Genomic DNA, 288,358 nt, shown 5'->3' with positions numbered 1-288,358 from the left:
ATAGAGACAAAGCTGCTTTCAGACCAGAGGATGACCTTGTTAGCATCAGATCAGGACGTAGCCGGTCACTGATGCCCATAAGCCCCTCTGTCAGTAGCTCGTCTTAGATGTGAAATTCTCCTCTTTCCCTGACTCCTGACATTAATATAACCCTCTGCGGAGCGTGTAAACGCCTCATCACAGACTCTGCTGTTATCACTGTGGTCGGCCAGTATTGATGATGGGCTTGTACATTTGCTGATGCAGGAGTAGGAGGAAGAAGAAGAAGAATAAGAGGGGGGGGGGGGGCTGACCTTCCCTTGTTCGCCGTCTCTAATACCCTTCGCTCTGTACCGTCTTGGTGCCAGGTTTCTCTCCCTCCCTCTCTCCCTCCCTCATTCTCACTTTTCTCTTTGGTTGCAAGACTTTTTAACCCCCCCCCCCCCCTGCAGCCCTGTCTAAGGAGACGTCCGCCCCAGTGAACTCATTGACCAGGGAGAGGCTTGTTTTCACTCCCTTTTGGTAGAAAGAAAGAGGAAGATGTTCACTGCAAAAAAATGTGAAATGTGCATCTTTGCGATAAAAGCTGTGAGAAATGTGGCAGCAAGCAGAGTTATCTCACCCCCTTTGGAAGGCTGTTTAATGCGTTAACAAAAAGGCAATAATTGCAAAGAAGCAGACACTTTTTGCAGTTTTAACAGCATCTTGTCTGGTGTCTCCTGCCAAACAAAATGTCCGAGTCAGAGAGAAACAGATACGGACAGCGGTGCAGAATGCAAATGAATGTAAGTGGATCAAAGGGAGAGGACGGGGGGGGAGAATTAGAGAGTTTGAAAAGAAGATAAACCCATGTTAACAGCATGGCGTGGAGGGATGATAGAGGGCTGGTACCCAAGATGGGAGGGAATGTGTGAGGCCGGGCACACACACAGGTTCACATGAGGACACACATGCAAAACACACTCTTGATTAGTATAATCCTTCTCTATTCTCATGATTAGTCCGAGGGGTTTCCAGCTCAGTGGGTATGCGTTACCTTCTTTATCATCGACTAAAACTAAAGCTTGAAGGGAGGGTATATATTGCAAGTACTTTTTCTATGCGTGTGTATTACTTTTCAAAGCATGAGGGTAACACAGGTTGTGGTAGTTTGTGTGTGGCTCTGCTGTCCATGCAGTAAAGGCAGATATTGTTATCAAAGCCCTGTTCTGTGCCATACACTGTTCATATGGAAGAAATAAAGGTGCGTCATGGAGCAAAAGCAAGAAATGGGTCGCTTGTTTTGATACGCTATGTTTCCGTAGTAACTCGCAGGGGTCAAAGTATTTTGGCAAAAAGGCCCGGAAATTCTGTGGTGCCTGTTGATGATCAAAACCTACTTTGAAAAAAAATATCTCTGGGACAGTTTAACTGTTTGTGATCGCTGAACATGCTGGAAGAGACTGGGTTTTCATCAAATCAGGAAACTAAAGTTGGAGGCTGCACCCCCTGATTTACTGCTGATGAAAACAAAGGAGCCACATGCTCAATGTGGACTCCCAACTGCAAACAAGCTGGTAGTTATTTAACTGGTAACAACAACTAAAGCTAATGTGATTGGGCCTGCGTAGCTAAACAAACAAGGAGTAGCTTTACCATTGAAGTCTAAATAAAGCTTATCAGTTAAAGCTGCACAAATCAATATCCTTATACAAAAAATGTACGAAATGGCTTGGTGTTATATAAAAGGTGTTGCTCATAACGACAACTGACGAATAATCTGCTTGAAAACTGGTGAAAACAAACATGACTTAAAATAAAGATTACTTCAAGTATGCTAGGTGTAAAATAAAATAAAAACCTGTATGCAAACAAGCTCATATCAATTAACAAGGTGATATATCAGAGTTGTGTCTTCAGCTTGAAACAGTGCCTCCATGTGGCCAAGCACTGTTATTGCAACACTTTGCACTGAATTAAATAACTTACAAAAATTGTTAGTGCTAATGCAACAGCAATACATGCCCATGTACTCTCATGCAAATGACTTACTTTAGAGTTGCCTACTGGAATACAACTCTAAAATGCACTCGTCTTTCATTTGTCACAACAAACTCCTTAAAACAATAATTTTACTCTTCAACTGTAAATGCCCCGTTATGTTCTGTAGTGCTGTGCTGGTTTACACTAAGTTTATCCAAGCTTTTTTGCTGAAATAATGCTCTCTATTTTAGCTGGAAAGAAAGTGAAAATATCTATTATTTTCAAAAGGAAAGCAAAAATAAAAGAAAACTGATTTAAGTCCAACAGAAATATCGTATATTTTCTATAATACTTGTTCATCTTCTGTCCACATGAAATGCAGGTGCAACGTATGGCACACACTGCAAACACAATGGGGGACTTATTCGTGGGGTGTTTACATTATTTTGTGCACAGTAACCTGGAGACCTGTCAGAGCGTGCAGGCTTGTCTATTAGAAAGTCCGGGAATGTTCCACTGAGTCACGAACAAAAAAAATACTAAAACAAAAGCATGTTCGGTAATTACAGACTTAATATGTGGTTCCAGTAAACACAACTAGTCCTGGAGACAAACCAAATGCTCACATTCAGGACTTTTGATAATGTGCTGCCTCATTCTGAACGAGGGCATGAGAGATGCCCCAACGCATGCAGGTAAGTGTACCGTTTGTGCCGTTTTTTTTTTTTGGGGGGGGGGGCTATCTCCGGGGTCTCTCCGGCTGGCGGGGTCGTGGTGCTCCTCCTCTGCCCCCCCCCCCCCCCCCCCCCCCCCCCCCCCCCCCACTTGGAAGGACGAGGCTATGTCTAGGGAACAGACCTCTGCCAGGCCTCAATTACAGGGGGAATAATCCAGGACACACTGAAGCAATTACAGCCCCATATAAATTAATATGCTTCGGGTTAAAGAGTGATATGCTCCCAACACTCTGCAGAAGCTCTGACTCAGTCAGCCTTTGATTTTTTTGGAGAGATGGGAGCAGTTTCTCTGGGATTGGGCAGGGATGCTGCTGCTGTTGGATCCGTCACTCAGGCTGAGCAAACATTCAGGTGACACACACTGTGAGGAAGAGCAGAATATAACTATTGATTTGCAGACTTTGAGCCTCTGTAAACAATCTTGGGGAAATGTATGTTGCACAAAGTAACACGCTGACTAAATAAAACAAGCTTCCCCCGGCAAATGACTGTGTAAACAGACGTCTTTATGCATGCTGTACTGGCGATATGGATGCTAATGAAGGATAAACACTGTGTGATGGATGTGAAAGGAAGAAAGGGCCTCTAAGCTGTGGCAGGGGGAGGAGTGTGGGGGGGGGACATTCTGACAGCTGCTGTGCTGGCTGCTCATTATCACTGCTGTGCTGCCATCTTCTGGTTCAACAACAGCACTGCCAAAATGTCCTGTGGTAAAAACAGCTTCAAACTTCTAAAAGGTCACAATCAAATCTCGAGATCTGAAATAAAAACACTTTGAAGTCTATCACTCAAAAATATGTTTCCCTATTTTAACTTTGCTAACACTTTACTATAAGGTGAACAGCATTTTGACGAGTTACCAGAGAAAAAAAACGAGGAACTAACTGCTAATAAACCCTGTATTTGTTATTCCTTAAATGCCGCATTTCTTTCATTGAACTGATTTATTGACAGCAATACTTTTACATTAAAGTGAAGGAAGCAAGAATACATTTAAGATAAACTTTATTTCAAAACGCCATTTAAGCAGAAAATATGAATTGGCTTTGAATATATACATTCCTCATAGATCTTCAATGTGGTTCACAGAGCATGTGACTGTGTAGTTAACAAGGAAAAGAGAACCAACTCACAAATTGGTCAAAATCAAATAACGGAGAGCAAATTAAGAATGAAGTGATTTGGTGATGATGATGATTCCAGCTCCAATTTATCCTCATATAATATATAGAACTAAAACACAGGGATGTCTATTGAAATTCTATTCTCACTTCCTCAGTGAATGACGGTTCGACTTTCACCTCGTGGCTGAGCGAGTGTTCCCAGAGGGCCTTCTTATGGAGGAAGGCTAACCCACACTCCTCACACACGTAGCTCTTTAGCTTGCCGGCGTGCGTCCGCCTGTGTTTCTTCATGTGATAGGACAACCGGAAACCTTTATCACACACGTCACATTTAAATGGCTTCTCTCCTGTGTGGATGCGCATGTGCGACTTGAGATACCCCGACTGGATGAAGGCTTTCCCGCACACCTCGCACTTGTAGGGCCGCTCCCCGGTGTGGTAGCGGTTGTGGAGGCGGAGCTCGTTGGCGGTGAGGAAGGTCTTCCCGCACACGGTGCACTGGTGCGGCCTCTCCCCTGTGTGGATGAGCTCGTGCCTCTTCAGGGACGTCTCCTTCATGAACTGCTTCCCGCAGCTGTTGCAGGGGTACCGGACCCCGATGTGCACCTGCTCCACGTGGTTGGTCAGCTGCAGCTTGGTGCGGTACGCCAAATCGCACTGTGTGCAGCTCCAGGGCCTCTCCTCGGAGTGAGTGCCCATGTGCACCGTGAGCTCCGAGGCCGAGCGGTAACACTTCCCACACTGCCAGCACAGGAAGGGCTTCTCCCCGGTGTGTTTCCTCAGGTGCACCGTCAGGCAGTTGGAGGACCTGAACTTCTCGGGGCACATGCTGCAGATGTACGGGAACTCCCCCTTGTGGATCCTCTGGTGGATGGCGAGGTACGAGAGCTGGATGAAGGTTTTGTCGCACTGAGGGCACGGGAACGGGCCGGTGAACTCGTGCTGCTTCTCGTAGTGTTCCCTCAGGCGCCGGAGCAGGGTGAAGCTCTTCTCGCACATGGTGCACTGCATGGGCCGGTGCATGAGCTTGTGCCTCTCGAAGGCCGGCTCGTTGGCGAGGATCTTCCCGCACTCCTTGCAGTAGAGCGCGTCGTGGATCCTCTGGTGCACTTTGAGCATAGTCATGCTCTTGAACTCTTTCCCGCAGTCGTCACATCTCATGATATCGCTCATTTCTACTTTGCAAACGTTCTCTTGGTGCTCCTTCAAAGCGGATGGGTATTCGAAGTGTTTGCCGCAGTTTGAGCACCACACGGGTATTTTCAGAGGAGTGCCCTGTTGTTGCTCAGCGCCGGCTACTTCGCTCTGGCTGGGCCCTGCTCTCAGCTCTTTCTTCCACGAGAATCGGGTGATTTTCTTGTGACAAATGGCGTAAATCTGGTGTCTCTTTAGCCCGTGCATGTGTTTGAAGCGCTTCTTGCAGTGGATGCAATGATATGGACGGTCCTCTGTGTGACACTGTATGTGCCTGTTCAGAGTCTTAACACTGTCAAAGCCCCGAGAGCAGACGGGGCACACTTTAGGGCCTTTTTTCTTCACTTGTGGCACAGATGCAGAAGCCGAGTCCTCAGAACCTTCTGCAGGTACGTCCAGATTTTTCTTATCAAGGTTACATAAATCAGCCTCAGCTAAAATCTGTTCCACCGTCTTGCACTGTTCCTCCCTGATCCCCTCGTGACCGTGGATGATCTGATGCTTCTTCAACGTGTCCTTGTACTTGAAGCCCTTTTCGCAAGTAATGCAGATAAAAGGACGCTCTTCCGTGTGAGACCGTAAATGCTTTGCGATGTCTGCAGTGCACGGTAATATCCTGTTGCAGATAGGACACACTTTGCCCTCCGTCGAGCCCTCGGTCGGTGGCTGTGGAGTCGGGCGCTGGATCTCTTTCTTCTTTGGCCTTTTCACCTCTCGGCTCTTACAGATCTCCTGCTTGTGTCTCTTTAAAACGTAAGGATTCTTGAATTTCTTCTCGCAGAAACAGCAGTTGAACGGCCGGTCCTCTGAGTGGGACCTCATGTGCCGCTCCATGTCTACTTGGCGGCCAAAATACTTCCCGCACAGAGAGCAGTTTTTGTTTTCTGACAGCTCAGAAGTGCTGGGATCTGCTTCCTCTTCCTCTTTAGTGCTGGTACCGTTCTCGTCCTTCTCGTGAACCCGCATGTTGTGCCGGTTCATGTCGTAATGGTCCCTGAAGCGTTTGTCACAGTTGGAGCACTTGTACTTAAACTCCCGGTTAGCAGAGTGAGTTTCCTGGTGTCGTCTCATGGCTGCCGCCCGCAGGAAGATCTTATTGCACACAGGACACGTTTTATTGTTAGGGAACTTTTTCCTTTGCCTCTTAGCCGCCTCAGAGTCGCTTTCTTTTTTAGCTTTCCTCTTAACCTGGAGCCTTTTGCTTTGTTTCAGCGGTCGAAAAGCTGCTGGCTTTAGAGCGTCACTCACATCCTCATCCGTTTCCTCTTCGTTTATTTCACGTTCTTCTTCCTCGTCAGGCTCAACCAGAGGCTGAGCCTGCTCCATCTGTATGTAGTCCAACAAAGTCACAGTTTCCCCTTCCACCTGCACCGTCACGCAGCCCTGCATCTGCTCTGACTGAGGCTGTAGGTGGATTTGGTCTGCGTCAATCACAACCTTCTCCAGCTGAGGGAGGGACAGCGAGGACAGGATGCAGTTCCCAAAAGAAGAGGGAATGCTCTGACTTTCATCTGTGGGGGGAATAAGAATCCCATCAGTTTTATGGTAAGCAGGTATAAACAAAAGAAAATTAGACGAGAACAAATATGGTAATTCATTACACTTAGTGGTACGGAAATTAAATGTTTCAATCTTCTAAATATCTGAGAATTGTGCAAGCTAGCATGCTCCCTTTTAATGAGAAATAACCTGTACAGAAACTGAAGATAAAATGGCTTTCTTATATTCAAATAAGCATGTTTTCTGAAAATACAGGAGATACCTGATTCAATAAAGATATATAATAACTTATTATATCGGAGAAAGGATGTGCTATGGTCAGAGGTGACTCACCACATAAATCGTAATGTCCCAGCGTGGTGTGGTACTGGAGGACGGTCCTCAGGTGCTGAGGGTCGGGAACAGAGTGCACACACTCCTCCAGAGCAGAGGGGACCGCACTGAGCATGGAGGCAGTCTGGAGAGGATGTACGAGATTACAGTAAGAAAGAGTACACATTTCATTTATGTATAACTTGTGTGTTTTTAAGTGTGGCTACTCAGAAGTTGATTCATTTGCATGCCAGTTGTACTGAACATGTTAAGAACAAACAACTGCATATGTGAGTATAAGGGTTACAGGAATAGAAGGACCAGGTTGATGGGTTATGCTGAGGTTTAGTAATGTCAAGAAATACTGATAGTGAAAAAGTTAATAGATAAATGTAAAGAGGAAGAAAACAAGTCAGTGAGATTCAATGCACCTTAAAAGGTCCCATGTCATGGCCATTTCTACTGATCATAATTGCATTGTTGAGGTCTACTAGAATAGATTTACATTGTTCAATGTCCCAAACTCACATTGGTTTCTCATACAGCATCTCTGTATAGTATGTGTATTCACTCTCTGTCCTAAACGACTTGTTGGAGCTCCTGCCCCCCCCCCCCCTCCCTGTGAGCCCACTGTGCTCTGATGAGTCCACCACCATTACAGTGGAACATCAGTGTTTATGTGTTACAATGGCGTTTGTTAGCAACCAGGAAATGACACCAGTAATGACAAACAGATGAGAATGCTGCGTGGGGTCTGGGTGCCTTGTTGGCGGGACGTTGCGGGGCTCGCTGCTCCGCCCTTTGAGGCTCGAGGAGTGGACAGTGTGAGCTGGATTACTGGTGTCATTTCCTGGTTGCTGCGTGGGGTCGAGACAGTGAGACACCGCGGAAGTCAGCCTGAGTACACACATACACTCACAGCCAGGCTGTTCGCCACACACTCACAGCCTGAGAAAAGATAAGGTTGAGTGAGTGTTTCTCCGCGATCCCAACTCGTCTATTACCAACGTTCAGGGAGCTCTATGCAAGTCAATGGGACTCCCTGATAGTTGAAAATCAACGCTAAAGGTACCCCCACTGCGTTTGATAGTGACGCCAAGGGATCCTGGTGTGTGAGGAGCTCCACGGATGGGTCCATTTGGTCATCGTTAAGTCACTTAGACCAGGAAGAAAATAATGGAAAAAGAAAAATGTCCAACGAGGCGTTCTGGGGCAGCACAGACAGGTCTTTTCTGTGTTAGAGTTTTACTCGCTACAGGGTGTACTTTGAGGGTTTGTGACTCTGCAGACCGTTTACATGCAGAAAAAGCTACATAACACACAAGGGGACGGGTAATAACCAGAAAAGCATGACATGGGACCTTTAACTTAAGCCCTATATATTAAGTTAGCGTTCCCTATTTGCAATTTGCTCACGATGTAAAGAACATTTATGCTGGTTAATTTGAAACAAAATAAAAAAACCTATTGTCTTGGGTCTGTAAAGAGCATCTCTTTTTTATTCTATGTATCCTAAGCTGATTTATGTTTCGTTACCTGTTGAATGTCAGGTACAGGTAGAAGCTTCTCCAGCCTGGAGAGGAAGTCCAGCATTAGCACCTGAAGAGCACTGTCATAGTCAGGCCCAAAGTCCGTAGGAAAAACCTCCTGGAAGAAATAATCACAGTTTAGTGAACCTTCAACCTCTATTATATATTCTGTAGAATTTCAGATTGCTTCAGTAAATACAGGAATCCATCCAATTAGTAAAAAGTTGAATACAACATAAATTCAAACCTGGAAAAACTTCTCCTTCTCTTCGGGGTCTTTCAACAGCAACTCAATTTGATCCGCAAAGTTGGATTCTGGAAACTCGACCTCTGCAAAACATGGCTGGAGCAAAACAACGCAAACATGTAAATTAAGAAGAAGAAACATGATCATTTGATGAAAAATGTGACAACACTATGACCTACAGATCACATTTAAAGAAGCTAACCTGCGCGGCCCAGGTGGAAACGAGGGTCTTGATCCGCTCTAAGTGCATCTCGATGGTTTCTGTGTCTTGTATCTGCTCCGCACGACACAACTCCAGAACCACCTGCAACACAAGGTCCACCCCAGGATAAACACATCTGACAACACCGCACCTGGAAATATCATTCACTCAAAGGACTCTGCACTGGAACATTTAAATCTTTAATAACTCTAACCGATGAGACCTACATTGCTTTGCAGGTGATATTTTCCATCAGAAGAGATATTAAAACCCTTCATCAGCTGCACCTTGACACTCTGCGAGGCAATCATTTAGCTTTTTATTGTTTATATGCAGTGAATTATGAGGTCATAACCAACTGAGCTTAGGGAGACTGCTAGAATAGGTTTTTACACCTTGTTTTGACACATAAACATCTGCAAAGAAGGAGCAAACTTGATTTTTCTTTAAAGAGTTCAATACATGAGTGAAAATATTCTTCAGTCTTACCCGGGCACGGAGTCCGAGGAGGAGTTGAGCTTTCTGATCAGCGTTCAAAAGATCAGGAACAATTTCTGAGACTGTGCTGATGAACTCCTCCACCATCCCATAGTCGTGCACGCTGCCCCTCTGCACCACCTGCCACATGGCCGCAGACACCAGGCGCAGCGGGGGGATGAAGAGGCGGAGCGACGGCAGCAGGAGAGGGGAATCTGGAAAATATTTTACAATGTCAGGATCTGAATTTAAATAATACATATTTGAAGTTAAGCTTTTTCTTCAAATCAAATAAAACTTCAAAACAATTACTATTTGTACAGAGAGGCTTTTACATGAATTATATTTGTAATGTAAATGAATGGATTACACACCAATAGGAATACAGTATAAATACATGACTGTTATAAATAACACACTTAGGAAACACTGAATACCTCCAGTTTTCATAATACAATTATATGAAGATCATTAAAAATGTAAATCATCAAATGGTAAAACAAATAACTATTATTTATGTCAGAATAAGTTCAAATTAAAACACAAAACGTGTATTAAAGCTGTTTTTATTAATTGTTTATGATAATACAATTGTTATATTTTCAATTTAAACCATCAACTTCGGAAATGTATGTATTTTTCGCAATTGGTTGACATTGTCTTGTTATTCATTAAACATACCATGGTTCAGTGACTGATAGCTTCAGCCAAACTTCTAGTAAAGGACAGAAGCTCAAATAAACATTGCCAGCTGAACCCAAATGACCCAAGGGTAACATATATTAATTATAGTGTAGTAAATAAAACACATGTACCATTTCTGTCTAAACAGCAACAAAAAGAATGTCTTAAAACTGACATATTCCTGACAAATGTTTATCCTGGCCATGGTTGCCTTCATGGACTGGCAACTGTGTCGTAATTAACAATCACCACACATGATCACCATATCAAGTGATGAATATGGCTTCGAAAGTCGTGACTTTGCTACACAAGTTGCTGGAACAGTAAGGAAGTTGTCCTCGTTTGGTAATGTATCACGACTTTCCTTTAGCTGGAATGACAAACGTTAGCTATCTGTCTTGTATTTTTGTTTTTAGCCACTAGCTAGTTTTAGCTATGGAGTTTGAGTTGTAGCCTCAAAGGCAGCATCTGTCAGCCAGTTACACTGCTAGCTTTTAGCTAACTAATGTCAGAAAGATGTTCAACTCGTTTCGTTAAAGCATAACTCTCATGATAAAATGCCAGTGTGTATTAACTAAGTAGCTAGCTAAAACTCGCTTAGCTAACGGGAAGTTCCTTATAGTATCTACCAAACACATCGCTAGTAACTTAGCACAAAGCCACCGCCATCTCACAGCGGCGTACGCCATGTTTAGAATCGGACGCACACAATCCTAAAGAAAACCCCATAACTCTAGATGAGTAATACATGTTGAAACTATTCTTGGCTTACCGTTATCACAGCGATACAGGCTCTCCATTTTATATCGGAAAATGTTCAACTAGAGGAAGAAATGAACCCGGGGTTGTTGTGAGTTAACGTCCGCCCGACCCTACGGCGCGAGCTGGTGGGGAAGAAGGGCGGCTCGATAATCGGTATGGTGCAGAGTGCGCATGCGTAGTAAACGAAAACAAACCCTGGTTTTATTCAGTAACGGTGGTTAACTAGAGCAGGGGTTCCCAAACTTTGCCATGCCAAGGACCCCCATATAGCATTATCCTCTGGCAGGGACCCCCCTGTTGCAATTTTTTTTTAATGATGTGTACATTATGATGGCAAAGGTAAAAAATGAAACATACAGCTTCTTAATAAATATTCTTAATATATTTTTTTATTAATGATCAGATATTCTTCTATTAACAGTAAACATTTTTAGTTTTTAGTTTTTTATCTTTTGTTTTTTATTCATTACATTCATTGTGTCGTCTGTTACAAATATTCTTAACAAAATATTAAACAGTAATATCAACAGTACATATTTTTTAAGTGATTTCTGTCTTAATAATATAATATTCAACAGTAATATGAACAATAAACATATATTTTGAGCATTTTTGAAAGTTATTTCTGTCTTAATAATATATATATATATAACATTATACATACTATTCAACAGTAATATTAATAGTTAACATGTACAGTATTTTTTGTTTGTTTTGCCATTTATTCATTACATTCAGTGTGTCTTCAGTTATAAAAAGTCCTTGTCATTTCACTATGTGTGTCTCTTTGTGTATACCTGTTCCCTCACTAGTGGGAGGGGTGGGCTTGGTGGCTCCTACACAGTTTATCAATCCTAGGTTTTAGGTTTGTCAGTGCCAGACGAATGTCATCGTCCACTTGCAAACGTGCTCTGTGCTTTGTTTTCAATACCTTCAATGTAGAAAAGCCATACTCGCAGAGGTATGTGGTGGCAAATGGAAGCAGGGATTTAAGAGCTCTTTCAGCCAGTGCAGGATAGTCTTTTTTGACATAAAGCCAGTACTGTGGGAGTGAAACAGCTTGAAATTTCACCTTCAACTCCCATTCATTCGCCATGTCTATGAGTCTCTCTTGGGACATAAGATCCAGACTCTCACCTACTCCTGGGGCAAATGGGTTTCTTATCCAGTTTTGATTTGAGTTGTCTTCCAGGTCAGGGAAATATTCTTTGAAATATCCCTGCAGGTGTGCTAGGTGCGACTGGATCAGTGGTAACATGGTGCCTGGATCAGCACCGGATGACAGAAGCGCTTGGTGAAGCTGTGGGAACATCTCTGTCACTCCCTCCTCCTTGAGTTTGGTCGACCACAGGGCGATTTTCTTTGTAAAAGCCTGTACTGTGTCCTGCACATGTACGTCTCGCGCCCCTGCATGCTCTTATTCAGGACATTTAGATGTTGGAATATGTCCGACATGTATGCAAGTTTCCGGAGCCATGAGGCATCTGAAAAACGGCCAGCCAGTTGATGATTTTCAGAAGAGAGGAATTCACCGATCTCCCTTCGCAGTTCAAAAACACGATTCAGCACCGCCCCACGGGAAAGCCAGCGCACGTTGGAATGGAGCAGTAACCCCTCAAACTTTGCGCCCATCTCGTTACACAAAATAGCGAACAGTCGGTGTTTTAAGGGCCGAGCTTTTATGAAATTCACTACTTGTATAACTTCCTGTAGTATCTGATGTAGTTCATCATCCATTCGTTTAGCAACAAGTGCCTCCCGATGGAGCATGCAGTGCGTTGCCACTACATTTGGGGCCTTCTGCTTTATCAAAGCTGTCACACTTTTTTTGCCTGTCATAGCCCCATCTGAGCGCACACTCACACAACGAGACCAGTCAAGTCCATTTGAAATGATGTACTCATCTAAAACTTGGAAAATGTCTCTTCCTGTGGTCCTACCTTCCAGTGCTTTGCAAAATAATATTTCCTCAACAAAGTTGTCTTCTGATATAAATCTGATGTATGCAAGCAATTCTGCGACATTTGTTACATCCGGGTATGGAAGCAAACAAGAGACAGAAGTATTTGAATTGTATTAGACACCGAATTTATAACATTGAAAATAATTACTTTGAAAATCATGTATCTAAATGTTTTTGCTCCGAATTTACCTATGTGAAATAAAAATGTAAAAATTCAAGTGAAAAAAATTCGAATGTTCAAATTCAGATTCCAAAAATTCGACGTCAAAAAATTCGATGTATAAAATTCGATGTCCAAAATTGCGATGCAGCATCATCCGGGCTACGCAGACAGGATAAGCAATCGAGCCCTAATGCAACTCCGACTTCTGGCCTATCAGAGCACGGCTTTGTCAGTCATGTGATCACAACAACCCGGGAGAAAAATGACGGAGAACAGCGGGGCTCGCCGCTCGGGTAAGTAGTCAGTTTGTGCTTTTTATTTTACAAGCAGTGAGGGCTCGACAGCATTTGTATCTTACATTAGCTAGCTAAATGAGTGAAGTAGCCTTGTGCCTTGCTGTTAGCAAGCTCCGTTACCATTAATTGAAGTGAATCACAACGTGTGTGTGTGTGTGTGTGTGTGGGTTGGTTGGTTGGGGGTGACGGTTTGCAAAGTAACGTAACGATCACTTCGGTTAGATAAGTCAAGTAGACCATGATACACTATACGAAATACTCTCTTACAAAAGCCCTGCATTTAAACATGTTAATGTTACTTTAGTAAAAGTATGCTAGTATAATTAGGAAAGTGTTGTTAAAGTAGACACAAGTTATACTATTATATTATATCATTTGATTTATTGTTATTACCGATGCACGAGTTGACTTAACTGTTGTAGTTGGAGCTCATTTGAACAATGAGCTAACTAATTATTACTTTCATAATGGTGTAATGTGCCGACTATTTTCAACATTAACAGATGAAGGTCTGGTTTGTTCAAACTCTCAAAATAGTAGGACCAGAGCCCTAGAGACTCTAGGGCTCTGAGTAGGACATGCTGTCATAATTAGTCCGAAGTGACACCTTTACAATGTTAAAGCTGTTAAATAAATGTAGTGACGTAAAAACGAAAGTATTCAAGATAGTGTAGTGAAAAAGAGATGTTTTTTTTTTTTTTAAACGTTACCAAAACAAAATCTCTTGTTTTGGACTGACAGTAATAATTCAAGAAATAGTAGATACATAAATACACACACATCAATCTGTTGTGGATGGAACACAACAAATGGTGCTCTTACCTGTGATGCCTCCTCCAAACATTAGAACCAGACAGTATCATTCAAACTATAAGTAACAGTTCTAGCTACTTGACTTCAGACAAACAATTCAAAAGACAAAATCAACACAATTTATTGAAAGACCAATCTTTATTTCTCTCCTTTTGTTTGTGTTATTAAACCCTGTCAATCTAAAAAAACTGAGCAACTCAACAGTTAACTTTATATTTCTTATTGTCCAAAGCATCTATTACACTATTTGTTCCCCTCTCATATTCACAGGATGGATGATTAGAGACTTTGGGGGAAACCTCAGCTTTATGAACGTCCTGTCTGTTGCTTTGGCCAGAGAGGGCTGAGGGTCTTTCCCTCCTCGCAGGGAAAGACCCTGCAGGCCTGAGGGAGGAGGACCTGCACCAGCTGCACCTACAGAACTTAGCCCATGCTGGGCATAACTGTTACCATCTGCACAGGCCTGTCAATTAACAGATTAACATTGAGTGTAACTTATGTATATTATTTCGTTTTTATTTAAAAAAAAATGGTGATGGTTCATGCTTGATAACTTTTAGTTCACATTTCAATAAATTGTATTTGCACTCCTTTTGTCCATTATTCTTGCTGAAAATGTTAGATTACACATTCACATCTGACTGAAGATTGGCACCATTTATTTATGACGTTGCAAACTCTGCGGTACAAGGCACAAGTGATGTGAAGCTCAAAGTGAGTCAAATGCATTTGATCAGCTGACTTTTTTTTTTTGCCAAACTTTATAGGCCTGACAATAATCACACTGTCTCTGAGGTGCAACGTAAAACACAAAACAACACACAAATGAAGTTCCTGTTGGACTACAAAACTAGTCAGTGTGCAGGTCTTTGTGTTACAATACAAGTGTCTCTTAGTGAATGTCCTGTACTGCTCTTAAATCTCATAACATCAGCTTCTCCTTTCCCTCTTGGATGTTCTTCTGGACCCTTAGAGAAAGAGAACATGGTGAAGCAGTCCTGTCTCTCAGGCATGTCCTTTCCTAACAGAAATATCAAAAAACATATTATTGCAGAGCAAGTGTGTTATTTAAGAAAGAGGTGTGTTTGTTTGTTCATAAATATAATGATTTTTTTATTTGAATGTGTTTTTTATATCCAACAGTGTACTACAAAGATAATCAGATTATGAATAAACCGTTCTAAATTCATCAACATTGAAATAAATGTATTATTAAAATAATATTTAACTGTTATCAAAACTTAGTGCAACTGTAGAAGCTTGCTCTGTCCGGTTGTCTCACTGAAAGACAAAGGGTCGCAGCTCTCACTATGTTCAATAATATTTGCCTTAAATACATTGAAATGTGAAAGTTGAACAAAAAAGTGATGTTGCTTGGTAAAATGGAAATGTAACCTTTTGCTAAGAAAGTCCACTCAACATCACTGATGTGTAGGTGATCTAGTATTCACTCAGTCATGTTTAATGGCATGTATATCAGTGTATTAGAGTCATTACTTTATGCATTATTTGTAAAGCATGAAAAAGGTATACCTTGGAATCCGTGCTGAAGTTCTCTGCTGCTAGGACTCCAGATCTGTCTCTCCTCCTCTGGTCCAGCCTGTCTGGATCACCTTAAGGACACTTTGAACAAACAGATGTAAAGTTACATGCGTGGCTTACAGACTTCTTTACATGCAAACTACTTTTTATCTTCTTTTAAAAACAGGTCATAATCTTATTGTTATACTTAAGAAATGGCTGGATATCACAGTCCTTATACTGTATCAGTTTGATTGAGCATTATTGTGTAGGTCCTTTTTATTTTACTGTTACTTTGGATGAGGTTTTCATGAGTCAGTCAAATTAATTTGTTTTCAAATGCCATATTCATATGCATCACACACGTAAGGGTAAGACACAAACCTATTGAACAAATGCAATGCAATGGATAAGCTTAATTTCCACTGAAGTCACAGATAACGTCATATATAATATTCAAACAAATAATTTCCTTGTCACTAAAGCATTGACTACGCTATTCATCGTCCTTAAATGCAGGAATTAAGTTACATGTTCCGTTGTACAGCCACGATAAGGCTGTTTCTCAAGTGTGATGATAATACAATTAAAAGAGGCATTGGTAATAATATTAAAAACAACAATGTTTGGGTCGTTCGTCGGATAGGCGGTTAGCTGCAATACATAACTCCAGTTCAACAAACCATATTACAATATCTAAGGGAGCGTTATTTCTGGACCATCTTGAAATGTGACGTTCATATTTTAAAGATACACACATTTCATTGTGAGGTTGATTTAATATACACTAAGCCTCTCTTCAACAATACGTTGAAGTTAGCTAGTCTATTTTATGCTATAGTAGAGCATAGCGAATTTAAATGAACCTTAACAATGCATACATTAACCTAAATAGCAAACTAACTATCTAACGTACAAGGATGACCTTATTTTAGCAACCTCGCACAGAAGCCTTTTGGTATACAGTAGCATCCCACTTAATGTTATACACTCTTGGATGCTACGCATAGCACCGTTAGCACAGATGGAGCTACGATTGCTCAAATGCTAACCCAACTCTAAACATTCATTAACGTTAGCTTAATAAAAACACCAGTAACATAACATAAAGTACGCAGGGTTGACTGACCGAAGAAACTGCATTCATGGACGGTCTGTTTCAACCGCAGATAAATCCTATATTTGCAGGACGAATAGTCCACCAGGAGCCAACACAACAAACACGGCCGAGTTCAAGTAGTGTTCTCCTCATGCGCTGAGCCGCTGTTGCATCACGGAGCTAACCGTGAGACAGAGGAGCTAGGAGCAGCAGTCCCGTTGTCATGAAGGGGGAATCTAACTATATACTAGGGGTGTAACGGTTCACAAACATTTCGGTTCGGTACGTACCTCGGTTTTTTGGTCACGGTTCGGTTCGGTACGTTTTCGGTACAGCAGCATTTTTTTTCACAAAACAAAACATATATATATATATTTGTATTATTATTATTAAACTGTGAATAATGTATTCACTCAAATAAATACAAAATATAATAAAATAAACATTAAGGTGCAGCATTTCGATGAACTGAAATAATCTGTATTTGAACTTTACTGTACTAGTACTCACAAAATATAAACTATTAGTTTTGGGTTTTTAATTATTATTAAACTGTGAATATTCACTCAAATAAATACAAAATATAATAAAATGAACATTAAGGTGCAGCATTTCGATGAACTGAAATAATCTGTATTTGAACTGTACTGTACTAGCACCTAAGCAGCCAGTTTGACATTAGGACTTGCTTGTCATTGTATTTTCATGTTTTTTTAAATAAAAATTAACTTGTCCACATTGCTTGCCGAAAGGGCAGATCTGCTGGCACTAACAATGTCTCCTGATGTGGAGAAAACCCTCTCGCTAGGGACAGAGGTAGCCGATACAGCCAGGCATAGGCGGCACGTGAGACTCAGGTTTGGGAAGGCTAAATCACTTTTTTTTTACCTGACGCTGCCCGGCTCCGGCGTCTATAGAAAAGAGATCAACTCAGTGAAAGCACCATCTGCTGACCGATCAGAGCTCAGTGTGCGCAGTTTAAATCTATCAAGTCATATTACAGGATAAAGGAAATACAGTTTAAACTGCCGTATGCAGAGAAGACGCCGACGTGTCGCACTTTATCATTCATATCACACTGATATCACATCATCAATCAGATCATCTATCTCACATCGATATCACAATATCTCCTTATCTGAGTCAGCTGAGCCGTATCTGGCCGTGCAACACTTAGTTACAGTGTCACAGACTGTATGCAGATGTATTATTTTAAGCAACACATTAAGTTGACGAAACACTCAACTCAAATGTAATTAAAGTCAGATCCCCTCGTGTTTTAGATGGGGCAGTATCATAAAACTGTTGTACGCTTTCAAACACTCTGTAGTTTATTTATTTTTTAACGAGTTGTTCTGTATTCACCTTGCAGCAACTCTGTGGCTTGTATCCTGGATTATATGTTTAAGTCATGGATGTCTAAAGTTCATATTTGTCTAATATTAGTTTACTTTTCATTAATGAAGTATGACGCTGCGCTGTCAGTACACTTGTCCCTGTTTGTGATTGGTCAAATGTTGCTAACCCCGCCCCTTTAACGTGAACGCGCTCTCAGCTGGAGAGAGAATCCCTGGCTTGATTTACCGAGTTGATAACCAGCGTTGTAGGACCGCTTAGCGAGATCTCGTTTGTTAGGGTTAGTTAAGATTACTCAAACATATCCAGGGTCTGTTGAACTGGCTTCGTAGCACAGGGCACAGGTGGCTAGCAGCGCTAATGTCAAAGACACAAACATTATACATTATATTTTTATTTTACCAGGATGCAGTGACACAAATATTTGGGAAAGCTTAGCCTTCCCAAGCCTACAGCACCCGCCGCCCCTGCAGCCAGGTAGCGCTTTGCTAACATGGCAACATAAGGATATTTGGTGTTTGTAATAGCTTTGGCTCGGTCTGATCTTTCTGCGAGTGGTGGAGGCTTAAATGCTAGTGGGAGTTGGGTTTGAACTTCAGTCTTTTTTCTTTTGCTACCGGTGATATTCACGTTCGGGTGATGCCTTTTCAAGAGTGTGCAAGTTTGATGTATTGCCAGCCGCGTAACCAATTTTAGTTGAACAATGCCGACAAACAGCTTTGGTTCGGTCAACCTGTCTTTGTCCTTCATCCTTGTACGTAACTGCGAAACCAAAATGTTCCCAAACCGGAGACTTCAATGATGCTGGAGGATTTTCGAGCTCAACTTTATCTGCGTTCGCCATTAATTTTTGACAGTTCCTCAAATTACTGACTACATTTGAACGCATCCCTCTGACCAGCTCTCATAGTATGCCTCTCATCCAATGAAATGACTTGCTCGCTCTATGACGCGTTGAACCCAATGTGAGCAAATTACTCTGAATGCTGCGACGCAGCACCTGAGATTACTTCCAAAAAGTTGTTCACGTTCTCAATTTTTTTACGTTTAACGTTATATTCGTTCGGTACACTTCGGTACACACCTGTACCGAACCGAAGGGCCCGTACCGAATAATTTCGGTACGGGTACGTGTACCGTTACACCCCTACTATATACAGAATATGTTTTTGTAGATCCAGGCTAGAAACATGTTCATTTTCTTATGTTAAGTTGGACATTTTAACATAGGGTCTACGGGAATTGCTCCCATCTGCATCCATCGCATATAGTTTGCAGCATTGGGCTTCACCGCACTGTCCCGGGGTTTGCCGCTTGGCTCTGATAGGCCAGAAGTCGGTTTGATTGGATTAGGGCTCGATTGCTTATCCTGTCTGAGTAGCCCGGATGATGCTGCATCGCAATTTTTGACGTCGAATTTTACACACCGAATTTTTTGACATCGAATTTTAAACACCAAAATATTTGACGTCGAATTTTTTTCACTTGAATTTTTGGGATCTGAATTTGAACATTCGAATTTTTTTAACATGAATTTTTACATTTTTATTTCACATAGATAAATTCGGAGCAAAACAAATTCAGATTCATGATTTTAGAGTAATTATTTTCAATGCTATAAATTCGGTGTCTAATACAATTCGAATACTTCTGTCTCTTGTTTGCTTCCATATGCGTGCTCTCATCCAGCTGCAGAGCGAAATATTCGCTAGCTCTCACTTGCTCCAAAAGCTGAGCAGATACGTCTTGAGCCATGTCACCAATCCGTCGGCTCACAGAATTATCTGAGAGTGGTACTGCGTTGATTTTGCTAGCAGCATCCTCACCTAGCATTTCCCGAACAATATCGATGGTAGCTGGTATAATTAAATCCTCTCCTATTGTGTGCGGTTTCTTTGCACGGGCGATGTGGTATGATGCTAAAAATGATGCCTTCATGGCCCGCTCAGGGACGCCGGCTTGCTGCTTAAAAGTAGCCGATTGCATCACTAGGTGCTTTTCTTTTCTTTTAAAAAAGTCTATTGATTTATTAGCTTCAGCTGGGTGCTTTTGTTTGAGATGTCGATCAAGTTTAGATGGCTTTAGACACTCGTTGGCGAGGATCTCGAGGCAGAGAACACATTTAGGTACATCACGGCCGTTCTTACTTGCCGTGGTAAAACCAAACTTTATGTATGATGGCTCATACCTCCGAGTTTTAGACGGCCAGGTATTCCGTGGCTGTGAATCTTTTGCAGCGGGGACATCTTCATTCTGATCGTCAGATGGTGTTTTTCTTTTAAGATATTTGTCCATTTGATCCTTTAGCAGGAGGTAGCTGTCACATATGCATACAATGCATACAGAGTTAAGGCTGTTATGACAGTGTTGCGACATGCTTTACGGCATGCGAGGGATTGCTTTACTTCAGAGTAAGCCCGCGAGTTGTGTTGTTGCTGCCTACTGTAATGTCTTGATTTACTGTACAATAAACCTGAGTCGTGAAAGATACTCGACCCTCGATCATTCTACATGGTGTCAGAAGTGGCCGGTGAGTCACAGGAATTAAACAAGACAAAGTAGAGGAATATAGACGGCGGAATGGCCAAGTTTAATCCCCCAGCGAACTTTTCGTTTGATAAGCCGACTGAATGGCCAGAATGGAGGCAACGCTTTGAGCGGTACAGACTCGCTACTAAACTCGACAAAGATGACGGAATAGTGCAGGTGAGCTGCTTGATTTATGCCATGGGCAACGAGGCAGAAAACATTTTCAAGTCTTTCACTTTTGCCGAAGAAGCAGACGGCGATGACTTTGCCGTTGTGGTGGGAAAGTTCAACGAGTACTTTTTCCCGAGGAGGAACGTTATCCACGAGAGGGCATGTTTCCACCAGCGGGTCCAGCGGCCAGGGGAGAAGGCAGAGGGTTTCATCCGAGCCCTGTATGATCTATCTGAACACTGTGAGTTTGGCGTAAGCCGAGATGAGAATATCCGCGACCGAATCGTTGTCGGGATACGAGACAGAGAGCTCTCGCGCAGACTGCAGCTGACGGCGGACCTAACACTAGCTAGCACTGACGATACGGACCGTCACGGAGCGTCCACACAGCAGCGTGCGTTCAGAGCCGTATAATAGAAGAGTTATGACATCTCCGTTCACTCCAATGGACCACTTTTTTACAGCAATGGCGGATCGTGGAGCCTCTCATTCGTTCCCCGGAAGTTAGCGCCAAGGCTAGCAGAGCGGTAGAGTTGCAGCATAATAACCGTTCGTGACGGACTTTTAAAGGTAAGAAGAAGTTTAAAGATTTATATTGCGGATATTATCAGTACATCTGATTCAAATTAACATGTGTATTAAAGGATGTCAGTGGATTATCCCTAAATCAGTAGATTTAGGGAACGTTTACAGATAACAGATCAAGCTAGGATACCGAAGCAAGTTAGCAACAGACGTTGAACAACCTTTTAATTGTAAATTCCGTTCTCTTAATATAATTTGGTCCAACGTTGTTGAATTAGAGAAGAGGGGCTTCTAAACGGGATTGTATGCGGGGGTGGAGGGAGTTACATATTAGATAAATATAACTTTGGTGCGTGTAAGAGTGAGTGTTTTTAGCAGAGCCATATTGTGTCCTTGTGATTATGTTGATTATTACCTGCCTGTATAATGTTGCAGCTCAGCTGATTTTGGATTGATGGCAAAGGGAGAGGGACTTAAGTGAGTGTGAAAACACAAGGTAAGTTTAATACTACTGTTTTATATAAGTAAGCATACTAAACATGTATTCTATCACTGTATTATATAAGTAATCTTGTTAGTAACCTACTGTATGGCAGGTGGAGGGGCAGTGATGTTACAGGTGGAGGAGCAAAACTGCAAGACTGCAAACTCACAAGACAGAGAAATCAAAGTTTGTTCTCCAGAGAAGAGGTTGATTTCACTTCAATTTTTTATTTCATATTTTCTAAAGATGTGGAAATGGCAACAAAAAAAACACGTGAGAGCTGTAACCAAGACAACTGTAACAACAGGAGTAGAGAGCCACCAAGGTTTTTCAAGTCCCTCTCTTACTCCATTTTGCCAACCCAAACTTCCAGGTACATGACGGGACACCTTGCTTGTTTTTGTTGTTTGCGCTCCTCTGGCAGGTGGAGGGCAGTGATCCCTTCCCTTCTTCCCTCAATCTTTGAGACTAATGTAAGTAGAAGACATGGCACTGTAAATGTTCGAACATTTAAAATATTATACCACTTAAAAATAAGCAATATTACTTTTGTTACTAAGAGTTCATACTTAATATACCTGTGTCACCTTTCACACTATCGCTGTGATCATGAGCTATGGGCTTTGTAGATACAGGTCCCGGGGTGAATCGTGGTGCAGGGGCCCTTCTCTTTTTGACCACAGGGCGATGCACGAAGATGGTGGGTATAGCCTCTGCTCTCAGCCTAGTCTTGCCCTTTTTTGTCTTGACAAACTGGTCTGCATCAAAATGTGCCTGCGGAGTGACTTGAGGTTACTTCACACACAGAACAACTCAGTTTTGTCTGCCCACATACATATTCCATAGTGGTTGAATACACAGTATTAGGAAACACTTTATACTTACTGGACATGTTATACTCATTACATACTGTATATACAATATGACCAAGAATGTGAGACAACTTTATAGAAATTCATATCACATATGTTACTGATGCCATTTGTCATACTTTGTTAAACTCACAAATAATAAAGTTCCATAACTTCAGTTGGGAACAAAGACCACACCTTATCTCCCCAAGGCAATTTCCCATCCAATAGGTGTGCTGTGTGTGTATAACCCTTTCTCCTGTCTGTTTATCCCTCTTTCAGCACAAGAACCAGAGGGGGATTCAATGGAGCCTGAATACCTGCACTGAGACCCTCACCCTGCACCCTGAGTCTCAACTCTGTGTTTTTCAAGCCTTTCCCTGTTTTTTGTATTAAACAAAACATTAAGCTTTCCCAATGGTGGGGTTTTAGTTTTGTGAAAAAGTGCAAATGCAGTGTTTGTATATAAATCACATATTTTTTTGCTGTTGGTCGTGAAATTGCTCCTGCTTCCTCCGCTCTGTGTCAGTGGGGAAGCTGTACATTCGTACTCCTTTCTCTGAGCGATTGGAGCATCCCCAGGCAGCACAGCAAACCATGGTGGCGACTAGGAGGCAGCACAGCAAACCAGGACAACAAGGAGGAAAAGGCACAGACAAACTGCATGATATGCTATTCAATGTTTATTGAATTCCATGTATTTGCAATGGATGTTCCTAAAACAACACATTTAACATCATCATCATCATCATGCTGCTGCTGCTAGTCCTTTGACCTGTCGGTCTCCTGTCCTTTCTGAAAGCCATAAAGATGACATTAGTCATTTAGATAACTTGTGTCCTCAATTACCATGGGATTACTGAAACTACCATGAATTTAAGAAAATGGTAGACATTAATCTAATCTGAATTTTAAAGCATTACTTTAGATCCCCTCCCTCTAAATATATCAATAAACATTAGAAAGTGATGCTCCTGACTACCATACAAGTTTAAGAAGATAATATTGGTTTTAAAGAATTCAAAGCTATAAATAAACAGCAACAGGCTCTTTAACCAAGGCACTGTTAGCCTAACATGTAAACTAGTTGTTCACACTAATCCTAATATTATCACTTAATATTAGCAAATTCTATTTTATTTTTTAAAACATATTGATGTAAATACATACACATATCGATTTGTTGTATAAATATTGCAAATCAAAACCTTTATTCACTAATAATTACCAAAAATCGTAGTTCTATCTCCTGTTATCAATGCATTCACATTGCCCGCCATGAACTTCCGGGGAACGATCCTCTTCTACATGAACCACGTGACGATAACCGTTTTTGGACTTCCGTTTTCGTAACTCTTCTATTATACGGCTCTGCGTGCGTTGACGCTTGGAGGTGGGCGTATCTGAAGCTTGGGGATTTTTTGCGACCAACAACCAATCACATGAATCTCCTGCCCCCGACATACAAAGCAATAGCAATGTTAAAACGAAGTAAACTGGATATAAAATCCCCAAACAGGCGAAAACCTACCAGAATCACCCACTGTCTCTGCCACCTCCCTCCATGCCTCGCTCCTCCGGTTTGTATCCCGGTAGATCAACAGAGACTGATCATACAGCACCGGGTGATTCACTACCGCTATAATGAATTTTCCCTCCATGTTTTTGAATATGAGGAAATGACCTGCGTAGTCTCTCCCAGCATACACGCGGTTTGATTGGCTAGTGCTTGTACTGGCAGATTTGCATAAACGGGATTTCATTGGCTGACGCCTCCGTCGAGGCGTCAAAAGTTGAACATTGCTCAACTTTTGACGCCAGCAACGCTCCACGTCGCTTCCCAAAATGCAGTTCGGCTAAAAGTGACGTCACCCCATTCAAAGTGAATGGGCAGAAGCGTTGGAAGCTTCAACGCACGCCGCTGTGTGGACGGGCCGTCAGGCAGTCAGAGGAGGTCGCAGCACAAGTGAGTCTGCAGGAAGACACAGTAGGATCAGTACAGGAGGTGAGATTCAAAGAAAGAAATAACAAATGGAAACCTCAACAACATCAAGGCAAGTCAAAAGACAGAAAATGGGGGGGAAGTGAAAGGAAATGTGGTAAATGTGGGAAATCACAGCATAGCAAGGAAGAAGGGTGTCCTGCAGCTAAAGCTACATGCCACAAGTGCAACAAAATAGGACATTGGGCCAGAGTGTGCCGAAACAGCAATAGATCAGTGAATGAGGTCACAGGGACTGTACAGGCTGAGCAGACCCATTATTTCTTAGGCTCAGTGTGCAGTGCAGATGAGAAAGAGCAGTGGACAGTACAGCTCCAGGTGGATTCTACTCCAATGGAATTTAAAATTGACACAGGAGCTGATGTCAGCGTCTTATGTGAGGATGCATTTCACACACTCACTCCACCAAAAACACTGAAACCAGCTGACATCCCATTAGACAGCCCAGGAGGTGAACTGTTGTGTCTGGGACGCTTTAATGCTACAGTTAGTTACAAGGGAAATAACTACCTATTTGAAGCATATGTAGTCCGTGGCTAGAGTGTCAAAAACCTACTCAGCCGGGATTTGTCAGTGGAGATGAACCTGGTGAGGCGTGTTGATGAAGTGAAATTCACTACCAGTGAACACCTTCAAGCCTATGGTGAGCACGGCACACTAAAAACTGAACCTGTTAAAATCCAATTAAAGGATGGGGCTCAACCATATGCAGTACATACAGCACGTCGTGTGCCCTTCCCAATGTTACAGATGGTAAAAGAGGAACTGCAGAGGATGGAGAAGAACGGTGTCATCGAGAAGGTAACACAGCCAACTGAATGGTGTGCTCCTATGGTGCCCGTTCTAAAGAAAACCACAGGCAAAGCCAGGATCTGTGTGGACCTGAAAAGACTAAATGAGTCAGTAAAAAGAGAGCGCTACATCTTACCTACCTCTGATGAAATAACTGCAAAGCTAAGTGGTGCAACTGTGTTTTCCTCTCTCGATGCTGCAAGTGGGTTCTGGCAAATCCCACTGCACCCAGTCAGCTGTAAATTAACAACCTTTATAACACCATTTGGCAGGTACTGTTTCAAAAGGTTACCTTTCGGGATTTCCAGTGCGCCTGAGATCTTCCAGCGGAAAATGCTAGAGACTCTGCAGGGGCTGGAAGGCGTTGAAGTCTTCATGGACGATATCCTGGTCTATGGGACATCGACAGAACAGCACGACGCCAGACTCGAGAAGGTACTACAGCGTGTTGAGTCAGCAGGCTTAAAACTCAATAAAGATAAATGCTCCCTCAGACAAAGCCAGCTACGCTTTCTGGGACATCTCATCGACCAGTCAGGACTCAGGCCCGACCCTGATAAAGTTGAAGCCATACATCAGCTGGCTCCACCAGGAAACGTCCATGAGCTGAAAAGAGTCCTGGGCATGGTGAACTACCTGGGTAGGTACGTTCCAAACCTTTCCACAATAGTAGGGATGCACCGAATATTCGGCCACCGAAAATTATCGGCCGAAAATGGTTAAAAAGGCGCTTTCGGCCGAAAGGGTTTTAGCACCGAAAAAATATCACCGAATGTCAGAACAGGCTTACGTTGGTAACCTAACGTGTTGTTGTGATGACGTAATAAAGACGCGGCGACCATGCTCGCGGCTGGCTCACAGCCAACATGTCTGCCGCTTGGAGATACTTCACAATATCAGAGAAAGAGGCGCGGATTGCGAATTGCAAAACGTGTTCAGCTGACATTTCTCGAGGGGGTGTAACTGCAAAGACTTTCAGCACTTCGGGATTACTCCACCACTTGAAATCTAAACACCCGGACAAATATGCGGAGTATGATGAAATCACCAGCGCACAGAAAAAAAAAGTCCTTCCCAGCACCCCGACTCCTTCTGTGGCGGACCTTTTTGAAAAGGTTAAAAAGTTTCCCAGTGATGGTCCTAAGGCAAAGGGCATTACTCGGAAGTTAATGGAATGCATCGCCATGGATGATCAACCGTTTTCTGTCGTACAGGACGTTGGATTTCGTAGGCTTATTGAGCACATTGAGCCACGTTATTCCTTGCCTAGCAGACGACACTTAGCAGACGTGTGCTTACCTGAACTGTACAATGTCGTTGCTAATCACATCCATGAGCTCTTGGCTACAGATATTACAGCCATCAGCTTCACGACAGACATATGGAGCTCAGACGTAAGCATCACCAGTATGCTCAGTCTAACTGCACAATGGATCGACAAGGATTTTAAACTGCAAAAGATTCTGCTGCATTCGCAAGAGTTTAGGGGGTCTCATACAGCACAATCCATCTCCTTGGCATTCGCCAATATGTTCGACACATGGCATATCGACCGACCTAAAGTGCACGCAATAGTCAGTGATAACGCAAGAAATATGACTAAAGCTATAGAAGAATGCAATCTGAGTGGAATACGCTGCATGGCCCACACTCTGCAATTAGCTGTGAACGAGGGAGTGTTGGCTCAACGCAGCGTAAAAGATCTGTTGGCCATAAGCAGAAAGATTGTTGGTCACTTCAAACATTCTCAACTGGCCTATTCTCGCATTGAGCCAATATAGGATGAGCTTGGAGTAACAACGAAAAGGTTCCAACAAGATGTGAGTACATGGTGGAACAGTACTTATTATATGCTGGAAAGCCTCTTTGCTCAAAAGCGAACCTTGGCTACATACAGCGCAGATCATGATCTCCCCGCATCATTCACTCCAAACCAGTGGATCTTAATGGAGAACATTCTCTCCATTCTTGCCCCATTCGAACAGCTAACTAGAGAGATTAGCTCATCTGACGCATCGGTGGCAGACGTCATCCCTTTACATGCGGCTCTAAAGCGTCTTCTAAGGAAAGAGGTTGAAACGGACCGTGGAGTAAAAACTATGAAAAGTACACTCTTGGAGTCTGTCAACACACGTTTTGCTGATATCTACTCTGATCCCCTGTACTGTATCGCGACTGTACTTGACCCGCGATATAAAGACAATTATTTTGATGCGGGGAAAAAGCAAAGCGCACAAGACATGATCCAGGCTGTGTTGGATAAGGAGAACCCACGAGAGGAGGCTGCTGCGCACAGCACAGGAGACGTGACGCAGACCACAGAAAAAAGGGCTCGTCTGTCTACAGCAGAGGAGGAGAGGGGGCAACCACCCTCGTTGTCTGATATGTTCAACGAGATCATGGAAGAGAATACTACCCCAAATAGGTAGGCTACTCTGTTCTGACTTGGTTACTTACTGTACTATGTGCTACTGAATGTAATATTTATTAGTACTGTATGTGCTGCTATGTAATATGCTCTTAATGTTGTAATTTCTTTTGACATGTCAGATGATTTTATTTGTCTGCCAAGTGATCTGGCATGCGTAAATATACATTTGACTAAATATTCATTATGCACTGTCCCTATTTTAAATACAATCGTATTCTCTCAAACCTCTCAAATGCCAGGCTGGTGACAAGCTCAACCGCTCAACAGTTAGATGATTATCTCTCAGAAGTACCCATCCCCAGAAGCGAGAACCCTCTTGGATACTGGAGAAACAAACAAGACCGCTTTCCTGACCTGGCCAAGGTGGCACGCAAGTATTTGAGTGCTCCATGCACAAGCACTGATAGCGAGAGACTGTTCAGCGCTGCCTCTCATGTGCTTGATGAGAAGAGGAACAGACTTATGGCTGATAAAGCAGAGAAGCTACTGTTCATTAAAAATAACCTCCCACTTTTCCTTAATAAGTAGACAAGGCTGGCTTATCATAGGCTTATCATAAGCTTATCTAGTTCTACATGTCTACTCTATACCCACTTTCCTGAACAATTTTCATTGTGAGTTATAATTCACCATCTCAGGTTATCATTAGGGGGAAATGACAGCAGCACAATGTTCAATATATTGTACTTTCGGTATCTAAATGATACAATGTTGTTTACATTGCTCATGAGGACAGACCACCTTATTTGCAGATTCTTGAAATTGTAATTTAATTTGTAATTGATTGTGGATTTTGTATCCAATTCTCCAGTGCAGAATTCCGGGAGCTAGCACAGCGGTTGGACTTCAGACACATCACGTCTAGTCCTCACCATCCTCAAGGAAACGGTCATGCAGAAAGAGCAGTACAGACCGCTAAGAGAATCCTTCGTCAGGAAGATCCACTGATAGCCCTTATGTGCTATAGATCCACTCCCTGTACTACCACAGGAGTCAGTCCAGCAGAACTGCTAATGGGGAGAAAGATCAGAACGACGCTCCCGACACTCGAGATCTACGGCCTAAATGGCCTAACAGACAGATTGTCAAACTAAAAGACACGAGTGAGAAAGCAAAACAAGCTTTTTATTACAACCGACGACACGGTGCCAGGCATCTACCAGCTCTACAGCCAGGAGACACAGTCTACACCAAGCTCGACAACGAGAAGTCCTGGAAGACACCTGCGATCGTCTCAAAAGAGTGTGTTACTCCGAGGTCTTACCTCATTAACACACAAGGAGGTGCAGTGCTGCGGCGGAACCGACTTCATCTCCGGGCAGAACCAACTTCCCGACCTGCACAGCACATCCCACTAACACCAGCAGAGAGTGCTGTGGCGATTTCCCAGCCTGTAAGCGCCAACACACCAGAGACTGTTACCCTGAAACCAAGTGAGGTGACAACCCATACACCAACACCAGGACGTGTTCAGACCAGGTCTGGCCGTGTCAGTAAGCCGGCCACTAGGTTGGACTTGTAGACAGGAGTGTTTTGGGTGTTTCACAATGACCTCTGGGGGTGAATGAAAAAAAACACCTATGGCCTTTGGGGGGGAGAAAATGAATAGGGAAACACAGGTGGACTCTGAGTCTGCTGAATTTTGGGTTCTGTTTATTGTGAATGTTATGCACACATGTGATATTACTGCTGCAATGTTTAGAAAAGAAAACTTGCATCTTGAATTTTATTTTATAACAGCACTACTGAAGGTATTGCGGATGATGCTGTGACTAATCTGTCAAAACTCTTTACAGTTATTTAAAATTAAATAACAAAAAAAAAGGGGAGATGTCACATATGCATACAATGCATACAGAGTTAAGGCTGTTATGACAGTGTTGCGACATGCTTTACGGCATGCGAGGGATTGCTTTACTTCAGAGTAAGCCCGCGAGTTGTGTTGTTGCTGCCTACTGTAATGTCTTGACTTACTGTACAATAAACCTGAGTCGTGAAAGATACTCGACCCTCGATCATTCTACAGTAGCTAGCTAGTGTTCACACAGCAACTCAGTTACACTCTCAGTAGCGACAGCTCGATTCTGATTGGCTTGAAGGGCGGTCGTGTTGTTTAATTTTATTTGTTTTAATATATTAAACAATTGGGCATCAAAGGATACATAGATTGATAGATATGCAATTATTAATAACATCTAAAAAAACATATATTACATTTTTTTTTTTACATTTTACCCTCTTTTTTCCCTTTCCCTCAAAATTTTCACGACCCCCCTGGCGCCCCGTGGCGGCCCCCCGAGATTGGGGGACGATTGGACCGTGTCCATTGGACTTATAGTGACATCATGTTTTATGGCGAGGGATGCGTTTCCATGGAAACGGCATATGGTGAGATCTCAGATTTGGCGTAGAGCTGTTGAGGCATGGACCGGTGATATACAAGTGAAGATTAGGGGACGATTGGACACTGTCGATTGGACTTACAGCCTCATCGTGTTTCATGGCGAGTGGTCTGTCGCCATGACAACGACATTTGATGACACCCCATACTACGCTTAGATGCATTGATGGCTGCATCGTTACCAAACCTGTGAAGTTCTGGGCTGTTTGTAGTATTTTCACTGAAGCTATGAGAAAACCGTGTTTCAAGGCGAGTATTGTGTTGCCATGGCAACGGCATTTGAAGAAATCTCAAAACTGTCCCGAAGATGTCTTCACAGCTGGACTGTTGAAGTCTGCTGCATGTCAGTTGGAGTGATGACATCATCGTGTTCCATTACACAGGTGTTTATATTTGAGCTAACGAGCTCTGTAGAGATCACAGGTTTCCATTGTTCTGAATGAGCAACCCAGTCTCATAAAAAAACGTGTAATAACTACGTTGGTCCACAACGTAGGACGTAGTATTTCTACAAAAACGCCTTTTGTAAGATCCCTACGTTTTTTTTCACCATTCATTCCAATGGCTGGCGTCTATGTCACGTGATCTTCACATTTCTCCCTGCAGAAAAAAAAACCATTTTATTCTCGGTGTAAAATGCCTATTTTAAAGTTAGTTTGGCCATTAAAATGCGTTTTGATGCGAGAAATACGAGTTGTTATTTCAGATTATGTGTGCAGTGGATGTACATGATCTTTAGTTTGCTAGTTATTACGAAGATTACTTCAGGAAATTGTGTCGATACAACATTTTCATTGTTACCAAGGTGGTTGCTAGGGACGCTGCTATCGATATTATTTCTGTTATGTTGTGTAACAGTTTAATGGTGTAATCTTTATTGCTACCCCCTTCTCCGTCAATGTATAGTGTTGGTCCACAGCGCAAACGTATTAGTTTAACAAAATCCGCATCTAAAATTGTGGCATAGATACGTTATTTTCCCCTGTGCAATTCCAGTCTCACATCTCACATCACATCGTCATAAACAAATACCAGAAACAGACCGAAAACACTTTATTCCGAGTGTGCTTGCTTTTCTCTTTGGAGGTCATCATCACATAACGGCATTGTAATACACGGTTCGGCTGCATTACATATTACATATCTGCCGTAGTTCTCTATTTATAGAGCCCTGATAAGAAGACTTCTAGACAAACATGAGGAACTGCCGCCAACACTGAAAACGTGACATGGATCATAAATATATCAGCCATTAAACAACATCTTACATTTCTTTTCACACAATACGTCTCCTTGCAGTATCAACACTAATTCGGCTGACTTTTATATTTGATCCAATTGGTAGCTGTATTTACACCATAAAGGTGCACAGCTGATATAAAGGGACACCTAGTGGTTAAAGCATGTTATTGAATTTCATTATTTTTATTATAGATATTAATAGGATGCCCATAAAGTATTATTCATTACTCGTTATTCTCTACTAATAGTTAATTAAAGACTGTATATAATCACTATTTTGCACATCCCTTTCAAGATTTTCTAAGGTTTATTGATCTATCATCAACACAAACGGTGTAGTTATGCAATGAATGAAAAACTTTGTGTATACCTCCAGCAATGTTAACTATGTTGAAGCACTTATTTTAACTGATATTATACATATGTATTATACTCTTATATAAGATGTATGTAGATAGTATAAGAAATGTGCAGAATACGACAGTTTAATGGTGGAGGTACACACATATTGATAGATGTCTTGTAATACACTGTTGAGGAACCTGCGACCAAAGTTTTTCATCTCCGGCCTTGTCAGGTATTGAACAATCAATAAATAAAGAACACAGAATTATTAAATATAAAACACAGAATTTGTGTGATTATACTAAATGATTTACAAATAAACACCACTGCATATTTACAACTGTTACACATGCTGATGTAACGCAAATGTTTCCAACTTGGGATCAATAAAGTATATCTTATCAGCATTGGGATCACTGGTGTTGCACTCTCCTGGTTCTCATCATACCTCACTGACAGACAACAGTTTGTACAACTCGGTAATCACATGTCACAAGAAAGTGCTATTTCACTGGGTATCCCCTAGGGGTCAGTACTGGGTCTACTCCTATTCATCATATATCTCCTCCCCCTGGGCAAAATCCTCCGTCACCATGAGGTTGATTTTCACTGCTACGCCGATGACACACAGGTCTACATTTCCTCTAAACCAGGGGTTCTCAAAGTGCGGCCCGCGGGCCAATGGCGGCCCTCGGAAATGTTTCTGGCGGCCCGCGATAGTTAATGTGACACGCTGAAATGCATGCGTTATATTTTAATCCTCCATGGTTGTATCTAGTAAGAATTAGAATCAGTAGCTTTCCAGCGGTATCTCCTGTGAGACTGTAACCAGGGCACAGCAGCCAATATGGCCGCTCAAAGCAGCTTGACTTTACACTGTGTGGGATTGGTGGATTTGTGTGTCCGTCAAGGAAATCTCGGCCGGCAGCCATCATGGTCTGAAATGACCAATGGACATCGAGAAATCACTAAGGGCCTACCCACCAAGTAAAAAAAAACATAAACCACGTGTCTCCCATCAGTTTACGTCTGTGAGGGGAGAGAGAGAGACAGAGAAAATGGCTAAAAAAAAACTTTACAGTTGCTGACTTCACTAGAGATTTTTTTCGCTAGCAGCAGTGAAGATAGAGCCTCAGAACCTGAAGTCTTCGACTCTTCTGAAGAAGAAGAATACAAAGACAACAACAAGGATCCATTTGGACATGGGTAAGTGTAAATATTACAGTAATAGTGTACTGGCAATGTGTGGGGAATACCGCGAAAATGAACAATAGGTCTATTGATATATATTTTGTATCGATAGTCATGAACTTTTTATTGGGACAAAATAGACTCTCCATTAGCAAACGTTTACTCTGTGTTAACGTTATTTTGGTGTGTAAAAGTGAGATTACATGTGTAGATGATTAAATTAATCATTTATTCGTCCCACAACGGAGACATTTACAGTGACATGTTTTTGCCATCGATTATTTTATCATACTGTTCTGTACAGATGAGACTTTGTCATAGATTTATTTATATGTGTGCCTGTTATTATTTTACCGTCCTGTACAGATGAGACTTTGTAATCAGATGTAGCCTATGTATATGTGTGTCTGTGATTTTATACTGAATGTAAAGTAACTGGAAATACCTGTGTGTGTGTGTGTGTGTGTGTGTGTGTGTGTGTGTGTGTGTGTGTGTGTGTTCGAGAGAGACTCCTTCTGCAACCTCCCAAACTTTCTTTTTATGTGTGCATTGTTATTTGTGCTTGAGCAACATTTTACTGGAACTTTATTTCAATGAAATTAGTTGTAATTATTGTCCTACAGCCACAACATCCATCTGTGCCGGCCCCCAGGTCAAGATCTACTGTGGCTCAAGGGCCTTCACCAGAGCCATCACCACCAAGGACCAGCAGACCATCATCACTACAGCTGCCTCCACCTCCATCTGCGGCTGCCACCAGGTCAAGATACACCTCAGCACAAAGGCTCCACCACAGCCATCACCTTCAACCCAGCCAGCAAGGAGGTCTCGTGGAGGTCTCGTATAGCACTTGTACACCCCACCTACACAGCAGCCCATGCACCATCACCCTCACCTACACAGCAGCCACACCCACTGTCTTGGAAGACCGACAAAGACCTTGACACTGTCTGGACATTTATAATGAATAGTTGGTTGAAAGTTCTGATGTTCAATATTGTAAATAGTGAGATTTTCCAGTTTCTTATATTTATATAAATAGTTGGTTGAAAAAAACATATTTATAATAAATTGTTGGTTGAAAAAAAAAGGTTGAATGCTCAATTTGTATTTGTACACATCACATGAACCTTGGTATGTAATATGAAGTCATTATTCAGTCCTGATGTATCTCAGTCCCTGCTGTGGTGAAAGTAGAGTGATAAACACCTATTTTACTCAAAATTTGAATTTAATATTTTTCATTTTAGACATGAATAACACATTTATATACAGTGTAATTCAAATATTTCACTGCTTTTGTGATCCTAAGACTTTGGTAACCAAATCTAAAACACCAAAACAATTCGATCACATGAGTAAATTTGTGTTTTCACAAGAGTTTTGAAGATTTTCCAAAAATCGAATTTCACATTTTAAGCTTTTGAGCTACTTATCTCATCAAATAGTGCTCGAAGGTGAGCAATATGCATATATAGCAAGACCAGAGATTGTCCTGAACATTTTGATATTTAACACATGGGGTGCCATGTTAGAAGAAATACATTTAAAAGGTGATTTAAGAAAACATCTAAAAATCGAGAAAATACCCTTAGACTCCAGAGGGTTAAGACTGGTAAAACTGCGCCCCCTGGGTTGTCATTCCTAAATTATGAATGACAGCTTGTGGAAAGTTTGCTAGACTACTGGTTGCATGGCAACTAGGCATCTCGCGAGTTGCGGTAATTGGTTAGTACAATAAAGAAAGGATTCGTTTTGGAATTATTTTGTGTTCCGTTTTTTCTTGTGCGGCCCTCAATCCAATATTGGGTACCTAAATTGGCCCTCACTCATCAAAACTTTGAGAACCCCTGCTCTAAACCCACCACTGCCCTCCCCCCAACCTCCCTCACCACCTGCCTTGAGGACATCAGGAGCTGGATGAGCAGGAACCTCCTGAAGCTTAACGGTAGCAAAACTGAGGCCCTGCTCATCGGCTCTAAATCCACCCTCACCAATTCACATATCACCCCAGCATCAAACATCATCATCGACGGCTTCCCCATACCCTTCGCTGCCCAAGTGAAAAGCCTCGGTGTCACTCTGGACGGCTCCCTCTCATTCGCACCACACATAAAAAACATCACCCGCACCGCCTTCTTTCATCTTCGGAACATCTCCAGACTCCGCTCATCTCTGTCTCAACCCAGTACTGAAATCCTGGTCCACTCATTCGTCACATCCCGGATTGATTACTGCAATGCACTTCTGATTGGCCTTCCCATCAAGCTCCTCAATAGACTGCAAATAATCCAGAACTCTGCTGCCCGGATCATCACCCGCACACCATCTCATCCGACCACATCACCCCCATTCTCACTCAGCTACACTGGCTTCCTGTACGCTACCATATTGACTACAAAAACATTCTACTCATATACAAAGCTGTCCATAACCTTGCCCCCATCTACATCACTGACCTCCTTCAGGAGTACACCCCCTCCCGCACCCTCCGCTCTTCGTCCGTAGGACTTCTCACCGTCCCAAGCTATCGCCTCAAAACCATGGGTGCTCGAGCTTTCAGCTGCTCGGCTCCCAGACTCTCGAACTCCCTGCCACTACACATCCGACAATCTGATTCCATAACAACATTCAAAACCCAACTCAAAACCCACCTTTTCAAACTGGCATTTTCTTTATAATCTGTACCCTGTGTCCTTTTGTGTCCTTTTGTAGTCAATTTCCTGTTGTTTGTCTTGTCTTACCCCGGCTGATACTTCACTAAATCCACTGTTTTAATTTGTAAGGTAAAATTGTAAATGTAAATTGTAAATCTGTAACCCTGTAAGGTGTCCTTGGGTGTTATGAAAGGCGCCCCCCAAAATAAATGTATTATTATTATTATTATCTTAAGATGATCGATGGCTACTGCCATATTTGCAAAATGTGCCTCTGAACTTGACAAGTGCATGTTTCAGGCTCATAAATTAACAACAGGAGGGGTCACAGACATAAGACCAGCTGTTAAATAAAGCTCTTCTGACCTTAGCTGGCATGTGGGTAATGCTGCCCATTATGGGCACAAGCAATTTTCACACATTTATTAATTATATGTTTTACATTTGAGTGTTTCCTATCCCCTAAACCTCCAGGGATGTACACAGTTTAATACTGGCCACTTCTTATTATGGGAAATACGAAAACGTCTTTTAAAACTACAACTCCCAGTAGAGACGTGCCATAGAACATGTTGCGACAGCATGTGTAGTTCTGGGGACGGGAGGGGGGACGGGGTGGACCCGTTCAAATCCAGTTTTGGACAGTCTGCCGTGGTTCCAAACCATTTCAAGTGCTGTTCGACGCTCGGCACACTCTCCAATCACAGAGCTTGAGGACTATCACGGGGTTTGTCAAGCGAAGCGGAGAGAATACTTACTTCCGGGTGTAATATTCTGTAAAGCAAATGAGCTGCTCCGACCCTTGGTCCTGACTGACGGACTCCAACGTGTGTTTATTAATCAAACAAATAAATAAACACAAGGATAATTATGTGTTATTGTTGAGTAAATGGAGAATTGCACAGGGGCAAATAACGTATGCCACAATTTTAGATGCGGATTTTGTTAAATAATACGTTTGCGCTGTGGACCAACACTATACATTGACGGGGAAGGGGGTAGCAATAAAGATAACACCATTAAACAGTTACACAACATAACAGAAATAATATCGATAGCAGCATCCCTAGCAACCACCTTGGTGACAATGAAAACGTTGTATAGACACGATTTCCTGAAGTAATCTTCGTAATAACTAGCAAACTAAAGATCATGTGCATCCACTGCACACATAATCTGAAATAACAACTCATATTTCTCGCATCAAATGACATCAAAAGGCATTTTAATGGCCAAACTAACTTTAAAATAGGCATTTTACACCGAGAATAAAACGAAGTTCGGCCATGTTTTTTTTTCTGCAGGGAGAAATTTGAAGATCACGTGACATAGACACCAGCCATTGGAATGAATGGTGAAAAAAAACGTAGGGATCTTACAATTTCAGAGGCGTTTTTGTAGAAATACTACGTCCTACGTTGTGGACCAACGTAGTTATTACACTTTTTTTGTGAGACTGGGTTGGAATGAGAGATAAACCTCTTACATATGAACGTTTTGTGGAAGAACCGTAACAGATATCTGTGAAATTTCAAAACGTGAAGCATGTCAAGGAAGTTGAGTATCTGAAGTGTAATTGTTGTGTACTTTCGGGTTAATAATATGGCCTTTTTGGCAGTTTAACTAAAGGTGTGCGGCTGCTGCTGTGAGGAAATATCAGCCTGAAATTACAATGGGCTTCAATGGAGGAATTTTGAACGTTTTTGTCACTTCATGCCCTCAAGAGGCATTTTGTTGAATTATTTTTGCTTAATTATTTGTCATTTTTCAAGCTACGAGATGTTTTTCTACGTTTATCATGAAAAATTATGTCCCAGGAATGTAGGGTTTGGGAATTATGGCAGTTTAAAAAAAATATATGAAGGCACATTTCAAGTTCTCATTCATAACACTCCGTTCGATGTCTCACTATGGGATGCGCCTCAACGCGTATGCAAACAGAAGCATCAATCTCATTACGCCAATCCTGATTGGCTGGTGATCTTGACGTCAACGTCAGGGAATCCACCCACCCTTTAAGTAGCTTGCGCTACGACGCAGCGTCATTCAAACACCTCTTCTCGCTTCAGAGCACATCTCGATGTATCAGTAACCGGGCTAGCTTAACGGTCCACAGACTGAACCCAAAGCTAACATTCGGTCGACGGGCGCTTGCCGGTTACTTTTTTGCTTTGCAAGAAGACTGAGCAATATTAACACACCAGTTAATATTGTAATCTGCCTCGCCGTTCTTTCTGTCGAAATAACGGTAAGGTTTGATTTTTTCTTCAAGCTAGTAACATACCTGTTGCTAGTTTGTTCTGCCCTCCACAACGACACCACGGTAAAGAGGACGTTCTCTTTTCTCTCTCACACCAGAGGAGACAGAGATAAAAAAAAAGAAGGTATTAACACACCAGTTAATATTCTTTAAAGAATAAAATCTACACCGTCGCCTTTTTTCCTTTCGGACTAACGGCAAGGTTGGATTTTTTTCTCTCCCTCACACCAGAGGAGTCAAGGACTCGGAGGCTCGGCTATGCTGCTGCGGGTTTAAGATTTCAGGCACAGACTCACACCAGGTCTGCTCGTCCTGCCTCGGGCTGGAACACGCCCGGGAGGCTATCGATAACCCCGGCTCGTGCTGGCATTGTACCCGCTTCACCATGAAGAGCCTCCGCCGACGGTTAGCACGCCAAGCTAGCTTGTCGGGACAGGACCCCCTCATGTCCGCTGATTCGCCGTCCGACAATCAAGACATGGTGGTGTCTGCCGCAGAGTTTGAGCCCCGCGCTGTGTCAGACTGGGGCTCAACAACAGCGACAGCCGCTGAACCGGAGCCCCACGCCGTTTCAGGCTGGGACCCGGTGGCGGCAAGAGCCGCGAGAGCGGAGCCCCGCGCTGTGTCAAGCTGGGGCTCCCAATTGGACCTCACCATGGTTCCACCCGCGGAGGATGTCCTGGAGTTGGACTACATGGAGGACGAAGAGGATACCTCTGAGTTCCTCCTGTCTGACTCGGATGGGGATGACATCTTCGTTTCATCGGCTCAGGCTGCAAAGCCGGGAGCGATGTCCGCTCCCCCGGGTGAGAGCACACCAGCTTCGCCCGTCCTAAGCATGGACTTGCAGGCCGTGTGTCAACGCGCTGCGTCCAGGCTGGACATCCCATGGCCTGAAGTGGCCAAGGAGACCTCCAGATCTCGCTACGAGGGGAAGAACTTGCCCCAAGCAGCGAGGACGAAGAGGCAGCTCCTTCCAGTCTTTCCGGAGATGCTGGACGAGGTGTCGGTCTCGTGGAGAGACCGTCCCTTCAGCAACAAGGCCCCAATCCAGGGTGCCTCCTCCCTTGACTGTGACGGTATGGAGAGGCTCGGCCTGCTCTGCATGCCGCCCATGGACCTGCTGGTGGCAGCCCACCTCCAACCGAGGCGGGCTTCGACACCAAGCAGGAACCCCATGTCGAAAAGTAAGGGAGACGAGGCTCTCCAGCTCTGTCTCCCCCGAAGGGTCCAGCCGCCACCTCCAATGGTCCCGCGGCAGGCCTTCACCCAAGCTGTCTCACGTCCTGCCCGGTTCAAAATACCGCAGTAGCAGAGACCGCAGCCCGTCCCGGGTCCCCAGCCCAGGCACGAGGCAAGAGGGAGCTGGCCAAGAAAATCTCCGGTCCCGGCAGCTGCCGCTCAAGCGCAGCCGACCCAGGTTTTCAGCCACCAGGCGAGGAAGAAGAAGAAGCGGGCGGCCTGACAGCCTCCTCTCCTCTCCTCTCCTCGATGAAGGAGCTGGAAGTTCCCTGTTCCCCAGCTCCAGAGCACGTTCCAGTGTTGGATGCTCATGTGTTTTCGGGGTGCCACCATGCCCCTATCTTCCCGCCGCCTCGAGTGATGCCAGAACGTCATCCTCAAGTTCTCGCCATCAGGGAAATTGACTTAACATCAAAGACAGCAAGTTCCGCTGCCTGTTTAAGTCACACAAACACATGTCATCATTGTTGTTTCAAAATAAATCATTTTCCACTGTCGTTTCCAGGCTTGAAGCCAAGGGCGCAGTCAATACAAATGAAAATAAAAACAATAAACAGTCTGTCGTCTGCCCCTCTTTTGAGAGCGGCTACGGCCACGGGACTGAGCTGACTGCCTAGGGGCACAGCGGAGGACCCGGAAGGGATCTCGGGCGGACGGCCCGGGGGCAAGGCAGAAGCCGATAAGGGGGACTCAGGCGGACGACCCGGGGGCAAGGCAGAGTGCAAAAAGGGGTTCTCGGGCGGACGGCCCGGGGGCAAGGCAGAGTTCAAAAAGGGGTTCTCGGGCGGACGGCCCGGGGGCAAGGCAGAGTTCGAGGAGGGGCGAAGACCACAGCTCTCAGGGGACCGGGCAGGAGCCGGTGTTGACCGGACAGTAACCAGAGCTGGTGGAACAGGTGTCGGCAAGATTCCCCACGGAAGAGGACAAGGAGTTGAAAGGACCCCCGGCGAGACATGTGATGTCGAGGCCTCCAACGAAACAGGACATGGGGTTGGCAGGACCCCCGGTAGAAGAGTAGTCGGCGGGGCCTCCAACGGCACAGGACATAGGATTGGCAGGACCCCCGGCAGGAGAGTAGACGGCGGGACCTCCAACGAGACAGGACAAAGGGTTGGCAGGACCCCCGGCAGGAGAGTAGTCAGCGGGGCCTCCAACGGGACAGGACACAGGGTTAGCAGGACCCCAGGCAGGAGAGTAGTCGGTGGGGCCTCCAACGGCACAGGACACAGGGTTGGCAGGACCCCCGGCAGGAGAGTAGTCGGCGGGGCCTCCAACGGGACAGGACACAGGGTTGGCAGGACCCCCGGCAGGCGAGTAGTCGGCAGGGCCTCCAACGGGACAGGACATAGGGTTGGCAGGACCCCCGGCAGGAGAGTAGTCGGCGGGACCCCCAACGGGACAGGACAAGGTGCTGGCAGGATCCCCAGCGGAACCTCCAACGGGACAGGACACGGGGTTGGCAGGACCCCCGGCAGAAGAGTAGTCTGCGGGACCTCCAACGGCACATGAGTAGGGACTTGAGTGGGAACTCGAGAGAGGGCTTGAGAGGGAACTCGAGAGGAAACTTGAGAGTTGACTTGAGAGGTGACTTGAAAGGAATCTCGAGAGGGAACTTGAACGGAGACTCGAGAGGTGACTTGAGAGGGGACCCGAAAGGAAACTCGAGAGGGGACTCGAGAGAGGGCTTGAGAGGGAACTCGAGAGGAGACTCGAGAGGGGACTAGAGAGGGAACTCAAGAGGTGACTTGAGAGGGGACCTGAGAGGGAACTCGAGAGGAGACTCGAGAAGGAACTTGAGAGGAGACTAGAGAGGAAACTCGAGAGGGGACTCGGGTAGAGACTTGAGAGGGGACTTGAGAGGGAACTTGAGAGAGGACTCGAGAGGGAACTGGAGAAGGGACTGGAGAGGGGACTGGAGAGGGAACTGGAGAGGGAACTGGAGAGGGGACTAGAGAAGGGACTAGAGAAGGGACTTGGGAAGGGACTACAGGAGGGACTCGGGAAGGGACCAGAGGAGGGACTAGAGAGGTGACTTGAGAAGTGTCTGGAAAGGGGACTCGAGAGGGGACTTGAGAGGTAGGTCGAGAGGAGACTTGAGAGGGAACTGGAGAGGAGCCTTGAGAGGGAACTTGAGAGGGGTCTTGAGAGGTGACTTGAAAGGGGACTCGAGAGGGGACTAGAGAGGGAACTTGAGAGAGGACTCGAGAGGAGACTAGAGGGGAAACTTGAGAGGGGACTTGAGAGGTGACTTGTGTCGGTCGGTACGCCGACAGGACACGGGGAGCTGGCGTAGTCTGGGGAGCCAGCAGGAGACGAGGTGCTGGAGTCGGCCGGTACGCCGATAAGACTCGGGGAGCTGGCGTCGGCTGGGGAGCCAGCAGGAGACGAGGTGCTGGAGTCGGCCGGTACGCCGACAAGACTCGGAGAGCTGGCGTCGGCTGGGGAGCCAGCAGAAGACGAGGTGCTGGAGTCGGCCGGTACGCCGACAAGACTCGGGGAGCTGGCGTCGGCTGGGGAGCCAGCAGGAGACGAGGTGCTGGAGTCGGCCGGTACGCCGACAGGACTCGGGGAACTGGCGTCGGCTGGAGAGCCAGCAGGAGACGAGGTGCTGGAGTCGGCCGGTACGCCGACAAGACTCGGGGAGCTGGCGTCGTTTGGGGAGCCAGCCCTGTAGCTGAAACTGGAGTCGAGCCCATGGCTTCTGGGGCCGGTACTGAAGCCAGAACCATGGCTGCTGGGGCCGGAACCATGGCTGTGTGGGCCGGTTCTGTAGCCGGAACCATGGCTGCTGGGGCTCGGGCTGCTAGCCTGGCCTTGCGACGACTCCTCTTAGCAGCCGCCTGAATACTCCGTGGACCTCCATAAGCCAGACGAGTTCCGGAATACAACTCCTGGACAGGAGCAGGAACTGAGGCAGAAGCACGGGTTGACTTCAGGCGGAACCCACCAAGGCGTATGGTGCCAGGTTGGGAATTGGGAGACATGGAGTTAGCATGCCTGGGGCTAGCAGGCCGGGAATCACATGTTTCAAGGAAGTCCAAAATCCAGTCAGGTAAGAACTCCACAAAACATAGTTTCTCTGCTGCCAACCGGTGCGCCTCTACCAGAGCAGCCCTCTTCTGCCGAACACTGGACGCTCCCTTCCACCAATCGAAGCAGCAAGCCAGATATAAGGTAAAATGCTGTAATTCTACCTCCCATGGATCATCTGCTGGGTCCATTTGTGGGTCGGTTCGTAATGTTACGGTGTGTGAAGCAGGTAGGACCCAAATGCAGATTAACGTGAAAATTCCTTTATTTCAAGGCTATACTAACAAAGACAGAACAGAACACTCACCGACAAACTAGTCATGACACAAGACGAACCGACAAAGACAGACAGAAAAACCAGAACTTAAATACACACAAGACTAAACACACAAACAAGACACAGGTGAGGAGGGAGGAGAAAACACAGGGGCCACAGGTGAACACAATCGGGTAATCAGACACACCAGGAAAACTAACGACAGGGAACCACAGACAGATCTAAACAAGACAAAACACAACGCAGACAGAAAACCAAAGACAGATCTAAACAAGACACAACGCAGACAGAAAACCAAAAACAGATCTAGACAAGACACAACACCATAAAGACAGATCGTGACACATACTGTCTCAGGCGGGGGGGCGATCTTTCACCCACACCCAGAGCGCTTGGCACTATGGGCCTGGCTCGTGAGTGGTACAATCTGAATACAGTGGGGCTCCCTCAGAAGGTGATAAATACTATTCAGAGTGCGAGAGCTTCCTCCACCAGGTCTCTCTATGACTGTAAGTGGAGGGTGTTTGAGGAGTGGTGCCTTCAAAAAGGACACATCTCTTTTCAATGTCCTGTCGGGGTGATTTTATAATTTCTACAGGACTTAATTGATAAACACAGAGTTTTCTCTACGATCAAAGTGTACCTGGCTGCTATTGCTGCATGCCATGTGGGCTTTGAGGGAAAGACGGCTAGCCAACATCCTTTGGTGTGCGGTTTTATGAAAGGGGCTCGCAGGCTCCTCCCTGTTTCCAGGTCACTGGTGCCCTTATGGGACTTGGCAGTGGTTTTAGATGGGCTCACTCGACCTCCATTTGAACCCCTGAAAGAAGCTGACATGAAACACCTGTCACTGAAGACAGTGCTGTTACTGGCTCTGGCATCTGCCAAGCGAGTCAGTGACATTCATGCGCTCTCTGTACATCCTTCATGCACTCAGTTTGCCCCGGGGCAAACGAGAGTGTTGCTGAAGCCCAACCCTGCATTTATACCTAAGGTGGTTGGCTCATGTACCCCCATTGACATTGTGGCATTTCCTCCGCCGCTGTGTTCCTCTGAGGAACAGCGGCCGAATTTGCTGTGTCCAGTTCGTGCTTTACGCATCTATATGGATGAGAGGCCAGACAGGGTCCCGGAGCGCGCCACCCATGGGCCGATGGCACATGGGCGACGTCCGGAACTGTCGAGGCGAGACGGGGTCCAGGAGTGCGCCACCCAGGCCACACGAGGTCAACCGGCTGGTCGAACCTCCTCTCCGGCACCAGAAACAAATGTTAACAGTCAGATGTTAACAGAAATACGTCGACAGCCGTTAGCTGGCAGACATGGGTAGCTGCTAGCCGTCGTTAGCCCCTTGTGGTTAGCCGCTAGTCGTCGTCAGCTACCGCAGCCGGGACGTGCAGCCGCACGCTCTGAAGAAACAAGCCCACAAGGTAGCAATCGGTTTGCTGGTCGACCCAGCAGGTCGTGTATCGTCCCCCTGTTGGATGGAAGGCTGATGCGGGAATGGCGAGCAACGTCCCCAGCTCTTCTGCGGGGCGTGCACCGAGCCTCAGTCCGCGTGCCGGTGGCAGCCACGGACGATTCCAAAAAATCCACTGCCGTGTTCGGGTCCGTCCCGGAAACTTCTCGAGACGTGTCGAGGTCACCAGTGTAGTGCCGAGAAATAGGGAGTCTGAGGTGGTGCAAAAGGGTACTTTATTGGAGAGCAACTACTAAGGTCATGTTGTCCGGTTGCAGTCCGGGAAGAAGAGAGTGAAGAGAGGAGGGCACACAATATATATAGTAAAACACATAACATGTCCGTGTGGGAACAATACCCCCAACTGTAGTTCCATGTATGAATTATGAACCCAGTGTATAAATAGGTGGTCACCACAGTATCCACTTATTTTCATGTGAAGTTATGACACTGAGGAGGATATAATTGCCTTTTTAGTCCTCTCATAGATTTGGGAACTGTTTGTTTCAGCTCTAATATTATATCTGTCAAATTCTGCACAAGTAAATCTACCATGTAGCACCATTGTATTAGCTATTCAGGTTTTCTTTATGCAATAAGTGCCTTCACATCCGCAATGGTGTTACAACCCATATTCACATTCACCTTACCGACTACTACCAGAAAAAACATTGCCCAAAATACTTATTCTACTAATAGGTATAAATGAACTATTATTATTAAAATTGCTAAGGTGGTATAATACTTTCATGGATGAATGGCCAGTTCCTTTTTGTTGCAGTGTATTCCTGTGGAGACAGAACAAAACAGGAATCCCCTGTAAAAGGGGATCACAGCCAAATTCTCCTCAAGACTTTTTATGACCTTGTTTTTCCTTCATCAGTCTCACTGTGACAGTCTGCTGGCTCTGTGAGGGCGCTGTCACGACTTTAAGTACTTTGAGTCATTTGCCCGCTGGAAGTAAAAGGATCGATAAAACACCCTGCTGCTGGGCTGAAGCCAGATATGTCACATTTTCATTCAGGGGATGCTGCAGTGTCCTTGGAAAATAATACAATTATTCCAAGGAAATGTTGCTTTACTTGCTTTCGTCTGTTATATCTGTGTTGCTGTAAATTGTCCCTAGATTGTGTCCACATTCTAAGTAATCTTTATAATAAATAAAGCCAAAAAACAGACTTTGATACAGTTTAAACTCTGGTCATTTATTAGCTGTCCACAAAAGCATGTCATGGAACAACAGAAACTGCAGCATGAGTGTAACATTCCTCTGTGTTGTTAAACTCTACCACATCCCTGCTTCTCACACCATGTATACTTTATATATATATTTTGTACAATATACATGTTCTCATCAAAGGAAAAAAGAATAGCAAAAAAGTTCAACCCCCGTCCCCATCGTTGATGCATGTTTCCACTGCGTCTAGGTGTCACCGTGTTGTTTATTACCAGGAACAAATACGCAGGCACATAAATGCTCAGACAAACTAAGAGGAGAGTGTTGTTTGACAAAGCTGGTGTACAAAGCACATTCTCAACAACATTAAACAAGAACAGCCATGCAAACCCACATTTAACGGCTTTGACCCAGTTTCTAATCAAATCGCAGCACAGGGGCAAGCTAACGTTAGCCTTTTTAATAGCATCACATTAAGACTAAATAAAAAAAGATTCCGACGTATTCTCTTATTCTAAAGCCATATTCAGCTGCTGTTTATCACAATAAGACTAGCTCACTGTTATAATGCTTCTGAACGTGTGAGAGTAACACTTGCACAAGAAGTGCTTGACATCATTATGAACCTTTTTATCTCAGTGGAGACAAAATGGTTTGCATCTTTAAGTTACATTTACCCTTTAAATAACATGTTTCACTTAAAATGTGGGAATGTTTTATGATTCGGTATAAAGCTTAATGTTATTTATTTCAGTGTTAAATCAACAAACTGGCACCCTATAAGTTATACAATTTCTTTTAAAATGAGGGAAATACATAACAAAATGTAATAAATGGGATGTCACAGAAATATAAAGACAGCTATTATATTCAGGGTTTTTCAGTCACTCATTTGTTTTTGCTATGTGTCGTTCAATTCACATTTATACAGTAGCTCAATATCCTGTGGCATATTATTCACCATACTACTCAGAGTAGTACAGTTTCACATAAATATTGCTTGATTTCAAAGCATCTTTTTATATAATCTTTTATAACTTTTGTAAAACAAAATAGCTGTGGAATGTAAAATAAAATATAGAGTGCTATGTAAAGGTAAGAAAATAAAGCCGTAGGTTAATATCTATATTTCCCTTTCTGTAACTATTTACAGAACTTTAAACCAACTCTTATATGCTTATGTTTCTGTTAAAATGTGGTTGGGCCTAACACATATAATTTATCCATTTTGAGTGTGCTACAATGATTTAAGATCTGTCCAAAGGTAGAGTCGGATTCCTGTAGGAACAACATCACAAACTATGAGGGCACAGGAGACACCGGAAACAAAAGGATGTTTCATTTTTTTGGTATGCTGCTGGACTAAAGATATTGCCCATTTTTGTAAATATTAAACTTCTGTTGCATTGTTACATTCAATCAAATACTGTAGGTTCAAGGATTGCTCCTAAATACAGATGGATGGTATCTTAGTGACGGGGCTCAATTTAGAATAAAAACAACAAAGGCTGCTGCTATAAAGAAATGTGGCCAGTTTAACATTTTGGTCCTTTCAGATTTGATTAGTATTATATAATCCACATGTGGTTGATAGGTGTGTAGAAAGAATTATGTGGACAAAAATGTTGAATTTCTGCACTGAGTTTATCAAAGACACAATATTTTGGTAGCCGATGTTTCCCAGGATTCACATTATTAAACAACACATCTTTATACTAAAGCTGCTGGCTCTGACTTCACACGGTCACACCTGAGACAGATAACAAAACGCCTCGAACCGTCACATTAATAATTTATATAGACATCTGAATGTGACGATCATTATTTGTTAAAACAGGTAGAATACAAATGAAACTTGAACTGGTACATTTCAGATCTATATTTGGACATTTATAGATTGTCTCATTTTAAGTATTTTTCTTTAATTAATTATTGCTGTGTTAATAGTCTCAGGTGTTTGACATTTTGCCCTTTATTTTTTGTTTGAATATAAAGATGTGTTGTCTTAAATTGTGAATTTGATGACAAATGAAGGTCAATGGTTTAAGAAATATAGTGTTCCCAGAACATTTTAGGTACAATTTGAAAGGGTGCGTTAAAGCAAATGGAAGGGATGCACTACATGTATGAGTCACATAACTGTGTCTCTAATACATTCACTGCCTACAGTGTGATGGAATTCAACCTATCCTTGATGTTATTGAGGTAAAGCCGTGACTTTAAAATTCATCTGAGTGACCTACCCTGATCTTATGGAATTCATCAGAAAAAACAAAGTCATTGATGGTCTTTTTGACTGGTCTTTTTCCGGAACAATCCACACGCTGCTCAGCCTACCCATCTACACGGAAAGCACACCTAAAGCGAAACGGAGGATTCAAACAAACAAGATTAAACATGCAACGTTTGCATAAACAGACACATACAAACTGTTCAGGAGAACATTCAGTGAGACTGGTGTCATCAGGGTGTGGGAGTATACTGTACATCAGTTTACAAAAAAGAACGACCAGCACGATGACTTAAAGGACGTATTTACACTTTGCTTTGAATAAAGTCCCTGCCAATCCAAATCCATCTCAGCTCAGTCAGTTTTGCAGTGGGTAGAAAGTTAATAAGCAGCGTTTCCCCTTCTCCCCTCTGCGAAAGTAGTCCATGAAGAATGCTCTGCATAAAAAGCAATATCAGGGCAGCTCAGTTGAGGAGGTGTCATGCAAAGAACAGTGTTCGTGGAGTTATCACAAGTTAATTTCCCAGTTGGACATCCGTGTTTCAAGCATACGTCAGCATAGATTCCACTGAGCGGTGAAACTTCAGGTGTGGAAGTTCCTGTGATCAGTTTGGCCTCTGCACACAGTAGATATAACAGTGAAACTTATCCAACATAGAAGTGACAGAAATGTAAATAAGTCCACCTAAAGTCCGTCTGCTGGCATTGCTACGAGTCACTTTTATTGGTTGTATAGTAGGAATATATTTTGGCATGTGTCAAACTATACTGCGATGGCATCCACTTCCATAAGATGATGTTTGTAAACCTAAAGTCTCATATTAGAGATGATGAGAAAGCTGCTTTTATTGAGTGAAAATCCTACTTCTAGAACCTTTTTAAGCAAAAAAAGGTGTACAGAATTAATTCATGCATGTATCCTATATGAATTTCATAATCATGATTAGGTCTAAGTGATACTGCTGAGTGGAGTCAGTATTTGACAGTTCTCGTACTGTGAGGTGATCAGTGCCATTTTGACGAGGAAGAGAAAGTTCTCCATTTGATTTTGTCATCTTTATCCCTTAAGGGGGGTGGGGGGCTGCAACAGGCAGAATTAAAGGGAATCCCTGACATAAAAACCTCCGACAGCCCCCCCCCCCCCCTGAGCAGTGGGGGCGGGACAGCTGTGGCTGGATGTTGGAGGCGGTGTTACATGGACGCTGTGCCTGGTTGGAGGGCTTCACACCACGGAGCCCTTGGAGGTGGAGAGGTGGATGGAGTGGATGCGGGCGGCCAGGGTCTTCTCCAGGTCCAGCAGGATGTCGGAGCAGATGCCGGGGCTGGAGGCGGGGCTCTCGGGGGCGGGGGGCTCGTACAGCAGCTGCTTGAAGCCGTCCAGTTCAACGAGCAGCACCATGTTCTTCAGGAAGTAGCCCTCGATGAAAGCCGTCAGCTCCGTGGCACCGAGGAACTGTGGTGTAAGAGATGAGGGGTTTTTACTATTCTGAAGGGTGATAAGAACATCAATATGAGACTTTTTATATGATGGAAGTATCTTTCAAATGATCAAACATTGTGTTTGTATTCCTGGTTAAAATCAATGCAGTGTTGAGTGTTGTGCTCTGTAATTTTGGCAAAGCTCCCTGGGAAACAAGACTTTTAAGAACATGCTACAATGGCTATGATCAGCAGGAGAGCCACTCTATTGTTTGTTGTTTTTGACAGGCTAAATGCCAACTAAAATGGGTCAAAACAGTATATTATGAATTTTGGAAATAGGAAGGCCTACACCTGTCGTTTAAAAAAAATCAATTTAGCTTTTTGGACTTAATGCACTGGAGTCATTGGACATGTTGTTTGGATTGCTAGCCATGACTAGAATATAATTCTACTGAACAAACAAATACAAATGGTCGTCTTTAAAATCCAAATAATGAGTGAAAAGATGCTAAATGCTGTGAAAATGGGTGATAATTATCTAAAGATTCACACGTACAAATAAATTGCTCCCTTGATAATATAAAAATGAGCAATAGAGAATCTTTAAGAGACGGTTTGATTTGTGTGAAAGGTTATTATTATTAATTTAAACTGCTTATTAACAATCTGTCTCACCTTGGCGTGCTTGTAGAGGTCCACACAGGTTTCCGTGGTGATGTTCTTGGAGCAGATGATCTCACAGTGTCTCTGAAGGGCCTCGAGTTGGAAGAATTTGGCTGCAGAGAGGAGCTGCAGGGAACAGTAGAGCCACACAGAATGAGGCACAGGACTCGGGATTAGAAATGCTAATACTGTCTCTCTGCAGGCTGCGAGCGAGTCCCTCTTACCTCCATCACTTCAGTGTTGCGTATGTGCAAAGACTCAGTGCCCCCACAGTACAGATACTGCATGACCAGCTGAAATACAGAGGACAGGGCTCAGTCACGCATTAGACATTAAATCCATTCATCAATCCACAAACAAATAATCACTAGGCAACACTTTTAACAAGTGAGTATCTTTAAAACAAATGTTCAAGCTAAAATGTTAGAAAATGCAGTTTCTAACCCCTCAAATATGGAGATTTCCTGCTTTTATCTATTTCATATAATAATAAACGGAACATCTTTGTCTTTTTGACTGACAAAAAGTGCATTTTAAGACATTACCTTTGATATAAGGAACTGGGATGGACTTTTCTTATATTTTCTGACATTTTATGGACCAAATAATTAACATATTAATCACTAACACGATTTGCATCCCTAACCTATGGCAGGATTTTGATTGTTACAGTTTTCATTGGGTCTTTCTATCCTGGAAGACTTTATTTGCAGCCCTTACTTACTGCATTTTATAACGAAACCACAACGTACCTACATTGTTTTTAGATGACAACACATTTCTTACATGGAAAATATTGTACTTGACGTGGCTGATCTCGATGCAGGTGTTCTCTGCTGCTGGTCGGTTCTGGAGCAGCGACTTGAACCTGGATGAAACAGAAGAAATAAGTAGTACAGCTGTGTAAGGAAAGAAATACAAATAATAACATAGAAATAAACAGTTATATCGCCCTTACCTGGCTGAAGCTGTAAACAGCAACACTTTATGTGCATAAAATGGTTTCCCCTCCACCAGGAAAGTCACATCAGACATGTCCTTGTTGTTGAGGAAGTGGGGGTCTGAGGGAGACGACAAAAAGATCCAATAAAAACACCAAAGATGTCTCATTACTCAAGCCTGCTAAACTACAGAGGCAGAACTGCAAACAACAGAAGATTAAGCTAATGTGGTCATTAATTCTTTCAAGGGTGATTTATCACTCAGCTATCAGGGCAGCTTTATCAAATACAACAATTTCCATACCATTAGCATTCTAAAAGGCCGGCGGATTAATTTAAATCCGCTCCTCTGAGCCACTTCTTTAATTGTAACCTTGAACATCTTGATCAATTAATTAGTTGTCAAAGGCATGATTCTCTGAGTAACAAACGTTATTGTAAATGATCTTAATACTGATAATTCAAACACTAGGTGGTGGTGCTGCTACATGTCACTTCTCATGCTCTAATTATGTGAAATTAAAAACAAAATAAAATGTGGAAATGTCTATGACCTTCCTTACTTTAAAAGGAGCTTTCAACACCTGATCAGACTGATAAATCAAGTCATTACGAACATGCAAATACCTGCTGAAACATGATTTTCATTAACGTTAAATAGGATTTTATGTGTGAGGTTTCCAGACAGCCTGCAATCCCATACAAAAATGCTAACATTACTGACTCCAGCAGGCACAAGAAAGAGTGAGATTTTGTAATACCTTGCAGAGGTTTTTATTATGCAACCAAAGGGAATGGGTTTTAAAACTTGGTACAAGGAGACTGTGAAAAAAATCTTATTTTAAAGCGATTTATCAAATGCCAAGAAGAAATTGATGCATTTGTTAAACAGAGGTAAAAATGATCTGTGTTACATAATGCGTTTGAATCATTAGTTTGTGACATTTTGATCAGTATATATTTGACATTTTGAAGAGATGCATTACAAAAGCAATTCAAATAAAAATCAGCTCCAAAAGCTGGAAAACAAAGTCACAGAAGAAAATTGGAACCCATCTCCTAGCAAGTGATTAACAAGTGATCTCTGACCTTTTCAAAAGTTGGAGACATTTTCTTCCCGGAATAACAAGAATCTCTCAGGTTGCCACTTTACCTCTAACCCTGCTGTCAGGCCGTCAGCTTCATCAACACAGGAGAAGCCGTCGAGGAACAGAAACTATTTTTAACTCGCTCTCTTACCCAAGCGCGAGGTTTGCTTCCTCTTGAGCTCTGTCAGCTTTGGGATGGGGAAGGGTCCGTAGCACTGGGTGAAGATGACTGACAGATGCTGGCTTATCACCTCGTTCTGCAAACACGAGTGAGGACAGAAACTATACTGGTTACAGTTTTCCATGAGCATATGTAAAAATATGTTAATGTGTTTGGAGTGCAACTAAATATATGCTAATATGAGAGTTAAAGGTCTCCTATCATGCAAAATGCACTTTTCGATGTCTTTTATACATAAATATGTGTCCCCGGTGTGTCAGGGAACTCACAAAGTGTGAGAGAACAAAACCCTCTCTCTTATACCTTATACCCAAATCTCTAAAAACGGGGGTTCAACGGAGCTGATCCAGATTTGACATAATATCGGAAATGTGGACTGGCTTTACGCCCGCGGCCCTATCAGAAACGTTGCTATCAGAAACAATGCCCGACGTGTTTTGGAAGTAATATGGTCTTTGTTTAAATAATCCTTAATGTGGTTTTGAACATGATGTGGCGTTTAATCATGGCAGCATTTAGCTGCATCCGTTTTGTTTTTTAAAGCTTTAGACCCAGAATCAGCACTTCTCTAACAGGGCTGAAATAGAGGGGTATGAGGGATGTCTAAAATGCACAATCTGTTTGGTATTTTGAGCAAAACACAACATTGACATGTTTTCTATATATATTTTTATATACCTGAGACCCATAATATATGCCTAAAAATAGCATGATAGGAAACCTTTAATGTCACTGTAGCACATGAACGCAGGACAGTTTGTATTCCCAGTCTTATGAGTCTGATGTTTTCTGTAACAATTTGTTGACATGCACATGAAAGAAAGCCACGGTCACCTTGCTGGTCCGGAGGATCTGGAACATGAGGGGCAGGCCGAGTGTGATCAGCTCCTCGGTGTACTCGTCCTCCTGGATGCAGCTGAAGTCTTTGAGCAGGCCCTGGATCAGCGGCCGGCGGTGCTGCATGAAGCAGGTACGCAGGGACTCCAGCCAGGTGTGCAGCGTCCAGGGAACACCTGGGAACACCAACGCAGCGACAGTGAACACACAGCAGAGCAGAGCGGAGCGTTTCAGGGGAGGCACCGACCATGTTTCCATCAGTGAACTGAGGGGCGATCGCATGGTAATTAGTGGAAAATCAGAGGCTCCAGCGGGAATGCTAAACACCACTTGTGTAATTTAGGAGTGTAAAAAGAATGGCTACAGTATGATGAGTAAATGTGTATGTGAGATTAACATAACTAATGGCATGACAGAAGAGGCTTTGTGTTTCATATCTGCTGAAATGAGCAGATTAATGCAGTAGAAAGCACATTTTGTTAGCGAGTTATCATTTATCGAGCTGAGTCCAGCTTCGTTTTATATATCAATAGTTTTGTTATCTCTGGATGATAGGATTTTGGTCCGAGAAAACAAGCAATTTCAATTAAAGTTCATTCTTGAGCTTGGAAACAATAGTTGACAAAACAATCCCACCACAAGGCCCATTTAGAAGCTACAGCCAGAAGATGGTTAGCTTAGCTTCGCACAAAGACAGGAAACAGTTAAGACTTGAAAACACTTCAATACATAAAGCGGCAGACTTGCACACAGAAGGCGGACACACACGTACACTTATACAAAAAACTGTTTGCATACAAAGACATGTGCTACACACTAGAAATTATGATGGGGAGCTCCTGACAGCAAGAACAGGAGTTCCTTTGTCGGTTGTTTTTGGCTGCACAACATGAACATGTCAACACGGAAAACAGTGTGGGACTGCTTTAGGAAAATAGGAGAATATAGTACAAGAGCTCAGTTTACTTTTCTGCTCAAGGACCTGCACAGGGGTCTATAAAGACAGTCTTGGGTATGTCATAAACTTTTATGAATTCACCTGCGCCTGTTTCTATACAAATGCAACAAATTCAGCTTACCAGGATCTCCAAGAAACTATTTGTATCTCCATTCTTATCGAGTATTTCTTAAAGGTCCCATGTCATGCTTTTCTGGTTATTACCCGTCCCCTTGTGTGTTATGTAGCTTTTTCTGCATGTAAACGGTCTGCAGAGTCACAAACCCTCAAAGTACACCCTGTAGCGAGTACAACTCTAACACAAAATACCTGTCCATACTGCCCCAGAACGCCTCGTTGGAGATTTATCTTTTTCTTCCTGGGTACAGTGACGTATTTACTGTAGGTATAGTGACGTAATCAGTGGCGACTGGTCATTAGGGGCAGGTGGGGCACAGCCCCACCTAGTGTCAGCAGAAAGTATTACAAATAATGATTACAACAAAATGCAAAAAAGAAATTAAAATATATATAAAATATATTTTAAGATCATGTTTAATCATCTGATTCGTCTGTACATTGCTGTTTTAGTCTGTGTTCTTCTAATTAGTGTCTACAGTGTGTGCCTATTGAGCTGTTTAGAGCCATGTGGGACAAAACCCGATCCTGCCCCTCCCTCTCTCTGTCTAAGTGAACGGTGACTGTAAAAACTACACTGCGCATGCTCAGAATATTTTCCTATTTAATGTGTGTGGCAAAAAAATAATGACCATAGGGGCACTGAGCTGCCATCTCCGCCATACGTCATCTCACATCATTCAGAGCTGATTGGCTGTAAGTACGTGTGCCGCGAAAAGTGTGGTGTGTGAAGAGGAGACGAGAGAGCTGCAGTGAGGAGTCCTAAAACCCGGAAGTAAGCTGCGCATGGCTTCCCTCTACAAAAAAGCAATGAGATTTCTCCATAGGATTTTAGAAAATAGCTCCAAATAAGATCTGTGGGAAACGTAGCTGTTAGATAAATGCACGTTTTGTTCAGCCGGATAATATCCACATGTCTACCCTACTTTTATAATTTTCGAATCATAAATCTATTGATTAGATTAGATTTATGATAGACTTTTGAAACTACAAGAACATAAGGAGGACTTTTACAAAAAAGTAATAGAGATTTTTGTCCAGAAGGATAGGCAAATGGACTTCATCTTCAAGTCAAGGTAAGACTGCAATTTTATTGAAAATGGGATCTTACTAAGAGAGAACAATTCAATATTTAAATGATAAAATTACATTTTTTGCGTATCCTTTTGTTGAACTGTCTGTTTAAAATTAATTGAAGCATCAGACAAAAAAAGCTTTTGAAAATAATATTATATTTTGATTTAGGTCAAAATATAATATTTGTAAACCTGAAGAGTCAGTGCCAGTGCCTCACCAGCCATGAACCTCACTGCAGAAGCTATAGACATCTACGTTTTTTGTGCCCCACCACTTTTGCACATATAAAAACTCCACTGGAAGTAATGTAATGTAACGGCTCCAAATGGACCAATCCGCGGACTTCCTCACACACAATCTTTTTTCTCAGCTGCAGCTCCGCGGATTTCTCAGCCTGAGACGTCGGGACGCGGCGAGGCTGTGAGTCTGTGTGCTCGGGCTGGTTTCGGGCTGGGTTTCGCTGTGTCTCGCAGACGGCCACTGGGCTCACAGGGAGGCGGGGGGGGCAGGAGCTCCAACAAGCCGTTTAGGACAGAGAGTGAATACACATACTATACAGAGATGCTGTATGAGAAACCAATGTGAGTTTGGAAAATTGCACAGTAGAAATCTATTTTAGTAGACCTCAACAATGGAATTATGATCAGTAGAAATGGCCATGACATGGGACCTTTAACTAAATCTTTACATTTATAGCTGGCAAGTCATTTGTCTTTCAAAGCGTCATGCACAAGATTCCACCTGGGTGAACTAGATACTACAAACATAACAAACAGTAGTGTAACAATAAACAAATTGATACACCTACATGAAGTCAAACAAAGTCCAACACGATCCAACTTCTTTAGAAACAACAGAGCTCTGAGGCAATGCGCACATCAAACAATAAGCGACCTGCTACGCTGATAGTAGGCATTTTTAACACTTTCTGTAAAAAGGCGGCACTGAAGTCTACCTTCAATACAAACAACTAATGGAGACATTCTGAAGACAACTCAAGATAAAGCCTGACTCTAAGATTGTGCTATAATGGACAATAGAACAACAAGTGCACATGAATTTAAAAACCTCTCCCAGATCTCACAAATGTAACATTTCTATAATTTCAGGAAAATTGTTGAAACTCTATCTGCTGAAAAATTATCCAACCAATAAGCAACTAAAAGGTTCTTATGAAGAGACTGTTTTGTCAACTCAGATAAACTAGTCATTAATCCTACTCAGCCTCATCAGTGAAAATGAAGTGGAAAATGTTGGGGTGAAATCTGACGATTGCCACATGTATAAAATGAGCTTGAGGACACTTGGGTAAATAATCCTTTTTACACCTTTAATCCAAGCTATAGAGTGGTGCAGGAATGAGTCCTAAAACTCAGGAATGAGTCAGCATTTTGCCACTTCTGGTTCACAAATGTAATGCTTTTGGTTAGATGCCTGAAATACGGTCTGAGGTAAACACACGCTTAAAACATGTTCAGCCCACTATGTGTCTGAAGCTATTATGTGACATAAAAACAGTGGTTGCTAACAAGTAGCTTAAGGAAACTACTTAACGTCATCATGCATCACGATCATTAGCCGCCTTTAGCTGAGCGGTGGTGACGTGAAGTCATTTGTCCATGATGTTGTTAGTTTATAGCCTACCGTAGCTTCTTCTACTTGTAAGACTACACTTAAAAAAATCAAAAAGGTGTTGTTAAAATGCGGAGGTTCTTTTGCTGAACAAATTGTCTAAGTTTAATAAAGATGTGTTTGCCACAGATCTTATTTACTGCTATATTCTGAAACCAAATGGAAAAATCCCAACGCTTTTTGTCGAGGGAGACGTTAACTTACGGGTCAGCCAAGAAAAATACATCATCACTGAACCACTCTATTATCACCTTGGATATAAAAAGCCAGGCCCTGCGACTGTTTGATGGTTGGATGAGTATTGGTGAGTGCTGAGCGCATGAGCACACCACCAGGACAGCTGGAGGGACAGCCATGCATGTGTGCCAGTGAAGCATGTATTAGTAAATCTGACCTAAGCTGCGGATGTCTATGGTGATGTCCACATGGCCGTGCTCTGCGCTATGGTACATGGCCTCTCTCAGGACCCTCAGTCTGGCCTTTCCTGTTCGCAGTGTCCCTCCTCCGTTGGCCTGCGGCGGCAACCTCTTCTCCCCGGGCTCCGAACTCTCGGCCAGGATCTCCTCCAGGGACAGCACGTCGCCCTTTTCCTGCTCCGACTGGGACAGGAGCTTTCGAAATACATTCCTAGACGAAAAAGAGGAGAAAAATTGAACCCAGACAGAGATTATTTCAGTTTTATGGTCAGGTTAAGAGATAAAAAAAGATCAAATAGGTTGAAACCAGAGGTACAGTAAGACAAAAATAAGTATTTTTTTTATTATTTATTATTATCATTACTTAATTAATTAAATGTTACAATTCTTTATATTGTGGATTGGGAATGACATAGAGTAGCTATTATAAGGTTTTTTGATAATTCTCTTATTTCTTTCTCTTTTGAGAAATCAGTATTGTAAGGAATCTTAATTCAACAAACACAGAGTATAAAAAAACCGAAATATATAGAGCTGAAATCAAAGATCTCCCATGTAAAAAAAAAAATCCCAAACTCTGGAAATGTCGCAAATGCACACTTGTTTTAGTCTGCAGATTCATTAGAGCTGTTTCTGCAACAGAATGATGTTCCTCATAACGTATACGGTGTGATTGAAGCCAGAGGATGCATCACCGCACCATCTGCTTTAGTTAGGGGGGGGGGGGGGCAAAGATCAGCATGACATCATATCTTGTTTTTTAAAAATACGACTATTGGCTAAGACCAAGTCGTTTTTATCTTTTAAAGACCTAGAAAGGGTTATTAACGCCTTTGTTACCTCGAGACTGGATAACTGCAATGCTCTGTATGTGGGTATGGACCAGGCCTCAATTAGACGCCTGCAGCTAGTGCAGAATGCAGCTGCACGTCTTCTAACTGGCCATAAAAAGCGTGACCACATCACCCCAATTCTGTCTTCATTGCACTGGCTTTCAGTTCGGTTCAGAATAGATTTTAAAATCCTTTTATTTGTTTTCAAAGCCCTAAATGGGCTGGCTCCGGTCTATGTAGCCAAACTCCTCCATCGCTACACCCCAGGCAGAGCCTTAAGGTCGGCTGATCAGCTGTTGTTGATAGTGCCTAAGACCAGGCTCAAAACCCGAGGGTACCGAGCATTCGCAGCAGCAGGCCCCAGGCTCTGAAATATTTTGCCCCTCCATGCGAGGTCGGCCCAGACCCTGGGGGTTTTTAAATCAACACTTAAAACTAACTTTTTCTCTCTGGCCTTCTAGGCTTCTCTTATCAAGAATAACTTTTACCCAAGACCTTTTCCCTCTCTAACCTCTCGAGTTTTATTAGAGGGAAACGGTTTGTAGAGTGGCTTAGACAAGCCAGGGAGTGTTACGATTCGTAGACACAGCGTACCTCCCTATCTCTCATCAATTTCCAACTAAGGCTCCAGTGGGGACCTTGTTCCCTTAGTGTGCCTCTCCACCTATGTTTCTTACTCAATTACTTGCTACCCTTTGCCCTCAACCTATTCTAAGGGAGTGCTTGTTCTTCCGTCTGTCTGTGTCTGTGTGTTCTCTTTTTCCGATTAACCCAGCCAAATGTTTTCTTGTTTTGTGTCTATATCTACGCCGGGATCCGGAGTCGAGGCTGATCTTCTTGCTGTGGTCCTGGATCCTCTATCCTGAGTTCTGGATTAAGTCATGGACTTCGGGTCGTGGCTAAACCTGTCTTTGCGGTCCTGCCTGGGTCTCGTCTTGCTGCCTCCCTGAAGGCTCCCACAGGATTGTAGTTGACATCTTCGTAGATTCATCTTCTTATTACAGACACATGCATTTCCTAACATTTGGACTACCTATGCTGTAAAATGTATTATCTCTTCGATTTACACACGGCATCTATTGCACGTCTGTCCGTCCTGGGAGAGGGATCCCTCCTCTGTTGCTCTCCTTGAGGTTTCTCCCATTTTTTCCCCTTAAACTGTGGGTTTTCTCTGGAAGTTTTTCCTTGTACGATGTGAGGGTCTAAGGATAGAGGGTGTCGTTTTTCTCATACTGATATTCTGAACAATCTGTGCTGTTGTATTTGCTGTAAAGTGTCTCTACTGTAGGCTATTTTTATTATATGTACAGCACTTTGGCTCGACCAAAAATAGTTTATAAATGTGCTATATAAATAAAACTTGATTTGATTTGATTTGTTCTTGAGATTGTTTGATCACACTGATGACAAGTTGGTGGGAGGCTCACTGCCCTCACTTTGAAGCTGTTCATAAAATGTTGTTGATGTCCCTGGAGTTCAAGCATACTGCAGCGGTATCTTCTCTGGTTTAGACCATTGTTCGACATTACATGGGCAAAAATATGAAGACACCAAACATAACACCTCTAAAACTAATTGTGGGATCGAGCTCAAATCTTTAAAAAGCAGCCATACCGAATACAATTTTGTGCAATGTCCTTATATTTTTATGTCATGCAGGCTAGGTCCACAACAGTTAAAGGAAATACACTTATATACATTAGAAGATCAGCAATTTAAGCTTTATGTTAATGAATTATTAATGTATCTATTTAAACATTATAGTTTAATTTAGATAAAACTTCCTTTTTAAATTCCAGTTTATCGTACAGATTCATGTGAACTTTGGCCAAACGTGTCTTGGTCCAATCTGGCAAATTAACTCTAATAAAAGCACGGAATAAATGAATGTCAATATTCTAATCTAATTTAAGGTAAGACGAGTCACATTTCTGAAGAAGTTTAAAGGGTAATTATATTTTTTAATCCTGACGGCTCATTTCCAATTCTTCTATTTCTTTTTGCCTTAAATAAAAACGTCATGTCATGTGATCACTTTTACACCCAACCATCTCAAACCAATTCTAATGAAGTTTGAATGCACTCACGACACATTGCTGCAGAATGATTGCCACACTGTAATTGACTGTCTTAATAATGCTGTATTGTGTTTTTGGGTACCCACTCCACTTCCTGACAGCTCTGACTGCTTTGAATGTTAGCAGGCTTTATCTCACTGTGGGTGAATGATGTCAAACTGACACCATAAGTGCTGCTGAATGGACCGCAGCTCTTATCGTCGGCTGGAGTCTGACAGCGAGGGATCGGCCTCTCATAATCTGCACGACTTTGTGAGAGGCAGATGGACCAGAGCACAGTGTGTAAATGGATCAATACTGTGGTAATAGACACATCTCCGCTGACTGGCACTGTAAGTGTGTGTGTATGTTTTCCCGTATTACCTGTGGCCATGTGCTGCTGCCAGGCTGAATGAGTTCATGTCGCCCAGCGGGAGGGAGGAGATGCCGTTTCGACACATGGTCCCGATCATCGGGTCGGCCCCTCTCTCCAAAAGCAGACTCACCAGCTCAAAGTTACCTAACCAAGGCGAAACATGAATACACTAAAATACAGCATACATCTGATGTTTTACAACCATTTACGTTGATCAGTGTTGTAACGGAACTATGTGCATTACCACATTGTATTATAGCTAGCCTATGAACATTTCTGACATATCTCTATCAAATAATTTCAATTTTTCGCTACTTTATACTTTGACACCACTGCATTTCATTTCATTTTAAAGCGTTTAACGTTAAAATGTTCATTCATGTATTCATAACATTTTGCATAATGTGTAATCTTGACTTTTTAATATTCATGACAATGTTCATTTAAAAATCAACTGATATTCGCATTGCTTACTCAACTTTTTATATCCTTGTTAAGTACATGTGAGAGTAAAAATTAAAACAGCAGAAGATGAGTCTGAACCTGAATACAATTATTCTGTGTCTCACTTATTGCTATTCATTATCTAAATGTGCACTGGAATTATGGTCTTTATTTCTTCTGCATTATTTATTATCTAATGAGCACGATGTTAATAGTGTTCATTATCTGAGGCTGTGTGTTTTGAATCAGTTGTTACTGTGGCAACGCGGCTGCCTACACTTTTCGTGAGGTCAAAATAAGATTCACTGTTGTATGTCAACTTGTTAAGTTTAATTTATGTTGAACACACTTCAATTAGGAATAAATTATATAGGACAGCAGCAGCGCAGAAGGCTTTATTCTAAATAAAGAGACAATCATTGGGTAAATACAGTATGTGAAGTATTTAAGGAACAGTTTATTTCTGTCAGGTTGATTTGTGGCTACAGCTAGCAGCCTGTTAGCTTAGCATCAAGACAGGAAACAGGTGAAAGCAGTCAGCCTGTTTCTGTCCAAAGGAAAGAAATATGCTTCAAGCACCACTAAACTGAACATTTTATTTAACTGTTAATACAAATTGGGAATTCATCTTTTCAAAGTGTTAGAAGTGTTTATGTAGCCTACTAGAGTATTTCTTCGCTGGATTTTCCACTGGTTGCCTGGCTACCTCATCTTTGACAAGACTTCTTCAGTTTGTGCAAATTAAACCCATTAAAGTGTTCCTTTGTGAGTTTTTGTATGTCTATTTTATTACATTTGAACAAGCCAGGCTAGCTGTTTCCCTCAGTGTCCAGTCTTTATGCTAAGCTAAACTAACTAGCTGTTAGCTTTAGCATGATATTTAAAAGGATCTCTTCTAACTATCTGGAGAGACAGCAAATACACTCCCCCAGGTGTCAAACTTTTGTGCAAATGCGCATTTGCTTCTGCTTTGACAGATACATCCAGTCAGATTAACAATACATTTGACGGAATATAAATATCTGTCGCAGGATCTTTCAGAAGTGGCTGAACAGCAACACAACAATGAGGAGGAGCAGTTCAAATTCAGTGCATTCATGATTCTCAGATAGTAATTGAAAGTGATGAATTAATTAGATGACTAAGGCAGAGTGAGAAAGCCTTCTGGGGGGCTAAGCATGTGATGACTAATCCTTTAAGCCAAGAACAAGAATACTTGGGTCATATAAACGCCTGGAATCTAAAAATATAACATATTAGCTGCTTGTACCTGCAGCAGAGGCCAGCTGAAGCGGGGTCTCCGTGTAGTTCTCCGCCCCATCCTGCAGGGCTCCCTCCACATTCGCTCTGTTATCCAGCAGCAACTGTGGCAGGGAAGGGGGAACAAACCAGGAGGGAGGGCAGGGAGGGAGAGACGCTATGTTACACTCATGTTGGCAAAACAGGGAAATCCTCAACTATGGGAAACCTAAACCAGCTCATTTAGAGATGAACTGTGGACACCAAACACTCTCCTACCCTCATCAGCTTCTTATTGTTGGGGATGACATGCCTGAGCTGAGAGAGGAGCAACATGGTTTCTTGTTCTATCAAAAAAACTGTGTTGATTAATAATTGAAAAAAATCCTGAGGGTGACGCTGCTCATCAGGCTTTCAGCAAGTGTCAGCTCATATAATAATGAATGCAACGCAGTGCATTATATATTCAAAGAAAACAACTAAACACTGAAATCAGGCTGGCCTCTGGAGGTATTGTTGGACCAATACTGAGATCAGTTCTGGTGAAAGCAGCGGGCTGGATGACTACACATGATAAAAGCATACATTAATACAAATATATATAATAATTTGGAGAGTTTGCCTTTTTCTCTTTCACATAATTATTGCAGATATAGGATAAAGAATGGGAAATGGAAAGGATATATGGCATTGAATATTGTTATTAATGTGATGCACCATAATTATAATCATCATTATATATTGGTGCAGATTTCAGGGGTACAGGTTAAGGGTTACAGGTCAGAATTGTCACTACCTGCACAACAGGCACGTGTCCATGTAACACGGCGAAAGTGAGAGGCGTCCCCTGGCGCGTTTCAGGATAAACTGAGGGGTGCTTGTTTACTGTGCTTGGCACCTGGGAAGTCATAGGTGAAGTTCAGGGAGAGAGATATACAGCCATTAACATTCACAGCTCAGGGTGGGAGATAGAGGGGGGGAGGGGGAGCGAGAAGCAGTGTGTGCAGGAGGAGAAGTGTAAGCAAAGAAGGGCAGGGTGGCACAGGGAGAATTCCCCTTTTGAGTTTTACAGAAAAGTCTTGAGCTTCTACGTCTCTATCCTAACCCTTAAGTGAATATTTTCCTAGTTATAACTCACTGACCCCACTATCTGCCGAGCTGAAGTGTTTCATTTCAAAGTGGAATGAAACTGGAGAGAAAACACAACATTGGCATAGACCGAAAACACTGTGGAGACGGGCGGTGCTGACTCATGAACAAAGCGGCATTGGAGTAAAACAGCCATTCAATTCACAGAGTGAATTGCAGAAATGATTCCTAAATGTTGCCAGGAGGACGGCCTATTTTCAAAAGACGTTTAATGTAATGTCACATCTCATCAGAGCGCTGATGCTAAACAACAGTGGGACTGTTAGTGTTGTTTTATTCACGCTGATGAATTATTAATTAGTTTATGATAAAACCGAGTGTAGGTGCCATAACACTACTTAGCTCAAGTTCATTATTTGTATTATTATTATTATTTACGTCACCTTTATTTGCTTGTTGAGCACTTCCGGTAATTGTCACATGGGTGTGGTTTGGTTTATAAGTCACCTGTTTGATGTGGAGTGCACATGACAGAGGGTGAACTTGTGCTGTAATTTTTTCTGTTGACCGTTTTGTCCATAGTTACTATGTTTTGATTTTGTTTATTAAATATCCTTAAAACTATATTGCTTCAACATGGACTTTCTTTTCGAATACGCGTCACAGTTTAAAGCCAAGTTTAGCCTCTCGGCGACTCAAATGTAACTGGGGATTGAGCCGCCACACCGAGACTGTAAAATATCATGACTCTAGAGAAGTATTTCAACAAAAGGTTTTACATAGTGGAATTCTCAATCAGTGTTATGCAACTTAATTTCATTCACTCAAGGGCTCAGTTCACCAAATTACAATCAGAAAGATGTTTCTCACTTGCCCTGCGGCGTATTGAGACATTTTGTTTTATATGTCAAGGTTTAAAGAATCCCGTCAACACCTTGATACAGTTGAGGTGATTGGTGATTTAAAAAATGTATTACGCCAATTTACCTCAGTGACCTCGTACCTGATTTTCTTTACCACCACCACTATTTTCTAAATCCCCACAAAACCTTATGAGAATAAAGTCTGTGGAAAATGTTGGTGTTGTGGTGGAGTTTTTTTGTTATCCTTTTAGGCTTTTTAGCCCACAACATGTGGAAATGACTTCCTTTGGCACCAATCACAGGTTACAGCTATTTTGCTCTAAACACCAAATGAAGCATGTTTAGAAAATAACAATGCTCTTTACTATAACACATCTAGACATAGCAAACCTTTTCCAACTGAAATTGACTTTCAAAAATAATCTTTCACATGCTAAGCATCCTTGAAAAAATGTGTTGATTGTAATTAAGTTAAACTGATTCTTAAAATATTTATTCCATGAGATAGACTCAGGTAGCGCTTTGCTTTAGAGTCAGCACATCTGCACTGAAGACAGCCACTTAACAAATGGAGAAATCACAACAAAACAAAAAGATGGAGACAGAATCAGGATGTATATTAACAAAGCCTGACTGTTACTTTGAATGCTCAGAGCTCAACACAAGTGTAATGAATGTCATGCTTCGTGTGGTAGCAGGTTACACTAAGTGCACACACTTGTACAGCAGTAATGCATTATTGATGCGGTTCAAAGCTACTAAATGAATGAAGTAACTGGTACACTGAGGGACTATCAGTGGATTATAGAGTGGTGCAGTAAGGACCTGGAAGTTAACATCGCAAGGGCTCCGTTATGACAATGCAATGATATTTTTCCATTGCATTTCAGAATATTGCAGAAAATAAGCTTTGTGGCAAACACACATTTATTTATTATCCTTACACATATCGTTCAGCAGGATAATCTCCACATGTTAACACCAATTTATAGTTTTTTAAGAGTCAATGCATTCACTTGAAGTAAATTGCTAATGTTATAAAGGCTATAAAGAAACTACATGACGGTCACATAACTTTACGTTGCGGCCCCTAAGCTAAAGGCGGCTAATGTTTGGCGTGATGTTGTTAAGTAGTCTCATTTAGTCACTTGTTAGCATCCGCTGTTTTTAATACACCTGTCGTGTATTGTCTGACATTTTATGTTGTGTAAAGTAAACCTAAACAAATTTCTTTAGCTTGTATTTACCACAGACCTGATTTCATGCATCTAACAAAAACACGTTCAAAAACTAGTTGACTTCGAGAATGGGAACCGGAAGTCGTAAAATGCTGACTCATTTCTGGGTTTTTGGACTCATTCCTGCACCACTATTTTCACTCTATCCTTTATTGTTATCGGTGCACTTGGTGTAATAAGCTGCCAGGAGAAGGGGGAGCATGCCGACAGGAAGGGGGGGAAGACAGAGAGGGGGGAGAGAGAGAGCAACACAAAGGGGGTTCATCGTTTTCACAACAAATGTAAATGAACATTTTGGAACAAAAAATGTGGAATTTATGTGACATTTTGAGGGCATCTGGTGAGCACTGACCTCACTGTTGATGTCGGCGCCGGCGTCCAGCAGCATCTGAACCATGGCCTCGTCACCACGGACACAGGCGTACATGAGGGGGGTCATCCCCTGTGGGAGAGAGGGGGGGATTCATTTATACAATGTACTTCTGTAGAGGAAGGGTGAGTCTTTCAGATTGTTTGCAGCCAATCACAAACTGAATTTATTTAATTTCCAAATAGTAAACAAGCTTTATTGAGCCATTCTTTAAATCTGAAAAATCTAAAATAGAGATTTCCAGGGAATTAGTTTCAGTTGTAAACAAAAGTTATATTATGAAAGATATATATTTGAAAAAAGTAAATGTGTTTCACATAATCACAAAGACTTCATTGAGGATAACAGTGCCCAAAACAGAAGATTTAAGCAGAGCTTGGATCATCATAAATTAGATTAATTATATACATAAATAGTAATCAAGATGGATCCAAAACAGCTCCAGAATATTTAACTTTTTTGGAGAAAAAAAAATGTAACTATGACGTGGTGAAATTATCGTCCAATAAAAAATGACCACAGACTTCGTTATAGTATAATTACAATAACTACAATAACTACTTACACTGGCAGATATAAAACAAACTAAATATAGTGTTTTATAACATGTTCTCTCTGTGAAAAAGGTTGTTTGCTTTTTGTCTGTTCATTCCCAAATGACTGTGTTCAAGTGCTCTTTTTATGGATGAACAGCTAATTATTTGCATGTTGATTCATTATCACACTTAACAAACACACATGAGTCTTTGGTCTTTTCTCTTTACTAGAACATGAAACATGTGGATTTCAGCATGAAGCCCTTTAGAGACTATTAGCAGATATTTTAGCAGCGCACCAACGGCTGTGCTTGTTAGTTCTATAGGTAACCAGGACAAATCTCTCTTAATGTTCTCTATAGTTTTTAAAGAGAACCTTTGAAGTGCCATATGTGCATGTTCACTGCTGGATACTAATCAGCCCCAAGACTAAAAATCACACTAAAATATGCCCGGTATTCATTCCTTACATCCATGCCAATTACCTTGCAATATGTCAGAAATTATGTACAGTAGAAGTTGTTGGTGGATCTAATACATTTTAGAAGCTGCACTCCTAACATCATATTTTATATTTCTAAATTCCACCATATGCACACAGTGCATTAAGATCTTTTTTATTTGTTACAGACATAGTGCAAACTACAAGAGGAGATGCTTGTACAATTAAACTTGTTGTATCCTAGATACATCAATGCATGTCTATTCTGTACATTATTAGGACATACTGTACTACCTCATTGGTAATAATGATTTTCTATCAAATACAAGCACAATTCAAAAACTGCCCTTCTCTTACCATCAATGCATTGACCACAATATTATCCTAACAATAACCCATTTATAATATGAATACAGTGAACTAAATAAGAGAATAGAACAATTCTAATCAAATTAATAATAGAATAATTAATAAAGAGGTGTGACCAGAGTTCTGGTATTAATGGGGACCATCTTTCAGCACTATCTGTTTCTATCTTTAATCCTGCTGTAATCCTTTTATTGTATAACGTTTTCTACCCTGTCTCTCCATTGCTTTATGCTTGGGGGCTGCGTCTTCCGACATTAAACTGTTATACATTTGCAATAATAGGTAGAGTTCTCAGTAAGGAAATCTCATTTCTATCTGTCAAATTATCGGGCAGAGTACCATGAATATAAAGGGCTGGATCCAAAGTGAAGGCGATGCCTAACACCTGCTTGAGCCTGACATTATGTGAAGGCTCATTTAAGTGTTATTGCAAAGTGAAACATAACAAAATAATTCTCTATAAAAAGGCAGGTGGTGAGTTTTACCCATTTATCAGATGTACTGGTCTGAAACAAAACCGGTTTTAAAGTGGGCAAGCTTCCATTAAACAGCCTTCAATCATAAGCCAAATCTGGGCCATTATGTTCAACAAAGGCCTTTTACGACTCGCTCATAACACGGCGAAGCACTTTAAGACTGGTATCCCTTTGTGGTGATTCATTCTTAAATATTTCCTGGACGCCGATCCACTTAATCAGCAGACAGCTAAAGGGCGATATGTTTGGCAGACCCTGGTGATCATTGTGAAGAGTTCAAATGCCTCTCAGCCGTGATGACAGAATACAGCTTTTACTTTATTGGCCATGTAATGCTCCCTGGCCCACTGCACCATTTATTGGGTTTTTACAAGTGAATCAAAAACGTGTATGTCACCACAGTGACATACACGTTTTTGATTCACTACAGGGAGAAAAGTGTCAAAACAACTTGTTAAACTCAAAAGGACCTGTTAATACTGAAAACAGTGAAACAATCTGACTGAATGTGAAATGAATCAACCTGCCGAGTGACCGAAATGGAGGTAAGGGCCTCCGTCCACACATCCATTCTTTATATGGGTATCTGAGTAGAAAGAACTTCTTAAATGAACTCAAACAAGCAATGGCTTTCTCACCACAGAAAATCAGATTGCACTATAAGCTTCCACTTAACAGCCCGAGGAATAACCAATATTTCCATTAGGTAGACAATCCCAAATGCCATTAACACGTGAATGCAGTAAGACTGAATATCGACCCGAAGGTGGAATTAAACCCAGTCTGGGAAAAGTGTTGCAGTATCAGGCAGAGGTGGGGGACTCGAGTCACATGACTTGACTCGAGTCAGAAGAGTCGCATATTTTTGGACTTGAGACTTGCTTGACTAACATTGATAAAAGACTTGACTTGACTCTGACTTGGTATTCGCGACTTGAGACTTGAGACAGATGACTCGAAAGGACTTTACTTTTTAAAATTAAATATTTGCATTTGTTTTTGTATTGTACGGAGCCCCTAAAGGGCAATGAAAAAAGATACTGTATCTCGTTCGCACGAGAAAGTTACTGGAGCGCCAAGTAGGAAGTGGAGCACACAGGAGACAGCCGTTTCATTGCAGACTGTTATGTTTATGTTGGGAAATGGCAGTCCATACATTATTTTAGATATATTTCGAACTCGGACTCTCATTCACTTCATGAAATCGCTACAGCACCAGGAGGCAGTGTAACTCCGCCTGGCTGCTACTTTTTAACCACACACACATCGAACTGCCCGATTAGTCCCCCTATTACTCGTTTTATGAAGGAGATGTCCGGTCGCTAAGGCGCATGATATGTGTGTGTGTTTGTGCTCTGCTCAGCTCTGTGTGTGTTCGGTGTGTTTGTGTGTGTCCGACAACGGCATTACCATGAACAGTAATTTACACACATCTGGCCAACTCCATATGTGGGTGTTCCCAAATGAAAGAAATTCGTTTTCGTTTAATCACACACACACACACACACACACACACACACACACACACACACACACACACACACACACACACACACACACACACACACACACACACACACACACACACACACACACACACACACACACACACACACACACACACACACACACACACACACACACACACACACACACACACACACACACACACACACACACACACACACACACACACACACACACACACACACACACACACACACACACTATTGGCTTTGATGCAATATGTATTTGTGCACAGACACAGTTAGGAAAACAAAGAGACAGTGTCATATGGGAGCACCTTAGACAGACCATGGAGAAATGCTGTGACCCTGCTGAAGGGGAGCCAGGGCAGGAGGCTTAACATGTTTTTTGATATACTTTATTAATCCCCGTAGGGAAATTGTTTCTCTGCATTTGACCCATCCTAGTGTTAGGAGCCGTGGGCTGCCATTTTGAACGGCGCCCGGGGAGCAGTGTAGGGAACGGTGCCTTGCTCAGGGACACCTCGGTAGCACTTGGTCTTGCCGGGACTTGAACTGATGACCTTCCAGTTGCCAAGCCAAGTCCCTATGGACTTCGCCAACACCGCCCCATGTTGATGTAAAATATGTGTGTTGTACTCCTGTTATCACTTTAGAGCACTTTTAGAACTTATCATTTCAGCGCCCCACTCTCCATTGCTGTTTATGTTGAAAATAAAAACTAAACTTTTCATAACCACAATATTTTAAAGGAGAGGTGTCATAGCCATTTCAACTGATCATAATTCCATTGTTGAGGTATACTAAAATAGAAAAATACTGTGCAATTTTCCAAACTCACATTGGTTTCGCATACAGCATCTCTTTAAAGTATGTGTATTCAGCAGTATTCACTTTCTCCACTAAACGGCTCGCTGCAGCTCAGTGTGCTCCGATTGGTCAGGACCAGAGCCCTAGAGAGATAAGAGTTACGACACTCTTTGATGTCACCGCCAGCCGGTCACGTGGTTTATGTATGCCGGGATAGTTCAAAACGCACTTCCGTTGCAATGCTTCTCTATGGCAAAAACAGCACAAACATGGTCAAAATAGTCATAGATTAAACCAACGCTGTTATTTTTTAAAGATTGCTTTCATATTTACATGATGTGGTTACACTTTGTATGGATTGGCACTATTTATAAGTTTCGTTATTTAACGATATTTTGAGGGGAAAGTGTGGTAGCACAAGCAGGCTATGTTGCTGTCACTGCCAGGGCAGTCACGTCCGTAGTATAGTTGCGCTGCGCTGTCATGTTCTTCTATGGGACAGACAGACAGCAGCGATTGCGTTATTGAATGGTAAATATATATATTTAAAAAACACACACACCCAAGTACTTTTTCAGCTGTAATTGCATTATTGCATGAAATCTTACCTTCAAAGCTGACGAAGTCGCGCTAGCTAACTAGCAGGCAATGCTAGCTAAATTGGTTGTAACAACCAAGATAAAATATAGATAATTACGCTGTGCATATACAAATGAAGACCAGTATAAGCATCATAAAGGGCCTCTGATACAATATAGACAGTTGACAATTCAAAAGAGTTCGATATTTCAGCAACTTACCTCTGGAACTAATCGACGCGCCGTAATGTAAGTGAATGAGGTTCAACGCCCAAATGACAATATTTTGAACTATTTTGATGTCCATACCCCGGAAGTAGGCGCCGCCATTTTTTACAACGGAGGTCTATGGGAGTGTCGTAACTCTTATCTCTCTAGGGCTCTGGTCGGGACCATAGACTGTATATATACCAGTTGGGACGTTGTGAATCGCGCTGAGCTCCGTGGAGGTGTTGTTTCCTTGTTTAGCGATACACAGCGAAACACAGCCAAACTCACCCTGAGCACACACAAAGTCACAGCCGAAGTAAAAACAATAAGTGTGGCTTGATATTGAGTAAGAAAAAGGTTGATAAACGCTGTGAGAATGGGTCTGCACTCTGCAGAGAGAATTTCGCCGCGATCCCAACTGTCTGTTATCAGCCTGCAGCCAGGGAGGAGAAATCAGCAGAGCTGCCTGCACTGAGTGAGTGTGTGAGGAAGTCGTGGATTGGTCAATTTGGACCAATCAGCGGGGTCTTAACGTAACGGCTCCGCGGACGTAATGTAACGGCTCCACGGATTGGCCCATTTGGTTCCGGCTACCGCATGACCGTTTCGCGTCATAGTTATGGGCGTGGCTACTGGGTGTTCACACGTCACAATGTCCAGGAAGAACATGGAAGAAGGTCAAATAGTTCCAACGAGGCGTTTTGGGGAGGTATTTTCTGTGTTAGAGCTTTACTCCCAACAGGGTGCACTTTGAGGGTTTTGACTCTGCAGCCCATTTACATGCATAAAAACCTTCATAACACACAAGGGGACGGGTAATAACCGGAAAAGCATGACATGTCTCCTTTAACTGATTTAAATGCGGAAACTGGGGTTATTCATCAGAATTTCGTATGACTTGACTTGTGACTTGCTTGACCTGAGCATTGCAATGACTTGACTTGCTTGACTCTCACCACAGTGACTTGGGACTTGCTAGAGACTTGTAGGTTAAGACTTGAGACTTGCTCATGACTTGCACATGTAGGACTTACTCCCACCTCTGGTATCAGGTACACATGGACCATTAGAGCAGGCCTTTCCTCTCCATTTTTTTGGATAAACAGTCAGGATTTAACAACTATAAGTCTTTGTGTGTTTGTGAAAAACCTCTGTATTTCATGTTTGATTCATACCGCAAGCTGTTAGTAATCGTGAAAGACTATTTTACGATTAAACCATTAATCTTATGTTATTTTAAATGCAAAACTGCCAAATGATGATTACTTGCAGAATTTTAATTGTGAGCATTTGCTGCTTTTTTGTGGTGATAAACAAACTATCTTTGGGTTTTTAATGATGGAGCAAACCAAATCAACATTTTGCATTAGGGCATTATGCCTTAGCAAGATTTTCACTTTCAAAATGTGCCCTTCTCATTATGTATTTATGGAGTTTCTTTAATGGACGTTAGAAATGCTGAAACTCATTTAAATGTTGGGTTTAGTTCATAGTTAGGATATTAAGCAGGTTTTATCTTCACTGAGTAATGACGAATTATGACTTTAGCAAATATGCAGATGTTGTATTTGTGTGTTGTATCATGCCATACACCTTTAGAACATTGCATGAGCCAAGCATCTGTTTGCGCTGGGATGGACGGCCAGGTAATACTTAAAAATCTGCTGTGTAGGTGTGTGATGTTAATGATGTAGCTCTGTGTTGTTAAGTGTTCCCGACCTGTTCGCTCATGCTGTTGAGGCCATCCGGACCCAGCAGGTTCACGGCCTGCTTCACCAGGTCCGTCCGTCCGCAGTTGAGCATCCTGAAGCCCAGGTCCTGCAGGAACTTGGCCTCTGTGGAGGCGGCGTCCAGCTTCCTGGTGGCACAGAAACAATCCTCCGCTCTGCAGAGGAAAAATGACTGTGAGTGACTGGGAACACTTGTAGCTAAACCTCATCTTTTTAAGTTTAAACACTTTTTGCACAGCAGTAGTTTGCCGTGCAATCAATATATCATTAAATAAACTTAATATGCTTTTATCTTTAGTGATTTAGGTATATTTTGATGCAAATACTTTCATACTTTTGCTAAGTACTTGCTTCTGAATGCAGGACTTTTACTTGTAACAAAGTTCTTCTACACTGTGGTAGTAAAATATGTATGTACTTCTTCCAGCCCTGGCCAGACTCTGTTAGAAAAACATGAGAAATTGTGTTTAGGTCAACTGATGCTTTAAACATTTATTATTCCCATTAGAATTCTACTTTTACAAAGGCAAGGCTTTAAAGCAGACACACTTGCACCGAATACAGGCACTAAACAAATGGAGAAATTACAACAATCAACAAAAAGGTCACTCGGTGAAGAGACAGAAACAGGACTTATAATAATAACTGCACTGGGATGTTTGAGTATAATTTAAGTATTGAGCTCTTTGCAAATGTTCTTATATCTATCTACTTCCCTTCATTCCTAAAGTAGCTTTTCTCCAGGAAAGGCTTTTGCTATGACTCATGACTCGTTCCTGTCTCCCCTGAAGCCTCTTAATCCGAGCTGTGAGCAGCTGTCACTGCTGATGTTGCCACTGGGTCACAGAGGAGCCGTTTCATCATGTTTGTCAAATGTTACGAGACAATTATACCTGACATATGTAAAGTGATGTTAATTGGCAATTCACACCTCTAACCGTTTCATTTATTATTTCTTGGTGAGTATTTGACATTTGACTCTTAACCCACTGACACAGAAACAACGTCACCGACAAACATTGTGCAAGGCTTTGTGACTGCTGGGCCGTGTGAAGGAGAAAAGGAGGAGAGACAAACATGCAGAGAGAAGATTTATCCCAGAGTCACGATCACGATCTGCCTTGTTTGTCCTTCCTGCTCCCAGAGCTTACAGCCAATCAGCTGCCTGCCTGCTCTATTGCCTAGGTTTTAGTCAAACTCAAACTCAACTTTATTGTCAATCTTTCAGTTTGTGTGTACAGACCTATGGTACAGACAGAGAGATCGAAATACCGTTTTCCACAATCCCGAATATAACAAAGATATATACAAATATGTATATACCTATATATATACACAATCTACAGACACATGTATAGATATTTAGACATAAATAAAAGCACAACCATCAATATATACAAAATAACAGTCACTTCAATAACTTTGAGAAATGTGCATTAGTCGAAGACTGTCCATAGCAGCGTAAAAAGTGTCTGGTGCTTTGAGTGTCTGTGTGTGGTGTTAAAGTCTAGCTCCAGACAGCATAATATTCTTACTTTATTTGTCTGGGTTCACAGTCAACTCCGGGCAGCAGCAGCCTGGCGGCCTGCCTCACATCGTCGCTGTCCACAGAGAAGCTTCTTCGATGCTCCGTGTGAGCGACCGCCACCCGGATCCACTCCATCAGGGGAGGCAGCACCAGGAACGGCCTGAGGGGGAAACAAAAGTGTGTTCAAATGTGCAAATCTTACATACATTCTTTGCTTGTGCATCACAGATAAGCCTTTTATGCATCTGATGGAAAATGAGAAATAAAACTGGATTTAAGGATACAAAAAATTACTTTAAACTATTGAGATAAAGGGATTTATCTGTTACTTACTATAATAACTCACCACGTCCAGAAGAGAAAGAGATATGGATGCTGCAACCGCCCTCAACCTCGTTATTACCTTCTTTAATCAAAATCAGTAATGGGTCTTGCCTGGCTGACATGTCCTTATTTCATAATTTACTTCCAGAATGTGTGTGTGTCGCAAATCACCTCATCTTTTTCTCTCTTTATTTGTTCTGTCTGATATTCATCTTTTCCCCCCACAGAGCAACAGCAGTGACATTCAGGTCAGTCATTCATCAGACATTTAACGTCAGTTCATCACTATTAATCAGTTAACTTAGCATTATGAAATAGCTATCCTTATCAAAAGGTAGACAAAATCCGCCCCCACAATCCATGAGAACATACGTTTTCTTTAACAAAACAAAGACAACAAACTGTTTTACTGGACTTGATGGAGTTCATAGATCTGAGTTATTGAAGTCCATCTGCTGGCAGTGTACCTTCAGTCAATCCTTTACATCTGTATAAGTGAAGTGATGACAAAAGGAACGTCTTTGGTATATATGGCTTATAAAGGCCTTTGGAAGTCCCTATTATTAAAGCAAGTTGTATATAGATAAAAAGAACACTTTCACTAGCTTGACATTGTTCCTTTTTGTACTCAACCATTATTACTCTGACCCTGTGAACTCAACTATTCAGGATACATTTAGAAGCACATGCACTTACAGTAGTTTGCAGGGAACATTCATTATAGTGCAGCTGTATGCCAGGGCAGGTTTGGCTTCACTTACTGTACGGGGCTCAGTCATTGGTACATGTTCATATATAAAGCCATGTTTGGTAAACTCCCATCTTATGTCTGCTCTCTGATCACACAGAGAGTTGCAGGTAGCTATTGCCTGTGGTCTTGTTACATGTGCCAAGTGCAAGGACTGACTTAGGTACGAAAGCTTTTATGTGCACAGCTCCTCTTGCTTGGAACAGTCTTCAAAAAGAATTGAAACTGAGCAATTTGGTTCTATTGCGACTCCTGACATTTCCCTGTGTGTGATTTTTTATTTGTGCTGTTGTATTTGTTGTAAAGTGTTTTTATTGTAAAGTGTTTTTATTGTATGTACAGCACTTTGGCTCGACCAAAAATCGTTTAAAAAATGTGCTATATAAATAAAACTTGATTTGATATTGCATGTTTTTAAAGCTCAGATAGGTGAAATACTGTTGGTACTTGTAAATGTCGATCTCTCTCTCTCTCTCTAGGTCGTCCTCAGACGAGCCCTCCATCGTCGCTTCCAGTCATCCCGGTTCTCCATACATCTGGCCAGTTCATTGGTACTTTGTGCTCCTGCGTCGTTCTTGAGTACGTCCACGTATGTTTGTGCGGGACATCCTCGTGACCGATGCCCGTGTGTTGGTTCCCCCAGCACCAATTTGCCGGCTGACAGCTCTTGATGCCTTTGGCAATGTCCTGCTAGTCTCATTCTCCTGGCTGCAATTGTCTCGCTCACCCTTGGTATTCCCTCGTACAGGATGTAGTTGGTTAAATGTACACTCATGCTGATGTTAAATACTGCTCGCAACATTCTGGTGTAGCATCCGTCTAGAGACTTTTGCAGGGTTGGCTTCAGGGTCCAGCATTCACTGCCATAGAGGAGAAACAGACTCTACCGTTGCATAGAAGAAGCTGAGTTTGATTTGACGGGGGAGGTTGGAGTTCCATACACTGGTCATGCCGTTCAGGGCCCTCCATGTAAGTGCCTTCCTCACCTTAAGATCTTGCTCGGTTGAGTTGACCCATGAGCCCAGGTACTTGAAGTCCTTGACTTCTTTAGTGCCTTCTGTTGTTGTCAGAGGTGGATGTTCCGGTAAGATGTTATAGGTGAAAACCTCAGTTTTCTTGGCGTTTAGCCTCAGGCCAACCTTGGCACACTCTGACTCCACTCTGTTCAGGAGTTCCTGTGCTTGCTCCACGCTGTCGGAGAGCAGGCTGATGTCGTCCGCATAGTCCAGGTCTGTCAGGACTACTGTGGGGTGTCGTCTCGACCTCCTTGGTGTTAGAGTGAAGCCGAGATCCTGCTCTCGTCCACTGATGGCCTTCCTGAGCGCGTAATCCAGGACCATGATGAAGAGGAAGGGGGCCAGGGTGTCCCCTTGCATTACCCCAGCCAGGATGTCAAACTCCTCGCTGTTGCCATCTGGGGTCACCACCCTGGCCCTTGTTCCTGCGTACATGGTCTCTATTGCCCGGATAGGTATGTAAATGTAGCCCTGTAAATATGATGTATGACGTCCCTTATTGTTTTATGTTGTTTTATGTTTCATGTGTAACCTACTTGCTGCAGGTCTCCCTTGAAAAAGAGATCAATGATCTCAATGGGACCTACCTGGTTAAAGAAAGGTTTGAAATGAAATGAAGAGTAACTCTGACTCACCAGATCTCAGTTTAAATGTAATAAGACTAATGTTCCTTTAGGGCTTTTAAAACCACGAAGCAGATGCACATTAGGAAACCTTACAAATCTTAAATTAAATTGTCCAATCTCATGTTCACAGTCAGTTCAATTATATTAGGAACCCATCAGTAAAGGTCCCTGTAAAGTTATTCCTTCATGACCCTTTGGCAACTACAATTTCTAACATTTCTTGAACAGAAGCACATACTTCTGTGGTTTACTGTGAGCACAATCAAGGCAGCAGCTTTTATATATTGACACACTGTGTTTGACTTTTGTGTGAATCAGATTCCACCACCAAAGCTATCCTCGTCTCTACACCTACAGTCTGCCAGGAAATGTGAACTCTGGCAAGGGTTTTAAAAAAAGAAAGGTCTCTGCTGGTGTTTAGTAGTTGGCTGACTAATGTGCAGACCTCCTCCCTTTGCTCAGAGCTTATGCTTTAACTGATGTTTGCCTCCCCAAAAAGACATATCTGGCTGTTGAAAAAGAGGGAGGGGAATTTCATCCAATGATTCAGACGGCAGGCCTGCAGTGACAACCAACACCCAGAGCTGCCAGTGCAGAAATCCCTCCTTGGAAGCAAACGTCTGGGCCAAAATACAGATTATATCACTACCTTAAATCTCCTGCAGCTCAATTGCTGTTTAAAATTCATCTAGATTCTTCACCTTTCTTACAATGTAAAACAATTGGAGTAATACAAATATTTTTAGCAATTTATCTCCCCTACAAAGGCATATTTCAAGCTTCATGTCATTATGAGAATCCCCATTAGTACTAGCATGAGCACTGGCATTTCTTGGATATTTCATCAAGGGTAGAAGTGAAAAACATCCTCCCACCTTTCAAGCATCATGAAGCCAAAGGGAAATTAACCATCAAACAATTTCCTGAATGATGAAGAACACATTTCCACTATAAATAAATAGTAATGCATGGCAAACATACATCTAGGCCTTGTCTGAAATGACCTAAAATGTTATACTATTCTATATTGTGCTTTCAGTGGTCGAAATTCCAAGAAAATATGGTATTAAAAAGAGAATAACAAACCCTAACTCACATAATCATATTCCCCCTCACTCTTATTCCACTTTTTACTCGGCTTCAACCTTTCAGCAGAATGCTAAATAGAGTTTTCTCTCCGGGGACCGAGAGCCTGCTGACATGTCACTCCGCCTGACATTCCCACTGCTCCCCAGGGTCGTCAGGAAGGAGTTTTTATCTCCTCGGATTGATGGAAAATTCTGTCCATCCCAGTGAAGTCCCGTTCCCATCAATCTGATCGGGGAGTGTCACCAGCCCACGCAGCATCTTATACAGTCTAAATATCTGTACTAACCTTTTAGTCCAGTTGAAATTAATCTAGCTCAGGAGCGGCTCTCACTGACAGAGGCAATATGGTTGAAAGGATATATGTGTTTACCTATCAAGACGGAGAGCTTTTACAGTGTGTAGAGTGTGTTGGTGATGGATGTTTCGGGAGATTGGATTTCGACTTACACACACATTTCTCACAGATATAAATCATCTTACTGCTTGATTTATTGCCTGATGAGAGGAGGCAAAGCATAATATATCATATTGTACAAGTTAGCTAATTGACACAATGTAATGGATCAATATGGCTCTTTTTTTGGCTCTTTGGGAAACTTTGGTGTATGCTGTGGCTTGTCCCATTTTAAACGACTCATAAAAATCACAGCCAACATGGGTAAATGTTTTAGAAGGGTTCAAATGATCCTTGAGGGGACTTTTAATAAACCTTGTAGTTGTTTTGTCTGAACAATACCAAGTAGTCTGGATGCATTTATTTCTCTTACGAGGTTTAACAACCACATATATGAAAGACTTGAATGATTTTGCAGTTGAGTTACATGAAAATATAATTTTGTAGGCGACAAAGAATGGAAAATGATGTTTATCTCAACAAATTAAACAGCCACTTCAGTGTCAACATTGGTAGCCAGACCTACTGTACATGGCATTGTGTGATATATATATATATATATATATATATATATATATATATAGATAGATCAGAAGTTTCCTCTGGTAGCATGTCCAAAACCAATCCAACACTACATTATTTACTTGGACTTAGATATGGATTCTTGGTCCACTGCAAACAAGTTTTCTGGCAATCTGTTCCTGGTTTTAGACCAAACCTAAACTTGTGGTTTCTGTTGGACTCACCTCTCGGTCTGTAAGGAGACTTTGGAGGGCTCCACGTTGGGGTTCTCCCACTCCATCTGTGGGCAGTGCATGAAGTAACACAGGGTGTAGAGGGCCTCGGGCTCCCAGTGCACCGTGGTGTTGGGGGTCTTCTGGTGGACCGGGGTCCCGTTGCTGGAGTTCTTGATGTGCAGGGGCTGCAGGTGGTGCATGGCCCGGGATACCAGATCACCTAGAAGATATGTTCATACATGAGAATGAATACATTCCAGAAATAGAAACTCATTAAAGATGACGTTTAGCACACCGAGGGAAGATCCAGTCATAAGGTTTTTCCTACGCATTGCTATCAGAGCACAAATTCATTTTCTCCACCACTCCTTTGTCATGAGAGTTCTCACAGCACTTATGTGATGGAGTAGAGACTCACTCCTTCATTGTGGGGTATTGCTGCCTAGAAATGAACTCTTACACACATCATGCTTCTCTCTCTTATGAGTAAATTACTAAGGAGGATGAGCTCTTATTCTGTCCTCTTTATTTTTCTCCCACTTTCCTTGTATGATCACTAAGAGAGTCATAGGGAAACTACTATACATGAGTCAGTGTGCATGTGTGGGTGCAAAATCTCAAATGAATGTGGAAAGGATTTTTTAAACTTGTGAACTTCCTGTCATGAGAAATGTGATAGTAGGCTAGGATAGGAAAAACACACATAGAATATTTTTTGAAAATGAGACAAAGCAAAGTTAGCCGTGCCCCCCTGTTTATAGGCCTTGAGCTGAGCTAAGCTAAGCTAAGCTAAGCTAACACCTAATGGACATATATGCGAGTAATATCAATGTATTAAATACATTGATATGGCCAATGATTTGCAGAAGGGTGGTATTATCCTTCAAATGTGGACTTATTTTGTATTTAAGGTTTGCTTAAATGTTGAGATAAAACAGAATGCATCGTCTTACAAGAAAAAACAAATGTGTATTTTAGGACACATAACTCAACATTTTTATTCTGTGGATTTTACAGTTTATTCATGATGGAGAACATTGATTCCCAAGATCTTGAGAGCTCAAACAAAATAGTCAGTTGAAACCTGAGTCAGAGTAATCATTATATATATGTATTCAAGAACTATTCCTGATATTGTCTATAATAACTTTGGTCTATTACTTTGAGTATGAACTTATTTCCAGCCGCAGCAGGAGCAGCGAACAAATGAAAGCCATTTTCTAATAGTTTGGAACCCCAGAGGGGTTTTGAAATTCAAAGTGTGAAAACCTGTGAACCACAGCGGCAGATACTCAGCACTGACATATAGAGAGTCATTATTCTCTGCTCTAAGATTTTATCGATGAGTTCATTAGTGATGCATTTAAGAATAACGAGAAAGCTCTGGAAGGGGAAAATACTGCAGTGAGAGCCTGCAGTGTCGATTTCTCAACAAAAAAAAGAATATCCCATTGATCTGTTTATTTACTTAGATGTTTGAGGCTTACATGAGAACAAGACTCTGCATTCAGATAGAAAACATCACCGTCCTGTGAGTTTATGCATTCTCTTACTGCATGCACGACTAATAAGTGAATGAACAACATGTGGAAAAGTGTGAAGCTCTGAGCTGCAGCACACCCTCTCTGATCCTGTTTGATTGTTTGTTCCAAAAATACCCAGGCTGCTGAAAGTCGGCCTGTCTTAAAACCTCATTGCTGCGACAGAATGACACAGTGACAGTGTGCTTAGAGATTCTCCATCTGTCAGACTAAAGGCCCCTGACAGAGTTCACAGGCAGACATTTGTAAACACAGTGCCATGCTCATAGCTAAGGCTTCAGGCAGCCACGTAGTTATCTAGAAATTCATCAAAAAATAATTGAAAACAAGGGAAATCATGCCCTGTTTCTATGATTCAAGATGTGTGGCGGGATAAGACTTTCATCTTCAGGTATGACTTTGGACAAAAATGCTGATCCTGAGAACGCAGATCAGGGGGAATTGTGACTGGTAAATACTAGAGTTTTACATGTATAACTTAAAGGGGACCTATCATGCAAAATGCACTTGTCTTTTATACATAAAAATAAAACCCTCTCTCTTTTCCTCCGTACCCAAATCTCTAAAAACGGGGCTACAACGGAGCTGATCCAGATTTGTGTCCGATATGACGTAATATCGGAAATGTGGACCCACGGCACTATCAGAAAGTTGCTATCAGAAACAATGCCCGACTGTTTTGGACGTAATATGGTCGGTGTTTACATTAGCATCGCTAACACTCAGAGCTAACCTGTACTGGAGAGCATGTGTGTGAAGAAGCTGGATATAAAAAGGAACTCACCGGCAAGAGAGAAAGCCTTTGAGCTCCATACTGTTTCAGAAATAATCCTTGATAATCCATGATATAGCGTTTCATCACGGCAGAATCTGCCGGTAGAATCTCTCCTTTTTATTTTATCAATTTTTTTTTTTTTAAAGCTTTATACCCCAAATCAGCACTTTTGAAACAGGAAGTGAAATAGAGGGATATGAGGCATGGCTAGAATGGGAGATCTGTTTGGTATTTTTAACAAAACACTTCATAGACATGTTTTTTATATATATTTTTTATATATCTGAGACCTATGCTATTGCTTAAAAATAGCATGATCGGTGCACTTTAAACATTTGACCCTGTAGAGATAAAAAGGTTTTAAATGACAAAAACTGATTAAGATTTTCCTATAATTTAATTAGGAATATTCCTCAACCTTAACCCTGAACCCATCAGAGGAAAAACGACACTTTGCAACTGTGATCTCTTATGCTTTTTGAAAGGGAATGACAAATTATGCCAGATCAGAAACCACTTACTAATCATAAGACAAACAAAAATGCCAGGACTGCTCCAATAACACAATGTAAGACAGTATTGGATGTTTCCATTTATTGTGATTTAAAATCCTTTGGGCTTTATACTGCTGACTAAACATAAGAGGCAACTAAATAAGTCCTCCTGGGCTTTGGAACGAATTATAGCAAATCTTTCACAATCTTGTAACAAAAAAATCAATAGATAACTCATTAACTGCAACAATTGTTACCTACAGCTCCCCGGAAACCACAGGAATAAATGTGACATGGTTCCTCGCAGCTTGCAGATTGTTTGCTGGGCATGTGTGGTACTCAGCAGCACTTCTGAGGAAACATCAACCAAGCGGATTAATTCAGCAAAGAAAACCTCTCCACTCCAGGTATTCAGAAAGTCCCCATGCTCCTCAGTGTGAGTTTAAGCAGTGTGCTACCGGCCTGACTATTAAGGAGATTAAACAAAGAGGGCTGAGATATGCATTTAATTTACAAAACCTCCTGCTCAGTGGGAAACTAAAAATGCTAATTACCAAACAGAAAGCAGAGGAGCACCAAGTCTGTCAACGCTCCCTTGAGGTTTAAAAAAGAAGGAAACACAATTCTAAAACCAAACCACGTCAATAAACAAAAGGCATTTCTTTTTTTAACCACAAAAAGCAAATGTTTGAACCCCTACTGTCCCTCTGAGCCAGCGCATGGGCAGATAAACAAGCTTTCTCTTCATCATTAATTGTGACTTTGGTTTTGTCAGCAGGACAACATTTGTTCTGTTCTCCTTTGCTGTAAATATTCAAGAAACACTCCGAGGGATCATGCTTCATCTAATTTGCTCGATCACAGGGGAGAGAATAGTTTCTTTCTTTACTCCTAGCCAAGTCCTCTCCTCTTGGAAGGACTCATTAAAAAGGACAAACATTTTCTTTGTTCCCGAGACAAAAATGTATGACATGATAGATAGAGCAGAAAGTCCCTGCTACCTTAAAATGTCAACACTGTGAATTCTGTCATAGAGAAGCTATGTTATTAACTTGTCTTTCTCTACTGCATTACAAGCAATAGATAGGAATTCATGTACAACAAGATAAAAGTAAAAACTATGTTCACTACTTTCTCAACAGTCAAGATTGTGACTATCAATAAGGCTTTACAGTATTACTTTTAGATAAATGCTAATGCTAACATTGAAACATGCTAATAGGGGGAAATTTTAACATAAGCTGATACTTGGAAAGGTTTAATTGTCACCATGTTCATACGCTTAGTAGAGCATGTTAGCATGCCATGAGTGGTGCAAACATAATTACCTAATGGCTTTTTAGCATTTTCAGGTTCCCTTGTCTTGAAGTCAATGTTTTTTAGAATGATGTTTGGGTTAGATGCCTGAAATAATGTATGTGGTTTATAAAAGCTTACAAGATTCAAATGTTTTGTTCTGTGCCATAAAATACATCAATAAACATGACATTTGTGAATGTCTTAGACTTTTTCGTGTCCTAAAAATGGCCGTTGCTAACAAGCTAACATCATCACACCGGACCATAGCTGCCTTGGTGACCTGAAGTCAAGTGAGCGTGATGTAGTTTATTTATAGCCCAGTGTTTTTACTTGAGGCATTTGCATTTATGCTTCAACTATTAGCTTATCCTGCAAAGCAAAACATTTCAGTATCAAACATTTGTTTGCTAAAGAAACGGGAACATTTGATTTCTTCCGAGGGACCACTTGCGATGCTAACATCTGGGTCGGCTCAAAATAATACGTCATCACTGCAGCACTCTATTGTCACCAAAGTCATTACGACTCACCCTTATTTTTTTTGGTTTAATAGTCAGCAAGCAGGCCTGTAATTCGAGCAGACAAAGTGCAATGAGCTAAATGTGAGCGGAATCAGATGTGACCTGAGATTATCCCGGCGAGACAACTGTTGTGGCCCTTAAATGAGGACTGAGATGGAAGATTCCTCAGCTGTCCTCTGACACACTGTCACGGCCCACAGCTCCCCGCGGGCCGCAGCGAGGACATTTAATCATCACTCGCTAATACGACTCTGCCTTTGGGGCACATTAGCAATTCCATGGCAACTATTAATCACAGTCAATTACAGAACACGTCATCATGCATTATACCAACGGTAGGTTGGGTCCTCTCTGCATCCCAACATCCTTCATTCCTATATTTTCACATGTTTTGCCTTGACAAATATTGTGATCATTGAGTAATTTACAGTAACCTGACAAGGATGCCTTGAAAGGCTGAGCGACCATCTGGAGTTTTTGGTGTTTACCTGCGTCAACAAGCTTAACAGGAATACAAAAAAAGAGTAAAGATATAACTGAACATGTTCTTTCCAGAGTTTTCTACAGGCTCCATAGAGGGAGGAGAAGGAGGGTTGGTCACGAGGGTTTTTATACACTGAACTCTGTAAGGTGACACACTGTTCTGAGTAAATCCAAGCAATATGGAAAAGCAGCAGGACACCATCTGCAAAGGTGGGGTTAACACATATGAAGAGCCAGGCTACAAATGCTAAACAAAGATGTATCCGCTCTGGGTAAAAACCATTAGTGACGTTCCAGACATTATACTGCGATGAAACACCGCTGAAAATATCATACATTACTCACATGGTTTGTTCATGATTACCAAACAACACAGTAAATATAAAACTTGAAAAAGACGAGATAATACATGAACAAATATACATTTTGATGGCATACTGCACAGATAGGTGAATGCTTAAATATCTTATAATGTTTAGGCTGTATTGATTAATGATTATATCTCATTTCAAAGGGATCAATCTTGTGGAATCACTGTATATGGTAGCATGTATCTTTGCACATCTAAAGAGCATTTTTTATCTTCTTTTAACTTTTTTTGTCAGGCTTTTTTTGTATTTAATCAGTTCAGCCAAGTTTCTTCAACCCTCTTTCCAACTGCACCAGTTGAATGTATTCATGCCATGTAACCCAAGTCTGAAGAACAAGTTAATACTTAGCTTGTGATGTGGAGCATCTAGCAGCTATATCCATATTTCTCTGTGGATTTGGCACATATAAAAACTAAGCAAATATTAGCCTTTCATTTATCATTTGGCCAGAAAGATGCTCAATGTAATGCTAATGTTGCTACTTGTTAGATGGGTGTGTAAATAGACACATCTTTGCTGCATGTAAGTTATAGCAACATGGTGCCGTTCAAGGGTTGACTTGTGAAGTGCGTCACTTTTCCAAAGGTATTTTGAAAAAAAATGCTTTTTATTAATGCAAGAACATCATTTTATTTCCATCATATGTTATCTTTTTAATGTTATTGCTTTTCCTATTTTCTAAATCACTTTTGAGTATTTTATTTCCATTTAATTTGTATTGTTGTAATATATTTTATTTAGTCATTGCAGTCCTAATTTTAATACAGAAGTAATAACTTGTTATAGTGCTGTATAAAAAAAGTAATCATTATTATTATTATAAGAATTCAAACTTGGTTAATGTGCAGTTTCTAAGCAGCTACTTCCTGGCAGAATATTTTATCTCTGGAGGTGGGGGTTTAAAGAACACTTGCAGGCAGCAGCAGCTTGATGCCATCTGTTTTACCCCAGGATCTATCTACATAACAGTAGGGTACAGAATAATTCATTACAATGTTTAGTTTTCCATTACCTTTATTTAAAAAGTATATAATATTAATTTCAGAACTCCACTTGTATTGAAGTATCAGGGTCTGCCAGGGTCAAACGTTCAGAGTTGTTGTTTTTACCCCCCAGGCTCCCTGGAGGATATTTTGATTAAATAAGTGGAATGAAGGTCCCATGATGCAAGATGCTGCAAATATCAAATGCTGTTTCTGTATTATGTGATAGTTAATGCTTCAGAAACAGTTACAATTTCTTCTTTTTTGGCCATTACGGCGTCAAACAGAAGCCCCCAGAGCAGCTGTGTTTCCTGGACTGATGACTGTGAGCTAAAGCAGTGACACATCACCAGAAATGCTCAGTGCACGGACCAAAGAAGTGATGGCTCATTTGTCCCAGAGCAACTATTGTGACACTGTGGGAAACAATACCAGACTTCTCTCATCATCTTGTCTTAGTTCTTCCAGATATTTCCAGTCAGTGGCGATGGAGCGGGAGATTACACAAATGGACTCCCTCGCTCTATTGTCATCATCTTTCTGGCAACTCACAGGAGGGGACTTCTGAATGGCTGCTACTTTATTCTGTCTAATGGCTCTTTTAGGGACTTTAATGGCCCTTCTGTGAAGATCTGCAGCAGCACCACTGGGGCAATAGTATTATAAATAATACAACTTTCCCATGTGTGGGCTTGATTATCCAGTGTATCAAATATGCTTAAATAGCACTGCATCAGTCATGTTTCAGCAGAAGGCTTTTTTTGTTCCTTTTTAAGATGTGCTTCCCAATCACATCTCCGATGGAAATGACTATTGCTGCTGCTTACCGAAACACAGCAAACAATCTAATTCAAATTACCATTTTTAAGGCAAACTCTATGCACTTGAGTGAACTGCAAGGCAGCAGCTCATTATGTGTAGAGAAAAACGTAAATGCAATGTAGAAAATACAACAGTAAGGTATAATATACACAAACAAGAAACTCTGTAAAGTTGCACTTGCCAACGTCACCATGCTGACATGCTAATTACTGAGCAGGTTTGATTATGTTCATCTCCTTATAAGGCCAGCTTTTGGTAATTAGAACAACACACATTGCACAGCTGAGGCTGATGGGAATGCCATTGGTTTACCAGTGTTCAGTGAAGATGACGTTATTTTCGACCTGATGATGACACTAATGGAAATGTGAGATGATGACCAAAGTCATTATCAATCCACAAGTTTCCTCCTAATAATGCTAAATAAAAAGGGTTTTCCTTACATGAAATGGAAGTGTCTACTTATAGCAAATGATTGAGTCACTGATAAACTGGCGGTGTGAAGCCAGAGGATGACACCCTTCTTATGACAGAAGTTCAGTTAAAATACAAACGGCTATTAGGCCCTTTTTGTGAATTCCTCTTTCATCGAAGCAGTGCTGCAAACAGCTGCCCTGTCTTTCTCTTTTTTGTTTTTCGGAAACAGTGAGGTGAGAACTACAAGCAGTCTGTTCAATTCACCGCTTTATTACCACAACACTTCCATTAGCCTTCTGGTCCCTCTGTAAAAAACTCTAATTTAGTGTGCTTGCATTATCTCTCAGCAGCACTGCTGTGAAGTCTACAGCCTAATGTCCGTCGTATTATTGCAGCAGGGCTTAAGAGTAAAGTGGAAGTTAAACGTCAGCTTGTCCAGAGTAGTGAAGGAGCTGAGAGAGGCAAGCTCAAGTATCATCAGCTCTCACATGTCGGGCTGATGGGTAATAATTCATTAATAAAGCACATCTGCCTGTGGGTGTTGTACCCCTCCTGGGAGGTGTCACACACTTGAACACTCACAGATGTCGGTTCAGTGGCGTGGACTCATCAGCCTCGTTGAAAAATACGATACGTTCAATAGACTTTAATTAGAATCCAAAACATGGGCTGCTCGACAACATGGCAACAGCAAGATCAAATTACGAAATTGACAAGGGACGTCAATGGAAGACGCTGCCCTGAAAGACGAGCAGGAAACAAAGTAATCAGCTTAAACAGCAATTTGGTGATTATTAACTTGAAGAGTCCTCAGTCCATGTTTGTGTCGTTGTGAAGGCTCTCAAGAACATGACAAGGAGAACGCGTCGTAGCCTTTTAAATTGGTCCTGTGTTTGACGTTGTGTAACAGTTGTTTGGCCGTGACAGATCATTCTGTAAGTGAGTCTTTGGCTCTCCTTCGCTCTCCCCCAATCGCTGCTGCCAGCCAAGTCTCCATGTGATGTGTGCTCAGTTGGCAGGCAAAAGGCTGGAGTCTCTATTCACCGTCCGTCTAAAGGACACGCTGTAATGCTTTTAAAGAGAGACCCAAGGTGATTAACAAATACAAGAAAGCAAAGTTGATACTTGTCCTTGTTGGAAGTATTCCTTTTGGATAGTCGATGAAAACATAGTTTATTTTTGCCAATAAAAGTCAACGAAAGAAGAGTGGATACAAATACTGCTGTCACCTCACCTGACATCTTGTAACAAAGAGCACAGTGCAAATACACAGTCTGAGGTAGGTCTCAGAAAAGTGGCCGTTTAATTTGAAGTAATACTATATGTAATTGTTTGTAAGTGGAATTTAACTAGCTATAGTCATGTGTCACATTATAAGTAGTTGAAATATAGTCGTTGGAATGCTGTTCAAACTAGTTTATGCATTTCTTAGAGGTCAACTAAAATATTGTTTGTTTCATATATCAAGCTTTCAATTTATTTAACTCTTACATTTGTAGTTTCTTGTTGTATTGATTTTTCTTTGCTTTGAGCTACATTTGACCTGCTTTGACCTTGAGGTCTTTTGACCTTGAAATGACCAACATCATGCTTACAGTAGGAAAAAACAACAATGCAAACTGAGGAAGACCCACAGTGTCTGAGAGATTTAGCCCAGATAAAGTGGTTTAATATCTTCGTTTTGAAAATACTCGATTTGTTTCACAAACAGCTCTTTAATCGCTTTTCTAATCTTTGCAGCACTGCAATGAGTGAGTGGGATCCTGTGGCAGGTGTCGAGGGACATTAAATCATTATACCATAATGAATCCAGCTTTGCATAATTACTGCAGCAACGGCCTACAAGATTTTCCAGCATGAGTCTTTTGTGCGAGATGAAGAGGTGTGTGTCTGGAGGATTGTGAAGAGGGTTGTTTGTGTCAGCATGTCCCCCCCCCCTCCTCCTCCTAAAGGTGCTTGGAGACAGATAAGGAAAATGGCCGAATGGGAAAGCATCATCTTTACCGCCAAGTCAACAATTTTCTCAAGCCATGGCGTCTCTAAGATGGACGGACATGGAGCGGATGGCACTGCAGACCTCTGAGAGGACAGAGAAAATGAAATGAAGAGGACTACATGACAGCAGGGACCTTTCCCAGCACATTGAGATACTGCACTGCTTTGACATGTCTATTAGATAGAGACGGAAAAGGACATGAGGGTGACATTATCATCCGTAGCCACAGTGGTCAAAAGCAGCAGAGAAAGGCAACCTTACAGTTAAAATCACCCGATTTCTGAATGTATTAGGCTTTTATCAACTTTTATCAACTTAAGAGATAAGAAGTCTGACTGATTCACTTTCTTCTTTTTTCTTTTCTATTACCCGTGCCAGGAAGTGGGTCAGATGTGAGATTAGGAAAGATGATGCATGGTGAGGTCTTTTAAATCTAATATAATGAAAAATGAGAATGGCATGGACGAAAAAACCTCCCAGCAAATCCCATTGCTGAGTGTGTGTGTGTGTGTGTGTGTGTGTGTGTGTGTGTGTGTGTGTGTGTGTGTGTGTGTGTGTGTGTGTGTGTGTGTGTGTGTGTGTGTGTGTGTGTGTGTGTGTGTGTGTGTGTGTGTGTGTGTGTGTGTGTGTGCATTTGGTGTAGCTAAGCCATTATCTTTCGTCCACATAGTGAGTATGGGACAATGGAGCAGAGACACTACAAAGGTATTCTGGAATATTAATGAAATCCTTTCCAAATTTATGGTGCTAAAGAAGAATAGGAAGGGTTAGCTTATTTCAAATAATGGTCTATCGTCATAATAATGTATGTTTACAGAGATACATTTGAAGCATATGTACAGCCAAGTCAGGTACTCAGTTAGCAATCACTTCCTGGAGAAAGAGAAAGAGCATCCCATCGCTATGCAATTTTCTGAACCCTTTTAAGCCAGTGAGTGACTGGTGCGGCTCTGCAGGCGGAGAGGGATTCCTCTTTGGGAAATCCACTCAACCCTGAAGAATAAGCACTTTTCCTCTCTGCCTGTGCGCTGTACACAACGACTCATTTTTCTAGCTAGCAATTGTCATCCCAGAAAATACAGAGCGTGAGATGCCTGAAAGTGTAAAGCTCATGGGATATCAAAAGAATCTCCCTAGAACCTAAATTATGTATTTAGTTGTGAAATAAAAAGCGACAATTTTAAATATGACAAATTGAGTGTAGCTTCAAGTTTATTTCTTTAGATTTCCACTGTAGTAACAGCAAGTGTAGTTTAATGTAAAAACAGACTGTCCTTGAGCAGCTTCGTTAAAAAGACAAAGATAATCTGTTTACAAGGCGGATAAACGTACGTTTTGATTCGATTTTCATTAGCTATTCTAATTTTGTGTCCATTACCTATGGTAGCAACCAGCGTATCCTGCCTGTATCTACTTACATAAGTAATTCAAGCGAAACACGTGGTAAGGGTCTGCCATAAGCCTCTTGGTAAATAAGTTCCACCTGTTGACGTTTTTGTTGGTTGAGTAAAAGTGATACAAAAGCTCTGTATGGATAAAAGTCCCCGGTAGAAACTGACAGGAAATGTTAATGTAAAATACCTTTTCTATCTATAGTTAAGTTAAATAGCAATTCAAAAAGTAACAATTGAAGAGTTTTTGTAAGTCAGCCCAAGATATGAAGCTTGTCGCCAACAGCTCTTCAACTTCAATGCTTTTAATATGAAGCAGCGGCAGTAGAACATGTTTTTTAATTAGCAGTATTGTAATCCAACTCTGACACAGCTGCAGGGGAGTAAACAGGGAGGCTGATATTAATGAGACCAAATTAAAATCTTTGGTTGGATGCTGCATTATTGTATGAATAATTATTTTGACTGACAATGCAAGTGTGATATGATGCGATCATTGAGGGAATTATTATTAAATATATCAAAATATCTCCAAAAAATATATCAAAATGATCCTGTTGCGACTAAATAAGTTTGTTTTTGTTATTAAGTCTGTATAGTACCATTTGAAGGCCAGGATCTACTGACAAAAATAAATAATTCAGAATGTTTTTTTAACATAATTTGCCTTTACTAAACATTGCGCCTACTGACATTTTGATATTGCAATTCCGTTAATTGTGCAGGACAATAATAATAATAGCTACTGTACTTGATAGCGTGAAAAATGCCAGCCATATATAGAATCAAATATGGGGTTTCTTAACTGAAATCTTAAGAATAGTGAACTTTACCATAGTCCATTCTTTGAATATTTCCTATGTGGTGGTGGGGGGGCCCCTAGCTTCAGGAATGGAGGGCCCCGTTGTTAGAGGCCTGCACTGTATTACGCCGTTTATTTGACTATAGGCTACTCTGTGACCCTCAGGGCGGCCGCTGATGAATGGCCTCCCTCCGCGCGCCACACACACACACCACACACCACACACACACACACACACACACACACACACACACACACACACACACACACACACACACACACACACACACACACACACACACACACACACACACACACACACACACACACACACACACACACACACACACACACACACACACACACACACACACACACACACACACACACACACACACACACACACACACACACACACAGTGGACACACACAGGAAATAGATATCCTTCATGGCAAAGTGGAGTAGTGCAAGAAAACAGAGCTCAACTCCGCCATCAGCAATCTGCTTTTATAGCCCAGACCAATAAATGAAATATGATTAGGGAGGTAATGGTGACCTCAGAAAAAAATGACTTCTTTCCACCACTAGAGAATAAAATTATTGATTAATTATCGAGCAACTCGGGTGTGAAATTGCCCCGACAACCGGCTCTGAGTGGCTGCTTAACTTTAAAGTGATCTTGTTTATTGTTCAGATATAGAGCTAACGGCTTAAAATTGATTTAAATCTAAACAATGTAATTTGTAGAAACCAAGCATCTTTTTAAGAAGGCGCATCTGACCATGAAACACCTGCTCGCCATCATCCGTTTGTTCGGGGCTCTGCTGTAATATTACAGCGTTTGTAGCATTTGCACATTAACCTATCATTAGCATGATGTTTGTTATTATGGACGTTAGCTGAATTATGTACATAAACCAGGCATCTGCTGAGACAGCCTCTACAAACCTACATACACTGAGGAAATATGCAAATTCTCATCATTTGGCAGTAACCTGGTTTCTATAAACATATGAAAACAGGAATCCTAGTGTGTTTAATTCAATTTATAAAACACACAAAAGTGTTCTGGCCAGAGTTGTTTAGATGAATATTTCAGTGCACCACCTTCCTCCAACTGGCCCTCAGAATCAGTGCCAACGTAATGTCACATTGATTTGAAGTGGAGCTGCAGCAGGAGGAAATGTCCAGTGTGCATTGGCAGCCAAACACAGTGTCTCTCACTAAAATCACTCTTAACAACTTCCTCTTACCGCCTAGCTCTAAAATACAGATGGTTTTTTAATTAAACTATCAGTTACAGCTTTAAGAGACTCCAGGTATTCCCTCTCATTTGGTAGCTCGTATGCAGACTTATCAAAAAACCGATTTTTTTAAGCAATCATGAGTCAAATAGGAGTAATTAGAACCTTCATGGGGACTATTTTATGTTGTGGAATTATACACATTTGTTGCTGTAGTTAAGACTTTAAATACACCAATCCTTTAAAGAGGTGAAGAGAGAGGTTGCCACCACACTGCTGCACTTTAGGTAAAGGGCAACTGCTCTTCCAGGTTTTTGCACCTGTTTCTGATAAATAATAATACAAAAGTGTCTGGAATAAGATGCGAGGGCTCTAGCAAATCTGCTCCTATACGTTTCTAGCACAGGCAGATGGTAGAACATGCTAAAAGTTGCACCTTTAATGCAATCTTCATGTACTTGGTGAAGCAGATTCACACTCGTCATCCTTAGAGACTCGTACTCTGTAGATCAATCTGTCCACATAACGCCACAAGAGGAGGATATTATGCCATAGAATCCACAAAAAAAACACCCAAATGACTTCCAGCAGCTGGCATAAAACGTGTTACAAGCCACATGTCGACGTCTGGCAGTGTGGAGGTGAGGGAGTCCAACACACGGTGCATCAAACAGGAATCAAACAGCAACCTGTGCTGTGTACCTGATGGACAGATGTACTTTACTGCTACATGGTACACAGACAGTTCTGCTTCAGAGCCAGATATAACCTCCAGGGAAGAGACCAAACCAGAGCTTTAAAGATATTTCATATTGGACTTCCATTCAGTGGATGAAAATAAATACAACTCTACATGTTAATGGATGCGTTATATGTGTAAATAGGCAGGGCGGGGGGTGCTATATATATATATATATACAAAAGAAACACCTTCAATTTCAGGGGGGCTCCGTTGGCGGGGCGCAGCGCCCCTCTAAGACAATGGTAGGGGAAACACTGGTTCAGGTGATTGCATTTTTAAAAAGGATATTGATTTTAGTCGTTAGGTTCTTTTATCAACATCGTTATACTGTAGTGTCTGTTATATATATATATATATATATATATATATTTGTCTAAATTCAATTTAAAAAAAAGGATATCCACTTCAACTTTTTCTCTAGAAAATTCAACTTGTTTACTAAATTGTTCTTAGGTATTCTTTCTAACTTGCTATTACTTCTCATGTTATTTGTATGTAAAAACCTGTATTTAACCATGGTGATCGTAGAGAATAATAATTCGTTTTTCAAGAGCCTCCTGGACCTGACAGGCATCATCTGTTACGGTGAGTGAAGCAAGCAGGACCCAAATGCAGATAACGCTTAAAAAAGCCTTTATTTCAAGGATAAAATAAAAATAACTTGGACAAAACAGAACTCTCACCGGTGAACTCATTCACAAACAAAAGACGAACCAACACTGAACACAGGAAGAGACAAGACTAAATACAGGGAGGGGTAATCACAAGACGAGAAACAGCCGGGCAGGGGAGGAGAAACACAAGGTGAACACAATCAGACAATTAGACACACCAGGGAAACTAACGACAGGGGAAACACACAGGAAGAAGGACCAGACAAGAAACAAGGAGGAAAATACCCATAACCAGACATACAAAACTACAAACGTAACATAACAAGAGAATCCTGACATCATCACTGTTAAGGTGTTGCATATACTAAAAACAAACACATACACATTTGGAAGAAAATGAAATAACAGATCTGTCAAATGACAGATACATTAATGTATCCGTAAAGATTCAGGCACTTTCGCCACTGATTCCAAGCAAACGGAGCAGCATATTTAATTTAGTTTCCAAATTCAGACGTGGCTTTAGGGACTGACAGTAGGAAAGCTAACTGATTATATTGAATCCAAGAGCATCATAAATATAACTGCTTCACAACGCTTTACAAACTGCTTACAGGCTCAATCAGTGAACTAAATCCCTGCTTTAAATCGATGATGCAAAGTGAATCGCTGGTTTGTAATGCACTATTGGCCCAGAACAAACAAGAAAGATGTGCATGGACACGGTGTTACAGTGCAGATGTCTAGGGGGGACAGCATGAGCTAATATGTGACTGTGGAGAGGGTGGGGGAGCAGATAGTGGGAGTTAAAGGTGGAGTCCCCCCTTTCAAGCGGAGGTTAAAAGCCTTTGAGGCGGCGACCTTGGTTTTAAAGGTGACTCAAAAACAGGTGTCAGCACAGCTGTAAGAGTCAGAGGGGAGGGAGGGGGAGATGGATGAGGGGACAGCAGAGATGCGGAGGGTGGGTCAGACCACCATGACAACAGGGAGGGTGCATTCCTTCACTCTGATGGGACTATTTGGCAAATAAATTGTTTCTTTAGTTGATCAGATGTATTGTTTATAACAATTACAACGCTGAACTCAACATGGATCACTGTGGCCTTAAAGAGCTCATATATAAGAGTTCAATATTTAATGTCTTTGAATTTCACTATTTAATGCCGTTTTAGGATACTTCCGCAGGGTAGAACAAGGTTTACAATTTTAAATGTAGTATTCAAAGAGATCATTATTGGTCACTTTAAATCTGTATAATATGTGTTGGCAGCTCTGAGAGAGGCGGGTTTTATCTCAGGTTTAAGGCTCCACTAAAGGATGGCGTTTGATCATCAAATAAAAACATCAGTCTTAGCCTGTTTTATAGAGAGAATTAAATGTCTGTGATCTCCTACACATTAGATGAATCTTATTAGTTGTGACTTCCAATTGGGTTTGCATACCTCAAATGCCAGAGGGAGCAATTAAATGTCATCCATCATCTCTCTGGGGAGGGTTTTGCTACACTTCTAGTCTTATGCAATCACGATTTTCCATACAAATGTTCCTGAGAAGGGTTACTGCATCTAAGATCATCGGAATCAACATTTAAATATCTTACCTAGTATAGCACTCTTTATTCAGCAACCATTATTGGGATTATGTTGGCAACATTACCTCAGATAATTGCAGTGTCATCCGGGCATTTTCATTCTTTTTTGGTAACATGTACATGTACAAATGCTGTTAAAGAAACACAGCACTGTACACGAAAATAGATTTTTGAAAAGTCCGTTTTTTGTGCTTCCATAAGGTAAATATGTATAATGAGAAGTAAGAATCAGAGTAGCATATTGAACTGTACACCTTGAGGAAAGTATGCAGTGGTAGAATGCAACTTAGTTCATTTACTTAGCAAAGCACTTAAAAACAAATGTAAGGGCCATTCACATCTGATGCTGAAGATAATGTGAGTGACTTCCGGCCATATAAATGACTTCCTGTTATCATGTGACCAACGTTTCATAATTAGGTGATGTCCATGTTCTATTAACTTGCTCTAGATAGAAAAAGTTCAGCACATTTTATTGCAGCTATCTTCAATATTTTGGAATAGAGGTGGATGTGAGTTTAGTCATGTCTCTAAATGGCACTGTGTTGGGTACACTGATGGTTCTGTACTCACTCAGCTCTGCGATGCTGCCCACCCGGGTTGCGAGCAGCGACTGTTCCAGCGTGCGCAGCTCGGCCTGTGAGTAGCCCTGACCTTCGCTCCCCCGGCCCGAGCGCTGCTGGTCGCGGTGCAGGTTCAAACTCTCGGGCAGGCTCAGCACACCTGCAGGGCAAAGAGAGCACAGACAGGAAGCATTTATGCACACGCTTTTGGTGAATATTAACATCTCTTTATCTGCAGCACATTTCAGCCTCCCACTTATTATTTTGCTGATGTCAAATTAATCATCAACGCTGTGAAAGAACAGGGGAATGCAGGCTGTGAAAAAAAGTCTACTGAAGCAGGGGGAAACATATAAATCAGCACTTTTAGTTTGAAGTTCTAAACAGAGCAAGTAAGCTGGATGAAACAACATTTAGAGCATCAGAAGAGGGGATACATGTGTGATGTAAAGCAGGGAAGAAATTGCAGGTTAACAGGAAACTGTTTATTTTTTTGCGGTTATAAACATAAACACAACATTTCAATGAATTGGAAGCTGATTAATTACATAAAGAATTATTCATAACATCAAAATGATTGCAATAGCAGCATCGCTCAACATCTTTGAAATAAAATGTTTGATTTCACTCTCCTCTTGGCTTTACGTCCATTTTGTTGTTCCTAGTTCGATCTCTAATTGGGCGGCGATCCACATTTGTTTCTACTGTGAATTGAAAATGTGATGTTGTTGCAATGTTTATTTCCATGTGGTCGCAGGTGTGTTCTGTGTTCTGTGTCCCCCCCCCACCCCTCTGCAAACAAGGCCCAGCAGATGATGCTGGCTGACGATGATGGATCCATTTAGGTGGTGTTACTGCAGCCAGCCTTTGTTTAGCTGCAGGGAGAGACTTGTGACGGATGGGATATTGAGTTTTTCTTTGCTACAGGAAAACGGGAAGCAACAGCCCCCCGAGTGCTAATCCTAATGACACGGCGCAGGGGGATCCGCCGTTTCCCAGCAAACACTAATTACAACATGGAGGAACTCAGTCAATTTGTCTGTGTGAGGCCAGCATGTCAGACCAAACACTCCAGCTGCAGATTCCTCCCAACATGTCCTCTCCCCACAGTGACCAGCCCCAGAATTCCAGTATTCCCCAGTCAGTGTCCCGCCCCCTCTTCCTCCCACAGGTCAGCTTTATTTGGAGCCTCCGATAATGATAACAACAGATTTTTCTATTACTGTTTAACCACTGGACTGTAATGATGGAACAGCTGCTATTTGGGTGTGTCTCAAACGGAACTAATTGAAACATAGTCAATGTTTTGTTTGAGCATTTCTATATTTTGAAGCGAAGACCCCCCTCTAAGCAGTGATTGGTGATTAGCAGGAAGGAGAACATATTTGGATGTAACCAGAGGTGGAAGAAGTACTCAGATATTGTACTTGAGTAAAAGTAGAAGTGTGTAGAAATACTAGTAAAAGTCCTGCATTCAAAAATGTTACTCAAGTAAAACTACAAAAGGTATGAGCATCAAAATATACTATAAGTACCAAAAGTAAAAGTACTTAATATACAAATTGGTCTATTTCAGAATATTATATGACTTTGTATACTGCAGGGTAGTTGGTGAATTATATTTCACATCATTAATCCAAATATTTGAAGTAACTAAAGGTATTGAATAATTGCAGTGGGGGAGAAGTACAAAGTAGCAAAACATGGAAGTACTCAAGTAAAGTACAAGAACATAAAAAGTGTACTTAAGTACAGTAATTGAGTACATGTACTTAGTTACTTTCCACCTCTGGATATAACCACCATTTTTTATACATTTAACTTTTCTTCCAATAGCATTTAAATGACTCTTTTCTAAGTTTGATTTGGAGCTACCTCACACTAAAATATAGACAGTGCTGTTGAAGTGGTTTTATGTAACCAAGACCTTTACAAATTGAACATGCACCTACATTTGGCACTTTACATCTTGTCTTTTGACCTGCAAATCGGTTTTACAAACAGAACATATGAATAAAGAAAACAGAAGGTCATAGATCAAGACAGACTTTTCGAAAATCAAAATGTGAAAACTGCAAAGCAAACATCACGTCTGTGTTGCAATGCTGCAATATGCTTAGCACTCACATTTCCAGGGAAAGCAAAGCCCAAATAATTCTGAAAGAACACTTCAGAGTAACGGAAAGCAAATCAAGATTCCTCCAAAAAGGAAAGCCATCCATCTCCTGTCCCAGGGTGCAGCAGAGCAGTCTCCTCTAATCATCACAACTATATTTGCATTCATGGCCAGAGACTGTGATTTTTGAGGGGAAACAGGTTGAATAATTCACAGTGTTTTCCGCAATCAAGGCCTCCCATCGTTTCCATCACCCCAAATGTATCTCCCCCACTGCCCTAACTATTGTTTAATATAATCCCGGGCTGCCAGGGAACACTTTGCTGAATTATTCATCCTGTCAGATCAAGACATATAAACAAGTCTGCAGCACCTTCCACTCCCTCAGCATGTTATCTCACTTGGCTCCTCCTGATTGAAAAAATCCAAACAGGAATATTTGATCCAAGGAGCTGTTTGAGTAATGAACATCAGAGTTGAGAAAGAAGTCAGTCGGAGGCGGGGATGGAGGGATGCTGACTAAAACATTTGAAGCAGCATGAGATATATATATTTCTGAGTCACTTCAACAACATCTTCCTGTGACCCCCGAGGCAATTCCCTCAAGTTGGGAGGTGTTTATATATCATACTTGAGAAGCCCAATCCCAGATAAACTGATATGACCTGTGTTTTCTATTCTGGGGCTCCCTCATCTGCTGTCGGGCGGATATAGCAGAGACTGGGTCAGGGCGACAAGACTACTTTAAGATCCGAGCGAGAAACAATTTCCCCTGAGTCGCCTCGTGCAAGTACCCATAAATAATGTAGAGGATATTTGCAGGTATTTGCAAACAACAGCTGTCTGTACGGGGGAAAAAAACACATCTTCCAAGAAAAAGGATGGAAACTTAAAAGAAATTCACATAGCCCATAACAAAGCAATCAATACATCTCGCACAGCTTGGACCTTTAAAACAAAATATGCTACCCTTTGATATTTCCCAGATTTAAAGCCCCCCCCTGCCGTGTTAATGAAGCAATTTCTCAACCGACAAGAGCGAGGTTCAGCGAGGTTCACACTTCCAGGTATGTTTCAGAATAATTCTTACATTTTGTTAAGAAACTTTACTTTTTTCGCATCACAGATTGGACACACATCTGTTGTTTATGAACATCATGAAAAATGTAAATAATGTAATCGTAAATTATAAGGTCCCCTGTTTGTGTGGCTCTGTTATTTCTTAAGTGGTATTATTTCTATTTTTTTTTTTAAAACACACATTTTTTAATTCTCAACAATGATAGACAGCTACAGATTATTGAAATTAACTATTCAGAATATTCCCGATAATCCTGATAATGGAAATTGACCAATTTTAATTTATTGTGATAATTTTTTATCATGATCAAATCCAATACAGTGTAACTCTCGATGTTGGTTGTTGTGTTTTTTACCTTTTGACAGATTTAAGCTAGCTGTTTCCAACTGCTTTATGCTAAACTAAGCTAACTGTCTGTATGCTCAAGCTTCATATTTAAAAGGACAGTATTGGAGTGTCGTCCATTCTCTGTTCTCTGCAAGAAACTGCAAATGAAACCAATTGTATTTAATATAAATAAAAGGAATCTGTTTGTTTCTGTTCTTCTTCTGCTGCTGAGGTGGTCGGTGAGTTCAGTGGACAAATCATTACGCAGTGTTTACTGAACCTTGATGGAGATGACCTGCAGGCATACGAGCTAATAACCTTGAGAATGTCTGAGAATCAACCTACAAGGGACTCGAGAAAAACAGCCATGTTTTCAGCCTCAAAATGGAGCATTTTAACAGCATTCATCAGAAGGTTTGGAAAAGCTTTTATGAGAGAAGTTTACGATCCTTCAGCTGAAATGATAGCCAGACAATCAGCTTTACAGTCCCTATAAGTCTGACAGCATTATTAAAACTACATCTAAAGTTTTTTCCAGATCCATCCTCCAAAGAGACTTTTATTCCAACTTCAGAAGTTCATAGGAGTGACAGTAGACTTTTGAACAGGGAATAACACCCTGCTGGTTTACTGGTACACCTTGCACTTTTGAATTGGAGCTCTTTTACTATACCTGAAACAGTTTTGTCCTGAAACAAAACGTTTTTTTTTTGTGCATTACGCAAACAAATAGTCTTGTTTTAAGTTTTTTAAAACATTGCATCAGGTGTCATTTTACCTCAGCTGCTGACATTTTCAAGTCAATCTAAATCTAATGGTGTCACTTATAATAGTTAATAAATAACGCTAATTGTAATATAAACTTATCAGCAATTTATTTTCTCTATTAATAGTTTTGTCCTCAAACTGTCTTTCTCAAAAATTTATTATTTTTATTTTTATTTTTTATTGTTAACTTGTTAGACAAACATACCTAAATCCAATTTTCTTTATCACCTAAAACAAAGAAACATCTCATTCCTCATTGAGTACGTTTATTTTCTGTCGATTGACTAATTTATTTATCGGCTAAACGCTTCAAGTCTACATCTGGCTCTTAAGTATGTGGTTTTATATGCACGGGCCAATGCATGTGCGTGTAATGGATAGGCCATTATACAGACTTTCCTGTCTCTTGCATTAGAAAAGCTCCATTTTAAAAAGGTCTTTTCAGAAGAGAAATGGCAGAAAGGATTGTCTGGCCTCTTGGAGATCAAGCCCTGGGCATAATGGAATTCGTGATCAATGCCATCCCTTTTTAGGAAAGGCAGCCAATCCTTCGTCTGAATGGCTTCACCAGTCAAGAGCAAAGAAAGCTCAATCCCCTAATGCCCGACCTTTGAACAATCTCCTCCAGAGACTTCACTGCTGCAACTCTTAAGGAAATGACTGGCCAATAAGAAGCGAACAGCTTGATGAGGACTGGAAGACATTTTGATTTGCTAAAAGCCACACAGACAGATACACTTCTACTCGAGAAAGGACAAGTCAAGGTCAATGGGGTCACATTGGCCCCATTAAACACGAGCGCCAACATGTGCAGGTAATTCCGCACTATTCACCCGTAGAACACATGGCTCAGCTCGATTATTTTCTGCAGGAATGTCCAATCGATTTTTCTGTTGTGAGATAAGTGTCCCCCCCCCCCCCATCGTTGGTGAGAAAACTCTGCCTGAATATGAACAGGTAGTTGCTATGGCAACAAGCGACTGAATGCCTGAGCTGAAAAAAGCAGCATTTATTTTTCTGTCTTTTTTTACTGTAAGGAAAAGCACACACACGGGAAAACTCTCTGTGTGCTCGAAGCCCTGGAGCCACGTATCCTCCTCATGGATGACCAGCCATCCAACAAAAAGCATCCCATCAACGCTGCGGGTTGATACAGTTGGGTAATTGTTGTATACCAGAGAGACATTTATTCTCTCATCAATAATGAATGAATGTACTTGGGACTCAGACCACATTAGCGGTGCAATGGCCAAAATGATTAAGCGGCCGACCCAACTGGCTAACTGCAAATGTCAGCTGCAGATCCATGACCCACACAGAGGGAGGGGGGGGGGGCAGCAGGGAGCAGCTTGGTGGGCGATGAACAACACTAGATCCAATCGGGCCCCAATGTGCATTAATGTCTACGATGTGAGGGTATAATTACACGTAACATTTCATTTTTAAAGCTTCAATGTTCACCTGCATCCGTATCTCTTTAAAGAAAAATAGACCACAGGGATTTTTGATGTTAGCAACTGAATCATAATGACTCACAATAATATATGTAGCCTATACACTATAGACTTATAGCCATATGGACACGCTTATAACGTTTTGTAGACTAAATCCACACTCTGAATGCTGTGTAACGATACCCCAAAGTCCCAAAAGATGATGCTTTTTTTAACGGGTAAAGAAAATATGGAGTTTTTTGTTTTATGCAAACACAATTCCCTCATTGATAGAAGTTATTAAATAAAGTTTTTAAAAGTCATGCAAACAGCGATCCAACACCTCCTTAAATCAAAATTCAAGGACTTTCAATGAATGGCGTAGTTTGAGACTCGGGTCAAGGTCATGTGTAATATATTTACACAATATTTGCAAAAGCATTAGATGTGATCGGTAGATGACATAATCGTGTGTCACACTTATTAATAACACCTCTTAGATACATAATTTGTGTGGACAAGGTAATCATTTGTGGCAGGGTTACCCTAACTAGATGTAATCTTCTGGGACTTCACTGGCTTTGTAAAAAAACATAGCCAGTGCATGCTTTTTTTACAAATAGGAAAAGGAAAATAGAAAAACACATTTCTGGATATCTAGCATTAAAGTAGGGCCAATTCTAATAGTACAATAAGTATTGCATTTTCGGGAAGTTCTTGGTCGCAACTGACATATACAAGATAAATGACCTTTAAACTATCATAAACCAGAGTTTCTCTTGTTATCTATTATTTCAGTCTTCACCAGCACTGATTACCAGTAATGTACGTGTACTGTATGTACGGATGTCTTCTCATGATGACAGTAATCCCAGGGTAACTCCACTACAATAGCTCAGTTAGGAGTTATAAAGATTTATTTCTCAGCGCCTGCTCACTCTGCAGACAGAAGACATACAAAGTGTCACAATTATCTTTCTCACACAGCGTGGGAGCAGCTCCTAATGGAAGTCTCAGCATGCTTTCACCTAAATGAGGTGCCATGAAGGTCCTTTAGCTTTTATGAAGGTGCCCTCACGTGCATCCGATCTTTTTTTTTTAAATGTTGAAGTTAAATGCATCACTCTGGTACACTTTGAGCACAAAATGAATTTATGGATACAGCTCTCAACACTCAGATGAAAGAGAGCTGTATACTTTTCAATAATCCAAACATCTTTAGAATATGATCACAACCAATAACAAATCATTTAAACTTGTTTATTCTTATCTTATGTTACCTAGTTAGCATTCTTTTTTTATTCATGCATATTTTACTAATCACTCCCCTTTTACATTTTTTTTTGTTTTACTTTCCTATAGTACACATTGGAATGATTTATTACTTTATTTTTTACAATTATATTAAATAGACAAAGGTGTGCTCTGTCTGTCTCGCTCGCTCATAGAGGCTGTGTGCTCCTCCGTGGCGATGACGCGAGCGACACATATTGTTATTTTAATGTATTAAAAAAACTGGCTGGCGCCCGTAGCAGCGGCACGCATACTGCTGAATGTATATAGGGAAACACTGCGTCATGACGCAGCAGCGGTAGCACCAGTCGGGCTCTGGGCGGTGTGAACAAAACGGGGACTGAAAAGAAAAACCGGTACCGAACCAGAAAAGCCCTAGCACGGAGCTAGGACGGGAATCGCATTGGTGTGAAAGCCCTAATAGACTATATTATGCATTACATTAATGCACACAAAGCTCAAATACTACTTACTGCACATATTCTTATCTCATTTTCTATATTCACTACACTCTATTTCACTGTAAATTACTGCTTTATTTTATCGCTATTTAACTATATTTTATTACAGTGTCCTTAAAGATTTTTGTTATATATTTTATGTATGGACCATGACATCAAGTCAAATTCCTCGTATGTGTGAACCTACCTGGCAATAAACCCGTTTCTGATTTAAAGGAAGATGTCTCATTCTCTCAGAGGCAAGATTTATTTGATGTATCAAATGTTGTTCAAATAGAGCTACATTTTATGCAGAATGCTAGCAATTTAGGGAAGTAGAAACGTTGTATAGTTTGTCGGTAAGGACGCTGGACGATATATGAATAAATATGCTGAGAAAAAATAGATTTCCATTACCTCAATCCCCAAAAGCCTCCACTACAAAGAGACTGGAATTGTTGAAATGGTTCATTTCACACCACTTTCCCAAAACCTCAGTCTATGACTACATAATGTTACCACCTCCTAACTTGATTTCAAACCCAAATTATCTTTCTTTTTATCGTTTCGGATATAAAAGCAAAGCCGTGAAGGTGACAATGAACCATGGAAAATCTGTTAAGTGCAATATATCAAACGCACCCATTTTCCTTACAGTTACAATCCCTAAACTATATTAGAAACATTAAAGAGGAAAGAGCTGCATGCCTCTGATTGGACAGGAGCTCTTTAGTAATGTGGGCACAAAAAACACAACCCAGTAAGTATGCAAAAAAAATTAAAGGTTGCATACAACGGTGGAAAAAAAGGTTGGCAGTTTCTATCTTTGGGTGAAATGATAGTATAACTCTTGTATTTTACCATGTCATTACGTCAACTGTCCAATGGATATCGACTCTACATTCTTCACAACATTTCCTGGATAACATTTTTGTAATTCCTGCTAAGGGGGATGTATAGTAAGTGTATCACTTGGCAATACAACAATCAAGTCTAACTTGGATGCTTGTCATCACATACTAAGTGTAAGAATTGACACTATAGAGAATAGAAAAAAGTCTGTTTTTCTGTAATAAGAGCTTCAGCCTCATGGGGCTGCTGGTGTGGTTTAACAGCTGTATTCCTGTTTAATCTTCAGTTGCTGCTCAATAACCTCAACATTTCTCAATCTGCTCATTAGCATTTGAATGCTCCACTGTTTACCATCACTCCATTCCAGTGAAAGATTCCCCTCTCCTCGAGTCAGTGTAATATCTTCCAACAAGATGAGCCCTCACGTCCTCATAAATATCTCAAAACAAATAAATGATTCCGGCCATGTAATGAAAACATGCAGATGTGATTACTTGGAAATGTTTTACAGCATATGCTCATCCACTGAAAACCCTCTCTGCATGTGTCTCAAACAACTCAAGAAAACAGTCCTGAAAGAAAGTTTCCACACATTTCTACAACTGAAGATGTGCTTCAAACTAGCACTTTAGAAGTATGCAAAATGGCTCCTTACAAAAATGTTATATCTGTGTTTACATGTTGTATTGTTAGTGGTGCTTGAAGAGTATGCGTCATATTTTATTTAGTTTGTGTTTTTTATGTCAGATCTGCAGTGTAAGTAGTAACTATAGCTATTGAAATGGGGGGAAAAGTAAAATTGTCCTATGAAATGAAGTGAAAAAAACTACAGCTCAAATAGTAGCAGTATTTGTCTATCAACCCATTCACTAATAACATAATACACATGTAAAGCACTTCACAACCTTATACTCAGTGGCCTGATGATATTCAAGGATGTCTATGGTAGAGAAAACCTTCTTCTGACAGAAAATAAAGATTATTGAGTCAAATCTATAAAACCTGACCTGTTGTAGTATTAAAGCTCCCTTGATAACATTAAAACCCCTTAATATAATTCCCTGCACTTGTCGCTCAACATAATAGCTACAGATATCACGCATTACAGGAGAGATTTTTATGGAGAAAAGTGTTGCACCAGATGGACTTCCACACAATTTCCAAAAAATCAGAAACATCAGGTGAGCTGAAACCTTAGTATTTCATCCTATAAATCCATATGTTCTACGTTATGATTCAGAAAACCCCCACAACATGAACATGGTATGATCTTCGAAGGCTTTGTTGTTTCTTAATCTATGATCAACATTATGAAGAGGCTAATCCTTCATCCTTTGGGCATCTTTATCACGCCAAGAAATATGGACTGCAGGTGGCTTGCCAGATGCCTTGCTTTATTTTACAATCTCCATTCAGAGCCGCATCATAGAGGGAAATTAAATGAGCACACAGCCTCACACCTTTGTGTTTCGCCCATCTTGTCAGTCAGTTTGTTGTTTTTGCATTATGCAGATTATATATATCCCAAACGAGTGGTCTGCAGTTCTATCTGTTCTCAATGGAGCTGTGTGACTCATCCTAATCTCTGGGGGCGAGGAGGCAGAGTAATGCAATCAGACCAACAAAGATATCAGCCGGCGTGTAAAGAGGAAGGAAAAATAGTGGAGACATTAAGTGGTCTGACAACGAGAAACTGAACCCAAAAACCTTTTACGTATTTTACACATGTAGTTACGTATATTACCCATCATTTCTAGCAGATGTTCAAAACTGAATGTTCTACTTTGAATGAAACCTTTTACCTCACTCAAATTCACTACTGATGCTGTAAGAGCAGCTTTACCTGACATATTGTAATCGTAAAACTTGATTATCCCATGGTTCGTTCTCTTTATGATAAATCTTTAACAGAAAGTTCCAGTCCAACTTTGTGCCAGAAAAAAAACCCATCAAAAATAAAATTATCATAAACATCGCTACCAACCTTAATGAGATAAAAACCAAGTTTTACATCTTGTTGTTACAGTAAGGCAAGGCAAGGCAAGTTTATTTATATAAGTAGTCGACTTTACAAGAATAAAACACACAGCGGCGTGCGTTGACGCTTGCCGGCGGGCGTGTCTGACACTCGACCAACAACCAATCACATGAATCTCCTGCCCCTGACACACAAGCAGCGGTTTGATTGGCTAGAGCTTGTAGGCTACTGGCATATGATTCGATTGGCTGACGCTTCTGCCGAGGCGTCAAAAGTTGAACATTGCTCAACTTTTGCAGCGAGCCACGCCAGCAACGCTCCGCGTCGCTTCCCACAATGCAGTTCAGCTAAAAGTGACGTCACCCCATTCAAAGTGAATGGGCAGAAGCGTTGGAAGCTTCAACGCACGCCGCTGTGTGGACGGGCCGTTAAATCAACATTACTCTTTGAAACAACATGACAAATGTGTATTCAACTAAATAAACTGTGTAAAAGGGATGGATGTGTCTGACACTGAAAAAAGAAAATCAGCCAATGGAAACAATATGTTTTCTTTTTGATATCAAAGCATGGGAGTGTAAGCAATAGTTTGCACTGATAGTGACAGTGAGGAGTATATTCAGAGAAAGCTGGAATCTTACTCAAGTACATTTCACCATGCATAAAGACAATATGCACGTTGGTTTCTTTTTCAAGCAAACTTTGTGAGCAGCTTCGAATGTTCAGCCTTCTACAGCTTGTATTCAGGCGTGTTCCTCGTGCCAGAGGAAGACAAACAACATCTTCAGGGATGAAAAGAAAACAAATGAAGCTCACTTCAGAAGTACTTTGAATCAAACAATCGCCTATAGTCCAGGCTACATAACAATTCAAAGGCCCTGAAAGCCACAGTCTTTTCAAGCAGCTTCTTGTTGTGTTGTGCGTCTGTAAAGAAACACACAGGGCAGTTCTTTTGTTTTAGTTTTTCTGTGATCTTCTCACTGTTTTTAGTGGCTACACTAATTCAGATTTATCCCTATTAAAATGTGATGCCAGCACTGGGGTTCTTTGCACTGACACACTATTAACTGTTGTGACCTTAACTCTTAATAAATAAGACAACTTTTCTAAACGTACATACAATTATATATTAGTTTGATGAAATGTCGCAGCTCAGGATCGTCAGCCTGACCATGATACAATTTGTTAGCTAAAACTGTAAAATAATTGCGGGATTATTTGTCCACCTCAAATGTAAATTCAATGAAATTTGGTACGAGTGGTATAAGATTCTTTAGGCACATTTTAAACAACATGGGAAACGGAAAAACTGAGGAATATTAAGCACTTTAAGGTATGTTAACACAGAAACACAAATGCATTGATTCAACATCTTGAATAGGGTAATGTCATATGGCCAATTTAGGAGATTCTGCCTCTACCTTAAGACGTCCTCAGTGTGTTTCCGCTCTTAATCAAACTGCATTTAACAATAATTACACGATCAATAGTGTTCTGTTTTGAGGGGATTATTATTTGCATTATGCAGAGTGATAACATTGAACCTTTTAGTGTGGTTAAGCTGATAGCTTTGGTGTTTTATGTATTATAATTACAGATTCTATTAAAGTTATGTGTTCAACATCTCACCTGCTCCTAGTCCCAAATGATGCATATTAAATTACAGCCATATAAAGCATGTACATGTTATTAATTCAAGGTAGCCAAGTGACACATTGACACTTTTTTTTAACATGTATGGGACACTATTTCCTGCAGGAATATCCCGGTTTTTCAACTCGATTGGGCATTTTCACAAAGCCTGGTGTAAAGAGGTGGTTTAACACCATCAGCCCTTACATGCCACCATGTGTCCCCAGAGATGGGGTCGTTACTCAAAAAAAGTAATATATTACATATTACTTTTAAAAAAAAAGCAATATATTACTTTATTTCGTTACTCTCTACATAAAGTGTAGAGAGTACTACACGCGTTACTTTGTTACTTTACTCGACATCTGGATTCGGAGGTCCTCCTTAGCTATTAGCTTCACGTTAGCATGTTGTTGTCTTTGCAGGTGCTTGTTGAGGTTTGACGTTGTGTTTGCAGCAGTGGATAAAAGCTTCTGGCCTGGACACAGTTTGCACCTTACCGTCACATTCCTGTCCTTTCTTCGGACAAACCTCTATGGGACAAACTCAAAATAATGGGCACACCTCCTCCACCCCTCGAAGGTTATTGCTGTTGACTCAGCCATGTTTATGCACTGCATGTGAACGCGCAAGTCGCGCAAATGTTACGTAAATATAAACCTGCCGCGGAAATCCCGCTTGTCTGTCAAAGGGAGAAGATAGTAATTATGTATGTTAGTAGGCTAACTGTAGTGTGATTACTGATTTTATAAAAGTGACGCGTGTCAGGCAATGTTAGTAACTGTAGTGTGATTACTGAATTATAAAAGTAACGTGTTACATTACTCCGTTACCGACCAAATTCATATTATTACAGCAACACGTTACTTTGTAACGCGTTACACCCAACTCTGGTCCCCAATTACCACACGTCTCTGATTTGGCAACGGAGACTGACATTTGGATCCTCCGCCCTGTGGGAAGAGTGCAGACCTCTCATTATGATGCTGCTCCCGTACACTGATCTGTTCTCTGTGGCCAGCATTGCATCAGTCAATGTAACTCAAACTAAAATCCCCTCAAAACGGAGCGTTAAAGATTGGGTAATTCTTCCTAAATGCCTTTCGATTGACAGCAGTGTTAGGCAGCAGAAAGAAACGGACCGGCTTCTGAATACTGAGCGGCTTCAGTCAATCTTAAAGGTCACATGTCATGGCCATTTCCACTGATCATAATTCCATTGTTGAGGTCTACTAGAATAGATTTATACTGTGCAATTTTCCAAACTCACATTGGTTTCGCAGCAGTGCTTCTCAAAGTGTGGTCCGCGGACCACTGGTGATCCGTGAGCGCCCCCTAGTGGTCCGTGAGTATATTGGTAACATTTCACATTTTTAATTAATTAATTAATTAAAGTTTTCCGCACTCTCGTGGGAATATCTCCGCAATGGAGCGAGCTTAAGTTTCACTTTCGATTGCATGATATAACCCAGATAAACACCTTCATCACACATGTTGCCACTTGTTTGTACAATTTTCAGGCGATTTGTAAAAAACGATGTGTTTTTGGATATTTGTGGAGTTAGGTGGTCCGTGAGTGTTTTTTTATTGGTTAAGTGGTCCTTGGTATGAAAAAGTTTGAGAAACACTGGCATACAGCATCTCTGTAAAGTATGTGTTTTCAGCAGTATTCACTCTCTCCACTAAACGGCTCGTTGCAGCTCGTTGCAGCTCTTGCCCCCCCCCTCCCTGTGAGCCCAGTGTGCTCCGATTGGTCGGGACCAGTCGGGACGTTGTGAATCGCGCTAAGCTCCGTGGAGGTGTGATTTCCTTGTTTAGCGATACACAGCGAAACACAGCCAAACTCACCCCGAGCACACACAAAGTCACAGCCGAAGTAAAAACAATAAGTGTGGCTTGATATTGAGTAAGAAAAAGGTTGATAAACGCTGTGAGAATGGGTCTGCAGAGAGAATTTCGCCGCGATCCCAACTGTCTGTTATCAGCCTGCAGCCAGGGAGGAGAGATCAGCAGAGCTGCATGCACTGAGTGAGTGAGGAAGTCCGTGGATTGGTCAATTTGGACCAATCAGCGGGGGCTTAACGTAACGGCTCCGCGGACGTAACGTAACGGCTCCACGGATTGGTCCATTTCGTTCCGGGGACGACATGACATCATGATGTCCCCGGAAGAATCAAATGGACAGTGACATATCTCCAACGAGGCGTTTTGGGGAGGTATTTTCTGTTTTAGAGTTGTACTCGCTTCAGGGTGTACTTTGAGGGTTTGTGACTCTGCACACCATTTACATGCATAAAAACCTTCATAACACACAAGGGGACGGGTAATAACCGGAAAAGCATGACATGTCCCCTTTAAATCAAAGTACCCTCCAGAAAGATAGTAAACCTCTTTAGGCCCAGAGAGCACACACCGGCTAACTCTGCAACAAAACAACAAGAAAATAACACCTTCCAGAAACTAAATATATAGAATATTCAGATGTGGAGTTGTATACAAATATACAGATTGTTTGCAGTGTTTCAATCCCGACTATTATATCCCTTCTATGGACGCCTGGACATTCTACACAACAATACAAATGAAGCACCCTGGCTTAATCTTTTTAACAAGTAAACTTTTAGTAAAACATTGGATGAATTACCTTGAACAGCGACGAGAGGCATCCACCAACTTCTGTACCAAGTTCCAAGTCACTAATATCGTAGCTTTTATAAATATTCCAGCTGTAATTAAATCCATTGAACAGTGGCGAGCCGTCAGGGCCCTCTAGGCCCTCTGTGAGGGCCTAAGATATTCTAAAAAATAATATTTGAAAACATTAAAAAAAAAAAAAAAAATGTAAAATATTTTTTTGTTGTTACATTTTTCATTAGTTTTACCAAAATAAGTTGATTTAATTGTATTTCAAATAATATTTCCAAAGAAATAAATCCTTCGAATCTGCCTGTTCAGTTTCTGTTGGAATGTGAAGGGTTAAATGCCGTCTCTGCGAGTTATGTGAAGACGGGAGAGCTTGTTGGTCCCTCTCTACATTCACAGAGGGCCAGCTATAGTAACTCAACGAGAGAGTAATGTCAAATGACAGTACAATTGACCAATCATATCTTCCCTCTAAATGGGCGGGCTTTATTTTCGCGGACTTTATGACAAGTTCCGCCCGCTGTGAGGTCTATGCAAGTGGTGCAGTGACGCGTCCTAAAACCCGGAAGTAAACTGCGCTCGGATTCTCTCGACAGAAAGCAATGAGATTTCTCCAGAGGATTTTGGAAAATAGCTCGAAATAAGGTCTGTGGAAAACGAACCTGTTATATAAATGCACGTTGTGTTCAGCCGGATAATATCCACATGTCTATCCTACTTTTACTATTTTTGAATCATAAATCTAATCGATAGATTTATGATCGATAGATTTATGATTAGCATAAATTCGTTCATGATGGCTCACTTCAGTGATAGTGATGACATCGTTGCGAAATTATTAACCGAGTCATTTTCAAGATTGAGTTATAATGATAAACTGGAGTGGCAAAGGATCAGCTGAATGACCCGCCATCAAGTGCTTCATCCAAAAGGACGGGAGGATGGACTTTGTGTTTCAGTGATTTGATCATCAAAGGTAGGCCTAATAAGTCATTTTCAATGCGGGCCGCGGTGCCGACTTAATTCATTTGTAATCGCTACTTGGCTGTGGGTGCCCTGTCATGATAGGTGTTTATATAAATGGTGTTGTTTTGTGTGGTAGAGGGTCGCTGTCATTGATGCGTTTTGCACCCCGGACCACTGTTTTGATATTCCGCTGAAGTCTACGTTGTGACGTAATAGGCTTGTTTGAGACGCGTTGCGGCTCGCCTCGAAAGTAGACGAGAATAGCCGATCGCAGCCGTGGGAGGTCTCAAAAAGCTCGCCTGAAGTCGGATAGCTCGGAGTCGGCTTCGTCTTCTTCTTCTTCTTCTCTCGGATTTTTGGCGGATTGCAAACAACTTTAAGGTGCATACCGCCACCTCCGGAGTCGGCTTGACTCGGTTTGCATTTATAAAGAATGCACACTTGTGTTTAATCGTTAATGTCAGATATGTACTAAGTAAATGCATTTGTTCCTGCTCAAGATTAGATTCAACTTTATTGTTATTGCACAGATTACAGGTACTGAGACAACGAAATGCAGTTTAGCTAGTTCTAACTAACTCATTATGCTGCTGTCAAATCCGTGTTTCAGTGCTGTACGATACCAGTCACCTCTGTGGAAACATTGGTATAACTGCCTTTTTTAATTTATATTTGAGTGTTGTATGTTTTTGTAATAATGGACCAAGAGTCTCTTTAAATAAAGATGATTAACCAGGTGCAACAAGCAGTAAAGTGAAAAGTAATGTACACAATAGACAGAATAAAATATAGAATGAATTGAATGATGTATAAACAGTGAGGGGTATGAATACACTAGATATCAGCCTGTGAGCAGTATGAACAGTGTGTATGAATATGCTAAGACATATAAAGTATGAAAACGGTAAGCAGTGCAAGTATAGTATACAATATATGGATATTAATTTCATGATGATAAACATTGTGGAACAATGATGAAAAATGGGAATGCATGTGGCGACGTAAAACTGACACAAAACAACAACAAACTTTTGCCGAGCCAATTGGAGAGTTTCATCAGCAGCACGGGGTAAAAACCACCAATGAGCGCTCAGCTCGAGATACCAGCGAGTCGTTTCCCATCAAGCATTTCGCTTCCGCAGCCCGTGGAGAGGAACTGCGCCGCCTCGCCTCGCCTCGCTCTCAAGGCTGCGGGCGTCTTTGTGCCGCGAGATTTCAACGTCTCATGTAGGCGAGCCTCCAGAGCAAGTCGGACAAAATGACTAACCATCATGCAACGCACAAGCAAGACGTTGATCGCAACTGCGCAGGTCTCGCTTGTCTCAAACAAGCCTAGTATCTCTTCTTTATTTTCGAGGGAAGGGGGGGTCAGAGGGCCTAGGTATACAAGTCACGGCTCGCCACTGCCATTGAATAAGGCTTATGTTGCTGTGTAAAGAGGGGGACTTAGTACATTAGCTCATACATGAACACAGTAACAGATGTTTTCACTTAAAGCCTGATTAGGGCTCCTCTCATTATGTCATTTCCAGTTTCAACCTGACTAATCAAGCGGAGGTTTGATAACACCTGTGCGATCAGCTGGCCACTCATTCATTTACTGTGGAAAATCCTCTAACTGGAATATTTAATCTCTTAAATCTTAATAGATGTACTGTATGTGAAACAGCATATTAAAGGTGGGGTAGGTAATTTTGGAGAAACCAGCTCGAGTGCGCTAGAACTTGAAAATACACAGCCGGAAACACAAACACACACAAACGAGCACATGACCAATGAGGGCACGAGATAAGTTTGTGCCAGCCTGTCCTCCTACAAAAAACGACCATATAGGCCGATTGTTCATGCCAGAGACACGTTTAAAGTGTATGTTGTTTCTTACACGACCACGAGAGGTGCTCTAGTGGTCGTGTAAGAAACAACATGCTCCCGGCCCGTTCATTGCAAACGCTCCGGAGGGACGTTTATTCACAAATAACCATCTCTGGAAAATCCTAAATTGTGGAATAGTTTGGCCATTAAAATGCTTTTTGATTGATTATTGTACTCTTAGAATCCACGTCCAGTCGATGTGTAGGATCTATAGTTTGATAGATATTACGAAGATGATTTGAGGTCTCGCCAGGATAACGTGTATGCAGCTTCCATGTAAAGTTAGCGTGGGTGAAAACTGTTTTTCCGGTCTCGAAGTTTTCATAATAAAACCGGATATATTCCCCTCACTGTCAAATGATTACACAGTGATATCTGCATTACTCATGCAGTAAGACGTTTTCGCATTTCCCACAATTAGAAGTTGCCAGTATTAAACTGTGTACGAGCGGCTCGTCTGGTTTTCAACCTTCCTAAATTCTCCCACACCACTCCGCTCCTCCGCTCCCTTCACTGGCTTCCGGTAACTGCTAGAATCCACTTCAAGACACTGGTACTTGCTTACCGTGCTGCGAATGGATCTGGCCCTTCCTACATCCAGGACATGGTTAAACCGTACACCCCAGCGCGTGCACTACGCTCTGCATCAGCCAAACGACTCGTTGCGCCCTCGCTGCGAGGGGGACCCAAGTTCCCATCGGCGAAAACACGTGGGTTTGCTATCCTGGCTCCAAGATGGTGGAATGAGCTCCCCATTGACATCAGGACGGCAGATAGCTTGCACATCTTCCGGCGCAAACTGAAAACTCATCTCTTTCGACTCCACTTCGAGCGTTAGAACGATTAACGAAGCACTTTTATACCAATAAAGGACTGGATTACCTAAAGCCAGTTGAGTAGCACTTGAAATGTTTGGCTCTATGAAACCTGATATACTTATATGATTCTGTTTTCTTCAAGGTTGTGTCTTCCTGGTCGAATGTACTTATTGTAAGTCGCTTTGGACAAAAGCGTCAGCTAAATGCAATGTAATGTAATGTAATGTGTACACCCTGGAGGTTTAGGGGATACGAAACACAGTGGTGTTATCAAATTTAAAACATATCATTAATAAATGGGTGAATTAATATACCCACGACACCTCAGAAGAGCTTTATTTAACAGCTGGTCTTATGTCTGTGACCCCTCCTGTTGTTCATTGATAAGCCTGAAACATGCACTTGTCAAGGTTCAGAGGCAAATTTTGCAAATATGGCAGTAGCCATCGATCATCTTAAGATAAGATAAGATATACTTTATTGATCCCAAGTTGGGAAATGTTTTTGTTACAGCAGCATACTACTTTGTTCTACTCCACTACAATTCAGAGGTTAACCTTGTATTTTTACTCCACTACATTTATTTTAGTTACTTTGCAGATTCTGATTAATGATATGAAATATAAACAACCCTTAAATCAGACTTTAGTTACACCTGAGTCAAATTCAGGGAAGGTGATTGTCAAGTGCCAAAATAAACTATGCAATATATTGGACGTTAAGTACTTTGTCAGACTTTATATTTATCTGTGGATAACCCCAACGTATTTTTCTTATTCAAAAGAAGACCTTAACTTAAAGTATTCTTTAATGTTTAAATAAAGCTTTATTAGTTTGTCTGTTTTGCACATCCTCCTGTTAATATCTTTGGACGTCCTGCACTAAACTGTTTTATTGTAGAGATCACTACAGTATCTTCTTGATATTCTATATTTCTATCATGCCTTCTACTTTCCACGAATTTTGTATGTAGGCTACTCTTAATATTTAAATGTTTTCATCAAATAAAATGTATTCAACAAGAAAATTCAATAACATGCTTTAACCACTAGGCAGTGCGGGTTAAAAACCCAGTGGTGTAGTTAATAAAACATAATAATATCAAACATAATATGACTATTAACTTTATTGTGAAATTAAAACAGAACGGTAAAGGAAAATACAGTTTCAGTCTCTCGATTTGAAGCTTATGCATTGTACCATGAACCTGTATAGACCTGTAACAGTCAACTGCACGAGGAGTTGGAAAGGTAGTTCAGTAAATAATATCTATTATAAACTACAAAAAAATCCCTTTCTATCAGCTGTGCACCGTTATGGTGTAAATACAGACTATCTACCAATTGGGTCAAATATAAAAGTCAGCCGAATTAGTGTTGATACTGCAAGGAGACGTATTGTGTAAAAAGAAATGGAAGATGTTGTTTAATTGCTAATATATTTATGATCCACGTCACGTATTCAGTTTTGGTGGCATTTCTTACAGTTTGTCAAAAGGTCTTCTGATCAGGGCTCTATAAATACATATCTACGGCAGATATGTAATATTTAATGCAGCCGAACCGTGTATTACAATGTCGTTATGTGATCACTTCCAAAGAGAAAAGCAAGAACACTCGGAATAAAGTATTATTTTATTTAAAAAAAAAGTTTTTCCGATTTCATATCGCATAAACACCATATCCCGATATATCAATACACAATATAAACAATCGATGTTTTAGCCAATCAAAACCTCTGAAAAAATAAAGGTGTTTCTCAGAATCGAAAGAGAAAAACCTATGGGAAAAACACAAAAGCATTGTACAGAATTTAAACCAATACATGTCGTATAATTAACAAGGATAAACTGATGTTTTTTAGTTGACGAGTACTGCAGATATCACTGTTAAATCATTTGATCATTGGTTTTATTATGAAAACTTTACATGGAGGCTGCCGCATACCTCAAATCATCTTCGTAATATCTATCAAACTATAGATCCTACATATCGACTGGACGTAGATTCTAAAAGTACAATATACACTTCTCGCTAGAAATCTAAGCGACCATCTGTAACGTTTGCATTCAACGGGAGCACTAGAGGGCGAAAACTTTAAAACGTAATTATAGGACGTATTAAGCGCTTGAACAAACGACATATTTGGTCGTAATAAGGGCCTGAACAATCGCCCCATTTGGTCGTATGAGTTAGAGGACTTGTTGGTTTGTGCACAGATGGAAGGCTGACAGGCAGGGAGGCCATCCAGTTATTTTAGCCGGGCCGGCTAAAATGACTGGTCGTGCTTTTCACAGTACTACGGCTTCCACAGATGACATTTTTTAATGGATTTTTTGTCAAAGCACTTAAGATATTCATTGCTATCGAGATGTTAAGAGCATTCCATGGAATATAACAAAAAGTGTATCTCGAGCCGGTTTCTCAAACTTACCTACCCCACCTTTAATAGAAGGAATCTTTACAATATTGAATACAAAATGTAAGAGATTTACTTTATACCATTTCTGCTTTTGATGTTTCTATATTAAACATGTTGATATATGTTGGGTTGTACTCTGATTGTTGTGGTAGTGAAAAAACAAGAATACAATTATTTTGGTTCTTTTTCAAGAAAGTATAGGATAGAAAGAAACCTTAGTCGCTAACACATTTTTAATAAAGATCTGGTAATGGTTTCAAATATAATTTCTTACATACATCACTTAATTTGTCACCTATGTTATGAAGGGGCTTGCTAAATGGCATATATCCCATTTATTTTGGCTTTATACCCAAATGACTATAATAGAAAGCAGCTCTAGATAATAAAGGCTTGAGTAATTACTAATGATGAACCTTATCATTTCACCCACAGATGGTCTTTGAGGCAGTTACAGTATTTATCTATTTATTACAGCGGTCCCATCTCCTTTGGGGATATTTTCCAAAACAAGGCATGAAAATCAGAGACCGTGACCAAAGTAAAAAGAAAATCAGAGCAGATTTGGTGTGGCAGCAGTGGATTTGGAGGCGATATGAGTTAGCCGTGATGTAAAGGTTGGAGACATGGCTGTTGTGAACATGCAGCGTTATCGCAGGTCAGCGGGCTGCAGGGCATGTGGTTGGTTGGAGGGTTGTGTGGGGGGGGGTTAGAATAGGCTGAGGTTACACGGCTGTGGCTGACCAGAGACTAGCGGCTAGCCTCCGATTTTTTCACACATCCCTGCAGAGCTCTGATCCCAGGATGAAACAACGAGAGCCCGACAGAAAGGATCAAGAGAGAGAGTGGAAGTACCATGGGGGCGATCTACAATGAACATGCAGGACGCAGAGAGAAGGTATTTGAAGAAAACTGAAGAGAAGAAAAAGGATTTATGTGCTCATAGGGGAAGGAAAGAGATTTTGAGGCAGGAAGTCATGTTTCTATCTTCCAGCATCCTATTTTTAGGGACAATTATTGTACGTAAGTAATAATCACAAGAATCAAAAGCATTTGTTCATAACATGATTAAAAAATGACCTGCATCGTTTACTGTTAAAAACATATTTTAGATTTTTGCATCATCTTGTTCATATAACCTAGATCAGAAGTGACGGTGTGGTGTCAGGAGGTGTGTGTGTTTGCATCATCCCGTGTGTGTGTGGCAGAGGGTTGTTGTGTGTCCACCATGCTGCGGCTTTTCTCACGTTGCCATTCCCAGGCCGCCTGCTCCGGCGTAATTAACAGTCGCCCGTCTGTCCTCTCCTAACCCTCCTGACTTTCGGCCCCAGAATATGGCCCCGTCACAATGTCCTGACATCCCTGCGCCTCACCAGATGGTCCCCATATGTCTGAGCAGCACGTACAGCCGGCCGCGGACAGACAGGGTGGAGGAACGCCCATTTCTAAAGGGTTTGTTTACCCCTTCTTCCCCTCTGGTGTTTGCTCTTCACATCTTATATTATGTGCAAATAACGTATAAACAGCCACAACAGTACAGCAAACAGAGGGCTCAGTACTCCAATCAACAGGAGTCTATCAGCATTATTAGGAGCCTCATTAGCAGGAAATAATTTTCCTGTGTTCCACAAAAAAATAGGTGTGTGATCATTACAGTTGCCAGTATAAAATGAGGCATTAGCTTATTAATGTGTCAATGTAACCCATGATCACAGGTGATCTATCATGGAAATACAGCTTTATTCTTGTTTAGTAGTGGGAGGTTTATACTGGAAATCTTTTTAATCTGCCAATGTTGATATTATCATGAGATTAGGACTGTTTTGAGAAAACGCCAATGATTTTATTTTGGATCTTTTTATATTAAGACTTTTTGCAATCAATCCTTTTAGTAATTGATTTGCTCATGCACTTAGCTCCTCAGATCTTGGCATTAAGTCAATGAACACAAGTATAAAGTAGGGCTGCTCGATAATGGCAAAAATCATAATCTCGATTATTTGGGTCAATAATTGATGTCACGACTATTAAAAACGATTATCCATTTACTTTGAAAACATCCATTTATTGAAAACAAAATGGAACCGTATGTTTTTAACAGTTGATTACTCTGAACTTTAAGTATAATTCAACTGAAAAACCAATAAAAAATCATTTAAAAAAATAATATTTAAATATTTAAAATTAAAAAATAAATAATGAAATAAATAATCGTTTTATTTCGATTATGTTGTTTTCATAATCGTTGCAAGCCAAAATCGTAATTGCGATTAAAATACGATTAATTGAGCAGCCCTAGTATAAAGTAATACAATTTATTAAAGTATAGTCATTTTTTAATCTGTAAAGCACTTTGAATCGCCACGTGCTGAAAAGTGCTATATAAATAAAATTGCCTTGCCTTGCCTATAGAGCAAAATGTCAAGGTTTTTAACGAATGTCCAGTTTATTCATATTAACTAAACCACATATTTTGAAGAGAAACCAAACCGTTAAAGTTTTAGTTGACAGTTAAATTGAAGATCATGCAAATTTAACCGAAGAACAATACCATAGAGACAACCATCATCTGAACATGTATGAGGATATCTTGGATAACATTGATGATGCATAATATATCTTGCTCTTCTTGCAAAAAAGTATAATGACAATGAGGTTTGTTTACAACTTGTCAGATAGGTGCACTGCTGAGTAAAAATATAATCACAACATTAAACACAGCTACTGCTAAAAGGATTATTTTGTAAATGTATGATAATTGAGTTAATTTATACATTATACAATGAATTAACTGGCAATAACTTTTAACATTTGCTTCATTAAGTTTCTCAAATTGTGTCATCTCTGTTCTTGTTTGCAAATTGAATCTCTTTTAGTCGAACCCCTAGTTTCCACCGGGTCCGTCTGCGGCGCGTTACGGGCGTGTTGCGGCTGCGCCGCGGCGTCCGCTAGGGTCGCGGCCACTCTAGTCAATGGGTGCTATTCCACCAGACGCGCCGCGTTACGGCTCAGAAGCGTCCCAGAAGTATGGGCATAGATATGTCTCATAATTATTTGTGTGAACATAAAAATAATTTGTGTGTAAATATGTGATTTGTAAATGTAAAACACCATCCACAAATGCATTTAAAAGATTTGCAAACTCACAAATAAATGTGCTAAATACGCTAAATATTTTCACAAATAAAAAAAAGATCTGTGATTATCTCTTTAACATTGACAACTTTCGATCAGGCATTTGTGAATCCATTTTGTATTTGCCGACTAAAACTGCGCTTGCGGGTCTCAAATCTCTGCTCGTGGATCTCACATTTCTGCTTGTGGATCGTCTTTTTACACACACGGAATTTTGAGACATATTTTCCGCCGGTCTCGGCTAAAATCTACTCGTGTCACTCGGTTATTTTCGGAAACCACGTGATCACCATCACCATAGATGTCAAGTGCTTTGTAACTTTGACCCGCTTGACTGAATACACAACAAACAATGAAGAGTTTTATCTGGGCTGCCAGCTGCCAGCTGCTCCCCTCCCCCGGGACCCGAAAATGGCGTATAGCCTACTTCAACATCAATGCATGTGCTCGATATATGCTGTATTGATCCAATAAACTAACACAAACTAACTGTATCACTATAACAGGATGATGGTGATGGTGATAAAGAATGCATCTAACGTTCCGCTGTTCATTATAATAAAAAAACAGAGCATTAAACAAACCATCATGCTCTTACTTTGAAATCATGCGGAAATGTCGTCATCAGCAGACCATCACGTGGTTTCCGAAAATCACCGAGTGACACGAGTAGATTTCAGCAAGCGCCAACGCACGCCGCTGTGTGGACGGGCCGTAAGGTAATGTCGGGCAGGAAGTGGAACGGTGACAGCAAATAAACTAATTTGTAGACCCCCCTTCACATCACTACATCGTCTCCACAACGACACGCACAATGGACGACAACGTTTTTATATTGGAAGTGGAAATACACTTGATTTTATATGACACAACGCATCTTTTTTACAAGGACAACACCAGAAAGGACAAGTCCTGGTTTTTAATCGCTGGAATTTGTGGAGTGGAAGGTGAAAACTACTAATGAGCCAACACATTAATGTTAATGAATATTTGTAGGTACAGTACGGAGCCATTCAGTAGTTTCAAATCTTGTGAAAGTCATTTAATAGCTTTTCAGTAAACTTGCATTTCACAAGAAAGTAAGATCTTATTTCCTATATCAACATATGCCTATGTTTATATATATATATATAAATATATATATTTTCATATATCTATGAACTGTATACATATATGTATATATATATATATATACATATATGTGTACATATGTATACACTTATATGTACACATATATGTGTTGTGTATACATATATTATATTATTTTTTATTTATTTTTTGATATATATTATTTTTTTAACTATACTTTAGCTTGTTAATTTCACCCAGGGATCAATACAGTTTTGTGTTAACCTATTATAATGATAATACATTTTTTTATTATAATTGTTTTTTATTCATCTTAATCTGCAAAGTATAGCTGTCCGAAAAATTAAAAATTAAGAAAATAATATTTCCCTCTGGAGGTATATTGTAGTAGAAATAAAACAGGAAATGGTATTTCTCAAGTATGCACAAGGGCCATTGTACAATAGTACAGTAATTAATCAAATCTAGGGCTACTACACTTTAATTGAGATTTTTTTTACATCATTGAAAGAAGTTCACTTAGCTATGTGAGTATAGTGTTATAACAACTACACAAAGTACTGTCAATAATGTTTAAATACAGTATGCTGTGGTGGTCCTTGCATTTCTAGTCTGAAGATACATTGTGAGGACAGACAAGAATCATTTGTCAGACAAAACAATTTATTTGAAAATAAATAACATAGCATATTCAAAATAAAGAACACTTTTTTACAAATGCAAATGGTAGTACAATAACTTTTTTGCTTTTTATAATTTTCTGGAATGAAAAAATAACAAATTTTTCAATCGATTTGGCGGTGTAATAACTATTGTGTTCCAGTAATCACATCATCCTGTCCTGCCAACTCACACTGCCCTCAGAAGAGTTGAAGAAGGTGCAGAAAGCCTCCCTCACATTACAGGCATCTCTTGATGGCCTGTTTCCTCTCATGTTTCTCACTGGTGCCATGTGTCTACCCTGCTGCTCTGCCTCATCTACAGTAGCAACCTCTGGTTTTCACTAGGGGCAAGCAGGAAGTTGTGAAGGATGCATCCTGCCACCACTAGCGTGTCTACGTTTTTCGGTAGCAGGTTGATACGGCGATGGAAGATTCTCCACCTGGAGGCCAGAATGCCGAAAGCATTTTCCACCACCATCCTTGCTCTTGACAGTCTGTAGTGGAAAATCCTCTTTTGATGAGTGAGGTTCTTTCCGGGGTATGGTCTCATGAGGTATGGCTTGAGTGGGAAAGCTGCGTCACCCACCATGACGAATGGCATCTCACCCAGGTGAGCAGCATCAGGTAGAGAGGTGTTGGTTGGAACATGAAGAGTTTTGGTCTCCATTCCTTTCCCCAAATCAGATCCGGCATACGTCCCACCATCACTTGTTCTTCCGAAGTCCCCCACTTGAATGACTCGGAACCTGTAGTCAGCATCAACAAGTGCCATAAGCACTATGGAAAATGTCTTCTTGTAGTTGAAGTACTGACTCCCAGACAGTGGTGGTGCTTGGATGACGATATGCTTTCCGTCTATTGCTCCCAGGCAATTTGGGAAATTCCATTTTTCCCAAAAGCATTGTGCGACCTCCTTCCATGTGTCTTCTGTTGGCCTGGGTAGGAACCTCTCCATCATTATCTTCTCAATGGCTGCATACACCATATGGACAGAGTTTGTCACAGTAGAGCATCCCAGGCGATAGCTGAATGCTAGGCTGACCAGTGAGTCCCCGGAAGTCAAGTATCTGTGAAGGGAAAAACAAACAAAGAAAAATGTGTGAAATCATTTTATTCATCTGAATCTATTCTTTATTTCAGTTGACGTTTGCAAAGCGAGGTGGAAGTCACTGAGGGATGCCTTTGTCAAAAACTAAAAAAAAACTCTCCCAAGTGGATCTGCAGGTGGAACACATAGGGAATGGAAGTACACAGAGATCATGTCCTTCCTTTTGCCCTATACAGCCAAGGAGGTATGTATGCAAATATTTTAATTTATATAATTTTGCATGAAATTAATGAAGTCTTTCACAATAACAACTTTGTAATTTGTCATAATGTATTGCAAAGGGTATGAAAGAGTTTATATTAAATTACATAAATATGTTCCTATTGCATAAATTAATCCCAAGAAAAAAGCTTAACATTTTTTCCATGCTGTTGTTTCTTTTCATATAGTTCAAAAAGCAGCTTGGGGAATCCTTCTCCAGTTGACATGGAGATATCATTTATACCAGATTCGAGAATTACATCTGCATCTCCAGCACCAATACAGCCAACCACACCACCTAGAGCCCCACTACATCCAACCCCACCACCTCTGGTACCCACAACCTCTGGGGAGAGGCAAAGGCCCTCTAGGTCCCGTAGCCCCAGGGATCCCATTTCCGCAGCAGCGGCCCAGCGTTCCACACGGGACCAAAGGAGGAGGCCACAGAGCACAGACCTGGGAGAGCAACTGTTGTCTCTATTACAGGAACCTCCAGCCAAAGCACACATGCCAGAGTCAGAACTGGAGGAGTCCTACCACTTCGCTCTGAGTCTTGTGCCCATTTTACAAAGACTGGACAAAGACAGGCGACATCAGGCCAAACTTAGTATTTTAAACACCCTCCATAACCTGGAAAACACACAGCACCAACATTGGCAGCCTATTGATCATCCCCCCATGTCACAGCATTCAATTCACACCTCCAGGCCAGTAGCCTTTCGGCCAAGTGTACCACAACCCCCACAAGGCCCATCAACACCTATAGGGCCATTAACACAAATGCTGTCCTCCCCAGGTTGGCAGGACAGCCAACCTGGGGGCTCATATTATGAAGAGTTGTAGTACTCAAATTGTGTTTGTTGTAAATTGTTTGTTTGTTGAGTTGAGTTAAGTTTCCAATGTTTTTTGGGTGAAATTGTTATAATTAAAACGTTTATTAAACTTGTGGTCAGTGATTTATTGTCTGTGAAATGTGCATCTTACCTCAGTGCAACAGCCAGTCTCTGCTTGGGTTCGATGGCAGCTCTGTAATTTGTCGATTGTCTGGTCAGTTCAGGGCCAAGGAGGGACAGAAGTTCATCCATCTGCTCTGCACTCATCCTAAAATATCGATGATGTCGTTGGCTGTCCAGCCTCAGCTCAGTTGTCTCCTTTGCTGGTTGAGGGGGTGCACCCAAAACCGGTTCCTTCTCCTCCCCCCATCCCTCCTCTGTAGTCTTTCCAGTAGGAGAATAAAGGCCAGCGTTCTCCTTCGGTTTACAGGTACTGTGTGTAAATTATATAGAATAATTATGATGATGAATGCATTTTTTTTTCACAAAAATACAGCAACCCATCTTTGATTCATGTTGTTTTTAACTGGACTATTACAATTATTATTAATTATGTCTGTAGTCTACAACACAACAAAATAGGAAATAACAACAATAAACACGATTTAAACAGACACAAAAATAAACCATTTAACTACGTAGCCTACTTACTTTCTTGTAGAAGTACAAATGTCCAGGAAATATGCCCAAATCAACAAGAACTGCGAGCCGGAATGCACGACGCTACGCTTCCGTAATGCTTCTGAAACGCTCGTGAAACGCACCCGGTAGGGTATGACGCCGGAGGAGGCCGGACCAAAACCGCGGCGCAGCCGTAACGCGCCGCAGGCGGACCCGGTGGAAACTAGAGGTTAGTTTGTTAATTGGCCCAAACAAGAGTCACCTTGCGATTCTGGGAACGTGTGAAGGGCCTCTTTGCTGACATTCAAAGGCAAAACTAAAGGTCTTTCTCACAGCGTAGTCATAGCATTAAAAGCACAGGTGTTAGTATATCTTTATGAGCCGGTAAGCACAATGCTAGGACCTTAGACTGAAGCAGCTAAATGGAGCCCAGCCATCAATAATCCTTTTACTTATCGGTGACATTTGAAAAAAGGGTATTAATTGAACAAAAATAATCGACCGCTTGATCACAGCAGTCGTCACCAGTAGAAAAACAACACGTATTCTACCATCCAGTCAATTCTAACAAGAAAGTAAACAAGTCAATATGGACTGAAGAGACAGGAAAATGACTTTAATTAAGATAAAAATGGTTCCTAAGGGCTGCACAAGAAGGAGTCAGCTTTTTTTAGGGATGTCAGACAGACGTGGTGATGCATGCCCTGAAGCAGCAATAGGAGCCGGCTGCATTTACTGCATTTACTGTCTCAGTGACCTCGATTCAAACCGCGAAGAAACAACACCTGAGGAAGAGTCACAGCTGACAGCAGGTCTGATCATGTCTGTAGCACACACATTTACAGATGGGAGGTGCACATACACTACAAATATATGGAAAAAAAGGGTTATTTAAGTAAGAAAATCCATTAAAATAAAAATAAATATGTAGTGTAATGAAATTCATTAATCATAGAGCAAGCTCTTTCAAAACTCATAAGCATTCTTGCATCTAAATGCTAAACGAGCGTAGAAGATGAAATAAACCATCAAACTTTTGTGAGGACAAGCTACATTTGATCTCATGAATATATGTATATATTATTCTCAACAGAACTTCATAGCTCTGGGTGGGAGGAAGTCAACACAACTTACATTTAGGACGAGATCTCAAAATCATGCATGTCATACGAGGGCAAAACCATACCTAAATGCTAGCCAAAGAGACCAATGTGTTTGATTGCTCAGATAAGGGCTGCACTACGGAAAAGAAGAGGTGTACCAGATTTATAATCTTGAGAAAGTTACAGTATCGCTTTAAATTGTTGTTACCAATCACTGTTGGGAAAAGACGACTAGGACCCTCAACAACTGGTACAGCAAACTTATTTTTTCCATCCAAGACTTTGCAAATCAGATATTTCAAGTCTAGTAAAAAGAAATGGAATTACTGCATTGGAGTTGTATGCCTCTGTTTTACACCCATGACAGTCCAAAATGTCATCACTTTATCAAATATATTCTCTCAGACATTTGTAATAAATAAGCATTCTAGTCTTTGAGTTTTGGGAAAAACACTTTTTTTGTGTGGTAACTATAACCGTTGAAAGATGGGTAACTACGTACTGACAAACATAAATCTTAGCACCTCTAGCGGATGTGAGAATATGATTCAATTCATGCTTTAAACTACTGGTTAAACTGGAAGTATTTGCAATGTTTGTACAAAGCTAAAAAGGAAATCACCCTTGTCTTTAGGCTCCATGTACATCCAGTCACAAATCACAGTGACCGTTACCTTCGACCAACTAAACAGAACAGATCATTCTTGATTCCAACTGAATATTTATGCTTATTTTTAGGATATTTCTTCAAGCATTCCTGACTGTCTGACATATCAGGAATAAAATGTACCTAAGGATAACCTGAAGACAAAATGCCTCCAGTTCTGGGCCGTCGCGCAGAGGCATGAAAAAACTGTTTGACAATTCCAGCTTAAACTCTGCCAGGAAATGCTAAAAAAGAGAACTTCATCGTCTTTAGAGTTCACGTGAGTCTCCAGTAACAAAATCCTCCAAGCCTCAGCATCCTAACCACAGCACCCCCCCCTCCGCCCCATTACTCATTAGGCTGATGTGTCTTCAGGGACTCAGGTGTGGTTGTGTTATCACGCCTCACTCCCCTCACTGAAGAACAGCGCGATATTACAACAAGTTTTAGACTCCGTCTCCTGGTTCAATTAAGTTCAATAATTCCTAACTGGATCCCCCAGATGCTGCTTTGGAGTGCTTATTTGATTTTGTGGTCTTGATGTCATATTATACTTAATGTCAGAACACATGCAATACTGTTAAGTCCAATCAGCTTTCAACTTACTCCAAGTTCCTGTAGATATGTGCATAAATGAATAATTGTATTGTATAAGTAGTATTGTACATGTTTTAATGTAGTTTTTTTATATATGTGTTGGTAATTGTCCTGGCTGAAGACTGTCTGTATATAATTTGATATATCATTTCCCCATCAAACAATGATCTGCAGTGGGAATTCCTGTCTAAGGATGAATTGTTTCTTGGCTATCACAGCTACTGAAAGCTAGCCAATTTAATTAAAGTCTCCTTCGAAAAACCTTTATTCTGTAACTATTCCCCACTTTGCCTAATACATATAGGATTAATGTATCTATAGAATTAATTTGAAGGATATTGTAAAGGATGGTTGGATTGTATCAGGTTGAGGTAACTTGAACTCCTCGATACTGTTAGGTAAAGATTATGGTGTTGGTGAAATATCGATATTGTTGCTGTTGTAGAGAAGGCAGACCAAAAATGCAGAGACTGCATCCATCAGGAACTTCAATAATTAAATTCAAGGTTGTGCAGGACAGGCATCAAAGATATAACTACGAAAACTGAACAGAAACCTGAGGAGGGGATGAGGTGCAGGTGGAGAGAAGGGAGAAGACGCTCAGGTGAGGGGAACAAGGTGATTAGTGAGGGAGAAAAGCAGCGAGCTGATTGGCTTATCCGGCAGTGGCTCAGTCAGTCGGGGATTGGACTGTGAGCCGTGGGGTCGCCGGTTCAAGTCCCCGACCAGACCTAAATATGGAGTGTGGACTGCTACTTGGAGAGGTCCCAGTTCACCTCCTGCCCTGGTGCCCTTGAGCAAGGCACCGGACACCCCCCCCCCCCCCACTCCCACTGCTCCCCGGGCGCTGTACAATAGCTGCTAGTACTAGGATGGGTTAAAAGCAGAGGCCAAATGTCACTGTGTCTTCTGCATGTGTGACCATTAAAGAGGGTTTCATTCCTCCAATTCTATCTATTATCACTGGGAGCAAGGACTAACGAGGCCAATACAGAACAGCAGTGTGGGGGGACATGGCAAACAGGAAACCCAGAAAAGCAATGTTAAGTTTTCATTAAAGGCAACATGACAACAAAGAAGAATAGCGCATAATATGTCAGTATGGATGTCCTATTCAACAATTTCCCAAGAACCACATTCATTGTTTTTTAGAAGCCTTAACCAGAAATGTTTACAAAAACTCTTAAAAGTTTCAAATATTTAAACCTGTGTTAGTAGTTTTCAATGAAAAGCTGAGTCCTTATTATTTAATAGTAACTTCATGTCATATTCAAGAGATTATAAAGACAAGTTGCAACTCAGTGTTGCATTTTATAAAATAATTATCACATTTGTATGTTTTTTTCTTTCTTCTGTACCATCAATAATGCCCCAAGGGCTTAAATGTACAGAGATGTGACCATTTCGTACCATATTTCATTGCTGTATAATAAGAGCTGTCCTATTTGAAATCATATCTGGATATGTTGGCTCATCCTTTCTCTTAACACTAACAGCCAAGTACATTTGTGGGTTTGTAAAGTAGAACATTTATGTTTTGTAAAATTCACATTTAGCACTGCTAAATAATTGGTGTGGAGGTTAAGCATCGCAAAGAATCATTTCCCACAAAATAACGTTATTTTCAGCTCTCTGGTACGAAAGTTTACCATTTCCTGTTTGGCTATGCTGTCCCAAGTCTAAAACTAAAGCTAACGTCACGAGGGATGAAGGATGCAAACACAGTTGTATCCAGTATAACAGTCCTGTGCTTTGCAGTCTGTTCAATCTGTGTGCAGATGTTGTGCCACAAATCTGTTAAAGACTTGATATTTACAACAGGAAAATAAAACTTTTACCAACTGCCTCGAGGTGATACATCTACAACAGCACCAGGATTATTTATTGATGTATTTATTGATATAAAACTCACATTAAAGTTAACTTTATGCAAGTTGAATATGTTAAACTCGCTGAAGCAGAGCAGTGAGAGAGTCTGTTTTTCACGGTGGCTTGCCTATCGCTTCTCAGCTGCCTTCAAAAGGTAGCAACCTCCCATTCCTCCCCCCTCTTAACACCCTTTAATAGTGAGAGCCAGAAGCAAAGTGAGACTCCACACAGAGGTGGAGCTGTGGTTGTGTAATAATACCTCAGGACCCTACAACCTCCTCTGAGACAACTTAACTGAGGAGTGAGGGAGGGCATCCAGGAAGGTTTGCGAATTTAGTAGAAGAAGAAGAATAAATACCCCTCTGCATGTATCACATGTCAGATTAGCATTATAGACGGAGGGGAAAATGATTTGGCATGAATATTGTGCTTTGAAATGTGCCTGCGCGGCTCCCTGTTCCTCCTCTGACAGCTGCCCTTGCGTGACTTTGCCGAGCTGACATGCCTCTCGCGGTCTGTTCGAAAGGAGATAAACCCACGATGGGTGGCAGAAGAAGGGGAGATGAGGAGCTTAGTGTCGGGCTCTGACGGAGCCTTGAAGCCGAGGATGGGCTCTTCATGAACATGACGGGAGGAGTGGAGTTACACGGTGACCAACCCGCTGCCTGTCGGCTCGCATCTGAAGGCTAATGAGACTCCTGATGCTGCAGCAGAGGTGTTGGTACACTATCAGGTTGCTAAGAAAAAAGGAATTATTGCAGATGAAAAAAAAACAGCTTATTTGACTTGAAAACATAATTATGTTACTAAGTCTAGCTCCGAGGTAAGTAAAGTTGTGCTTTGAACTTGACATTTTTTTATCCACAAAAATGTGGTTTAGCAAGGGGATCATTTGCAGTCAAGGATCCATAACGTTTCTGACTCAACCCTGCTGTCCCCATCAGCTCAATGGAGCGTTTAAGCATCTTTCAGCTCGTTTGTTTGTGGTTTTCAGGCCCTTTTAGCACCAAAAGTCAACTATATAAAGCTTTATAAACCAACCGTACACGATCTGGTCAGCAAATACAAATGACGGACAAAATGTACAATTTACCAACCTCTAAGGTGCAAAAAACTAACAGCAAATAAACCCATTTATGCAGCTTCAATCAAAGTAATACGATGGTGGCAGAAACCCTTTAAAATCTGATACAAATATTAAATAAATAAAAACTAATAAATGATTGTGTCAGGTGTAAAGATTAACAGTAGGTCACTGCATTGAACAGATTCATTAATATTATTGATTATGCATATATTTCACAATGCTTCAATAGTGCTACAGAATATCAATGTATGAGACAACAGAAAGTCAGTGGGTAAAAAGCTAAAATATGTGTTACTGTTGGACCAATTATGATTTTTCTCTCTAGAGACATTTAACAGAAATACATTGTTAAGATGACTGTTCACTTGAGCTGCAACATTTTATTTTTATTGATTCGTTGATGGATAAATAATTGGCGACAAATTTGATAGTTGTATAAAATCGTTCAAATTGAATCTAAATGAAAATATCGACATTTCCTGCTCTGTTTTATATTATATTAAAGTGAATAATTTGGTCACCAAGACATGATAAGATAACTGGTTGCTGTTACCTTGTTCAGCCCTAATCAGACTGCGATGAGACCCCTGCTTTGTTTCCCGGGGTGCCAAGCTGAAAGGTTTGGGATCACTGCTCCACCACCTTCACCAGGATGCTCTTTTGTTATCTGCAGTGCACATGGCTGCGTCAAAACTGCAGTAAGATTAGGCTCAAAGACCCGAAGAGCGCCGAGGAGCCAGCTCTCCTGTCAGGCGCGGGCTGACAGGTGGTGACGGGTGGTGCTGACTCGCGGAGGGGCCGCAGAAGAGCCCGGCTCAAAGCTCCAGCGGGTGTCACATCAGGCCAACGTCTCCGTCTGCCACTTACTGTCACTGCTGTGCTGCCCAGGGGCATTATGGGTGACAGGGCATGCTTTCAGCTGCGTGGAGAAAGCGGACTTGTCACCTCTGACCTCTGCTGTCACCTCTTAATGGAGGTGTCAGGTGAGAAGGAGCCCTCTGAAGCTCTTTTACAACCAACATCTGACATGCTCCTGTGGAATGGTGCCACAAGTTAAACAAATAAAAGGATGGGAGGGGTCATAAATCTCCGCAGGGCTCATATTATCCACCTGCTGATGCTTTATTCTGTGGCGGCGTCCTGCTGCTATCAGCCAGGATTAGCTTGCGGGTTGACTACAAAATGAGACAATTACTGTGCACAAATGGCAGAGCGAGACTGCACAGTAGCAGGTGCGTCGGCTGTCAACCATGAAATCGCTTAATTGACAAAGAGAAAACAATCAGAAAAAGGGCACCGTGACTTCATTTGTCTTCATCTGTGTCTGGGTTTAGATACAATCTTCTATGATGGAGAATTGCGGCATGGGCAAATACAGATGGACGAAAAAGTTGCTAGTATAATGCCCATAATTTATTTAGCAGTATACCAGCTAAAGAGAGTGAATTCTGTTCGTGGTTTCCATAGGGGTCAGTCGACATATCAAGTTCTGTTCCTTCCAAGCAAAATGTGGGTTATAACAAACGATTATTTATTTTCTTAATCGATTAATACTTGGCCTATAAAAGTCTATAAAATGGCCCCAAAGTCCAAAGTTATGTCTTTAATAGTTTCACCTTTACACATTAATATGTAAAAAAAGAAGAAGATGAAAGCTGGATATCTCCACAGCTGCCCCAACTTTATGGAGATATCCTTTGTTTGATTAAAACTGTTTTTTCTGCCATTTTGCGAGAAAATGACTAATTATTGTAATCTTACTGGTTGTAATATGGTCAATCAATCCGTTTGTCAACTGACGACAGTACATTAGCAACTATTTTAGTCGAATAATTGAAGCTATATGCCAAACATTCCTACGTCTCAGTTTCCAGATTGTGCACACTTACTTCTTTATCTGTTTTATATCATACCAAGTCACCATTGGCTCTGAGAACGTGCGATGGCCGTCTTTAGTTCCAGCTTTAAACTCTAAAGGGACATGATTCGCCATAAGTGCAACTGTTCACTTCAAATCCTTTTTTTTCCCTTTTTAAAAGATACAATCTAAAAAGGAAAAGTGCAAACATCCCTATCTAAAGCAAGACACCTTGAGTGGCAGATACATGTGAGGAATTAAAAGGTTTCATTCACAAAAGAGAGTATTTTTGCTGCAATGATTTCTTCAGTTTGCAAATATCCATTCCGATCCAATCAGTTCAAATAACAATCTCCTCAACTTCAAATGCTATGAATTCTCTCAATTTCTGGTATAACCACAAGTAAAGAATCTCAAACAGCAACTCAACACTGGTTCTCAGCTTACATAAAAACTCTCGAATAAAAGGAATGAAATCAAAGGTCTGTCTCAGTACAATTTGAGGGCAAAAAACTACAAAGTTTGTTGGTTAGTGCAACTTGTTAGAGGCCGAAGTCTACTCAAATATGTCACAAACTGTCTATTTTTCAGTTTAACTTCCCCACTGACAGCTGTGATTGTCAGGTAGGCCTTCTGTAAATCCACAAGCTGTTCAGTTTAAGGCAGGTCATCAAATGTACCTGCCTGCTCACATTTCCTGCAGCTTCAGGGAGGAAGAGGAAGAATCAACCTGACAAAGACAGCCTGGTTTATACATGAACTCCAGCATGAATTATTAAACATGAAGACAATCCCATGAACTGTGAGCAGACACCTTCTGAAACACAAACAAGACGCGGGAACACTCAGGTGAAGCGGCATGGAGGCAACTGTGAAGCAAAAATTAAAACGTGTTACACGCCGAAGCATGAAGCAGCCCCACTGAGGGGTAACCACAACAGAACAGTTGCTAATATAATACCTATCATTTAATTAGCAGTATTCCAGCTAAAGAGAGTGGATTATTTATAGTAGTGTTCATAGGGGTTAGTCAACATATCAATAGTTCTGTTCCTTCCAAGACATTTGGGCTATAACAAACAATTATTTATTCTCTTAAATGATTAATACTTGTCAGAAAATAGAAAAAAAGGCCCCAAAGTTATGTCTTTAATTGGTTTGACTTTTAACACATGAATATGTAAAGAAATAGAGGAAAGCAGGATATCACCACAACTGCCTCTACTTTATGGAGATATCCTTTGTTTGATTAACATTTCTGGCATTTTGCGAGAAAAATTACTAATTATTGTAATATTACTGGTTCTAATATTGTCGATCAATCGGTTTGTCAACTGACTACAGTACATCAGCAACTATTTAGTTGAATAATTGTACTTTTTCATATATATACGAAACATTCTCAGTTTCCAGATTGTGCACACTTACAGCCAGAACAGAAAATAATAAAAAAAAACTGCCTATGATGAACTCACCATGATGTACAGTACATCAGGAGGCAAATGTGCAGAGTAAGGACAGCATGAAAACTCATTTATTTCAGTGTGGGGGCGACATGACTGCTTATTAAAATGCATTACTCTGACCTATAGTTGTGACGCCCCCCATTGAGCTAATCAGTAAACACTACACAGTGTGAATCATTCCCTCAAGTTTTTATTCAACATAACAAACAGATGGATAAACCGTTAAAGCCTCACTAAAGAAAAACAACACATAGCTCGCACTGTATGTACCAGCAAAGGTAAATATAAAGGTGAGAACACTACGCCTACTCAGCAATCATAATATGGTAAATAAAACCCAGGGGAAACACAAATCAATTATTTATTGAGTCAAGCATTGATTTATGCCGTCCTATCTGCATATTAAATCAAATCACTTGAATGATCCTCAAACCTTTGAGTTTGCATCCTTAATCAAAGTGAGAAAGTACAGAAAGTGAGTTTAGTTGGGTGTATTGTGCCTGATCATAAGCCAGGAATCGTAGTGACCCAGTCTTATAGGCAGAAACTCCCAGAGTGCACTTATTTTTCAACCGTGTCCGCACCATATGGCAGGCCGCCCGACTCAGTGGGAGTTAAGGTGGGAGTTTGGGACAGCCAAGGAAACGGCTGCCAGTAGATATGTGAAATAACTTCAGCGAGATGATATTCCTTTATCACAAAAAGTAAATATATATATTTAAAATAACCAGCTTTGTGTCAACGTGGTGAGCAAAAAGCCCCTCTTCCAGCATCTAGTAGTATGCTCGTGACGCAATAAGAGGATCTCAAAAGTCACAGTTTCCCCGCAGCATCCTCTGCAAACCCACCTCCACCGACCGGCAGGGCTGTTGCCTAGTTACATGGCTCTGCATTAGTGCAGAGAAGCATTGTGGGCCAACGTGGGGACCACTTCACTACCCACATCGACTGTGTAATCGGGAGGGAGAGAAGAAGTGTGTCAAGTTGTTTTTCTTCTAACGGAGGTATATATTAAAAGCAAACAGGAGACAGGATAGGAGAAAATAGCCTGAAAACTTGTCAGTATGACATAATATGCAACTCCTGTATGAACCCATTCGCCTTGTTCCATCCTAACCGAGTTTAAAAACATTGGGTGATCGTGTGGCTTTTAATTCCACGTTACAGCTGTTTAAATGTGCTGTTTTGCATGCAAAATGTAAACCCACATACTTTACCACCTTATTTCGGTTTTGGGCTTCGATTTTCTAGTTTATAGAGACCAACTTACAGCATGCTTCCACTGCAGCCAAATGGCCCAAAATATTAGTTAGATTAGACATACTTTATTGTGTCCAATTTGGGAAATGGTTTAAATGTGGAAAATTGTTTGTTAATGCCTGTCTAAAGGGTGGTTTTGGCGCATTGGGCTAGAGCGTTGATCCTCAGATGAAGGGGCGTTGGGGAACACCAGTTCGAAACCCGCCTCAGCCGCCAATGCGACTAATAAGATAAGATGGACCTCGTTGTGTCTTTGGGCAAGACGCTTCACCCTAATTTGCCCCTGTGGGTAATGTCCACAGTATTCACTGTTACATGTGTGATATGTGTAATATGTAATGTAAAGCGCTTTGAGCACTTGGAAAATAACTCTAATAAATGTAATGAATTATTATTATTATTAAAGAATTGTGACGGATATGTATTCAGGGGGACATTTTACAGTTTTACAGGCATGTCTGTAGTTACGATGAGGGAAGCAAAGAGGGAACTCATAACAGTCTGAGGAGTTGAGTTTCATCAGCTGCAATAAGATAGCTGTTATTATTTAACTGACACGTGTTTTTAACTAACTTGATGTCGATGTCATTTAATATCTCAGAGGGGAACCAACACCGCAGTGAATAGATTTGCTTTTAATAACAACCCTGGGTAAGGACACACATAATTGTATTATATCTATATGTCACCTCTAGAGGCAGATTTTAATCCCACACCGTTGTTATTGAATTCTGCTGTGATTATCAGGCGTCCTGTGTTACCTCCCCTGCTGTCGGAGGCTCCCTCTTGTTTAAACAGAACCACTCACTGTGATGATTTCCACGAGGAATGCATCTCGTCTCTATGGACTTACTCAACATGAAATTGGTTTGAATTGCTCCGAACAGGATTTCAGACGTGACACGCAGCCATCCAATGTGACCAGAGATTGATTTCATGGTTCTTTTCAAAATAAGATTGTAACGCCTCCCGGGATGATTATCATATACATGAAAAGGTAGCTGTTATAATAATATGTCTTGTCTCCATTAGATACGTTCATCTCAGGTACGAGACAGTATGCTCTGAAATGCATTACCCATTTATTATCCTGCTCGCCCCCCCCCCCCCCCCCGACTGTCAAGATTTGAATATAATGACCATACTCAATCACTAAATTCAAAAGTAATGAGTGCTATTAATATTTATTTTTGAGCAGAAACAGGTGTAGCATGAAGAACCATTACACCAACTGTCACTGACACTTTTATTCTTCTCCTAATTACTCTCAAGTTAGTTTGTTTTTCATGAAGAGGACGAGGAAAGACGCATAAAATACTTATATTTGTCCAGATCTGTTCAGTCGAAAGATATAACAAAATGATGCAAGACGGGGTACATATGTCTTTTGCGATTTTTTGTTTGACAGTTATTATTAAGATGAATGTGTGATGGCAAAAGTTTGGGTGAAATGTGTTTATTTGCTTTCTTTCAAAAAGAGCTAAAAATGAGGCTAGAGCTAGCAGCAAGTTAGCTTAGCACAAAGACTGAAAGCAGGGCTGCTGCTGGATTCTGCTTTTGGCAAATAATTACAGTAGTTGACACCTTGTTCATTTGGTGACTTAAAAATACAGTTGTATTTTTCATTTGTTTAATTTACTCATATGTTTTAGGGTTGGCATTAGATATTTTATGCTGTACATTGCCATGTGTACAATTCGTATATTGTATATATATATGTAATTCACCTTGGTTGTATAAACATAAAGTAGCAAATATATAATGTTGGAAAGGGTTGACCACAACCACAAATAATTCTGTCTCAGACCAAGGCTTACTTGGCGAACATGGTGGAAAATGAGGCCTTTTCTCTTTGGTTTAGTTTATATAGATTTGTTCAGCATGTCTCTCTGAACATGGACAGCCTCCTCTGTAGCATTGTACAGCCTTCCATTATTGTTTTTATCCACCTTTTGGTAGTCGCAAGATGAAAAGAGTTTACCACGCATTAACGCTGATTACCCATTTCACTCAATATTATTCCTAAAGAAATATAGCTCTAATAAATGAGCTAGGGTTTTCCATTACTGAATACTCCCTGCTAGAAAGCAGAGTACTATAACACTGTCTTAATCCAGCAACTTGAGGAACCCAGGCTGACTCTTTTCATGCTATAGGTGTACTCCGATGAGGCTGTGAAATGCATGATTTGATTTGAAAGTAAGTCAGGACAGTTTAGGCTGGCTGAAAGGAACAATTGGAGATCATCTCCCTGTCACTGCAGTGCCAGCATATCATTCATTTCCAAGGCCTTGCTTTCTCTTTCTCTCTGAAGGATACTGCTGCAGCGCTTCAACAGGCTCTTGTTGTCATTAGAATCCGTGAAGACAATGTAAGGTCGGGAAATATCTCTTTCTTTTTTTTTAAATTCATGGTGTCCTTTGTAACCGGGAAAATACGTTTCTTTATTTCCGTCTGCAGAGTCATGACTAAGTGGAGCGTTTCCCATCACCGCCTGCACACGTTGGACCAAAGCCAGGAGCGTAAACAAATCAACCGAAAAAAACCTTCACATAATCAAAGCGATCACTTACCTGTTTAATCCCAACCCTGATTTATACTTTATAAATACACCAGGCAATTTCATTTGATCTTTGTTTATTCATGAGACCAACCTGCCTCAGACGCAGAATTCTATCATCACACAGAGAGACGCTACTGTTCTGTAAGACGTTTCAAAGGTGCCGTTGTAAACCTCAGCATCCTGCAGTGACAAAGTGAGGGAGATAATTGAACACTTAGAGTATAAGGCTCTATCACCATCCATTTGAGCCCTAAAAAAGTATTTAGTCACAACAAATAAAGCCTAAAAAAGCCTCTTATTGCTCCAAAACACCTGCCCTATATGGCAGCAGCTATAACAAGACTTTCTAAGGATTTCACATTTTCAAAGCCTGCCAGTTCAAGGGTAAACACAAACAACTAAATAACAGCCTTGAATATTTAAAGAAAATATATCATTAATTCCATTTCATAGCTTTAATTGTTTGACTTTGAAGCAATAGCAAGGTCTACACTCAGGGTTTAAACACAGTTTTGAAATGTGTTATTACTGAAGCAACAGGATGTGCCGTATATATTTAATTGTTCACCTTGTTGATGTTACCAAAGGATGTTACAAGACCTGTGGTAAACAACATCATTTTTATGACTCACAAGCTATTATTATAACAATAAGTTAGGAATATTTTTTGCCCTTTAAGTTTAATATTCAATCTTTTTTTGTTTGTTTGTTTTCCAAGATATATCTGGAGCTCCCTCAACAATATCCACAATTATTATAATTTTTTTCATGGCTATGAGCAGCTCAGTGTATTGCATTGTGGGAGCAGATGAACAATCGACCATATTTAGTATGCATGCTGACGTTAAGTGTACCTAATTGTTAATTGTCTATAGGCTAAAAACCTGCTTAGAATTACTCTGAAGTATTCAGACTGTATACTAAGATATTTCCACATGTGAAAAGATTAACCAACATTAAATATGTTTGAAATGTTAAATAAAAGCCCCATTATTATTTGACGTAACTAGACTTCCCATAGTGGTGTATGCCAGACAGAAGGCTCTTTCCAGCCTTCAACACATTCTACTAAAATTGTCCCTGTGATGACTCTCCTGATAGCGTCTTATAAAATGAAATAGAAAGGGGCTGGGTGGGGGGGGGGGGCACTGTGCTCTGAGCAGACTATAGCTGCAAGGCTAACGGATGCTGGTGAAACTAATGAAGCGGATTCAAAGACAACATTAAGACTATAGAGCAGTGCATGCTTAGGAAGTTGTTGTGAGTCTATCTGCAAGATCCCTCAGAAAAAGTGAAAACAAGAATGCAGCTCCGAGCTGTTGGAAGGACAACACGCACTGCCCACTGAGGGAATCTCTGCTACCAATTAAAAGAGAGATGCAATCAGGCTTGACGCTTGAGAATAACACCGTAAAGCTTTTGTGTTGTCAGCTGCTTTGTGTGTTTATCACAAACACCATTTCCACGACAGAAAAACCTCCAATTTAACCCTGAAACCACCACGTACACAACACATCCATGAGAGCATCATCCCTGTATACACTCTGTGTTTTTCTTCAAGTGCACTGGGAGAGTCCAGCTTATGTAACACTTCCCAATTAGGGAGCTGGGTCAGCTGGAGGAGCGTATACTCTCCGCTCAGGGCGCGGCCACTCCTCTGCCCTTCTCCCACTCGGAGCACTTTGGGGGTTGAATGTGAACGAGTCAAACCTCGAGCCACACCAGAGCCTGCTCCCGCCTGACCTCATGCACTGCGTTAGCATACCATATACAGAAATGTATTCATACATATAGAAAACCGAGGATGTGGCTTTTGGAGAAGGGAAAAAGGGGTCAGCAGGAGTCAGCAGCAACTTAATGTATGTTTCTTTTTTCAAAGCGTTCTGTTGATGTGCAGCTCTAACTACAGATGTTGTCCAAGGCTCATGTGAACACCACACACTGTACACATTAACAAGCAGCTTGTCTCTTAGCCAACATTTGTAACTGAAGCCAGTACAACATGTTTTACATAGTATTTCAAGCAAGAAATGCAAAACAATCCCTAGTTCCAGTTGCCATGGGTACTTGGCTTGCATTATACACTGAACAAAAATATAAATGCAACACTTTTGTTTTTGCTCCCATTTTTCATGAGATGAACTCAAAGATCTAAAACATTTTCTATATACACAAAATAACCATTTCTCTCAAATATTGTTCACAAATCTGAAAAGATCTGTGATAGTGAGCACTTCTCCTTTGCCGAGATAATCCATCCCACCTCACAGGTGTGGCATATCAAGATGCTGATTAGACAGCATGATTATTGCACAGGTATGCCTTAGGCTGGCCACAATAAAAGGCCACTCTGAAACGTGCATTTTTGCTTTATTGGGGGGAGGTCTGGGGGGGTCCGAAAACCAGTCAGTATCTGGTGTGACCACCATTTGCCTCACGCAGTGCAACACATCTTCTTCGCATAGAGTTGATCAGGTTGTTGATTGTGGCCTGTGGAATATTGGTCCACTCCTCTTCAATGGCTGTGCAAAGTTGCTGGATATTGGCAGGAACTGGAACACGCTGTCGTATACGCCGATCCAGAGCATCCCAAACATGCTCAATGGGTGACATGTCCGGTGAGTATGCTGGCCATGCAAGAACTGGGATGTTTTCAGCCTCCAGGAATTGTGTACAGATCCTTGCAACATGGGGCAGTGCATTATCATGCTGCAACATGAGGTGATGGTCGTGGATGAATGGCACAACAATGGGCCTCAGGATCTCGTCACGGTATCTCTGTGCATTCACAATGCCATCAATAAAATGCACCTGTGTTCGTCGTCCATAACATACACCTGCCCATACCATAACCCCACCACCACCATGGGCCACTCGATTCACAACATTGACATCAGAAAACCGCTCACCCACACGACGCCACACACGCTGTCTGCCATCTGCCCTGAACAGTGAAAACCGGGATTCATCCGTGAAGAGAACACCTCTCCAACGTGCCAGACGCCATCGAATGTGAGCATTTGCCCACTCAAGTCGGTTACGACGACGAACCGGAGTCAGATCGAGACCCCGATGAGGACGACTAGCATGCAGATGAGCTTCCCTGAGACAGTTTCTGACAGTTTGTGCAGAAATTCTTTGAAATTCTTTGAAATGCAAATCGATTGTTGCGGCAGCTGTCCGAGTGGTTGGTCTCAGACGATCTTGGAGGTGAACATGCTGGTTGTGGAGGTCCTGGGCTGGTGTGGTTACACGTGGTCTGCGGTTGTGAGGCCGGTTGAGGCCCGGTTCTACGGGGGTGCATAAGGGTGCATTGCACCCTCAGTTGAGTCGTTATGCACCCTCATTTGAAAAATGAAAAGTAAAAAAAAAGAAAAAAATGAAAAGTAAAAAAAAATGAAAAGTGAAAAATATTACATATAATAAAAATAATAATAATAGTAGTGATAATAATAATAATAATAATAATAATAATATAGTTGGAATAAAATAAATTGTAATTGTGGTTAAATAACATTGTCTGCTGCATTTATTTGCTCAATTTAAACGGTAAGTAACGTTATTATGTCAGGTGCGCGTAACCTATGCCGCTGCGCGTTCGTCATCTGCAAGGTGTTTACACAGCAGTCAATGATGGACATCAGAAAATGGTTAAAACAACCAGCCCTTATCGCCAGCAGTAACACTGCATCTACTGCAGGTAATAACAGTTCAGATCATGGGGACATTACGTTACCCGCGGCCACTGTCGTGGACACTAACGCCCGCCTCGCCCACGGAGGCGGAGCAGCCGCAGCCGTCTTCGTTGCCCCAAACACCGCCACCCCGCAAGTGCCAGAGGACCTCGGCAAAACAGAGCCTGCCCAGGTATATTTAATAAAGTACCCAACTCGTCTGTACAGTGGGGTAAGGCGCTTATTTTGCAGCTCATGGTTTAAAAACAGAAATTGGCTGGAATATTCATGTAAAAAAGATGCCATCTTCTGCTATGCATGTAGACATTTCGGTTCAAGTAAGTCAGATGCCTTCACCACAACTGGCTACAACAACTGGCGCCATGCTCTTATAGGCTACGTGATGAGGGACTGGGAAGGCATGAATCAAGCAAAGAGCACATAGATCCATAGATCTCTTCATTTTGCTCTCAAAGTGCACCAGATTGATGCTTTTAACTTCAATATTTAAAAAAAAATCTTCCCGGGGGAGCAGACCCCCCTAGAGGAGGTGAGGACCCTCCTAGAGGAGGTGAGGACCCCCCTAGAGGGTGTTAGGTCCACTCCCCACTTATAAAAATAGCACTTTACCACTGCACCCTCTCTAATCTCAGATGCACCCTGAGTCATTTTGTTCTGGAACCGGGCCTGGGCCGGTTGGATGTACTGCCAAATTCTCTGAAACGCCTTTGGAGACGGCTTATGGTAGAGAAATGAACATTCAATTCACGGGCAACAGCTCTGGTGGACATTCCTGCTGTCAGCATGCCAATTGCACGCTCCATTAAAACTTGCGACATCTGTGGCATTGTGCTGTGTGATAAAACTGAACATTTCAGAGTGGCCTTTTATTGTGGCCAGCCTAAGGCACACCTGTGCAATAATCATGCTGTCTAATCAGCATCTTGATATGCCACACCTGTGAGGTGGGATGGATTATCTCGGCAAAGGAGAAGTGCTCTCTATCACAGATTTTTTCAGATTTGTGAACAATATTTGAGAGAAATGGTTATTTTGTGTATATAGAAAATGTTTTAGATCTTTGAGTTCATCTCATGAAAAATGGGAGCAAAAACAAAAGTGTTGCATTTATATTTTTGTTCAGTGTAACTTACAATTCCATTGGGTTTCTTTGGGTATAGCAGTTTATTAGTGCCAAATATCATCTAGTCCAGCTTCTAAAAAGTCATATTTTTCTGCTTTTCTCTGTTGTATATCATTATGATATAAATATCATTTCATATTGGACTGTTGGTCTAAAACCATGTTGAAGACGCCACTTTGGGCTTCAAGAAACTTGGATGGGTATTTACAATTTCTGACATTGATAGATCAAACGATTCATCACAGATAATAATCAGCAGGTTCATTGAAAGATAAAATGGCACTAAGAGAGCACAAACCAACGGCAAGGCCAACAGTGATGCTTCTCTGATAGCTTTATTGCCCAAGCTGGGAATGTGTTTGTCTGACTTCAGTGTGTTTGTGATATTTTGTATTTAAGGGCAATAAGCGTTTTAACAAAAGGTTGATATGTGTTTCTTTGTTGTTCTGACTTGAGGGGAAGGTTCATGTGAAATTTCCCAGGAAACAAATCTTTCAGACTATTCCAACACCACAAAAAATGCAACCATACGCCATATCTTGCAGAGTTAATGGAAGTGAAACATAGTTCATGTATCCACAGCGATATTCAGATTATTTCTAAAGTTGTATGTGGTCTTTCTTGATGCATACTCTACCCTTACAAACCAAATGTCATTCATATTGGGCCAGTCATATTTCCCTTATCCTACTGACAGACAACCGAAATAACATACAGTCAAACTGAGACAAATCTGTAACCACCTTGGTGGGAGAAATAACCGTTGAATGCAGAAGAAGCTTTTGTTTTAGATACTCGAAAATATCACCGATTATAGCAGATGCCAAAAAAAGATCCTCCCTCGCCAAAGACACACAGTCCCTACTGAATTTTGAGTTGTTTTTCTTATTGAGGTCAGAGAGCCTCCGTGAGAATGAAGAAGCTCCTTAAAAGTTGCTGTAGGCTGCCCGTGAGATGAATACACTGCCAGTGCCTTCTCAAAAACACATAGTAAATTCCCCAGCATTGCCGGGGAAAGCTGCAGACAGGTAACTCCTTTAATGAGACACAGATTTCTTCTCATTTGCAATAAGGTGTTGAAGTGTCTCACCACCCCCTGCTGTGCGACACGCTCCTGCTGTTTCAGGTGAGACACAAAGTTCCCTGAAGTCTTCCAGAGATGATGAAATGATGCAACTCTCTGTTATGTGGCTGAAAGCTCAAAGCAGGAAATGATAACAAATAGTGTGACACCATTAGCTTTCCTGGAGCATAAATATTTCACTTTGAAAGTTTTACATCTTTCCTCCAGAAGGATCATCTTACCCTCCTGTCCCGAATCCACCGCTGTTACTGAGCTGACCCTACATACCCTGGAAGGGTGGAGGCTTTACATAACACCCCCTCTCCCTGCAAAACACACAGGCTAGGGCTGCTCAATTAATCGTATTTTAATCGTATTTTAATCATATTTTAATCGCGATTACGGCTTGCAACCAGACCCGGTGCCAGAACAAATCTAAAGGGAGGGCATATGATTTTCATGGGAGGGCACACAACACCGTCACGTGCTGCGGGCCTGCGGCACAATATATCAAACAGCAAGGCCAACTACATTGTGCAAAGACGCACACTTATCGCAAATACATACACAAATAAAGGGCCACATAGAAACCACTTTTGAAACATTGTGTGCGTGGCAGCACAAACACTGGTAAATCACGAGCAAGGCACACTGTTAAGGATGGCAGCTTCCTCATCGTTGCACTCAGAGAGAAATAGTAGAGACGGAGACGATGAACTGCTGTTAGCTCTATTATGGCATTGTGCATGTCGTGAGAGGTGTATGTTGCTGTGTGGGGAATGCTTTCCATTATTTTTGGCCAACTCTGCATCTTTGTTGTACTGCATACTCACAGCGATAGGAAGAGCCCACTGCCTGACTCGGACATGCTGTGAAGTGAATCGTGGTCACCTCTGAGAGGGAGTTGGTTGACAGCTAAAAAAGCTATAATATCAACGACAGCTGACACGTAATAACGGTTCCGTGCCAGCTGATCTGCACCAAAGTACTAATTTCCTTATTTGTTTCCTCGCGTATCTGTCTCTCTCTCTCCACACACTCTCACATGAAATATGTTCTTTTGATGCGACATGCCTTAGCAGTCCTTTATCAGTCTGTAATGCGTATTTCCAGTCGCAAAAACCTTTGACAGTAAAAGCCGCATCAGATGAAGACGTGTTTACTTTAAAGTGTCTACAGGGGAAACAAAAGGCTGCGTCTGCTTTTAACGAATATTCAAGCCATGGTCTGTTGTTGTACCATGCAGTGGCAAAAGTGCGCTTCTTTCCTGAAAACAATCTCCCTGGATAACGATCCAGTTTCACCTGCTTGGGTTTATTAACCCCAAGATCATCTGGGGCTGTTGGTCTTTGAGCGGTGTGCTGCAAGGTAGCATCTGTAGCGGAGGCACCGGCACGGAGCAGTAGGAGGATGCTGGCGGGTGTGGTGCAGGGTGTGGCAATGCAGGTGGTGATGGTAGGGGCACAAGGAGCTATGCCTCCGAGGACAGCGTTGGTGGCGGCCGCCTTGATGAGTCAAGGCTTGGGCTCGCTAACTCAGCCCCGGGGTTTGCCGAGGTCAAGCTTGTGACATTAAGGCGTGCTGCTGCAACGGCAGGTGCAGGGACGCCAGCAGCACCATCGGCTGCAGTTCTTTCATCGCTATTTCGTTTTAATAAATCCTTAGACCTTTTGAGCCAATTTCTGATGTCCATTGTGTAATTCAAACATAAATGGGAGTCTACCGAATGCACAATAAACAATAAACAAATCCAGAATAGAATAGAGTGTGACGCTGTGATTGGTCTAAATGTGGACGAATCACAAATCACAACAGACACATGAATTTATTTGACGTAGCCTGCGATTTTTTTGTTTTAGTTACTATCTGACATCACATACATTGTGCATAAAAGTTCACAGTTTATAATTAAAAAAATTTAAAAATGTTTTTTTATAAATAATAAAAATCGGGCCATGCTTGCAACGATTACGAAAACAACGTAATCGAAATAAAACGATTGTTTTTTTATTATTACTTTTTTTTTATTGGTTTTTCAGTTGAATTATACTTAAAGTTCAGGGTAATCAACTGTTAAAAACATACTGTTCACATTTTTTTCAAAGTCAATGAATAATCGCATTTAATAATCGCAATTACAATTATTGACCCAAATAATCGAGATTATGATTTTTGCCATAATTGAGCAGCCCGCCCCTAACACACGCTGAAGCGAGAGAGCAAATGTGCCACAGCTGGCCCAAAAACAAGTCCCTCAAATAACCCAGGGGTCAATTATTCATTAATCAAGGGAGTAAGGAGAAGGAGACATCTTCAAGCTGTTCTCTAAAGCATTTCCCTGACAAAGGTATTTTTATGTAAACCAATCCACGAGGGTGTTTCTTGTAAATCCGTCATTAGAGAGATCACACAGTCAGGACTCAGGAGGAGATATTGTTTTTCAGATACAGATCTCTCCCTCCGGGGAGTGAATTCTGAGGATAAAAGAAAAGCAGTGTGCTGTTCTCTCCTTTCCTCCTCAATGTTCCACTGAACGTGTTTTAATTCTTTAAATGCTTTACTAATCCAATTTGTTGGCAGCTTGAACCTTAATGAATAAAAGGACCTCAAGGAAGCCTGTATGTTAGACCCTCCAGAAAAACGCGATTATGCGATCGCATAATTTACCGCATAATCCCCGCATTTGTTCACACAAAATTGAGGGAAAAAAAAGTTAACTCGTCTTGACGTGAAGTAGTAATGATGATGATGATGATGATGATGATGCGACGTCATCAGCTCGCGCATCACAGAAGGTAAACAACACCGTAGAGTGAACGTGTGGAGCTCACACGAGAGAGAAAACACCAAGATGAAAAAATCTAATCCATCTCATTTACCGACGAACATTTCTGCTAAAGACCGGGCAAAGCAGTACCCCGATGTCTTGCACGAAAGTGGGGGGAAACTATTCTGCAACACGTGTAACTGTGTGTTGGAGCATCGATGGTGACGACCCACTTTGATTCATTCAAACATTCGAAAATGCTTTCTGCTGCTGCGGACAAGAAAGCCAAACAACTCACGTTCACCGAGGCATGAACCTCCAAAACCCTTTCGAGGGCTACAAGAAACGAGGTGAGAAGCCTACAAGATTGAAGCTGGCCAGATAACGAACGAGTAAATGAGAACAGAATGAGGCGGAGAAGTGTGTGTGTTTGTGTGTGTGTGTGGGAGAGAGAGAGTGTGATTAAAATAGCCCAATTGCTTTTACAATAAATAAACATTGAATGTGTTTAATTGAATAGTAAATGGGTTTAACATTAGTGGCAGGTTGTGTGTGAGAGAGAATAAATAAGACAGCCCAATATTTAAAAAAAAAATTCTTTACGCATATTTTGCAACTTTCCGCATATTTCGCAACTTCCTGCAATTTCACCGCATAAAATCACATAAAAACCCCGCATGTTTAATCGCATAATCAAGGATTTTTGCCCGCGTTTTTCTGGAGGGTCTAGTAGTATGTTTGTGTTTAAGAATATAAAAAACAACCTTTTTCTTTCTTCATTGTGATTCTTAACAATCTCTCTGTATTTACCTCGCAGCTAATGTTAGACAACATCGTTTTGAGGCACCTGCGGCCTGTACTACGAAGCTGGTTCAACCTAACCTGGATATGTTTGAGTTAGCCGGTTGGCCTAATCCAAAACATACGCGCTCTCGCTAAACGGTACTACGACGCTGGTTATCAAGTGGATCGCTCAAGCCAGCCATGTCCTATCTAGTTAGGTGCGTGTTCACATGAAAGGGGTGGTATCTGGAGCATTCGACCAATCACAAACATGGACAAGCGTACTGACAGCGCAGCGTCATACTTCCTGAATGAAAAGTCAACTATATAATTAGACAAATATGAAGACTTTAAACATCCATGACTCAAACCCTTTATCCAGGATAAAAGCCACATAGCTGCACCTGCAAGGTGAATACAGCTGGTAAAAGAACAAGTGTTTGAATGCGTACATTAACAGGTTTATGATATCACTGCCCCGTCTAAAACACGATCTGACTTTAATTACATTTGACTCGAGTGTTTCGTCAACTTAATGTGTTGCTTAAAATAATACTTCTGCATACAGTATGTGACACTGAGTGTTGCACGGCCAGATACGGCTCAGCTGACTCAGATAAGGAAATATATGATACATTATGAAGTGATATGCCGCGGACTGTACTTAATGTTACTCTGATCCGGTTACTTATGTTGTGGCAGATATTTAAGTAGCCTAAGCTTTCTTAACGCTAATGTTATAATAGTCAGATTGCTCTGAAGATGGGAGGTGATATTCTATTAGTGTTCACGTTCACAGTCGGTGATTTTTGCCGGCCATCTTTCCTGCAACGGCAGTTTTTCTGTATTTCCTTTCTCCTGTAATATGACTTGATCGCTTTAAACTCTGCACACTGAGCTCTGATTGGTCAGCAGGCAGTGCTTTCACTGAGTTGAGCTCTTAGCCCCAGATTACTTTCAGGAACACTACCTGAAATCTGTTGTATTGATACAAAGAGTCATTTTCTCTCCTAATGTTGTTTCTATACTGTTGTGCTTAACTGCAAGATATGAATAGCTTTATAAGCAAAGCAAAAGTCCCTCCAGTGTTCTGGAGGGATCTTTTCATTACACCAATAAACAATATAATAATTTTATTTGGTAAGATCATCAAAGTATTTTTCATTTGAATTCATCCAAAGCTTCATTTTTATTTTGGCCAATATAATCGTAATGAAATCACTGTACTGAATAAAGTAATATGTTACATATTACACAGTACATTTCACAAACTATAGTAATAAACTGATACTCAAGTAATTTAGTAAAAATGTATTTAAACTTTTCCGATGGATGTTTCCTCTGACATAATAGTCTGATTCGGTTGAAAGAGTCATAGAGGGGGCAGAATAATCTTAATTAACAGAATAATTAAATATCTTCTCTCCTACAGGAATACAATGAGAAAAATGCGCTTTCAGTTAAGAATTGAGCCAACTCAACTTCCAAAGAGGTGAAGGACTAATTCTGAGCTGCTGTGATATGAAACATAAGTAAAATCCTTTCTGCTCTTTCCATCACCGCTCCAGTGATTTTGGAATCCCCCCCGCCAATTTATGATGAGAGAAAGTCTGTCAGTGTGAATATAACACAGCAAGGGAAAAAGACTTGGTGGATTGAATTATTAAATATGATCATTCTGGTGTTCTGTTAAAAACATTGCAGAATAATAATGATAGAAACCTGACAGTGATCTTTTTAACAGATGTTAATAACTTCTTGAGGTCTGTTGGGCCATGCAGTGTTGACAATTATTAATAAATGTGGTTATATTGATATACTGATGAGTGTGTAATGTTTTTCAATTGATTACCAAAAAGTGCATGCCATGTACCTGAGTACACATACTTTAGATTGAGTTAATCCCAACTAGGGCTGAACGATACACCGTGTCATGGCGATAACCGCAATATGCGCATGCGCGATATTCACACCACAGGGACGTGCGGTTTTATTAAAAACATTTTTAAATGCTAACGCACTTTAGCACAGAATTCAAAATAAAGATACCCTTATTACTTATCGAAACTTCACATACAATATATCCGATTAAAGCTGAGACTCCACAGATTATTTAAGTATAGTATCTAAGCGATCCGATCTCGCGACAGGGGAAGCAAACACAGACATCACAACACGTACCTTTTACGGAGCTTTTACGGGAGATTGTCTCACCGTAGCTGTCAATCTGATCAAAAGACGTGTTCAATGGCATTAAAACGAGAAAAAACGTGGCTGAATCGGTTGATCCATAGGTTAATAATGTATCTGTGGCTTTGAAGCAATTGTTTATAATCCATAATTCCATTTTTATGTAAAAATCGGAGCACAAAAGTTAGCTGCTAATGGTAGCCACCAGCGCCATATAGATAGAAGAGTTACGACATCTCCGTTCACTCCAATGGACCCGTTTTTTTACAGCAATGGCGGATCGTGGAGCTCTCAATAGTTCCCCGGAAGTTAGCTTGCCGCTGACTTGCGGGCTATCTGCGGCTAGCAGCACAGTAGAGTTGCAGCATACCGTTCGTGTTGGACTTTGAAAGGTAAGAAGACGTTTAAAGATGTATATTGCGGATATTATCAGCACATCTGAGTCAAATTAACATGTGTATCAAAGGATGTTAGTGGATTCCGTGAAGATTATCCCTAAATCAGTAGATTTAGGGAACGTTTACAGATAACAGATTAGGCTAGGATTCCGAATAACGTTAGCAACACACGTTAACCACGAACAGCCTATTAATCCGTTCTCTTAATGTTATTTCAACCCAACGTTGTGGAATTAGAGAAAAGGTGCTTCTTAACGTGCTTTTATCCGGGGTGGAGGGAGTTAAATATTAGTTAAATATAACATTGGGGCGTGTGATTGTAGTGGGTGGAGGTGGTGAAATGAGGATATCCATTTTAGAGTTCAAGCTAGTATAATATAGTTCACGTTACACAATAATAAGGAAGAGAGCTATTTTTGTGATACATTGCTATTGATATGGATTTAGAGTGGATATTTGAGACTTCCAAACAGTAAACAAAAACGTAATTTATGGGTGAGTGTTTTTAGCAGAGTCATATAATGTCTTTGTGATTCTGTTGATTATTACCTGTCTGTATTATGTTGCAGCTCAGCTGATTTTGGATTGATGGCAAAGGGAGAGGGACTTAAGTGAGAGTGAAAACACAAGGTAAGTTTCAAGGTAATGTCAGCAATTTCCCATCCTATAGGTTGCTAGATGTATCTAACCCTTTCTCCTTTCTCCCTCTCTCAGCACAAGAACCCCAGGGGGATTCAATGGAGCCTGAAGACCTGTAATGAGACCCTCACCCTGCACCTGAGTCTCAACTCCCAGAGCTTTGCAAGCCTCTCCCTGTTCCTTATTTTTGATTAAACAGACGTTAAGCTTCCCAATGGTGTGGTCTTCGTTTTGTGAAAAATATGATTACCTCACATATGTTGTTGTTGTTGCTGTTGTCTTTTGTGATAGTTAAATTGCTCCTGCTGACTTGAGCCAGCCATTCTTTCTTCCTCTCTGTGTCAGTGGGGAAACTTTGCATGTGTACTCCTTTCTCTGAGCGCTTGGAGCAGCACAGCAAACCATGGGGGAGACTATATGCCAGGACAACACAGAGGAAAAGGCACAGACAAACTGCATGATATGCTATTCAATGTTTATTGAATTCCATTTATTTACAATGGATGTTCCTAAAACAACACATTTAACATCATCATCATCATCATGCTGCTGCTAGTCCTTTGATAGTCACCTGTCGGTCTCCTGTCCTTTCTGAAAGTCATAAAGATTACATTAGTCATTTAGATTACTTATGTCATCAATTACCAAGGGATTACTGAAACCACCATGAATTAAAAAAATTGTAGAAATGAATCTAATCTGAATTTTGAAACCTTCCTTCCCTCCCTCTAAATATATCAATAAACATTAGGATGTGATGCTCCTGACTACCATACAAGTTTAAGAAGATAATATTTGTTTTAAAGAATTCAAAGCAATACACAACAGGCTCTTTAACCAAGGCAACGTTAGCCTAACATGTATATGTTAACAGGTAAGATAGCTGTTCACACTGTATATTTTTCTACTTTTTGTAATGCTATTTTATTTTTATTTAAGATGTTTACATGTTCGATTGTTTAATTCTAGTCTTTTAACTGTCTAATGTACAATGTAGGGCTGGGCGATTTGGCCTAAAAATAAAATCGCGATTTTTTTCTAACTAATGGACAATTTTCGATTTAAACCTCGATTTTTTTTCTGTTTTTTTTTTTTTTGCAGCTCAGCTTCAATTTTGTCCTGCTCTGACTGGGAGGTAGACGACACTGTCAGTAGTGATGTGTGGGTCGCGAACGAGCCGGCTCAAAGAGCCGGCTCTTTTAAGTGAACGACGGGAGCCGGCTCTCCCCCGCGAACGAGCCGTTTTTTTGTTTTTTTTGCGGAGGGATCTAGATCGGCATGAAGGCACATTATGCAATGTGCACTTCATCCCGCTTATTACACATGGCCACATTCTCAACAAAGTAACGACATGACTCCCAATATTAATTGAAATGCTTTTATGGATTTAGAAAATGATTTTATTGACTTAAAAAATAGTTTTATGTATTGATTTAAATTGACAAGCATCCGCTAAGAAAAGTAGTCCGTTGTTACTGTTTGAACTAACGTAGCAACGGCAGGAACTGCTTCGATAGTGTTTTTGAGGAGCTTTTTGATTACAGATTTGAAAACATCGTTGCTTGCTTTAAAAGTAGCACACTTCATGATGTCAGACCTTGGGAAGTATCTAGATATCCCTGCCCTAATGCCAAAGTAACTGCCAACTGAATATGTGTCGCCGTTTGATGTCTATGTCTGGACCGCTGCGTAACAAGGAGGGTTTCTGCCCCATTACTTCTCTTCTTACTTCTATAAGAATAAAACACGGAGGACGGAGATCTCTTTTCCTCCCCCTCTACAGACCGCCCAGCAGCTGATCTCAGAGCACGCTCCCCTCTCCTGCAGGGGGGCGTGGTCAGCTGCAGCTCACAGAATCAGCCCCCTGCAAAAACAGTGCTGGAAAAAGCAAATGGAGCGAAATGAGGCATGGCTAAAATACAAGATATTTTTGGTATTTTGAGAAAAAAAAAATATTTATATACTTTATATAGGTCGATACAGTAGCCCCTTTTTTTTAAAATAGTTTGTATAGGTGTTGCCATCTGTTTTGTGTAGCGTGGTTCTACAAGCAAGTCAATGCATTCATTGGGTGGTATCAGAGATTTACACGGGTCTGTAAATGCAATGAAAACAATTGGCCACAGCAAATCATTTATATTAAACTTTATTTACTCTTGAATACTTCAGTACAAAGGATGTATTGAATAATTTAAGTGATATATGTGTACACAGAGCTGCAGATCGGGTAGTCACAGGCAATGTGGCTGAGTTTTGTGCGCGTTCTGGAAAGTGAGAGAGTAAGCTACTACGGAGTCCCTTAAAGCAAAACAAATCTGCGGAGTCTAGAAATGTTTTTAAATCGCGATTTTTCGGTTCAGCCATTTCACAAACCGTAGGAAAGTAAAAATGCAAATTAATCGTTAAAACCGAAAAAATCGCCCAGCCCTAGTACAATGCCTTGTCTTTTGCTGCTGCAGCGTAAACATTTCCCCAATTGGTATCAATAAAGTACTTCTTATTTTATCTTAATCCTCAAATATTAGCAAATGTTACTTTAAAAAAACAAAAAAACATTGATGTGACTACATACACATATCGATATGTTGTATAAATATTGCAAATCAAAACCTTTATTCACCACTAATTACCAAAAATTGCATTTCTATCCTGGTATTAATGCATTCAAATCGTGATTCAAATGGCCCGCCACGAACTTCCGGGGAACTATTGAGTCTCCCTGAACCATGTGACGATCAAGCATTTTGGACTTCCGTTGTCGCAACTCTTCTATCTATATGGCGCTGTTAGCCACCAGAGTGTATGCAGCTTCCGGTTTTGGCTACGCGTCACTCTCACTCCTTATTTGGTAATGTGTGTGTATTAGACTGCCGCATAGCCAAGACCGGAAGCAGCAGCCACTCTGGTGGCTACCATTAGTAGCTAACTTTTGCTCTGCGATTTTTACATAAAAATGGAATTATGGATTATAAATGAAATAATTTTTTTATACAGAGATGTTAAAAACCTATGGATTAACCGATTCAGCTGCGTTTTTTCTCGTTTTAATGCCATTGAACACGTCTTTTGATCAGATTGACAGCTACGGTGAGACGATCTCCCCTAGAAGCTCCGTAAAGGTACGTGTTGTGATGTCTGTGTTTGCTTCCCCTGTCCCGAGTTCGGATGACTCAGTGATGATACTATATACCTAAATAATCTATGGAACCTCAGTTTTAATCGGATATCTTGTATGTGCAGCTACGATAAGTAATAAGGGTACTTTTATCTTGAGTTCTGTGCCAAAGTCCGTTAGCATTTTTCGCTCAGGGGTCATTTAGATGCTTCTTATGAGACTTGTGTTTTGTTTTGGTAAAAATTGTTTGTATCGTCAGTTAGCTGAGATTATTTCCGTTAATCTGGTATAACACATTAATAGGTTCTTAAATATTAAGATTCCCTGAGACACAGTGTCGTGAAAAAAAAAATAAAGTACCCGCCGGGACTTTGGGGCTTAACAGGTTAAAAAAAACGCAATATATATCGCAGGGGAACAAAAAAACGCAATATCAGTTTTTTTCAATATCGTGCAGCCCTAATCCCAACATTTGACAAATAAAGAACCTTGAAATCATCTAGGTTTAAGGCAATTATTTGTCTCCATTGTAAGGGAGGTAGTGGTACCAAACCATGGTTGATGTTTTATTATCCTTCCTAGCTCTGAAGTTGTATATTTTAATGACGTGTTGGTGGTGAGTTGGTCACATACCAGATTAAGTAGTGTAGAATGTGTCGTGTTTGTTTAATTGGGGCCTTTTTAGTTGAGAACAGCACTGCTAATGAAGCTCTGGCATCAATGTGATTACATTCTGGTACATTGCTGTATCATGAAACCCTAAAAACTGAGATTTCTCTCTAAATTTCAGCACAGACACATGAGTTAAGCTGATGTAGACACAAGGCGAGGGGATCTGGTCAACTTGGCAGTAGTGTAAGCGTATGTCATTACGGCTTGGTTTGGCACAGCATGGCTTAAGTGAGTGACCCGGGCCTGTGGAAAAACCCTTAAAGTCAACACTGAGACCAGAGAAAAATAATCTTTACAGAGCCAAAACAGGAAATAATGTTCCAGTCCAAATATAAGAAGGATTTTCCAAATGAGCAGCAGCAACATCTGCTCGGCTCCGTATAGAACCCTTCGAACATCCACCAAACAAAACGGGCCGACCTCCAGCTGGAGCGGCACGAGCGGAGGGAGCGGCACGCTGCCTCTCCCTCCGCTCCATCACAGTGGGTTCAGCTCGCCAGAAAAGTGTCTGATCACAGACTGGATGTCTTCCTCATAAAGCCTTTGTTATCTTACACCTCCGATCTGAGCTCCTTCTGGTCCTCACAGATAAGAGCGGAACCAAATGGCGACTTGATTTCAACACAGCCACCATTCACACACTGATGCAGCAAATCTAATGTGTCTTGACAGGTGGAACCTTCAACTTTTATACACTGGCAACACATGTGGTACATATGATCATATCAGTGAAGGCGGTGAGGTCAAACGCAGGTCAATAACTTCAAATATGCTTTTCATTATCCTCCAAAGGATGTTTTGTGAAAAAATACTATGAATGTTTATCTTTTACAGCAATTTCACATCATAAATGGCTGCAGTCCTCCATCTGTTTCTGGGTTTTCTCTTACAAACTACTAATCAGCTCTGATTGTTTTTCTTTTGGCTACAAGCTAATGCTAAGTGACAGATCCAGATCCTGTGACATGCTATACTTTCCTAAATGCTCTTAAATTACAGGTTAGAAGCCGCAGAGACTCAGCATGGGGACATTAAAAAACATGGCAGGATTTGAACCTTGGAGCTTTATTTAAGTTCTCAAACTTGCTCCGGGGAATTTTTAAACTTTTCATCTTAAAATTGAGTACAGTCCCCCAATGCCAAAATCTAATTTAGTTTGAGTTAAGTATTTGGCAGGTACTGATGCGTGTTATTACATTACAGGACAAGGACAATCTGTAATCATGTATTAAGTCATTTGCTAATTAAAAAGAAAGTTATATATTTTTTTGTCATTCAAGCAAAATGCAGTCTTCCTCTCTATTGTAGTTAAAGAGATGTATTTTTAAGGAGATTCCCTCTATATAATTGTCCTTTAAGTCACTTTCAAGTTCTGCTGATTCATTTTGCTGCTTCATATATACGCTGGGTTGCAGCTTTCACTTTTACAGTTAAACCCTCGGATGTCTTATATAATGCTGACTGAGCTGCCAGGTGAATTAGAGGCTGGCACATGACGGGGAAAATGTTTACGAGAGGAGCTACGCCTTGGACAGAAAACCCCCGGTGTTGGCCCACAGAGAGAGGGGAGAGAAGCATCCTCATCAGCAGATCTGGAGTGCTACCACGGTCAGCCTGGGTCACAACTCACAGGGAGCTTTGCTGTAATCAGAGGCTTCTTTCCCCACCACCTTTCAGTGGATTGTGGTGTGCTAGAAGGGGGACAACGAGATGGCCTTTGATATAGCAGAAGCTCTGTGGGACTTGTTCAGATTGATTTGATGAACAGCGGTAAAGACATTTGTTCAGCTGGAATGGCTGATATTGACTGGTGCTAACTGAAGAGAGGACAGGAAGAAAGCAGCTGTCCACTATGGAGTTCACTCAGAGTCAATGCACCTGAAGAGCTGTGCAATTGAAACATTTTACCCCAATTGTAAATGCCTCTGGCAGACATTTCCATCCAATGATTTATTTTAGATTTAGTAAAGTCATTGGAGGCACCTTTCTAACCACCAAGCTAGCTAGGTAGCACTAGCATATGGGATACATGGGGCTCTCCTCTCCACCCTTTTGTATTAATATCTGTTTATTTAATGCACATATTTTATATATTATTCCACTGTATTTCAATGTAAATACTGCTTTATTTTACTATATTTTTTCTTATTTTGTTATGTTGTTATAGTGTTCTTAAAATTGTTCTCTATCCGTGTTTTTTTAATTGTGTTTTACTTTTATGTACAGTATGCACCATAACATCAAAATCGTTTGTGATATGAACCGAGATTTCCTTGATGCATTTCAAATTTCCTGATAATAATCCAGATGCATTTGTGTCTACATCCAGACGCTATATCACGTCTTTCTTTTCCCATGCTGAATAAAATATACCAGTGATCTCTCAATGATACCAAATATTTTACTGATTCCAGGTGAAAATCCAAAAGCAGGGTTGGATTTAGTGAAAAAAATAACTTAAAGTAGATTTCTCACATTGAGTAATAATTCATTCTGGATCTCGTCCTCAGGGCCCATCAACATCTGGGGTCCAGATGATGAACAGCCGTCAGCAGATCCACAGAATCACTGCTGACTTTATCACTCACGCTATTAAAATAAAGAAATCACACTGCAGAGAATAAATATGTGCAAAGCAATAAAAACTGTACCTGAAATGACACTTCCTGCGGGTGAAATACGACATGATTTATAACTTACAGGGTTCATCAGTTACACCTCGGTGTGAAACTTAATGTCACCCAACTTAATATCCTGAATTGTGTTTCTAGAAAACGAATTAAGAAGTTTGATATTAGCTAATGAAATGTCAGCGCCAAAATTAGTCCGATACAGGAGGTTATTAACCAGCAATAATTAGCGGTTGGTGTGACAGGCGGGGAATAACAGTGCGATAACAAACCCATACACTTGAGGGAAGAAAATGAGACAGGCCTCGCGATGACATCCTGCTGATTTTAAATGTTTCAAGACAGTAAAGAAACACAGTAAAGAAATACATTTAAGAACACAAACTAACTAACTAAGGCCCAGATGAATTGGTGGTGATTGAAAATGTATTGAAAGATTATTCAAGTCATTTATAAAGCAGGCAAATATAGTTCCAGCCTCTCAAATATGAAGATGTACTGCTTATCTATTATATATATTATTATTAATTTAATAAAGTTGAGTTTTGAATTGTTAGATCAGACAAAACCACATGTTTAAGAGGTCACCTTGACAGAGACGATGGGGGTGTTCTGCTGAACAGAAAGCAGAGCTGCATCACTTACAGCTTCTGAACACAAACACCATGAATGACTTACATTTTAAGCAATTCCCTTATATGTAAAAAGTTTTTAAAACATACTTGACAATGAACTGTATTCTGACTCTGATTCTTGTGTTATGAGTATAGTATGGCTACTCAACTATGGTGGCCCTAAGAGGACAAATCACTACTATTTGAGAACATGTGAAGAGACAAAAAAAGAGAACTTGTTCACCAACCTGACAGACAAGTGCAGCATTTAGAACAAATAATGCTGACAATAAGTGAAAGGGGCAAGTTGAGCAATAACAGGCAACACAACAAAATACAGAACATACTGGGTTATTCCATTTTAACAGTAAGACTGCACGACTTTAATCCTATTACTGCAAACATCTTTATTCACTTTGTATTCTGGAAGTGTATATTGTGTACGAGATAATAGAGCTTCTATCATGCTTAGTCGTGGAGTAAGAAACTCCATTAGCAGAAAATTGCGGGCCTCATCCGTTCTTAATTTCCCCTGCAATTCTTCTTTTTTGTATTTCCATGAGCAGTCTGTTGTGTATCTGCATGTATTTTCTTTAGTGAAGCATGTTGAGATCTCAGGGCCACTGAACAAATGAAACACACGTTTTGGCTCGCTAACTAACAATCTTTTGCTCTCAGCTATTTCTGGATGGCACACGGAGATACAGACAGGCTGCCGAGGATATTTAATGGAGCGTTGAATTCTGCTCAAATTCTGCTAATTACCGAGCTCTGTTTCCACCAGCCTGCTTTTGTATAATAATCCGATTAGGGGGGCTTTTCTCCTCCCGCTATGCAAAACATGTGCACACACGCAGTGACCACATGCATAACAAGCTTTGAATTTAGCCAACAAAAAATCACTAATGTAGGCTGTAATTGCTTTGACATTTCAAGGCTGAGATTTAAATCATCTTCTGACCTACAGCGAGAAAAAAAAACTGAGTTCAGACCGACATTATCATTTCTCCTGCATTTCTGGAGTAGTAGAAGAAAGAAAGAAACACTGTTTTGCTATTATTCAGGCGTATATAATTTAATACTAAGATGTTTGTTAATAGCACATATAGTGATAACAAATCTCTTCCCATTCAGGGAACTGTCTGGCCATCTAGCCCCCACCCCCCCCCCAGAATGGTGCGTCACCCTCTAAAAGGCAGGAGCTGCATTAGACAGCAGTGTTGCCATGCAAGGCTGGGGCCAGAGTTTCTGCTGTTGATAGCTGCTGTGATATTAAGGGAGGGAGACAGGGAAGAGACAGATCATAAGGACCCAGGCTGATCTAAGGCGTAAAAGGCGGGAGGGGGAGGAGGGGGCCCGGCCAAGGCGCAGGGATACCCCCATAAACCTGCCCCATAAGTCTGGCTGAGCGCAGACACTGATGTCAGGGCGGCGCACGATAAAAACGATCGTGCTTTCTCCCCTGCCGCTGCTCAGCAGATATAACAACCGCTCTGTTGGGATCAAATTATCTGAGGAGAGCCTCGTCCCAAACAAACTCCATGTTATTAAGCAATCACTGTTTATGATCGAGTACAAATAAAAAAAAATTCAAACAAGTGCCATTGCGGGAGAAGATAATATAAGTGTGCTAGTGTAACCCCCTAATCGCACCAGGAGCGTCTGCGCTGCGGCTGCGCCGCGCTGCGACCTCCTCCTGCGTCCTAACCCACCAGGCGCGTTTCAAAACGTTGCGGAAGCGGAGCGTCTTGTGTGCAGCCTCGCAGTTGTTGGATGAACATTCCACTTCCTGCCTGCGCCGCGTCAAAAATAGGATTCATCCTATATTTTAGAAATTCCTTGCGGCGAGGAGCTTCTGGGACGCTTCGAGGCGCGGCGCAGCGCGGCGCAGCGCGGCGCAGCGCAGCGTGTCTGGTGGAATAGCACCCATTGACTAGAGTGGCCGCGATCGCTAAAAACGCCGCAGCCGCAGCGCAGACGCTCCTGGTGCAATTAGGGGGTAAGAGAAATGCAGCTTCATTTTGAAACAAGTCCAGTCACTGGAAATGTATCATTTTAGGGCAAGAACTTCATTCAGGCAAGTACAATATTGAAGACTTAAAAACTAAAGGAAACTAAACAACTAAAATAGAACAATATATGTGAAATAAAATATCTATATTTTTATCCATATTATATATCCATAAGGAAATGGAAAAGGGGGGCTTCCTGGACAACTTTTTTCTTTTAACAAATACACATTGTTTTCAATAATTGCATGTCTGTATCTTTAAACAAGACTAAGCACTATAATAAAAAATGATTGAAAAATACTTTTAAGTTATACCCATTAAAAAGTTTGAATTGTTCTGACGGCATTATAGATAGTCTCCCATTGGCCTAAGGAAATAAGACCATTAGGACTGAATTTACGGACTATAATAAGTAGAATGATCAAAGTACTAATACTGTACAGAAAAGCAACAACTTTGAGGTATCTGTACCTTACTTGAGTGTTTCTATTTGCTTCTATTTTACGATTTCCTCCTCTACATTGCAGAGGAGAATGAGAGAGTTAATGTACTGGTTACCAACTGCAGTGTGTTTTCCAAACAGAAGCCTTTCAAAGAGCATTTTAAATTGTGATACTCCGTTTTGAAATTGCTCTTAAATGTCTCCGTAATGAAAGCCTGCGAGCATGAGAGCCGTCCTCTTTTTAATCCGCCTCTTTATTCTGTGCTCCAATTGCAACGCTAATCAAAAACTGTGCGAGCTGTTTTTGTTGGAGCCCGGCACAGTTTGACTCAAATTACAGCCTGCGCCCGGACTCACGGTGAAAATGACAGTTTTGAGTGAGTAATGGAATAAAACAAAAGCTAATTTAAGCGTTGTGTCCATCGTGCAAAACTTTTGCTTTGATCTGTTTATTTTAACTCGTATAGATAATTATGTGAACGATTCAAACCGAGGAGTCTCTGTGTCAGAAGCTGTGACTCAGAGATATATTTCTATTGGTGGAGAGGGATCGATGCATGTTTTCCTCTGGGCAGTGTCCACTCATGCTGGATGGCCTGAACGATTTTTGCCATAACATGCCGCACAAGATCAATACCTCCCCCTCCTGACTCACACATCATCACAGCGCTGTTTACAGATTTGTTTTTCACTCGTCGTGATTATCAGGCGAGCTGCAGTCACCGCGTTGGGTCGAGTTGAGGTTAATTGCACACTGGAAGGGAAGGTGTTGGTGAATAATTATTTTCATATTTACACAACACCGATCCCATTCAGTGACAATGTCGGGCATGAACAGTGCAGCAAAAAGTGAAAGGGGGTTCAGAGTTGTGAATGTATGTGCAAGTACTTATTTGAATCTAAATGTAACCAAAGTTAAGCATTGGTGCAGGCCATTAGCACGGATTGCAAGAGTATTCATTGTGTTCAAATGTAAAATCTAGATCAATATTGTGACAAGTTCACAGTTTAATTACTAATGCATCATACATTTAGAGAAATCGCAAAAGTGTGTTTAATGTGTGAATAGTAAAGACTGGTTAATAGTCAAGAAATATTTATAAATGTCATGAATAATGTGGTGTGTTATTAGTTTGAGTTCTGAATGGGATTGATCGCCACAATTTCACAGGGATCAAGGTGACGTCTTCGTACATTTATTTGTTGGTGGTGGTCGTTGTGCTGGTGTCCACATCCTATTGGAGAGTTGATTGCTTGAATTATATCATAAAACAACTGTACAGTAAATGTGGGGAACTTGCTACACACAGATTAAAATAAAGATGGTCAAAACCACTATTTTTGTCACTGTTTTAATCAAGGCTCACCAACAAACACTCGTTTTGCCAACATTAATTACACTGTAATCTGAGTTTTTATTTTTTATTTGAACTGTATTGTCATACTATATCTTAGATATTTTATTTAAGTGTATTTGAAGTGTACTAAGTATTATGTTCGTAACCTGTATTTAAATCAGGCTTTATAATTATTTGAGTGACCGAGATCATGTAAGTGTATTTCAAGTGTACTATGTATTAATTTATTGAGCTGTACTTAAATCAGGTTTTAAATAGTTTGACTGATAGAGATCATGCAATGTTATTATTTGTTTATTGATTGGTATGAACCTGCCTGAGGACCACAGATGGAAATGAGCTATTAGCTATAATCTGGCATATTGCATCTCTTCTCTTTGCTGAGATTGCAGGTCTCCCTTGAAAAAGAGATCAATGATCTCAATGGGATTTATCTGTATAAATAAATAAAAAAAAATAAAAAAAACAGTTCCCTTTCCAAACAACATGCATGGAAAAAAATCCGTCAGGTTATAGGTGGCTGGGGGCATACTGGTTCTATGATTGGCTTTTCACTAAGGCCATTGTTCACTGTCATTGCTCTTCTCCTCATGTTCAGATCAATATGACACATATTTCAAAATCCTGCCTTATGAACATCTCCCTCGCAGAACCTCTGGTCTATCCCCACATTCTCTCTCCTAGGAGTTGCTGCTGGTGCCTCTCTAAATCCACAAGTCAAGCTGCTGCGATCGCTGCAATGTGAGACCTTGTGAGTCACGGCTGATTCAATTGATCCCTTTCACGGGAGTCAATCCTGATTCAGTGAAGCCAACAGGGGCGGCCCCGATCCTGATTAATTCCTCTGCTGGATGCTCAGCAGCAGTAATTCACTGCCACAGAAATACAGAGGCATCCCTTGCCAGTGTGAAGTAACACTCCACTGCAGGGAGGGAGTCAAGGAATTTCCCCTTTTTTTTGTACTTGATGGTTTTCTCCATTTTCCTCCATGTGTCTCCCTTCAAGGCTGTGTGGAGGAAGCGAGGGGGGGACTGCGACAAATTCTAATCCAGCCCCTGCAGCAGCGCTTCACTCTCATCGATCTCTTATCCCTCAGCTGCCTTATCTGCTGGATCACTTGTCTGAAGAGTGAAAAAAATCAAAAGCTGCCTTGGCAACAGAGGATAATTAAGAGATTAGACAAGCGAGAGATAAAAGGTGAAGGTTCATGTTATCGGAGGAAGGGGGAGAGTCCTTGTTAGGGCATAACCAGTCTGGATTTATACCTCGATGTGGAGGGTATTCAGGGCACTTATAAATGTAAACAGCACCACATATGTGTTGGTCAGTGTGGGAAATCTAAGTGGAAGAATAAATGCACTACCTTAGACTTGTTCATTCATCTGTTGCCATGTGGCTGAAAGCATTTTCTTTGGCACTCTTTGTTATTTCTGGCTTCTAAATGTCTTCTCTTTACACAGACATGATAACAAATATAATTAGATTTCATAAATGCTTTCGTTTTTTGTCAACATCAGAGTTGCACAAATAAGCCATAAAGACGCAGAAATAACATCTTCAGTCTGGCAGATCTGGCTGCTTTGAGACGTGACTTACTTTAGCCTCGACTCCCTAAAGACTTGAGTTGACAAACTAAACCAGACCAGAGGCATTCAAGTTTTGACCTCAAAACATCAATATAGCGACAGGCAGATGTGGTAGAGCCCCATTGGAGGACACCATTAACACCGATTTGACAGCAAAATGTTAAAAGACGGTTGTTGTATTAGAATCCTAGAAACAGACATGATAATTACTCATGAAGATGTGTGACATACCTTGGATTTTCTACGCACTTCCACTGCACTCTCTGCTTTCACGTATGGTGTGGATGTCTTGAACAACAACTATGGTAACCAGGATTTAGGACCTCAGGCTGCTTAGCGATACGAGAGTGTGTGTGGGTGGTTTAAGTCAAGTAATTGTTGAACTCTATAGCTAGAGGTCATGGTTTGTATGTACAGCAAGAGTAGATAAGTACAGTAGATATGTACACAAAACTTTTCCTTCTATTTTTATGAAAAATATTGACTCATGGTTCTTCAAGGTTTCAGGGTACTCTGTAGGATTCATCCTCTGAGGATCATGAATCGATGTATAACATTTTTAGTTGCTATATTCATTTATTGGATATTTTGGGTTAAACCAAAGTGGTGGACTTTGGTGTTACCATTATCATCCACATTATCATGTGTAGAGCCCACAAGACAACAAATACCCACAACAACTAAATGGATTTCCGATTTAGGTGAGGGCTCAGTCCAATCACCCACCTTTTAGAACAAAATCAATTACTTTCAGTGAAATTGAGCAGTAAATTGCACAGCAGCCTTCAACGTTTTGACAAGTCAATTTGAGCTATTGACTAGTTGAACATCTTCCTGACAGTGCTGACCTTTCTGGCAATGGAGAGACATTTCAAAATGGAGAATTCACTTTTATCAGCAAGCCTTCAGTACTACCTGACTGTTTGCTGATGCATATGTGTATAAGCGTAAAGAGTTTTTAAATTGGATCCTGATAGGAGAAATGGCGGTTATAAAACAAGCCAAATATGTGTGAAAAATGAAAGTGGATGTGACAAAAAAAGCAGAGGACACGACCTCCGTTATGTCCGGCAGACACATCGCTGCATTACTGTTAAGAAACTAAAGAAATGTCTCGAAGCATGTCATGAAGTTTTCATTTGAAAAGAAGCGAGAGGGTTTTCAGATTCACATTCTTCCATGTCATAATCTCAGGTGAAAATGGAGATATTTCCTGTTACCACCACACGTGCAGTTATGCAATAACATGCACACTTTATCCGTTTCCCTCACAGTTATGAGAGAGAGGCAGAGAAACAGTAGACTGTCCAGCCGTGACCTCTTGCCTCACCCCTCCTCACCCTTCCTCACCCAGCTGATGTGAGGGAGGCTGACAGCCCGGCCCAGAGCAGGGAGACAGTGAGGCCACAGGGGCATTCTGGGAAGAGCCCGGCTTCTTCTCTAGTACATCAAGTCAACCAACGTGTTGGAAATACAGCTTACAGAGCAATTACCATTTACACTCAATCAAACCCTTTTTTTCACATTTTTCATTGCTTACTTTTAGACTTTCAATTAATTTATTATACATATTTAGCAGTTTTCATTGTTAGTCTGCCTGAAATGTTATGGATTAGAACAGGGGTGCCCCCGGTCGATCGCGGGAATAGAACAACAACATTCTGTTGTATCGTTAATGTCCTGTAACATAATCTTCCTGTCCAGAATAATGCACATGAACGCATCAAAGCTTTGTGATTGGCCGGCGAGACCCCATGTGTCGGGGCGTGACTGGTGGGCATTGGGCAGTGCACTATTTCACTGACGTTGTCCGTGTCAACAGGAGTGACAGTCCGCACACACACAAGACCGCAATTATGGCAGAAGCAAAAAAGCCCAAAATATATAATTTTCACTCCGAGTGGGAGGATAATTATTTTTGTATCTATTCCAATTCAAAGTCCATCTGTCTCATCTGCAATGCGAGCGTGGCTTTATCGAAGAAGGGTAATTTAGGAGCGGCATTTCAAAACAGTGCACAAACGCTACGAGACGGAATTCCCTCCTAATTCTGCCCTACGCTCCCAAAAGGGGAGGGGCCTGAAAGGACAGCTAAATGCACAGCAGTCCATTTTCACCAGGCCCAACAACAAGAGCAAGGCTGCTACCAGAGCATCTTATCGTGTCCGTCACGTTCTTGAGAAACACATGAAGTCTTTCAAAGACGGCGAAGTTGTGAAAGAAGCTATCCTGGAGGCTGCCGACGCGCTTTTGGGGGACAGTCAAAATAACAGAATTTCAACAGGTTTTTGATATAATAAAAACTCAAGTTAGATACCGTTATTAATCAGCTGTAAGTTTTAGTTTGTTTGAACTTATTCATTATAATTATTGTTCAAAATGGTATAAGAATGCAAACATTCAGATCTGTTCTGTTTAAATTGATTATAGTCTATTATCAATTCAGGTTAAGAAACTAGTGTTGCTTGCATCCTATTTTAAAGGCATTTATTTTTATAATCTACTAAAATGCAACAAAAAAAGGGTTTAATTCTATTAATTTTGTCTTTTTTTATTGCACTTTGGCAGCAGATTCCTGAGTAGCTTCAGATCTGAGTTGTCTTATTAGTAAGCCTAATTTATACTTTTGTAGCAACACTATTTTTATATAATGGCAAAGAAAGGGTTCAGTCTTTTCTTTTTTCCCTGTGTCATATGTGGCAGCACTGTTCAATGTTTCTTGAAAACATTACCCACTGTATGTGACGTGTGAATAAACTCCAACTCTGTATCAACAACACTGTTGTGTAACTTCAGTTAAATACTTGTATGTGTGTAGATTAGAAAGAGGTAAGATAAAGGATCTGCAGTATTTTATGAAGTATTCATCGTACAAAGGTCAGTTTTATACAAGTAGAAGTGTGTATTTACCTGGTAGTAATGGCTACGCCTCTCTATTTGGACTGGTAGATCTCAGCAGACTGGCAACTTTAAAAGTAGCTCTCGGTTCAAAAAAGGTTGGGCACCCTTGGATTAGAACCTTAAAGCCTGAACACTTAAATGTGTATTATAACTCACAAAATGCATACAGAAAGAATGCAGCCAAAAAAAAGTGAACGTATGAAAGATATATATGTGTGTAATGCAACAAGAAGGGATTGGATCTTATGACGATTCATAAGCTAAAATATATGCATTCCTGAAAGAAACCTGGCAATCAAATAGAGATATTATCAATGGAAACATGGAGGAACTCAGATATCATGATATGTCGGATTCAAATACCTCAACATTACGACAATATTGTAGGTTTGACTATTGGTGCTTTCACAACATATTTATACACTGAAATGTTATATAATGGTGGAAAATGGCAAATAATAGTCCAAAAAAAACATCACTTTACTGTAATGCAGCCTTTAAAATTAGAAAAAAACATCACTTTACTGTAATGCAGCCTTTAAAATTAGAAAAAAAACATCACTTTACTGTAATGCAGCCTTTAAAATTAGAAAAAAACATCACTTTACTGTAATGCAGCCTTTAAAATTAGAAAAAAACATCACTTTACTGTAATGCAGCCTTTAAAATTAGAAAAAAAACATCACTTTACTGTAATGCAGCCTTTAAAATTAGAAAAAAAACATCACTTATACTGTAATGCAGCCTTTAAAATTAGAAAAAAACATCACTTTACTGTAATGCAGCCTTTAAAATTAGAAAAAAACATCACTTTACTGTAATGCAGCCTTTAAAATTAGAAAAAAACATCACTTTACTGTAATGCAGCCTTTAAAATTAGAAAAAAATGTCACTTTTGCGATGTTACGATATCAGAAAGTAAGACGTATATGTTTTTTTTTTCTATTTTCCCAGCCCGAGTAGAAATCACAATTTTTAAAAACTTTTCTTGCACTTAGTGACTTTGACCACTGATCCTCAAAAGGCAGAAATCCAACAATATCCCGCTGATGAAGTCTGCTTGCTGTACAGCCAAAAAGCTTGTGTAACCAAGGCGATGGGGGATCTCTGCGTGAACCCCAGGTGGCCTGCGCGCCGTGTCCTTCACCCAAAAACATGACAGGAAACACGTAAGACGAGGGCCGCCATCCTGCATCTTCATGGTAGCAGCTCTGAATTATTCAACAAGCGAGCTTCAGAGCTGCTTCTAAAATGCTCTGCAGAATTTCGTCTCCCTGACGTGTTATGTAACTTTGTTTACAAGTGCAATGCATTATGGTCTGCGAGGAAACACAGGTAACTCTTGAGATGAAATGAAGCAGGTGGAAACCATTACAATAACTCTGCAGCCATTAAAACAGTATGTACAACTTTTTCACATTTATATTAGATAAAGAACTTTCAGCTGAATAAAGTATATTCAGTCTCAACATATATTGCATTTTCATTGTATCATTTATAGCAGTTGCTCCACTGTGTGCTCTGGCATTCATTTATTTAAGGGGCTATTTAAAAGCAAAAGCAACAGCAGCCAACATCCGCCGAGCTAAATCATATTCTGGATAAATGGAATTGGATTGCTGGTTGAATATTTTGGCTAAAACTAACTGACCTGATCCAGACACATGCTCCATTAGCTAATTATATCCCTTCGAATGACAAATGCAGCAGTGAGAGGGCAGCCGCCGCATGAATACTAACAGGGTTTGACCGTGGAGTTATAAGCAGAGACTTTAACATATAGCCAGGAGAAATGATTGGAGGGAAATAGAAGAGAAAAAGGCTACGTGCTGCAGTAAAGTAGAAAGACCTAGTAGCTGTTGCAATTGAATGTGATTAGGCCGAGTGGAAATAACGGTGGTGGAAAGTGGGAGTGAGCTGAACAAAACTCAATCCTCTAATGTGGTTCCACATCATGGAAACTCTATCGCTTTTCCTGTCCCTCCAGGGGTGAATAATAAATCACTTTTACTGTAATACACTGTGCAGGAGCGGCAGCATTTCAACCATTTGTCCAGCAAGCCGAGGTCACTAGCAGAGAGGCCATTACACTTGGGACACAGGTGGTAGTAGCAACACCATGTGCACTAGGAACGAACAAGCCGGAGCCATTCATCATTTTTACAGGACCTTTTCTTGGTATCTCACAAATGTAAGAGCATATTTCTTCTGAGAAAATGTCATCAGTAGCTTGAAGTGGTGCACTAGAAGGGTATTATATTATAATGTATAATAAAAAGGCATTCTGAGGTGTCGTTGGTCGCCATCCTCACACCTGGAGCGGTGGAGGAGTTAAGTGTGCAATTGTTGGTTTATTTATGGCGGCACAAGGCGAGCTATAGTGTCATTACAGGAAGAAGAAGCAGGATTTATCACCTCCTACATCTGCTGTATACGTCAATGTATAGAGAACACACTTGTTGTTGTCTTCACAGACACATAAGCCACAAGCTAAATGTTTAGCAAACTGCTAAAATATCATCCTATAACAAGTCAGACCAACACGACGGCAAACATTTTCCAACATGAGTGGGATATGTAGAATCTGTGCCTATTTTCCTTTTTATCTGTGAGCAAATATCGGCCAAGTGTAATCACACAGTGATAGAGAGCCCCTTGCTTGGATGAAAAGCCCCTCCAGCGTTCACGCTAATTCCAACCATCGGATGCTGTTGCGGGGCATGCTGCCCGACAACCGTAGCCAGAATCTACAATTGACTTTCCATCCCATCTGCCAGGGACAGGTAAACTGAGAAATGTAACATCCAAACATATTTTTTACTGACCATTAAACTGCACCATTCCACACTGTGTTGTTCAGCTGAAACATTTGTGTTGTGGAGCGTACAGGCTTCAGGATTTGTTACGGTTAGGTTTTATTTCCTTAAATCCGAACATGACATTTTTGTAGTGGGTCATAAAAGGGTCATATTATTGTTCCAACATTATCTCCACTGGTCAGAGTAAATAAAACACAGTGATTTCAGCCTGGTAGTGATTTGCAAATAAATTACCACCCAAACAGCCGGTGACCCCATTTTATTCTCCCGCCAAAGACAATTTTGCCCGTGTTCGGCGCTCAGTGGGCTATAATATTGAACGGTGGCCAGAGCACAGTGTTGCTGCAGGATCAACGCTCCAAATCCTAGCTGGAAGACACATGAAAGCAGATACAGGAGACACCATGTAGCAGAGGCATCCAAAACAGCTGAAGGGAATCCAAAATGAGGACAAGAAACACAACAAATGTTTTAACCATGATACTACGTCATTATAATCAACATACAAAGTGCTGTATATGCTCCTGTTTCATGCAAATAAATATGTGGTATGGTACTAGTCAAGGGGGAAAGAGAACAAGTATTGAGAACGTTTAAAGACATGAATTTGAAAGGGGCTTCTAGAGGAAATATCTTTAGAAACACGCTCCAGTGTTGCTGGAGATATCATGGATTGTATCCTTGACTGTACTCATGTGTATGTCTCTCAGTATACAGTTGTGAACAAATAGTTGTTAGAAGATTAGCTATCATTTCTGTCCACGTGTTTGTCTGTGTGTGCTCTGCTTAGGAAGTCATTTTTACCATCGTTTTTGTGAATCTTTATACAACCTGCTGTGCACTGTCCAAAAGACTCTCTGGGAAATTGCAAAAATGTGCACTTGGCGATTGCATACCTGGTATTGTGCTGAGAGAATGAGGCTAAAGCTGACCACCATGGTCAATGTAGAAGACAGGGTTAGGCTACATTGAAATAATGAGTTTGGCTGGAGTTGCTAGAGTATAACATTCCTCCAAATCCAATGGCAAAACATGCAGCTTATTCTATATATGGTTCAAAATAGTTTAATAATTTCCTTAGATGTTTGCCTTTATGTATTTTAACTGATTTTAAGTAATGACAAGTTAGACCGATGAAACTGTGCCAAACAATGCTCCAAGGATAAACCTGTGGAGAACACCATCCTATTGGTTGACTCAAACACCGTGTACTACAACAGTGGAGTTATTTTGCCAAGCGTTACAGGTGAGGAGTTTTTCTCTAAAACCCCAAAGAGCCACATCAGCTGTACAGCCCATGCAACATACATATGAATGCAGAAAGAGAAAGGTTGGCATCAAAGCTGACCTGCACAGCCTCCCAAGCACAGTCAAAATGCACAACCAGATGTTTCAAACTCCATTGCTTTCTTGAAATGTGCTTTCCTGATTCCAGCACCTTTTGAAACAGATTTAGAAGCACAGCTGCACACGTTTTTGATACGAGAAGGCCATGTACAGACAGCTGCTGAAACATCACTTACATATTCAACACAATAACTATTCATCTGGTACACTCTTTCCAAACCTGTTTAAGTATTGTACAACAGCTCGCCAAACAAGGTTCCACAAGATAGAAGATAATAATGAAGTGCAGATAGAAAGAGGAAGGTTTGAAAGGATCGCAGCTGCTTCTTTAAGGAATTTAAAGCAGGAACTAAAGTGTGCAGCGCTTCACTGAAGCAGGGATTTGAGATAACAAACCAACAAACAAAAAAAAGCCAACAAGGAGCAAAGAAGCGGCCTGCTAATGAGATATCACACTTTCTAAACTGTTAAAAGAAAAAACACATAATACAAGGAGTAATCAGCTACAGCCCCATAAAGACATAACGTCACACAGAGAGCTGTTAGGAGGAGTCAACGAGAGAAAAGGATTTTCTCTCAGCTTCCTCTAATCTGTTGCATAACACACCAACTAAATGACGTTTACTTTTCAGGCTGCCAACTTCAGAGCAATGAAAGAAAAAGCCTGGCTGAAATACAGTTGGATAATATATAGATTCCAATTTCACAACTTGTTAGGCTGCGGTAAATTGTTTTCATGCTTTGGCAAGCGGCCATAACACTGCGAGTTTAGTGAGACAATACAGCACACCCGATGTTAGAGCAACACAAAGAGGCTTACCTGGAGTGGACAGCAGCAGATCAGGTCCAGCAGCATGGGAAGAAGAGCAGAGATAATTATGTTAGCAAGGATTACACTCTTAAATCCAGCAGAGACTCACATTGTGGGATCATTGCGATACATACTCGGATCTTTCAATGAGAATAGTTCACAACGTGGCTCAGCTGTTTGCTTATATTTGAAGGCAGCATCACTTTTAAGCATTCAGATACGATTTCTGAGTCAGGGTTTTGAATGGATGGCATTACATTCTAGGAGGTAATTATGTATTCATTGATATCAAGAGCATTAGGGCTTGATGGATGCCTCGTTTTTCTATTCAAGGCCCCCTGAGGAAGCTATTACTGTTTAATCGAAAATAAATGCCCCATCCATGGCAATGCATTATTCCACTTGTTTTATTTAGACTGATAATCATTTTTAAAGAAAGACACGCATTAAGGGGAATTCCTCTCAACGTCTTTCCTAGGTTGCTATGGTAATGTATGCAGAGCCATTAGGGATGCTCAATTAATTGTATTTTAAATCGCAATTACAATTTTGGCTTGCAAAGATTATGAAAACAACATAATCAAAATAAAACGATTATTTATTTATTTTAATTTTTTTTTTTAAATCTTAATTTAAAAAAAAAAAAATCTTTTTTTCAGTTGAATTAAACTTAAAGTTCAGGGTAATCAACTGTTAAAAACATACTGTTCACATTTTTTTTTCAATAAATGGATGTTTTCAAAGTAAATGGATAATCATTTTTAATAATCGTGATATCAATTATTGACCCAAATAATCGAGATTATGATTTTTGCCATAATCGAGCAGCCCTAAGAAATATGGTATCATACTGAGGCCATGCGTCATAACATATAAAATAAATGGAATTGCTGCAACAAATGTGCTTGAAGAAAATCAGAATGTATGATCAACTAGAGAAACACTGATATTAGTCACTATTTCATAAAGCTTTGTGCACAACCTATATTCACGAGGATCGGAATACAGTACGGCGCCTACGGATACCTAATCCTCTTTTTTAGTGATTGGTTATGTTTTTTATGTGGAGATTTTGGTGAAACACAACAGATTCGGACAAAGAACAATGTCTGCTGCCGTGTGGTGGATCTGTCCTGATAGAGATGCGCCCATTGGGGGTCAAAAGGTCAAAAGGTTGGTCTAGCAGTTGGACGTATAGCAGCCAAAGTGAGTCAGGACATTCACCAGGGCGCAAACACTATTAATTCCAAAAAGATCCTGCTTTCATTTAGAAATATACTTAAAAGTAAGTTCAGAAGCATCTAGGAACCACAGCTACATCATGTAAACACAATAATGAATAGTTCTACTTTCCATGTCTTACGCATGCTTTTGAACTTGTATTCTTGTATTTCTTAATGGTCTTGTTCTATTTGAGTTTTTTTCAGTTTGTATTTTCTTTGCTTTTTAATAAAAAGTAAAAGTAATTTTATGAAGAGTTGTTATGAACTTTTAGGCTTTTTTGTAAAGCACTTTCAATGGCTTTGTGTTAAAAATGTGCTCATTAAATGAACTTGTCTTGCAATTACATCAAATCTGTTCATGTAGTGAGTTTTTAAGAGGCAGTATTGTCATGTTTGACCACCAGAAGAACTTTAGCTGATAGTCCCAGAGAGATGTTTTCCCGTTCACCTCTGTAATATTCATCAGCTCTGAATTTTAATGAGTCATTTGACAGAAGAGGTTGATGGGAGCACATTTGCTAGGAATTGTGATCCGACGAAAAAAACTTCACAGATGTGTCAGAGCGTCCGTTTCAGGCCAAGTATATCCCCATGCAAGAAGTGCCGATGTGAACAGAAGTTAACCTGGATGTCAGACTGTCAGAGTAGAAAATCCCTTCTGCAATGTTCCCGTGTCCAATTATCTCCCAGAAAATAATGACATTTACTTGACTCCCCGCGGATGCAGAGAAGTTCCCAAGGAGGCAGGCCTGAGAGGAGATTTGAATACTAATGAAAACACAGAAGAAGCACTTCAATAAATCGGCAGAAGGTAAAAGATTTGCTTGTAGAAAGCGCTGTTTCAGAGGTCAGCTGAACCAAAACATGGTCAGCGATAGAGCTATGATTTGTATATAAAAAAGGAAGGTAGAAGACTCTCCGGAGAACTTTCCCCATCTCTATTGAGCCATGAGGCGTCAAATATTCAGCTTTTTTCTCCTGTATAATAGAAACTGAACCAGAGAGAGCAAGGAAGGACTACATTGATAGATATTTTAGCTGCTTTGATATTTTCCGAGAGCTTTGCATATCCAGGACAGAACATCTCTGTGATGCTTGAGTACTGTAAGTCCAAAAGTAAGAATTGAATGAGTGAGGAAAGTTTTCTGAAAGATGTGAGACTTTGAGGTATTCTGTGCTGACTCAGGGAAACGGGAATGAAACTGGAAAACTGACACAAGATATAATGAGGAGGATAAAAGCCAGAGAACATAATTCAATTATGTGTGTTGGAGAAACTATTCCTGTTCCTTCACTGTTATTATTTATTTCGAGCAAAAATCAAAAGGTTAAATGTGCCTTTTTGGGGGTTATAGATAAAGGTTTTCTACAATGAGACTCAAGTCGTTTCTAGATAAATCGCTTTAGATGTATTTTAAAGTGGACCTATCATGCTATATTTGAAAAATATATTGTAGGGCCATGCCTATACAAAACATGTCTGTGAAGTTTTTTTTTCAAAATACCAAACAGATCACCCATTGTAGCCATGCCTCATACTGCTCAAACCCCTCTTTTGCAGGCCTGTTGGAGAAACGCGGATCTTGGGTCCTTAGCTTGAACAAAAAAGAAGAGGAGGAGGAGCTAATGCCTGATCAGAATTCTACCGGAGATAAAGTTAAATTCGGGTGTGATAAAACGCCATCCTGTTTAATCTACGTCAAGGATTATTTCTGAAATGCTTTTTCTCTTGCAGGTTTATCAAAAGTAGGGCTGTGCAATTTAATCGATCCTGCGATATATATCGATATTTAGTTTTCCGAGAAAGTATTGATATTTCAGCCGCGGGTATCGATACATTAAGTCTGATAACTGTGTTCGTTATTCTTGCGTCCAGGAGAGAAGCTTTAAAAAGGAGACTAATTGAGTCTCTGAGAAGGTTCAAATGTATACTTTAATTAATAAAAAGCGCGGTAATGTTACAAGCAGAAGATGGTTCAGTCAGAAAAACAGCTGTGTTCTGGCTCTCGTGAGCGAAGGGAGGAGAGCGAGCTCCACCTTTCCAGCTGTTAAATATCCTCTGCTGGCTCCTCCCTGTGGGCCGGTTGGCGCTGCTGGGGGCCGGCCCTCCACGTCTTTAATGTCCGTTGTTGCGCATTACAGAGGATTCAGACATTGTACATTAAATATATAACTAAACACGCCTTTTCTCCTCCTTATCTCTTTCATGACTTTTCATTTAATACATTTTAAACGCTGTAATCAATACTCCAAAAATACCTCACGGCTGGTATCATTTCCGGCAGTTCCGGATGTTGTCTCATGCTACCCACGTCTGTAAACAAACATATTCAAATAAACTGTACCTTCATTTAATATTCAGCAATAATAATATCTCGACGTCTATAGTTGTAGTGTTGAAATCAGTAGGTTTCGGTGTGCAACACTCCGTGTCATATCGCTACTAAATTCACCTCTATAGTAAATGGTATATTAGCCACATGCTAAATGCTAACCGGAGATGAAGGATTTTCAGAATAAAAGCTTAACAACTGGTTGTGCAAAAGAACTTCTGGTTTTTCAGTATAAAACAGCATTTAAACTGACGGTATGTTTAAGGTACATTATGCCATCAAAACATTGATTTTAATTTCTAACAAGTCCCATTCAAATCCCCCGTGTTCCGCCACCTGCTGCACCTTTTAATTCTCCATTATCCATTGTGATACTGCACTTTATGTACTTACGTTTCAAAGGCTTGTAAGCTACAGTTTGCACTGTTTCAATAAATGAAACTAATTTTCTCACCACATCTTTTGATTCATTTTGTCCAGCACTTGCAAGCTGTAGACTCTCTGTCAGAGCCATATATTGTATAATTGATGCTTTCAGTTTTCAGTTGAATTAATTCAATCCAAGTCAATGGAACACTCACAAGATGTCACCAAAATCACACTGTCCCTTTAAAATCTTTCAGAAAACGATATAAGTGTATCGAATTATATCGAATCGTATCGAATCGTATCGTTGGCTGAATATCGTGATATATATCGTATCGTGAGCTGAATATCGCGTATCGTATCGTGAGATTAGTGTATCGCTACAGCCCTAAAAAAGGTGAGTTCTTTTTTTATTTCCTGCTTTTTAAACACATGTGCTCTCTAGGACAGTTTAGCTCTGAGTGTTAGCGAGGCTTGCTAATGTAAACAAAGACGAGATTACGTCCAAAACACGTCAGGCATTGTTTCTGATAGCAACTTTCTGTGGGTCCGCCGCCAAATTAACGTCAGTTCGGATGGAATCTGTATCCGCTCGTTGTACACCCGTTTTTAAAGAGGAAAAGAGAGAGGGTTTTATTTTCTGACGCTGCGTGAGTTCCCAGACGCACCGGGGACACATATTTATGTATAAAATACATCACATAGTGCATTTTGCATGATAGGTCCCCTTTAAGTTAAAAATCTAGAGAAATGTTTCAAAAAATGCCTCTTAATGTCTTGGCCTTACCTTTAGCATATGTGTTTGAGTGAATTACACTGATGAATATAACTATATTTAGTACAGATGTATATGCTAATCACAGGTTTAATTGTAATCAATTTGGTGATATATTCATTTTTCATCTAGCCCCATGATCAGGTAATTTATGACCACATTTATGCAAAACTATAATTAAAACCATCAGCCTCAGCTGCACTTTGTTTGATGCTAATTAGCAAATGTTATCTACAAAAAGAAAGCACATTAGTACTGTCATTGTGAGCATGTTACCATCTTTAAATTAGCATAGATGCCGAATAAACATCTTTCGAGAGCTTGTTTTATTTGTAATCAAATTTGCAACTATGTTCATAGATGGATAAAGGTGTCCAGTTTTATTATAAGCTTTAAGGACACACTATTATCTTTGAAGGCCATCCGGGTTAATACAGTTTGGCTGGTGTAACATTTCCACACCACTGTTTCCTTGTTTTGTAAGCTTATCATGTAACTGCAACAGAAAGAGCATGAACCTGACCAGGCAGCTTACTCTATCTCCAGTTATTCCCTCCTCTCTGAGCTGTAATCAAAGGCAAATAAATGTTAAACCTAATCACAACATGATTGTAATTTGTGATAAACTGCCACTGCGAAACTAAATGGAAAACTGAATTTGTCATCATCTTGTTTAAAAACCCGGGGCGCCTGTAAGTCTGCGTCCCTACCGTGGGGGAGATAAACTCCAATATGGCTGCCAGAAAACCCCCACTGTACATGTAGGTACTGTGTGTGTGTGTCCCCTGTGGCACTCTCCGCCTCTTTTTTAAAGACTAAACCAATGACAGTCTGACCTTACCAAACCCTACAAGCTGACAACAGGATTTTTACTAGCTGCAGATGAGTGAATTTGGCACACCCCCCCCCCCCCACTCCACTGTATAAATACCTTCAGACAACCTCCTCAGTTAGGCACTGTGTAGTATAGTATCACAGCTTTCTCTTTGAATCAGGGCATTGATATGATTTGTTACTTTAACGTCATACATGTTTTTTATATTGTATTGTATATTCTTATTTAAAATCGAATGAATTAATACATATTTGTATTCATTTTTATCTTTTAATATTTCATTTGTATACGGAGCAACCGTCACGTAACACAATTTCCCCGGGATCAATTATGTATTCTCTTTTCAGTCATGTTAATTAACTTGCATCCACTGAGATTCACCTTTGGAAATTGGAAAATTAAAAAAAGCTCAATGTTTAGCAACATAACAGGTTGAAATGATGGCTGTTAGATCTGGAAATATTAACAACAGCTTAACCCCTACTTGTGCTATCACCTTTATCCCACTTCGCTCTAAAAAGTAAAGCAGTGTAAGCTTCACACTTTCCCACTGAAGCCAACTCCTGTGAGTAGGACCGGCTCCTGCAGCTGTGGCCCCTGTAATTGAGCTTGTTAGCTGGAGTTGAGCACAGATAAAGGGCAGCTGCCTCAGCGCCAGCGGTCACTCCATGGATGCAGGACCCTGTCTTTTGAAGTGGACTCTCGCTCCACTGAGCTCTGACTAAGAGTCAGCCGGTCCATCACCAGGTTCAACAACACAGAGAGCTGAGGAATTAAGAAAGTCGAAGCTGGCAAAAACTCCAGATTTGCACTTTTTTTAGTAACACTTTTAACATTTTTCCGTATTAAGACCTATTTTGTTGAGTCGTGTTTCCATCAATTTGAAAACTTAGAGAAATCCGTATTTACCTCTAGCTGCAGAAAATTACTTTATTCATAATTCATCACCTTCTTCCCATGTTTCCGTATGAAATAATGTGTTCCTGATTTGTACCTCACTTATACCTTGATAACCTTTAATATAATCATCTGTTTTTTTCACTGAACACAAAAGGTCAGTCCTTCACCTGCATGTGTGTTGTGTCTCGTCAGATTTGTTAATATTATTTCTCTGTTAGTTTATATTGTCAAGTCCGTGTCTGCCATTTCCTGTTTTACTTTGTTATTTCCTTTCTCATTTTAGGTAGTTCGACTCCTACCTTGTCAGTATGTTCACTGACCTGATTACCTGCCCCACCCTTATTGTTTGCACCTGTGGAGTCCCTTGTATGTGTATATATTCTGTGTGTTCCCTGTTCAAGTGCCAGATCGTTTTTGAACCATGTGAATGGATTACCTTGCTTATCACCACAGTAAAAACCTTTTTTTGAATCATCTTTTGTCTGGAGTCGTGCATTTGGGTCCTTTCAGTTTTTGTGTGCTCCAGTCGTAACAATGAGTCACACTTCCTGTCATTTTCTCTTCACACCACCGGCAACAGGTCCACCTTCTACCTCCCTATAAATGATTTTAGAATCTGGTGATGTGTCTGTGTTCAGCAGAGAACCCCATGGCCCTGTGTTGTTGCCGTGGACACGTGCTAGCTGCCTGTTGCCTAAAGGTAGTGATGTCACACTCACTCAGATGGGACATCGATCACCAGCTTGTTGGGTCAATGACACAGTCCACATACTGTAAAGTGTGCGGGGGGTGATTACCAGCATGCCTGTCATTATTTCATCCAGACATGCCATTATCTGTTTATCGACTGCATAAAAATGTAGCCTCAGCATTGCAGTGCTTGCACAAAAAGTCAACACTTGCTGTAATGCAATATAGCTTAACTTCTTACAGGGTTTTCTGTTGGACAAGCTATTAGCTGAATTTCTCACTAGATTCAAGAAATTCCCAGAGGGTTTTTATGCATTATAACCGATAACATCTGCTCTCCTCTGGACATATTCAAGCAAAAGCACTGCAACACCACCTCCCTAAACCTCAAGAGATACATTATTGACCTCCACTTTGGAAAGTAAAGCACAGATAAAATTGAACAAGGGGAGACAATAACTAAAAGGAGGCAAAAATAATATAGACAGTGAAAATGGTTTTGAAGATTGAGGGCACAAAAAGGCCAGAAACACAAAGTTGGCAATATAAAACGGCTGCTCAAAAACCTCTGGGACCTCCACCTCCAACAAGCCCTGCTTAGGATTAAAATAATTATCCAGCACAACAAAGGAGCAACAACTGCAGGTGCTCTCCAAATGATCCCTTGTCCTCATTTCTAGGAACTTTTCCCAATATATAAAAGGTGAGTTGCCAGTCCTACAAGGCCGCTGAGAAACGGAAGGGCAGACACTACGTGGTCCCTGACCCCGCTCACATAGACTAAAACTATCCTGAGGAACAGTGAAGTAGCTCGTTCTGCCCGGCACCGCCCACCATCTCAACATCCGCTTCCCTCCGGGTGTCTGCATGCTCAGCCAGCCATACTAATAAGTGAGAACTGGCCGAGGAGCCTTTCCCAGTGGGCGTGTTGCACTGTCTACTCCTGCATTATAGGGGGATGTGAGATCCTTTGTCCTTGTGCTGTTTTAGCCCGTACATTCATAGTGCTATATGGGTATGAAAGGGACCTGAACAGTGCGCCAGAATCAGTTTGTGCAAGGGAAGTAGAGGGAAAAAAAGAGTTGTTAAGGTAAAATATTGATTCCAGAACAAAAAACATTGCTAGATTGGACCAAAACCAGCAGATTTGGCTTCAGCCCCAAATTGACTTCAACATTAAGTTTCTTTTGTCAATATAGCTGTTTTTCTTTATCTTTGTCCATTTATCGTTCACCTATAACAAAGTTCCTCTTGCTCCCAGAGTATCTCTGCTTCCCAAAAATGAATTTGTCTTAATGAGTAATTCACCTATATCACTGATTCACGGACAATTATTATTCACAAGGTGTTCATAAATAGAGACTTGAGACTAGGTGTTCCCTTAACGGGCTGCAATTACCTCATTATTACCCATAATTCATCAGTCCTGAGACTCATTTTATTATGATGGCTGATCCCGTGTGGTAGGGCGTGTGCTCGATCAGTGTGCCTGAGTGTGTTGTGGCATCGGCAATATCTGATCTGCCACATTAATCGCAAAATCTACAGCGTTGTTTTCCTGCCAGAGTGGGGCTGTGTTGAGGGGAAATCAATTCTGACTTACACTGTGTTTGGAAGTAAGCCCAGCCTAAGTTCTTATGCTCTACTTTAATTGCATGATGTAATAATGGGTGATGAGCGGGGCTATGTGTAAGGGAAGGGAGGTTTTAGTGTGAGTGTCTAGTCTTGCCCATCTATCATTGAGAGGACCATTCATTTCATCTTAGACCTTTTTTTAGAAAGTGAGGACATTTTGGCCAGTCCTCACTTCTTCAATGGGCTTTAACGTTAAAGGAAGTCATTTAACATTGTGCTTTCTTGTTGGGAGATAGATGAGATCAATAGCTATTAGGGGTCGACCGATTATCGGCCTGGCCGATTATAGAGGCCGATATTCCGCATTTTACAGATTATCGGTATCAGCTTTTTTTAGCGTCTCGCAGCGGAGAAACTGACGCGCTGGGACGGCTGCTAGTGGAGCCTCGCAGCAACTCTGCTTTCTGCACCACAATCTGGTGCTGCTGAATTGGGACTACTAAATGAGTGAGACTCAAATATCAGAAGAACAAGTTTTAGTAGTTTTTATTTTATTTTTACTTCATTTACTTTTCTCAGGGTCACAGAGAGGAAACCAGTTTTAAGATGTTGAAAAGTTCATTAAACATTAAAAGGCATTTCATAGAAGTTGTGTTATTCTACATTTTGACACCAAGATTTTCAGATTTTACTGCAAATGTATATCGGTTCCAAATATCGGTTATCGGTCTCCTTGATTACTAATAATCGGTATTGGTATTGGCCTTGAAAAATCCATATCGGTCGATCCCTAATAGCTATGTTATTACTGTACCACTTGTCTGCAAGGTAGATATGAAGCTAACGCTAATTAGCTTAGCATAGACTGGAAACAGATACCCTTGCCTTTATATCTTGTTTGTTTTATCAATGCAAAATGCAACATGATGTTGTCCTTTTATATACTCATTTATACTCTGCAGCACATTGGCAGTGAATGAACGTTGGCACTGATGTCAAGCTTTTCCCCTAATATAAAATAAGTTCAATAGAATATGGAGTATAATAATAGGTCAGGTGTAATGCATATATTTGCGATGGATAAGGTAATGCAGAGTTTTCTTTTTTTAAGAAAGTCCTCACAAGAATGGTACTACAGAAATGTAAGTGTGTGTGCGCCTGTGCATGAATGTATGCTTACATGCACAAGTGTGTGTCTTGTTACAATGTATCCACTGAAGCAGAGACTCAAAGATAACCAAAGATACCACACAGCTCCATCTTAGTGCTGCGATAATGAAACCAATCATTGAGACATATTAATCACTGCACTGCACTGTTTGGAATGATTTTAGAAAAATAATTATTCATGTCATTTTCTTCCAATCTCTAATTGCCACTGGGAAAGTTTTTATCTGCAAAGTTCCAGCCCAGAAACTTCCATTTGAAAGCAATAATTCAAATGAGATGAAAATCCCGGCGGCAGCAGAAGAAGAAGACTGCCAGATCTGCCAGATCTGCCACCTCGTTGCGGTGTTGACATTTGGGAGACTCTGGCGGCGGGAATGAGACTTTCTGATGTCATCCGTGACCCAGGTCATCTCTTAACTCAGAGCGGAGCCGTAATGGCCTCCTCCACAAGCCATACGCTGTGGCTGATACTTAAATTAGGAAGCCATAACGGGCCCATAAAAGTAAAGGGTTTCTGCTCTTAATGGTAGGAAAAGGGTCAGAGAGACAAAGGGTAGCAGTTAAGTTTTAGAAGCTTGTACTTCTTTTTGTAAAGACAACACACTCTCCATAAAACATAATCAGATTAAACATTTTTCTTTTAAAGTACCATTTAGAAAAAAAAAAACAGTGAACGATCCATCAGTAGATTCATGACTCTTCGCTCAGTTCCCATTTCTAAATTAAATAAATGGCGGTTTCATATCCTCACAACCCCAACCAACTATGACTGCACACCCACACACTGTAATGAAGGTAATGTTCCCATAATTGCCCCGATTCCTTGCACTGGATTTGGTCACCATGGAAACGCGATCTAATGTGCTGTAGGAAATGATGAGAAATAGAGAAAAAGACTTTCAGAAAAGATTTGTCGTTAAAAAACTTTTTTAAAAGACGTAAAATGCTGGGTTATTCCCAATTATAATACTGATTATGGAATACTTTAATACCCCTCTCCCTAATCATTATTTATACAAATTATTTCTTTATCTTGATTCGATCTTTATAAGAGATCCTTGTAGTTTAATTTACAGTTTAAATACATAGGTACAACTTAGTGAAGAAGGTCGAGCAAATGACTACTTGAAGTAGAAGTTACAAAAGTTACAACTCTGTAAGCACTGATTTAGTATTTTACGGGGTTTTCCCTTTTAATTGACCTACATTTCTTGCTACTAAGGTTTAATTTATGAATAATTTAGTATTAGAATTACCAGTTTTTAAGGTTTCTTTCTCTTTAGTCTGAAGTAAAAAGAGCACCTTTTTGTTATATTTATTTATTATTTTATTGTCGATTTTTTCTCGAGATGAGCACTAATTGTAATCACTCACACATTATGTGTTAACATTTTATGTCTGATTTAAAATACTGATAATGTTTGTTTACTGATAAAATCCATAAAAAAGTGAATAATGAATAAATGCTGTGTGTGTGTGTAAAGTATATAATTTAAATTGCTGTATGTAACAAAAGAAAAAAAAAGACAAACATAAAAAGTAACACTAATATTGCTTCTCGCATTAGTTTGATTTTTCCACCATGCTTGCCATTGATTTGCCCAAAGAGCCTGAACAAGCACGCTGTAAAGTGAACAAACAATAAATCCCTGCAGGAGATCCCCTCAGGTCACTCTGTGGGTCAGTGTGTGATTTGAGTCAATTACACACACACTGTTTAGAGATACAGTAACTTGGCAACAAAATGACTGCATGATAACTCAGTTAAAGCATGTGACAAAAGAGAGCTGCCCATGTGGTACAAGAACACAAGGAAATGTTTCCGCAGGGCCCAGTGTTTATGTGCCGCTCCACGTTGATAGTTTGCTTTGTCAGCTAAGTGTGTGTACGTGTTGTGGTTGAGCGGTGACTTCCTGCTGCTGACGTTTCTATCCATCCTGCAGATTTAAGGTCATGGCTCTGCTTTAACGTTTAACTTCCTAATGACCAAGGCTGTATCACAAATTGACCATTCATGACCTTGTCATACATAGTATTCTTTATCCTATTAAAGTAATTTAAACTGGAGACTTTAAATAGCACACAACATAGGTTGTAATTCAATATATGACCTCACACCAACTTGAGGTCATATGTTGTTGTTTCAACTTGCATAAGCCATCAAAGTTGTTTCTACGTGAAAGAAAAAGTCAAACCAAAATTATTGGGTTTAATTTACAAATGTACAATTTGTAAATGCCTTAACATTTTATGTAGCCAACTTTAAACATATTTTGCCACTATGAGCAATATTAGGCTAGGGGCCGACCTGAATCTTTACATGTTAAGCTTTCTAAACAAAATGTATATACATAAGATTTATTGCTCTGTTTTTGTTTTTAACGCGGTATCAAACTGATATCGGGAAACGCAGATTTTCTCCGGAATTTGTATGAACTACAGCATTTCTCCTATCGTCCCATCCGTCCTCATTACATTGAAAAGACATCACCATCGATGCAACTGTCTTGCTGTTTTAGTGCCAAGTGATTCACTGAAGAGCTAATAAAAGACCAGGAGGTGTTGGTTCACTTCTAAACACTATGATCAAATTAAAAACACTGAGACTTAATAAGCCTAGACTTAATTAAAAAGCCATCAGGACCTGCAATCTGCCTGCTTCCAACATTCAACTTAAACTGCTGGAAAATTGTGACATAAATGTAAAACTCTTTACTGTGACTTGGCTTTCGATAAAAAAACTCAACGATTCTAACATTTGATTAAATGTAATTTCTCTTTTAATAGTTCCGTTAGTCTTTGCTGTTCACTAAAAGGGTCGAAATAACTGATCAACTTTGCTATTGTTAGCAGGTTGCCGGGTTAACTGCAGATATGTGGTGGAAAATACCTTTCTCTTTCGACATTATTACTTCTTGCTTCTTCGTCACGCTGCGTTCTTTGGGAGGGTAATGGTTTCATCTGGCAGAATCCATTCTGCACTTCAGCAGGCTCATTCAACCTGCTTCTCCCTCTCTTACCTCACTTTTCTAATTCTAAATCTCTTTGGGAAAAGAAAGTTTGGGGCTCTCTGCTGGAACTGCTACCCCCGCGACCCGACCACGGATAAGCGGGAGAAGATGGATGGATGGATAAATCTCTTTGTTGTTTTCCAAATGTTCTCAAGTGCCTTCTTCCTGTTTATCATGGACACAAAAACTGAAATTGTTGTATCTTTCCTTGTGAGTGGCCATGTTATTAAATTGGAAAGAAGGCTTTCTGGTTACATGTTGCTACAGTATGAATCAAACTTTCCAAATAAAAAAAAGTTCATGTTCGTCACTTCTTTATAAAACCCATGAGAGTGTTTTCATGTCTTTGATTTGGCCATCATGCAAACAACACATAAAGGCCAAACTTGTTATAAAGTAGCCAGCTGAGTATGATTTGTTCTTCTCTATTTGGTAAAAGCTATAATTTCCTTTGTCAAAAGCCGCTTTCACACCAAGTACTTTGCCGTACTTAGTGCCCAGCACTTAGTGCCAGCACTTAGTACCCCCATGGAGATAAGTACAGATCGCGTTCACACCGGAATAAGTTCCCTGAGGGAAGATTACGCAAATGAAGCCGCTGACGTCACTTCTTCTTCTTCTGCTTTACTGGCAGGCCGCAAACCACTTCACGGCGTTTACTGCCACCCAAAGTTTCCGGCCGGAAGTCCCCGGAGTTGGGGACTGGCTTCAGTAGAAACTGCTGGGACTCCCAGCAGTTTCTACTGAAGCCTTCCAAGTCAATCGCCAGAACGCTGACACCTCCTCATCACTCCACCGCTCTCATGTTTTTTTTTGTGTTGCCATAAGTTATTCTCTCTTCGTTGGTGCGTGGGGCTAATGCTAATGCTAATGCTAATGCAAGCAAATACAATGGCGGCTTCAGTTTTACGTGGCGTGGTTTGCAATTCGCCCAGCCAATCGAAATTGGTACTTTTTTCTCCCCGGGATAGTACCACCTCTCTAGCAGGCACTAAAAATGGGGGTAAAAGTTATCGGAACTAAGTACTCTTTTTAGTGTGAACACAAAATTCCAGGCACTAACGGAACTAAACGGGAAAAGTACGGCAGGGCTCAACGCTAACTTTTAAAAGTGGTTGCCAGGCTGGCAACCAGGCATCAGCTTTTGGTTCCCAAAACTGAAAATACGGTTGCCATTTTTAGTCACCTTATATTTTAAATAATTAAGATACTATACAGTTATACATCAACTTAATAATGAAAATGTGACACAAACGAATGTTCAAATGCTTTAAATTATTTAAAACCTAAGTGGTAGTAAACTTGTCCACCCTCAATTACTGGTATACAAAATACCAGTAGTGCAGCTGCTGTCATGTTCTTCCCAGATCCCTCACAAATGAATTGAGCAAGTCATTAGTTTCTTGGTCATCCGTTGTCTCCCTTTCAAATGTGGGTTGTCTTGACCTTTGTGCTGACCCTACCATAGATCCACTGGCCCTTCAGCATTGAAGTCTTGATTGTGGTTCTGTCATTGGCCAGACTAATACATGTCTAATATTAAATAAATGAAAACCATTCACAGTTAAGAATTAGATATTAATTATTAATGCTGTAAATTACCTTTAATATGTCTAACTATATTTCAAATGTGTTACCTTTTTATAGAAGTGATTATATATTTGTAAGCCAATATTGTCCTATGGTAAAGTTTCGTTTAGCACTTTTATTTTGGTAGTAATAAGATCAGGACTGTTATTTTGAAGGAACTTTTACCGGAAGTGAATGCACAACGAAGCAGAATGTACATAGGCTATATATTTCACCTCCCAAGACTTTACACATTTCCTCTTTGCTTTCGTACGGGTTCATCTTGCGCTTTATCAGTTGAATCACTTTGAACATTCGTTTGAGAAGTTGAGGTGTTGGCTGAACTTTTTACCCCACACAACTTAATTTGCTTAACCATTTTTGGTAAAACAAACACACGGCGCACCGCCCACGCGAGTAAACGTGCATCGCTTTCTGGCTCCGTAATCACACCAATGCACGTGCAACTTAAGTATCAGGTTCCGACTGGTCACAACAATAATTAAATATCACTCTTAATACAACAAATAATTAACATTTATCTATTTTGGGGTGCACATTTTGCTGTCCTTATTTATTTATGTTAAGAACTGGTTGCCACTGATGGCAACCAAAGGCCAAGAAGTGGTTGACATTTTTTCTGAATGGTTGCCAATGGCAACCTGGCAACCGTTACTGTCGAGCCCTGTACGGGTAAAAGTACTCCGGTGTGAACGCGCCTAAAGTGACTCACCACATACAACTCTTCCTATTACCGACTGTCGAAAGATTAGGGCCATTGTCGCTCAAATGTCTTTTTGCTTTCTTTTTGTGTCCTTTAAGTGTAACAATTGTGGAAGTAAACACAACTATTTTCTGTTTCTTATTTGCCTTGTTGAAGTTCAGCATAGAAAACAGTTTTGACCCCTGGTGTGTGTGTTGGCAGCCAACGCAAAAATGTTTTTGCTGAAATAATTAGGTGCTGGTGTCCTAACATGGCCTTTAGTGTATTTTCAAACAATGCTTTATGCCATGCAACTACAGCAATCACAAAGACAGAACATCCAGCCGAAGTCTGAGTGTGGGCGATGTTTATGAACAATGTATCTCCTCGGAAAAGGCTTCTTTTTACGAGTGCAGATGACTCAATTGGGCCGGGTTTCAGTTTGGCAATTCCAGAACAACTAGCCGATGACAGATGGTGTCCTTTAGGGCTGAAGAGCACAATGACAGCCAGTCAATAAAAGACCATCCGAGAGATTACAGTGAGGTCCTTCCCAGGGCAGAGGTTCATTACTATTTCCTTAAAAAATGTCCACCACTTGCTCATCACTCTCTCTAAAACCAATTTTCAGCTCTGTATACTTTCATACACACAGATGCAAACAGATAAATACTTGACCACTGCAGATAAAAAGCGGCTCTCTGCAATCCCATGAAGCGCTGTATGCCGGGGATGGATAGGGCCCACGTGGCGATAAGGGGTGTGATTATTCATTTGAGTCAGAGATCTAGTGCCTGGAGATAAGATGGGCCCTCGGCAACAATGGAGGGCCTCAGAGAGGGTAGATAATCGAGCCACTGACCCCTGTAGTATGCTAGACTCAACCACTCGCCTGCTTCCTCTCTGCTTTCTTTCAGCGGGCTTATCTGCTGGGAATAGCAGAGTGTTGCGTGCCTATCTTACTTTACCAGCTTGACAGCGTTCCTACACGGCGATGTCAGTCCCCACGGTACAAAAGCATCTGTACGGCTTTACAGCTTGTGTGTAGAAAAGCAAAGGGGGAGCGGGAAGCACGGGGCGAGGATGGAGGAGCTAATCTGGCACATGGTTAATGTTTAAGGCCTGTGGATTTGGAAATGAGAAGGAGAAGACAAGGCTGCAGAATGATCATACTTCCTTTCCCCATTATGTGTCTCTGATGCTGATGAGCAAGAGGCAACAATATACAAATAAAACAAACGTCCCATTTGCTAACCTGTACAAGTTAAGTTAATTAATACTATTAATGAATTTTCAGACATGCTTTTGGAGAGGCTCTAAGCTCTTACTGTATTAGTCAGTCTGTTGGTTGGTTGGTCCATCGCTTTAGACTTAGGCTTAAATATATCAACAGCTATTGGATGGATAGCCATTGAATTTGGAGCGCCCATTCATGGTCCCCTGAGGATAACATCCAATTGACTTTGGTTGATCCTCTGTCTTCTTCAGAAGAAATTTGTGGATTTTGGTTTAATGTCCTAACAACTATTGGTCTTGCTTGGTCGTAGGCTGCTTTATGAACATACCATTTATTGATTGTTATTTTTCCTGTCTATTGACTAATCAATTAATTAACTAAGTTTCAACAAAATATCAGTTTTAACAAAGGAACTATAACCAAGGGTTTGCCGTCTGTACTTAGTCATGTCTGCACTACTCATGATGCAGATAACACAGTAGCCACTTGACATACAACACATTCAGATATGTCTAAAAAATATAAATTAAGTGTGCGTTGAACATGTTTTAATAATGTGCCACTTTGGCCTGTTTGATGCTTTGTTTTGGCTTTAATGCCTCTGACTTTATCCTATTTAAGGCAGATTTGTGTAAGAGAACTGACCCCAACAACACCAAAGGATAGAAATCATTAAATAACCTACTTCAAGTTGTTGCGTTTGACTTCTCTGAGTCTTTAGATTGACACTACAGCACCTGCTGAGCAGTGGCTTATTTTAGTAACATTAATATATATCCAACACCTTGAGGCAGCGAGTCAGCGAAGCCTTTAAAGGTTCCCTGCCGAGAGTCTAATCACATGCTTCAGGAAAGATTCCCAACCAAGAAAAATACAGGCTCATAAATTAACTTTCATCTTGTTGTTTTGTTGAAAGTGTCTAACTGTTGCACAAACTGAAGATTCCATGTTTGTATGCAGTAAATCTCACAGATGACATGTCCAGCATACAGATAGCCTCATTAGAGTCTGATTTATGTCAGTGTGGTGGAATCTGGCTACCTCTAATGCAAGGGGCTTCAAGTGGTGACAAGGATGGAGAAAGTACAAGAGAAAGTTTCATTTTGTAATGAGAAAAAATTGCTACCAGCACATTTAACACAGACACACACAAATGTACTCAGAATTCTGAATTGATTCACAGCATCACTTCACAGTGATTAAAAAAACAGTTTATCCTGCAAAACAACGTAGATATTGCATCTACTGGACAGTTATCCATCACATAAAGTCACAATATGTGATGGTTAGCTGCCTATTAGCCTATGAATATAATTTGGTAATGTATATCTTGAACTTATTATTCTTAGAGTCGGTAGGATTGAGAAATACTGTTTATGTGTTAGAGTTTAGCATGAATAAAGCTTACCTTTTGTTTTAGATTTGCCTGCGTATACTTTACGTTATGTTTTGTACGTACTTAATTGCAATCAGTTGATATTATCAAATAGGAAAGCTTATTTCCTACACACTTTAGTCTGCTGACACATTGCATTTAGTAGTTAACAACGGACTGGAGTAAATCCTGATATTAGCATTCTCCTGAATCAAAATCAATTTTAAAATCTGTAATTATTTTGAATCAAGAGCAGAGATCAAATTGTGAGAAATCAAAAGACTTACATCCCTAGAACACAGCAGTGACACAGTTTTACAGATCAGCGTTGCTCTCATGTTTGACAGAGGGTAGACGCAGCTGGAAGCAAGTTTTCTGCATGAAGCACACAAAACACCATCTGCACGACCGAAGGCACCTTTAGGGACATCCTGTACTAAAGCTACATGACAAGTACAGGTAATAATCTGCATGGGTGACAGTGCTGCCTTTGTATTATTTGGATATTCATTAGTTATGCAACCCTGTGTTGTTTTTAGGCTAATCTGGATTCTGTCTGCATAATCTACTTCTTTAGACAAACAAGAATGAAGCCATCCTGTCTCTGTGACCTACCCAAATAAGTATGTCATATGCGTTATTCCTGAACCACTTGGTGATTTTGTTTAACAAACGCAAATGTCAAGATCGGCTCCGAGTGACCCGGCTAAGGGCTGCACTTGCCATTCACAGTAAAGATCACATGCATGCTTAATCAGGTGTGAGTATCACCGAACAAAGAGGCAACATCATCTCAAGAACTGGCCTTGGGGCCCGTGTTCTGGTCAATTAGAGAATTAGAAGTGTCAGGCGGGGTAGTTCTGCCCTCATTTATTCATAAGGCTGTCTGGAGCCGCTGGGTCAGCACTATGAGGCCGCTGGCGATGGCTGTTGTTGAATTTAATATCTCTGTCGCATGATTATGCAGTTATTCTGCAGGAAGGCGGTCATTTTGGTCCAACAGCTGGTCTGAAATGTTATTCTCTGAGGCAACACTGAACGTCACACAAGAGCCTCTAAGCTCTGAAAACTCCCTGGTACTCTCTGCACAGTGAGACAGCCTCTTTACCTTCAACACATCATGTGGTAGTGACGCTTAAACAGAAAATGGAATGCCATCACTACTTTGTAATTTAGATACTATGATTGTTGTAATCTGTGTCACACACAAATTATCAACTGAAAATGCTGCTAGCCAAACATAATTAGCCATAGCCTTTTCAGCTAGTTACCTAAAAAGCTTTTATTATTGTCACACTCCTAGGTTTATGTCACGGTGTTAGTGTTGTCTGTCTGGTTATGGGTTTTGTAAGTCTGTTCATTCGGTGTTTTGTCTTCCTCCTTGTGTTTTGTCTGGTCCTCCTCCCTGTCGTTAGTTTCCCTGGTGTGTCTGATTGTCTCATTGTGTTCACCTTTTGCCCTTGTGTTTCTCCCTCCCCTGCCCAGCTGTGTCTTGTCCTGTGATTACCCTTCTGTGTATTTAGTCTTCCCCTGTGTTCCATGTCAGTTCATTGTTTCCCCTCCATGTTTCCACGGTCCGTGTTCCTTGTGCTGCTCGTTTGTTTTTGGATATTTTGGATACTGCCTTTTTGCCACAGCTTTTATGATTTAATAAAGCTCGCTTTTTGTTAAATTCTGCATTTGGGTCCTACCTTTTCCACGCATCCTGACAATTATAAACTACACCTTCCAGCGCATGTCATTTTGGACATGTTGCTGAAGTATTCTATTCATTATTTCAACAGCATTTAATGCATTTTAGCTCAAAGCAGTTTAGTACACATACACAGGGATATAAATACTAATGTTTTTTGTAATCATAATACGGACGATTTACCCAATACAAAATCAGGATAGGACTCATAACTATTTTATCAGTCTTCGTGACCAACCATACTAATTTGCAGACTCCATGTTGGCTAGTCTTACAAATGTTAAGTTAAGTTGGAAGAAACTGAAGTAATTTTGCGATATAAAAATAACCACCCTCGTGGATGCCTGGCTTAAAGCACTGAATCAGAAACCAGCAGCAGCTTTGCATGCAATCCTTGAACAACTGTGATAGGTAACTTAAAACACTCCTTATTTTTAACTTAAGATAAGGTACCCTGAAGATTTAACATCTCCACAAACTATTTATGGTGCATTCGCTGAAGGAAAGCAGCCTTGTTTCTCCATAATTCAAGAACTGACACATAGGGATACACAAATGCACTCAGACACACACACACTTTTTTAAATACGCTGGCAGCTAAGATGGAGATGTGCTGACAGTGGAAAGGAAATGTGTAGGGAAACTGAAATTAAACTCGAATCACATGAAAAACATTTCTCACTCCCTGCAGAACTAATGACATTGCCATCATGGTCAGTCACGATTTGTGTGTATCAGTGCTCTCAGCATGCTGATACGCTGACCTATGATTGCGAACATGGTAATCATTAAACCTGTTACATTACATTACATTGCATTTAGCTGACGCTTTTATCCAAAGCGACTTACAATAAGTGCGTTCGACCAACAAAATACAAACTTGAAGAAAACAGAATCATATAAGTACATCAGGTTTCATAGAGCAAAAACATTTCAACTGGTAAGGTAAGCCAGTCCTTTATTAGTATATAAGTGCTTTGTTAATAGTTCTATCGCTCGAAGTGGAGTCACGTTAAACACATACATGTTAGCATCGCCATTCTGCCTATATGTTAGCATGCTGCTGGTAGCATTCGACTCAAAGTACTGCTCGGTAAGTACCGCCTTACGAAGCTTAGAGACTCTTTGTTTGTTTGTTATTTAATCTAATTTCTTGTTTAAATGGGGGGGAAAGGAATTAGTGTCTGTATTTTAAAAGGCAAGTAATTTAACTAGAATTCAAGAAAGTTACAACTGAATCTAGACCTTATTTAAGGTTAGAAGCAGGTTAGATCTACCTCAAATTAAAGCTTAAAGTGCACCTATCAGGCTATTTTAAGGCATATATTATGGGTCTCGGATATATACAAATATATAAAAACATGTCTATGATGTGTTTTGCTCAAAATACAAACAGATCATGCATTTGAGACATCCCTCACATCCCTCTATTCCTGCCCTGTAAAATAAATTCTATCGAAGTTCAATTCTGCTGTGATAAAACGCCATCCTGTTCTAAACCACATCAAGGATTATTTCTGAAACAGTATGGAGCTCAAATGCTATTTCTCTTGCGGGTTTATCACAAGGTGAGTTCCTTTTTTTATTTCCTGCTATTTAAACACAAGTGCTCTCCAGTACAGGTTAGCTCTGAGTGTTAGCGAGGCTTGCTAATGTAAACACAGACCATATTACGTCCAAAACACGTCAGGCATTGTTTCTGATAGCAACTCTCTGTGGGTCCACCATCCGAAATTACGTAATATCGGCAGCGTTTTTAAAAGATGTGGGTACGGACGAAAAGAGAAAGGGTTTTATTTTCTGACGCTGCGTGAGTTCCCCGACGCACCGGGGACACATATTTATGTATAAAAGACATCAAAAAGTGCATTTTGCATGATAGGTCCCCTTTAAGGACAAAAGGTCACTTGGAGACATTAGTACTGAATCAACTGAACTATTCATCTGTGAAAGTAATATAAAAGAAACTGAAGAATATAATGTTTTATCAAGGGACAGAGCTTCACTAAATTGTCAGTGTGCATCATGTTGAGTTTCCTTCATCAGATACTATTTTCTTCATTAGATATGTGACATGAGCTGGATTTAAATTGGACACCGATAAGCTCATCAGTCACTTTTCATCAGCGCTGACATGTTGACTTAGACATCTCCGAGCAGAGCCTGCTGATGGACGTCCGCCGTGCATTTCAAATGAGACAGCGATGTGCAGGGCTGTAGTCCCGCCTACTGAGTGACACACTCACACTCTGCGCTCACTGTTGGCACACACTGTCCATCTGCAATCTGCATTATACTCTTTAATGAGTCAACACACTTCGCATCCAATATGAGCTCCATTTAATGACACAAAACTCCCACACACATGCTAACACACACACACATGTTCTGCTGTCTGTCCACTAGTGTCTCTATACACACCTTTCAGCAATCAAACATACATATCACACACTCACAAGACTTCTTAAAAGGTCCCATGTCATGGCCATTTCTACTGATCATAATTCCATTGTTGAGGTCTACTAGAATAGATTTATATTGTGCAATTTTCCAAACTCACATTGGTTTCTCAAACAGCATCTCTGTATAGTATGTGTATTCACTCTGTCCTAAACGGCTTGTTGGAGCTCCTGCCCCCCTCCTCCCTGTGAGCCCAGTGTGCTCTGATTGGTCGGGACGTTGAGAGGCTCGTTGCTGCTCGCAGCTGCTGCGAGGAGCAGACAAGCTTCCGTGTCGTCGATACAGCGAGAACAAGCTAAACTCATCCTGAGCACACACAAACACTCACAGCCGAAGTAAAAACAATAAGTGTGGCTTGATATTGAGTAAGAAAAAGGTTTATAACGCTGTGAGAATGGTCTGCGGAGAGCATTTCTCCGCGATCCCAACGTAGTAGCCTGAAAAACGTTTACCCATTTAAACAGTCGTGGTAGATACCTTGTTTGTTTTAAACATCATAAATACACAAACAACAATGAATACTTACAGGTTGTGTACCCAAATCTCCCGCTGGTCCAAACAAAGTAGGAACAGCATCATTCTTCGGTGCCCTACGCTGTACATATCCGGCATGAATCGCTGAAAGGTTTGTGAAGCTTTGTTTCGTGAAATGCTGGCAGAGGGTGTGGCCTCTGGGTATCCCCACGTCAGAGTACCCAGGAAGTAAACAATGGAAAATGAGAAATCTCCAACGAGGCGTTTTGGGGCAGCATAGACTGTGTTAGAGTTTTACTCGCTACAGGGTGTACTTTGAGGGTTTTTGACTCTGCAGACCGTTTACATGCATAAAAACCTTCATAACACACAAGGGGACATGGGACCTTTAATGTATATTTTTAACACTGCTTTTGATTTTTGATCCGCAGAGTTTTTGGCTACTTAGGGGCAGCTGTTAACACAAAAATGCTTGTGAGCTTGTTAGCAAACAATTGCAAATCTAACAGATATGGAGCAACATTAGCATCCAATTGGATCGTTGTTTGTGTCCATGTAATGAATTAGTCCAATATTTACTCTGGGTCACTTTGTTCTTCTGAGGAAATGATCTGGCACCCAACATGAGTTGGTAAGCAAACAGCTGCAAGCAAAAACAATCCTGACACAGATTATGAATCTCTTTGGGTTAATCACTACAAGTTATCAAATGTACCCTAAATCAGTTATCCACCTTTCATATAAAAAAATCACTAAATATAACAATTGTAAAGCCTTGAAAAGTGGGACACCTCCATTGTTACTTATAAGAGCCCAAGGTAAAGTCTTATAATTCTAATTTTGAAGCACACACAGTCAAAGATCCAAAGCTGAACTAAGAAAATCTAATGCACTCAATAGTTGATTGACAATGTCTCCAGATGATTATGATAAATGATGGTGATGTGACTGTGGCAGGCCAAATTTGATGATTTAAGTTAGTTGGAGTAACATATATTTACATAAAAAACATTCTTCTTATTGCAGCTTCAACCTGCTTTGATGGTGACATTTAAATCATTCTAAATGGCCCTATCCGTCACCCATTCCTTTAAACCATGAAGTTATCTGTTTGGTGTGATTTTGTGGGGAGAGTGAAAAATAAGCTCTCCCTTGAGGCCTTCTCCCCTGGCAGTTAGTGTTTACTGCCTTGTTTATTTCTTTTGGCTGCCGATCCCCCAGCAATGGGCCCATGAGGTACACTTCGGGCCGGGACACAGTCCAGCCAATTAGAAACTAGGCCTCAGATTCCTCAATACAGTCTAGTCAGTCTTCTCTTACATTATGTTTCACAGAGTGTGACCCAGTGGTAGTATATAGGGGCACGTCTAAGAGCAACAAGGAAGTATAGTGGGTCTATTTTCTAGACAGTTGAACACGCTGCATTTTGGCAGCAGGACAGGATTCAGGTTATGGAGATGCAGTACAATAGATCAAGGTTGGTTTCGGTTAAAATGAAGAAGCTCCGGACATTTATTATGTCACTGAGCACAAGCAGATGAAAACATGTTCACAGAAGCTCCATATTAGGAGTTGTGTGTTGTTGTTGATGACATTCTGCTTAGTTATGTGACGCTTCAAACTACATGTACAAGTATCATTTCAATGTAACTGAATTAAAACCCAGAGGAGTCAATGGTTTATGGTTGGACCAAAGAACTACACTCACCATAGAAGGTCAATCTAAGTGTTCTCGCCAGTTATTTAAAGACACAGTGTAGTATGATGACTGTTAGTTATTCACGGCAGCTAATTATCTTAATGGCCATCTAAGTTCACTTTAGCCATACTAGCTTAAGGCTATATGTACATCATTGGAGCCTTTATAATTACATTTCTGATAAGTTATTTATATTTAAGATTAGTTATATGAGTCAATATGGACTTAAAACCTTTTTAACCTCCTCCCATTCCTTCATGTTCACCTCGTTGTTTGATCCAACATGATGTTAATGTTACTGATGTTTCCAGCTCATTGATGCCATTCTCAGTCAACCCAGAAGCAGCGGTTATGGTTGCTTGAAGCAGTTGGCATAACATTGGTTGTGTCTATCAAAATGGAAGTCATTACTTCTGCGCTTCCACGCGCAACGTTACAAATGTGTGTTTTGTCAGTCTTGTCAACTTCTTTCCATTTTCTGACCATTTGCCTGGCTCTGGTTCAATAACGTTGTCCCACACTTAATCCTACTGTATTGCTCTGGGTTTTTTCCAACAACATCACAACACCAGATGTGATATAAAATATGGCCGACAATTCAGAGGCGTGTAACCAGGCTACTGAGACTAAACTCAAACAATGGGATTGTTTCTACCTGGAGAGCAGCTCAGCCTCCAAGACATATTTATATAACACGTCACCTGTGTTCCCGGGGTAAACATTTGTTCTCAGCGGTCATTAACAACATTTTTGTCGTGAGTCTTCTCTGTATCTCCAGGTATCAGGCTACGTCTCTGACCACCTGCAGCCCACTGCTTTCTCTCCTCACATTCCTCCCCTCGCCTCCCCTCTCCTCCTTCGCTCCCAGAGGAGTGTGCTCACTGTGCGCTGCCATCCATCAGGCTTGTCATCGGTCGCTCCGGGGCGCTTGGCGAGGACTGCGTGGGACTCGGCTCATTTCCCTGCTCTGATTATCCCGGCCTGCTCTCTGGGAACGGGCCCCTGCCACTCGGGCCTTCACCGCCCCGTCTTCCACCTCCTCCTCTCCGTCTTTCTCATCTCACTTCTCCTCTGTCTGTGTGTGTTAGTTTCCCCTTCCGTCAATGCGATTATTGCATTTCTACCTTATCTCGTCACCTCTCCTCTTTCCTTCCTCCCACACGGTAAAGATGATGAGGAGTGATATTTGCTGTGGTGTGTCTATGTGTGAATACATGATTGCAATGAGTCTCTCTTTGTATTTCCCCGGACTGCGAGAAAGTGTTTCATTAATAGATCTGGCAGCTTGGGATTCCCTGACTCTTTAACAGCTATCGCTATTTCATCATGGAAGCTGTTAAACAGTCTCCTGCTGGATCATGACAGTCAAATAAGTGGAGTCAAGGTCCTGTTGCGAGCGTCAGGAAACACCAATCCTTTATTTAGTGGAAGTGGAGACATTGTAAAGGAAATATTCCTCTGATACAGCTGCTGCATTTGGTAATTCAATAGCAGCTCAGTATTCTCTAAGAACATGGAAATATCAAAGTTAGAATCTCATTTTTAAAGGATTGTAGGCCTGTAAGTGATTTAAGATTTTGTTCTCAAATGTGTTGGTTGCTAAGGGGAATATTTGATTTCCTCTTTAGTTAACCGATAGTTGCTGAGATCAGGTAAAAAATGTTTGTTTAGTGTGTTCCCTGAAGGAACATTGCTCAAGTATAATAACCCACTGTTAACTATGCACTTGCACCCAATTTCAGGGCATTTCTTTTTTTATAATAGCTTTAATTTAACCTACTAATGTGTTCCATATTACCACCATGAGCGGAGAAATGAAATTAAGAGTCAACTGCAGACTCCGGGAATGCTGGAATATATGAGATGTATTGATATGAGTAATCAAGATTCACATGGATGGAGTTTGATCGCTGAAGTTTCAACCTACATAAATGATTTCAGACACTAACAATTCATCTTTCTTATTGAACTGACTTTTAGTATAATAGACGAAATATTTGATCACAATTGTAATCAAAAATCAGCTGCCGCCCTGCACAAAATATGAAGCTTTTTTGTTACTGTTGTAAATGACACTACGTGAGTCTTTCTTTTGCTGCATTTTGACTTTTTCACATGGCCCTGCCAGCCCGGCTCCCCAGGGGCTGCTCCAAAACGCCGCCTCACAAGACAACCGAAGAGGTTCATTGGGTTCACGGCTGCTCAGGCATGGGCTGGCCCACTTTAAAACCATCTGCATGACCGACAGGCTGAACTAGTCTTGCCTTCCTTCACCTCCCATCCTGCAAACCACCATGTTTGAGTCCCCACAAGAGGCTTGGAGGATCCACCGAGGGTCTGCGTCAGGTAAAAGCATGTCTTCGCTGTCAGCTGGTCCATTTAAACTCAGCTAGAGTCATGACCCCATCTGTGGCTCAATGGAAAGCCTTCCAAACACGCACATGGGCACAGCAGGCCACAGTGGCCATTTGGGGCACTTGGATGGATGTAGCCCGTCTGTGGCCCAAATATACGCATAGAGAGGAAACATGCTTCAGTGCATTAAATGACTGTCTGCAAGCAAGCAGATGATCAGTTGTAAAGCGGACATTCAGTTACTTAACCTCGTAATGAGGCAAGAAAAAGGATTTGCAAAAGGGTAAGAAAATAAAATGGCTCAAACTACAAGTTATATTTGCAATTTCACATCCTGTATTTGTACTTTTGGTCAAAATATAGAAACATAATAATATGTGGGCCTTACTGGATAACTAAAAGTAGAATGTCTCAGTTCAGCCGTAGCAACATACTTAAATCGCCCCTTTCCTTCCCACCCGTCCAAATTCAGAATTTTGAGTGCAGGCTGCATCCAAAAATGTCAGTTCTCAAACAGAAACATTTTAGCTATTTACAATACCCAAACTTACTGAAAAAAAGAACCTAAATGCAATGATTTCTGTTTGATAATAAATACATATTCCAACCCTGGCCTACACAACCTTTGATAAAAATGAATGGAGAATTTTTACAAGTGGTTTTCTATTCTCAGGTTGTCTAAAGCTGCTTGTTCTTTAACATTGAAATAACCAGCAGCTTAAGCCCTGTTGAAGTGTTTTGGTTTTCATCAATGTTTTCATCTATGTCTCTTGATAGCTCAGTGATGAAGGTTTTCTGGGCATGTCTAACTGGAAGAACTGAAGCAGAGTCAAAACACACTGGTTGGATCATATATCCCATCAGGCCTGGGAATGTCTCCAGAAGAAGTAATTAAGAGATGGGCAAATTGTTGGCTACACCGCCAATAAAAGCAGAAAACTGTCAGAGGAATAATCCATATATATCATTTCTCAAACTGTGTTCCATACTGTATTATGCAACGAGAGTCTTATGTACTCACAAACAAGAGAGCACAAGAATTGTTGTTCACAAAGCCAAGGTTGCTTTTATGAGCTTTTGACAAGTGCTGTCTCACCCCGACACGACACGCTACTTGCAATGCAACAAAACAGCAGGAGCATAGCAACCGCAGCAAGCTCGTTCCTCCGCAGCTATGACACATGGGTGAGATGGGGGTGACGGAGTGGGTGTATGACAGATCAGTCAGTTCTACTCAACTACTGCTATTGTTTCCAAAAACCTCCTGAATAGGCACAATGAGAAAATGCTGAAGTGTGGTATTTTCAGTTTCCAGCTGCTACTGTATGCGGGAAAAATTAAGTTGATATTTGTATTCTGAAATGTTATATCCGCAGCTGTGTTGCTTAGCTAAGTTGTCTCTGGAAAACAATTGGAAGGCAAAAGGTGAATTTAAAATGAGGAGTCTTAAGGCGAATAAAGCTCCCTGTTTTTGTTTTCCTGTTAACAATCGTATCGTAATACTCTCCATGAAAAAATGACCTCTATCGGCCTTAACTTTATTATTCTATTCCAATTATAAATGTCAGGTTTCTAAGCTCCCTAAACTAACACTTGAATACACTGTTGGATTGCTGCCTAACTAGCCCTCAGAAAAGTCTTTCCATATTAGTCTGGTCCCAATTACTGCTGTTCTGCTGAAGATCATCACACACATCCCAAATCAGCTCACTCGGCTTTTGTGTTTTTGAAACTGTCAATTTGTGCATTAGGTGGAGGATTGCCACCGTTGGGCGTAATTATATTGGAGACTTAAGATTTCCAAAGAGGGTCTCTGAGGAAGCAAGATATTTAAAGAGCAATTTAGAGACATGGGGAGATGTAGTGTTTCCTAAGTAAAATCAGGAGGCTATTTGTAGGAAATGCTTAACTTTTCAAATGATCACTAGACCAAATCAAAAGGAGGCTTAATCCCATTATGAACTGGGCAAAAGACATGCATACAAACTTCCAGACACTTGATATGATTTACAGGGAGACAAACACATTCTCGTTACAACTACTGGCAATTTCAAGCCTATTATACCTCCATGTCACCATAGATACTTAATGAACATGTTTCTATTATCTCTCTCTAAAATACTTTACCGCTTATATTACACAATACAAGGTGCACTCCTGTTTGCTTCAGATATGTAAGAATAATACAAATGGCTGTAACTCGTAACAACAGTACAAGGCTGTAAAATGTGCTAATTGGCACTAAACAGGTCTAATTGATGAGGGATGGGAAAGTCATTAAATGTGCAGATAATTGGTCATAAATTAGAGTGTTGGAAATGGATCATTTTTAAATTGATGATGGGCTAAAGGAAAGTTGAAGTGTTCATTCACAGTTATTTTGTGAGGGACATAAATGCTTATCATGGCCAACTGTTCAATAGCTGTTGAGACGTTTCACAAAAATGTCAACTCCATAAGAATTTCATGGCAATCCATCCAATAGTTGTTAAGATATTATTGTCTTGACCACAGTGCTGATCCGCCCAACAGACGGACATTGCCATCCCTAGAAATGCCTTAACTTAACCCTAAAGTTAACCACATTGGGAATCCAGAATCCAGTGTTCCCCCTACAAAGAATGGGACAGTAAAACTAACTTTGTAAACAATATAATAAAAGTCTGTGCAGAATAAGTTTGATTTATGAACATCTCCAGCCTAATGTATCCTTAGATATTGAAGAATAATCCCGGTTGTTCCCATCACAATATCTACAAAAACACCTGAGTTATGGTTTTAATATCCATATCAGGAGCAAACATAGTTGGATTGAAGTATTCCTTACTGCCTGTAGGCCTGTCTCATAAATCTGTTGCATAATAAAGTTCAACCACAGGGAGGGAACGTCGCCAATAATGCTAAGTAACAAGTTTTATTCTGACAATCTTAATGGCAATGTCACTCCTGATAGGCACCACTGACCAGCTTGCCAAGGCCGCCAACATCAGCCCCTCCCTTGATGGTCAGCTCATTCCTCTTTCCTCCGTTGTCACCAACCTCGGTGTAAGGTTTGACCCCACTCTGTCTTTCCAAGCCCACATCAAACATATCACCAAGACCTCCTTCTTTCACCTGAAAAACATTTCCCGACTGAAGCCCTCACTCTCAACTGATGACATCAAAAAACTGGTTCATGCACTCGTCTTCTCAAGACTAGACTATTGCAATGCACTCCTCTCCGGTCTCCCAGCCAAATCCATCAACCGCTTGCAACTTGTCCAGAACAGCACAGCCAGAGTTCTCACCGGTACAAAAAGGTCCGCACACATAACCCCCATACTTGCAAAACTACACTGGCTCCCGGTCCACTACAGGATCCAGTTTAAGGTTCTGCTCCTCACGTACAAAGCCCTGAATGGACAAAGCCCAAAATACCTCTGTGACCTCATCCATACCCAGACATCTACCCGCTCTCTCCGCTCCAGCCACGCTCTTCTTCTTCACATCCCCCGCACACGTCTCCGAACAATGGGAGACCGAGCCTTCTGCTCATTCGCCCCACGCCTCTGGAACTCCCTCCCAGATCAGCTGAGATATGCCCCTTCCACCGAGGTCTTCAAAACCGGCCTTAAGACCCTCTTCTTTCGGCAGGCCTTCCAATAAACTTTGAGCATGGTACACCTGGAGTACTGCCATTTTTATCGCTATCTCCGACTTTTATTTTTGTACTTTATTTTATTTTTTATTTTTTTGATTTCTTATTATTATTACAATTATTTGTTTAATCTCTCAAAGTGTATTAGTATCCTTTGTTGTGAAGCACTTCGAGATTTGTCTTGGCAGATGAGAAGCGCTATATAAATTAAATGTATTATTATTATTATTATTATCACTGACGTAATTACAAGTGTCTGAAGGGTTCAGTGATATTCAGAAACTTCTCAATAAGGAAACCTTCATCTGTCTGTTCACACCCTGCTCCACTCGCACCATACACATGACTGTGCCTGTGACTAACATGTGGTCACAGTGGATGTCAATCATGAGACACTGTGTCACAGTCATCATGGGTGCTGGTATTGTGTACAGTATGTTTGACAGTAAATAAAGTCATAATGAAACCACACTGAAGTGGTGTGACCATGCATCTTTAAAATCAGGTGACACAACCTTCTGCAGCTGCATCAGGTGCTACTGAGAGAGATAACATAAGCTAGATCTTCTTCCAGATTAAGATCCTATTGCATCTTAAAAGTTGTGCCTTTAAATTGTCAAGGGAATTGGCTTTGTGATATCTTAAATTGCAAAAAAGACACTAAATGATTCAACTTGAAGTGACGTAAAACAGAGCAAGCTGCCAATCCCTCTGACGACAAAACCAGCAAATGTTTGACCTTTTTTGCCTGACACACTTCAAAACAAAATGGCATAATTAATTACTATTTTTTCGGATCAAAAGCAGTGTCTATGCTTCTGATGAGTCCTCAGGGGGAAAGCCTTTGCTATTTTGTGTAAAAACTCTTTTGTGATTTTGAAAGTGTGACAGCAATGTGTGTTCAGTTGAACAGATTTCTCCACATAAAAAGAGAAAACCCCAGGAGAAAGTTTGTTCTTCATAAGGAAGGTGATCAGAGCTGATTCCTGAGCGGCAGCCTGAGGGTCTTTGTCATTTTCTCCAAGACACCAAGCTGTCATCAAAGAACTGACACAGACGGACCCGACTGTTGTGTCTCCTCGCGTCTCTGCGTCTTGGCCATGTGTCGCACTGGAACACACCGCAAAGACTTCAGCCGACGGCCAAGTTGCACGTACTAACTGCGCATGCGTGAGTGGCAATAACTCTCCTTACCAGCAGGGGGCGGTAGTGTGTATTCGTCATTCAAAAGAAGCAACCGGAAGACAGACGGCGTGATACACCGAGAGAAGAAGAACAGACTGCGTGATATAAACAAACAACAAATAGCGTGTGCGTTCCATTTTCACTCTACAACGAGAAGCTCATGGGGCTTTCCCGAACCTGTGTCCAGAGCTGGAGTTAAATGAATAGTTTGTTTGGGTCCCTCACTTCCGTTTCGCTTCTCATGCACTGATTCGCTAAGCTGAACAGCCAATCAGAGTGATTTCTTTGACCGACAGCCTTTGGCCGATTGCCTACCGATTCGACATGTAGAATCGGTAGGTTTTCGGCCAAAAAGGTGTCGGCGACAGGACGCTCATCGTCGGCCTGACATCCATCGACGGCCAAAATCAGCTTGGTGTGTGGCTTTCGGCTGCCTGTCTGAATACTTCTGTCAATGTGAATGGTGTCAGCACCACAATGTCTGACAGAGCAGTATCTGCATGAATTAAAGGCTCACGTACAGGTGAACACACACAATAACAGCCAAGAAGAGCGGCTGGCACATGAGCAAGTCTGACAATGGAAACAGAAATCGGTCTATGAATACATCTGCTTCTGTGGATTCTTCATCACATAGAGGATGACCACAATAAAAGTTGCAGCATATTTATTCCTGAGCCTTGAATTATAAGCAGGGAGGCTACAGGCTGCATAATTTTCCTCCATCTATCACACAGTAAACTCTCCTCTGCGTATCATTTACTCTGTCAGATCACATTATTTGTCTCCTGTGTCACCTTTCTGACAGCTCGCTATAAACATGGGAATTATTTAGGGCAGGTCATCTCGCTGTCTGCGGAGTGATGAGACTCTAAACGACGAAGAGCAAAGTATTTATCTTTTCTGCAGGAAGTGTGGAAAGTGCAGAAGGTTTTTATGGCTCTTATAATTGTTTGTATATCTTTTAGTGTTATTTTTCTTGATTTTCCAGTTCAATTGTTTTTTCATAATTTATCATTGTTGATTTTTTATATAACTTTTTTTTCATAAATGTTTTTTAATGCTATAATTATGATTTCCTAATTCCTGATTTGTATTTTTTATTGTTTCTTACTTTATTTGATAAATGTTTTCTCCCTTTGAGGTATAGGTCCTCACTTGGGTATTTATTTGTAATACATTTCATTTTAGTTAAATGTTATTCTTTATATGATTTATAATATTAATCTTTATCTCATTTTTATTTCATATTGATAGGTTGCATTCACTATTTCAATATTTGTTTTTACATTTTTAAGTATTCAGTTTTCCAATGTTCTGTGTATGTTTGATTGTATTATATGCTTTTTAATTGTATTTTTAAATGTTTGTTCATATAAAGTCTTTGAAATAAATAACATAGGACATTCTATTATGACCACATACTACAACATATCAGTCAAGGGGGTGTTCAGAAAGAAATGAAGGTCAGACATTTATCCATCGCCCAGCAGGGCCATATATCTCCTCTTTGTAACATTGGCAATAAATTCAATGAACATCTTGCTTCACGACAACTTATAGCAGAGCTCTGCCTCGCTCGGTATGGCTAGGCCTCGTTAGGACTGGCTCACTTTATGGCGCATTACCATTACAGTTTAGGAACTGGGGCAGTATCTATAGTAACGCAGTGTAGGCGGAGCATATAATATATGTATATAATATATATACATATATATACACATACATGCATTCAACAGAAGAAAAAAAATGTCAGTCAGGTGATGAAAGGTGCTTTTGTTATACATGGGTGCAGCGACAGCAACAGGATAATAACAATGCAGCATTGTTCACTGACACTCATAACGTGTGTGTGTGTGTGTGTGTGTGTGTGTGTGTGTGTGTGTGTGTGTGTGTGTGTGTGTGTGTGTGTGTGTGTGTGTGTGTGTGTGTGTGTGTGTGTGTGTGTGTGTGTGTGTGTGTGTGTGTGTGTGTGTCGAAAGTAAGGACTATCACCAGCGTCAGAGTTCCCATTAGAATATTTTTTCGCCGGTCAACATGTCCGTTAAAGTTTAAATCTTCCGGACAAAATGAGAAAAGTGCCGGTCAAAGGTCTTCTTTGTTATTTATTGTGCTTTAAAACAAATTGATATGATTCAATATTAAACAAACTAATTATAGTAGATTAACTACATTATTCAAAAGTGAACAGTAATTTGTGGATCAGTAATGAGTGACCCGACAGTAAAACTAAACATATCTATAACTAGTTACGGTAGTTTGAGAGGTCATTAAAATAGCTACGTGTGATTTTCTAACCTGAAGTGTGTGTTTTGTCCACTCACCGCTGCATGTGATCATGCAGAGCTGCGTGTTGACTCGTCAGCAGCAGCTGATCTCTCTCTCCCGTCAGATTAGATTTCACTCGTGTTTCTGTCCATATCGATCAGATCTAGCTAGTTCTAGCTAATGATAGGACTACCTGCTTATTAAAAGACACCTAAACAATAAGCGTCGCTATGCAACCGGGTGAGGCCGCAAAGTATAGCGCAGCATTATGCATTTGTTTACATGCCCACCGGAACCCCGAGGCAGGACATCTCTTTCTCCATATTAAGTGTTAGACATTAGAATTGACTATTCTTGTCTGTATACTCTTTTGTCTGTCACATAAATGGCGCAAGTTGCGCAACTGATGTGGTATTGCGCTAAACGGAAATTATTTTGAACGGACACTTTGACCGGAGAGATTTAGATTTTGCCAGTCTTCAGCATATTTTACCGGTCGTAGTCCGGTAATTACCGGCTAACGGGAACTCTGTGCCAGATACTCGAATACTATTATTGACGCCAGGGGGGCGTCTTGCCGTCATTTGACAAAAAATAAAATAATTTGAGAGAAGATTGAGATTTTTTTATAGCTTGAAATGACGAAAAGGAAAAAGGACAAAGACATCCCTCTGTTGGAGGGGCAAAGGAGTCTGGTGGGATTATTTGCGCCGCCAGCAAAACGTGTTCCTGTGACGGAAAGTGTACTGCCGGCTAGCCTTGACGGCAGGGCTCGAGCTTAAGCCCCACCCGTCAAATTGACGGGTGGGGCTGGTCACAATGATTTAGGATTAGGTAGGCAGTAGGGGTGTAACGGTTCACAGAAGTCACGGTTCGGTTCATACCTCGGTTTGGGGGTCACGGTTCGGTACGGGTTCGGTACAACAAGGAAAAGCAAAAAAAAGTCCCAAATGCATAATTATTTTTGCTGTTATTTTTTTTTAACAGTAGTGCAAGTTTTGGTATGAAAATAAGGAACTCTAACATTTGGAATCATTAACTGTATTACACAGTTAAAAACAAACCACAAACAGTAACACACACACACTCAGATGGCCATATTATTTATATTGGCTGATGTCAAACAAAAAGGTTAAAAAGCTGTACAACTAAAAAGAATGTCTTGAAAATATTAAAATAAATAATAAGAAAGTGTTTGAATCACAATCAATAAAAGGCAATACAGAACTGTATAGCATCTCCTGATGTCAAAATATAAAATAAATACAATGATAAATATAAAACAAAATAAAATCTGTACCTTTAGGAGCAATGTCTAACATGTGTAATTAACTTGTGAGTGTGTGAGGCCATTATGCCTAAATAAAGGTACTCAAGTCCGAACCGTGACGTCCGAACCGTGACGTCCGAACCGTGACGAATACGGATACCGTTACACCCCTAGTAGGCAGGAGTTGTGACACAACGCTTCTACCTCTCCTCTCTGTTTAAACATGTCTGTCACGTAGGCCAGAGGATGACGCCAAGCAGGTTCAACCAGCCAGGTGTCACAGGGGAGTTAAATAAATACAAGTCAGAAACCTCAGACAGTAATTATGAGTTATTATTCAATATTGTGTTAGAGCTACAGGTGTACACATGTAGCAACACTATGTAAACAGAGGAACCAAGCTTGGCAACAAACTGAAGTGGTAATGATCAGTGGGAAAATATTTGATTCACACACACACACACACACACAGACACACACACACACACAGTGCTCGGTTTCACTTTCAACTTCGCTAAATGTCCTCTATTGCGCTCCTTGGAGCTGATTTTCAGGACTCAGCGGGGGTGCAGTTGCACTTTTTGTTTGCATTTTGTTTCCGAGAACCCAGCTGTGTATTGACTTCCTAATCCCCTTTTTCTCCTTCATGAGTTGTGCTTTCTTTACAAACAATCCATTTGGTCCTGATCAATAACTTCAACACAAACAACAAAATGATCTATTCATAACCTGCCCTACACACACTGACATTAGTGTTTGATAATGTTCCTGTAAAATCTGCCTGAGGACGGCTAACACACTCCGGTGTAATTTTTGGCACCATTTCATAGTAGTAACCACATAAGAAGCACATGTTTTCTAACGGGTAACTTCACAAAACATGAACTGCAAGATTCCTTTGAATGATTTAGCTTTTATAGCTGGTACATGATGTCATTTATCTCGCAATACAATACAAATAAAGCTTCCCTCATTAAAAAAGAAAACAGCTTGGATATGACAAGACATCAGGCTGAGATGGCATCAAAGTCTAATTAAATATCCTGCCTTTGCATAAAAACAGGCAAGAGATTGAGGCGCTGGTGGGAGCAGCAACCATAGAGTGATGGCACAAAGATGAGCCGCTTTCTTCTAGTGGCTTTCTTTTCAACGTCTATCTTGAATCAGTTATGAAATGCTTCATGTCGGTGGGAGGATGTGTTCCTGCCTCCACAATAGCAGTGAACACAATTGCTACATCTTCACATGAGTCAAGTTGCGAGCCACTCAAAGTGTCAGAAATACAGTATTGGGACCGTGTCACCGTTGCTCAATGAGCATGTCATTGAGAAACATGTTATGTAGCGATGGGCTTTAAAACGACAACATAAAAAAAAGGCTTTATTTTTCTATTGTGGGCTTTGCGAGTTGGCGTTTGCACTTGTCATGTTAAGATTAAGTGGTGTTGACATCCAAAGCAGAACGGTGGAGGGAGGATGTGCTCAAGTAAAATGTCTTGTAGAAGTAGGTCTTATGCACAAAGGGTATTTCCCTAGACTGCATCTCCAGAATGGTAAAAATCCCCATCATGTGTCTTCTTCATGTCACTGTGGCACCAGATGGTTCTCCCCAGAGCATGGAGCCTAATTTCCCATCACCACCTGGGAACAGCTAGAAACTGATTCCTCGCTCACCCCGCATTAATTTAATGTTGTAGTGACATGAGGAAGTAGCTGCCTGTCCATGTCGGGTTTCACACAACTCTCAGACTCTGTGGTTCTGTTTAATCGTTGTCGACTTTACTGACCAGTGCAGCATTTGGTCCCTGTAATCGCTATACTGCTCAATTCTATGTTAGAGAATGAAAACGTTTGAAAAAAGTATTGCATTAGGGATGCACCAGATGTTTATTTCATTACCAATTATTAATTTGAACTAGAGATGTCCCGATCCGATCACGTGATTTTCAAAAGATCGGAAGAAAAAAATAATTGGGATATTTTTATTTTTTTTTTGAATAAAATATTTTTATTATTTTTATTTAATGTTACAAAACAAAAATGACCATGTTCACATTTTAAAGTCATCCTGAGGCCTTAGTTTTGGTTTAAAATTACACAACATCATGTATGTGTTGCTTCTTTTGGGCTTGTTTTCATAGACCTTGAGACCCAGCTTATTTCTCTCAAATCTGGCAACAGAGTGGGCGCAGTGTCTAATAGTAGCAGTAAGCTAACGAGAGGCTACGTTCAGCTGGTGACTCGGGAATCGGGACAGAGAAAATGTCAGGAGTTTGGAAGTATTAAAAAATTGAAAGTGAAGGCAGTGTTACAGCCAGATGCAATGTTTGCAAGGCGGATACTTTTAAAAGGAAAGAGAAACTGCCCCAGAACAGTGAAAAGGCCAAAAAAATAACAGCCAAGATAGCTGAATTCATCGCGTTGGATGACCAGCCGTTATCTGTTACCTTTTTTTTCTCTTAATGCATTGCATATAGATCGGATCGGGAAAAATCGGTATCGGCAGATTGTCAAAATCAAATGATCGGAATCGGATCGGGAGCAAAACAAGGTGATCGGGACATCCCTAATTTGAACTATTCAATTTGAGCTGAGAGATCTGTATGAATTTAATATCACAGGTAATAATTGCTTCCATATAAAATAATGAAATTGAACAGTGTTGTTATGCATTACATTTTTAAAACAAAGCTGAAAAAACTCATTCTTACTTTAGCATTAAAACTGTTTTGGAGTTTTTTTTATTTAAACAGTATAATTGGACAGAATGGTAAATCACTATAATCATGTTGTCTAAATTCAATCACAAAGAAAGTGGAAATATTTGGCTCAGGTCTATAAAAATGTAAAAGTATAATGGAAATGGATGGAAATTGTTCGCATACATAAAACAATATATGTATAACAATATGTATATAGTAAGGTAACAAAAGCTCAAAGCTTTGCTTCATAACACATTCAAATTGCATCTCACGGTCAATCTCCCCCCACCTAGTATCAACACTGCTTTCCAGGGAGTTTGGTGTGTATATATTCATAAGAAACACCATCAAATTAAAACATATCAAACAGTCAACACAGTCTGTTAAACAAGTGTACTGGTGTCTAGATTTCCTGGTTGTGTACTACTGATTTCAGATCGGCCCCATTATAATACTGCAGGGTGATCTTGAACGCATCATTTCAGTTTGCATGGATGTTTGCATTGATCACAGTGTTTCCCCTACCATTGTCTTGGAGGGGCGCTGCGCGCCGCCAACGGAGCCCCGCGCCCCCCCTGAAATTCAAGGTGTTTTAAAAAAAAAGAAGAAATTATCATTTTTCTTTTTTTATATACAGTGGGGCAAAAAAGTATTTAGTCAGCCACCAATTGTGCAATTTCTCCCCTTCTCTTGCGTTTCGGGTCAAAAGTGACCGAATTACTTTTATTTTAATCATAAATATTGTGTTTTTCATCCAATTGCCTCAATACCTTATGTTATCCTCCACACTAGGCCTCTGAACATATACACTTGATGATCACCACTTGCATTGAATTTTGAGTGATTTATTCAACAGTGAAACACCCTTGACGTTTTTGGTCAGATTTGACCGCCATAGAAAATGAATAGGTATGAGTGTATTATGTTCATCCTGCAGATCACACACACACACACACACACACACACACACACACACACACACACACACACACACACACACACACACACACACACACACACACACACACACACACACACACACACACACACACACACACACCCCTTTCTCGCACTGTATGATACAATGTATCATACCTTCTCACAGGTGCAAGCTCTGTGCACCTCGAGAAACACAAACCTCTCACTTTCTCCCGCTAAATGCGCCTCCCTTACTGGCTCTCAAGCAGTTATATTTGTGCCTTGCTCACATTTGACTCATTGACACAATGAGCAGGCGACCAATTAAGCTATTTTCTCGGGACACATTTTTGAACCAGATGAAGAGGAGATAGAGGAAGATGTCTCAGAAATGGAAGACAACAGCAATCCAAACTATGAGCCTACAACAGACCAGGGAGAGGCCCCTGAGGGAGAGGCCCCTGAGGGAGAGGAGCCTGAGGGGACATTCCACAATTTTGCATTGCCAACCATGTGCGTGAACACACGTGAGCACACGTGAGCACACACACACACATGTTCTGTTATGGTATATTTATTCATCACAGTGAATGCTGAACTTGATGGGCCCACCGGTGGGTCCGGACCATGACATGAAACACTGGCTTGCTTGTTTCAAATCAATACATCCCATACATCATTGGAACGGGAAGATTCTCAGCTACAACACTAAGTAAATCATTTCCATCTCCAGTAAAAACAGCCTACATGGCAAGCATTTTTATAATATACTGTAATGTAAAATAAGCACTATCTTTGAACTTACTACCAAAAATAATATGAAATTCACCCCTGGTGTCATTCTGTCTGTCATCCCTTGATTCTACTTGCTTTGACACACTGGTCAATTTTGACCAAAAATAGCATGGGAAGGGGGTATGACCTAATGCAAGAGAAGGGTTAAAAAGATGAGAGAGGCCTGTAATTTTCTTCCTAGGTACACTTCAACTATGAGAGACAGAATGGGGGGAAAGAATCCAGGAAATCACATTGTAGGATTTTTAATAAGTATTTGGTCACCTACAAACAAACAAGATTTCTGGCACTCACAGACCTGTAACTTCTTCTTTAAGAGCCTCCTCTGTCCTCCATTTGTTAACTGTATTAATGGCACCTCTTTGAACTCATTATCAGTATAAAAGACACCTGTCCACAACCTCAAACAGTCACACTCCAAACTCCACTATGGCCAAGACCAAAGAGCTGTCAAAGGACACCAGAAACAAAATTGTAGACCTGCACCAGGCTGGGAAGACTGAATCTGCAATAGGTAAGCAGCTTGGTGTGAAGAAATCAACTGTGGGAGCAATTATTAGAAAATGGAAGACATACAAGACCACTGATAATCTCCCTCGATCTGGGGCTCCACGCAAGATCTCACCCTGTGGGGTCAAAATGATCACAAGAACGGTGAGCAAAAATCCCAGAACCACACGGGGGGACCTAGTCAATGACCTGCAGAGAGCTGGGACCAAAGTAACAAAGGCTACCATCAGTAACACACTACGCCGCCAGGGACTCAAATACTGCAGTGCCAGACGTGCTTTGGGGCTGTTTTTCTGCAAAGGGACCAGGACGACTGATCCGTGTAAAGGAAAGAATGAATGGGGCCATGTATCGTGAGATTTTGAGTGACAACCTCCTTCCATCAGCAAGGGCATTGAAGATGAAACGTGGCTGGGTCTTTCAGCATGACAATGATCCCAAACACACCGCTCGGGCAACGAAGGAGTGGCTTCGTAAGAAGCATTTCAAGGTCCTGGAGTGGCCTAGCCAGTCTCCAGATCTCAACCCCATAGAAAATCTTTGGAGGGAGTTGAAAGTCCGTGTTGCCCAGCGACAGCCCCAAAACATCACTGCTCTAGAGGAGATCTGCATGGAGGAATGGGCCAAAATACCAGCAACAGTGTGTGAAAACCTTGTGAAGACTTACAGAAAACATTTGACCTCTGTCATTGCCAACAAAGGGTATATAACAAAGTATTGAGATGAACTTTTGTTATTGACCAAATACTTATTTTCTACCATCATTTGCAAATAAATTATTTAAAAATCAGACAATGTGATTTTCTGGATTTTTTTTCTCATTTTGTCTCTCATAGTTGAGGTATACCTAGGATGAAAATTACAGGCCTCTCTCATCTTTTTAAGTCGGGGGAACTTGCACAATTGGTGGCTGACTAAATACTTTTTTGCCCCACTGTATATATTTTTTTAATTATTTGGAACCAAATTACAACTAATCTATATCTACTGTCACTTTTCACATTGAACATGTGCTCTGTTATTAAATAAACTAAACGCTTTCATTTTAAGTTGTGAGTTTAGTGTTTTTTACCCTAAGAAACACTGATGCATCAATAACAATAATCCACAGCTCCTCTCTCTGCTCCAGAGGATTTCAAAAAAAAAAAAAATATCCCAATGCCACCCAGGCCCCCCCCCCCCCCCTCAGGCAGCACCCCCCCAAAGCAGTAAACCTAGGGAAAACACTGGATCAGATATCAAAATTGTCATTTAAGTTGCTGTTGTAATCAAATATCTGCTTTTCCAAGACTTACTGCTTACAAATAGATTTAAGACAGTTCAAAAGGTACTTAATTTAAAGTTAAACATTTCATTACAACTTCTCATCTCTTCAAACAGCTAGAATCACTGCTTACATTCTGTAAGTTTGAAGAGAAGACTTCCTTAGAAGTTCATTTTACAAGTCTTACACAAGATTGACACAATTGTATATAGCTAAGATCACTAAATGATGTGTTCTTATAAACCGTTGTAAGGGAATTCACCACCACTCGACCCTAGCTGAAGGCCTTCAAACGTGAGGCTTTTTATTATTTTATGAAATCACCCAAAATGTAAAAATGCTAATATTCATCTCTTAATCTCTTTTGATCCTTTAAATCCAACTTATTCCAGCTCCTCAACACTTTAAATTAGGCTGAATTGAAGTAAACAAAAATAGGTTATTGCCGATTGGTCGGATTGATTTTATGTCAGAAGTCAATTGGAAGTCTAAATACCGAAATGCATTAAAAGTGAAAAAACATTTTGTTGATTATAGCAAAGCCTTTAATCACTGCTGCTAGAACACAAGGAACAGACTAGAGGAAGCCAAGTAATCGTGTTATAGTTTGTAGTAATCTGTGCTTATCGAAGCTGCTCTGAGACAAAAATGATAACCCGCAGAGAAGCATCCATACAAGGCGTTAACACAAGCTACGAACAAGCCGAGATCAACTGAAGACGCTCTGAGCCACCTTAAACACAAACATAAAATACTTTGAAGGGTGGTTGAAGGAGAGAGACACAAAATACTTCCTGTTTCGGTAGGACTTAACAGGAAACAAGAGAAGAAGAAATGTCAGCTTGAGGAATTAAAGGCCAAAGATTGGGGGGAGAAAACTAGAAGAGATGGATGGTAAGGAGATATGTTTTCTCTTATATTTAGAAGAAAAATTGCTGAAATATCTGGATAGTTGACAGAAAAAAGGACCCAATAAACAGTGAATTGTTGCAACAACTAAAATGTTGGGTACACCATACATTACTTAGGAAATGGGCTTTTCACAGTTTGCTGCTTTGTCATCATTAGTGCTGGGGGGAAACGATTATTTTGAAAACGATTAATCGGGCGATTATTTGATCGATTAGTCGACTAATCTAACGATTATTTTTCTGTTGTTCAATTCATAAAAAACGTAATGTAAAAAAAACGTAATGTAAAAAAATAAATTTTCACGATACTGTGTCTCAGGGGATCTTAATATTTAAGAACCTATTAATGTGTTATACCAGATTAACGGAAATAATCTCAGCTAACTGCCGATACAAACCATGTTTACCAAAACAAAACACAAGTCTCATAAGAAGCATCTAAATGACCCCTGAGCGAAAAATGCTAACGGACATTGGCACAGAACTCAAGATAAAAGTACCCTTATTACTTATCGTAGCTGCACATACAATATATCCGATTAAAACTGAGACTCCACAGATTATGTAGGTATATAGTATCATCACTGAGTGATCCGGACTCGCGACAGGGGAAGCAAATACAGTCATCACAACACGTACCTTCACAGAGCTTCTAGGGAGATCGTCTCACCACCGTAGCTGTCAATCTGATCAAAAGACGTGTTCAATGGCATTAAAATGAGAAAAAACGCGGCTGAATCGGTTAATCCATAGGTTTTTAACGTCTATGTATAAAAAAATGATTGAATTTATAATCCATAATTCCATTTTATGTAAAAATCGGAGAGCAAATGCTAGCTGCTAATGGTAGCCACCACAGCTAGCTGCTGCTTCTGCTAGGCTATGCAGCAGTCTCAGTGAGATATAAATATATAAATATCTTTGCGTTTTGGACTAACTTTAAAATATTCCCATGCTTTTGAAGACCTAGGGCGAGATGTTTTCGTTTGGGGGCTTCGTGCGCAATCCTGTGAGGAGGAGGTGGTAGCCGTTTCAGTCTCCATTGTGTTTGAAGTGCGATTGCGAACTGCTTGTTGCTTTGGGTGACCCACGTGTGTGTAGCGACGCGTCGACGCGGAAATATGTCGTCGACGATATTTTGAAGTCGACATCGTCGACGCGTCGCTACAGCACTAGTCATCATAAGCATAAGCAATATGCCGGCCTTCCTTCTGGGTATAATACTAGACAAACAGGAAACTGACGGGTGGATTCCATCATTTGCAACTGCTATGTGCAAACGTCCGACTAACAGAGGATATTGTGATAATGATATTGCAGCACAAACACATCAATAGAGTTTTGCAGATAAGTGAAAATTGCCTTTTTTACATCTGATTGCCATTATCAAGTAATTGGTAAGTATATAATGTATGTCACTAAGCAGGCAGAACACAAAGGAGATGCAGGAAAGAGTTTTAAAACCGGGAAATTAGTCAACGTTTTTTAACTATGTTTCTTAAAAAGGGCGGTACTTAACAAATGTCAAAATGAAACTCATAGAATGTAATCATGCCGTTCATTAGCCTCCTTAAGTTTAGTGGTAGTGACATGAAGTCATGTGACCGTCATGGAGTCTGTTTAAAGCCTAACGTGAGCTTTTTACTGATTGGGATTGCATTTATGCTCCAAGTAGCCACATTTCCAACCTAGATTTTATTTCCTCACAAGAGAAATTTAGACACAGGAACTGTCAAATGTCCGTTCACCTTCAAGGGAAATGTGAGATAATAAGTCAGTGGAGAGATAAGCATCTGTCCCTTTCACTCATTTCAACGCATAGTGATAGCAGAGAACTCAGTCAACGCATGGGAATAAAGGGAAGAGTAAGAAACATATAGATTATTTGAGATTTGAATGTATTTTTCCACACAAACCTTTTAAACTCCAGGTATTTTTGATAATAAGTGTGTTGATAATAAGCACTAGGGAGTTCAGATTGATGCCTGCTGACTTTAAAAACAACTCACATGATCTGGAACAATGTAAGTCATCTGCCCCACTGCATAATTCAAAATCACAAGGGCTGAATGTTCATGAGTTACAAAAACAAACATGAATGTATTGTTGAATTGATCTGAATGCAGCTTAAATTGCTTTATTGTTCTCTGACAATTAATGTAATGAACCATTACACTCAAGTGGGCAATCAGTCAGAAGTCAGATTTGATTTTTCTTCTAACCAAATCTTTTGATTAATGCCCACTTTAAGCTTTTGTTCGGCTGATTTATTCTTGACCCACAATAGAAATTCCCTCTTGGACACCATGACAACAAAGTAACCACATGAGCAACACAAAGAGTTAGAAGTGCCACCGCCTGACTGAACACTTCAGAAAGCAATCTAGAAAAGTCCCACAAAGCCAAAAAACAATCACTTACACAATAAATGAGTGTCACAGGATGTGATATTTTTTTAGACCAGCATCCACATTCCCTGTCCAAGAATGACATCCCTAAATAAAACATTTCACAACCGTTCAATAGCTTGACTCATATAATAACGTCTGAGTTTCAAAACCGGTCAATAGATTTCGTCACAGCTGTGTTTCAAATATATTAGTTGCTGATTGTAAAGGATTCCAGTGAATGCTCAAGTCCAGCAGTTATATATTTGTACAATAAATATCATAACCAGGATTGTTTTCAAAAGAGTCACGAAAGCCTAAACATTGTTTGTGCTAAAGGTGTGATCAGAATGCAGCGTGATAGGTTTCAGAGAACAACCACAGGCCTGAGTGTACGGTGTGATAACGGAAATCTGAGACACCTAGCAAGGAGGGAAACAACAGTAAAGCTAAAAGACATACTGTGGTTTTCATTGCACATGCAAACTGCCTAATGTAAACCTCACAGGTCTGCAAACTGCGTGAGACAGCAGCTAAAATAAAGTCTCACTTTTGATTTTGAATCACATCACTAGTGCAGTATGGTGTTAAACCTTTGCGGTAAATGCATTTGGCATAACTCAAGTAGGTGCAAAATTGTTCAATATGCATGTAGTTTCTCGGCTGCAATAAATATGATTATTTCTTGAAATGACATCCATTTATACGAGTCCTGATTCCAAGCAGAAAGTATGCATTTGTCATTTGGTTTAACTGAACCATTAAAGCAAATAAAGAAAACAAATCTTTCTAAAGTTTGTTATTACTTCAATTCATTTAGTTGTAAATCACTTGCCAAAAAAAAGGCCTCTGTGATCTGAAGTCAAAACTGAAACCTAACTTTCTGCATGGACATGCTGCAACACTAACCTGCAAAAGTCCTTTCTTAGAAGAAATAGCATCACAACTGATGTTGCTTCATGAAAGAATAAAAGTTGAATTACGTGTGGGTGCTGCAGACAGATAATATCAAATACCACAGTATGTTCTGACAGCCGCTGTCACAAGTTTGTCGACATCAAAGAAGCCAAGCGATCCTCCAGACTTTCAGGATGTGTTATCTAATCCCACCGTGGCATCACTTGGATGTAAGTGTTAACTTGGGACTGTACAATTAGTTCATCTTCACATTGCAGACTTGTTTCCATTGATTTTCTCCTGAGTGTAAGAGGATGAACTCCATCCAACACAGCCAATTCCAATACCGATCTGCCACCTGTTGTAGCAACGTCACACCCAAACCACAGGGTCAAAGGTCAACAAATGGAGCTGATTGCACACATCAGTGCCAGCATGTCTCTCAACATAGCCATGATTAGAGAGTTGAATAATAAACAGAGAGAAAAGGATGGAGCAGAGGACACAAACACTCAAACACACAAAACAGCAGCATGTGTGCACCTAATGCACTGCTGTCTCTTCCCCCATTAGATGAGTTCATACCACTGCGCTCAGATAATAGGAGGACTATGGCCAACAGAGGGTGGGATACAAAATGATGGGATACATACAACACAGTCTTACAGCCTTATCTATTAGAGCAAAAAACATTTAGCTCAGTAACAAGTTATTTGGTAGAACAGCAGCTTTATGGACTTTATATTCGAGATGAAAACATGGCTAAATGCTACCCAATCCCGTACCCAGCACGCATAAACACAAACATTTAATGACAAACAGACGTCTTAATGTTGTCACATCTTGTGGCATACTTTACTTACAATTTTTTGTTTTGTCTTTTTTACTACTGTCTTAATTTTCTTTGCAGGGATGTTGCTATTTGAAATGACATCCTTCAAAAATGTCCTTGTGTATTAGAATATTACAGCTAGCAATATTATGTTTCAATCATCTTATAGTCTCAGTGGAGCAAATACAACATGAAGTCAGTTTGAGGGAATTACCTAGCTCTGTCTTTTGTGATGCTAAACCAACACATGAGAAGCAAAAAACGGTACCTAATGTATGCAAATTAATAAGCACATTGCAGCAAAACCGACACAAAATGCCAGCAGTTAGCATTGTTAGTTTGCTGCTGTTTACTCACCATTTAAACTGCCAGCTGAAGGCAGCAGGTATCCTTGATGAACCGTGGATGCTAACGTTAGCCGCTAATGTGTTAGCTCGCCAGGTACAGTACACTTTTTCGGCGCTACAATTAATTAATTAATGTAGTTGCCTCAACACCTTGTCTTCGAACTGACTCTGCGTTTCTTCACATACAAACTGTTTCCTTGATGTCCATGTTCATGCTAGTGTGCAAGCCAGTTGACTGAATTTAGGTAGACTAAGTCATTGTCATTGTAAGTCATCATTGTCCAACTTTATTAATAATGACTCGAGTGGACAAACGAACAATCATTAGAGGGCATTTTTAGATAGTTGAAAATACTTTTTTGTGTTTTTGTTAATAACATCTGTGCATGTTTATAATCGTCTAAAATGTCCATTAGTATTTCACGAATAATTTGAATGAATTATACTTTTTTCATGAATTAATTTGCACATTAAGGTTTATTTGTCACATTTTCCTTCTAATATGTTCATAATTTCACAGACAGTAATTGATAACAATTGGAATTTCAGTCACATAGTTTGTCAAAGGCAGATGAACAGCACATTTAAATTAGTTTGAATTAAATTAATTAATTAAATTAGTTCGAGCCCCTCCAATAAATTACCAGGCTGAAAGATCTGATGATAGCAGTTTATCATGGACATACCAGCTTCACACTATGTTGTGTTTTAATGTTATATGCTTTGTGGTTTTAAATAGTGTAATGTAGCTTCTTGTTATTGTTTCATTTCAATGAGTTTTAAGTTGTCACATTTGTTTAAATAAATTACGTGTTCTTGTGCTGCTTGTATTAATTTGGAAGCCAGTTTAAGGCTTTAGACATTTGTATGTGTAAAATGCTCTAGTTGTACAAATTTAGTTTAAAGTCCTGTATACGTAGGTCGTGATATAATTCATAATGACACTTGACCTTTTTGGATTAGATACACAGCCAGATGTGGTGTATCAGCCAACATTGCAAAAGCTGACTTGCATTCACAAGCATGCTGTCTTGTGTTGCATGCTGTTTTTATGATTAACCATGCAGGCATCTATTGTTGAGGGTGTCGAAATGAGTGACGTATCAAGATTCTTTGTGGCACTATTCAATAATGATATTCACGGTCTGTTTTCCTGAAAGACATTTCATCTGGACCTCACAGGCGGATCTGATCAAACATACGAACATGGACCTGCACAAGAAAGGGTATTAAAAATGACTGAAAGGAATTACCATCTTTGTTCTCTGCAGCTCCCTTGTTTTTCCCGCTGCTAATTCCTAATCTTAATGACTAGCAGATAAGCACAGGCGTTGATTAAAGAGAGCTGGATAATTATATCTCTGAGGGACTTGCGCCAACCACCTCCACCAGCTGACACTCCAGCCTGGTTTCTCCTCACGCTCTCTACTCCCTCACAATATTGAGCATTCACTGCTCTCACACTATTCTCATTATCTCATCCTGACCCAGTGCTTTCACCTACTTTCTGAAAATGGAAGTAGATCCACGCTCCAATGACATGGAAGTAATGAAACCACAACATCCCAGCCCAGTGGCGTAACAAGGTTGTGATTGGCCCCGGTGCAAATATTGTTTTGGGGCCCCCCCCCCCCCCCATCGCCCCAAACATAAGCGCACCCTGATGCGCTCACACACACACGGACATACAAAACCACTCAGAAGCGCCACATGTATAGGCAATCAACACCAGCCTGCCCTGGCCTCAGACCACCACAGCCTGACAACGGCACAGCGAACTAAGAAGAGGATTACACCTGTTTCCTTGATGTTTGTCTCTGGGGAATGGGCCGGTAGGCCTACATAGACCGATTGCTATATAGCTATATACCGATAGCTTTTGATCTTGGCGTCGGAGGTCTCAATAGCGACATAGAGTCCCCTATCGGGTGGGGCCCTTGGGGGAACTGTTGGACCACCACCTGGCACAGCCAAATCCAGCCTCTCCTCCTGGCTGGCTGGAGAAGAAGGTTGCACAGCCACGGCCACGGATACAAGCTGTATACGTGGCCGTGGCTGTGCAACCTTATGGACTTATGGAGCTAGATAGCAATGATGTTGGTGAGCTATCGTTAGCCTCCGGCTCCGGCTGCCGCTGCACGTCAACATTGCTAACGTTAGCGCTCGATTTCGAGGACGATGTATGACGGTCTAATTTTGTCAGTTTAGCTGTTACATCTCCTTGTTCTCTCTTGTCCTTTCTCTTTTGAGCGCTGCTCTTGTGCTTTGGTTTGCTGTACATTATAGATGCAAGCTATTACATTTTTTATAATGCTACAGTACAGTACAGGTTGATTAAACGGTTCGCTCGTCACGCAAGGTATCACATGACATGAAAGGGAGCAGGGTCATTGGACAGACAAATTACAAATTAATTTAGGTTGCTTGATTACTTTGAAGACTGCGTGAACCGGTCAATGCCATTGGGGCCCCCACATTTTTTTTTTTTTAAAGAATATTAAAAAAAATAAAAAACTTTTTTTCTTTTTGTTTTGAATGGGCCCCTTGCCGGCTCGGGGCCCCGGTGCGTTGCACCGGCTGCACCGTCAATAGTTACGCCACTGTCCCAGCCCCACTTGCCCGGAGCAGAGTTATAGGTGTTGGTGGAGTCCCGACCAGTGGAATCACAGCGAAGCATATCAAGTGGAACTCAATATTTCCAAGCAAATGTAGTATTGGTGGCAGCTCATGAAATAAATCTAAGCCCCGAAAACAACCTCACATAACTTCGTAAACACTGATCATGGCTGGAAGTGCAGCGGGGTGGGTGCTGCAGTCTTTGGTCTTATGAAATTACCATGACATAACAATCCATCACAACTAGCTCGCCTGCCCGGGCACTCGCATCTCCAACAGAATGACGGCAATCTGTCAGCTCATCTGCCAGTCCACCCCAAAGGAGGGGAAGGACAGGAGGAAAATAATAACAGAATGGACAACAAACGGCTTTGCCAGGATCGTGCGGATATGAGTTGAGCTTATTAAAAACCACAGTGGAAAATAAATATGCAAACATGCAGGCCGCCCTCCAGCAGGAAACACAATAAAAGATGGTGTGAAAGACAGAGTGGAGGGAGAAGGAGGGAGAGCAGAAACCCCACTGCTTATTTAATAGACTGACTAGCAGGCTACGCAATTCCATTATGTTGTGTCATCTGTCCTGCGGAGCTTGGGTAAGCTCTATGGGGAAGGTCACAGCAAATGATAATCAGAAACAATCAAGTCATTCGGGATCCCACATTTAAACGCTGCCCCCGTAGGTTTGGAAGATGATGACCAGGCTGTTGTCTCTGTCGTCACTTATCATCGGTGGGTTAACATGACTGGGAAGAAAGAGTCAGAATCCCTGCAGAGAAATATAAGTCAGGAGGCAACAATTTGACACAAAATATTTTGACCGATATCTCACAACTAGACAAACTGCTTTGTACCATGCATGCGTATTGTTGCTTTTGTCAGTGTAGCATTACATCATATCAGCTTTTAAATACAGAATGAAGTCAGGATGTGGCAGTACAGTAAACAAACATTATCAAACTGCTGCTTTTCTTGAGAGTTGACCTACGTCATTGCTAGGAAATAGGACAGTGGCATGTCCAGAGGAGTTAATTTGTGATGAATCAAGATGTCACTAGTTTGCGGTTAAACACAAAAAACTAGTTGCAACACTGGCATTTTGTGCCTTAAATCTCAAAAGCATTTGGATACATAAATCAGACCAAAAGATATGTTATATACAAATATAGTATGAGGGCGCTGATCTTGTGTATACAACATGTACATTCTCGCGAGAACACGATAGCGCCGTAGATGTAAACAACAACGTGGCGTCGGAGCTCAGTAAAAACAAAGTCGTCTCTGCCGCCTGACGGTCTTTTTGACACGATGTTCATATTTTTTGAGTAATTATACACTATTTGACAGACAGAAATATTGTTTTCTGGTGTCACTTTAAGATCTTACAGGGAAAATTGGCATTTTGGTATGAGGGCGCACGCTGAAATTAAGAGGCCACAGCGCCCCTGTTAGATTTGTATTAACTCATCGAAAACTCAGCCATCACACAAATCAAAGCACGACTTGAATCTGCACACAAATGTTATAAAAGTAACATAATGCGGTTAAGACAGCAGCAGCAAAGGAAACATAGGAAGTGAAGAAAATCCTACATTTAGCTCTTCTAATCAGTCAGCAAATAGGCTGTAACGAACCTACGGTATGTGGGAGAGCAGAGAGACGTGTGGAAGTTCATTATGTGCTGCACTGCTGTTGTTAACCAAGGGAAATTAAGGCAAGTAGTGTGACTATGCTCTCTGTTACTAAACATACAGTAATCTCATGGTCTCAGTCAGCTTTGTTTGAAAAGGCTGGAAACAGAGAATATCAGAACCAACAGACATTTGAGTGAATACTCAGACCCAATTTTTCATTTTCAAAGATGACATTTCAATGGGTTATTCTTCTCTAAGTTTGGTCATGAACCCAACAGTGACAAATCCAGCTTATTAAAATGTTGGATATCAAATGGAAAGTCACCATAAAAAAACAATGCTTTGCCTTCCTAGCTGTCACAGAATGACATCATGCAGTTTTGTTTGAGTGTGAATTGTAGCCTCCTCTGCACCATCACACCGGGTGGGAGTGGGGGGGTGCACGCTGGGCTCTGCATCCTGTCTGCAGACAGAGGAGTCCCCATTTCTCTGCTGCAATTTCAAGACAAAGCAACAGTCGTGAGCAGCATCTGCACCGAGGCCAAATATCAGAGTCACGGGATTTCTTAAAGAGGATGGATGAGGGGATTTTGAGAAGAAATGTCTGACATCCAATTTAGAAGTAAAACTGTGATCAGCATTCTGTCTATCACCAAGATTCATTTTTTGAGATCAATGGATTTATTAAGAAAATAACTAGCAGGTTAATTGATAATGAAAGGTATATTTCTTTAGTGCTGAAACTAATGATTTCCATTATTGATTAATCTAGGGCTGTGCAAGAAATGCAATATTATAATCCATCCTTTTTCCATGGAATTGTAGCATGATTAAATCAATCATCCTAATGCATAAAAATGTTTTTAAAAAATGAAAAACAAATAGACGTACTCGGAAAATCTGATCAAACTCAAGTGTAATCTACAAATTCACAAGAAACCTTGCTTTACATGTTGCTTTATTGCGTTGACTTCATTAGTTTGACCTTTTTTTGTAACAGACACAATATCAAAGGTTTTCAGTTGGTTATGATGTAATACAGCAAATATTAAAATAAGAGCTTGAACCGTCCTAATGTTTGCCATTTCTGCTTGAGGCATTGACTCACTGCTTGACTCCTATTGCCATGTTGGTGCATTAGGCTGGGGATTATTGGTCTATGAGTTCTGCATGACAGAAATGGAAGACTCTGGATTATATAAAATAACTTGTTGTGTGAGCAAAAGCCGCATCCATTGACATTGAATCTCAAATCACGTAATATCCCTGGGGAACCTGGTGCTGTTTCAGATACATTTTTCTTCTGACTGCCACTGTAACAATCTTTTCTGCTGCTGTTAGAGATGCACAGCTCATCCAGAAGACTTATTCCACATGTACAAAATCCCCTGAGGATCTTTGTTTACCACCTCTATTATGTTGCTGAAAGTAAAAAAACAATGGTGCTTCAACAATTAGCAAAAGAGCTGCAATATGATTCTTTGGTCAATATTGCTTGGCTCTCACTGGAAGAATAACATTTCAAGTCCCTTCTGCTTTATAGTTCCAGCCAACTCGTTGAGGGCTTTGGATAAGAGGGCCAGCCCACACTGACAGCTTACACCTTCTGGAGTGAGACAGTATAGCATGCATAACCAACGAGGCCAGCAAACAATATAAACACAAAGCCTGTTTCTACTAAATCCCGATGCACATATCAGCTACACACGCAAGGCAAAACAATCATTAACATTGCCGTCTTAAATGAAAGTCTGAGAGCACAACAGCTTCAAAGTAAATAGAAGTTTGAGCCTGTTTGATCTTTTTTAACCATAAATACCTATTCTTGCCCCAGGGCTTTGATAACCAAGATAGGCAGCTCCTGTTTCAGAGGTGGGCCTGGAGGTCTAAACTGGGGGTAATAAATATTCAAGAGACTGTCAAGTTCTTTTGTTTGGATGTGAATTACACGTGCTAGATAAGCAGTAGTTATTCCCTATAGCATAATTACACTGTTTGCAGTCATATACTTTCCAACTGAGCAGATTATCATGTGCATGCACTGTGAAGAATATTCTCACAATCACATACTCTTAAAAATCAATCAAAAATGCTATTTGAAACCATACTCTCCTCAAAAGATATGAATACCACTTAGCATAGAGGTTTATGAGTGTGTTCTTGTGATAGAAAATACAGTTTTCTCCTGTCAAGACTCATCACTTCCAGCTGAGTCACCATTTTTTTGGTTTAACGATGCAGCAACTTGTTTATAGATGTTTCTTGTCAAAACACATAGACATTCATCAGAATAAAATGGAACTGGGAAAAGTGAATATGGTTTGGCTTACATGATGGAGGATTTTACAAGTGTAGTGATGTAGATAGGCTTGGAGCACAAAAGTGACAAAATATTGTCCAATCACATTCCAGCAGATCATCACTCAGTTAGTTGTCGCCATTTGTGCAGTCACTTGTTCCGAGATATGTCTAGTAGGAATTCCCTCTGAATAAGGTGTGAGTTGTTTCAGGGGTAAAGTTAAGTTAGATTATGGTGTATATTGCCACATTGGCCGGTACTGGGCAGAGGTGACACAAGAGGACCAAATCACATTCAATCAAATGTTTAAACAAATAACCCCTGGTTGGCCCTGAGCTTACCACTTGAGTTCTTCCCACAGATGAGGTGCTGATATGGCTGCAGCAGCCCCCAGATCTCAGAGTCGTTGTTGATGGCTTGCTCCAGAGACTCCAGCGTAAACTTGGGCACGCCGTTGTCCCTCTCCACGAGCGCGCTGCGCAGCACGCGGCTGAACACCTCTCTGAACAGACTCTCCATGCAGGCGGTGAGGTATATGGCAGCGTGTTCGTGGATTCTGAGCGCCACCCGGCTATCCACCATCCACCTGAAGAACTTGCCCACCGAGAACACCATCCCGCAGCGCGCCGACTTCCCGCGGCTGAACTTGTCCCCGGTGCTCATGTTGTAGAGGGACAGGGCACTGAGGGCCGCCGTGATGCAGTTCACTGAGATGGTCCATGAGAGGACCACCTTGATGGCGCTCTGGATCTCGTGCTTGGTGCATTTGGCGTAGCGCAGGCTGAGCCGCTGCGCCTCCCGAGCCACCCTCACCAGAGCGCTGCTGATGAGAGCGGAGAGCCGCGCCAGCACCTCGGGTGGAGGGTCGCCCACCATCAGCTCCTCGTCTTTCCTCAGTGCGCCCTCCACCTCGCCAAGGCTCCATGGCACGTCCTCCAGCTCGGGCAGCTTGGCGCACTGACCCGAGCACTCCAGTATGTCCGTGTCCTCCGCCAGGACGGTGTTGACTGTCTCCAAACTGTTCTGTCTGCTGTGCATGGACTCTGTCAGATGCCAGCCGTTACCCCCATGCACGATGGACTGATGCGTGTCGGAGCAGCACAGCGACACGCTGGACGACCTGACCGAGTCCGCGGCTCCACCATAACCAGAATCAAGCGTTAAATCCTCCAGCGTCCTCACGACTGTCTTACCATTGCCTGCCATAACTGCACCGCATACTGTTGGGTATGCTTGGTCTCCCAGTTAAATGCCACAAAGTCGTTTTCTTGCTGTTTCCCAGCCGCTGCGTGGTTGTATTCCCCAGATTCAAAGAGTGAAACGTCAGAATAGAGCCTCTGCTTTCCTCCTACTCTAAGTGGCTGCGTGTCTTCGATATCCTCCAGTCCACAACTTCACACGCGTAACCTGAGAGCGCACACTGTCTGCAACAAGCTCAGGACTCTGGAAGGGAGGAGGAGCCTGCAGCCCCGCGGGCAGAAACAAGCCAATCCGCACCTCCATCAGCTTTGACTGACATCTACCTGCTGTATACCTTTGAGCAGAGGCTACCTGGTGCTGCTGAGGCTGAACTGCAGAATCAGAAATGCAGTTGCTTTGCCAACCAATCTGATATTTGTTGCCGTGTATCTGCAGTGAAGTGATGGAGGCAGTGTCAGGATGAGAGGAGGTTTCCCACTGAGAAGACACATGGGGGAAATGTGGATGCTCTCTTGATATTCCGAGGGAAATGGGCAGCGATGACAAGTAACAGCAGGAGAGAGGAAAAAACATGTCCAACCTTTTTCATTTAATATTACCACAGGAAAAAATGTCACATTGTGAAAGAGCATAAATGGATTGGAAGGGACACAAACATAAATGGTGCATGTTTTGATAAAATAACTTATTTTTTAGAGGTCAAAGGTCATTTGCATTACTCTCCTTCAGCTAGATCCTGATTCTTATCATAGCAGCAATGTTGGGTATTAGTGTGTATTGGTTGGGTGTGTATTAGTTTGCAAAACCTGCTGAATATGCAGTTTATTTCCTCAATTAAAGTAGAAATAGATTAAATGAAAAACAAACATGTGCCTATCATTTTAAATGATACGTTGAAGTCTTTATCTTTTTCCATTATGCTCAGCTAAAAATACAAATAATGTCCTTTTGAAATCAAATATGTTTTTACATTCTGGATTTCGTTCAAAAGAGTTATTCGTCCAACTATCTGAGATGCAGGTTGCTCTTGTGTCTTGAGAAAAGAACATAGCAGAATATGATCAATACATTGTGAGGCTGAGCAAGAGCAGTGTGCAGGATGCTCAATCTCAAAACTCTTGACATTGCTGTGGAAAGTGTCGTTTTTCCTGAATCACACAAAGATAAAACACACACCTCTGTCCTGCAGTGAAAAGCTTTGTTGGCATGCTGTCCACAACTAGTGATGAAGTAAGAAGTGAAAGGGACTGCAGCATATTCTTGAGGAACACCATAACCTTTAATGCTAGATCATAAATATTTTACTGTCCAGAGCACATGTCCAACATCTACTGATACAGTCCTGCGTCAAGGTTTAGCATCACTTTATCATGATGTTGGATTCTGAAGACATGCTGAGGGGAACAGTTGGTGGAACGATGATTCATGCGTTCTGCCGGGGCTTCTCCTTGTACGTCTGAGCTGGACCAACCATCTGTCCACACTGCCTGCCATGCCATTGGCCCTTTCAGATCTTCTTTGCATGACATGGCAGTACCAGGGCAGTACCCATGCCAGCACTGAAAAAAAGCAACTCATTACATTGGAGTTTTCAGAAATGATGCAACGCCCACTCTGGTGATTGACAGAGAGAAGTGTAAAAACAAATCGTGCTAGTGGGTTGGCTTGCAAATTATAATAACGCATTTCCACACTGCATAATGTGTTTTAGAGCAGATACTTTATTAATACTGGACATGGAAATACTTTGGGCCTCTGAATTTTAGTGGATACAACTTTTTCCAGATAAGAACAGAAGATTTGTATTGTGTGAATATGACTTTATTTACCTGTCAAGATAAGGGAGATTGGGATAGGTAATGAGAAGAAAACCAGTGATAAGAAAAACCAATACTTTTTAAAGTAGAAATTAATTAATTATTTATTAAAGGATAAAATGCATGTTGCATAATACTCCATCTATACATATACAGAGTTTATAACTGAATGTCGTCATTAACACGTCTTGTTTTCCAGTGTGTGACAGAAACTGAGTTAATCTCCAGCAGTGTGCCAAAGCTCTTGATGCAATGCAGCATATCTTGCTGACTAACCCAGGTGAGAGTGGTGTAGGTGGGCAGCTGCTCCTCTACATGCACCGTGGTCCTCCAAAGCTTGTCCTCACGACGTATTAAGCCTTGGTTGCCTGGTAACAGCAAAAAAAGATCATGATTTTCCCAGCAAGATGATAGATTGCTAGTATTTTGCCAGCAGAATGAGTGTATCCTATTCACTCAATTCTTTAGTCATGCTGCTCGGTTACATTTCAATTTTATAATTTCACACTGTGTTTTGGTAGATGTTCCTGCGAGTGAAGTGTGTAGTCTTTCATTCATTAAGCCTTTTGCTTGTTCTATGTTCATTATTTTGTATATTTTTGTGAAGTGACTGTGAGAAACTTTGACTCATATTGTATTATTGTACATCATTATACAACATGTTTAACACCATATTATTCCGTGGAAATGTTGGCTCATGAAATGTAAAAGACAAAAGGAAAATAACTCTTATCATGTATGGATGTAGTAGGCCTACATTAAGTTATCATCTAACATAGAGGGAGGGGTTAGTGGCGTGATACTATACTGCCACTCAGTGACATAAACAAGGTACTGTCCAAACACTGCATTTCATGTCTTTCAAAATTACAATATATTGAGTAAGAGATTGTGTTTTATTTAGAGCATTAAGACAACATTAAGATACACAGAATCTTGAAAAGACTATTCCTGAATAACATAACATGCATTTGAATTCAAAAAGCACTTCTAAGCAAGCTGTGGTGAGGAAATCGTTTCTAAAGTTCAAATAGGCTGTGATTTGTAGTTGGCAGCCAAAATCTGAACATACAGAATGCTATAACTATTTTAGAGATGTTTACAGATTTCTGTCTACTAGAAGGGCAAATTGAGTCTACAAAATCAACGGTTTAAGTTATTCGTGTGCGTCAGCTACAAATACAGCTCTACGATTACACACACTGACACAAGCACACAGACGCGTGACCCGCTCATCATGCCTGACTTCATGTGCTCATCCGGGTTCTTTTACTGTTAACAAGCCAGCTGGCTGTGTAGGGGGTCGGGTTTTCTGTTTTTCCGTTTATACACCAACAATATGTCTTCTAAGTGTATGTGCACACATATTATACAACTATTAATCATTAAACAATGTATTATTAGCTTGTCATACTTGTAGTAAATACAAAAAAAACAAATACTAGGCTATCAAAACAGGTCAAAACGTGCAGTATTTTGTCATTTTAAAGTAGAGCCACGTGAATTAGCCTGTTAATATGAGGGGGACGTCGGGAGTCGGGACTACCATAACAGGTTATAATTCAACATTTCAAACACAATTATGTTCATTTAAAATGTACAACTGAAATGTGACATCGCTGAGAGAGCGCACTGAGCATTTTAGACCAATCAGAAAGCTGGTAGCTTAGTCAGGGCGGGGTCAGACTTGTAGGTGCGGCGAGAAGATCGATCATCTATTCGTGGACTTTGAGGAGAATGTACTAAAAAACATCCGACTGACAGTGCAGGAGAAGACTCATGCGGGACGGAGAATGATTTTTCACAGCTATTTTTATGTTCAGGTTGTTTTAGGACGACTCTCTTGAGAATATCGAAGGAACCGTGTTTACATAACACGGCGAGAAGCAGCCTGTTTCCACGGTGGACCGATAGCAGAAACAATTTGAATTGACAGGCTAGTTAATCCCTCTGCTTCTTGCTATTCATTCAGAGTGCAGGTAGGCTATACAGAAGCGTTGTAGTGCATCATTATACACGCTTTTTTCAGAAAAACCAGTTATACAACGCAAAACGAGATTACTGCCTGTCAGCGGACTGGGTCCTAAAGCCCACCGGCTTGCACATCTTGCCCAAATGATTCAGCAGCCTATACTGTTTTTAAATTCTTCGACATTATGGAAAAAGTTCTGTTAGAACAAGGTTAATTGCAAACTTGGACTGCGTCACTAAAGAGCAACGAGCCGTATGCTTAAACAGCATACGAGCTGAAAAACATACTTTTATTTTGACATTTGGATTCCCTGTGATCTGGTTTGACCTCCTTCGATATATTTTTTGTAATCAAACAGTGAGTTGGAGTAAGAAAATAGACTTAAATAACACAAAGGAAAACTAGGACTCGTCCACTTGAGTAATGGTCATTAATACGATCCACTGGTTCAGGAAGGGCTTGCGGCTCCACGACAACCCGTCGCTGAAGGACTCCCTGCTGGGGGCGGATACTGTCCGCTGCGTCTACATCCTCGACCCCTGGTTCGCAGGATCCTCCAACGTTGGCATCAACAGGTGGAGGTGAGCATCCACACACGCGTGCATAGTGCATAGGCTACATGCATTTCATTGTAACAGAGGAGGCACCATTCACATAGCCCCTCACAGTGATCCATGCACGTCTGGTGCCACCCATTACCCCACCTGCAGCAAATGCATGCAATGTACCTTATTTGCATAATGTAGTTGTGCTTATATCCGATGATTAGTCGATACATCGATCGAATTTAGATTTTTTTAAATTATAATCGATTAAATCATTTTTACAAAACAAAGGTATTAAAACAATTCCTATATTCTCTTATTATAATAATAATCACGAGTGATTATTTTTGATCATATGTTATTGTGATATTTTTGAACATTTTGCATATTTTTGACAATGTTTTGACGTTTCATAGACTAAAATTAATGATGATTTATTTTTTTAATGATTTGCAGATCATTAAATAATCCATGAACATCTGGATGCTGTGATTTATTTTCATATAATTCTAAATCCCTGCCTCTTGTTACTCTTCTTGTACCAAATGCAGGTACTGTGCCATATTTGCATTGTGTTTTTGTGCTTATATCCGATTTTTGGACATTCAATGATTATTTTCGGTTACTTTTCAAGCATATGCTACTTCCAACCCCTAAGAAATGATGTTTCTGGCTTTTCTGTGCCTTTTTAATAAAGTTGCAATGATGAGTCGACTAATTGTTTAGGCGGTTGGAAACTATTTTGATGTTGTCAGCATCTTAAAAATATATTTATTTCATGTATTTCTACTTTATGATAATAACCCCTATTGACCCCTTGATGACTCTTTATTGTGGTTTGTTGTAACTGTTATGCAATATCTGTTGTGCTTGTTGGTGCACACATTGGCACCTTTATCTATTAAAAAATACAACAATGTTTTGTGTGACTCCAAGAGAAAAGCACACAACATACCAAATATAGTTCAAACCGGAGAGACGTGATGTAAGAATTACATATTTATTGTTTACACGTCATATGAATGAAATGATTGCCATGATAATACAACAGGAGAATGTAATGGTGTTTGGCGATTAGGCCCCGGTTTGCAGGATAATCATTCAGGAGGGAAAGAACCGCTCCGATGAAATCCCCGGGGTCTAGACACTGGTGGTGGTGATGAGTAGGTGAGACCGGTCTGAAGAAGGAAGGTTTAGCTTTGTCCTGGAGGAGACTGGAGGCGAGAGGGGTGGAGGCGGGTTGCGGTCATCTGCAAATGACAACTGACAGGGAGGAAGAGCAGGCATTTAAGGCATTTAGCATGTGCAGCTATTGGCTGCTGAGGGGTGACGCCCTCATATTTAATGAGGGGGGAAGGGAGCCATAGAGTGACGTGTAAGTGACTCGTGTTAGGTCTTCCTTATTGAACTTGCGCTAAAGCTTTCATAAAGCATGTAAAACATAACAGCATCAGTGGCGGCGGGTCATTAGGGGCAGGTGGGGCACAGCCCCACCTAGTGTCAGAAGAAAGTATTACAAATAATGATTACAAAAAAATACTAAAAAATAAATAAAAAAACATATAAAATATATTTTAAGGTCATGTTTAATAATCTGATTCGTCTGTACATTTCTGTTTTAGTCTGTGTTCTTCTAATTAGTGTCTAGAGTGCCGTTTTGAGCTGTTTAGAGCCATGTGGGACAAAACCCGATCCTGCCCTTCCCTCTCACAGTCTAAGTGAACGGTGATTGTAAAAACTACACTGCGCATGCTCAGAGTATTTTTCTATTGAATGTGTGTGGCAAAAAAATAATGACCGTAGGGGCAGAGTGCTCCCATCCCCACCATACGTCATCTCACATAATTCAGAATTGATTGGCTGTAAGTACTCACGTGTGCAGTGCTGCGAAACGTCACGTGTAGTTTGAAGAGGAGACGAGAGAGCAGCATATAGCTAACATCACCAGCGATTAAAAGAAGTAAAAAACTGAAAGAAAATGAATGAAGTTGACCATTTACTGGAGCACACATTTGAGACACTTAGCCCACCATCCACCGGATTTCCAAATGGTCCAGACTGCGGGCAAAGTTAAACGTGGGTTTAACGCTGAGTGGTTTGCTAAAAAGAAATGGCTAACGGCGAGCATCCAGAAGAATTCCCTCTTTTGCTTTCCTTGCCTGCTTTTTGGTGAAGATCAAGGTACTTGGTCGAGGACAGGTTACAAGGACTTAAAGCATCTTTCGGAGAGGACAATGAAGCATGAGAGCAGCAACAGTCATTTGGAAAATGCCGTAAAATTGGGATTACTTGGAAGGGTGAATGTTGCAGCTCAGATTGACAGCGCCTACAGACGCGGCATTGATTCTCATAATAGGAAGGTGGAAGAAAACAGGTACGTGCTTGGTCGGATCATCACCTGTATTAAACTGTGTGGGAAATGTGAGACAGCACTGCGGCGCCACAACGAGTCGGCGGACTCTCTGAATCCAGGGATATTCAGGTCAATTTTCGAGACAATGTGTGAGGGCGATTCCAGGCTTCAACGGCACTACGAAGCTCAGCTTGTTTTCAAAGGGACATCAAGCACCATACAGAATGAACTCTTGGACTGCATGTATGATGTGTACAGGGAGGAAATAGCCAAGCAAGTGGACAACACATCATTTGTTGCCGTTCAGGCCGACGAGACAACCGATGTCTCCTGTAAATTGCAAATGGTGATTGTGCTGCGATACATTATGCCTGACCTCACAGTTACAGAGCGTTTTTTGGAGTTTGTGGAAGTAAAGGACAAAACTGGTGTAGGTCTCTCTAACAGCATCAAGGCTGTTCTGGAACCCCTGAAGCTGAAAGAAAAGCTAATCGCTCAGACCTATGACGGGGCGGCCGTCATGAGCGGTAACGTGCGCGGGGTACAGACGGTGATGAAGGAGACGTACCCAAACGCTCAGTTTGTTCACTGCTACGCCCACCAACTGAACCTGACCCTGCAGCAACTGTGTTCAGCAAGGATGAGCATCCTGAAGGTGTTTTTTGCAGATCTAACTGCTTTTTCCACTTTTTTCTCCGGTGCTCCAAAACGTGTTGCAGCTCTTGCAGAGGCAACACAGAGACGCATCCCACGGCCACCGGCTGTGAGATGGAACTTTAAAAGCAGAACTGTGAACGCGGTTTGGGAGACCCGAGATGCACTACTTCAGTGTATGAAGCATATACGCGCACAACCAGGATGGGATGCGGTCACCATAAGTGAGGCATACGGCCTGTCAAAGAAACTGCGGGACCGAGCATTTATGCAGCTCCTGGAGTTTTTTTCGTTGCTTATGCCAGAAGTGGATGTTCTATACAACACTCTGCAAAAACGAAGCATCGATGCACCTGGGATCAACAGCGCGCTCTGCCGTTTCAAGGAAAATGTTCAGAAAATGAGGCAGAAAACTGATGCATTGGCCGCCACTGCTCATGATGGAACAGACGAGCCAGGCCGACGAGTCAGCAGCACAGCGCCGGTGATGAAGGAGGCTTGTGACACAGTCATCTCACAGGTGGAACAGAGGTTCTCACAGAGTGACCATTTGATCGCTGCAAAGCTTGTTGACAGCTCATTCTTCCCACAGCATGTCCTGTCATTTCCTACACCTGAGCTTGACTGCGCCGTGAAACTGTGGCCTGCGTTGGGAAACAAGGAGAAGTTGAAGTCTGAGCTGACCACGCTCTACCGCCACAGTGAGCTTCACACTGGAAACACTGCCCTGTCTCTATAAAATCCATTCACGAGAACAACTTGGAGGATACGTTTGCTGAGACTGTTATTTTGGTCAAAATAATAGTGACAACTCCGATGACGACATCCGAGTCAGAGAGGAACTTTTCCACCCTCAAAAGGATAAAGACTTTCACTCGCAACACCATGGGACAGCCGCGACTTAACGCATTGGCCATGCTTTCAATTGAAAGCCAGTTGATCCAGCAACTACAGGACTTCATCCCCAAAGTGATAGACACATTCTGTCAGAGGAAGGACCGCCGTGCCGCTTTTCTTTTCAAGTGAGCCTTCAGCTTTGGTAAGTTCATTTATGTCATATATTTTGTTGATCTTCTGTGTTTGGCCTCTGCTGGATCGATTGATATTGTGACCTCGATGATGAGTGTCTGTGTTTTCCTTATATTTACAGGTCTATGGTGTTTTAATGCTAAAGCATTACGGTTGTTGTTATTGTTAAGAATTACTTTGTGATGGTGACCTTTACTCCATGTATGAAGGTGCATTACTATGATATCCCCACGCTGTGTACGTAAATGTATGCGCTCACAGTGTTGCTCCTGTGGTCTTCAGTATGTAATTTGACACTCCCCCTCTCTCTCTCCTCCCCCCCCTCTCTCTGTCCCCCCTCTCTCTCTCTCTCTCTCTCTCTCTCTCTCCCCCGACCTCTTTCTGCCCCCCCAGTTTTGTACACCTAGAAACGCCACTGAACAGCATGTTGAATTTGTTTACAGCAGGTGTTTCCTTGAGATGCCACTCTGTATGTTTTGTTTATTATGGCACAGAAGGAAATTGTAATCCTCTTAAATGTTGCAGAAGATAAACATTGTCTGTCTCTACATTCAATCAGATAATATCATAAAACGGTTTGTTTTACATCATCTGGATTATGACTGATATAGTACAGACATCATTTGGATATTTGTTAACACCATAATGAACAGTCATTGATAAAATTGTCAATAAGATGAGCGATAATTGGTTTGCACTCCTCCATTACATCATGATTACTCTAATTATCATAAACCAAACATCACTTGACTTCCAGATACAGTACATGATAAATAGTGGTAACAAGTAATGGGTCGTTTCTCCTTCTTAAATGGTGAGTAAGATCTTAAATTGGGTAAACACTATTTTGGCATGTTGATCCTAATTTCCCTGCTAAACTATAATTCATGTGTGATCCAAAATGGATTGCCATCTATAAACGTTATAGCTTCTCACTACTTACAGCAGCAGCACTGCTGGTACTGGACTGATGCAGTGTCAAAGACATTAGTTAATTCTCCCATGGGGATTAGTAGACACTTGGCAGAAATGGACCTTTCCACTCTTCAAAGTGACTAATGTGCTAAGTCCTGAGATAAAAATAGGGACATGTCTTTGATTTATTTTGGCCTAGACACAGTGGTAATGTAATAGTAAAGAAACAAACGCTATTGTTTCAGTAATTTCTGATGTTAGCCTGTCAAATTAGAGGATTTACTTCTTTTTGTGATACATGTTAGATTATCTGCATATTAGGACTATAAGTAGAAGACATTTGAAGATTTCACGTTACATGTAGTGTTCCATAGACTTAAACGATTATTGAATAGTTGGAAAAATGTCAACACTAATACCCACACACCATTGGTAAAGAGGCAAATCATGAATAATACTTACATTTTGTAACTGACATTTCCTGAATTCATTAAGTGTTTGCATGTTTGAGGTCAAGATAGGGACATGCTTTTTAAGTCTGGTGTATGAAGCTTTACAGGCTCAAGATAGGAGTGAGGTGTTATGTGAGTGTATTGTGCAAACGCACTGGCTTTATTGTGCAAACGCACTGGCTTTATTCTCCAGCTTTATAGCCCTAAAATCAATCCTGCTGAACCTCGTTGGCATCTTATTTAGCCAGCCTGCTCTGTGTGACCCAAACATTAATTCATCACCACCCCGAACACGTGTGCTGTAGCCTGCAGCCAGCTTATTGCCTCTGTTTAGGAACTCCTGTATTAAGGCTTGCATATGCACACCTGCTGCAGCAGAATGGAACAGCTCTGAGCTTCACAGTGCAGTCAGTGTCTCGCCGGATGTTTGGGCATCCTCTCCTGGCCACTGTGCGCTCTAGTTTGCATATTGGTCCCATGCCGTCACTGGAAGAGTAGGGCAGCAGCACCGACAGCCTTTTAAGGAGCGTCCATGTTACCCTTCCACAGTTATGCATCAGCAGTCTGGGGTGACGATACAGAGCTCCCACGCAGATCACTCAGTATTCCCTGGTTCATTACCTTTAATTTCTTTAACATCAGAAGTCGACATAAAATGTGAGATTCCAAATCTCTTCTTTATTAAGGCCATAGGTATGAAAATGTGTCATCTTTATCGCTTAATACAACTTAACAGTGCCGCCTACCACCTCTAAACTAACAGTTAAATCAACACCACTTCTAAACAATTTCAACATACCTGAACATTATAACTTGCATGAAGGCAGGATTCACTGAAGGACTTTTGTATTGTAATGACACATTGTACTGTCTAAATCCAAATTGACTAATGTGCCCCTTCTAAAAAAACAACAACAACAAACTAACAGGTTTTTATGACACTTAGACTAAACACTAAAATAGTGGTATTGATAGTTATCAGGCTCTGGAACATTTCTGTCACACTGATGCAACGTGATGATAATGCTGAAGGCTATCAGAAGCTCACTATAGCCTGTAGCGTCTGTAATTAGCGCTTGTTCTCACGCTCCTGCTATCATTAGAGTAGCTTATGAATCAGTGAGCAGATGTAGGGACTATCCTCAGTGCAGGAGGCGGCCAATCACAGATTACATAACCTCCAATAACTTTCCCTCTCCACCGACATCTCCATGCATTGTACAAGTAGGTCAGTGTGTTAGTAGTGAACCTTCTATAGTCTTTTTGAACTATTTTTCCTCCTCTGCTGCTGCTTACGACCCCTATTAACTCTCGTAACAGCGTGAGCTAGGGCTGAAAAAAGCAATTGAAACCTACTGTGGACCAATGCAATATCCAAATAGCAGGAGGCAATATTACTTAAAAAGCTAAATATGTCTCAAAACCACTCTTAATGAAGTGTTATGGTGTTGCAGAGATGTTACAGCCTACAAATCATATTGTGAATCATGACACTTAGCCCAAACAAGGGCTACAACCAACAATGATTTTCATTGTTAATTTGTATTAGTTTCTTTTTAATATTCATACATTTATCTTTTGGTCTAAAATAAAAGCAAATGAACATTTTTGGGAATTGCTAAGAGCTTTGTTTTTATCTTATCACCCTAGATAAACATAGCTTAACCCTTGCTGCGTTTTTTCTAGTAGGATGGTCTGTCTTTGTAGCGTTATGCTGACCCTGGAGTTCAGAAAAGCTTATTTGTGATTTATTAGTGATATGCCGGGACTCAATACCAGACTGGCAGGATACATCTGGGCTGAGATATTAGAGGGCTTTTCAGTGGCCATCAGATAAGACTGGGTCTGCCTCCTGATGCCTCCAGTGAGCCGGATTTAATATCAGTACAAGACCTGGATGATACAAGAAGCCTCCTACAGAGTGTGGTACCTATAGCAACAGAACATACTGCCTCTCGGTCTGCAAGCAGGTGTGTGTATGGCAAGGTTTCTTATTTTGTAAGGAACATAAAAACAAAGGACAGTTCTAATTTTAACGAACCAGTTGGATTTTAATCATGTATCATAGTCAATTCTGTGAATGGGACACTGACAAAAACGGTAAAGGTCAACATGCTGTTTGAAAGTAACACTGCAGTATAAGACATTCTGCTGCCGAAGCATTTCACACTTTTATTCATGAAAAGTGGAAGTTAAATTAGGCTTTTCTGAAGGGATGAATGTTCAATTGCACTGTGTAGTTCTACTATATTCAGGTCCAAAATACTGCAGTGATAATGTGAGAGGTGAAGGTTGCAGACAGTTATTTATTATTGGGATTAATTGCCGTATAAATGGAGAGAGAGATTATTTAAAGTTATATAAAGCCATATACCAGGACACTGTTAAAATAGAGTCCCCTGCAGCAGTTGCTTTCATGCATTTTATTTTTTTATAGTTTCAAGGATGTCCTTTTCCCCCTTGTTATCTAACAACAAGGACATATTTATCCAAAATGAGCTTCTTCAGCAGCAATAAGATGGCTGCTTGTCCTCCTGTGTCCCCCGGCTTCCAGACATTATCTGGGTCAAACCTTTCTGCGCACGTTGTAGAACCTTCGGATTATTTTGGGAGATTAATTTAAATCCCCAGTATGAACACTTTTCACATCAAGTTGTCAAAAAAGGATGCACACAATGCCTGCAGATTGGGTGTAGAGAATCCAAATGCTTACGTCCCTCCTTAAATTATATTGATCTCGTCTTATATCCTCATTAACGTGAATAAAATGGCATTAAAACCGCACGTATGCATTGTATGTGCAAGTGTAAGGACAGTGGAATTTAGTGAAATTAAATCGGCATTTCACTTTCACAAGAAAAACGTCCATTGTTTTGTAACAGTACTAGCACTTGTCTCCTCTCTGTCAACCACAATACTTTTAATTTTGATTTTAATCAGGTAACTTTAAATCCTGGAAGATTTCCTGTGTGTCTGCACCATGTTGTGGACACAAGAATATTTTTTAGATTCTTGGATTAGAACCTAAACAGATTTAGCTGTTTAACCTCCAAACTTTGATTGAAAGTAACACACGGTCTCTTTTTCCAGCTTCTACTTGTCATGTTTTTGAATGCTGTATGTTGTTACTCTGTCCCTGTTGTCCTTCAGGTTCTTATTGCAGAGTTTGGAGGACTTGGACTCCAGCCTCCGTAAACTCAACTCTCGACTGTTTGTGATCCGAGGCCAACCCACTGATGTCTTTCCCAGACTCTTCCAGGTGAAGTCTGATTCACCATTAAAGCCTTAAACAAACCCTGTTTAGTTTATTCTGTAGCTAACTTTTGTTAATTCCCTGTTCTCCAGGAATGGAATATTTCTCGTCTGTCCTTTGAGTACGACTCGGAGCCCTTCGGGAAAGAACGAGATGCAGCCATTAAGAAACTGGCCTGTGAGGCTGGTGTGGAGGTGACTGTCCGCATCTCCCACACACTCTACGACCTGGACAAGTGAGTTCATTCCACCCCTGACCCCTTTACCACTTTTGCTTTAAAGCCAACTCTTTTTGGGTTTTCTTTTCATTTAGGATTTTCGTTGTGAAAAACCCAGTTCTTCAGTAGGAAGAAATATATTTAGTGCAGCTGTTGGAAAGTAGAATTAAAAAACAGACATAAAAAACAAATAAATCAAATGAATGTTTCACAATAACTTATTTCGGAAAAAGCATTTAAGCTAAATGTCAGCAATACTTTTAACTTAATTTGTTCCAGTTCTTTACACATAAACAACAGTAAAATGTATAAAACAAAATGCATGAGAAAATGTATAATGGGGAAAAAACTAATTTAATTGGATGTCGAATAAGTTGTTGTGCTTTTGTGAATTGTGTTTAATTCAGGCTAGTTTTTGGTATGGATAAGGGCATTGTTACTGGAGTATTTATTTAAAAAAAGGGGGTTGTAGGTTGTTAGAATTTGTAAAAAAAAAATTTTTAAAATCCAGGTTCCGCGTGACATCTTAATGCATGTACATTGAACTTTATCTCTGTGTCTATTTGGTGTTTGACTCTTTGTGTTCTCTTTTCTCTCCTGCAGGATCATAGAGTTAAATGGGGGTCAGTCACCTCTGACCTACAAGCGGTTCCAGACCCTCATCAGCAGGATGGATGCGGTGGAGGAGCCTGCAGACTCCATCACGGCGGACATCATGGGGAAGTGCAGGACGCCGCTGTCCGAGAACCACGATGACAAGTTTGGTGTCCCCTCATTGGAGGAGCTGGGTGAGAATCAGTAATCTTTGTGGTGTGTGTTCAGATAGAGCATGACCACACATTTAAATTATTCAACATTATAGTCAGATTTTTTATATTTTTTAAATGTGATGCCTCCAGGTTTTGATACTGAAGGTCTGTCCTCCGCTGTGTGGCCGGGGGGAGAAACAGAGGCCCTCACACGACTCGAGAGGCATCTGGAGAGGAAGGTCAGTCAAACCAGATAAAGAAGGACTAGCTTCTTTCTTGTTATTTAAAAGAAAAACCAGCTACTTCTAGCTATTGACTAAACATGTTTTCCTTATTATGTAAGGCTCTTTTCGATAAACCTTGCCACCTGTTGTGATATAACACCATGCTGTCAAGTTTTTTCATACCTGATCATTTCTCCTTGTGTCCTTCAGGCGTGGGTGGCCAACTTCGAGCGTCCCAGAATGAACGCCAACTCGCTGCTCGCCAGCCCGACCGGCCTCAGCCCGTACCTGCGCTTCGGCTGCCTCTCCTGCCGCCTCTTCTACTTCAAACTCACCGACCTGTACAAGAAGGTCAGTCATTAAAACACATCTGAACATATTAATGAACAAATGTAGTATCTAAAATATCTGATGAACACTGTAATGGTTAAAGTGGGTTAAAATGTTACAAATTAGAGGGTTTGTCTTGGACTTTTTATTATTCATGCTACATTTATAATATTTTGGATTAAAAATAAAAACATTTATAGAAGTCTACTGTCTCTTGGCACACTGCTATTTGATGATCTACATCTCCTATTTAATGGAGTGAGAAAACTAATTGAATTGGATGTTGAATAAGTTGTTTGTGAATTGCATTTAATTCAGGCTAGTTTTTGGTAAGGATTCAGGCACTGTTACTGGAGTATTTATATGTATATATATCAAATAATAAAAAGGGTTTTAGGTTACTTTATCTAGTGGTTCCCTATTTATTATCTGTATTGAGGTGACGTCTTTCTATGTTGCGCTAGCTTCCTCTTGTGGTGTGATGATGAATTCATACTCAAAAGCAAACCGTTACAGTCACAAAAAGGAAGTATGATTAAGAACAATATATTATTATAAATATATTTATGTATGCCTGGCTGTTTTTGTAGACTTCTGTATCTTCTCTAATACTCAGCATTTTCACTCAGGCTTTATTCCTGATTTTAACAAACTAATCGAAAATGATCTTGATGTCATTTCTCGACCCCCCTCAGGTGAAGAAGAACAGCTCCCCCCCCCCTCTCGCTCTACGGCCAGCTGCTGTGGCGTGAGTTCTTCTACACGGCAGCCACCAACAACCCCTGCTTCGACACGATGGAGAGCAACCCCATCTGTGTTCAGATCCCGTGGGACCGGAACCCCGAGGCGCTGACCAAGTGGGCGGAGGGCCGCACAGGCTTCCCCTGGATAGACGCCATCATGACGCAGCTGAGGCAGGAGGGCTGGATCCACCACCTCGCCCGGCACGCCGTCGCCTGCTTCCTGACCCGGGGGGACCTGTGGATCAGCTGGGAGGAGGGCGTGAAGGTAGACATTTGCAAGTTTTATTATCTACATTTTATTTCTAAATTCTATTTGTACTTGTTATTCTGTTCATTCTTACAGGTTGACCCACAGGTCCTTTAAAAATACTTATAAGGCATTGAATTAATTAATTAATTCATCTAAGTATATACTTTCTTGCTCATATCTCAATATTGTTTTAGTTTGTTGCAATTTACATTTTCCTTTTCCTACTGAAATGACCACGTTTGATTATTAAAATGACCCAACCTTCTGAATCAAAACACATTTTACAGGAGAACACAGGGAATTAAGTTTTTTAAGGCATGTCTGGCCGTAGAAACATGCCAACAATGAGGTTAATATACCCTTTTTAAAGCTATTTAGAAAAGAAATCCAAATGTATACACTACTTTATGTGATATTAACCACATCTTGGCTTGTGTGTGTGTTCAGGTGTTCGAGGAGCTGCTGCTGGATGCAGACTGGAGTGTGAACGCAGGCAGCTGGATGTGGCTCTCCTGCAGCTCTTTCTTCCAGCAGTTCTTCCACTGCTACTGCCCGGTGGGCTTCGGCCGACGCACAGACCCCAACGGAGACTACATACGGTATGCTGAGAAAGTGATACCTTTTAATTGTTGCTGGGATGCTAAATTGATATCTTAATAGCTAGTGTTTCAAGGTTCAAGGTTCTTTATTTGTCATACGAACATAGCTACAGAGTAGTTATGTCGATGAAAATCTTTGGTCACAGGCTTCTCCAACAGTGAAACACAATAATACAGAAAAACAGAAAAATATGGTGCAAGTAAATATTAAAAAGTAAATACAAAAATAAAAATAGTTTAAAAAAAGTGAAATAGTGAAATAAGAGTCTATATGCAAGCTATTGGAATGATATATTAGATAAATAGATAAATAATTACTAAGTAGCAGATGAATGTTATGGATGTTGTTACAACAGTTCAGGTGTTTAACAATCTTTTTAACCTGTGTCATGATGAAATCATACCACAACGATAAATGACATCCCCATAAATTCTTCTTCATCTCTTCACTCAGGCGCTACCTGCCCATTCTCAGAGGCTTTCCAGCCAAGTACATTTATGATCCCTGGAACGCTCCAGAAGGTGTGCAGAACGCAGCCAAGTGTATCATTGGAGTGCATTATCCCAAACCCATGGTGAACCACGCAGAGACCAGCCGGCTCAACATCGAGAGGATGAAGCAGATCTACCAGCAGCTGTCCTGCTACAGAGGCCTCGGTGAGGACAGACCACCAGATGCATCCACTTATTACAAATATTTATTATACCACCACAATTTAACCAGAGGAAAGTTAATACATGTGAGTTTTTAAGAAGTTATTTAAAGAAATAATGCAGGTTTAAATGCTGAGGCAGGTTTTACCCTTCAGAATATAAATAACTGGTCATTGCTTATTTTTTAAATGTAGACTTAAAAATGACCTAGACCATTTTGCCCTGCCTGCCTCTAACAACACAAAAAAGTTAGATAACATTTCAGTATTATACAAATGTTTTAATGCAATTTAAGAATGCGAAATAAAATAGAGAAAAATCTGTTCAGAAAAAAATAATAAAAATAAAGCAGTCAAATAAAAAATATGTATCTAAATAGTTATAATAATATTGGAATACTACAATGACATTTAAAAAAATTAAATACGTTTTTAAATCTCATTGGTCAAGGCATTCTTAAGACCGTCAACATAATCATGTCAACATTTATAACCTTTAGAGAAAAGAAAATAGCCAACAAGAACCTGCCTTGTGCTACAGGTCTAGGGTTAGGTAACCTCTAAAGCAGAGGTGCCCAGTACGTCGACCGCGGGCGACCGGTCGCCCGCGGGGGCAATGCTGGTAGATCGCGAGTCATTCTTAAAAAAAAAAATCCAGCTCCGTTAAAATAGACAAAACAGGGTTTGATCCCTCCTCCCTTGGCCTCCCTGCCACTTAATTCAGGAGTTTACTTGATTGACAGAAAAAGCGACCTATCGCTTTCCAGTCTGTTAACCCAGAATGATACAAAATCAGTCAAGTGCCGGGAAAACTCAAATTAAGTTAAAGAGACAAACAAGAGACAAACAACCAAATGAGTGCGGGACCGAGCAAGAAGCTAAAGACAAACCACTTCCACCCAGAATGGGAGGAAGAATATTTTTTTGTGTCACATTCAAAGGTTATTTGCCTTATTTGTAAAGCAAGCGTCGCTCTGCCAAAGAAAGGTAACGTGGAGAGGCATTATCGGAGTGTTCACAAGGCATATGACAGCGACTTCCCTCCGAGTAGCGAGTTGAGAAAGAGAAAGGTCTGTATTATTGCTACACAAACATTATCTCGCAGTCTTAGTGTCGCCAACTCGTTTCTAACATGCAAAAAGACAAACAAATGCGTCTATGGTCGGTGTATTTTCAATCTTTCCGATCCAGACGAGATCTCTCTCTCCCCCGTCTGTGCGTGAGGGGGCGGGGCAGTTTACACACACGCGGCTGCTACATGCAGAAACACACGGCGGAGATGGCGGAGAGAAGCGCTCCAAGGTGAGGTTAAATGTTACCCGTCTTGAGGAGGACAATGCTCCTTGCCAAGAGAGTTCAGCATGTGAGGGCGGTAACACGAGCAATGTGTCGAAACATTTATCAAAAGCGCTCCACATCCAGACGGAGGAATGCACCGGGTTCCACTGTCTTTCTAGCAGCTCTGTAGCCCCCTACACGAGTAACGTTTCCCCGTCAGGTGTTCTGTATGCTAGCAGCAACACACGGAGTTAACTCATGATACAAACATGGGTTAATGATTAGAGGAAACTGAGTTACTCTTTATTTTGTTAAAGTTACAGCTATTCTGTTCACAGTTCTGTCATCACATTATTTAATAGGATTTGTTAAAACATTGTTGTTTCTTTTGATGCGAAATATTATTTATTTTATTTAAATAAAAAGCAATGTTAGTTTTGTAAACAATTTGTTAATTTAATAATATATGTATTTTTGAATCAAGTATTCATCTTTATTGTCTTCATTGTTAGTTTCCACATGCCTAAAACAACCTCAAGCTACATCTAAAAGTTGATGGCTAAATAAGAGCGTTTGAGAAATTGTGCAAGGCGTAATAGTCCGAATAGTCGATTAGTCGTTTCATTAATCGATAGATTAATCGATTATCAAATTAGTCGTTTGTTGCAGCCCTATTATCCCATGTATAAATAAAACGTGTTATTCAGCAACCCTTGCAATTTGGGATTTTATTTTTGGTTGGTAGACCTCGGTGAGCTGGTCATTTCAAAAGTAGCTCACCAGCCCAAAAAGTGTGGGCACCCCTGCTCTAAAGTAACTATAGTCTGTATCAGCTGCTGACTGTCTGTCTGTGTCTTCAGGTCTTCTGGCTTCAGTTCCCTCCATCTCTAACGGTAACGGAGAGACGTCCTCTGAAGGGATGGGGTTGTCTGCTGATGGTACACACAACGCTGCTGCAGCTCCATCTGGTGAGCGGTATAATATGTGCAATAGCTTTTTGTTACTTACGCCATAGTCTCTGTAGGTGAAGTTGTGTCGAAGAACAACATTAAAATGTGTTGTCTTCTCTCACAGGCCATCAGATGGGCATTCCCTCGCAGGGAGACTGGCAGAGCGGCGTCAATGAGTTGATGCAGGGGGAGACGCAAACCAGCAGCAGCTCACAGCAGCAGGGTAGGATTCCTCAGCTAATGCACATGTATTCATCTGTTTGAATACATTCACACTGGTCTCAATGCCTAATGTGTAACTTCCCCTTTTATATCAAATGTATTTTCTTAATTTTGTCACCCTTATGTTGTTGTGAATTTCTTGATAACTTCTTGGCTAATCCTTGAATCTTGCTTGATTTCCAGGTTATGGAGGCAACAGTAGCAGTATGCTGTGTTACAGCCAAGGTGTACAGAAAATTCAGAAAGGTGAAAAATCACATTATTTTATACCAAAAATGGTGCACAGCTTCACATTTTACTACAGCGTATTATATTTATTCAAACATATGAATTGGTTGAAGATGTGTCTTTGGATGGAAATTCCTCCTTAGAAACAGCCTGTGAAGTCCAATACCTTTATCATAAGCTCTTTTTTGTATTAAGTAACAGATATAGTAAAACTGTATTTCTGGGGCAGCTTCCTAAACTGTTCTCTATGTTACATCAGGACCTGAACACCACGTCTCCACTCTGTCAGGTGGGAAAAGACCCTGCGAGGACCCCAGGAATGGCAGAGGCTCTAAAATCCAGAGACAGAGTACACACTAAACGTACGCTGGAAACTTATTTCAAACCCCTTACGAATAATTAGACGAGTAGGAAAATACTTTTAATGGAGACATATTATATATTAATGTATGGTTTTAGTATGAATGCAGTTGAGTTTTTGGAATCTTCTTTTGCAAGGAGGTAGGGGAGAAAAACCAATGATTTGCATTCAGGTACAACAGGATGAGTAATTGATATACAAATATTCCTTTTAACAGCTATATTTATGTTAGAATTCACCAGAAATATTAATACTTTGCCCATATATATATATATATATATCATGTAAAGCCAATACATCTTCCCCGGCCCAGTTTGCATTTATCAGGAGTGATGAGTAATTTGCTGAATCATTTGTTGTTGTCAGTTAATGTGTGATTTCTCTCCCCTTACAGGAGTATTTGCACACAGCCAATAAAAAATGGACGTTAAGACTTACATTTTTGTCCCAGCACTTGACTGTTGCACTTTAACAGGAGCATCATTAAACACACTAACCGGACTGAATATTATCATGTGGACATCAAAGCACTGCGACGCACTGACGACTCTGAAGCGACTGTGTTCTTATCTTTAGGTTAACGTAGTCGTGACAACAGTCCGTGTGTATATAATGAATTTGCTAATTTGACATACAACTTGTACATATTTGAATATTGTATGTTGCGTTTTCTCTCTATGTAGCCATAGACCCATTGATATATTTTTGATATATGAAATCATTGTGGATGGACCTTTGTTTTTTTTGAACATTTTGAATAAAACAACCTTTTTAAAATGTCCATTCAAGAGTGAAACAATTTGATAAATCTTGTATCTACCCTAATACAGTTGCCTGTTCTCTCACTTATTCGACTATCTAATTTGACTCCTTTTTAAGCCGTACAAGATGTCTATCAACAAGTGTTTCAATCATTACTTTTCTCTTTCTGCTACTGATTTTAACCTCAACACTGCAGAGGCCATATCAGTGTTTTATCAAGTTGTTGCCAGATCAACCGTTACTGATTAAAGGCGACAGAAATACATATTCTTCAAATCTGCCACCTTGTATAAGCCTCAATAAATGTACTACATAACCGTCTTTGAGCACTATGAGAAGCTACATAAATACCATGTATTATTATTTTAGAGAGCACTGCTTTACTTGCGTCTTGTTCTTTCTAAGTGTGCTTCTTTAATAAACTTGATTAACTATACAAATGGTTTAAGTCTATTCTTTAAATGTAGCATTGGGAACTGACAAACCTATTCAAATGCAACTTTTTTAGGTTATATTTAGTAATACCATTGCGCTGTTGACTGTACACATCAAGACATACAGTACATGCAAAGGTTTTCCCTGAATATTGACTTTTCTAATTGAGTCTGATAGGAAAAGCAGCTTTTTAACACCGAAACGATAACAAAAAATACAAATACATAGTTAAATGTGCCATTTATTTTACATGATAAGTAATTACATCATTTTGTAAGTACAGTAGTACATCTTGATTAACAAGGATGGCACTCATTTCCATGCTTCACTATTCCAACAGTTGTCACAGAAGATACTGTACTTGGTGGTTTTCTGTAGTTGAAACAGTGTCATATCTTCACTCAGCATAATGAAGGCCACAGGCGGAGAGGTATTAGTTTCACAATTAAGTTGTTCTCAACAGAAACAACTGTATTGCTAAAGGTTTGTTTTTTACTTGAACCTGCCTCCCTCTTTATTGTGTCTTGCAAGAATGATGAATTTGTAAACCCCTCCCAAAATCAGCATCAAATAACATTTTCCCGCCAAAACAATCACTTTATAAACAGCATATTGCAACTAGGAATGCACAAGATATCTATTTTTAAGTCATCACCATGACATCAACGTACATCTACACTGAGTAGTTTCAGTAGAAAATTGCACTTTAAAATGTAGCTATCATTCTTTTTTTTGGTGCAGTTCAATTTGTTCAATAAAACAATAATGCATTTTTACGTTTTACTTAAGTATACTGAAAGCACCAGAACAGAGCATACTTCTCTTTTTTCTAATCACAAGTAAAATCGTTATCGCGATATTCAACAACTATTTGCATATTTTCCTCATACTGTGCAATGGCAGCATATCGATACATTCTGTCATTCAGTCCTCATCAGATCTTAGAGGAGCTACAGGGTTGAAGAGCGGCCTCTGCTGCCTGAGCTGCAGCTTTCCACAACTCATCTCAAAGTCCTTCTTGGTTCCCACGACAACGTCCAGGCTGCCGGAGCACACGTCGTACCCGTAGGACGCCAGCTTCTGGATGCGATAAAGCACGATTTGAGTGGTGAGCTCCAGGACGTTTGGAGATTCCTTCACCTGCTCCATGCTCACTCCAACATCCATCAGTCCGTGAAACCGAGCCACCAGCGTTGGTAAAGAGTAGTACAAAATGGCGGGGCAGTGGATCACAATTACCTTGAGTTCGTCTTTGGAGCATTCGAGAGCTTCCTCAATGAAGGCGAGGGCCTGCTGCATGCACTCAGGCCGCAGCTCTGCGATGGAGGCTCGGAGGCTGGAGACCAGGCCGAGGAGCTCCTCCGTGGAGAAGCCCTGCTCCCTCAGGAAGCCCAGGCTGTCCCTCCAGGCTTCAGCCGGCCGCAGCAGGATGAACGGGTTCTGGCTGAGGAGTTTCTGCAGCCAGATGCGCAGGTTGCCTTCATCTCCGCCCAGGTCCAGGTAGGTCTCCCTCAGCGTGTGGATGACCTCCTTGTTCAGCACCACGGGGCGACTGAAGCTCTGCGGGGCGCTGGCCATCAGCTTTCCGATGATCCTGTTGCTGAGGTGCAGGCTCTGGAGGTAGAGGATGTTGTCCCGCTGGTTGCTATAGTGAGTCAATGTGAAGAAGGAGGCCGGGAACTTCTCGATGATCCTCATGAGTTCACGCTTGTTGGGGCACACGGACACCCAGAGGTCCCGCTGAGCGGCCACGTCCTCGGGCCGACAGAGGACCGCCTCAGGGTGGGTCTCCAGGATGAGAGCGATCACTGCTGTGTCCGCCCCCATGTCCCTCAACACGTCAGCCGTTTCAGACACATACGAAGATTTCTCAGACAGAACCCAGGCTTTGGACTTGCGCACCTTCCGGATGTCCACCGACAGCTCGTAGAGGGAGTCCACGGTGAGCTGGTTCTCAGGTTTTTTGTTGGGGGATGTCACTGTGAAGGCTGAGGCAGAGTTAGGGACGAGCAGCCTTATCCTCTGGCAGTAGGAGCACAGGGACGCAGTGGTGACACGAAGCATAGTGGATCTGCACGGAGAACAAAAACTAGTTAGAAAATAGAAGGTATAAGTGCATCAAAGTGAACCCCGTAGACCTTTAGAAAAGGGATGGAGGAACAAATTGATTCCTTATAGAATCGACATTTGCATCTACTAAGCTTCTGAATCATAAGAATTTCAAAATAATGATTTTTTAAAACGTCTTAACTACTGACTGAGTACCATTTACAGATGCAGATCACTCACATTTATTTTTGAAAATGCCTACGAATATAAATGTGTTGTTAAACAGTACACAAAATGTAAATTCCACCATGAAATGGAGTAATCGGGGATCCCCAACCCCCAACAACCAGCAAATGTTTACATTTCAGAACCTTTAAATAAGAAATAGTTTTCACAAGAAAACCCATGAAGAAAACTAAAAGATTAAAGTCAGAAAAACACATCAAATAAATGTGTTGTTTTATCCTTGACTAAGTTCTAAGACACAAAGAAACTATAAAATGAACACTTAAGTTATGACCCCTTATGACTTAATGGACACATGCATACTGCCACTACACACTACACAGTCCTATAACTGGAAACAAATAAAGATATCAGAACATTTAAAATATAGTTAAGACATGTGATGTAAGAGTAAAGTTGAACTTAAATGCATGAATAATCATGAATGTTCTCACTCAGTATTCAGAGGCTGGAACAAACAGAGGGAACACTGTGTCCTGAGTGCTGGCACAATGCAACATGTTATATGAGGGCTGTTATCTTGCATAGGCTATGGTAAAACCAGTGCCACACTAGAGACAGACAAAGCATACACTACGTTATGACAGCGCCGAAGAAAACACACTGAGAAAATGTGTTTGTGTGGAAAAAGAATGATAAAACAGCTCATTTTACCAGCTTCCGACTCGAGCCTTTCAGCCAGAGGACTCCGATGTGTAGACTGCCCTGCTTTCATAACATGAGCTGGGCGGAGTCAGAGAGCAGAAACACATGATATACATGTGAGTGCAGCCCGGAGGGGGGCGGTGTTAAACATCATAAACATATCTACCTGATTTCTAATTTAAGAAAAACAACAACCAGAAAGTTCAGTAGACAATGTATTATTGCTACTGGGGAAATTTCACATCAATAAAGCCAAGTTCTCAAGTTGTTAAGATAATACTTTGAGTCTAATTTATAATTAAATCACATTTATAGGGATTAGTCTGAAGTCACATGAGAGTCCACAAGGATAGTAAGTAGGAACCACATCCATTGTCATTGTGTTTTATTGTTTCATTGTCTTTTGTGTGTTCTTTTTCTTTTAAAATATGTTTGAACATGTCCCTTTGTCAAAGTTTTTTGTTAATGAGAGGGCACAAGATGGAGAAACTGCCCACATGTGAATATATCTGTTTTCAAAATGCACATCTCTTCAACAAATAACATAGTTTTCGAGGAAATGGTCACAACCTTGTTTCCTGTTTTATTTTTGAAAGGACACTCACCACCTGCCTGCCTTCGTGTGTTTGTTTTCCCGCCAATTTGATTACCTGACCCGCCCTAATTCGTTTTCCCTGTGTCCCATTGGCCCAGCAGCCAGCCACCTGTTGTCAATCCCCAAATTAAAGGGTCTACAAATACCTGCTCTGTTGCTCGTTTTTTCGGTTTATAGTTACTTTTTTGTTTGAAATTCTGATACCCCACCTGTAGTTTTCAGCTATTTTCTTTTAGATTCTAGCCTGTTAGTATGTTATCAATTAAGTTATTGCGTTGTTCCTGCTACCTGCTCGTCTTTATCTGTGTTTGGGTCAAGCAGACACAATTGGCTAACAGGGATATAGCTGCACATTCACTCCTGGCTTCTGCAACCAAATGTAGGGTCGCATGTGATTCTGATGGGTGAGTAATGTAGAGTTATATTTGTATTTATTCATGTTAGCAAACTATGGATAAGCTTAAAATGAGAATAATTTGGGTAAAACTGTGAGCTGCATTTGGGGCCTGTTGACATGTGTTTTTGAGGACAAAGGAAGATGGGGGAAGGTGAGAGCATGTCCTGATTTGCATTCAACTTAGATCTAGCTACCGTGTTTGTGATATTAAGAGAGGTCCCTTGGGTTTCTCTGGTGGTTATCAACAGTAGCAGTTAAGTGAATACTGTTCAAACAATACCTGTGTTTGTGTTTTATATTGATTTCTCTGTTTTGTCCTTTCATAAATGTAAGGACTACAAATGGCTATAAACATTCTGGGCTGGTTGGAGTAAACAGGATTTTATTGCTCTGTGGGGGAGGTGTAGGTATGCAGGCCTTGAGACCTTTTGTTGTAAAGTGAGCCTGTTTGGTTTCCTGCTGGCCAGCGTTGCGTCTCCCAATGAGATGACCTGAAAAGATGACCAGCTGACCTAACACCAAACCCCTCCTTCTTACTCTGGTATATCTCCGGTGGATTCCCTGGCGTTCGGCCTCTTCTTCACATGCTGCCCTCGGGTGAAAGTAGCTCTGCAGTATGCGGACTAGAGCAGGAGTAAGCCGGCATTACTCCTTAAGCATTGCAATATAACTGTAATATATCATGTTGTATTGTAATGATTGTATTGCATTGTCATATTGCCATTAAAGTAGATTATTGTTAACGGTTACTTTGTAGATATGGATTCCTTCCTGTATTATAACCAGCTTCATAGGAACGCGCGGAGATTTGAAAAGCGGACCAGTTATCCCTCCAAATCTCCAACAGTAACAATGTATTTTATTTCTCTAGTCCTGTTCCATTCGTATTTTTAGTGTATGCCTATGTATGTATTTTTGTATGGTGCATTGTAAGCATCAATGGGTCAGTTCAGCTCTGGGTCAGTTGTGTCAGGTATATAAACATTTTTGATAAAGTGTCTATAAAAAAAAAGGTGCATCATTAATGAGTAATTTTCGAATCGGTTTAGCTAAATATGCTACAAACTATCAATATGAATCTGCATGGTCAATGAATGTCCTTAATTTGACAGGAATGGTGACAAACAATAATGTAAACTTGGTTCAGGTTCAGGTTATTTATTTGTACCCGTAGGTAGATTCTGTTTGCAGATAAAAAGACAAGGGTTCCATCCTGACACTAAAAATAAACACAAACAACAGACACATCTCTAATAAAGGACTAGTAAAAGTACAAGTACACCCTGCTCAACCAAATCTCAAAATATCAAAAAAATAAAAATTGGAATAGTGTAATGCATACATCCAACCAGAAGAGGCCGCTGTGTGCCAAGTGTTTCCTCCCAAAGTGCTTCTTCCATGATTGGCACTCTTTTGGACTAAATAAAGTTTAAACAAAGTTTAAAGTTATTCCATCTGGGGGAAAACACTGGCTTCATTAGGACATGACAAATGACTGCTTTACTCTGGATCAATGCAAGTCAAGTTGTTGTATTATGTGTAAATAGACATTTTCAACAATAAGACAAGTTGCAAGGCGAATAACTTTACACAAACAATAATTAAGACCAAATACAAAAGAAACACATTATCAAAGGACTTCAATTTGATTAAAAAAGGGACTTTGAAGTGACATTTTCTTGGTTGATCAGAATATAAATACTTTATCACAGCTAAAAAAAGGGTTTCATGATGGCTGCTCCTTCTTAGAATGGAATACAATAAAATATAAAAACATACAAAGTTAAGGTAATGTTAATTCAAAGATAAAGTAAAGATATTTATATAAACATCAGAAGTTAGGGTAAAACGTCCAATAAAGGTAAAATAAACCCATCTCTATAGTTTTTAAACTGTTAAAAACCTTACTTCATTATCAATAAAGCAATGATGGTAATTAGAAGTGTTCCCTAATTAGACCAAAAACCAGTTTCATTGAGTTCTACTACTGAAAGAGTAGAGTTTCTGAACTGTATGCATTTTACTCATCTGTTTATTTCGGACTGTATTAAACAGCAGAGGGTATTGGTATTTATAGCATGGATCATTTGTTGCTTTTCTTTCCTGATGGACACAGTTGTCCCCTGCCACCACTAAGAGTGCTTTGAGTATACAGGAACCACCTGCTGTCTCCTGTAGTGCACAGACGTGTTCAACGTGGATAACACAGCCATGGGACATTTTAATAGGCATCACAACACTAATGTACTTTAACTTGGCTAACATTTGAACTCCGGACTTGTAATGGAGTATTTTTAGATTTGTATTTCTATGTTATCGTGTTGTCTGCCACGTACATGTAGCAGACTACCGTGAGGAAGTTCATCCCAAGGAGGCGTATGAAACTCTTTCATTGGGATTCTCAGACACAGAGCACCTGTCTCTCTCCGTCAGTTATCTCATCCTCTACAAACTGCGCTTCAGGTCTCCACTGATAGCTCAAGACTTGGAAACATAAATTCTTGACATCGACATTTAAGTATTGCAGCGTTGGAGCAATTACGCTTTAATCCACACAGCGCTGAAAGCTGAAAGCCTCTAATAGCAAGAATGTTTTAATTACATTCCAAAGTGGAGACATGGCAGTGCAAGATGAGCAGTAGAGCTCATCTTGCACTGCATTGCTCTTACTGAGGTCTTCAGTGGGGCTTTTAGCAGTTTATTCTTTACAGAAATGACAGTTGTTATCCAAACATTCATATTTCAAATGACTGCTATAACAATGGTTACTTTACCATTTTTTTTTTTATGTATACAAAACTGTACAACATATAGTACTTAACTTCATGTTGCTTACAGCTTTACTTATTTGTCACTTAAAAAATCAAGGTTTTTGCATTAAAAGCACAAGATTTTGTCAAGAGATGACAGCTTTACAGGGTTATTTGGTTAAGGCTGCAGGGTGCAGGATATTTAAGTGTATGACTCACGTTGGATATTGTGACAGCTGTAGCTTCCTGCCATTAAAATCCTCACCAGCTCTGACGCACTTAAGAGATTGCATTGTGCTTTGTTAATGGAACTTCTTAAACACCAGTTTAGTGGCTTTAGAACTAGCATGATAAGTCCCCTAATGTGTGCACACTATTAAGGCTGTCCTCGACTAAAGGAATGACATTTCTTGATTTGTATTGACAAATCTGTAGGACTGAGTTTCTCCACAAAGAAAAGGCAACAGCACCATTTGTAACCTTGTGTTTACCCACCCACAAAGTTCTTGGAAATAACTCAACTAAGCCTGGGCAGCCCTGGGTCAAACATCTATGAATTAATCTACATTGTTCTCTATTATACACCAGATTCCACATCTCTGTCTCCTGTCAGCACCAGAGGCTCGGTGGGCCTCTAAAAGTATGAATGTTATTTGTTCCTGATGATACCAAGTGTTGCATTGTGGGCCTGGAAAGCACCAGTGTGTGTGCGCATCTGTTGTGTATCTGAAATAGTCTCTCATCTTGTCCTTACAAAGGAATGAGGAGGCGCTGTAGGGTCAGAGTAGAGAACGGGGAGGGGAGTAAGTCTGAAGTTTGGTGAGGAGAAAATAGACTCCTCCATCTGTCTCAAAATCCGCCCTGCTTCTGACCCACACTCTGGAGACTTTGGTCCGCCTGACGTCACATGGTGAAGGCAAACCTTTAAAACCCCCCGCTCTTCAGGCCTGAGACCCCACTCATCTCCTGTGTGCACAACACCAGCTGGTCTTGGTGTTCATCCTGCTTTCTCTTCCCTGGAAAACCTCCCACGTACCATCATGTCTGACACCGAGGAGATTGTGGAGGACTATGAGCAACAGGAGGAGGAAGAGGAGGAGGTGAATGAGGAGGAAGAAGTTGAAGAGGAGCATCAGGAGGATGATAAAGCAGAGAAGGAAGAGAAGCCTGCAGAGGAAAATGAGCAAGAGGACGACTCCAAATGGCGTCCTAAAACTACTTATGTTCCAAATATCGCTCCTCCAAAACTCCCTGACGGTGAGAAGGTGGATTTTGACGACCTTCATCGCAAGAGGTTAGAAAAAGACTTCAATGACCTCCAGACCCTCATCGAGTCCCATTTCTCCACCCGTCAGAAGGAGGAGGAAGACCTCATCCATCTTCGTACCCGCATTGAGCGTCGCCGTTCAGACAGAGCGGAGCAACAACGCGTGCGCACCGAGCAGGACCGGGAGCGGCAAGCACGCCTGGCTGAGGAGAAGGCGAGGCGCGAGGAGGAGGCGGCCAAACTGCGCGCCGACGAGGAAGCCAAGAAGAAGATGATCTTCACCAACAAGTCCTTCGGCGGCTACCTGCAGAAGGTGGAGCAGAAGAAGGGCAAGAAGCTGACTGCGCGGGAGGAGAAGAAGAAGGCCCTGATGGAGCGCAGGAAGCCGTTCAACATCGACCACCTGAACCAGGAGAAGCTGGCGGAGAAGGCCCAGGACCTGTGGCAGTGGCTCCACCAGCTCCACGCAGAGAAGTTCGAGCTGGCCGAGAAGCTGAAGAAGCAGAAATACGACATCGCGGTGCTGAGGAACCGAGTGAGCGATCACCAGAGGGGCTCCAAAGTAGCCAAGTCCTCCCGCAGTGCCAAAGGCAAGTCTGGCTCCTGGAAGTAGGCTACAACTGGACTGTCTCTGGACTATTTGTCTCCTATTTCCATCCTGTATCATAGATCTCTCTGAGGGGGGATCTCAGACTGAAGTACAACAAGGTTAACCAAGCCTTGAATGATGTACAAATATCTGATTGTTCTAACGTTATGATGCCTCATTAAATCTGATTGAATGTGGTGGTGTTGATTTCACTACACAGAGTATGCAGTGGTTTTGTCCTCAAAAGTTTATTTGGACCTGTGCTGTTAAAGATTTGTTTTGTATTTGACAAAGCACATGTAAATATCTTTATGTCAAAGGCCATTATTTTAGTATTGTTAAAATATCCGCCCTAAATAAAAGTTGGCCCTCAAGGGTCTTTGGTTCTTGAATGACTGTTCGTGTTTTTGTAGCTTTAGTTGTGTGGGTGGGGGGGTGTTAAGATGTAACAGGTGTTGCACAGCTGACTTTTTAAGGAGCTAATTTAGTCTCTGAGGCTCAGGACTAGCATTGTTATAGAAAAACCCAACTGTTGACTGACAGGTCAAACCCCTGACCCCCAGATTCTGCAGAGCGGAAGAAACTTAACTGAGCAGCGTTTGATGTCGTAAAAGACTCTTGTCCTTTTGCAAAAAAGACACAAAAGCTCTTGCAGATTTGAAATGAAACGGTTATTATGTCATTCTTTGATGACCTTAATCCTGGAAAATAAACATGACAACTTAATTAAAACATGTAGTACATACTGATACTACATATGTACCTTGCTAATACATACATGCATATAAATACAGTTTCATTGAAATGCTTAAGAGCACAATGCAGTTATCTGAATTCATTGACACACATGATATGATTTTCATATTTGTTTGTCCATTTGTCATCTTAAAATACATTCTGCTGTAGGTCAAATACAAGTCAAAGTCTGCAGTATTGAAATGTTAATCCCACTAGGTGGCACTGGAGCACCTGCATTTTTAAAAACCCATATACGGAATATTTATCCATTAGATTAGAAAAGCCCAGTTTCTTGACATTTTGCGGTACGAGCCTATTGGATGTTGAACTTGTTTCAAAACATGTAATCTAGAAAGTAACGTGTAGTGGCTCTTTGACTAAACGATTACTCAACCTCTTGTCATTTCCCCTGCTAGTTGAGACAGACTTTTCCAAAGAAACAGCAGAAAAACACTTTTTTTGCCCAACAATAATTCAATGAGCTGCAGTGCAACATGTCGGACGAAGATTCAGGGACATTTCCCCCCCCCCCCGCTGCTTCTGATCGTCACAGACTCCGACTGTAGATGCCTCACCGCTGTTTGGCTCTCAAGGCCGTGACAATCCATTCAATTGGAAAAGCAACAGGTTACCATAGAGACAAGGTGAGGCTATCTATGTGATCAGTTCTATACAGTGTATACTAACAGTATACAGCCTCAACACGCCCACTGTATTGATGATGTGTGAAAAACTCCTGACGGTCCTGACACACCGGTGCATCATCTGTCTATGTCCACAAGATGTTCCCACACAATATAAGGACTTTCTTTAAATCATTCTATTGATTTATCCATTTGAAACCTTTTCCTTACGTCCTCCATTACAGTCTTTCATGTATCAACAACCATTCTGGACCCTATTACTTTAGGATCCCAACTATACTCATCTTTGGCACCACGATGATCTACATCTTTGAAAAACCTTTAATGAATACATGCAAAAGTGCGATCAAACCCCAATGTGCTACTGCTTGATTCGATGGATGGAATTAAACTGAAGAGACATCTAAACGTAATGCACCTGTCTGCAAAACATAAATGATCACCTGTTGGTGAAAAATGAAAAGCATACGTTTCTATTATTCAGGACGTGTGTGTGTGTGTGTGTGTGTGTGTGTGTGTGTGTGTGTGTGTGTGTGTGTTGTGTGTGTGTGTGTGTGTGTGTGTGTGTGTGTGTGTGTGTGTGTGTGTGTGTGTGTGTGTGTGTGTGTGTGTGTGTGTGTGTGTGTGTGTGTGTGTGTGTGTGTGTGTGTGTGTGTGTGTGTGTGTGTGTGTGTGTGTGTGTGTGTGTGTGTGTGTGTGTGTGTGTGTGTGTGTGTGTGTGTGTGTGTGTGTGTGTGTGTGTGTGTGTGTGTGTGTGTGTGTGTGTGTGTGTGTGTGTGTGTGTGTGTGTGTGTGTGTGTGTGTGTGTGTGTGTGTGTGTGTGTGTGTGTGTTCATTAGTAACCAGCAGAGACTAGAGGACAATGTGAGCAATGCAGGATTCACTGTTTCCAGCCACACTTTCAGCTTTTATGTGCTATTTTTAAATTGGAATGCTGCAGATAATTTTGAATAACTTCATTTGTATTGCCCTTTTCTAAAAATGATGTTTACAAAATCCCTCCATACAATATAATGCAACACTGAAAATGGAAATAAAAGGATATATATCAATATATAACACACACATACAGCAGATATTATTACTACACTGGACACGTTTTTAGATAGATAGATATATAGATAGAGGACGGAGGAACAAAGCAGTACAAGAGATTCTTGATTCAGTCTGAGAGGATTCCTGCGTGCCTCAGTGTGTATCTAAGTCCACCTGATCCAGAATAATGGCTTTTATGAGATGTTCATCGTTCCTATTAATCATTTACAAATGTCTTTAATGATAATGAAATTACATTGTGCCTGTTGGTGAGCACCATGAGAGATAAAACACATTTCCAGTCCTTAACGATACAGCAAACTCCTGCGTGCTCAACCCTGTCTCCTAAAAATTATGTTCCCACAGAACTAAACTGCATTCTCAATTACGTTTAGCTAGAAACGTATTTTCTCCCACGTTACGTTTGTTATGAACGTATCTCAAATACGTTTATTTTCTACATATCTTCTAGAAACATATTTTCTCCCACGTTACGTTCGTTATGAACGTATCTTAGATTATAGAATTAAACAAATAAATAAAAACAAGGATAATTGTGTGTTATTGTTGAGTAAATAACAGTGTGTTATTTAGAAAATAATAACAAATTAGAAGGAAAAGATTTTTAAAAATACAGATTTCAGTATTTTGAGGCTCTAAACCCCATTTATTTTCCTCACAGACGACAAAAAAAGTCCGACATTATACGATTTAAAATAAAAAACAAATAAATAAAAAGATAAAACACTGGCATGTAATTTACGTTAAAATAAATAGAATGGTTTTGAATAATAGATGATAGTAACATTCACGTCACTTTACAGCCCCGCCCACTTTTGGGGAAACCAACGCTGTCATTTGAACGGCGATCAAGCCTGAAGCCGCCCACAGATATCTTCTTTTACTGTCCTTTCTTCTTAGAGGAAGTACAGAAACACGTAACTCTGGATTTGTTTTAATGTTTGAGGTGCAATAAACGACACAGCAGCTTTTTGGCATGTTAAAACTATTATTTTCTGCCCCCCTCAGAGTAACAGCTGGCGAAATGACAGCCTCGCCTACTGATTTTAATTTAACCATATATCGAGCCCGATTGTCGATTTCAAAGGTGTGCTCTAAAATGATATTTATAAATGACTATTATCATTATTATAAGCAAGACAATAAATGGCAAAGATATGTAGAAAATAAACGTATTTAAGATACGTTCATAAGGAACGTAACGTGGGAGAAAATATGTTTCTAGAAGATATGTAGAAAATAAACGTATTTGAGATACTTCATAACGAACGTAACGTGGGAGAAAATATGTTTCTAGAAGATATGTAGAAAATAAACGTATTTGAGATACTTCATAACGAACGTAACGTGGGAGTAAATACGTTTCTAGCTAAACGTAATTCAGAATGCAGTTTAGTTCTGTGGGAACGTAATTTTTAGGAGACAGGGTTGGTGTGCTTCAAGATTCAGGACACTTCTGTTTAATCCGGTTTTGTTCTGACCAATTAGAGAAACATCCGTTTTTTCTGAAGTAATGAAAACGAAAACACTATAACAATAACTTGCCGCATTAGCACAATGTTTATGTCATGAATCAAGCAGGGGTGTTAAGGACATCATTTCAGACCTTCAGTAAATTACTGTCTGAATGACACGTAACACATTTTTATAATACCTCCATGCTAACTTGTAATAATTTTAATTGTGCAGTTCAGGGTTTTTATCTTCCGTGTTATCTGACCGAGTGACTCCAGTGACAAATCCATAGGTGTTATTGCTACACTATTAGATTTTTCAACAGTTATCACATAATGTAGAAAAAAATCAATCCACTCCAATAAAGAGGTGTTGCCGTGTAGAAATACAATTCAGCATTGATTCGGAGTTACTGGACATTTGACATGGTAGCTATTGATAAAAACTGAACTGCTGAATCTTAATATTTGTATAAAGTAATCTTATAGAATAATCCCTAAAAACTTTTTTTCTTGTTTGTGTTCAATTTAGTAATGACATGTTGTATGGATTTAGAGTCAATGGGTCACATGATGTAGAAGCTGTTGAACAAAATTGTGACTTTTCAGAAAAGCAAAAAAGGAATGTTCAAATACAGTGTAAATATGTATATAAAACAGGTGTACTAAAATCCAATAAGAAGAGGCGTGTCCTACTCGTCCAGTGTAGTAATAATACCTGCTATGGATTTATATTTAAAAGGTCACATGACATGCAAGCTACTAAAAATGATTTTCCTTTAAAACATTTAGGTAAAATCAATTCGTTAAAGATCTGTAGATTTTTTGCGTAATTGTCACTTGTATTTGCTAGTTAGTAAGGAGGTGTTGAAAATAACATTACCATTTGAATGACACTAAAGTTATTTATTGAAAGTCCCTATTTGAAAGCCTGTTTTAAAGAGAAAGTATCTTCATCAATTTGACTGTTTAAGCTGTAAAATGTCCAAAACATCAGTTTCATTTTAGTTTAGGATTTGAATACTCCCCTTCTCCACTGGCTGGACTTAATTGGCATATTAACCACTTGAATTAACTGAAGTCGCTAATGGAGTATACTTGCATTTTTTTATTAATTAGGGATACACTTGGGTACTAAGTAATACTCGTGAATAAACCAGGAGCTGAGTTATGCAACATGACACCCTATTGAATAAAATCTACAAATCCCTGTAAAAATGCACAGAACACAATATATTTGTAAGGTTCATTTTCCTCTCAGTTCTCCTTAGCTAGCAGACTTCAACGTGTTGTTGAGTTGAAACACACACTTGCACACAGAACACCAGTGGGAAAAGCTCTTGCTGCAGCTCTCTGGATGCCTTTAGCCTGAGGATAAATGAGCCTGCCCTGGAGACGCTGCCGTTTGCCTTCTCTCCCAGCCTCCTCCAAATTGAGGTGGGAGTTGGTGGAAACCAGAGGTATAAAGGAGACTTAGCCTATCCGACAGGGCATTCATCTCCGCAGCTCCTCGCCATCCTGCAACTTTCCAGGTCGCAATCCCTCCGGACATATAAACATGTGAAGTCGCCATGCACCCTTTCAGCACTTCTTACCTCTAACCATGCAGTTCACATACTGTATACACAGACTCTATAAAAGCACTCAGATCTTTTATTTAAGATTCAAAGGATTTGTTGTCATTTACACAGTAGCTGTGGGGGAAACTTCTGAAGCTATTGGAGTCAGGACTCAAAGAGAGACACGATGGAGAGCTGGAGCTTTGATGGCAAACGCTGATGGTTTATTTGGAGCTTCGGCCGGAGAATTCACAAGACATGTCACGGGCCACGATCTGACCACACGGTTGAGGTGCACAATTAATTCTGAAGAACTCAACCCCAGACCCATGTATTTAGCTAGTTCTGAGAGAATAATCAACATTGTGCATAACAAGATCAATCAATCAATCAATCAATGTTTATTTATATAGCCCAATATCACAAATGTTACATTTGTCTCAGTGGACTTCACAGTTTGTACAGAATATCAGTATGACAATACGACACCCTCTGTCCTTAGACCCTCACATCGTACAAGGAAAAACTTCCGAAGAAAACCCACAGTTTTAAAGGGAAAAATGGGAGAAACCTCAGGGAGAGCAACAGAGGAGGGATCCCTCTCCCAGGACGGACAGACGTGCAATAGATGCCGTGTTTAAATTGAAAAGATAATACATTTGCAACATAGGTAGTCCAAATGTTTGGAAATGCATGTGTGTATAATAGGAAGATGAATCCACGAGGATATCCATCCAGGACCTATGATCCAGGACCACAGCCACGATTCAAGATCCAGGGCTCGCGATGCAGGACACAGGACCGCAGGATCATCCATGACTCCGGATCCCAGCGTATATAGACACCATAAAGAAAGACATTTGGGGAAGCTGGGTTAATCGGAACATGAGAGTACACAGGTATAGACAGAGAGAAGGAAGAAGTAAGATGTCCCCTGACAAACTAAGCCTATATCAGCAAAACTAGGGGCTGAATCTAATCAGCCCTAACTATAAGCTTTATCAAAAAGGAAGGTCTTAAGCGCACTTTTAAAAACGGATGGGGTGTCTGCCGCCCGAACACAAACTGGAAGCTGATTCCACAAATGTGGAGCTTGATAAGAAAAGTCTCTGGCTCCCATTGTACTTTTAGAGACTCTAGGAACAACCAACAACCCTGCATTCTTGGAACGCAATGCCCTAGTAGGACAGTAGGGTATAATGAGTTATTTAAGGTAAGATGGCGCCTGCCCATTAAGGGCTTTGTAGGCGAGAAGAAGAATTTTAAATTCTATCCTGTGTTCTATAGGGAGCCAGTGTAAGGCAGCCAGAACAGGAGTAATGTGGTCCCTTTTCCTAACTCTGTTTAGTACACGAGCTGCAGCATTTGAATCAGCTGAAGCGACTTGACTGACTTCTTGGTACACCCTGATAATAACGAGTTACAATAATCCAGCCTTGAAGTAACAAATGCATGGACTAGTTTCTCTGCATCGTTTTGAGGCAAGATATGCCTGATTTTTGCAATGTTACGTAGATGGAAGTAGGCGGTCCTTGAAATTGATTTTATGTGGGCGTTAAAGGATAAATCCTGATCAAATATAACACCAAGATTCCTTACAGTCTCACTGGAGGCCAAATTAATGCCATCCATAGATTCTTCGGGCCAAGTACAATAACTTCAGTTTTGGTCGTGTTTAACATCAAAAAGTTTAAGGTCATCCACGTTTTTAAGTCCTTGAGGCAGTCTTGAATTTTATTTAGATTAATTTCATCAGGCCTGATAAATATAGTTGAGTATCATTCGCATAACAATGAAAATTTACAGAATGATTCCTTATAATATTGCCTAACGGAAGCATATATAATGTGAACAAAATAGGTCCGAGCACTGAGCCCTGTGGCACTCCATGGCTAACTTTGGTTTGCGTGGAAGATTCATCGTTGACACGTACAAACTGAGAGCGTTCAGATAGATCGGACCTAAACCAGCCTAAAGCAAAACTGAAAGTATAATGCACTGGCCATTTTTCCAACGATAAATCATTCATCTAGAAAGTGATATGCAGATCAATCACTAATGAAACTAGTTCATGGTTCACAAATCTGAAACATTAAACCAAACTGAAAGTCAGCCTTGGTTTGCTAAGCGGTGCAATTGTAATCTCATCCAAAGTTAGTGAAGAGTGCTTTTTTTCAATTGCAGTTTTTCAGTTTCAAAAGTAGACACCATTGCCATAATACCTCCAATCTGAGGCTGTATCACTTGTGTTCAATAAAAGGACTCGTGCTGATTAATAGCGTTGGAAATACAGATGTATTGGTACAATTCACAGGGCCTGAGAGTGAGTCATTTTCAATGAGTGTGTCTGTGCTGTTCTTGTTTCGCCCACAAACACATTGTACGGATGTATAGGTCATAACTGTGACTCATGCTGGAGTGTAGGAGCTTTTCATTCATAAATAAAACAATTAAGATACAACTCTGACATCACACACCTGCTACCTACTATAACTAGTTGAGGGTTCAGACTAATACTGACGTGAAGATGGGACGTTTTTAAAATAGTTGATTGTGTTGAAATCATAAGTATGCCAAACTAAAGACTTTAAGAGAGATTTGAACAGAGACTCAATATGATGCTTGTGGGTGGACAATCACTTTTTTTTGTCAAGGAGTAATTGAATAGGTTATGTATGTACTTGACTTAAAATACAGTAAAAATGTCAGAAACGTTTCCGGGAGAGGTTATAAGTCAGAAAATGTCTCAAAAAGATATTATGAAACATCAAGACTTCGACAAAATGAATAGAAAAAGTACATTTTATCTTTAAAGTTGAGATATATTACAATGAGGTCCATGAAGTGTTATTAATCTAACTAATTCAAGTCTTCTCAGATGTGTCTTGAACAACAATGCAGATATTGATGGAATTGGGTTTATCATGCATTTTAATTCTGTATAACTGTGATCCACTGAAAAATGTGTCCCGGCCCACTTGTTTTTAATTTGGACCTTGGATGTGACTGCGGTTATGAATCAGGCTATGCTGGATGAGTTGTACCTCTGACGGCGTGAGAGGCATTTGATAAACGGATGCATTTATATTCATGCTCACATCCTCCGCGGTGTCCTCTATGCCTCTCCGGTGATTCATGCTGACTCCTCCACCTCTGCTCGGCATCATGTAAATCAGCAGCTGTAGGGTCCTGTTTGCACTCACAGCCCGTTGGTTCCACTGTGACATGCTCACACCTGTTGAGTGTTCTTCCCATCTCAGTGGCGGTCACCATGTCCTAATTACCGGCTTCGGCCTATTTTTGAAACGGGGCTTTTATACTTGTCTGGTTCAGAGGCAAACACAGCAGCAGGGATGGATAGAAAATCTTTAGGAGGAATTTATCAGTCTTTATCCCTGGGAGTGTGAGAGTGATCAATACTGATCTCATAAGCAGGGCCAAACATGGTGAAGCAGAGATGTGCTTTCTTTTTGCTTTGTACAAATAATCAGTTTGTTCTTGGCATGTGATGTTAACACAACACTTTATCCAATGATACACAGTAAAAGTTAGATTGCTGCTCAAAAGTATCTTGTTGGTGTCTTCTAGATAGTAAAGGTCATTTGAATGGAATATATTCTGTGGTCCCCCCTCATTGTGAATAAATAGTCTCTGAGGTTTCTTTTGTTTGTTCACCCTTCCACCTGTAGCCGTTAATGACAGTCTTCTGAAAGTGACAGTATTATTATCTCTGCTAAGTATAAGGGGTCTTGTGTGTGTGTGCTTAAGCATGTGTGGATCTGTTTGTCTGCAGCTGATATAAATACTACTGAGAAAAAGCTGACAATAAATCCAATTTACTTCTGGATTTTAGGTACATTTTGAACACATTCCAAAATTGCTAGCTGTAAATCAACCTAAAGGTCCTGACGATTATCTGAGTGCCATGTTTCTTTCTTCCGGCGCAAACTGAAAACTCATCTCTTTCGACTCCACTTCGAGCGTTAGAACTATTAACGAAGCACTTTTATACTAACAAAGGACTGGCTTATCTAAAGCCAGTTGAGTAGCACTTGAAATGTTTGGCTCTATGAAATCTGATGTACTTATATGATTCTGTTTTCTTCAAGGTTGTGTCTTCCTGGTCGAATGTACTTATTGTAAGTCGCTTTGGACAAAAGCGTCAGCTAAATGCAATGTAATGTAATAAGAGAAAAATATTTGTATGGGAAAACGGAAAGGGGGAAATGACCTCCTTTGGTCTTCTCTCTCCTTTTACAAATATGTGTCAATATGAATATACTTTATGTACATAAGGTTATTACATAATTTGTGCTTCAGGGGCATTGTTGTTGTTAGACAATTCTGTCAAGACAAATCAATTGAAGGAGGAAAAGTAATGAGAGGATTCCTGTGCTCTTACCCATGGGGTAAAACATCTATTTATAGTCTCTAACATCAACATGTAGCCTCTGTCTTCGTAAAGCAGGCTTTACTGCCTTTTATCTGCTCTGCTAGTGAGGGTAAAGGCTTGTTACAGTACACAGTTGGAGGCTTTCCTTTTCTGTCTTTTTTTCAAACACTTCAACAGGTTGTATAAGGTTCCATGAATTTAAATGATTTGAGTTATTTGATCACATATGTACAACGTTGCTTGTCCCTTGTTAGCTAGTATCTGCCCCAACAATTACAAAATTGCAGTTTATCATTTTCTGGAGAGCATCTCGGATAGCAAATCTATGGTCTTGCTCCAAAATCAATGTCTCATGGGTCCTCTTCTTCCTTTATTTCCTCTTCTTCCTTTGTTTCTTGAATCCTTTGGTGAAGGCAATCATAATGGCAAGAAGTCCAGGACAACAGTGCTAGTAGCTGCTAACGTCTTAGCTTCTTTAGCTCCCTTTCATTGTTTTAGGGTTGTTTTAAAGATCTTATTGAGGAACCATTTGAAGTTCTTCATAGATTATATTTGAGGACTTTTAAACCCTTATGAACGCTTGAATAGTTTGAGATCCTTGAGCAGTGGTCCTATCTCTTTCAGACATATGACCCTGAAAGAGGGGCAGAGCTTTTGCCATCAGGGCCTTGAAACTCTGGAAGAACCTGTTTGAGGAAATGTTGACTGTCTGTGTCATGCTCCTTTTTTTAATCTTATGTTGTGATGCAAATCAGGATTTGTCTGTTTCGGCACTTTAATTTAAATCCCGCTATGGGCTATAAAGGCGATCAATAAACACAAGTCCATCCCATTGTTACAGGAATCGTGTAAATATGCGTCAAAAAATATCACTGTGCTGTCTGTTTCATGCCACCACTAAAAAACCCTATGCACTTCAAATACAAGCCTTAAAAACAAGTTTTAGTCTTGGGTCCTTGTACTCCAGGCAAAACTCAACCCGTCTACTCTTCTTCTGCCCCCCTCCCCCCCCCCCCCCCCCTGTGTAGACAGGAGAGGACTGGTAATGTGGGATTAGTGATCAGGATTTAGACGAGCCTCTGACACGCTGGCAGACAGAAATCAGTACGCATCAAGCTTTGCCGACTCTCAGCAGATGTTCCTGCATGTCAGAGGGTGTTTCTTTCACTCTACGGACAATGAATAATATTCAGTGGTCGAATAAGCACTCAGAATTTATGTTTATTTTATTAGCTTTTCTTTTTAATGACTGATTTTAAATGCCATTTTCTTAATCTCTTTCATTTTTTGTAAAGCACTTTGAATTGCCTTGTGTTGAAAAGTGCTATATAAATAAACTTGCCTTGCCTTGCCTAAGTATATCGTGGCCCATTTCAAATATATATAATAAATAACCTTTTGTGCAGGATATAACTGGTGCTATTTATAGAAGTTACATAAAAAGATTGTGAGACCATGCCTTCCTTGACTGTGCTTACATTATATGTAATTATCAATCCTAATGTCCAGATTCCTGGAAACCATAATTGTATTCTCATGCTGTTATCCAACTATGCTCTGAAAATGTACCTGAGAGCCATGCGTTTTTTCTTTTTAATGGAGACTTGAAAATGACGGTTGGGCTGTAATGGCTGGTGGCGTTACATAACTGTGCCCATTACCCCTTTAACTGTAATAGTTCCCAGAATAAAACGAGCCCTTGCTACCTCGGTATTAATGAGTTCACCTTTGACCTTACCCAACACGGCGTGGAAGATTGAGCTATAATAAAGCAGACCTGTCTGTGCATAGCGATATCGTTTACTGTGAGGGTGTTTTCTTGGTAAATAAAAGCAGACAGATATGTACAGATAGTTCTTGCTCATTATTTCTTGATAACATTAAAAAAAAAGGTCATTACTGAAGCTCTTTGATACATTTTTGATTCATAATTAAATGTGACAATTTCTTCTAAATAAGACACAAGAGTAGAATATGAAAGAGGCTCTCATCTTTATTTTAAATCTTCTCTGTAGGCGGTTTAAAAAACGATGTTGGATAATTGACCCCCAAATTGCGAGTAATCCTTCAAATGCATTGTTAAACTTCAAACCAGTCCAATCTCCCTCTGAGCCTTCATGGAGCAGAGGTGTTAAACACCAAGCTCAAACAAGCATTCAGGAAATGACAAAGCTTTAATTACAAGCATCACCACGTAAAGCTATTAGCCCTTGCTAACTAAAGCTACAACTCCACTCTAAATATGGGTTTAGTGTTCAGAGAGTGGGCAGCTTTCATTGCCAGGGAAACTAATGCAACAGAACCCTTTTGTCTGTTTCAGTCCAATATCGCAGATCAAAAGGAAGTGGTTGTTATTCATGTCACACTGCACCAGAGATCAAAATGTTCTCTTCATGTTTCTCATATCAAACGGATGCAAGATGAAAAAGAAGGTACCACCTATCTGACGAGCTTCTTAAAAGCGTTTCACAAACTCAGGGACCTGTGTAGCTTAAAGGAGGGGTTTTTCAACATCTATTAATTGCTTTTAATCTTGAGTGTTAGCAGCGGGTGAAGGAGGCCGCATGGTGCCAGACGACCACATGCATGATATTTGAGAAGAGTGTTTGGAGAAAGGGCAGTTTTCTTATTTATTTTCTATTGGTTTATAAGGTAATAAATTAATATTATCTTTATTTTCAAATGTTTGTGTTGATCATTATGTATTTTAGGAAAATGTTCCTACTTTTAGCATCCTAATTTATGTCGGTGACTTGTAAAGCACTAAGAGGAGCATCTGATTGCCTCTAAATATGCTATATAAATAAATATATAATACATTTATAAAATATATACAGAAGAAGACTATGAAACGCTGCACTTTATTGGGGAAATCCAACAATAAATGTCTATTATTTTCCTGCTGTTCAGCACTACAATGTAAGATGGCTCTTGTCTAGTTGAGTCATTCTTCATTTTCAAATTCAAACAACACTGCTTTCTATCCAGCAAAGAACAACCTAATATGCATAATAATCAATTATATACTGAATAATTTTCACCTTGTTGTTGGATTCAGTTTGTAACTTGTTAAAAAGGTGAGGTATTTACATTTGACTGTTACAAGTGGAGTGGTAGATATCTACACTGAACAAAAATATAAATGCAACAGTTTGTTTTTGCTCCCATTTTTCATGAGATGAACTCAAAGATCTAAAACATTTTCTATATACACAAAATAACCATTTCTCTCCACATCCAGCATGTTCACCTCCAAGATCGTCTGAGACCAGCCACTCGGGCAGCTGCTGCAACAATCGGTTTGCATAACCAAATAATTTCTGCACAAACTGTCAGAAACAGTCTCAGGGAAGCTCATCGGCATGCTCGTCGTCCTCATCGGGGTCTCGACCTGACTGCGGTTCGTCGTCGTAACCGACTTGAGTGGGCAAATGCTCACATTCGATGGCGTCTGGCACGTTGGAGAGGTGTTCTCTTCACGGATGAATCCCGGTTTTCACTGTTCAGGGCAGGTGGCAGACAGCGTGTGTGGCGTTGTGTGGGTGAGCGGTTTTCTGATGTCAATGTTGTGAATCGAGTGGCCCATGGTGGTGGTGGGGTTATGGTATGGGCAGGCATATGTCATGGACGACGAACACAGACAGCATTTTATTGATGGCATTGTGAATGCACAGATACCGTGACGAGATCCTGAGGCCCATTGTTGTGCCATTCATCCACGACCATCACCTCATGTTGCAGCATGATAATTCAACTTCGCACAGCCATTGAAGAGGAGTGGACCAACATTCCACAGGCCACAATCAACAACCTGATCAACTCTATGCGAAGGAGATGTGTTGCACTGCGTGAGGCAAATGGTGGTCACACCAGATACTGACTGGTTTTCGGACCCCCCCAATAAAGCAAAACTGCACGTTTCAGAGTGGCCTTTTATTGTGGCCAGCCTAAGGCACACCTGTGCAATAATCATGCTGTCTAATCAGCATCTTGATATGCCACACCTGTGAGGTGGGATGGATTATCTCGGCAAAGGAGAAGAATCACAGATTTTTTCAGATTTGTGAACAATATTTGAGAGAAATGGTTATTTTGTGTATATAGAAAATGTTTTAGATCTTTGAGTTCATCTCATGAAAAATGGGAGCAAAAACAAAAGTGTTGCATTTATATTTTTGTTCAGTGTATGTGACTTGGAATTTGCCCCCGATAAAACCCAAATGAACAAAGTTTGTAAAAATGACAGATAAAATAAACCTAAAAGGTAAGAGAAACTTATTAGAAATAAGCTTGCGAGGAAAACAAGCACTCAAAATATGAATTCAGTCTACCGAGACACAAAAAGACACATGCTGGGACTCTTCATTTATTTTTATTTTGTTAAAATACATATGAAACAGATACAATAAATCATATTCCAAATGTTTACTTTGAAGTGTTACAAAAGTGATTACAAACTGTACACATCATGACAGCAGTTGCAGTTGTTCTGGCTCAATATAGTTATATATTATTAGATATAATATATAATAAAACCAATATGCAAACAATCACAGCTCAAAGCTCTAAACATGGAATAAGTTGATAAGATAGAGTTGGCTTCACTGGGTCTCCTGTTTAACTAATTGTTCACAACTATTACACAACGTGTATAAATCTTACTCAATAATAAGTCTGAGCTTCTCAAGTTATCACCAAATAATATAAATACATTGCGATGTCTACCTCCATAAGTTCACAACAACTTCTTATATTTCACTTTTGAATATGTACAAACAGTGCCATTGACAAAAATATATACAGATGTAAACACAAAGTTTTGAAATACTCTTACTTATTTCTTTTATTTTCCCTCATTTTGTTTTTAAAGAGGTGTGAGGCATGCTACAAGTAACAATATTTCTTTAAAATATTTAGGGCAGCGTGGGGGGGACGCATCATCATAGCATGTAAGGTAACAGTACACAGCCTTTTTAAATTTGCTATGTTGGTTTCTTAGTAATATATTATTATTATGAGTCACATGTAAGGAGAAACTGAATCAATGTCTGTGAACTTCAATTCTGGCTTAAAGGTGGGGTAGTTAATTTTGGAGAAACCAGCTCGAGTGCGCTAGAATTTGAAAATACACAGCCGGAAAAAATCTGCCACTTCCTTACAGAGCCCCTCCTCCAACACACACGAACGCGCACATGACCAATGAGGGCATGAGATAAGTTTGTGCACAGATGGAAGGCAGGTAGGCCATCCAGTTATTTTAGCCAGGCTGGCTAAAATGATTGGTCGTGCTTTTTACAGTTCTACTGCTTCCACAGATGACATTTTTTTATGGATTTTTTGTCAAAGCACTTAAGATATTCATTGCTATCGGGATGTTACGAGCATTCCATGGAATATAACAAAAAGTGTATCTCGAGCCGGTTTCTCAAATGTACCTACCCCACCTTTAATAGAAAACACATGTATAATATTTTCAAATGTTTTATGGATTATATAATCCCTGAATTGGTACCTGGTGAACAGTTGTTGGAAATATAATTGTGGATTCTTATTCTTACTAGTTTTGAAATAGTAAGTTGATAACTATCAGTGTTACTCTACTTTGCTTTGTTGGTGTTGTTTGGCTTTTTGTTAGCTTAGCTACACTCTCTTTTGCTACCGTTGCGTGTTAAGCTTTCCATTTTCAGAGAGCATATCCTGCAGTGAACAATGACAAATGGAGGCAGATTTGCGGCTGTTTTTTTCCTCACAATGGGCCCTCTAATGTCAACCCAGTCTCATGGCATTTCGTGTTCAACAACACGATTTTTAATCTATTGATTCGTGTTCACCAACACGATTTTCCCCTTTTTTCGTGTTGCACAGCACGATTTTAAAAGCAATGTATTTCTACTGGTAATGTGTTTCGTGCCTGCAGCACGTCTTTTTCTCCGGTCGGGTCATGGAAGACCGGAAGCTGTGTGGTTCATAAAAACATGTTCTTACTCAATATCAAGCCACAATTATTGCTTTTATTTTAAATCGTATAATTTCGGACTTTTGTTGCCGTCTGTGAGGAAAATAAATGGGGCTCAGAGCCTCAGGATACTGAAATCTGTATTTTTTAAAATCTTTTTTTCCTTCTAATTTGTTATTCTTTTCAAAATAATACACTGTTATTTACTCACCAATAACACACAATTATCCTTAATCTCGGGCTTTTTTGGCGTCCGTCAGGAACTGAATTTCAAAATAAAAATAACCGGAAACAGACGTAGGCATTTCGAGCGATTACCCAAGATCCTCAGCTATGGTTTAAGCTCGCTGATTGGATGTTTTAGCCGCAATGCATGCTAGGATTTGGTGTTTATATTATATGAAATCCGGAAAACATTTTAAAATAATACTTAATTCCGAGCGCTCTTGCTTTTCTCTTTGAAAGTCATCACATAATGGCATTGTAATACACGGTTTGGCTGCATTACATATTACAGATCTGCCGTAGTTCTTTATTTATAGAGCCCTGATGAGAAGACCTTTGGAAAAACTGAAGAAATGCCGCCGAAACTGAATACTTGACGTGGATCATAAATATATCAACAATTAAACAACATCTTTAATTTATCTTCACACAATACGTCTCCTTGCAGTATCAACACTAATTCGGCTGACTTTTACATTTGATCTAATTCATAGATAGGTTATATTTACACCATAACGGTGCACAGCTGATATAAAAGGACTTGTAGTTTTTAAAGATATTACTGATTTTCTTTGAATGTAAGAATGTAAATACTGAGTCTGAAATAGTATAGCAATATGCTGTAAAATTATGTGAAAGCATGAATAAAACTACACATCTTCAGATGTTATACATACATAAGTGTCCTACACTAATAATACAAAGTTATTATGGCTGTGTGTACCTTGTGTGCACCGCCTAGTGGTTAAAGTACATTATTGAATTATTGTTTTTATGTGTTATATTTGATTAAAAAAATATTAAGAGTACATACTTTCATAGGGGGAAAGTAGAAGGTCTGTGATAGAAATATAGAATATAAAAAATCAAGAAGATACTATAAGTGATCTCTACAATAAAACAGTTTAGTGCAGGATGTAAAGATATTAATAGGAGGAGGTGCAAAACAGAAAAACGAATTAACCTTTATTTAAACATTAAATAACAGATTAAGGTCTTCTTTTAAATAAGAAAAAAACTTTGGGGGTATCTATCTACAGATAAATATTAAGCCTGACAAAGTACTTAACATCTATCTAATATATTGCTTTCCTGCAATGTTAACTATGTTGAAGCACTTATTTTAACTGATATTATACATATGAATTATACTCTTTTGTATGTAGATAGTAAGAAATGTGCAGAATATGACAGTTTAATGGTGGAAGTACACACACATTGATAGATGTCTTGTAATGCACTGTTGAGGAACCTGTGACCCAAGTTTTTCATTCATTGCATAACTACACCGTAGTTGTGTATATATGTAAATAAACCTTTGAAAAATGAAAATCTTGAAAGGGATGTGCAAAATAGCCATAATATACAGTCTTTAATTAGCTATTAGTAGAGAATAACGAGTAATAAATATACTTTATTACTCGTTTCCATTCATGTCAATTGCAGATACATGTTTAGTCTTCTCAAGCACCAACTATCAAATATCTCTCCTGATTGTTGGCACTTGACAATCACCTTACCTGAATTTTACTCAGGTGTAACTAAAGTCTGATTTAAGGGTTGTTTATATTTCACATCATTAATCAGAATCTGCAAAGTAACTCAAATAAGTGTAGTGGAGTAAAAATACCAGGTTAACCTCTGAATTGTAGTGGAGTAGAATTACAAAGTAACAATGAGCTGTCATGTGGGTATATATTAATGCTGCACATTATGGACACAAGCGATTTTTCACCCATTTATTAATTATATGTTTTACATTTGATAACACCAATGTGTTTAATACTGGCAACTTCTAATTGTGGGAAAAACGAAAACGTTCAGTAAAGACGTCCCATAGAACATTTTGCGAAACACAATAGCCAGCATGTGTAGTTCTGGGGGGGCGTTCGATTCCAGTTTTGGATAGTCTGGCGTGGTTACGTTCCATTTCAAACAGCTGTTTGATGCTCTGTGTAACCTTGGCGCACTGCCACTCCAACATCCAATCCCAGAGCTTGAAGATTAATCACGGGGACTGTAGTCCTAAACGATAGATGGGGATTATGGGTAGTGTCTTCGGCCATCCTAAACTCAGAAATGTTGACAATCGCAATGATGCTCGAAATGTCCCTTACGGCCCGTCCACACTACAGCTTCGACAGCTTCAAAAACGGCTTCCAACGCGTCTGCCCATTCACTTTGAATGGGGTGAAGTCACGTTGCCTCGCTTTTCGCCGAACTGAATTGTGGGTAGCATAGCAGTCCGTCTCCGGCGTCAGAAGTTGAACATTGTTCAACTTCTGACGCCGGAGACGCTGGAGTAGCCAGCGCCAGCCAATCAAATCCCGTTTCTGAAAATCTGACAGCTCAAGCCCTAGCCAATCAAACCGCGTCTAAGCTGGGAGAGATATCCCGCCGTTCATTTCTATATTTCAAAAAAAGATGGAGGAGAAACTAATTATCGCCGTAGCAAATCACCCCGGTTTTGTATGACCAGACCCTCTTCACCTACCGGGATACAAACCGGAAGAACCAGTCATGGAGGGAGGTGGCAGAGACAGTGGGTGAAACTGGTAGGTTTTCGCCTGTTTGGGGAGTTTATATATATATATTGCTCGCATAAAATCCCCGGGGTTTTTTGCTTTGTATGTCGGAGGTGGGAGATTCATGTGATTGGTTGTTGGTCGCGTTGCTCGAATAAAATCCCCAAGCTTCAGACACGCCCAGCTCCAAGCTTTTTTTGAAGCTGTAGTGTGGACGGGCCGTTATAGGCCTACGTCTGTTTCCGGTTATTTTTATTTTGAAATGCAGTTCCTGACGGACGCCAAAAAAGCCAGAGATTATGGAATTAAACCAATAAATAAAAGCATGGATAATTGTGTGTTATTGGTGAGTAAATAACAGTGTTATTTTGAAAAGAATAACAAATTAGAAGGAAAAAAAAGATTTAAAAATACAGATTTCAGTATTCTGAGGCTCTGAGCCCCATTTATTTTCCTCACAGACGGCAACAAAAGTCCGAAATTATACGATTTAAAATAAAAGCAATAATTGTGGCTTGATATTGAGTAAGAACATGTTTTTATGAACCACACAGCTTCCGATCTTCCACGACCCGAACGGACAAAAAGACGTGCTGAAGGCACGAAACACATTACCAGTAGAAATACATTGCTTTTAAAATCGTGCTGTGCAACACGAAAAAAGGGGAAAATCGTGTTGATGAAGACGAATCAATAGATTAAAAATCGTGTTGGTGAACACGAAATGCCATGAGACTGGGTTGCTAATGTAGTCAGAGGTTGACAAAACAGTCAATAATTTGGGTATGATTTATTTAGCTAGCAGATTTGATCTGCTAGCTAAATAATCAAGCTAACGTTCTTCATGAGTTTGTTAAATGCTGGCTGCGGTCGAATAGTCTTTTCATTAATACTTTTTGGTGACTTCAAACTTCCTGAGCAATAAAGACCGCAGCCACTGTCACTGGTTGGCTTTTAAAACGCTTTTAATACGTACCAAAAACCAGATGACCACATACAGTACTTGATATCATGCTAAAAGGCTGAGGCTTAAGTAGCTATCCTAGGCAGAAAATATCAGCACCCATACCATGAAAGAGACATTGTTCTTGTATTTCAGTGTAGAGCTAGCAATAATGATAAGGAAAATGTAAGACATGACTATTTCATCATGTTGCTTGGCTCATATACCTGTCCTTGGATTAGCAAGACAGAGGTTAGATGTAAGCTTTATCAATTGTATTTCCAACTTAACAAGAGAAAAAGTCTTCTGAAAACTACCCTCAGTCACATTCATTCTTCAGCCAAAACCTGAATCAAGACTCACTGGATTTATTGACTGTGTTCTATCTATGTTTTAATGGCATTATTGAGGAGGGTAGCCCTTTAACTTTGTGCCATTTTCAAAGCAAAATGCTAAGTCCCTATAGAGCTCTAGAGCCAGAAAAAAGTTTATGAAAAGGTTGCAAGTTAATCACCAATGATTTCTTGCAGGGGGGCCTACCATTCATGATGTATATGAACATGTTTGGCTAGTTAAGCCTTGATGAGAATTTCAAAGCAGGTGTATGAAAAACAAAATATTAAACTGCATGAGAGTGAGTGCTGTGCATAGCCAGCTCAGAGAGCATGTGAAGGACCCGAGTTCAATTTCAATACTACTTTGTTTTTCATAAACATACAAGAAAGGCATCAGAATGAATTGTCATACAACATGCTCACAAGAGACTCATAAGCTACACAACTTCTTAGCGACTGCCTGCTTCCTCACAGGGCTGACGTGTTTCCACTCTACCCGCGATTGTCAGGGTGTCTGCGGAGGTTTGGGAGAAGGACACGAACCTTGACTCTCAAAGCTTGCTGCTCTTCCAGGCCACTGCAAGGTAAGATATCACAACACGTATATAGAGGCTTTCTTTCATCAATATGTGTTAAATAAACAGGTAAGTTCCCTCATCAGGATGTACTGTGATCATATGCAAAAAAAGGTTGAATTGACGTAAACGTACTATTACTTACCACTGCAGTGTTGACCATTTCTTTTTTTGTGTGCCTTTTGTAATAATTTATCTGTAGCTAATTAAGCAGCTTATCAATGCATGTTGTCCTTAAGTGGAGGTATGCAACAACCAGTGGTGGAAAGTAACAACTGTAAGTACATTTTCTCAAGTGCCAAAATTAAGTTACCTTTTGAGGTAATGCTACTTCTACTCATTTATCAAATTTTAAATGCATTAACACATTTGACTAACTGAAGAATAAACTAATGGAAGAACTGTTAGAGGTAAAATGGTGTAAGATTATCCAATATTTCACATAATTTCACTTACAACAGTTATTTTAGGTCATTTACATTAATAATCAGAACATTATCTAAATCAGAAAAATGCTTCTTCATGCAACACTTTCACAACCTTATTAAAAACAAATCAAATGGGTGGCATTCTTCTGCAGAACAAGTGCTTTCACTTTGACTACTAGTTAAGTACATACTAAATATGTTTGGTCATCAAGGCAAAAGCACTTTTAATTGAATAAAGGATATGAATAGTTATTTCAACACTGGCAACAACTTTGACATCAGCAGTGGCAAGATACCGTGTATTTTGTTAATATTAAGAAAATTGGCCAAAGGAGGGGAAGAATTGCATTTTCTAAAGCATGCATTGAATATCGAGGATACCATATGTAATGCTAGAACAGTAGCTGTGATCTTGGATTTAAGGCTTTCACAAAAGATTCCAGCACAGTGGGGATAAACGATAAACATATAACTCAACTGATCCACAAGTGGGATTTTCACCTTCACAATCCTAAATGTTAGACACCTGTTAAACCAGTAAAATCCTCTTTTATTTTTCACAAGAAAAGATATATAGATAATCAATATAACCTAAGGCTGCCCGTCTCCTCACGAGTGCTTTTTACAGATCAATGTTTAACAAGAGCCACAGAGGATATGGTTTTTGCTTATGATCACAGTTTTTCTACTAAAGCTTTTAAAGTAGATTTACCACTGAAAACGGGTAGTCACCTGTGTCTTCCTATTCGTCAGATGGTGAGTGGGTGTGGCATAAGAGGAAGAGACATTGATAACATTTAAAATATGAAATTTCACTTGAAGGGGGAGGGATAGGCTGTCTTACAGTATATACACAGGTATCTTATTACTGTTTTTTTTACTGTTCAAAATACTTCAAGTCAGTCAAGAGAAAAACATCTGCTGCTGATTATGTTGAACATTGGCCAGGGTCTCTTTAAGTTTTATTTTTTAACTTAAAGGTAAGAGTGAAAAAACGTTTGTACAGCAAATGGCATTTTTACTATTTTTGTTGTTGTTCATCACTTCAATTTCTGAGTTATTCCAGTAATCATTCCTCAGATTTGATCTACTTGTTCTAACATTCAAAACAAATACAGGCTTATTGGTGAGATTAGTGTTTTTAAATCAGAAAATCAAAGAAAAATGTAATGTATTCTCCAATGGGAATGGAGGAGGAAGTTTGACTAATTTGATGTTTTGTTTCTTTGCATTGCATAATCTTCCGTGTCATATTCAGGAGCTTCTATAAAGCTGTGTATATAAGAATTATCTGAGATTGAGGGAAAATTGAGAATGGGATAAAAAGAAGTGTGTGTGTGTGTACCTCTCCCAGAGCGTGCCAGTGTGTGATGGGCTTCCGCGGGTAAGCCAACATTTCGTTCCAGTGATCTCGTCCAAGACCCTCTGCTTCTGGCCCGGAGTGACACACACCAATCACTTCATTGTGTCCGACCCTGTTAGCAGTGAAACACACACATTAACACACCTTTTGATCCACATTGTAAAACTCATACCTACACTGAACAAAAATATAAATGCAACACTTTTGTTTTTGCTCCCATTTTTCATGAGATGAACTCAAAGATCTAAAACATTTTCTATATACACAAAATAACCATTTCTCTCAAATATTGTTCACAAATCTGAAAAAATCTGTGATAGAGAGCACTTCTCCTTTACCGAGATAATCCATCCCACCTCACAGGTGTGGCATATCAAGATGCTGATTAGACAGCATGATTATTGCACAGGTGTGCCTTAGGCTGGCCACAATAAAAGACCACTCTGAAACGTGCAGTTTTGCTTTATTGGGGGGGTCCGAAAACAGTCAGTATCTGGCGTGACCACCATTTGCCTCACGCAGTGCAACACATCTCCTTCGCATAGAGTTGATCAGGTTGTTGATTGTGGCCTGTGGAATGTTGGTCCACTCCTCTTCAATGGCTGTGCCAAGTTGCTGGATATTGGCAGGAACTGAAACACGCTGTCGTATACGCCGATCCAGAGCATCCCAAACATGCTCAATGGGTGACATGTCCGGTGAGTATGCTGGCCATGCAAGAACTGGGATGTTTTCAGCCTCCAGGAGTTGTGTACAGATCCTTGCAACATGGGGCCGTGCATTATCATGCTGCAACATGAGGTGATGGTCGTGGATGAATGGCACAACAATGGGCCTCAGGATCTCGTCACGGTATCTCTGTGCATTCACAATGCCATCAATAAAATGCACCTGTGTTCGTCGTCCATAACATACACCTGCCCATACCATAACCCCACCACCACCATGGGCCACTCGATTCACAACATTGACATCAGAAAACCGCTCACCCACACGACGCCACACGCGCTGTCTGCCATCTGCCCTGAACAGTGAAAACCGGGATTCATCCGTGAAGAGAACACCTCTCCAACGTGCCAGACGCCATCAAATGTGAGCATTTGCCCACTCAAGTCGGTTACGACAATGAACCGGAGTCAGGTCGAGACCCCGATGAGGACGACGAGCATGCAGATGAGCTTCCCTGAGACAGTTTCTGACAGTTTGTGCAGAAATTCTTTGGTTATGCAAAGCGATTGTTGCAGCAGCTGTCCGAGTGGCTGGTCTCAGACGATCTTGGAGGTGAACATGCTGGATTTGGAGGTCCTGGGCTGGTGTGGTTACACGTGGTCTGCGGTTGTGAGGCCGGTTGGATGTACTGCCAAATTCTCTGAAACGCCTTTGGAGACGGCTTATGGTAGAGAAATGAACATTCAATTCACGGGCAACAGCTCTGGTTGACATTCCTGCTGTCAGCATGCCAATTGCACGCTCCCTCAAAACTTGCGACATCTGTGGCATTGTGCTGTGTAATAAAACTGAACATTTTAGAGTGGCCTTTTATTGTGGCCAGCCTAAGGCACACCTGTGCAATAATCATGCTGTCTAATCAGCATCTTGATATGCCACACCTGTGAGGTGGGATGGATTATCTCGGCAAAGGAGAAGTGCTCACTATCACAGATTTTTTCAGATTTGTGAACAATATTTGAGAGAAATGGTTATTTGTGTATATAGAAAATGTTTTAGATCTTTGAGTTCATCTCATGAAAAATGGGAGCAAAAACAAGTGTTGCATTTATATTTTTGTTCAGTGTTGAAATTCAATCAGTTCAATCAATGTTGAAAATTGGAGGAGCCTGTGACCTAAGATTTTCATTGTCATAAATACACTGTAGATATGCATGACAATAAAAGCCTTGAATCTTGAAAATCAGTACCATTTTTAAAAGAAAATGCATTTTTAACCTGTCTTAGATTAAATAAATGAATCGCTAAGAGTCGGAGGTTCTTCAAGGTTGGGCAGCATATAGAAGCTAATTTAAGGACCTTCATTCAAACAGACCTTCTGCTTAACAGGCAGTCAAACTTCAGAGGAGATTTTAAATGTCAGAACTTTGTTAACTGGTAGTTAGGATGACCAATTCAAATGGCAGACAGGTTGTGGGCGGTTACTCTCCAACTGGGTTTGGTACAATGCTCTTTAGCAACAAACACTTTTCCCACTCAATCCACATTTGTCCCCCCTGAGGAGGCTAACATGGATGTCAAGGTTGTGTGTGTAAATGCATGAGCATCATGCATCGCTGCTATTGAGAATTCATGCTTTTTTGTGTTGTTTATGCCTATATTTTAGCTCTTTTTTATTGTTCTTGTGAATGCTTTTAGGAAATATAGATTGTTAAGAAAAGGAAGATACTATGACAAGATTTTGAGGTTCATCTCTGTTTTTTGTTTTATAGGATGTCCATGGTTTTGTTGCCTGTTGATTTTAAGGATTTTGTGCATAGTTTGGACGAATGTCTGTCTTGTTTTGCCTTCTAAAACCAGTCCAAAAATCATAATTATTCTCACATTTGCATGTAGATATACGTATATACAGTATTGACTACAGACACATTAGCATGTACTACAGATGTTGACAACATGTAGTGACTGCTCCACTCACCGATCATAATCCATCACCATGATGGACAGACTGACTTGTTCCACGTTCTCCGGGGGAATGTCGAAGATGATGGCCTCGTTGTAGACAGGATTGAGCGTGCTTTTCTTGGTGGTTGTTTTTCGCTTTTTTAACCTCCGTCCATCACATATCAGGTAGACCTTCACATAAGGGTCTGGAAGACATGTTTACTGTCATGTGATGATAACATCAAAAACATACAATACAAATAATGCTGAATGTTCCATGCACCGGGCCTTTCATATTAGTTTCAACATTTAAAGTACAGCCTTCACTGGCAAATTATAATACTTTTGCTAATACAATTATTTCTTTCTCCTCCACATGAAAATTTCTAAGTGGCTACCTGCTGTCTCTGTTCAGCAAAGTAAGATTTCTTTGTTCTTTTCATGTGAGGCCTGTCTAATTCGCTGTGGGGTTACCTGACGAGCCTGTGATGTCCATGGCTTTGAGGTTTCTGCATTTGATGACAGTTAGGGTCATTCTGCCTGCTGTGGGGAGGTAGCACAGCGAGTACATGATCTCACCCAGATCAACACTCTCCTGGAGGACAAAACAAAAAGAAATGCATTTTAAATGATCCCCTTCTGTGAAAACAGGGCAGCAAATAGGGAGGAATCATCTTGATAGCTGGTACTTAACATTTACCGGCATGACGGGCTGCAAATTGCAGTTTCTTGTGTGCTGTTAGTCGCTAGTTTCTAATGTGAAATCAACTATTTGGGTTTTCACCACGGCTGTCTCTAAAGGTGGCAATGTCAGAGGACTCACTACTTTGGACCAAACAGACGGACATTTGTGGCCACAAGATGATGAATACTATGTTCTTTGATAAAGACCCAGTACTTTCCTCTAGCACCACCATGGGGTTGCCATTTTTAAGGTTATCTTTGGTCATCTCCTGACTTTTAAGCCAGCGCTATCATCAGGTAAACATTTGTATTCGTCCAAAACTTTTCAAATTATACTCTGTTGGCTAGTTTAAATACTTAAAACCAGCAGAGCAATCAGGAATGAATATATGTTTATCTGGAAATGATTAAGACCTAGAAGAAACCCAAATGTTCATCCTCCCTAGTCAATATAAAAAACACATTCTTCATTATTCTTGTTCTCATTCAGTACACAAAGTCCAGTGCTTCATCAAAGACTATAATATTTATATTTTATCGCAACAAATTACTTAACTCAACACCAAATATCGCTGAAATCCATCAGCACCTATTTTAAATATCCTGCAAATGTTTAAACTGTAAAAAAAGAAAGAAATCCATTGCCCACTACCAACACCTTCATTCAGCTTTCTTTTATATAGATAAAAACACATGTGGGTAAGCTTTCTGTATCAGTGTTTCCATAAACAAAATACAAACAAAGATGAGGAAAATGTACACCTCAACTATAGAATATATAATGTAAATAAACAACATGAGAAAGTATAGAATCCTCTCTACTCAGTCTGTTATATATAGTTATTATCTTGCTTTCAATATAGTATACAGTACAGAAGCTATTATGAACCTGGCAGTGGCTCAGTGTTTGACAATGTAAACATTCATAAATAAAGCCGAGGCTCTTGAGTAAACAGTGATGAAGTGTTGATGTGGGAGAGATATTTATTCTGGACTAAATTACCCCCTCACATGAGAAGATGCTATCCACAGAATGCAATACCCTTGTTGATGTAAATAGTTTTAAGCTTGAGAGAATACTGCTGCAGTTCATGCATCTTGTAATTGGATAATTTTACTCCCTGTTGCTATATTTATATCCACGGAATACCCAGCGGTTGCAAAATGTGTGTGGGTGTTTGCATAATTCATGATTTGGGAAATGCTTTTCATCAGCCAATGTGTTCCATCTGCCATTTCTGTTGACAATGTTGATGGATTCTGGCTATTAGAAGTGAATCAGCGCAATACTTTGTATTAAGACCTTCGTAATAACAGTATAAGTTACCATTTACACAGTGATAGCAAAACAAATCTGAAATATTATGTAAATAGAAAAAAAGTGTCCCCATATGTCAGGATTTGGCAGTGTGTTGGAGTGAACGCCAACTCACCATAGTTGCTGCATGAATATCCTTCCACACTACAGCCTCCCTGGAAAGATCAGAGAGTTCAAAGAGGTTGTCCACCACCACCTCGCCAATCATATCGTGGCTGGTGAAGCGGTCGAAGTCGTAGACGCTGAAGTGCAGCTTGCGGTTGCAGATCTCATCGTAAGACACAGGAAAACAGAAGCTCTCGTCGAAAGTAGGGTTCAGGTTCTTGCGATGGACGCGCGTCTGGAACTTCTTCTTCCTCTCCGGTAGAAGGTAGATCTTAACGTAAGGGTCGGAGGTGCCCGAGAAGTCTTTGGCAGGCAGCTCCAAGGCCTTGAGGATTGTCACCACCAGCGACTGCTCCTCGTAGTCGTAGCGCAACGAGAAGCTGAGCTTTCCGCACGTCTCCACAGGCTCTTTGGGCCCATCCTCTGAGTCCACCGATTTCTGCTTGTAGAGTTCTGGTTTTATTCTTCCAATGCTCACAGTTGAGGACTGGCGAAGAGGCACTTTATCCATGCTGAAGTCGACACTTGTGACATTCATCTGACGAGGCAGGTGGCGCCGGAATGAATTGTGCCTGTTGGAAAGGGTAAAGGGCATCTGGTAAATGTCTGAAGCGACAGTGTTGTGCATGACTGGCTTTGTTGTGATGGGCACTAATGGTTTGTCAGTAAGAACCCCATCTGACAAACCTCATGCATAATTACGTGCTGCCCATGATATGTGTGACCATATTTTCTTGAAGAGCTCCAAAAATGGTTGGTCTTGTTGGTGTTAAGAGAGGCATGAACATCTAGCTGAAAAGTATAAATACTCACTGAACAAACGCTGAAATATGTAGTCCCAACACTTTACAGCAATAACTATTTAAAGGCACATTGTTTAGTATGCTTAAAGCCTGTTGGCAAGTCATAACTTTAATTAATAACCTTTCCAATCCTACTGTACAATCCACACATATTGTCCATGGATAAGTAAAGAGAAATAAATACAGCGCTTGATGTGGATTTCTGTTCTACTGGAAAATCTATCTACCGTTGATTTAAGGATGCCTCTTTCCCAAAGTAAGCTAAATGAAAAATGTGTGTGACTGCCATGGAGGTTGTAAATCTTTTACGAAAATTACCTTTGAAGCCCAACAGTCTTCCTGGGGGTTTCATATTGTCAATTTTTGCCTTCTAAAAGTGGCTGAATTTCCCTAAACTCACACCCTAATAACTGACATACTTCAAAGTAAATTCAATCCTTCTTTCTTTATTTTCTCCATCAAGTGAACAAACTTAAGGTTTTCTTCATCCTTGTTTTGGAAAATAAAATGAAAAACATTACAGGCATTCACATTAGGGCTCATACAATTGACCTGAATGCTGGACATTTCTGTGAAACGACAAAAAAAACAAGGCCGTGTTTGACTCACGAATCTTGTCACCTAGCAACTGGCGCTCCTCTTTTATGACAGGAAGATAATGGCAGCGATCTGACAGCCGGGGCACAAATGGTATGGCACCAGAAGCACAGCTGGAAATTGAATACTTACTCCAATCTAGTATTATCAACAACATAGAAGGGAGCATTTTGTCCAAGAGCCAATAGAAAAACCCCAAGGGAAAATAACAGCTTGAAATACAAACTGTATACACACTGAATACTAACTAGACCGTATAGTAGTTGTTTCATTTGAATTCTTTTAAAACCATAACATACACACAAGTCAACTTTTGACACGAGATACACCCTTTTAAGTGCTTTCTGTGTCAGTTTTCAATAACGCATTCATGAACACAAAGAAGTTGGAGGTGATCTGAGTTTAGAAAAATCTCATTCTTTATTTCACATTATTTCGTTTTTTAACTAATACTATAATGCTACCTGTTTACAATGTTTAAAAATAAATGGTTAATAAGATGAAGAGATAATGGGATGTGTTTTTTTTAATCTACGGGTTATGGAGATAAACAAAAATGAGCTAGGACTTATTTCTGCTCAAAGATGATGAGACTGTTTATGATTTAGAGGTGAAATGATGATTAAAAACTATTGAGTGTTAATTAAATCTTATTAAAAACCAAATGCCAAATTTGCTGGTTCAGGTTTCATAAATGTGAGGATATCGGAAACCAACTTTTATAATATTGTTTGTCGCATCCCAATCATCGGCATCATTGCACATTTGGAAAGACCTTGTTTATTTCAACCTGTTGGTACTCAAGCTAAGAGCATCCGTAGGGAACTCTGTCATTGAAAGGAAATAATAACTGTTAATCAGGATTTATCTTCCAACGGGAACCTTGATGGATTAATACTGTAGGTGTTGCAATCTTTACCCTTTACATCTGCATCCCTGGTGGGTGTAAAACTCATGAAGCCCTAGCTCTCACGTCTCAGTTATTAAATATTCAATCAAATCCCAACTTTTATGACAAGCCAAAGCAATTGTCGACAATGGCGTCCTCTGAGAACTGAGCGCAGCTGCCTAGTGCTGCTCACCAGAAACCGATGACAGCTCGCCCCACAGCACTGCTAATTATGGACGTTTGAGTTTAAACACAGTGCTGGAAAACAAAGAGGAGCAAGAGCCGCTTGTTTAATTACTGTGGTTGCTTCCTGCCTCAACCACATCAGCTTGACTCACACACGTTTAACGAGATTATAGGGTTTGAAATAAAGCGAGAAGATAGACCACGGAGTCTGGCTGACGAGCCTGTGTGAGGTTTTTTAATCTGCTGGTCACACAGCGCTTCACAGGATTCAACATGTGTCAGCGTTTCAAGGTCATTTAAAAGCCGCTGCTGCTCTACATGACACAAAGCACCTCAAGGACATTGTCTGCACTGTCCAATCTGTCAGAGCAGCCGTTGCATTCTGTATCAGTTGTGTTGAATGGCTTGGGGAAGTAAACCAATGCAAGTTCAGAAATTCGCTGTATTTGTCAGCATTAGATACAAAAAAATGTTGTTACAAGGAGTTTCTACATCAGTGGGTTCATGCATTGAGGTCACTGGTGGGGAAAACAAACGAATGTATGCAGGCCTACTATTTGCTCGCTACACCTTAAGCAACTGAACACCTGGTTAAGCTCTTTCATCTCGCAAACCCCACACGACAGCATAGGTGCACGTCATGTTAAACTTTAAGAAACTTTGACAAGACTTTGTTCAAGTTTCTGTTCAGCACTTGCACAGATGTTACACAAATTGTACTTTATGGAACCCTAGAAATACACCAAGTGTGAACAGATCAACTGTTCTCGCGATTATACATGATCAAATTCTCATGAAATTACTTTAAAAAAGTGGTGGGGACATGCCCCAGCCTCCCCATCATAAATGACACCCATGGGTTCATGTAAGGTACCTGGAGGAGGAGGTTGGCTCGGTGGTTTGCCTCTGGAACTTGGCCTGCTTGCTGAGCTTCTCCCTCAAGGCGGTCTGCACCTCGGCGGGGATGTCCGGAGACGTCTGGCTGATCTTCATGGCCGCCTCCAGGAGCTTGACCGTGCTCCGTCCATTCACCTTCACCCTCTCCAGCGGGTATTTCTTCTCCACCTCCGGCGCCTTGCACTCGCTGGGCGGTGGGGAGTGGGGTGGAGGCGCCACGGGGAAACCCACATGGAGGCCATTTTCGGCGTGACCTGACAGAGTCTTGCTCCTCCAAATGGGCCAGCACAGCTTCCAAAAGACAAAGAGAGAGACTACCAACAGGGCGAGGCCACAGAAACCCACGACCACAGCAAGGAGACTAATAGAGATGTCTACATGTAACCAGGGAGGGACCCATAGAGGAAGACAGAGACACGTAAACAGGAAAGAAGAAAGCAAGCAAGGGACAAAATATGACGGACAAACATGCAAGGGAGAAAGAGAAAAAAGGAGAGAAAGCCAGCTGTAAGAAAGGGGGGGCAGCATGTGCACCTGTTTGATAAAGCAGGACAATATAAGGTCATGTAAAACCTCAGTCAAGGAGCCACAGCATCAAGAGAATCACATGTTCAGGAGAAAAATCTCCCTTCGGCTCCTGACATTTCCTGTTCAGATTTATATTCAAATGCAAAGTGTACAGCCTATACATGCAGTTTTAATCTAACTGCCATTGAGTTCATTCCCAGATTAAAAAGTTAAAGCTTGAAAGAAAGACGGGAGAAATGCAGAGGATTGCATATGCCTGTCTATTTTACACTTGTTGCTTTCTCATCAGTTTGGACTGAGCTGCAGCAAGATGCGTAACAGGTGGAGAAATACTTTAGCAACACGGTAAAATACACACAACTAAACGGTTTGATAAAGTTTAAACAAGTGAAAGCTAATGTTTGAGTTATTATTTGTTCCTTAAACTGCATGAATCTCTTATAGAAGGGACAAACTAAAGTGCTAAATTGAGGGAATTGGGGAAAGAAAAAACGACTTTATTGCATTTACCTGCGTTTCCTTTACCTGGTATGTTGCTCTCCAGGGGAAATATATCCGAGCATTTCTCCCGGTCTACGTGTCCCGTGAGACAAAGGTCCGTGATGATTTGTAGAGCCCTTTGGCACAATGTGATGCTTTCCTCCGTCCAGACACTCATGTCTCTTCTTTTAAGCCATTGCCCGCCGGAGGAGCCGGGAAGGGGGTGATTCATTTGGGCACCTTTACGCGCCGCAGATTGCAGCCCGTCCGCGGGAGACAGCAGGGAGGCGCGCGGGGTCCTGATCCATATCCAGCGCGCAAACACGAGCGACTGGCCACACGCTCTGCCTGCGTTTGAGTAACAGGCAGCGGGGAGCTGGAGTCCAACCTGCTGCTGCGTCCAATAGCGACGCGCATCAGCTCGCTGTGGTGCTGTTGGTCTGGTGGCAGTAACGGGATTACTTTTTCTAGTTAGTTCTTGAGTGAGTCAGTGAGTGAGTCCCGTGGTGTGACCAGATGATAAAACATGAATGAAACATTATAGGTTTACACAATAAAACCGAGATTATATTCCAATCATTTTCTTATAAATCTGATAAATATGTTCATATTCATTATGTTGGATGCGTGGTCTGGTGTCATTAAAAATCAATGAGCAAGTAATATTGTGTGTGTGCACATAGTGCATAATACTACATATGTTACTGCTTTCCATTGCATATTTTCTATATATTTGTATGTACACAATTTTTTCATACTTGCATAACTTTATAATCAATGGTGGAATATAAGTACATTTGCTCAGTTACTGTACAGTAACATTTCTATACTTGGACTTTACTCAAGTGTTATGCTATTTTATAAAATGCACTATGTGGAGGCAAATATCATACCTTTTAATTAGGGCCGGGACTCGATTAAAAAAATTAATCTAATTAATTAGAGGCTTTGTAATTAATTAATCGAAATTAATCGCATTTTTAATCGCATATACATATTTGACCTAAGAACAGTGAGAAGCAATTTTTTTTTCACATGGATTTTAGTATACCATTAGGCGCACCGCAGTACTTTTCCCACAAAGGTTCATGAAAATTTAGTTCATGAGAACTCTTTGAACCTGGGGGTGGATTAGGCAAATGAAGCCGCTGACGTCACTTCTTCTTCTGCTTTGGGTTTACTGGCAGGCCGCAAACCACTTCACGGCGTATACTGCCGCCCAAAGTCCCCGGCCGGAAGTCCCCGGAGTTGGGGACTGGCTTCAGTAGAAGCTGCTGGGAGTCCCAGCAGCCTTCCGAGTAAATCGCCAGAACGCCGACACCTCCTCATCTCCACCGCTCCCATGTTTTATTTTGTGTTGCCATAAGTTAGTCTCTCTGCGCTGGGCTAATGCTAATGCGAGGATAATAAAATGGCGGCTTCACAAAACTTTTTGGGAGTTTTACGGGGCGTGGTTTGCAATCCGCCCAGCCAATCATAAATATAGCTCTTTTCTCACAAGAGAGCCGTACGAAAGTCCCTGCTCTCTAGCAGCTCTCTGCTCTCTAGCAGGGACTTTCGTGGGGGTAAAAAGGTTCTCATGAACTAATTTTAGTACCGGCTCTTTTTGGTGTGAACGCGATAAAAGAGGCTAACGTCCACGCTAGCTTCCACGCTAGCTGCTATATGTTTTTGCATTGAGGTGATACTTGAGGCTTGATGTGCTGCGGTGATATGCGAATTCCTTTTTGCATAATTTGCACACAACCGTGCTCTTATCGACGCTTCCATCCGTCCGTTTTTTAAAACAACATTTCCCACTGTTGTTCACTGTGGTTTGTTGTTGTCTGAAGTCATGAACGTTAGTTGGTGCTCCAGTATAATCGGTACGCCTGAAACTCATCCAGTGAGAAACGTTCCGCGGTGCAAAAATAAGTGCGATTAAAATGCGTTAATTTTTTTAACGCGTTAATTTTTGTGTAATTAATTAATCTTAATTAACGCGTTAAAGTCCCGGCCCTACTTTTAATTAAATTCCATGTATTTGATAACTTTACTACTTAGTATTACATATTCAGATGAAGGTGTTGAACAGTGTAAGGCTTTCACGTTTAAACTTTAGATTTCTTGATCACTCTTCGTATTGTAATTTAATTATAATAAATGAGTTCCGAGTGCCCATGAGTTTTCCGAATACAACTAAATTATCTACGGACCAGGTTGCAAGCTGTTGTAATTATGTATTCTACCAGTTATGTAGTCAAAAAAAGGAAAACCATAATGCGTCTCTCTAAAAGCGATTTAATTAATGTTTTTAAAGCAATGATTATCCTTTGCACTCTTGAGTCTATCACTGTGTGATTGCTCACAGCTTGTGATCCAAAGAGCTCTCGTCTGGCACAGTTGCATAAGTCATGTTTTTTGTAATTCATATTTTAGATATAACCACAGATGCGTATATGCTTAACAATTGTCTTCAAGGTTAAAGTTGATTTAGTTAAAAAGTCATTGAAGGATTGGCTTGGATTGTGATAACCTTATGAAAACAAGGTATTTTATAACTTTTAACGTGCTTACATGTTGTGGTAACTTTTTGCCTCCGCAGGTGCACCGTTCTTTCACATGGTGCTTTTCATGTATCGTACACTGTGTGCCAATGGGGGGCAAAAAACCGTAGCCAAGGGAAACTGGAAGTTTCTTTGGCAAAAAAAGAAGAAGAAAAAAAAGGCAACTGCTGCTATGAAAGATTGACGAACACAACCATGGTTACATGGTCAATGCATGTCCTGAAGGAAAGATTTCAACAAAGGAATAGAACAGGAGCAGGGGGGAGAAAGTAATTTTTGCAATCCAGCCAGAGCCAGGTGATCATTAAGAACAACCACACAGTTAGAAATATTACTGATTTGAGTGGTTTCTATGCCTTTTCACATGTGACACAAATGTGTCCTTATCCTTGCAATACATTATTAGTTTCCATGTCCTCATATTTGACAAAGCTCCCGATTTAGCATTTTTTAAAGCTTATGTGAAAGGAAATATCTGATTTTTTTTCAATCTGCAAGGGATCAAATACTTATTTCCTCCACTGTATGTATGTTCAACATTTTAAAGTGGACCTATCATGCTATATTTGAATAATATATTGTAGGGCCATACCTATTTAAAACATGTCTCTGAAGTATTTTTTTCAAAATACCAAACAGATCATGCATTTTAGCCATGCCTCATTTCGCTCCATTTGCTCTTTTCCAGCCCTGTTTTTGCAAGGGCTGATTCTGTGAGTTTTCTTCGCTGCTTTTGTGGCAGACTACAGCGCCACTTACAGGCCTTGCATATGTACTACAGCGTCTCCATCACTTTCGAGTGGCAATGGCCGTGGCCGAGGCCCAACCCCCATTCCCCTGATAGGTGGAGAGTTGCCCATATAGGCGGAGCACCCCTTTTCTGACGTCAGAAAAATTCAAATCTGTATCAGCTCCGTTGCAGCCCCGTTTTTTAGAGATTTGGGTATGGAGGAAAAGAGAGAGGGTTGTGTTTTCTGACACTTGGTGAGTTCCCTGACACACCGGGGACACATATTCATGTATAAAAGATGTACAGTACACAAGTGCATTTTGCATGATAGGTCCCCTTTAAATGAATGTCAAAGCATGTGTGGAGCAGGAGTGTCTTTCTGCCGATTTACTCATTTCGCATAACCAGATTGACACATTTACATGTCTGCATTCAGTTTATGAAATGGTAGCTCTGTGTTTGGATTCCTGGAGATTACAAGTCAGGATAGCATGTAACAAGAAAACATCTGGTAGAAAAGCTCTATATATATCTCAATCTCTATTTCTGAGCTGGGCTGATCTCCTTAGTTTTCTCGAGGTTTACATTGCGAGTCAAATATCTCATCCACTGTTGGATGAAATGTGTACACACCTTCATGGTGCCCATAGGATGAATCCTCATGACCTCAGTGATCCTCAGCTCCACCACCAGGTCAGAGTAATAACTGATCCACCATCTTGACGTCTATGAGATAGATTGCCAAAAATGTTACATAGATAATGAAATTCCCCACAGGTTGAATTCTAATCAAATTCCCCTGATATTTTGGTCTTTTACAATTGTTTTGGTATTTTATAGTGAAATATCTTGACATCTCTTGGATAGGGTAGAGTGACATTTAATGCATTTGTTCTTGGTCTTTGTGGACCTTGATGATCCTTTTGAAAAGGATGGCAACAATTATTTCTGTTATTTCTTTATCAATAGAATAATGATGATTGGGTTTATGAAATGTCAATGTCACAATGTTTCAGAGTCCAAAGTGAAATTACATGTTACTTGTTTTGTATGACCCGCAGCCCATCAAAATATAATCAACTTGCACTATTATAAGATATTCTTTATTGTCCCCATGGGATTTCTTTCTTTTTGGCAACCGCTAGAATGATTCAGCACATCACCTCCCATAAGAGCAATGTATCACTTGTCATCACACATCACTAGGCCAGAAATCAGTTTGGCAGACCTCCCAAATTGGGAATTAACCAACAGATCGGCAAACTAATCATCTTCCTGTACAGATTTTAAGTAAATATCATGGAGTTGATAGGAACCACATGTGCTTCCAGCCACCAGTTTGGCACTGTGTGCTGTGTGGACTATAATGTAATTATTTCATTGGAAGGTGATGTTTGGGACACAGATGGACTTTTGTAACATCTGATTGGGAGCCACCTGTGGCATTTTGCAGCCACGGATAAGTCCATATCCACGAGAAATTATGCAAAAACATGGCCTTTTGTGTATTCAACACAATTGACAACTCTCTCCCCGAGAGTATGTAATTTCCCTTGGTGGTTCATTCCCAGCTTCGAATCTCCTGATATTAGAGATGTGAATCGAGGAGAGTCTGTCTCCTAGACAACACTACTT

General features: G+C 40.7%; 6 protein-coding genes across 10 annotated transcripts; 2 read left to right on the top strand and 4 right to left on the bottom strand.

Annotated features, from left to right (window-relative positions):
- Nucleotides 1-3,666: 3,666 nt before the first annotated feature.
- Nucleotides 3,667-10,857, bottom strand: LOC117552420 (zinc finger protein 14-like). The gene is made up of 7 exons (XM_034225821.1): nt 10,720-10,857; nt 9,276-9,478; nt 8,787-8,888; nt 8,585-8,680; nt 8,345-8,455; nt 6,830-6,953; nt 3,667-6,507 (listed from the first exon to the last, which is right to left on the bottom strand). The coding sequence occupies exons 1-7, from the start codon at nt 10,745-10,747 to the stop codon at nt 3,929-3,931; spliced, it is 3,243 nt and encodes a 1,080-aa protein (XP_034081712.1). The 5' UTR covers nt 10,748-10,857; the 3' UTR covers nt 3,667-3,928.
- A 34,131-nt stretch (nt 10,858-44,988) lies between these two features.
- On the bottom strand, nt 44,989-223,092 carry LOC117552442 (ankyrin repeat and BTB/POZ domain-containing protein BTBD11-A). Of its 3 annotated transcripts, none has more exons than XM_034225851.1 (17): nt 221,766-223,091; nt 94,818-94,967; nt 78,167-78,377; nt 73,231-73,383; nt 71,685-71,850; nt 65,040-65,129; nt 62,294-62,395; nt 61,529-61,622; nt 59,823-59,958; nt 56,527-56,759; nt 52,346-52,524; nt 51,482-51,587; nt 50,260-50,362; nt 50,088-50,169; nt 49,526-49,594; nt 49,314-49,427; nt 44,989-48,702 (listed from the first exon to the last, which is right to left on the bottom strand). In XM_034225851.1, the coding sequence occupies exons 1-17, from the start codon at nt 222,628-222,630 to the stop codon at nt 48,439-48,441; spliced, it is 3,117 nt and encodes a 1,038-aa protein (XP_034081742.1). In that variant the 5' UTR covers nt 222,631-223,091; the 3' UTR covers nt 44,989-48,438. The 3 variants fall into 3 exon arrangements, with proteins under 3 accessions (XP_034081742.1, XP_034081743.1, XP_034081744.1); XM_034225852.1 differs by having other exon boundaries at nt 44,989-48,669; nt 221,766-223,090; XM_034225853.1 differs by lacking the exon at nt 62,294-62,395 and having other exon boundaries at nt 221,766-223,092.
- A 2,994-nt stretch (nt 223,093-226,086) lies between these two features.
- Nucleotides 226,087-243,460, top strand: LOC117552441 (cryptochrome-1-like). Its single transcript, XM_034225850.1, is given in 15 exon segments — nt 226,087-226,994; nt 235,512-235,620; nt 235,707-235,849; nt 236,435-236,619; nt 236,731-236,819; nt 237,015-237,155; nt 237,830-237,847; nt 237,849-238,142; nt 238,575-238,726; nt 239,181-239,383; nt 241,518-241,625; nt 241,732-241,830; nt 242,013-242,075; nt 242,317-242,419; nt 242,813-243,460. Coding segments are annotated over 14 exon segments (1,863 nt in total). The 5' UTR covers nt 226,087-226,836; the 3' UTR covers nt 242,418-242,419; nt 242,813-243,460.
- Nucleotides 243,461-243,838: 378 nt separating this feature from the next.
- On the bottom strand, nt 243,839-246,636 carry LOC117552509 (transcription termination factor 2, mitochondrial-like). 2 transcript variants are annotated; one of them, XM_034226030.1, is made up of 2 exons: nt 246,565-246,636; nt 243,839-245,686 (listed from the first exon to the last, which is right to left on the bottom strand). In XM_034226030.1, the coding sequence occupies exon 2, from the start codon at nt 245,677-245,679 to the stop codon at nt 244,540-244,542; it is 1,140 nt and encodes a 379-aa protein (XP_034081921.1). In that variant the 5' UTR covers nt 245,680-245,686; nt 246,565-246,636; the 3' UTR covers nt 243,839-244,539. The 2 variants fall into 2 exon arrangements, with proteins under 2 accessions (XP_034081921.1, XP_034081919.1); XM_034226028.1 differs by lacking the exon at nt 246,565-246,636 and adding an exon at nt 246,345-246,513.
- A 4,546-nt stretch (nt 246,637-251,182) lies between these two features.
- On the top strand, nt 251,183-252,545 carry tnnt2c (troponin T2c, cardiac). Its single transcript, XM_034225842.1, has one exon. It carries the CDS (start codon nt 251,338-251,340, stop codon nt 252,175-252,177), a length of 840 nt encoding a protein of 279 aa, XP_034081733.1. The 5' UTR covers nt 251,183-251,337; the 3' UTR covers nt 252,178-252,545.
- An 18,843-nt stretch (nt 252,546-271,388) lies between these two features.
- syt10 (synaptotagmin X) lies at nt 271,389-283,884 on the bottom strand. Of its 2 annotated transcripts, none has more exons than XM_034226013.1 (7): nt 283,478-283,884; nt 282,417-282,813; nt 279,078-279,639; nt 277,435-277,555; nt 276,995-277,166; nt 274,330-274,459; nt 271,389-272,558 (listed from the first exon to the last, which is right to left on the bottom strand). In XM_034226013.1, exons 1-7 carry the CDS (start codon nt 283,677-283,679, stop codon nt 272,487-272,489), a joined length of 1,656 nt encoding a protein of 551 aa, XP_034081904.1. In that variant the 5' UTR covers nt 283,680-283,884; the 3' UTR covers nt 271,389-272,486. The 2 variants fall into 2 exon arrangements, with proteins under 2 accessions (XP_034081904.1, XP_034081905.1); XM_034226014.1 differs by having other exon boundaries at nt 283,493-283,884.
- Nucleotides 283,885-288,358: the final 4,474 nt, after the last annotated feature.

Source organism: Gymnodraco acuticeps, unplaced genomic scaffold, assembly GCF_902827175.1.
Source record: "Gymnodraco acuticeps unplaced genomic scaffold, fGymAcu1.1, whole genome shotgun sequence".
Taxonomy (NCBI): Eukaryota; Metazoa; Chordata; class Actinopteri; order Perciformes; family Bathydraconidae; genus Gymnodraco; species Gymnodraco acuticeps.
The sequence above is the reverse complement of the archived record's forward strand: the minus strand, read 5'-3'. Positions and strand labels throughout refer to the sequence as shown.

Coding starts and splice junctions, on each gene's coding strand:
- LOC117552420 (XM_034225821.1), bottom strand. CDS start 10,747: ATGGAGAGCCTGTATCGCTGTGATAACG. Junction 9,479..10,719: donor CCTGTATCGCTGTGATAACG/GTAAGCCAAGAA, acceptor AATATTTTCCAG/ATTCCCCTCTCCTGCTGCCG. Junction 8,456..8,584: donor AGAAGGAGAAGTTTTTCCAG/GTTTGAATTTAT, acceptor TATTTCTTCCAG/GAGGTTTTTCCTACGGACTT.
- LOC117552442 (XM_034225851.1), bottom strand. CDS start 222,630: ATGGCAGGCAATGGTAAGACAGTCGTGAGGACGCTGGAGGATTTAACG. Junction 49,428..49,525: donor GCAACACTGAAGTGATGGAG/GTAAGAGGGACT, acceptor TGTTCCCTGCAG/CTCCTCTCTGCAGCCAAATT. Junction 48,703..49,313: donor ACCTCTACAAGCACGCCAAG/GTGAGACAGATT, acceptor ATCACCCTTCAG/AATAGTAAAAACCCCTCATC.
- LOC117552509 (XM_034226028.1), bottom strand. CDS start 246,436: ATGCAAGATAACAGCCCTCATATAACATGTTGCATTGTGCCAGCACTC. Junction 245,687..246,344: donor TTCCAGCCTCTGAATACTGA/GTGAGAACATTC, acceptor TTCTCCGTGCAG/ATCCACTATGCTTCGTGTCA.
- tnnt2c (XM_034225842.1), top strand. CDS start 251,338: ATGTCTGACACCGAGGAGATTGTGGAGGACTATGAGCAACAGGAGGAG.
- syt10 (XM_034226013.1), bottom strand. CDS start 283,679: ATGAATCACCCCCTTCCCGGCTCCTCCGGCGGGCAATGGCTTAAAAGA. Junction 282,814..283,477: donor ACCAGGTAAAGGAAACGCAG/GTAAATGCAATA, acceptor GGTTACATGTAG/ACATCTCTATTAGTCTCCTT. Junction 277,556..279,077: donor ATATTCATGCAGCAACTATG/GTGAGTTGGCGT, acceptor TTTGTCCTCCAG/GAGAGTGTTGATCTGGGTGA.